Source organism: Astatotilapia calliptera, chromosome 23 (genome assembly GCF_964374335.1).
Source record: "Astatotilapia calliptera chromosome 23, fAstCal68.1, whole genome shotgun sequence".
NCBI classification, from domain to species: Eukaryota; Metazoa; Chordata; class Actinopteri; order Cichliformes; family Cichlidae; genus Astatotilapia; species Astatotilapia calliptera.
This window is the reverse complement of record NC_137443.1, coordinates 46,263,778-46,523,438: the sequence shown is the minus strand read 5'-3', so window position 1 is coordinate 46,523,438 and position 259,661 is coordinate 46,263,778. Positions and strand designations below refer to the sequence as shown.

General features: G+C 41.8%; 7 protein-coding genes and 5 long non-coding RNA genes across 26 annotated transcripts; 7 read left to right on the top strand and 5 right to left on the bottom strand.

The window, feature by feature from the left end:
* The first annotated feature begins 2,069 nt into the window (after window positions 1-2,069).
* On the top strand, window positions 2,070-11,642 carry LOC145424048 (uncharacterized). 9 transcript variants are annotated; one of them, XR_013905001.1, is made up of 12 exons: window positions 2,070-3,948; window positions 4,212-4,329; window positions 4,607-4,640; window positions 6,117-7,849; window positions 7,936-8,216; window positions 8,325-8,448; window positions 8,603-8,657; window positions 8,793-9,998; window positions 10,210-10,530; window positions 10,840-10,984; window positions 11,085-11,142; window positions 11,223-11,642. XR_013905001.1 is itself a non-coding variant. In XM_080296836.1 (12 exons), exons 8-12 carry the CDS (start codon window positions 9,938-9,940, stop codon window positions 11,325-11,327), a joined length of 612 nt encoding a protein of 203 aa, XP_080152962.1. In that variant the 5' UTR covers window positions 2,521-3,948; window positions 4,212-4,329; window positions 4,607-4,640; window positions 6,117-7,849; window positions 7,936-8,244; window positions 8,325-8,448; window positions 8,603-8,657; window positions 8,793-9,937; the 3' UTR covers window positions 11,328-11,642. The 9 variants fall into 9 exon arrangements, 8 of the variants coding, with proteins under 8 accessions (XP_080152962.1, XP_080152961.1, XP_080152960.1 ...); XM_080296836.1 differs by having other exon boundaries at window positions 2,521-3,948; window positions 7,936-8,244; window positions 10,915-10,984; window positions 11,088-11,142; XM_080296835.1 differs by having other exon boundaries at window positions 2,541-3,948; window positions 7,936-8,244; window positions 11,088-11,142.
* Window positions 11,643-16,840: 5,198 nt separating this feature from the next.
* Window positions 16,841-18,686, top strand: LOC145424047 (uncharacterized). 2 transcript variants are annotated; one of them, XM_080296828.1, is made up of 5 exons: window positions 16,841-16,960; window positions 17,166-17,486; window positions 17,871-17,940; window positions 18,239-18,287; window positions 18,372-18,686. In XM_080296828.1, the coding sequence occupies exons 1-5, from the start codon at window positions 16,900-16,902 to the stop codon at window positions 18,435-18,437; spliced, it is 567 nt and encodes a 188-aa protein (XP_080152954.1). In that variant the 5' UTR covers window positions 16,841-16,899; the 3' UTR covers window positions 18,438-18,686. The 2 variants fall into 2 exon arrangements, with proteins under 2 accessions (XP_080152954.1, XP_080152953.1); XM_080296827.1 differs by having other exon boundaries at window positions 17,796-17,940.
* A 6,974-nt stretch (window positions 18,687-25,660) lies between these two features.
* Window positions 25,661-28,641, top strand: LOC145424046 (uncharacterized). Of its 2 annotated transcripts, none has more exons than XM_080296826.1 (5): window positions 25,661-25,860; window positions 26,025-26,345; window positions 26,660-26,798; window positions 27,123-27,189; window positions 27,274-28,641. In XM_080296826.1, the coding sequence occupies exons 1-5, from the start codon at window positions 25,797-25,799 to the stop codon at window positions 27,364-27,366; spliced, it is 684 nt and encodes a 227-aa protein (XP_080152952.1). In that variant the 5' UTR covers window positions 25,661-25,796; the 3' UTR covers window positions 27,367-28,641. The 2 variants fall into 2 exon arrangements, with proteins under 2 accessions (XP_080152952.1, XP_080152951.1); XM_080296825.1 differs by having other exon boundaries at window positions 25,662-25,860; window positions 27,120-27,189.
* A 3,320-nt stretch (window positions 28,642-31,961) lies between these two features.
* On the top strand, window positions 31,962-34,938 carry LOC145424372 (uncharacterized). Its single transcript, XR_013905427.1, has 5 exons — window positions 31,962-32,097; window positions 32,233-32,592; window positions 32,867-32,993; window positions 33,174-33,219; window positions 34,617-34,938. It is a non-coding gene; the product is annotated as an uncharacterized LOC145424372 (long non-coding RNA).
* A 6,679-nt stretch (window positions 34,939-41,617) lies between these two features.
* Window positions 41,618-44,592, top strand: LOC145424558 (uncharacterized). Its single transcript, XR_013905633.1, has 4 exons — window positions 41,618-41,923; window positions 42,135-42,264; window positions 42,439-42,493; window positions 43,613-44,592. It is a non-coding gene; the product is annotated as an uncharacterized LOC145424558 (long non-coding RNA).
* Window positions 44,593-50,603: 6,011 nt separating this feature from the next.
* On the top strand, window positions 50,604-54,465 carry LOC145424044 (uncharacterized). Its single transcript, XM_080296824.1, has 5 exons — window positions 50,604-50,982; window positions 51,355-51,675; window positions 51,959-52,091; window positions 52,305-52,362; window positions 52,940-54,465. Exons 1-5 carry the CDS (start codon window positions 50,919-50,921, stop codon window positions 53,120-53,122), a joined length of 759 nt encoding a protein of 252 aa, XP_080152950.1. The 5' UTR covers window positions 50,604-50,918; the 3' UTR covers window positions 53,123-54,465.
* Window positions 54,466-72,466: 18,001 nt separating this feature from the next.
* On the bottom strand, window positions 72,467-215,859 carry LOC113018375 (protein NLRC3-like). Of its 5 annotated transcripts, none has more exons than XM_080296796.1 (4): window positions 214,564-215,859; window positions 212,671-214,459; window positions 205,272-205,445; window positions 72,467-72,677 (listed from the first exon to the last, which is right to left on the bottom strand). In XM_080296796.1, the coding sequence occupies exons 1-4, from the start codon at window positions 214,835-214,837 to the stop codon at window positions 72,482-72,484; spliced, it is 2,433 nt and encodes an 810-aa protein (XP_080152922.1). In that variant the 5' UTR covers window positions 214,838-215,859; the 3' UTR covers window positions 72,467-72,481. The 5 variants fall into 5 exon arrangements, with proteins under 5 accessions (XP_080152922.1, XP_080152921.1, XP_080152923.1 ...); XM_080296795.1 differs by lacking the exon at window positions 72,467-72,677 and adding an exon at window positions 194,740-194,953; XM_080296797.1 differs by lacking the exon at window positions 72,467-72,677 and adding an exon at window positions 194,740-194,953 and having other exon boundaries at window positions 212,671-214,456.
* On the bottom strand, window positions 94,691-97,580 carry LOC145424032 (uncharacterized). Its single transcript, XR_013904986.1, has 3 exons — window positions 95,984-97,580; window positions 95,535-95,838; window positions 94,691-95,326 (listed from the first exon to the last, which is right to left on the bottom strand). It is a non-coding gene; the product is annotated as an uncharacterized LOC145424032 (long non-coding RNA).
* LOC145424149 (NLR family CARD domain-containing protein 3-like) lies at window positions 99,948-105,169 on the bottom strand. The gene is made up of 2 exons (XM_080297061.1): window positions 105,154-105,169; window positions 99,948-103,719 (listed from the first exon to the last, which is right to left on the bottom strand). The coding sequence occupies exons 1-2, from the start codon at window positions 105,167-105,169 to the stop codon at window positions 101,948-101,950; spliced, it is 1,788 nt and encodes a 595-aa protein (XP_080153187.1). The 3' UTR covers window positions 99,948-101,947.
* Window positions 113,617-136,110, bottom strand: LOC113017839 (uncharacterized). The gene is made up of 3 exons (XR_013904988.1): window positions 135,864-136,110; window positions 120,426-120,510; window positions 113,617-113,898 (listed from the first exon to the last, which is right to left on the bottom strand). It is a non-coding gene; the product is annotated as an uncharacterized LOC113017839 (long non-coding RNA).
* LOC145424411 (uncharacterized) lies at window positions 162,495-163,562 on the top strand. The gene is made up of 3 exons (XR_013905494.1): window positions 162,495-162,573; window positions 162,738-163,049; window positions 163,438-163,562. It is a non-coding gene; the product is annotated as an uncharacterized LOC145424411 (long non-coding RNA).
* Window positions 215,860-216,000: 141 nt separating the features above from the next.
* LOC145423977 (uncharacterized) lies at window positions 216,001-242,192 on the bottom strand. The gene is made up of 5 exons (XM_080296819.1): window positions 241,324-242,192; window positions 240,869-241,000; window positions 240,128-240,259; window positions 233,780-233,911; window positions 216,001-216,560 (listed from the first exon to the last, which is right to left on the bottom strand). Exons 1-5 carry the CDS (start codon window positions 241,422-241,424, stop codon window positions 216,425-216,427), a joined length of 633 nt encoding a protein of 210 aa, XP_080152945.1. The 5' UTR covers window positions 241,425-242,192; the 3' UTR covers window positions 216,001-216,424.
* Window positions 242,193-259,661: the final 17,469 nt, after the last annotated feature.

Here is a 259,661-nt window from a genome sequence, read left to right as displayed (position 1 = left end):
AGTGTTTGAGTGCTGCTGAGATGTCTGACTGTATAAGTGGGTCATGCATTGGCTTCAGGCTTCAAAGCTTTCAGAGGAAATGCAAAAAGACAGATGTGTCTTTTCAGTGTTGTTCACATGGATGTGTTAACAGCACAAGCAAAAAGAATAATAAGTACTTCATTTTCTATTTCGGTGGTTCTGGATATCATCAAATATGTTGTCAACGCTTCCTTAAATATCACCCCATGCTGCTGACTGAGTGATAATACCTCGTGAATCGCACAGAGGAGGATTAGTAGTTTGGATTATTGTTTTATCATTCAACAACTGGATTAATTTCATTGCCTCATCCCCAAAGTGTCAAAAGTCGACACAATTAATGAGAACTTAATTGTGTCCAGTGATGCATGATTTATGTTCCGATATCTGTAGTGTTTGTAATCATATCTGCGATTGCCTTTTCTTCTCCTTCTGCTGGCAGGTCTCAGAGATAATTGTTTATGTGTCACCCACAACAATGTATAGAACAAGGCTGAAGCTGGTCAGGCAGCATCTGTTATACTTGATTTTGAGCTTTGCTTTCCCCCTTTTTTCTTTTTTGGTTGCATTTCTCAGATGAAAAAGAAAAGCCATTATCAGACAGCGATCTAACCAGCATTACTAACAAACAAGAGCAAACGGCACAAAGAGGAGGCCACAAAAACCCACACCTGAAACTATGAGAGGCTCCTGAAGCTGCGGTTTTGTTCTTATTTTGCTTTCTTCCTATGAAGTTCTTGTAAGCTTCGTATGTTTTGGAGTATTACCGCCCCCTCCTTATGTGCACATAGCCTTGCCTTTGCTAAAGCATCTTGCATCTTGGAACAATGGACTATCATTGCCACTGTCTGTGTAGGAGGGGGGTCTCGCTCTGGGGTGCTATCTGTTGCATCCTGTTAAAAAGGCTCATGACTTGTTTGCTTTCAGCTGATGGTGCAGCTGTTATGATACAAACGCCTCCATCAAAACATCTGTTGTAACCTGACCATTATTCACTGCGAGCCTTATAGTCCATGCTGCTCTATTTTTATTAGGTACATGTTCAACTGCTCATTTATGCAAGTAGCTAATCAGCAAATAACATTTAGGCATGTAGACACGATCTAGATGACCTGCTGAAGTCCACACTGAGCATCAAAATGGTAAAGAAAGACGATCTAAGTGATTTTGAACTTGGCATGATTGTTGGTGTCAGATTGGTTGGTCTGAGTATTTTAAAAAACTGTTGATTTACTGAGATTTTCCCACACAGTGATCTCTACAGAGAATAGTGTGAGCGAGGAAATATCAGGTGAGTGGGAGTTCTCTGGGTGGAAAAAGGCCTTTCTGATACCACAGGTCAGGGGAGCATGACTGCTATAAGCTGAAGGCTGGAGTCACTCAAATAACCAGTCATTACAATCAAAGTAGGCAGAAGAGCATCTCTGAATGCACAGCACATTGGGCCACAGCAGCAGAAGAGCACACTGGGTAGCACTCCTGTTAGCTAAGCACAGAAAACTAAGGTTACAACACACCAAAGTCGGACAGTAGAAACCTTAAAATAAACAACATTCAAAGATTTATTACCTCCCATACTGTAAGAGCACTGGACAGTCACATGTGTCTGCATGATCATGGAGGGAGTTTTCTAATGTTTGACCCTAAACGCTGCTTCTGTCTCCGTCCTATTTGTGCTTTGCTCATCATCTAAAGCCTGCATGCTTCGCTCAGGAGCAACATCTGTCCCAGACAGCCACGTTGACTTTAACGTGCTTCTTTCTGTAATACATGTAGCGTTGCATTAACACAATCCTGTACATGATTCTGTTTATTAATAGTAGCTGAAAGCAGAAATGAAATAGCAGCTAGCATGCATTACTGTGATGTTTTGACCTAGTTTCATTTGTTCACTACTTGACCATATCATTCAACTATATCATCACATGCACATTTACCGCCGTGACAACCTTTCAGATCTATACTGAAGACAACAGCAACAGCCGCTCTGTGCCTTTGCTTGTTTGGTCTGGTGTCTAATTTTACATTTCTGTCTGTTTACCTGTCTCTGTCGCAGTTTCAGTTTTCAACTGTCTGCTTGTAGCTGAGGATGTTTTAATGCAGCTTTCATACAAGATCAGAGGTCTGGATTTGGACTGGGTCATTGCGACACCTCATTCTTTACTTTCCGTTGTAGATTTGCTGCTGAGTTGTGCTTGGGATCATTGTCCTGTTAGATGACTCAGGTTGAGCGAGGCTTTAGCTGTCAGACAGGTGGCCTCACATTCGACTCGAGTATACTTTGGTACACAGCAGAGTTCAAGGTCAACCCAAGGTAATGTACCCAAGGTAAGGTCGTGTGCCTGCAACAAGCCCAAGTCATCACCCCCCCGCCACCGTGCTGACAGTTGATATGAGGTGTTTGTGGTGATATGCTCGTTTAATTTTAGCCGAACGTGGTGCTGTGCATTATGACCAAACATCTCCACTTTGATCTTTGTTCCAGATGTCTTGTGGTTTGCTGAGATGCAAGTTTGCAAAGCTAACCCAAGCTGCTCTGCTCTTTGAAAAGAGGGGCTTGTTTTAAGGAAACACTTCCAATCAAGCCATACTCACTGTCTTTTCTTTCACGAACTTTAACGTTTAACATGATACTTGAGGCCTGTAGCGTCTGAGATGTAACACTTTTTGTCACAGACCTCATGAGAACATAATGTATTAAAACACACCTGAATGCTCCAGACCAGCAAAGCCCCCTTTTATAGAGGCCCTCACACGTGCTGATGATTAGTTGATGATTAGCAGCATCTCGCTGCTATCTTTGACAATCAGAAGCAGTAAGAGTGCGTTGAGTGTTTGTTAAAGAGATCATGACACGGTGTAATAGGTCACGTGTGGGTTACACATTTGGTTGACAAGCACCTCAGTTAAGTTCCAGGAGGAAGCACAGATCCCTTTGGGATTACATCAAGAATCCCATGTAAAAGGCTGGCAAAACAAACCAGCAGAGCTTTCTGCTGTGGCTAAAAGTGGCTGTTAGCGTTCATCTGAGACTTAAAAAATATTTTTTAAAGGTGTAAAGGGTTATTATGATACATTATTATATCCTTATATCTAAAACCTTTGATGTGAAAGCCTCTGAGGAGTATAAACACTGTGGCCAATGTGCTTTAGCACTAATGTTGTGATTAAAATGAAGACCCTCCAGTTTAGTCATTGGCTGAATGTTACTTGACAATTAGAAGCAGTTGCTTGTTGCGCTTCCCTGTCTTGGCACTTCTACCTTGACTCCACTTCTACTTGATACTTTTTCTCTTGTGGTTTGATGATTAGTGTGTCAAAGGATTGCATTCAGCAGGTTTCGTTTTCTTCTGGGTATAACGTCTTGATTTGTTTGGACATTGCTGCAGCTATGGACCAGAGGGCTTTGTGGTTTGCTCTGTTTCTGCCTCTGTCTTTGAGTTTTGACACTGAAGGTACTGTATGATTACACACATCCCATCAGTTTTAAAGTCTTGTAGAATAACAGCAGACTATAGCACTGACCTATTGTTCTTAAAGTAGCCTTTAACCCCTTTTTTGGAGACGGTTGGCGCAATTAGGCCAAACAGATCTTCATTACATCTTCTTTAATTGCAGAGACGATCATGAGAACCATTGGGGAACAAAAAGATGTCACTCCACTTTGCTCCAAGTCTAGAGTGGATTACATTTGGATAGTGTGCACGATAAAGACAAAAGGGAACAGGCCAAAAGGCTGTCGTCTGCAGTATCAACATGGACGGGGCTTTGAGAACGAGTGCGACTCCAGGTTCAGGCTGGTAAAAGAAAACCGAGTCGTGTTTCTCCAGATGATCAATTTAACAGCAGAGGATAGTGGGAAGTCCACCTGTGAGTGTTCCCGTAGCGATGGGACAGATATTATCCATCTCCTTATCTCGGCTGAAGGTGCGTGTTTGCTTTGTTCTTTCTCTCATACCTGTTTCTGTTTGCCTCCTGTGCTGCTGTTCGAGTTGTGCGCAGACTGCTGTTGAATAAATCGGACCTGCATCACAGACTCATTCTTTTGAATCATGACTAAAATGAAAACTAATTGAGGGACATTAGCTCTTGTACTGATCCTAACATTAAAACTGGAGGTAATGTCTAAAGTCTGGTTTTGCTCTGTTTTTCTACATTTTCTAACTTTTTCTTTTGTGATTTTTTTCTAGAAGCTCACACTTCTCCAGTGAGGCAGCTGATGTCTATCACTGTGATTTGTATATGTACTGGAATTGTCATTGTAGTCGGAGTTGTCCTCGGATTTATCCTGAGACAAAATCGCTGCAGGTGAAAATTTGTTTCTTGTACTTTAAATTTAAGCAGTTTGTGTTTACAACACGCAGAGAAAAGAACTGTAACTTAAACAACTGGACAATCAGTAATCAAACAATTTTAGTTTGTAAAGATGATTTAATTGTGCATGTCAACATTTAGAGATTAGAGATTAGAGAGAACATTAGACACTAATTTCAATCAAACTGTATGTAACTGAACCTGTAATAGATTTAGGATTACCTCATCTGTTTCACTGAAGCATGGCTCTAACTGTCACTTTTGTTCACAGATACCCTACAAGGAAAGAGCCACCTGTATCAATAGTAAGTGAATCCTCTTGTTCTTTATTCTGTTGTTCTGCGTTCTTATAACACAGTAAAAGAATCAAATTTATTGTGTGCATTCCTACAAACTATACATTTAGAAATCTAGCTGGCCCTCTTATCCAATGCAACATAAAACACTTGGAGAGATGCATAAATTCTGTATAAGTCAGAAAATATAAGTTGAGAAATGAAACCACTTGAAAATCCTCTCAGTTAGTTGGCAGCTGGCACTTCACCATGTGCACATGTCACTGCAGCAGTGCACTTGTAATTCAGAGAGATGGTGTAAAAAAAAAGTTACACTTGGCACTAAGCGATAAAACCTCATGAATGTTCGACACTCTCAAAAACATTGCCTGACAGTTATGCTGCCAGTGTTTAGAACACAATGCTTTGGAGGAGCCCACTTAAGACAAACAAGGATGTCTCTTAAAGGATGCACATCTTAGAGACAGAGAACTGAGAGTCAAAGGGATTTTTCTTTCCGTTCAGGGTCAGTAGTGAGAGAGAAAGACCAGGGGGACTTTGGTAAAGCGAACAGCTCAGACTTTCAGTATGATTCAGGTTTCGCAACAACACTTGTAGCAGGACATGAAACATTTTTTCCAGCTTAATTATGTGGAAACCTTTATTTACCTTTAAAATGCTCGAAATGTCACGATTTGGCTTAAAGTCAGACACAAACGCGAGTACGGAGCAGAACAAAAGCCAAGCTTCACTGTGAGGCGGATGGTAATGTCAGCTAACAGGGCATGAAGAGGCCGAGGAAAACTCATAAGAGACGCAGCGAGGAAATCAATGGACAGTCAAGTGCAAAATGAACAGAGACCGAGCACTCGGTAATTACAATAGAACAACAACTGTCCAAAAGTTTAAGCACCAAAATATAAAGAAACCTCAGTTTTCCATTCAAGTCACTGACCCTAAACACTCGTTTTAATCTAAATCAAGCTTAACTTTTAGACCAAAATGATGTGGAGACGTTAAATCTGATAGTCACCTTAATATATTACAAATATAAAGCAAGCTCTTGTTGGTTGAGCTGCAGTCTGTGTTCCCTGCGGCTCAGGCCACCGAGATCCTCGCTCAGCAAACACAGATGGGGTCACGCCTGCATGCAGGTCAAAGGTGACAGTCTTCAATTTGAATTTAAGCTGATGATACTCTTTGCAATCACTTCCCAAATCCCACCTTTATGCTAGCTTTAATCTGGCAGAAGCAGAAGGAAGTTGGGAAGCAGCCATTATTGCTCATGTAACATCTGCTTGCAATGAAGCTGGCCAAAGCCCACAGAGAGAGGGCGAACCTCAGCAGCAGCAGCACAGGTCTCCTGATCACAGCCCGAGTGCATAAGCTCATAGTGTGAACTATTATGTGACCTCGTGTTTTTTAAAGTGAGTCACTGGCTGCCAAATATATATGGAAAGTTTGTTTATGAGCACACAAACCTTACACATTTGGATGTTTTTACAGGGTAAAATCGATTATGATGCTACATACACAAGCCTTTACCGGGAGTCAGATGAGTTCTACCAGACTGTGCGACATCAGGCTTACAACAGCGAGGAGGCGACAGATAGAGATGCAGCCATCACTACGGTGACCGCCCAGCTGAAACAGGAAATAGAGAAAAGAAAGAGACATCAAAGTTTTGACATATATCAGAATATAACTTTTTAAGAAACAACGATTTCTTTTCTGTTTTTTTCTTTTTGTTACTGATGTGTTCATATCTTCAGCTAGTTTTTCGTTAAACTAGACAATGGAAGAAAACCACAGAGCAAGCTTTATATCATTAAATCATTATTTCTTTTGCTATGTGCCTCTAGGCCCTCAATTTCAATGCAATAAGATATGGGATCTGCTTTTAGGGTTTTATATTCATTCAATTAAAAGCAGCTGTTTTTAACTGTTTGCACTGCTGCGTGTGAGTTGTGTTGTTGTGGCCAGTGTCAGATGTTACTCCCACACATATGCACGTGTTTACAAAAAAACAAAATCACCAAACGTCGACCACAAACTAAATTGACCACAGACGTCTTATATGAAACTTAAATAAGAGCCGACATGAAACATTTTTGCATTCATGCACCTGAAAGTGAGAACTGAGAAGTTGAAGTTTACCCATCAGCCTTTGTGAAAAAGAGAGTTTCTCAGGACTCCTCTGCACTCCTACGCGCCCCCATCAAATAGTTTGTAGAAACACTTCTAGCTGAAATAACTAAGTAACCGTTTTCTGTATCGGTCGTTTAAATCATTTTTATATTTTTACAGTGTTGCTTAGGTTCATTGATGTTTGGGGACTTTCTTTTAGGCCTTAAGGTCCTACCGCTGCATTTAAGTTGAGCTTAGGTCTCGATTTGTGGTGTGCTTGGGATTATTTTCCTGTTGCATGACCCAGTTAGGGCCAAGCTTTAACTGTTGTACAGACAGCCTCACATTTGACTGTAGAATACTTTGCTACAGAAGGGTTCATGGTCGATTCAGAGTGCCACGGTCCTGTGGCTGCAAAACAAGTGCAAAACATCTCCTCCCACACCGTGCTTGACAGTTGGTGTGAGGTGTTTGTGCTGGTTAGCTTTGCAACGTTGCTACCAAAGTTGCGGGTGCACTGCCATCTTCTTTTCTCCTGGCAAGCTTTCCAAACAAGCCATCCTTGTTCAGTCTTTTTCTAACTGTGCTGTCATGAACTTTAATATTTAACATGCTAACCGGTTTTTTACATTTTTCGCACGATCTGAACTTGAGGTGAATTTCTTGAGAGGATTGTGGCAGAGTATCAGCACAAACCTGAGTGATCCCGACCTGAAAAGTGTCAAAGCATCTGTTTTTATATAAGTGCTCACACTTTATTTGTTAGAGTGCATTTGATCAGCAGTACGTGACTGCTAACCTGTCCCACGGAGAAAGCAAGAGTGTGTTCATTTTTTCACAGGTCTGTGTAGAGTGCTGTGAAAGCCTTTTAACTCACATCACTGTATATGAGACTTATAGGAACTGATGTATTTTAACAGGAAAGTAGAAGCAGTCAGGTTCACTTCTGTTTCAATCCACGTCACATCAGGTCACGTACAGGTTACTGTGCCTTAACACAGAGTATTAAAAGAACAGCAGGTAGACTTGAGTTTAATCTCTTGGCTCTATGGACGGATGGAGACGTGGATGGCTCGTTCTTCTGCCGCTGTGTGTGTGCGCTGACAGCAGAGGTACGGCACTAAACCTAGTTTACGATAGAAAGCTCTACTTTTTGTACTGATGTTGGTAAAATGTTAATTTTGTCCTTTTCACTCAGTGACTCTTGTGAAAACCACTGGAAAAGGGCCAGACATCACTCCAGTGTGCACCAGTCAGAACCTGACTTTGGTTTTAGTGAAATGTTGGATCAGCACAGAGAGACACACAGGGGAAACCTGCTGCCAGCTATACAGACTACAGCAGCCACTAAAGTGCGGCTGTGACTCCAGGTTCACGCTGATAGACGTGAATCACACTGTGTTTCTCCACCTGACCAGTTTAACAGCAGCAGACAGTGGCAACTACACCTGCGACTGCTCATATGAAAGAGAAACTCAGGTTTTAAGTCTTAATATCACAGTGGAATGTAAGCTTGTTTGGTCTTTTTTATACTTTTCAAGATAATGTTGATCGTCTCTGATTTATTTATTTTGCATCAATGTTCAGTAGAGGACGACACGTTTTCTGGCATGAAGTTCATGGCAACAGTCATCATCATCTCTGCTGTTGCTACGCTCATCATTGTGGTTGGGATAACGTGCTGTGTCACCCTGAGGAGAAATCCTCCCAGGTGAAAACTTTTTAACTTGTAAAATAACACTTCATGATTTAAAAATGTCAGATTTTTTTAGCTTCTTTGAAAGCAGCACGAAGAGATGCCCACATCAGCAGGTTGGAGGTATTTAATGTTCACCCTGTAAACTCTGATGTTTTTATTCTAACAGAGAAAACCAACCAGGACCATCTAACTTAACCAGATCTGAAACTCTGCAGACTTTGGTGAGTTTGACGTAGTTCTGTTTCACACTTCTCAAAATGTTTAGGGTCATGTGACAGCGTGTCTATTTTCAAACAGCACTGTAATTAAATATTATAATAAATATTAAATATGTTTAAATCCGAAATGTTGTTTAGGATGAAGTGGACCCCTACATGAGCCTTCAACACCCGACCACTGATGTCTACCAAACTATCTCGTCAGGTCGCCCCCAGCATGATGCTAACTCCAGTCCGGCTACCTGTGATGTCACAGTGATGTACATTAATACTCAGGGAATAGAAGGAAAAGAGTTACATGTTGATTATGCAATCTATGAAACTATCAAGTACTAAGTTGGAAATATTCAATATCTACTTAGTATACAAGGTGCAGATAATATCTGTTTATAATATCTGTAAAGTAAAGAGAGATATTTTGTTGTACAGAAAATGGGTCCTATAGACTAACATGTCAATCAGAGGGTAGAAAATGTGCTTAGAGGCCTTTTTTGTTCTGTTGTTTTGTTTTTGCATTTTATGTAATTCTGTGTGAAACCATCAACTCCACAACTGTGAATCTCAGACAAATCTATATTATTATATTGCTTCATGTCTGTTTGTTTGATTAAAATCACATTTAATAAATACAGAATTTCTAATAAAGTATTTTTAATCCCAAATCAATCACCTCATCCACACAGCTGCATCTCAAAGACCAGAGGATTGTACAGCACCACAAACTACCAGAGGGTGTACATGTGTCGGGTTTGACATGTGTGCATTAATCCTCTGTTGTTGCTTTGAAATGTTTTACAAAGATCAAGATGTGCCCCGCTGGGGTGGGTTTTAAAGTGACCTGAAAGACACTTGAAAATAGGTAGATCTTCAAATTGAATTTAAAAAAAGGAAAACTTTATAAAAGAGGGAAGACTGTTCCAGAGATGGAGAAAGGTGTGTCACTTTTAGATGTTAAGTGGGAGTGTGGAACCACTAGAGGACTGCAGGTTTGAGTGGATTTGGCTGACAGATGTAATGTGAGTGTTATTTGGTAACACATCAGTCGCATGTAATATTTACATTCCTTCAATGTTTTGCTTCATGAATTATAATTTTAACCTAACAATAATGGGTGAGGCTACATTTGAATCCATAAAAGTACTTCCTGCTTTAACAGCAGCTCAGTCCTCTGAACTTGGGTAGCTGCAGAAACATGCAAAGGGGTGTATCCACCCTGCAGTACAGTAGAGTACAGTGTACACAACCAGCAGCAGTTAAAGAGTTGTTTAGATGTATTGACCAGTATGGGTAGATGGAAACTGTGGTTTGCTCTGCTTCTGCTGCCGTTCTGTACAGGCAGAAAAGGTATCGTGCACGAGTTACTTTTATTTCTAAAGGATCGCTTATGTAGAGCGTTTTTGATGTTGAATGGTTAATATATTTTGTTTTTAGAGGGAGAATATTTCCTTTACCAATAAATGTTTTATTTATTATTTATTATTTATTTTAATACAGGAAGTGCTAACATAGCAGCTGTAATTCATACTGAACTGACTTTTATTTTTTTGTACTGCAGCTGTGCAGGAGCACCGTGTGAAAACCATTAGTAAAGAAGCAGATGTCACTCCACTGTGCACCAATGAAACAACACAAGTTATCCTGCTGATAGTGTGTAAGATTCAAACAGAGAGGAGCAGAGGAGAAAACTGTAGTCTGATGTATCGACATGGACACGACTTTGAGCATGAATGTGACTCCAGGTTCACACTGATGACAGAAAATCAGACTGTGTTTCTCCACCTGACACATTTAACAGCAGAGGACGGCGGGAACTACACCTGTGAGTGTGTACACACTGGAGGATCAAAAAAGCTTCATCTCAGTGTAACTGTGGAAGGTAAAGTGTGGATTTATTTAATAACTTTTATGATTTACACTTTATGTATTTCTCTGTTAATTTTCTGCAGTGGTAACATTGTGATAATAATCATCACTGACACGTCTGCTGTAATTGTCAAAGAAATCAAACCGCTTTATTTAACGAAAAATGTGAAGCAGTTAATCTGACCAAACCAATTATAAAACAATGTTCAGAATTTAAATATATGACAACACACTTAATACAAGTTAATATTACATGACAGGCAAGAATGCGTAGCATCCTAATGTTCCCTTATAATTGATTAGAACCTTTTTTACTTTTCAGAGTTTTTAAATAATGTAGACGGAGTCAATGCCACCACAAACAGTTCTGCAGAAGTAACTTTCTTCTATGCTGCAGCTGGATCAGCTGTGTTCATCATCACATCTGGAGTTATTCTTGGACTGGTCTACAGCGAGAAATACAACAAGTAAGAGCTTTTTATAGCTCAAATAGTTAACGGCTGTATAAATAGTATGAAATAGCAAATTTATAACCACCTTTTCTTTTTTAATTGTGTTGTTTGACAGCAGAAAACATCATGCACTAATAATCAGTCGTGGAAACAACACATGGAAACTGTACACGGTAAAATGTTGCACTTGCCGAACTTTTCTCTGCTGTTCGTTTTACTTCAAAAATGTATTTTTTCATCTTTTCTTTTGCAGGAAGCAGAATACCGAGCCGCACAGTGTCTTCATGCAAACGAAGAATGGGCTTTAATTACAACGACTTCTAAAATCAACACGCTTACTATTTATGTAAATGTTTGAAGAGACATGATTAGGGAACGTTATTATTGTTGTTATCGTTTTATTATTATTATGTTGTTATGTTGTTGTTGTTGTTAAGGTATTGCATTTAAAGAGATTTATTTTTAGTATAACATGATGAATGGTTTTCTGGTGGATAAAAACAGAGGCAGGCTTACTGCCGTTGTTCCTTTGCTACCTGTTTCACTCACCTGTAGATGTTTGAGTAAATTTTGTTTTAATGTTTTACATGATCATGTTGAATATTTCAAACATTCAAAGTTTTACAAAGAAAGTTTTGTCTATAGCAAAAATAAATTGTTGATCTTTTTCATACCACAAAGTTTGTCTATTACCTGCAAAGCATTAGTGACCTTCTGTTACTAATCTGCATATTTTAAAGGTTTTATTAAAAAGAGGCTCACCCAGACATCATCTGGGGGAACACTGATGTTTCACTCTTAAACAAATATTCATGTTTTGTTTAAGAGTGATGTTTATGATTGATTCAAGCTGAGTGTTTCCCCAGTAATTAATGAGTCGTCACCTTGACCATCTTCAGTCTTCCTGTGTCAAGCTCCTGTCCTTAAAGCACACATGACTCTTTTTCACTGTTCAGCACTGATTAAGCTTTAAACATGCCATCAACTTACAGACACCTGAGCACAAACGCTTGATGGGCCCAAACCACCTGAAGTTTAATGTGCAGACATTTTGTCCCGTCTTCAACAATTGGCTATAACATTACGGTCATGCAGTGTTAAATCATTATGAATGGCACTTTACATTTAGGCATCTAGCGAGTGCGCTTATCCAGTTTTACTGTATATGCTAAAAAGTCTCCAATTCATTAGTAAGCAGACTGCTCATACTCTTCTTGTCTACAGCCTCTGTGTTGGTCTTCCAGTTCAGCCTGCTGTCAGTGGTGCTTGCACTCCACCACCAAATCAACATCCTGTCCTATTATAGATGCCAGCCATGTAATCATCGTCTTCTTTCTGAAGTCGATCACCAACTAATGGGTCTTTTTCACATTCAGGCCAGATGATTCCTCTGAGACCACACCGCAAAATCATACACTAGTGCTTTGTACTCCTCCACCTGCCCACCAGTAATACATCTAAAATGTGAGGTGCACACGCTGAGCAGGAGTGGAGACAGCACAGCCCCTGTGGAGCCTGAATGCTGCCTAGTCTTATAGGCTGTGGCCTTTCTGTCAGGTAATCAGTAACCTGTGAGATAACAGACTAGTTCCCTGACATTTTCTGTAGTTTCTGTCTCAGAAACAGTGACTGGATTGTGTTAAATGAACTCGAGAAATCAAATATGATGCTCACTGTGTCAATTTACTCAATAACTCAAAAAATGTTTCATATTTTAGAGTCTTTAAAATAGCCACTCTTTGCTTTGACTACTGCTCTGCACACTCTTGGAATTCTCTCGATGAGCTTCGTGAGGTCGTCACCGGAAATGGTTTTCCAGCAGTATTGAAGGAGTTCCCAGAGATGCTGAGCACTTGTTGGTCATTTTGCCTTCACTCTGTGGTCCATCTCACCCCAAACCATGTGTACTGGGTTTAGGTCAAGCGACTCTGCAGGTGGGGGAGAGACATAGGAGAGGTGGAGAGTAAACTTAACCTGGGTGTCTATTGTCTTGTGTAGTCTGGGAGATGATTGAATGTTAGGGTGGGTACAGTTTCCTCTGCGGTGGGGTCGGGTGGGCTGCTCCGGGTCCTGTGGGGCTGGGCGGTCCTGCTGCCGTTGGCCCCGGTCTGGATGGGCCTGGGCTCCCTTGCCTTGGTGGGTGCCGAAGGACGGGGGTGCCTCTGTAAGTGCGCCCCAGGGTGGCTGTGGCTTGCTATCACCAGTGTGTGAATGTGTGTGTGGATGGGTGGATGACTGGGTGTGTAAAGACTATTAAAGCGCCATACAAATACAAGCCACTTACCATTTATTGGGGTCAGCGGGGAGCTGACCCCAGCAAGGGGCATCTAGCCCCTCCCTTCTTTTCCTCCCCATCCCCGGCTGCCTCCCTCTTCCCGCTCCAACACACCCACACAATTAGGTGCGGGTGTGTCACCAGGGTGCAGGGGAGGCACTCCCCCCCCGTCCCCGTCCCCGTCTGGCCACCGGTGCCTCAATTTTATTCCACAACTTAGACATCCACATTACTCACACTCTCATAACACATACATATAGGGCCTTGAGGGTGGGCACGTTAACGGTCTGTGTATTCAACCCCACCTCTGGCGCCCCACCTCTCAATTTTAAATCCATGTAGACATTGAGGGTTCTCGGGAGGGGCTGTGCTAACACCTGCTGCTCTCTGGCAGCAGCACCATGCTCTCCCGTGTTTTAAATGCACCTTAGAACAACACGCAGCAACACTACACATGAGCGGGAGGAGGGAGGTTTGGGGTCTTCACACACCTCTGTTCTCTGCTGGCCATCGGGGCGGGGGGGCTGGGAGAAGGTGTTGGCCGGCCAATTGGGATCTGGGATGCGGGGCCTCCCTGCTGCTGCAGAGCCTGGGACGGTCTGCTTGCCTCCACCCCGGGGGAAGGGTAACATCTCCTGGGTCTGGGTGCCGTTTCCCCCTCTCGGGGCGAGGGTACCTGGACCCGGGGTATAGAGTATGTTTGGGGAGTGTGATTGTGTGTACATGTCCATGTATGCCTATCCCTACGTTGGGTGAGTGTTAAGTATTTGTATATGTGTGCATGAGGGTGGGAATGCATGTTTGTGTCTGTGTGTGCCTGTTTGTCTGTGTCTATATGTCAGGTCGGGTCTTAGACTTCACCTCTCTGGGAACTCCCAGGCCCTCCAAGGCCTATCTCCCCTCACCACACTCCCTGCCGGTAACTGATGCCCTCAGGGGTCGGTGCATTGGTGGTTCTTGGTGTCTGGGGCTGGGCGCTCAGGTATGTACCAGCTCACACCCGGTGGCTACCTGGCGGGGCCTGGCGCCTGTTGCTCGGTCAGGCCTCCTCTGGGGTGCGGGGGGCCCTCGGGCCTCCGGCCTCTGAGCACTGCGGCTCGGTTCACTCTGGCACAGCTGGCTGCCGGCAGAGCCGGAGGGCACGCCTGTCCAGCCCCCTCTGGCTTCTGCTCCGTGGCTACTGGGTGACCCCTCATCTGGGGCTCTCCTCAGCTCTTCCCAGGAGGGTGGCACGGATGCCCCTCTGGTGGTCCTCCTTGGGCTCTCGCACTCTGGGGCCTCTGGATGTCTGGAGCCTGGATCTCCTGCATGCCTGCTTCATGCCCTGGGGGACGGGGCTATAGCTCGCTACATCCTCTTGCAGACCATTACATGGGGAACAGAACAGAAGATCTCAAATTTGGACTCATCAGACCAAAGCACAGATGTCTACCAGTAATATCTGGTCCTTGTGTTTCCTGGCCCAAACAAATCTCTTCTGCTTGTTGCTTTTCCTTAGCAGTAGTTTATCAGCAGCTATTTGATCATAAAGGCCTGATTCACACAGTGTCCTGTTGATATAGAGATGTGTCTGCTACTGACTCTCTGTGCTGCATTTATCTGAGCTCTAATCTGAGGTTCTGATAACTTGCGATTTCTGAGGCTCGTGACTCAGATGAATTTATCCTCAGCAGCAGAGGGGACTCTTGGTCTTCCTTCCCTGGGCCGGTCCTCATGTGAACCAGTTTCATCGTAGTGCTTGAAGGTTTTTGCTACTGCACTTGGAGACACTGTGATGGACCGAGCAGTAAAGGAAAGTCTGGCACAGGTTAAAGTCCAGTTTATTTATTAATTAATTAATTAATTTTTAATTTAACTCAAAAAACTAACCTGGTTAAATTATACAAATAATAAATACATTTGGGGCCCACAAAAGAGGTCGAAGTAACAGAACTCTTCTCAAAAGCTGGCAACAACCAATACTACAGACTCAAACAAACTGACCTATCTAAATGAGACAAAAGTGAAATTTAAATAGTGGCTGATCAGCCCAGACAGACACAAAAAGGGGTACAACACACAAAAACCTAGGTGAAACCACCATGACACGTCCCACCCCCCATGATCCAGAGTTGTGATATGATTTGCAGGTCTCCATATACTGTACGCCCCTTTTACTGGGAGCAGCTGCTACTGAGGTCACTCAGTCAAAAAAAGACTAAATCATACACATAACAGTGTAAACTAAAATGTGCACACTTATTTTAGAATACAGTATCATGTCATTGTACAAGTAAAATAATTGTAAACCAAAACCAGTTTTATTACCCTGTAAATTAATTGCTATTTTTAAAGAAAGAAAAATATAAATGTAGCGTTATGTATAAGTCTGTTGTAGCACTGTGATGTTTGGTAGATATTACCACTATCTGTGGCTTTAACTGCAACCATCACAGACACATTCAAAGCAACTCTCCAGACTGCCTGACCTTCAGTTCTTAAAGTAATGATGGACTGTCACTTCTCTTTACTTAGCTGATGATTTTTGCCATATTATGAATTCTTACAGTTGTCAAATAGGACTGTGAGCTGTGTACCAACCTGACTTCTGCACAACACAACTGATGGTCCCAACTCCATTAAGAAGGCAATAAATTCCACAAATGAGCCCTGACAGGCACGCCTGTGAAGTGAAATCCATATCAGGTGACTACATCATGAAGCTTATTGAAAGAAGGACAAGGGTTTGCAGCGCTGTCAACAAAGCAAAGGGCGGCCACTTTGACGAATCTAAAATATCAGACATATTTAGAGTTATTTATCATTTTTTTCTTTGCTACATAATTCCATGTATCTCGCTCCATATATTTGATGTCTTCACTATGAATCTACAGTGTAGACAGTCGTATAATTCAATCAATAAATCAATAAATGAGAAGGTGTGTTCAAACTGTTGACTGGTAGTGTATATAAATTAATATCTCTGTCAACTCCATCAAAAACAACTTTTTGCATTTTACGTCATGCTGTATTTTGGTAAAATTGAAAACTGAAGATGTGTTAAATTATATCAAATTTAATCGACAAGTTTCTATTGCAATTTTTAACCCCGACTCAACCAATTTATACACTGACATGAGGTCTGAGTGGGAATCTTTCATATGCATTTCAGGGCCTGGAAGATTTTATTTTTCAAAAACGCTGTTTTCTTTATTCTTGGCAGAGTGACATTTTGTTATTGCTGCTTTGAAATGTTTGGTAAACATCAAGTTATGCCTGTTTTGCACTAATGTCTTCATACATATTTGTTCTGTTTGCTATAAAGTCATTGCGTAGCTTCTAAGCTGCTATTTTAAGACAGACGTCTTCCTTCGTGTAAGAGATGTGATGTGAGTGCTATTTGTTAACGCATCAATCACATATAATAGTTTCATTTATCAGTGTTTGATCTTCATTCAACATTTTTACTTCTTGAATTTCTTCAAACAAGATAGTTAAAGTTATTTTAATTTGACACAAATGGGTGAGGCTACATTTGAATCCATAAAAGCACTTCCTTCTTTGACTGCTGCAGAAACATGCAAAGGGGTGTATCTGACTTCCACCCTGCAGTACAGTAGAGTACAGTGTACACAACCAGCAGCAGTTAAAGAGTTGTTTAGATGTATTGACCAGTATGGGTAGATGGAAACTGTGGTTTGCTCTGCTTCTGCTGCCGTTCTGTACAGGCACAAAAGGTATCGTGCACGAGTTACTTTTATTTCTAAAGGATCGCTTATGTAGAGCGTTTTGATGTTGAATGGTTAATATATGTTGTTTTTAGAGGGAGAATATTTCCTTTACCAATAAATGTTTTATTTATTTATTTACTTTAATACAGGAAGTGCTAACTTAGCAGCTGTAATTCATACTGAACTGTACTTTTATTTTTTTGTACTGCAGCTGTGCAGGAGCACCGTGTGAAAACCATTAGTAAAGAAGCAGATGTCACTCCACTGTGCACCAATGAAACAACACAAGTTATCCTGCTGATAGTGTGTAAGATTCAAACAGAGAGGAGCAGAGGAGAAAACTGTAGTCTGATGTATCGACATGGACACGACTTTGAGCATGAATGTGACTCCAGGTTCACACTGATGACAGAAAATCAGACTGTGTTTCTCCACCTGACACATTTAACAGCAGAGGACGGCGGGAGCTACACCTGTGAGTGTGTACAGACTGGAGGATCAATAAAGCTTCATCTCAGTGTAACTGTGGAAGGTAAACTGTGGATTTATTTAATAACTTTTATGATTTACACTTTATGTATTTCTCTGTTAATTTTCTGCAGTGGTAACATTGTGATAATAATTATCACTGACACGTCTGCTGTAATTGTCAAAGAAATCAAAAAGCTTTATTTAACGAAAAATGTGAAGCAGTTAATCTGACCAAACCAATTATAAAACAATGTTCAGAATTTAAATATATGACAACACACTTAATACAAATGAATATTACATGACAGGCAAGAATGCGTAGCATCCTAATGTTCCCTTATAATTGATTAGAACCTTTTTTACTTTTCAGAGTTTTTAAATAATGTAGACGGAGTCAATGCCACCACAAACAGTTCTGCAGAAGTAACTTTCTTCTATGCTGCAGCTGGATCAGCTGTGTTCATCATCACATCTGGAGTTATTCTTGGACTGGTCTACAGCAAGAAATACAACAAGTAAGAGATTTTTGTTACCCAGGCAGGGGGAAGGACTCATTAGTAAAGCATAACAGCCATTTAAATATCATCTAATAAAAATTCTTTCACATAATATCTAATGAAATTTTCTTTTTAAAAATCTTTAATAAATGTAGTTTTTAGGAGACGTGAGCTTTTATCATGCAAAGGCTCTTTTAAAAAAATCCATGCATGTCTGACATAAGTAAATATAACATAATGTATAAAACATTTGTTTTATCTGAGTGCCAAATACAGAAGTTTCAATCACCATGTTTTCATGTTATTTGTCCAACAGAAGGCGACATGTCCCTATAACCATCTTTGAAAACACAGAACTGTACACGGTAAAATGTTGCACGTTGAACTTTTTCATAATGTGCATTTTACTTTACTTTGGCTTCACTTTGACTTCGTGTTTTCTTTTGCAGCAAGCAGAACAGATTGAGCCATACGAAGTCTTCATGCAAAGAGAGAATTTAATTTATGATCTCTAACATGTTAAAATTTAACATGCATACTATTTATTTAAATGTCTGAAGAGGGGTGATACACATTAAGGAGTAATGTATTGTTATTAATGTTATTATTATTATTTCCCAATACAAATTAAAGCAGAAGCTTCTGTATACAAATCAATGTTGCTTTGCTATCTGTTTTGTATGAGTACATGTTATTTTAATGTTTTAAAGTTCATGTTTTATGTTTCAAACTTTGAAATTAAAGCTGAAGTGTTTTAAAGTGTACTGTGTTGTATAACAGAATTAAACAATTGGTCTTTTGGACTTTTTAACAATCACATATTCAGTTTGTCAAATACCTTCAATGCTGTGGTAGCAGTACAGTAATAATCAAAAGTTTCTTAAAGTTTAATGTAAACTTTAAGAAACCGGATGTCATCTTGACGCACTTTGAGATTTCACTGTAAACCACTGTGTGAAACAATAATCACCAGTGACACATGTAGAGGTTGGGTTTTTTTTGCAGGTGTAAATGAGTTGTCGCTTTGACTGATCACCATCATCATGCTTCCTGTATCAAGTTCCTGTCCTTACGCACTCATTTGCACTTCAGTTACCTTCATCATGCAGATCATCACCTACAGACCCCCTGAGCACAAATGTTTGACGGCCCCCTGGATTTTTTTCCCCTCTTCAACAATTAGCAATAGCATACATGCCATTACATAAATAAATACAGAAAAGCTTATAATGATAATAATTCAGGGTTGCAGGATGGTGAGTGGTCAGTCTGTCACAGGGTAAACACTGCATTAACCTGCTCATTCGTTATTCTTGTTTAAACTCTTAAAACTCAATATGAATACATTCATATTTTGGCATCTTGCAAGTGCTCTTATCCAAATTAACATGGCAAACTGAGCCACATTAGAACTTACATGACTTACAAGTGATTCAGTTTGTCAGAGGATGGTGTGGCAATAATTTTTACATAGCATAAAATATTACAATTGCTTTAATATACTGAAGATGCTAAAAAGCCCAAATGTCTCAACACCATCAAACAAACAGGTTTTTAATACATTTATATATTTATGATTTATTGATTTTAAGATTAAGGCAACTTGTGGGGATTGCAGAATACAATACAATGCTTTGAAGCCACATGATGGCCATATTGTTTTGTGGAGGAGATTACTAAAGACAAGCAAATATGGCTTTTGAAGTAGCGCCTGTATGCATGCGTTAAAGACACAGAGGTTTTTGTGGGTCAGGAGTGAGAGAGGCCGAGGGAGCTGTGGTGAAGCGATAAGCTCAGAGTTTCAGTATGACTCAGGTTTCCTGACAATACTTGGACCGGCCTGTGTGAACCAGTTTTGCAGTCTATACGTTAAGGCTTCAGAAACCACTATCATACACACTGCTAAAAAGAAGTTATTGCTCAGGGTTTTTTTTAATAGCAGTTGAAATAATAGTAATAATATGCAACACACATGACAAGACCTCCACCTCCAATGTACAGGAAGTAAACTGGGAGGATACAAGTATACCAACTTCTGTTGGTAGCACCAGAGAGGCAACTTTCCATCTCCCAAAGGTTAGTCTCCATTGCAGATAATGAAACACCTAGGAGCCCTCCCTTGACCACTGCCACTTCCTTCTAAAATCAATCAACAACTACTGAGTCTTATGACCTAGATTTGTACTTAAAGTGGGAGGTTCACATGGTAAACAATGTCACAGGGAGTCCTGTGATCTCTAAGCGTACTGCAGTGTTGTAAATCTAATTGTTGTTATATTGATGCCACATTAATTTTAACATCATGAAGAGAATTGGTTAAGATTGTAAGATTCCTGTCTAATCTGTTTCTCACCTCTCCTCCATCTGGCAAAAACCCAGTAACTGTTTTTTTGGTCTCCTTCTATGGTTAAGTTCATGGGAGGGAATGTGCCAAGTGTAGTACAGGGGGGTGGGCTCCAGTTTACGGAACTGGAGCCCTTTCTAAATATACTGGTGCTAATGTTCCCAGTGTTAATTTATTATCATTATATTTGAACGACAGCTTAAGCATTGCTATTAACTTATGTAATCCTTAATTGATATTTAATTGTTATTTCAAGGAGTGGGAGGAGCCACTGGCTATACAATACAATACAATACAATTCAACTTTATTGTCATTGCACATGTCATAAGTACAAGGCAACGAAATGCAGTTTGCATCCATCCAGAAGTGCTTTAGCCATGATTTAGATATATTACAAAATACATATTAGCAATAATATGTATATAGATATATTACAGAAATAGGTCTGTTATAGGTCTGAGGGTACAAAAATGGGTCTATTATGGGTATGTTACAATGTACACGGCATGAAGGTATGTTATGAATATGCAATAACTATAAGTATGTACAGGCCGTAGTGGGTGTACAAGCTATGTACAGGCTATGAACAGGATATAAATATGAAACTATACAGAAACATGCAAGTTATGAACAGTTGTAAACAGCTGTAGAATTATAATTATCATATTGTTCAGAATGATTGTTCATACAGAATAATACAGTAGTGCAGTTAAGATCAGTGAAATATGTGGCTACTTTCTACAGAGGCTGTATAAAGTGTTAGTAGTTGTGGGTGTGTGTATGTTCAGTCCATGTGTTTAACGTGGGTCAGATGTCAGGAGGCAGAGTTCAGGCGTCTGACAGCTGTGGGGAAGAAGCTGTTCTGGTACCTGGTGGTCTTAGTCCGGAGGCTCCTGTAGCGCCTCCCAGAGGGCAGGAGGGTGAAGAGTCCATGTGCTGGGTGACTGGGGTCTTTGATGATTTTCCCAGCCCTTTTCAGACACTGCTTCCTGTAGATGTCATTGAAGAAACTTCTAAAAATGCCTCCTACGAATCTACAGATGCGACAGGAGAAGCAGCAACAGTATAACAAGCCACCATAACAGAGCAAGAAGGGGCTGTACGGCGAGCCACTGAGGATGACTGCCATTTTACAGTGAACCCTGATAAAACATCAGAAGCAAGACCCTCCAGTTCGGCCCAGATATTTGAGACCTTCATGCAGTTTCACATTGGGAAGGATAAAAGAGAAAGAAACAGAAAAACAAGAACAGGAGCTCAGGGTCTTCAGCCTCCAGGTTACTCAGCTCTAAACGGATTCAGAGGTAAGCAGGGTAGGCTGGTCCACAGCATGAACCACGAGATTGCCACCTGGGGAGCCTAAACTGGTGAGATTGGAGGAAGATGATGATGTTGAACAATTTTTGACAACTTTTGAAAGGCTGGAAACTGTTTATAAATCACCAAAGCATGAGTGGGCAATTCGTCTCATTCAATTGTTAACATGCAAAGCTAGGAGTGCCTTTGTGGCCATGGATCCAGCTCATTCTACAACTATGACAGACGGAAAGAAGCAGTGTTGAATAAATATGAACTCTGTAGAGATATTTGTTGATGACGATAATCCAGGTCCCTTGACACCCCAGCGAAAAAATCTCCCAAAAGATATACACCCATCTGAGGGACTTGTTCTGCAAATGTGTTGGTTACTATTCATCCGCAAAAGAGGAAATTATGGTAGCTGTTGTGCTGGAGCGCTTTATCTAGAAGTGAAGATGTGGGTCAAGGAGCATGACCCTGACACAGCAACAAAGGCAGGAAAACTAGTGGATACCTACGTCTTGGCACAGAAAGGCCCAGGAACATGCTGAACTGCTGTGCCAGGTGAAGGGTAAGCCAGGGAGTATGGGAAAAGGGGACGTCATTTTGCGGAAATGTAGTTTTTTTTTTTTATCATCGGTGCCTTATGAGCCTATACTTGTGTTTTTAAAAGTTATGTTTGACTTTAGGACTTTCTGTGTCGTTTCTGGGACGCTTAGGACTCATATTGCACTGCTGGAAATAGTTTATTTTGATGCATATGCTGGTATTTTGCAAATTTCCAGTATAATATTTATTTTTGTTTTTCCTGCAGTATATAAAAATTGGTGTATTTCAAAAATAAAACTATGAAGACACTCAAAATAAATTTCCTGTGGTGGGAAACTTGTTTGTGCAACTTTTTTGTATTTACAGTTTTGAGGGATAAGCCTCTTAAATTTCTCTAACTAGAAATATATGTTACAAAAACAAAAACGATTTTCAATTTTTTTGTAGTTTATTGCAGTTTTTTGCAATTTATGTAATTACTATGGACTTAATGCAGACATATTATTAGAATTTGGGCTATAATGGTTGTATTGATGTATATCAACTTGAAATGCTCCCAAAAATGGCTCCACAGCATGTAAAAATATAATATGAGCTCTGGCAGACTTGGTTCTATGGTAGGTCTTAAAGGGTTAATAAAAACATCAGTGTGGCTGCTTTACCAGGTCTAACAAGTAAGTTTAACATCCAGGCATCCATGGATTCTGCAGCTATGGGGCATATATGGTATCACTCTTGGCTGGAAGCTTAAACAATGGAAAAAACACAAACTTTATCCAAAAACCTCTCATGTTTAGCTGTTTTCCACTTTTTCTTTGGTCATTTTAGCCTTTTTGGCCAGGGTGAAGGGAGCATCTGCCATCAAACAAGAAGACAGCCGCATGTAGCTATGATGATGTTTGCTAGTTCACCTTACATGCATTAATGTAATAACGTGGTTAGCCTACTCAAAGTAAATCACACATGAACAACATTAAGCTACTCACGCAGAGAAGAACGGCTGCTGCTGCATCATCATCCTCATCATTTCTGCTACACTGGCAGGGCTAGGGGCCAGGACTCTCCTCTTCGGGTTTTTGGGGATGTTGCTAACTCCAGATCCAATAACAGGCACCAAACCCGCAGTAGATGTGCTCGGTGTGAGGTCTCGCAGCAAGCTGTCAAATACGGCGCATTTCTCGGCTTTTAAAAAAACCGCTATGCGTCGCCAGGTGTTTCATCGGATTCGAGGTGTTACCTCCTTTGACAGTATCACAGTATCAGCTTAAAGCACTTGTTGCTGCTGAGTTTGCATCTTTTGCTGTGAAGTACAGCCAGACTTTGACAGCTTCGCTTTAATCTGTAGCTCTGCTCTAAAAGAACGTACGTACCTGGACCTGCCTACTATGCTCGCAAAGGTAAAATGATTGGCTAGAATCTAAAGTGTGTGACATCTCAGGGAAAAAAAAAGCACCAAAATGTGCGCTGCTTTTCAGTCTGGTTACTATCGTTTATGTCAGAACCGGTGCCATAATGGTACCGGATACCGGTACCCATCCCTATTAAACGGTGTGCAGCAGTTTCTCTCAGCAGTAGCATTTTGATGTGATAAGTATGGTGTGGAAGTCTTATGCTTCATGACATTATTTGCCTGGTTATCCTTTACCATAAACTCAGATACATTTAATCTGCCCATACAGGGTATCAGACAGAAACTTCTCTGTAGCTTGCACTTGGTCGTTCTTATTTTTTGCACTGGAATAATCATGAGTGAATGATAATGCAAACCCATCTCTGGTCCTGCTGGTCCTGCTAGGTCTGTGTGTGGCCCTGTGTGCACACCTCACATTGTAGGGCAGGTTTGTTTGTTACCTTTGATTGTCATATCATCAACAACATTTTCCTATTTTTGAATGTCATCATAATTATAGTGCCCTAGTATTACACGCTGTGTCTGCTTAACATATCAACCCTTACACTGGTCACTCGCTGTATGCAGGTAGTGCTGTCTGTTGTATTCATAGATGTGGAACTTTGTGCTGTCTCTGTGCTGCATGGCATCTTTCTCTTTGTTGAAAGTCACATCACCCAACTGGGAAGCAGCTGCTTTCACAGAAAAGATGTCCTGTAACTATAAGGGGATGTACAGTGCCCGTTCACTGCACTCTAAGACTAAACTGCATTTTGTACAATGAGCCAACTTCACGCAGTGTGTCCTCAGCCCAGTATCACGACAAAACGTGTAATAGACACGCCAGCCCGCTGTGTCGTATCACACTTTGGAGAGGCAGAAGTTGGCTGATACTGTATTTGAAGCCAACATTAAAACAATCATAGGAAAGTGTTTGAGGCATTATCACACATTTACATGTAAACACATATTTGCTGCGTACCATCATTGCTTCTGCAATGTGCTTAATCATACCTACGTTGCTCCCTACCGACTTCTTGGCTTTGAATATACTGTCTCCCTCTGCTGGTAATGCCACCTCTGCAGCATGTATGCCCATTTCAGGTTTTGAAGAGTCAAAGCGTGGAATAAACACCGATACCATATTATTCAACATGCTATCGGTTTGGTGTCTCAGTCTGGAAACTTAATTTTTTGGAGCTTGGCATAATGATATGTAAACTTGCCCCCGTGTCTGTGATCAGACTCTTTTTCTGAGTGGAGCTTTGTATCCTTGTCACTTATCTGGACCTGGAAGCCACAAGTGACATTGAGACTGAGGAGGTCAGGGACCGCTCTGGCTTGGAGCCTCTGGTATGAGGACCGTGAGATGTACAAATGATAAAGTATTTAATAAGTGATTAAGAGACATTGTTTTAACATCTATTTGTAATTTTTAAAAGGATAAAGTCAATCAAGAGGATGCATACAAAATCCTTCATCAACCGTTCGTCTGTCTTTAGTGTGTTTTTGCAGAGTTGATTTGAATCTCTATACTGGTCCTTAACATATTTCAAAGTTCATACATGTAGATTTACAACAAGCCATGTGTCAGATAAGGATGTTTAATCATTTATGTTATAATGAATACAATGCTCACTTAGTATACAAGGTGTAGCTACAGAGGAATCTGTAAATAAATGAAAAAAGGGAATTTGCCTTCCGGCTGAAGCAAACGTGCTTCCATCTTATCTCTCGGTGGATTTTGGAATTGCGCAACACTGCAACCTTCTAGATACTGAAACTCCAGCTAGTAAATCACACATCAGTCAACAGTCAAGATAACATGATTAGGAAACTCAGATACTTCTAGGTAATGGGACAGTGATGTCTATTTGTTCAAACATGAGATTCTTTCATCTGTCTTTCATGCATCTTCAAGTAGATTACTGACGCAGTATGACTTTGAAAGGCACATGCTCGCAGATGCAAAATCTCAAAAGCTTTTGCGTTCATTTCTATCAGACATCACTATCAGAGTGATCATAAAGTCCTTTAAATTAACATGTATACGAGTGTTGCTATTTGTTTTCCTCAGCCAGAATATATTTTCTGTGTTTATGCGCCGGCTCTCTCTTCCAGCGCTCACATGAAAACAGAAGCGTCGTCAGCACTTCCTTCCTCCACACCAACACAGACCTCAGTGAAGGCTGAGAATCTGAGGCTTGGGTGCATAAACCCTTCGCCCTACAGTGATCTACAGTGTCAACTGTCAGCAGCAGTGGCACTGTTATTTAGATGTTTTGACCAGTATGGATAAATGGAGACTCGGGTTTGCTCTGCTTCTGCTCCTCACTTCCTGTATGGACAACAAAGGTTTGCAAAACAGTTATTTATGTAGGATCGCTTATGCAGCGCATTGTTGTTGTTGTTTTACAGTTAATCTATGTTAGGTTTTATTACCTGTATTTACCAATAAATGTTGGTAACTTAGCAACTGTATATCACACAGAACTGACTTCCAGTTTTACATATTACAGCTGGTACGGAGATTCTTATGAAAATCATTGACAAACAACCAGATGTCACTCGAATATGCAGCAACGAAACGCTGAACGTGATCATGCTGATAGTGTGTAAGATCAGCACACAGAGGAGCAGAGGAGAAGAGTGCAGGCTGCTGTATCGACATGGACACAACTTTGAGCATGGATGTGACTCCAGGTTCACACTGATGAAAGAAAATCAGACTGTGTTTCTCCACCTGACACATTTAACAGCAGAGGACGGCGGGAACTACACCTGTGAGTGTGTACAGACCGGAGGAACATATAAGCTCCAGCTCAATGTCACTGTGGAAGGTAAAGTGTGGATTTAATACCTTTTATAACCGAGCCTCACTGTATTACTGTGGTTATTGATAACTGGTATCATATCAATCAACAAAGGTTTGTAAGAAGCTGGGGTCACCTCACGACTGCCCACATATCTTTAAAAAAAAGCAATTAAATCAACAAAATCTGCTGTTAAACAGTATAAACAATAAAATCAAAAATCACTTAATTTCAAGAACATATTATATGACACTATAGCAACAGAGGTTAATATCATGATGCTGCTTTATAATTAACTCATTAACTCGCTGGTGATTTTCTCATTTCTTTTTCTTTTCTAGGCACTGAAAGCCATGAAGTCACCACCAGTCCTACAGAAATACATTTTAAATGGTCTTTCTATGTTTTAATTGGAGTGCTTGTAGTCTTAATCATATCTGGAGTCATCCTTGGATTTATATACGTAACAAAATGCAGCAGGTAAGAGATTATTATATTATAATGTCTGTGAAGGTTCTCAGTCAGTTCTCAGTATTATAATACGGTTAGGGAGTATAACCATAGTATAATCATATTTACTGAGGCATTCACAACATCTCATGCAAACTCTGTCACATATTATTTAATGTAACATTTATGTTACGCTGACGCTCATCTTATGGTCGATGTGGCTTTATTTTTTTAATTCTCCTGCACAAGCTCTTTATTTAAAATCCACATATATAAAATAAATATTTTTATCTCGGTTCTAAGAAAATGCAGAATTTTTGAAAAAATTTTTTTGGTGAATTGTTTTCCCAGCAGAAGACGACAGCTGCCAATAACCAGTCCTGAAATAATAACTGATCCTGGAAACACAGAAGCGTACATGGTAAAATGTTGCACTTACTGCATTTTGTACCTGCTTTTCATTGACTTAGAACTTTTTACTAACTGAGTGTGTTTCACTTTACAGGCAGCGGGAGAAATTGAGCCATACAGTATCTTCATCCAAACAGAAAATGGGCTTTATTCAACTTCTAAAATAAACTTAAATCATATTACTTGAAATACATTTGATGTAAATTGAGGTATGAATTTGCAGCACTTTTATAATAAGTATCTATTTCCTAGTGAATAAACAGTGAAGCTGGACTTGCAATCTCCAAAGCAATGATGCTTTACTATTAGTTTCACTTATTGTTGCATTAGTAGAAGTACAGTTTATTTTAATCTTTTAAGAGTAACGTTTTATATCTGAAACTTAAATATCAAGTCACACTGTCTAGAGTGACAAAACAGACTTTTATACATATTCAGTTTGTTGATTTCAGAGCTGTAATAGCTTTATAGCAATAATTAGATCTTGACTGATGCTGGAGGTTTAAGACTGATACTGATACCAATATGTAGTAATTTCAAACTCAGATATTTATTCTGGTGTTGTTGTCTTTGAGACACACAAAGACAAACAAATTTCCCAAACATTTTTTAAGGGTGATCTATATGTGAGTCCTCACTAAGATAATATCATAATACAGTCTAAAACAAAATCCTGTTTTTTTATATTAACAGGTCATGGATTATCCGTTTGTTCTCTGCACTTTGTAGCCAACAGGGGATCTTCAGAGTGCAGAGTTATGGACAAACTATGTAACAGTCATGGTTGAATGTTGAATGAATCTCCCGTCTCTACTTTTCAATTTTTTTATTTATTAGTTAATATAAATACAATATATTGACTGATAGATAAGCTCAGCTGACATATCAGTTAATAAAAATAATGATAATCCAAAACCAAGTTATTATGTCAAACAGCGTCATGCAAAAATCTTTTTTGAGCCATGGTGCGAGTTCACTACGCTGAGATTTGTAACCCACTTTAAACCGCTATGTGAAACAATAATTAGCATTTCCGCTTATCGTTATCTAAGTATGGGTCGTTGAGTGTTTCAGGGCTTTTTCAGTTAATGAGCCATAACCCTGACCTCACACCATCGTCGAGCTTCCTGTATCAACTTCCTCTTCTCACAGACAGATTTTGCTCTTTTGCACTTTACCAATGTTCCCCACGCAGTTGGTTTTAAACAGGGACTCCCCAGCAACAACCACCAAACCTCTGTACACAAGTGCATTTTCCAGGCTCTCTTCCTGGAATTTAATATATATGAAACTACTGAAAAGGCCAACAGGAAAATATTGTGTCTGAAAGAAAAGGCCTTTATTGTTTCGTGAATTGTGCACGCATCTGTACATAACAGGTTTTTTGTTGTTTTTTTGTCCTGTAATTTAAAGCAATTCAGCTGAAAAAGACCCTAATAAAATACCTCATGTTAGACGCAAAGTTATTCCTTTACTTTTTTCTTTCTTTTTCTTTTGCCTGTCAACTGCAAACAATTTTAAAACAATCATATTCATTTTATTTCTCAGATTTGCACGTGGTGACCAAAGCTGCACATAGACTAAGCCTACATAAAAACTTTTTATATTTATCCTTTAAGTCTGTTGAATGCCACCAGGGCTACAGGTGAAGGAAATGAAACTAATCACATCTAATTATTAATTTAATTATAACCTATCAGATTCTCCTGTGTCTTGATGACAAAGCATAGATACTTACATAATGTTACTTTACACATTTGGCATTTTTGAATGGTTTTCGTGTTGCCTCAACTTTTTGCATATCATGGTGTTTTTCTGGTCTTGCTGACTGAAGCGCTTACAGACCACACACTGGGCTTTTTTATGGGCATTTTGTAGCATTTTTAAGAAAGTCAAGAGAGAGAGAAAGAGAGAGAGGGGAAATGGCACACAGGAAATTGCCTGGGGCATAGTCAAACCCAGGTAACTGCTTGTCTCTGAGCATGTGGGTCACTGGTTCAACCCAATGAGCCACAGGGGCACTTGTGCAGCACTTTGTACTTCTGCACAGCACAATCATACTGCTGATTTCAGAAACTGTGTTAGTTTCACTCTGCATTATGCATAATTTTTCTAACATTGTAGCTTGCTCCCTTTGTAAAATTAGCCACTTCGCTACCTTTTCCATGTGGACATGGTAGCACCTAGATTAACAAACCCTGGATTCATTTATGGCGTTTACAACCACCTTTAAGTGACCGCTTAGCCTGATTGTTGAAGTTAGAGAGTGAAGCCCCATAACAGAAAGACGTCCTGGGTATGTTGAACTTGTTTCATGGTGCAATGTCTTACCGTCACGGTCCTGGCATAACTTACTGTATCAGTAATCTGAACACCATACCCAGTGTTGGTCAAGTTACTTGAAAAAAGTAATCAGTAACTAATTACTGATTGCTTCCTCAAAAAAGTAATCCCGTTACTTTACTGATTACTTATTTTCAAAAGTAATTAATTACTTAGTTGCCTAGTTACTTTTTAAAAACACGATTTACAACCTGAAGAGGTGATAAAGTGATAGATCTTTCAGCCCAATTCTACTTTTTCTACATAATCCATCATACAAAATGTAATCAAATGGAAAAGTCTTTTTTTTTAAACTTGTTTTATCAGTTTTAATCTTTTAACTTTATGCATCAAGCAAAAATGTAATTATATGCAACATTCACTGACTTGAATAAATTAGTTTAACATTTAAACCTATTTTCTGCACATTCCAGCTCATAAAATAAAATATTTTTTGTGTTTACACTCACTCTTTCAAATAGATGCAAGTAAAACACAGCAGAAAATAAATAAAGTCAAAGACTAGCGGTCCTGTTGCTCTATTTTCACCTGTAAAGCAGGACTGTGGTAGGCGGAGGTTTACCCTGGTGCAGGTGTGCAGCGGTCAGTGGAAGAATCTGCGGGTTTCTCTGTGAATTTCCCATTACGTCATAGCGCACTCGGTGCTTGCTTGGAAGTTTAGGGGGTTTTTTCGCTGTAAAAAGAAGTTTTCTTCCCACTCACGATGGACACTAATGTTTTTGTTACTTTTTATGGAATCAAACTCAAAGTAAGGTCAGTACTTCCACGCTGCACGCTCATACTCTCTCCCACAATCGATATGTGATACATTGTTGATCTGCACACAGCTGTTGTCACTAACGGCGCACTCGCTTACGTCACTGTCGTGAGACATTCTCGCAAAAAGTCACGGTTTTAGTAACGTAGTAACGCAGCGTTCCTACGGGAAAGTAACGGTAATCTAATTACCGTTTTTGCAATAGTAATCCCTTACTTTACTCGTTACTTGAAAAAAGTAATCAGATTACAGTAACGCGTTACAAGTTACGCGTTACAAGTAACGCGTTACTGCCCATCTCTGACCATACGTAACTTTAACAACTTACCACAACATGTGCTTTACAATTTATAGATCAAAGTGTATCCACAAATGCACAGGACATCCATTAGTCTAGTGTTTTGACTAAACTAAAACTGAAGTATTTCACATTTTTATGATTCAGAATTTAACATGTTCATGGATTTGCACTCCTATATAGTGATGCTGTTATCCCCACAATAGCAATGAGAGTGCATTTTATTGAAAAGTTGAAATAAATATTTCTTTTCTGGAATTTTCATGCTCTGCAGAATCATTTAGTGGGCCACACTGGATGGGTCATCCACCACGGGTCAGAGATGGAAAATCAAGAAACTCAATCTTAAAATAAGGTTTGGCTTTTTTTCCAAATGAGTAAAAAAAGATACAAAAATACACTCAAAATAAGTCAAAATCACACAGGAAACAAAGCCGTGAACTTGGAAACATATGTGAAGAGCACAGGAGGAAAAGTGAGTGAACTGAAAACAGGAAAGAGGAGAAGGCAGAGTGAGGATACACAGCAGAGAGAAGCAAACACAGGTGAAACCAATGAAAATCCCAAAAGAAGAAAAAGAACAACAAGAGGAAGTGAAACACAAAACAAGACATGAGAAAAACATCCTGAAACAGCAAGTAAAGCATATTTTTCATTTATTCCATGAAGTCGTGGTGATACTATACAACACATTATTACACAATACATTATACATTATTAGGCCTGACAGGTAATGATGTATATAAAATGTCATTTTAGTTGTATTTAGTTTGTGTCATGCTGAAGATGTTTACATTCTGAATGAAATTGTCATGAGATTTGCTTTTAGACCAAACATCAAAGTGCTGTTCTGCTTTTGAAGAAAGACCATGAATGACTTTGTGATGTGAATTGTGAACCTTTATTAATGGAAAGTTTAACTTACATTTAAGTCTTACACTTTCTGAGAAGATGCAGCGTCACAGACATATTAAGGTGTTAGTTTGAGGTTTAGGCAGTAAAATCTGTGGTTGTACTTCCGCTTGTCAGTTACATAAAGTATAATGTGTACAAATCCAGATGATGTGCATGCTCATTGAACTTCTTTGTTATAATATGGAGCAAATGAAGCTGAAGCTATTTACCCCTCTGTCTACAGAGGCTATTTATTGCATGCTATTTTTCACACATCTAGCTTGTAAAACTTAGTTTTATATATATCTATATATAAAAGCTACGTCTACGCAGGTCATTTTAGTGCAGTCTAAATGGGGTTATTTTTGTATTCACGTGCTTGCTATTTACTTTTTCAGTGTCCTACTATAGCACGCCTGCACAGGAACTTCCTTTTTTGAAGTGCCAATACTTTGATGTTCAGATAGTCAGAGAAGTATTAAAGTGGGCATCACTGTCCTCCAGTTTTCAGTATATGAGGTGGCATATGTGCGCTGCATTAGTGTTTATTTCTTTTATTGATATGGATCAATGGAGGCTGTGCTTTATCCTGCTCCTGCCGCTTTCTGGGTGTTTTGAAAGTGAAGGTAATGTTTTCTGTTTACAAATTTGCAGCCCATCTTTCATTCACATCGAGCACAATTATCTGCAATTTTCACTATTGGGTTTGTTAACCCAGACTATATTGCACAATACATAAACTCTTAATTGATTGTTTGCAGTGACTATTATGAAGACTATTGGGAGAGAAGACCAAACTCCAGCATGCACCAGTGCAACACTGAATATTAAACTGATTGCATGTACGATCAGCACAGAAAGGAGCAGAGGAGAAGAGTGTCTCCTGAAGTATGAGACCAGAGAGGACTTTTTTCATGGCTGTGACTCCAGGTTCACGCTGATAAAAAGAAATCAGACTGTGTTTCTCCACCTGAACAATTTAACATCAGAGGACAGCGGGAACTACACCTGTGAGTGTAGAACTGCTGATGAAGCATTTGTTCTGCATCTCATTGTTACCGTGAAAGGTCTTGATGCATTCTCAAGGAAGGTGAACGTGGAAGGTGAACACAAGCACAAAGGTAACACTGTGCAAACTTATTCCTTACTTTTCATGTGAGTTAAGGTGGTTACTTTCCACTGCTTTAACAGTGTTTATCAAGTGTTTCAGTGATGTGATATCCACGCTTTCATAAGAAGGTAGTACTACATGGTTTTTTAAAGGTTTTGTTAGCAGTTAAAATTCATGAGGTTTTGCTTTTTATGTTCATTGCTGTGTTTGTAGCATAGTTTCTGCAGACAGAAACATCAGCTGTAATAAACTAGCTGAGATAATGTTAAGGTTTTTCTTTGCAGACGACGTCCAGAATGGTGGCGGCAGCCTAAAGAGAATTGTAATTTTACTCTCCTCAGTTGGTGCAGCTACAGTCTTCGTTGTAACTCCATTTTTTTTGGGAGTTATCTACTGTTTTAAACGTCACAGGTAAAAGACTTAAAAAATATTCACAGTGCAGATCTACCAGATAAAAGGACAGGACGATTTACTTATTTTATTTAAGAATGTAGAGTAAATCAAAATTTTATTACAAGTTTTAGCTCTATTTTTGTGAATACGTGTTTCACTAATGATGTCGTTCTTTCTCTTCCAAAATGGCAATGCAAGGTCAGAGACACCGGGATTATATATACATGAAACGCCGCACATTTTGGTGAGTAGTACACCATCTGGCCAAAAGAAATAAAACAGTAAAACATTCTAATATTTGCTTGTCTGGCTTTAGCTTTAGTTACCTACCTTTAGCCACGTTTGGCAACATTTCAGTAATCTTCACAATATGTCACAGGATTTACTCACGTCCTCTCCTGCCTTTGTAAACATGTGAATTTGACCTTCCCCAGTATGCTATCAGTGATATCCCAATTCCCTTCAAAGAGAGCAAAATGCACCACAGAGAAACCCAGAAACAAAACACTCAAGCAATAATAAGCAATAACAATGACAGGCAGTGTGGTCTTTTATTTTGTGAGGACACCCACACCCCCAGCAGAGATGGCTCTGCTGGGGGTGATGGCTCATGTGGTTCTCATCACACAGGGTGGGTGATGAGAACCACATGAGCACAGAAACCCCAAATGTCCAAACCGAGAGAAGACCAAAGTGTTGTGGAGACCAGCATCCTGAGCAAGAAACATGCAGGAAGGTCTCCACTGATCCCCAGGGCACCCCGCTGAGAGCCAACAGAGGCCAGACAGCAGAAGCCAGTCCCAACCAGGCAGCATGGATGCCAAGGAATAGGAGCACACATGAGGAGCCGAGGGACAGCAAACAGTCCCAAAGCCCAGGAAGCTCATCAACTGGCACAAACAGGATACTACAGGGTGGGCCAGTTATATGGATAACATGGGAATGGTTGGTGATATTAAATCCTGTTTGTGGCACATTAGTATATGTGAGGGGGCAAACTCCTCAAGATGGGTGGTGACCATGGTGGCCATTTAGAAGTCGGCCATCTTGGATACAACTTTTGTTTTTTCAATAGGAAGAGGGTCATGTGACACATCAAACTTATTGGTAATGTCACAAGAAAAACAATGGTGTGCTTGGTTTCAATGTAACTGTGTGCCAACCTGGGAATAAAAAAAATCCAAGATGGAGAAATCTGGTCACTCAGTCAGTTGATTTTTTTTTTTTTTGATGCATGGCATTGCTGAAGCTAGAAGTCCGAGATGATGGGTGAATAATCCACCTCGTCTTGCCCTGATGTGCCGGTGAATATTGATCTTTATTTATTGAACCAGAGCCCAATGACTATGCTTCCTAGTATAACCGAAGAAATTATTTCTGGTTAGCTTATAGCATAAACATAACTGTGAGTTCTACTGATTTCTTTTACATTCCCTTTCTATTTAAGACTTTATTTTAAAGGCCCAATAATCAATGGAACGTATGAAGAGGGTTTTAAGGATCAGTAAGTGTGTGCGGTTTAGATTCAGCAGAGATTGGCCCCTGACCCAGCAGTGACTCTCTCATTGGTTATTATTATAACTAACATCAAGAATTCATTTTTTTTAATCTATTGATTGCATCCATGTTATTGTCTTATAGGATGATGTTGATCTCGAATATTCCTACAAAAACCTTCATCTGCCAGGACATGATGATATCGATCAAACTGTCGTCTCGTGAGAACCACAGAAACGGTTGACTTGGATGATCAGGAAACTGATCTGAATCATGAACACTATGAAAACATGTAAACCAAAAGTGAGTCCAATATCAAATATCAACAAATACAGTGGCCTTGAGTCTGTTCCTTTATTTACCCTTTTCAGTCAAAGTTTTGGTATTAAATGAAATGTGTTAATCATCCACTGTGTTACTATTGAGAAAGAAAATAAATGACTGCATCGATTTGAATACATAGAAAGTATTGTTGTCTCCTATTTTTAGAACTGAGAGTAATGTTTGTTAAACATCAATGTGTAACTGGCCTATATTTTACTCATGGAAGTTTCACTTGAGCAAAGTTAAGTAACATTACACAAAGAGTTTTTGTTTCCTACTAAGTTATAACGCTGTGATGCAAAAATTGCACACTGCTTTTTATTATGTGCAATGCAGTGAGCTGCACAGCAGATGCTGTTCTCTATTTAGAGATCAAATTCAGGCCTCCAAATATGAGAGAACCACAAACGCAAATGGATCAGCTTCAGCACTTTACTTCATCTCAGTAACTTGATAATCACACATGTTGTGTCATTACACTGCTTGGCGAAACTTTGCACCTTTTATTCATGCCTCATTACAAAGTGATGCAAAGTATCGCTGCATTTATCTGCAGAATGGTGATGCAACACATTACTGTTCCGTGTACTGTAAGTTTGTTACCATGCCTTTTCTTGCACATTTGAGCAACAATCATTTGATCTCAGTTCATGGACACAAAAACAGATCATCCTAAAACTTATAAGGCATGCAGATACAAAGCACACCTGTTCACCTGCACGTAAATGTAAATAAATAATCAGCCAATCATATGGGAGACACTCGATGAGTTTAGGCTTGGAGACATGACTATGGTATCCTACTGAATTTAGACTGAGTTTAAGGATGTGAAAGTGTTGACAGAGGATGGCCTGAAAAAGAGAAAATATCCCCCTCTTGGTGAAAACGCCTTGCTGATATCAGTGGTCAGAGGTCAGAAGAGAATGGCTTAACATCTTCGAGCTGAGAGAAAGTCAGCAATACAGAAGGGCATTTCTGAACACACATTAAACCTTCAAGCAGTTTACCTACAGCAGCTGAAGACCACACTGAGTGCCACTCCTGTAATTCAGAGCTGCCCGAGTTCATGACATAGAGTGATGAGGTGATGGAAACTTTCCTCAGAGGTTTTAGTCTATAGTGACATGATGGGATCACACAGCTGCTGCAGATTTGTCAGTTGCACATCCAAGATGTGAATATCCACATAAACATGTACACTGGACAGAGCATCTTCATCCAATGCAAAGGTACAATTTGTCCATTCGTGTCACCAACTCTAACCAGAGATGCTATCAGATGATGTTCATAAAATGGTGATTAACAATCTCTAAATCACACAATAAAATGACAGTAAAATGCAACACTATTACAAATAAGAGAATAGGACAGAGTTATTCCTTGTGATGAGAGAGACAGTGAGGCTGGTGGATTCCCTTCAGATTCAGGTCGGATGATGAGTTAGGAGATCAGGGGGCAGTTAAGGGGCAAACATGAGATGTTTGTCCAAGTAACAGTGTGCGTATGTGGGTGATGATGGTGTTTACAGATTTTTGTGTCTGGAGCACAAAGAGTGAGATGAAGGGAGATGAAAGGTAGTGTGATGAAATGCTTTTCCAAACATTAGAAACACCAGAAATGTGACATCCACGTCAGTTTCACATCCACCAGCAACTTCTTCCTGAAAGAATCATTTTCAGTGTCAGACACACAAACAGGCACAGGCTCACTAACCCATGCTTGTGCACACACAGATATTTTATAAATGCTTGTATGAAAATGAGTTTGTAAAAATAAAAGTAAACATTTTGAATCAGATGCTTGAGTATGTATAGAACTGGTGCACCTGTGTAGCACATTGTTGCCTTGAAGCAGCAAACGAAGGAACCCCCAAGTTCACAAAATGTAAAGTTAACCTTCTTTGCCATATCTGTCCAGCATTATCCTGGAATTGACCTACAGAAATTAAATGGTATTGTTATAGCACAGATGGGAATAGACTGATCAGTAGTAAAGCTTTACATCTACAGTATAGAAATTGCATCTAATGTGAATTCTGTTGCATAAGATTTGATGTAATCATGTTTATCTTACCTTGATTAAAGAGAACATGATTACATGTTAATTATTTGTAAAACAGCGCCACCCAGATATCATCTTGAAGCACAGTGAGATTTCACTGTAAACAAGCATTCTTCTTTCAGCTGCTCTCTTTAGGGGTCAACACAGCAGCTCATCTGTATCTCTAGCTCCCTCTTCTGTCACACCAAACCTCTGCATGGCCTCCTTCATTACATTCATGAACCTCCTCCGAGACTCATCTTTTTTCTTCTTCCTGTTAGCTCCATATTCGGCATCCTTTCTCCAGAATATCCTGTATCCCTCCTCTGCACATGTCCAAACCATCTCAGCTTTTCTCTGACTTTGTCTCCAAAATGCTCAATCTCTCTACTGCTCTACTGACTTTCATTGTTCTTCTACTACACCTCTCCAGGCCCTCTTCCACCCGCTCCCTATTCTCACTACAGATCACAATTTTTGAGAATCGGGACAATTGTAATGACATTGTCAAACCTTATAATTCACATAGATTCCCACCTAACGTCGGACTTCCTGCCTATCAGTGTTCACAAACACCTTGCAACTCCTTGACTCATATCTCTCCATTTCACTGTAAAATACTGTGAAACAATACTGACTATCTCTTCATCAGTGACATAAGAGGGGGTTGTGGGATTTCCGGCCTCTCTCTAAAACAATAGCAGCAGCGGTTGATGGGTTGTCACCTTGACCTTACACCATCATGATGCTTCCTGCATCAGCTTCCTGTCCTGATACATGCATTCAGCTCCTTCGCATGCAAAAGGTTTTAAAGAGAGACTCCCCAGCAAAAGCTACTTAACTTCCATGAATAAATATTTTTATTTCCATACTCTATACTGTGCATTTTTAATGTACACGTACATAATGTGCAGAGTTGGTCAGGAGGATGCTGACAGAACTGGCACAAAAGGAGCCTTTATCAGTTTGTGAACCTGTGCATGGATCTGAGAATTCTGCATGTTTTTCAGAACTAATGCTACTTACAGATACACACAATGAAACATTTTGAAAAGCTGTGAACATTAAAACAAACACAAAACCCTGCAAATAAGGCGTTATGTCTACCACTAAGGGTTTAAAGGAAGTCCCCTCGGCTCCTCAAACCACAGTGTAATGAGAAGTTTTCAGTTAAAGGTGTTGCTTTCAATACACAAGGCCAAAAAAAGGAAACAAAATCAGCGATATTTCAATGAAATATACTTAATTCTTCAGTGGTAAAACCAAACCAAAGACACTGAAACTAAGCCCCTAAATAAGCAGAAACAACAGAAATCTGTGCAAAAAAAACGGTGAGTAACACTGTGCAGGTATGTACAACATGCAGTATAAGCAGCATGCATTTGGTTCAGCAGCAGGTACTGTGACTGTTTAGTGCAGACACTATGTGAGCGATTTAAGTGCTCATAAAAGGGAACGCCTGTGGAAAGAAACTTGCTTTTTAGCGCCTCCCAGAGGTGGAAGAGTTGGAACAAGTTGTGTACAGGGTGAGATGGATCTGGAGTGATAATGTCTGCTTATTTGATGAGTAGACAATATCTGTTCATCAAATGAGTCAGGACTTGAGTCAGGACACGACAATATCAAGCCCTGACTGTTCTTTTTAGTCTGTTCTTTCCCCATTTTGTGGCTGGTACGCACCACACAGTGATGGATGTGCAGAGAACAGACTGGATTATTGCAGATTGGAATTCAGAGGCAAGCTGGACTTTCTCAGCTGGGACAGTGCACCACAGGGGTTGTTCAACATTACATCTGTTTGCAAACTCATGGCCTTCCTTGATGAGTCCAATGACCATCATTTGCAGATATCACAGTTTCACCAGATGGGTCTTGTGAGGTTTAGTTATTTTTGTACAGGGAGAAGAACAAAGGGGAGAGGGCGCATCTTTGCTGATTCTACAGGTTCTGGATGTGATTCTCTCCAGCTTTTGGATCTGTCAGAAAGTTTGTAGTTCACAGACAATTTGGAGTGCAGGACTATTGCTACTAATGAACACCGAGCTGAAGTCCACAAACAGGACGCTAACATATGTCCCTGGGCAGTTGGGATGTTGGTGGATGTAAGCCAGTCCTATTTTTAAAGCATCATCCACTGACCTAGGTTTAGATTATATGCAAATTTGGTCACCAAGAGCAAATTTGGTCTCTGTTTAAGACCATATATTACTCACTATAGTTGTAGTTATGGTTTAATGTGGTGAAAATGTCAGATTCACTGAATAAAGTCTAAGAATCTACAGGGTGGGCCATTTATATGGATACACCGTAATAACATGGGAATGGTTGGTGATATTAAAGTCCTGTTTGTGGCACATTAGTATATGTGAGGGGGCAAACTCCTCAAGATGGGTGGTGACCATGGTGGCCATTTAGAAGTCGGCCATCTTGGATACAACTTTTGTTTTTGCAATAGGAAGAGGGCCATGTGACACATCAAACTTATTGGTAATGTCACAAGAAAAACAATGGTGTGCTTGGTTTCAATGTAACTTTATTCTTTCATGAGTTATTTACAAGTTTCTGACCACTTATAAAATGTGTTCAATGTGCTGCCCATTGTGTTGGATTGTCAGTGCAACCTTCTTCTCCCACTCTTCACACACTGATAGCAACACCGCAGGAGAAATGCCAGCACAGGCATCCAGTATCCGTAGTTTCAGGTGCTGCACATCTCGTATCTTCACACCATAGGCAATTGCCTTCAGATGACCCCAAAGATAAAAGTCTAAGGTGGTCAGATCGGGAGACCTTGGGGGCCATTCAACTGGCCCACGACGACCAATCTACTTTCCAGGAAACTGTTCATCTAGGAATGCTCGGCCCTGCACCCATAATGTGGTGGTGCACCATCTTGCAGGAAACACTCAGGGAACGTGCCAGCTTCAGTGCATAAAGAGGGAAACACATCATCATGTAGCCATTTCAAATATCCAGAGGCCTTGAGGTTTCCATTGATGAAGAATGGACCCACTATCGTTGTGCCCCATATACCACACCAAACCATCACTTTTGTTGTTCCAACAGTCTTGGAGGGATCCATCCACTGTGGGTTAGTGTCAGACCAATAGCGGTGGTTTTGTTTGTTAACACCATTCACATCCAATTTTTGTTTTGCCCATCCTGCAAATTCTGTGCGCCGATCTGGGTCATCCTCGTTGAGATGCTGCAGCAGCTGGAGTTTGTAAGGGTGACATTTGTGAGTAGCTAATATCCGCCAAAGGGATGTTGGACTAATGCCACTCTCCAGTGACATGCGGCGAGTGCTACGCTGTGGGCTCTTGCTGAATGAAGCTAGGACAGCCACTGATGTTTCTTCATTAGTGACAGTTTTCTTGCGTCCACATTTTGGCAAATCCAACACTGAACCAGTTTCACGAAACTTAGCAAGCAGTTTGCTGACTGTAGCATGGGAGATGGGTGGTCTCGTAGGGTGTCTTGCATTGAAATCTGCTGCAATGATGCGTTAACCTCTTCGACATGTCAATGGCTGTGAACAAAGAGAAACTTGTAAATAACACATGAAAGAATAAAGTTACGTTGAAACCAAGCACACCATTGTGTTTCTTGTGACATTACCAATAAGTTTGATGTGTCACATGGCCCTCTTCCTATTGCAAAAACAAAAGTTGTATCCAAGATGGCCGACTTCTAAATGGCCACCATGGTCACCACCCACCTTGAGGAGTTTGCCCCCTCACATATACTAATGTGCCACAAACAGGACTTTAATATCACCAACCATTCCTGTGTTATTACGGTGTATCCATATAAATGGCCCACTCTATACTGATGCTGAACTGGTAAGGTCAAAGACTTTAGATGCTCTCAGAGGAAACTTTAGACCAAGCTACTTGTGTGTCACTGTCTCTCAAATTGAAAAAGAGTCACATTCTTTGGAAAGAAGGTTTGAAATTAGCTTTTAGAATATCAGAGTGTTTTCCTCCTTTTAAAAAAACCTCTCCCAAAATTTATCATGATGTGAATCAAGGGCAGAACCCCACTTCTTCAGAAAAGTAGAAAGACGCAGGCGTCGGCTAGTTTTAAATGTTTAATATAGAAAAATTTGAAGAACCTTGCCATCAGTTCAGTCAGATCGCCGTGAAAGTTGAATCTGTTGTGTCTTGTACTTTCTGTGAAGCTGTATCATTGACCTACAGAAAAAGGTGCTAGTTTGAGGTTTTGGCAGCAAAACCTTTGTTTGTACTTTCCGTTGTCTCTTAAGTAGAGCGCAGTGCACACAGTCTTAGATGGTTAATGCCCACTCAACCTTTTTGTCATATTTTTGTCCGAAGACATACAGTAATTCTGCTTTTGCCTCTGTGTGCCTCTGACTTTTAGTGAATTGTTTTCACATGCTTGCTTGCAGTTGTCTTAATATGGCACAAGTAAGCAGTCCTGTCAAAGCACTTCCTTTTTAGAGATGCAACTAATTTCAGGTCCCTAGAGAACAGCACAGATGGGCGTTACTGTCCTCCTCTATATGTCCTCTCCTCTCTCACTATAAGACGTAGTACGCTAAAACCTGCTGTACTAGTTAATTCTAAACCAATATGGGTGTATGGATACGGCACTTTCTCCTACTTCTGCCAGTATTGGTTTATTTTAGCAGTGAAGGTAATGAGGTTTTTCCTCTATTTTCATCTCTTTTATTCAGATGACATCATTTTCTGTCATTTCAGCAGCAGCAGTTGCTAACCCACGCTGTAGTTCATGCTTATTGTAATGTTTTGCAGAGACTATTGTGAAGACTATTGAGAGAGAACCAGATGTTACTCAAATTTGCTCCGGGGAAACGCCGAACAATATCACGCAGACAGTGTGTAAGATCGGCACTGAGCGGAGCAGGACAGGAGAGTGTCGTCTTCTGTATCCAGATGGACCAGAGGTGTTAAACAAATGTGACTCCAGGTTCAAACTTATGAAAGAAAATCAGACTGTGTTCCTCCATCTGACGAATTTAACAGGAGATGACAGTGGAAGCTACACCTGTGAGTGTGTACACAACAGAGGAACATATGCGCTCCAACTCAATGTAACCGTGGAAGGTAAAGTGTGGATTTATTAAATGCCTTTTAATCCAGACTTAATGTATTCCTGTGGGTACTGGTACTACATGTGTGGGTGTACAAAACATAGAGGGCTCTCATGGAAGGTGAACACAGGTTAACATTATGCTTAATGTGTTGCACCTCTTTTTCATTATTAATCTTTTGATTTGAGCTGTTCTCTCACACATGGTTTGATGTTTTTTTTCAGGCGAGGAAGAGTCGACCGGTTCAACAAAAATATTAACTTTAATCTCGTCTGGACTCCTTGGTGCAGTAGGGGCCATCATTATAACCGGATTAATTCTGGCATTTACCTGCTGGAAGAAAACTCAACACAGGTAACAGACTTCAAATTTATTTATGTGTTACTGCAATAGCTTAATTTGAATATTAACCTTTTTGTTTTTAATTTTAAAATTTTCTGGAGCAAGTTACTCTTCTAAACCTTGATTTTCATGCATGTGCATGTTTCACGTTTCACGTTTAACACTATCCTCTGTTATTATCTAAAGCTACTCAGTACCAGTAACACCTGGACTATCTGTGCATGAAAGTCCCGGCTCTTTGGTGAGTAATGTATTTAAAGTCTAGTTTGGGTTAAGGAAGACAATAAAGTTTTAGATTTTGACTTCAGCTGATGCTTCTTTGAGTGGCACAATGAGCATTAGAAAATGATCAAGTTATAATTAACCGATTAACACACCGTGAGTGAAAAGTAGAAAGAAGCCTGTGTGTGAGCGTACTCTGACACAAAAGCAGTCGTGCCATGTACTATATACATTTTCTGTCCATTTAAAGTTTGTTTTCCTATAACCAGGGAATATATGCAACACATAAGGGACAACTATGCAGACTGCAATAACTTTTTCTCAACATAATTAAGATTAGTTAATTATTTACATTAAGTAATGTGTGCAAAGTGGCATTTTGTTTTTAAAATGCAATTATTATAATTGTGTTTTGGGTGGAAAAGCGACTTCCAGATTCTCCCCACACTGCTCCATTATTATTTCTATTTTTTAATTTTATTTGTTTTTTCTCTTTTTCAGTGTATTTGTTTTTATTCTTCTTTGAAAACAATAAAAAATTAAACATACTTCAGTACAACGAAGTACGTTGGGATACCTCCAATTATGGTAGCTCCTAGTCCCAGTGACTGATATATAAAGAGGCCCCCAGGGTATGGGGGGTGTTTTTGGTGGTGCTCATCCTTTGAGCTGGCTGACTGCTGTCCAAAAAATAGTGATGGTGTCAATTTTTGGAAATCTCTAACTGTTTTAGTTACACTTCATTCTCCTCTTGGCCCGTGCCACCGAAAGCTGCTCTTTTGTGTGTTATGAGCTGCTCCTTTCTTCTTCTTCTCAGATACTCCCAACAAATCCCTTCCTCTGTTGTTTACTAATATTGACATTTAATTTATTTGTTTTCCTTATTACTTATATATTTGTATAAATGTTCATGTATGTGTGCACATATGTACAGGTATATATTTACATGTTATATATGTATATATGTGGATAAACTTCGATGTCAGGTTAATGATTGTTATCACCGTGGATATTCCTTCTTTCTTATGTCATTTGATTTCATTTACATCTCTCCCCCCTTTCCTTATTCTATGTCCTTGTCTTGTTTTTGGTTTATTAAAAATAAGATTCAAAAGAATTTAAAAAAATCTTCTTACAGGATGAACATGACACAGAGAACCCCTACGCAAGCCTTCAGCAGCCGACAAATGACCTCTACCAAACTATCAGCCCGGTTCATCATCAACACAATTTCGGGAAAAACTTAACAAGAACCACAGAAAATTTCTGCTGTGATGATCAGGACAATGATCCAGACTACAGTGTCTATGAAAACATTCAAAGTTAAAGTCAATATAGTATCCAACACGGCCCCTCATAAACATCTGAGCATTTTCTATCACCACTATTCTCACCATTCACAAATATGTATATGTATGACGAGTGACCGGTAAGTTCAACACAATATTCTAGAGCAGCGGTCCCCAATCTTTTTTGCGCCACGGACAATATTTTCACGGACCGGCCTTTAAGGTGTCACGGATAAATACAACAAATCAAAACTAGTACCGGTACTGAAAAAAAGAAGATTTATTCATAACACACGTGAAAAGACCCAGGAAAACCGAGTTAACAATAAAAACGATAACAAAATAACGCTGAAAACCGATAAAAACCCTGAAAACCATACATTTCACACCTGAGCCTCAACTCTCGCGGCCCGGTACCAAACGACTCACGGACCGGTACCGGTCCGAGGCCCGGGGGTTGGGGACCCCTGCCTTAGAACAGCCGGTCCGTGAAAATATTGTCGGGCATAAACCGGTCCGTGGCGCAACAAAGGTTGGGGACCCCTGTTCTAGTGGAAAACGTCTTTAAACTGTGATCACATATTCTCTTTCTTACAATACAAAGACAACAAACTGAAATATAACTCGCTCCAGAAGCTGTTTCATGCCTTCAGTTCTGTATAATCATCTTCAGATCTGCCTCCCACAGACTCGTCACTGCCAGACTCCATGAATATAACAGAGAGTTAAGTCTGAGCATTCTGATCATGATTGTGCTGTGTTGGCTATAAATGACTGATATGTAATCACTATTGTAGAAGAAAATAAACCAAACGATTTTAATGTTTAAGTTTTGAAGGCATGCAAAATAATTTTAATCATGAAATCTTAATTTGATAAACGTTAAGTCATTGCATTGCACAGAGTGCATTTTTATCATGCACTTGTGTTTTAAGGGTGCTATATGAAAGTGACTTTGCAAAGAGCTGCATAGAGGATGCAGACTTCTATTTACAGATCAAATTTAGGCCTCTAGCTGAAAACCACCAGAGCAAACATGTCAGTTTTAGCACTTTACTTGACGCAGCAACATCTCACTTATTTTCTCATCAGATATGGTAAGACCCCTGGTCATTAAAAAGTTACTTTTTAATTTTTTTAGTTGCTCATAGTGAATTTGATGTTAGCAAATTAAAAAATGCACCACAAAGCATCACTCAACTGTTTTTCTGCAACACTGCATCAGATTTAAGGGAGTGAGGAGACCAGTCTCAATAGTTTTCGTTAGGTTTATCTAAGCACAAACCTTTGCTGGAACAAACGAGACAACCTACTGCAGCAGCTAAACAAGACACATGACCAAGCTCTTTGTGTAATCTCACGCATGAGCGAGGCTGACTGAGGTCAAGCGCTGTTCCTCCCACTTGAACCCCGTCAAACTCTCTGCTGGCTTCACCGTAGCGCTGCTTTTATTGTGGTTACATGAATATGTGACATCTTACACAGGCATGTGTGTGAGCAGAGTATACCTGTCTGTGTGTAAGTGTGGGTGTGTGTGTGGGTCACAATATGACCCTGTGAATGACTCCCCAGATAGCTGGCACCAGGAGTCTCCTGGGAGTCCTCCTTGCAGCAGTCCACCTAAACAAAGGACTCTTGTAACTGAACAGATACAGAGTATGTATTCCACCACACCATATGTCACAAGACAGGATGCGACCTTCCCATGGACTTAAGATGTATATGAGGTATGCCAGAACACCACAGGGAGTGAACGTCCTCCCATCTCATGGTGCACACAGAATCTTAGCAGACCTACTAAGGATGAGACATTCTATCAACATACAAACGATTATATATCTCTAAGCATAAATGATTATATGTTTTTAAGTACAAATGACAACCCTACATTATTACTGTCACAGTTTTAAACCTGAAATGTTTGCTCTTATTGTTTGAAAAAAAAAAAAAGGAGCAAAATTGTGTTAAATGTCAGAAAACTAGAATCCTGGCACTTTTAAAATTATTGGGAAAAACCCGACAATGCCACCCTGGGACATTCACTTGGAGAATATCTTGTTTGAAACTATGCTAATGACCAAGAATTCACTCAGGTCTGTTAAACCTCAGACAGAGACGCGGTTCAAGGTGTAAGAACAACAATTTATTGACAGCAATTTAAAATATGTCAAATTAAAAGAGCCGGTCACTGAATTGCATATGTGCTATAAATTCAGAGATGAGACTTAAGGGCGAATCGGATGCCCAGAAAATCACCAACTCACACCTGCAGCTCAAACCACGAGTGCATGAACAATTATGGCACACAAAACTCTGACCTTAAACTGTGAATGTTGCTACTGTCTACTTTTGGTGTCCAGTTTTGGTGAGGCTGCACAAACGGTAGCTTTAGTTTCCTATTCTGAGCTCATAGGAGTGGTACCCAGTGTGGGTTTCTGCTGTCGTGGCACATCTGCTACAAGGAGTTCAGAGAACTCTTCTGCATAGCTTGGTTGTATCAAGTGTTGCCTTCATCTCAGCCCCACACAATGTGGCCATTCTCCTCTCACCTCTGGCCTTTCTCCTTCAGACCATTTGTCTGTGAACCCCAGAGATGGTTTGTGTGAAAATCCCAGTAGATCAGCAGTTTGTGATGTACAAAGACCTCCAGCAACCATGCCATGTTCAAAATGCTTTTCTTCCTGATTCTGATGCTTGGTTTAAACTTCAGCAGGTTTCCTGTTCTTTGCATGCAACAGTTTTATCTTGCATTTAGGGATTCAGTGATAACTGTGTTCACTCTTCCTGAGGCTTGGAGTGGTACCTATTATACTGTACTTATAATAACTAACGGCCCTGATGTTATTTTGTTTTTTTCAATAGTCAATCAATGACCTCGTGAGCTGGCAGATATTTCATCTCCTGAGTTTTTAACACTATTAAAGTTTCCCACGTGTTTCTGAATGCGCTGAAATTTATTAAGTTTATGTTTTACTAAAACAGAAAACAATAACTACAAATAACTTTATAGTGATTTGCAAAATGCTGCATTCTGCTTCTATTTACATTTTACACAGCATCCCAACTTTCTTAGCAATAGGTTTATACTTTCTGTACCTTTTTCCAGTAAATGAGGTTTATCTTGTTAAAACGACAGTGAAAGTGAAAGGGATTACTTTCTGACAGTAGTGGGAACATATGACTGTGGACCTGGTGTTTAGTGATGTCACTTTTTGGCATCACTGCGCCAATCTGCTGTTTTGCTTTCTTTTTCAGTCTACAATTACTGCAGATGCTCTTCCTTTGTAAGAAAAGTCTCACCTAGATGTACGTCTGTGAGAAGTGGTCGTTTCAGGTTCACCAGTGTCGTGCTCTTTAATCCTCTGCACTGTTGGCACGTGTTACACTGTAGCGTAAAGACGTCTTGATGAGTGTGGTCAAAAGGTGAAAATGTAAATATTTTGTGGTGGGATTAAAATCATCGCAATAACTTCTGACACAGATTCATTTCACTGTTTGTATTTCATTGTCACTGATTGCAGAGAGTCTTGTGAAAAGATCGAGAGGAGAGCCGGTTATGACTCCATATGAAACTCAGAATGTTATTACGCTGATTGTCTGTAAAATCATGGGCAGGACTTTGTTAATGAATGTGACTCCAGGTTCACGGTGATGATGGGAAATGAGACTGTACTTCTCCACCTGACTGGTTTAACAGCAGAGGACAGTGGGAGATACACCTGCGAGTGCATAAAACCTGATGGAACATTTAATCTTCATCTTAATGTCCCCGTAAAAGGTAAAGCACTTTGTTCTTTGTTTAAATCGACCACACTGTGACTAAATTTATATTTGTTTAAATGAATGAATCTTTGTTTTAAATATGTCTGATATGATAACGCAGTGCATGATGTGTGTTTGATTTACAGATGATGTCAGTCAGAAAAGATTAAATCAGAAAGAATGACTAATCCCATTTATTTGATTGGTGTGGTGTTGTCGTCATCATAATAAGTGGAGTTATTCTGGGATTCATCTACCAAGTGAAAAGCCTATGGTGAGATAATCTTTGACTGTAATGGTATTAAAGCTCATTACACCATTTTGATTGACGTCTTCTCTTAAGGCGCTGTTTTATTGCGTTAACACACTACGGTTACATGGTTACGTGTATATTTATAAAGTATATATAATTATTTGTTGAATCGACTATTGCAGTTTCCCCACGCTTACCTCAGCCTATGACTTTTTAGCTTGGTTACTTGCACAAATAGGAAGTGGCTGTGAGTTGATTATGTATGTGTGACAACAAGCATTATATGCTATTTTTCAAGAACATGAACATGACCCAGATGACCCCTACACAAGCTTTCATCAGCCAGCAAATGATCTCCACCAAACACTCTCCTCTGACCAGCATCACACCCAGACACACTCAGCACAGAAACTGTCCCAAACCAAAAGCTCGGTTACTACGGACTGTTGTTTGCCACATCGTTAAAATATACTTTGGCAATGTCACAAATGCCATGGTACTGGGTCTATGACCCAGTGTTTTGTGTGTTTCAGTTCTATTCTTTGATTATGGTTATTTTCTCTGTTTCATGGTTTATTTTGAAGGGTCTAGTGTGTTTTTGTCATTGTGTTTAGGTTCACTCCCCCTGTGGCATCATTATGTTTATTCCAGTCAGCTGTTTCCCCATGTGTTCCCCCTGATCACCTCCTGTGTGTATTTAAATCTGTCTTCCTTTGTTCATTATTCAAAAACACCAGTTTGACAACAAATTTATTTCCATCTGCAGTATTGATTATGGGGAATGTCTCATGCTCCTGAAACACTGATCATTTAGCTGACCTCATTTCTTTAGGCATAGAATTTTGTAAAATGTTGTTAACCTAGACCCGATCGACTGAAATAATCCCAGCCCAAAACATTTCACCACACACTTATATGAACCAATATTCATAACACTGGGTGAAACTCGTAATGCAATCTAAATACAACAAAATGTTTGGAATATGACTCCTTTTTTTTCATGATCATCAATTGTGCACAGTTACTCACAGATCTCTCTGATTCTGTGTCTCTGTAAATGCTAGTTGGAAAAAATATTGAAGAATCAAGAAGTTTATTGTCATATACACCGGGGGAGGTCCTTGATGATGTTGTGTTCCCTTTTTATAAACAGGGTATTATAAGTGACCTGCAGTGATCAGAACCTCTTTTCTGACGCTTGCATTCGTGATCCTGTTCTTTCTGTAACTACCTAGTAGCTCGTGACCATATGTGAGGGCAGGGATGTAGATCAACCTCTACACCAAGAGCCTCACCTTTATACTCAGCACTCTCTTTACTACACAGACTGGTGCTTTGTCTGCATCACTCTAAAAGTGGACAGCAATTCAGACCTGGTGATGATTTTCATTCTCAGAGCTTCACACAGGATTGTGAATGTTGAATGTGAATTGTTGGCAATGTGGACCAAGTTCCTGCAATGGTTGTACTGAAATGAGCCAGACACCCCATCTCAAGGCAAACTTCATCCTCCCCAGATGCTCAGCTACTGCCTCAGTGACCTTACCCCCAGTGATGGGTGTGTCAGTTTTCCTTCCACTGCCTGACTACATCCTCTGTTCAAGTCAGCAACACCCCACCCCAAAGGTGCAGAACTTGGTCCAGTGTCCCCAGCCCCGGCCCATCCTCTGAAAGTTGTTGAAGTTCTGCTGGAGGTGGGAGTTAAAGGTCTCAGAGACCAGGGCCTCTGCCAGTGTGAGAGAGTGCACAAGGTCTGTCCAGCATGCTCTCCCGCCAGCTGACTCACTACCACGTGATCAGTTCAGTCCACCTGAATCTCTATGATGTAAAATGGGGTGAGCTGGTCTTGTATCTTCCTTGGGTTGATAATCATCTCCTTAGTCTTCTCAGCCTTTAAGGAGAGATAATTTTATTTGCACCAGGACACCAGCTGTGCCACCTCTACCCTGTAAGCTGTCAATAATAAGCCAGATGACGGTTGTGTAGTCAATTAACTTGATGGAGGTGTTTCTTTGGGCGAGGAGGTTGTATACGTACAGGAGTGGACTGAACACACAGCCTTGTGGATCCTTTGGATCCTTGTTCTCGGTGTCTTTGTGCCTGATGTCCTGGTACCAGCTATGGCTGCATAAAGTCTATCTATAAGGAAGTTCAGGAACTAGCAGCAGACGGATGGTGGTAGTCCAAGGCTAAAGAGCTTAATTTCCCAAGAGAAATTATGTGGAACAAAAACTCTCTGAATCCACATGATTGAGGGACCGATAATAAAACAGATGAAAGAACAAGTAAGAAAAAAAATAAGTAAGAAAAAAAGCTAAACTAGTAAAAGCAGCAGCGTGCTGGTTGGCACATGCACAAAGGTGGTGAATCGAAGTGAGCATGACAGGGCCATAGTCATTCAAACAGGTTATGCTGTTTTTTTCCAGAGAGAGGCACTGTGGTGGTGGGGTTCAAGCATGCAGGCACAAAATGACTGAGAAACCTATTACAGACATTGCCAGGGTAGCTGCTTTTGGGGGTGAATTCTCCTCATACCCTTGGATGCCTCAGTCAAAGTCAGTGTGTGAAGAGCTCCATGCTGCCTCGGCTAGTAGAATGTCTCTACGTTGGTTGGTGTTTAGGCAAGCAAGCGAAGCATTCAGCTCATCAAGTAGAGCATTGCGGTTGGCTGTGCCCCATCTGTTCCACTGCTGGAAATCAGTAACGTGTTGCACACTGAGAATCAGAGATGCTGCATTATCCTGTATTGTGCCTTACCTCTGGCCTTCCCTGATATATAGGTCTACATAGGTCATATTTGGCCTGTGGAGTGCAGTGGAGTGTGCATGCAGCGCAAAGGGAAAAGCATTATGTTTTGAAAGTAGGCCATGCTGCTGCTCAAAAAATCACACAAATACGAAGTCGCACAAAGTGGGGCCTAATTTTCCAGTCACTTTTGAAGTCAGTGTGTGAACAAAGTCACTTCCGTCAAGTGTGTGTTTTGATGTCATGACACAGTTTTAATTTCTAAGTGCGTTTCCTTTTTAAACAGGCTTTGAGGTTCAGTTAGCCACAGAAAAGAAATTACTGAGGGGCAAGTCTCCTCCTTTCAATATAATCTACCGTACACTGACACCAGCTACAGTCACTTCCTGACCAATATGACTCTACGGAAACTTTGCTTTGTCCTGCTTCTGCCTATACTTGTGTGTTACAGTGATGAAGGTAAATATTTTTTTATTAATCATGTCTTCAGTTATTTTCTATCTTTCTTTGCAGTTACATAAAAAAGAGATGTGCTTTCACAAAAACATAATCACATGTTATCAATTATAGCAGTGATGAACTCAGACTTGGTTGTATATTTACTGTAAATGAATGATTGCAGAGATGCTCGTGAAGAAGACTGGAAAGAAACCAGATGTCACTCGAATATGCAGCAACATTACTTTTATTTATGTAGGATTGTTTTGTTGTTGTTGTTGTTTTTTTACAGTTAAGCTGTGTTAGGTTTTATTACCTGTATTTACCAATAAATGTTGGTAACTTAGCAACTGTATATCACACAGAACTGACTTCCAGTTTTACATATTTCAGCTGGTGCGGAGATTCTTATGAAAATCATTGACAAACAACCAGATGTTACTCGAATATGCAGCAATGAAACGCTGAACGTGATCATGCTGATAGTGTGTAAGATCAGCACACAGAGGAGCAGAGGAGAAGAGTGCAGGCTGCTGTATCGACATGGACACAACTTTGAGCATGGATGTGACTCCAGGTTCACACTGATGAAAGAAAACGGGACTGTGTTTCTCCACCTGACAAATGTAACAGCAGAGGACAGCGGGAACTACACCTGTGAGTGTGTACAGACCGGAGGAACATATATGCTCCAGCTCAGTGTCACTGTGGAAGGTAGGAATGTTTTATGTGATTTCCTGCTGCGCTAATGTTGTATTTAATCAGTTTTCTTTTTAGATATATTTTCTTTCATACTTCGTTTAATTGCATGAGGATTATTAAGAATTTTCATTCACAGCTAGTCAAACATAAGAAAGTGGACCCAAGTACAGTATTTGATTTGTGTAGCTTGTTTACGTCTGTGTGTGGATCGTTTTTATATTCATTGCTGTGATTACAGATGTCCTGATGATGCCAGCACAATATCATTGTTATGCTTCTTTATATTTAATCTCAGTGCCAATCTCAGAGGAGGAAGAGAACATCAATTCAACAGACACGTCTATTTCTCTTTATTTGATCACTGCAGCAGGAGTCGTCATTGTAACTGGAGTTAACCTGGCATTTTTCTACTGGTTGAGAAGTCGTGGGTGAGAAACTTTCATTCTTGTAATAGTTTGAAGAATTACTTTATTGTGTTCATCACAAATTGTTGGCAGATGAAGTGAAAAATAGATGAAATTAATAAAAATTTGTGCCAGATATATTCACTCTGTAAATCTCTCAGATGGTTTTCTACCATTTCTCTCTGCACATATGTGACTGCATGTTTCATTAACACTGACATCCTTTCTTATCCAAAGTTGCCGTTCACGCTCAGAAACAACTGAAATATCTGTACGTAAAACTTCATCTTCTGTGGTGAGTAATCGATTCTTAAGCTTTACCTGTACAGTCAAAGTAGTGAGACGTTTAATGTTTGTCATTTTAGTTACAAAGATGTACAACTGAAGTATCTACAGTATATCTACAGTGCACTCTGTGCACACAGTTGGAACGCTGAGGTTTCAAAAGCACTTTTACCCACCAGTTTTTATTTAATTCAGAGGTCTCAGGAACATGGTTTCTAACCAGATACTTACCCCGGACAGCAGTACTTTGGCCTCCAGAGTCACTGAGATGAATATTGGACCAGGAGATGTCCTTTAATGTGCAGCAGAGTGTTTCTTCTTCACTAAACTCTTTTCACTCTGTGTTTTTATACGACTGAATTTAACGATTAGTAATAATTAAACTCTCCCATATTTTGCCTTTTGTCCTTTCTCTCTGTCACCATGTGCTTGCTTATAGGACGTCGTCTGGTTTTGCTTTTAATATTGCAGGGCCTTAGAGTGTTTTACAATATAAACACATTGAGACAACTGTTGTGAACTGATGCTCAATAAATAAATTGAACTGCATTGTGATGCAGTATAATTTTTTATATATTTTCTTATAGTATGACAATGACCTGGGGGACCAGTGCAGAAGCCTTCGGCAGGCAGGAAATGATCTCTATCAAAATATCGCCTCAGTCCGCTATCAGCGTAACATCAGGACACATGCAGCAAGATGTGCTGAAAATGTCTGCAAGGATAATCTTGAAATGGATCAGGTGTCTAATGACTATGAAAACATTTGAACTAGAACTCAAGTTAACTTCTAGTTTGTTTCAGTCATCCAGTTGAAGTTCACAGGGGTGCTCGAGCCTGTCCCAGCTGTGCAAAGCCAAAAGCCAAGGTACATCTTGGATACACTGTCACAGCGCGAGCAGACAATAGACAAATCTTCATGCTCACAATAAGTGGCCAATTTAGAAGTGCACTTAACCTAAACCAGGCATGTCTTTGGCCCGTGGGACAAAACTGGAGTAGCTGTCAACAATCAACAGAGGCATTGACTCAATACTAACAAGTTTGTGTCCAGCTTGGGAGGTATGTGTCAAAGAGTCAACAGAGAAGTGTTTTCAGTGAATGCAGATGTTCTCCTGTGCAGTTTTCCAAAATACCAACTGCACAGTGCATGATGTGGATGAAGCAAAACGGGTGAAAAAAACATCACAGATCAAAAAAGATGCATGAGAGTCACAGACCAGAGCTGCAGCGGACATTTGTCAGTGTTTTTACCTCAGTTTCACTTCAGTGCTTTGTATGTTATAACTTCACTCTCCTCCATGGCTGGCTGATGGACCAACAACAGCAGCCCACAGACCGTTTGTGCCGTATATTTGTAACACTGCCCCCATCTGAGAACAGACGCTCTCTGCAGGTAGACGGGTGGTTTGAAGCTGACCACAGACTGCACGGAGACTGCCACTGCACTACCACCATTACGATATTAAGTTACAACAACACTGTGTGACAGTTAGTTCTCTTATTAAGAGACATTAATACCAATAAGCTGCTAACATGATGTTGTATTTTATTTACATGTCTGTTTTAGCACTTTAACATTTGCATCTGTCTAACTGGCTAACCATGCAAGACTATTGTAAGCATTGCTCTGTAATAGTGCGACATTTTGGACCCCAGGAGGTCCTTCTGTATCTGCACGATGTTTGACCTGCAGTCTTTATAGCCGCCTATGTATATTCTTTTAAACCTTTTTATTGTTTTTAAATGATAGTTACGGACCAAATGTTAAACTATATAGTTGAATATATAGTTAAAGTGTTTCTCTAGATACAGAGAAAGGTTTTACATCAAAAGGTCATCTGTCTGCATATAAAACAGAAGCTTTCATGCAGATGCACTTCCTGTTTAGAGACTTTGAGGTTTAGGTAGTGACGGGGGTGATTTACTGAGCGTGTAAGTTTTCCTCCTGTCAACACACTCTACAATGCCGCCCACATGCCACTCCTGTCCAGTCTTGAAAGCAAAACATGTATGTATAGTATAAAATGGTGAAATGCTGATTTCCATGTTTCAATTGAATCACTTGATTGTAATCAATTGATTGCAGAGACTTTTGTCAACACCCTATAGAATCAGAAGTCCCGTGAACATGCACTAATAAAAGCTGCAGTTGTAATAGGGGATAAAGTAGTGTGCACAATGTGTGTTTGCATAAGATGTCAGTAATGCATTCACATTAAAATCACAGGGTTTCTTTCTTTTTCTTATTTTTCTTACATATCATGTAAAAAAAACACTCCTGCAGCATTTTTTCTCTGCCACAGATTTAGGAGAGGAAGAGTCCAGCATTTCAACACTTATGCAAATGTTAGTTTATTTGATAGGTGCATCAGTAGTAATTATTTAAATTAGAGTTTTCAGCAGTGTTGTTGTATTTACAGCAAAGTGCCTGCAAAGTGTAAAAACTAATTAACTGATGATACTAGACCCTTAAAAGAGATAAACACCACTAGTCAAGTCATAATGGCTACTTACAAATACATAAGCACTCAACACAACCCACACAGTGATCTAATGCACAAAAACAAAGGAGACTTAAACTGGCTGAATCAATTACTGTAAAGAAAACATGGAGGAAGGCTTCCTGTGGTGTCTGGCTGCAGTATAGGTCATAAACCTGCCTCCTGCATTACAGCAGACAGGTCAGGGGTCAAATGAAAAGCAAAATGTTTACCTCAGATTAAATATTTCCCACAGTAAATTGGACAGAACTGGCCAGCTAAACACACGAGGGGATACAAATAGAAAAAATTATCTAAAAACAAAGAATGAAAACCAACTGTTAATTTAATACTTACTTCAAATTAAAAGTAATCAAACACAAAACTGACCAAATATCAAACTCAGAAATAAAAAAACAAAAACAAACCCCAAATAATATATTTAAGATGAATGGTTTAGATTCCCCCCCCCCCCCCCCCACCCAATGAGAAATGACGTAAACAAAACTTCCTGTAGCAGTGATAGCTGTGCTGCATTGAAAACAACACATCATTTTCTCTCCAGTTACCCTCAGCAGTCCAACAGACCTCCAGCACCAGTAAAACATTAACCAGAAATTGTTTATGGGACATGTGTCGTTATTTATGTTTGTGGAAATCCATCCATCCATTCGCTTCCGCTTATCCTTTTCAGGGTCGCGGGGGGCGCTGGAGCCTATCCCAGCTGTCATAGGGCGAGAGGAGGGGTACAACCTGGACAGGTCGCCAGTCTGTCGCAGGGCCAACACACAGGGACAAACAACCATTTGCACTCACATTCATTCACACATTCACACCTAGTGACAATTTGGATTATCCAATTAACCTATCCCCACAAGTTGCATGTCTTTGGACGGTGGGAGGAAGCCGGAGTGGCACGGTGGTTAGCACTGTTGTCGCACAGCAAGAAGGTCCTGAGTTCAATTCCAACATCAGGCCGGGGTCTTTCTGTGTAGAGTTTGTTTGTGGAAATGTGCATTAAAATAAAGATGCTGGTGTCTGACGTTACTGACTTCCCAATTGTGTGGCTTCTGGGGTGGCCTTCACAATTCAATTCAATTTTATTTGCACAGCGACAAATCACAACAATATAAAGTCGCCTCACGGCGCTTTATATTATAAGGCAGACCCTACAATAATACATACAGAGAAAAAGCCCAACAATCATATGACTCCCTATCAGTGAGCAGTCTGGAGACAGTGGGAAGGAAAATCCCCCTTTTAACAGGAAGAAACCTCCAGCAGAACCAGGCTCAGGGAGGGGCGGGGCCATCTGCTGCGACTGGTTGGGATGAGAGAAGGAAGACAGGATAAAGACACGCTGTGGAAGAGAGACAGAGGTTAATAACAGGTATGATTCAATGCAGAGAGCTGCATTAACACACAGTGAGCGAGAAAGGTGACTGAAGGAGAAATACGCATTGCATCATGGGAATCCCTCAGCCACATACACCTGTTGCACTACACAACAAATGCAAGCATGTCAGTTTTATTCATTTTATGCTCATCTTCGTACAAATTTTAAAGGTAATGCAGTCAAAACTTTGTAAGTATCTGAGTGATTGGATGAAGCGGTTTGATGACGTAACACGCTATTTTAGTTTAAAATGCTTATAATGTTATGATAAATGGTAGTTTTGTTGTTACTTTTACAATATTATCCATCCTTCAGTTTCAGCGAACATGACAGTTAGCAGTGTAATAATTCCTCTGTGATAAAGAAAAACTAGCTTGTTTTCTTTTTGTGTGGGAGCTCGCACAGTGTTTCAACTTTACAGCCTTTTAATATGAAAGTCCTGTCAGTACACTTCCTTTTTACATCATTTCACACTTGCCCCGTGAAGGGCAACAGTCTGACGTCTGCTTAGCCAGGAAAGCTTCAGCTTGTTTCTTTCCGCACATCTTCCTCTTCACTGTCGGTGGCTCATAGACATGTTAACAAGCATGGACGTATCAAAACTTTGCTTGATTTTGCTGTTACCACTAGCTGTGTCCCATGATGCTGAAGGTAATACAAGGAAACTATTTTCATTATGCATTATTAATATTTTTAAATTTATAACCTCCTTGCTTTTAGTTTAAACTAAACACATTATTATGGGATTAAAAAGATGGTTTAACATTCACAAAATATAGAAACTAAAGTCCTCTCTGACACAGGCTGAATCTTGTATTTACCGTATTTTGCTGCCCCTGTTTACAGAGACTGTTGTGAAGACAGTCAGGAGAGAACACGATGTCACTCGGATTTGCAACAAGGAAAGTCAGACTACTATTGTTTTGATTATCTGTAAGATCAAAAGACAGAGGGACACAGGAGGAGAGTGTCATCTGCTGTATCGACACGGAGAGAACGTTACTCATGAATGTGACCCCAGGTTCTCAATAACAAAAGAAAATCAGACTGCCTTTCTGGAGCTGACCAGTTTAACACCAGCTGATAGTGGGAACTTCACCTGTGAGTGTACAAACACTGGAGGGACATATATTGTCCATATCAGTGTCACTGTGGAAGGTAAATGCATTTTGGTTTCTTTATCTGACACAGTTATTCAGCACTGTGTTAGCATTGTATTGACCTGCTTATGTGTTTTTTATTCTTGTAATTTGTTCATTTATTTTCTTCTTATTTTCACTTACAGCAGTTTAAATACTCTCACTGACTCATTTATCAGGTACATCTTTGAACCGAGTTGGACCACCTTCAGCCATCAAACATGTCTTCATTTTTTGTGGCACAACAAGGCGCTAAAAACATTCCTCAAAGATTCTCAAGACATATTGAAATTACATCATCACACAGTTGCTGCAGATTCGTCAGCTGCTCTTACTTGAAGCAAACTTTCCGTTCCACCACATCCCAAAGGTGCTCTGCTGGATTGAGATCTGGTGACTGCGCAGGCCGTACATGATTTGAGCGCCGTGACATGGTGTGGTATCCTGCTGGAAGCAGCCATCAGACGATGGGTATTTTTTGGGCATAAAGACATGAATGTGGTCAGCAACAACCTTCAGGCAGGCTGTGGTGTTTAAATGATGCTCAGTGGTTACTACAGGGTCCAAAGTTTGCAAAGAAAATCCTTCACAGAGCATTACACCACCAGCAGTCTGAACTGTTAGAAATCAACTCATCGGGCAAGGCATCGTTTTTTTAGTCTTCTGTTGTCCAGACTTGCAAACTGTAGCCTCAGCTTGCTGTTGTTAGAGGACAGCAGTGATATCCAGTGTGGTCCGCTCTGCCTCAAGGTTTGATGTGTAAACAGCATTTTTACCCAGAGAATCACAGCTCACTGGATATTTTCTATTTTTCAGACCATTGTCTGTGAACAGAGATGATTGTGTGGGAAAATCCCAGCAGATCAGCAGTTTGTGAAGCACTGGGACCAGTAACATGTGCCATGTTGCTCTGTTTGAGCATTGATTTGCTGACATTTTATTATTTTATTAACCTTTATTTAACCAGGAAGATGAAGCTGACATGTGATTGACAAATGAAATGAACACTGAAATATTTGTGTTACACCCTGAACAAGTATACCTCATAAAGTGGCCAGTGAATGTATATAAGCAGTTGGACCAATTTCAGTTCATAGTAATATTCAGAAAAGATGCAAAAGAAGAAGAAGAAGACAAAAGAAAAGAGCACAGTGACAATATTTAAAGCTCTGTGGTTATAAAACTGGGGTTTCATTACTTCACTCAGAGTTTCAGTAGACGTAAACTGTGTTTGATTTGTGTTTTGATTTCCAGGAAATGAAAGTAAATGATTTTACTGACAAATGCATCTTTTCAATGATTTAGACACAAACGAGGCCCACACTTCAGCAGACAAATCTTTTTCCGTTTATCTGCCCGGTGTTGTGATCATCTTTATAACTGGAGTTATCGTGGGATTTATCTACTGGAGGAAAAGTAATGGGTGAGACTATTTTTGCTGTAGTAATTCAAAGATGATATAGATGTAGAGAAAGTAAAAGGAAACATCGCATTTCAATAAATGAGAATTCGGTGTATGTTAAACATCATGTCTAGAATGAACACTTTTTATCCTTCCAAAAATAATTATCATTATTAAGAGAGAAGATAATATAAATGTAGATGTTCTTACTTGATTTTTCTCTGTTTGAATGTGAATAGTGTTACACTAATGCTGACATCCTTTCTTATCAACGTGGCTGCTTAAGGTCAGGAACATCTGGAGTGTCTGTACCTGAAAATCCCAACGGTTTGGTGAGCAATTTATTGCTACGATCTACAGCAGCTAGTTAAAAGTTTGCCAGTAAACATAAAACATGTACATTTATGTTTTAGGATGTTACTTATATAGATAATTACAGATTAGTGTTATAATACTATTAGTGCCAACTTCAGTGTCCTTTATTTTGTGAAGAAGCTCTTACAGAAATGAGCAGAAACATTAAATAATCCAGGCAACAGATGGAGAGATTTAAAGATCAATAGAGTGTGTGGGTAGACCGGGTTGAACTTGATTAATACCTAAAATATTTCACTTTTCTAAAGGATGACGATGAGCCAGATCAGCCCTATACAAACCTTCAGCAGCCATCGAGTGATTCCTACCAGACTATCATCTCAGTGAACCATCAACACGACAACAAGACACGCTCAGCAAGAAGCACAGGAACTGTGGGAGTGGATAATAAAGCTCTATGAAACATTTTAAAGTATATAAAACTTTAGGTGACATACTAATATAATAATATTCATATATTATAATAAACGTCCATCTTTTCACACTGGATATTTGTTTCCCAGTAATGGAGACCATTCAGTCATAATACTCCAACTCAGGCTCTCAGATTTAATACAATACAAACACAATAAACTGTGGCAAACATGACTCTTTGTATCAGACTAGTTTTGTTTTTTAACAAACATCTCATCATAATTTGAACACAATGTCCATCCAGATAAACAGAGAGATCAGTCTGGCTTAAACAATGTTGGTGGTTTACCTTCTACTGTCCTTCCACTTTTATGCACTTCTATTTTAGACATAGTAAAAGTTTCAGTGTAGACACAAGAGGTGAAATAAGGAAGGTGCAAGTCTTCCTGCTTTCACTATAGTCTACCTCACACTGTCAGCCACAGTTACTTCCTCACCAGCATGACTGCACGGAAACTCTGCTTTCTCCTGCTTCTGCCTGTGGTTTTTAGCAGTGAAGGTAAATATATATAATTAAAAAAAAAAAGCTGTAAAGCCAGGTGTTTAAGAAGAAAGCTTTAGTTAGGTTAGTGAAATAATATATGTGATTGATTTTCCCACAACAACAAATATATAGAAACTATAATCCCGATTTTGTTTCATTTTAACTGGAACAATTTATAGAGACTCTTGTGAAGACAATTGGAAAGAAACCCGATTCCACTCAAATATGCAGCAAAACAACTCTGAATATTACTGTGATGATACTGTGTGAGATCAGCACAGAGAGGAGCCGAGGAGAACAGCGTCGTCTGCTCTATCGTTACGACCGAGGCTTTATTCATGGCTGTGACTCCAGGTTCACACTGATCAAAGAAAATGAGACTGTGTTTCTCCACCTGCTCAACTTAACATCTGAAGACAGTGGGAACTACACCTGTGAGTGTGGATTTCGTGGTGGATTGTATGTTCTCCATCTCAGTGTGACTGTGAGAGGTAAAAACATTTTCTATTTATACCCACACCGCAGATTCAAGGTGGATGTTTGGAACTGCGTTAACACTTTCTTTTCTGTCATACATGGTTTGAGGTCGTCATTCCCGCCTGCAGCGGATTAATGAAAGGTTTCAGTCAGGAGATGAACATCTGGAATGTTTTTAAGCTCTTCTTCTGGCTAATTTGTTTAAAATTTCATTATAAAACTGCTCCAATCACAACTTTGGTGTTATTTCATCAGTGAAATGTTTGAATGATGCAATTGAAACTCTAATGTAATGAAAAGATAAACATGTTTTCCACTTTAATATAACAGGTTAATGCAAATGTCGTGACTTTTCATGTTTTCAAAATGAAGTTTTTTTGTGTGTGTGGCAACATTCAACAGACGATGGAGATTCTTCTGGCATGAAGTTCATGGCTACAGTTACCATCATTTCTGCTGCTGCTTCACTCATCAGTGTGGCTGTGATAACCTGTGGTTACAGCCTGAGGAGAAATCCTCGCAGGTGAAAACTTTTACTGACGCACTTAAACTCATGAAATGACCCTTTGAAATCACTTGAGCACATTACTGCATACAGCAGCCACTGTGGTGTTCAAAGTATCTCATAGGTTCTTTTCAAACACCACACATTAGTTGTAGACATAGCGAGTCTTGTTTTTGAGGTATTTTTCACCCCATGACCTCTGATGTTTTTATCCTAACAGAGAAAACAGATCAGGTCTAACTAACTTAACAGGATCTGAAACTCGCCAGATGTTTGTGAGTTTTCCATAGTTCTGTTTTACACTTAATTGTGCCGAGGCTGCAGTGCATTATGTCTGTGTTTTAAGCTGCACTTTAATTAAATGTAAATGACAGTGTAAATTGTTGTTTAGGACAAAGAGGACCGCTACATGAGCCTTCATCGGCAAAACATCGATGTCTACCAAACTATCTCCTCCGGTCGCCTTCATCATGATGCTGAGGCCGCTGCATGTCACAGTCATGTACAATAATAATCAGAGATGGAGTTTTTACCCTGACTACGTGATCTATAAAACTATGATGCTAGACATGCTATCTATAAAAGACACTGACATTTTAACTTGCCAGCATCATGTGTACTGTTAGTTTGTTTTGCACTGAAAAAAGAGAAAAATATTAACGTCCAGTAAAACTTGTAATGATGTTGTGAATGAATTGCCTGAATTCATGGCTTTTAACACCATTTAATTTCTGTTTTTTATCTGGTTTGAACGTTGAAAATCCTGCCACTTGGCTCTGTGGCCTCTGCCACCATTATGGTTTTTGCTATACTGGTCCACTTGATAGTCATATTTGATGATGATTTTACTTTATTTTGAGTCATTAGAATCAGAACGGGGGTCAGGAAAGAAGAAAAAAGATAAGCTGGGGAGAAAGTTAACAGAAGAAGAGGGAAAAATAGAGAAGAAGAGAAATAGATGGAGAGGAAGAGAGAAAAAATACTGAAAATCTATTTCATCATCTGCTGAAAAACACAAGGAAAAACCAACACAGTGGGGAACCCACAGCAACAACCAATAATATGCAGTAAGTAGGCTAGTAAGTAGTAGTAAATAATAGATATTAAATGTTACTGAGCAGTAAATGGGCCCAGAGGGCCGAGACCTGAGGGCACCCCACCCGCAGCACAGGCCCAACAGAGCCAGGGGGCCGGGCCCCACCGAGCAGCCGCCCAGAGTGAGCCACTAAACACAGAGAACCACTAATGCACTGTGGGTGGGGGCACCAGCTACTGGCAGGAAGTGTGGTGGGGGGAAATAATACGTGACTATTTTTATGTGGAGTGGAATTAAACTGCCATAGAATATGCTTGTGGTGGATTTGACTCAACACAAGCGTATTGTCAAAGTGTTCTTTGGCATGCATCGAGGCAGTTTCTCAGATACTGAAGTGACTTGAGCAGAGCCAGTTAAAGCCTACTGTGCTTGAGTGGGCAGCTCAAGTTTCCACGTGGAAGGTTTAGTGAGACAAAGACAGGAAGTTAAAGCTGCTGACTAATAATCTGCAGGTTCCTGATTTGAGTCTCTGTTAAGAGGATGGTGTCTCTGAGATAATTGCTTTTGTGCATCGATAAATAAACAGGGAAATAAATGAATAGAAAAAAGCATCCGAGCGGATGTGCACCGATGGTGTGCCCACTGGTCTTAAAGTGCCTTTGCGCCCCTTACCATTTATGGAGGTCCCATTTGGGCACATTGGCATGGACCTATAGTGTACATGGATATTGCTTTGTATTAGTTCTGGTATATTATACAACACAATAACATGATGCAGTGCTGCTGTGCACCATTTCTGCAAAGAGTGTGGTGCAAGCAAGGAAGATAAGATAACTCTTGCACAGTCATACCTAGTGCAATAATACAACAAAATTGGAAACTGTCCCACCATAACACAATCATTTAGATACAATATTGGACTTTGTTTACATGTAACTGCACAAATAGAATTTAGAAATGTAATTATTGACAAGAGTGAACAACCACTTATAATGTAATCTACAGCTGTGACCAAACAGCTAGATAGAGAATCAGAAGTGTTGTGTTTTCTACAAAGTTTGCTGTTTCAGTGAGAGTCATATGTCATATCATTTCAAACAGTGGCGATCCAGAAATGTTGTACAAACGAGTAAGACTAACTATAGACTTTAGCCAAAGTTGTTAAGTTAGCTAAAGAGTTGGGATTGTGTGTAAGGTATAAATAAACCTAAAATGCAATGTTTTGGACGTTCTTTGGCACATTTCCCTACTGTAGGGGTCTCTGCAAGCATACGGGGCTCTGAGAGGGAACAAGATGACAACGAGGAATTCTACTGGAAACAGTCGATCATGTCTGTCAAAGCTGAATTCAGGGCAAACTAGGCTAAATTAGTGTTTTTAGCTAACAGCTACAGTAAGCATAAAAGTGACTGTTGGGCTATTATTTGTTAACAGGGGCGATTTTAGCCCATTTTTGGGGTGCTTTGGTTCATTTTTGGGGTGCTTTGGTTCATTTTTGGGGGTGCTTTGGTTCATTTTTGGGGTGCTTTGGTTCATTTTTGGGGGTGCTTCAGCACTTACTTACTTTTTTTTGACAATATTTCCTGTTTGTGTGACACACTACTAAAAATATAAAAGGCAGAACTTGGTTGAGAGGTAACATTTTAACAACAAAAGTATCCATAATATTTTTTAATATTTTGTAATAATTTATTTGTAATAATTTATTCTGTTTCAGGAGTGTTTTTATGTATCTGTATTATATTATACAAACTCATTAAAAGTGAATCTCTGTCCAAAATATGCACTCAGTTTACTTCTTACTCACTGTGAGCATCATTCATTATTCTCCTCCAGTAATTAAGGTTAGGATATGTATTTTTTTTATTCCAATCCATTCTTCTTTGGCAGCATTTAAATAACCTTGATCAGAATTGATGGTTTTGTTACAGACTTTTCAAAAAAGTGTTTTGCTTTTCTTTCACAAATGTGGGATTAAATTGTTAAAAAGTACAAAACAGTGATGTCATGTTTTGTGACGAGGACCCAGGCACAGAGAGACTTGATGGATTTAAGAATCTTTTGATTTAATAAAGAAATTTGCAGACTTGCACAGAGATGGTAAAATTATGATGACTGATAAAGGAGGCGAAGACAACAGACGATGAGGACAGGGAGGATGCAGGGACAGAGACGGGGAAGAAGTCTCATTGTGACGAGTAAAGTGTATCTTGGCTGGCTGGGCAGCTCTCTGGGTGCTCAGCCCCCCGAAGCTCTGATCCTAGAATCCTCCCTGAATTGTGTTAATACAGTATGTCAAAATGAAAGCATAACTGTACAGGGTGGGCCAGTTATATGGATACACCGTAATAACATAGGAATGGTTGGTGATGTTAAAGTCCTGTTTGTGGCACATTAGTATATGTGAGGGGGCAAACTCCTCAAGTTCGGTGGTGACCATGGTGGCCATTTAGAAGTCGGCCATCTGATACCAAATGATACCAAAGAAGGTAAAGTAAATAATTTTTAAAGGTAAATGTAGAGGAAACATCAAAAGTTGTCACGGCTGGGGCAGCAGTCGTGTGGTGGAGTGAATGAGGACCAAGATGCAGACGGCGGTGGAGATGCGAGTGGAGATTTATTTACAGTGAAAATAACAAAGGTGAGGGAAGAAGCGAACATCAACCTAAACTGGGAAGAACTAACAGACAAAGCAGAAAACATGAGGGCAGCAGGGAAACACAGAGATGACACGAAGAAGGCAGAGAGACGTGGAGACACACCGATGGACACGGAGACTTTTCACCTGTTCCTTTTGTTTGAAGTGGCCGAACTTGGCCACAGTAGGACGTGGTCTCCCGGTCGCAGCCCGCATGGGGCCGATGCGATGCACTCTATCAAAGGCGATGTTCTTCACCGTGTCCTCCGGCAGCTTCAGGTGGGTTTTGATGAAGGTTTTGCACTCTGAGCCTTCTTCATCACAAGATCCTGGAAGCACTGATCAATGTAATCTTGGAGAGCCTCTAAACTCTCCCCGTTGTTCTCCAGGGTGTTGGAGATGATTTAGACAAATATTGTTAGTTAGAAGACTATTGATAAGTGTATTTGGTAATACTGAAGCTTAAAGGAATTTGTTCAATTCTAAACTACCATTCGCTTTAATTTTCCGCCAAAATCTCCGGCGTCTGACGTCAGTTACAACATGAGTCGCTTACCTCTGTCACTCTGAAGTCACATTGAGTTTTCCTCACTGACTGTTTCAGACAGGATTGTGGGAGCAACACAAAAAGCAGCTTCAGCTGGAAACACACAGTTTAGTGTCTTTGCTGCTCGCTTTAAGTCACAATAAACAGAAAACTCATTGTGTCTCATGTCAGAATCACTCATATACAGGACAGGAAGAGGCGGAGCTTATTTCCTGCAGGGAGAGGTTAGCAGTCTGTGTCTTTCTCATTTCTGACTCCTAAAGAGCTGAAAAACACAGGCTGTTATTGGCTGGCTGACACTGGGATTAATGTCCTTGAAGCCAGCAGTCTTTAATGTCCAGGTTCAGAACGGGCAGGTGAAAAACAGTCCTTTATGTCCTCTGATGTTCAATAAACTGTCCTGATTACTGAGGGAGCAGAGAAAGTGTCTCCATCACTCACCACAGCTGGATGCTCTGAAATCCTGGAATCCAGCTGTGGAGAGGAGCGCCGGCGGCGTGGACGCAGTTTAGTAATCAGGGAACGGGAGACAGGAGGGAAACACAGCTGGGACCAATTACACACACGAGACAGGAAACAGTAACACAGGACTGTCAAAGTAAAACAGGAAATATAACACAGAGTCCAAAGTAAGGAGACGTGGGACACAGTGAAGACACAGAAACAGAAACCAGAACTATAATCACAAAACAAACTCAGAAACATAAAGAGTGAATCAGCTGATTCAGTGTTTGTGACAAAAACATGGATCCTGGTTAATAACTTTTATTTGTTTGTTTCTGTATTATTTTGTGTATCGTTCTTATGAGCTGTTGTTTTGTCAGTGAAATATTATTTCATTGTTTTAAGCTTTTTGTTGACTTTGAAGTGCTTAAGTTGATATTTTTGAACATTTAATTTGTTCGATTATTGTCGAGTCGATAAAACTGTCAAACGCACAGCTGCTTCCAGCACGGCCGGAGGAGAGGTGGCCGAGCAGACGCACAACACACACAGCTCACAGGTTTGCATTTCTATATATTGCAGATGTTGCAGAAATTGAGAGTAAAGAACTCAGAGATCCAGCGCTGTCTCCTGCCCCTTATTTATACACCACAACACAACGACAGGCGTAACTCACACAAACGGGTAACATGAGGCTCAGATGCTTTGGACGTGTTCACATATACTGGACACAGAATGATGAAGATGGAGCTGCAGGAAGGAGGAAAAGAGGAAAAACACAGAAAAGATTCACAGATGTGGTGAAAAAGGACACGACAGCTTCTGTTTGTTCGTTTGGTTTTTCTTTATTTGGTAAAGATTCAGAAATAAAGAGAAGATCACATGTTTGAATATCATATTAACGTTCTGTAATTACAACAAGTTGTAAAATCTTTCCAGAGTGAGACAGAGACTGTGCAGAGACTGTAGAAGGACAGAGCAGCAGCAGAGCAGTCCAGATACACTGATGATCCTCTGTCAGATCCAGAGGGACACGCAGGGCTGATGCTGGACTCTACATTGTGTCTGACAGTGGAGCTGTTCTCAGAGCAGTTCACTCTGCAGCACTGACAGTCATCTGCACTTCATTCCTCTGTCAGTCACTGCTGGATGAAGCTCTCCTCTCCACCTCCCAGTAACATGGCCCAGTCAGAGCGTCTCTACACACAAGCTGCTGCTGCTTCAACCTCTCTGGATCATCAGGACACAGCTGCTCCTCTCTCAGCACACACACCGTCCTGTTTACCATCATCGCCACCACCTGCAGAGAGAAGGAGGAAGAGCAGAGGAGATAAACGAGTGTTTCCAGAGACTCTTCATCAGCTGTCAGTCAGTGATGCAGCACATCCAGTATAAAGAGCAGCAGGGACGTCAGTGCTGGGACTGTACTAGGACTCATTGTTGCTTCACTTTTTCTAATCTTTGGATTTTTATTGAAGTTGCTGAAAATGTTTTTCCCTCCTAGTTTGAGTTTGGACTTTCATTCATTAGAAGAACCTTGGTGTGTCCACTCTGAGCTCTGTAGGAACCCCAACAACAAGCCCAACAATCCAGATGGACGGTTCCAGCTGTTAACTGGAGGAATTCCATCCAAACATCTGCTCTCACTAAATTCTTCCTCACCTACAGACTGTGTTCTTCACTGCTTTAAACTTGGAAATCAATGCAGTCATTGGTCTGCGTGCTGCTTTGTTCAGAGAGCTGATTGGCTGTTGACAGTGTTTGATCAGAGCGTGTCAGCCGTTACTATGGTGACCATAAAGGTGAGAAACAGGAAGTGTTTGTGTCCAATCCTGAAGCCTGTCACCGTTCTCCTCTCACAGCTTCACTGAGAAGCTGCAGCTTTACAGGAAACACTGGATCTTTGTTTCATACTGACTGTGTTTAGTACAATACTGCTGACAGCACCACCCACTCACTCCATCACTCTACTGACCTCAGAGTCTCCAGTCTGTAGTCTGGACTCTGCTGAAGATCAGACAGCTGCTTCACATCTGGATCCTTCAGGTTGTTGTATCTCAGGTCCAGCTCTCTCAGATGGGAGGGGTTGGACTTCAGTGCTGCTGCCAGATAATCACAGCTGATCTCTGACAAACCACAGTAACTCAATCTGTATAAAGAATGAAAGATGTAAGTTTATTAGACAAAGTGCTTGAAATCATTCAGTGTTTCATCATCTGTTCAGAGCTGAAGAAGGTTCAGAATGTAGAAGTTTAGAAAATGGAAACTCCAAACAGCTGAAGCCAACAGGAAGCAGCTTCAAACAGGAAACTGTGCAGAGTTTCAGACTATATGTCCTGATGCAGCCAGTTGGATTTTGGAGATTTGAATCTCTGTTCTGTGACTAAGTCCTTGAATCATTTCTTCCAGTTGGTCCAACAAGACAGACTAAGTATTGGACATGTGTTGTGGCTCCATCAGGGGAGCTTCTAAATGTGATGTGATGGCCCCTCTGGGTCTGTCAGGTCACAGCACTGAAGAGAGCTCAAACTGGGCACACAGCTGTTCCAGTCTGGACCAAAGACTCTATACTGGGACTGAGGGACTGCTTTGACTGCACCCACTGGGACTTTTGAAAGGCTCATGTTCTCACTTAGATCATCGATTTCTACTGACATTTCTTTCTGGGAAAAATGGGGATTACTTTGGAAACAGGAAGTATTTTCCCCAATAAGCAGCCCTGGATTAGTAAATCACTCCAACATGTTCTCAGGCAGAAGAAGCTGTCTTGTTATGAGGGAGAGAAGAAAAAGATTGAGGCACAGAAACCTGTTGAAAGAGAGATAAAGCAGCTAAAATCATGTGTAAAAGTAAAGCAGAGGATGAGCTGAATAAAGGACACTCAAGGCTGGCTTGGAAAGGAATGAAGTCCATGGTGGGGATGCAGAACAAGGAGCAAAGATGAATGTGATGCTGAATCAGCAGAAGACTTGGACTCATTTGATTCCAGCTTTGATATCATTGATTTCAATGAAGAGCTTTGTGATTGTAGCAAAGGGCTGGTAGCTCTGAGAGTCCCACTGATGAGGTGTTTGTGTGGAAATCTCTTAGTGGGACCAAAGAGAGAAAAAGCCCTGGTCCTGATGCTGTGGGAGGGAAATGATTGAAGTGTGCTGTGAGGAACTGACTGGGAGATTTTCACACATTTTCCAGTCCTCCTTGGAACAACAGGAAGTTCCCAGCATATGGAAACAAAGGTTAAGTGTCCTATGGCACTCAGTGATGATGGTGCTGTGGCCCCACCACCTCCACCTCTTTGTAAAGGAACTAACTGTAATCTGAAGCTTCAAATGGAACTAAGACTTCCTCCACTAGGTGGCAGTGTCTGATGAGAAAGTGTTAGTGGAGCTGGCCTGGAGTCAGAAACAGGAAGATGCAGGATTTGGGCTGAAATGGGCAAAAGTGGTTAGCACTAGTGCCTTAGAGCAAGAAGGTTGTAGGTTGAAGCTTGTTGGTCAGCTGGGCCTTTCTGTGGAGGTTGGATGTTCTCCCACAGTCCAATGAAATGCTGCTTAGGTTCATTGGTGCTTCTACATTGGCTGTAGGTGTGGATGTGAGGGAGTGCTTCTCTGTCGCTCTCTGTTGGCCCTGTGATGGACTGCTCACCTGTGCAGGTGGACCACGCCTCTTGCCCTATGACAGCTAGGGCACAGGCTGCAGCCCTGTGAGCCTAAGCTGAATAAACAGTTAGCAAAAATGATCCATAGATGGCCTGAAATCCCCCAGTTAGCAGTTTGGTAGATAGCTATGACATGCTAATCCCATCCAGCAGCTGTATTCTACCTGTAAGCTGATCCCTGCTGAGCCAAAGCACTTTTTCATATACAAATTACAACCTTTAATAGAAACCTATTGGTCAGCATCTTATTAGCCTGCTGTTAGCTTCATTCCACAGAAAACTGAGAGAAACTAACAGAGTTGATAAAGAATAAAGAGAAATGTGCTGATTTAAAGCCTTTGAAGTGCTTCAGATGATCTCTGTCCACTTCTGTCCACTCATTCATTCATGTAAGCTTTCTAATGCAGCTTTGATCTTCACAGTCTGCTTGATGAAACTCATTCTAACCCTGAATGTCAGAGTGTTCCTCCTTCTCTTTCCCATCATTCATGCTGGCAGTGGAGGAGATTTGGATGTTGGACTGTGTTTTGGATGATGTGTGTATGTTTGTGTTGGACTGCTGTCTGTAAAGCAAACGCACATTTTGCTTTGGATTTCAGTGTCAGACAGACTTTAAGGTGCAATGAAGAGTTTGAGAGTTTCACAGTGAATTTTCCAGTGGAGGATTTTTCTTCTTCTTTGAAGGTTTGAAATGTGAACATTGTTCTGCTGCAGTCAATGGACTAAACCAGAGAAGAAGAAAACAGACTTTACCATGAAGATCCTCAGTGTGGATCAGTATAATATCAGCCTGATGTCTGCAGTTTAGTGTCAGCACAACTTTCTCATCATATTCATCTCAGCACAACTAAAACATGCTGACTGACCTCAGAGTTTCAAGTTTACATCCTGGACTCTCCAGGAAACCACACAGATGCTTCACTCCTGGATCCTGCAGCTTGTTGTTGGAGCTCAGGTCCAGCTGTCTCAGATGGGAGGGGTTGGACTTCAGTGCTGCTGCCAGATAATCACAGCTGATCTCTGACAAACCACAGCCCCTCAATCTGTATAAAGAATGAAAGATGTAAGTTTATTAGACAAAGTGCTTGAAATCATTCAGTGTTTCATCATCTGTTCAGAGCTGAAGAAGGTTCAGAATGTAGAAGTTTAGAAAATGGAAACTCCAAACAGCTGAAGCCAACAGGAAGCAGCTTCAAACAAACACAACAAGAGAAAAAACTCTGAATGTTTCACATTAAAGTCGTACATTTCTCATAAAAACAGGACAAAGACTTGAAAAAGTCGTGTTTTTCCTTCCAGGAACCACATGGCTTCACTTTTAAAGGTGAAGTGTGACAGAAATGGACATATTTGAAGTCCAACACCTTTTTCCAGTCACATTATTAAAGCAGACAAACTACAAGCTCATTTTCATTCCAACAAGTCATCTTCTGACCTGGACTAACAACACTGGTCTCTATGTGCAGCTGGCTGTGAGACCAGTGCTCAGGGAGCGTCTACAAAGTGCAACACTGAAAGAACATCACACACTCATTTGCTTCCAGCACTTTCACACAAACATCTACTGTCATTATTGTCACCAAACTCTGTGGATCCTTTATTGCAAATTCAAATGGGATCAAATGGTCAGACAAAAGAGGGTTATGAGGAAATATGATGAAATGTTGTGTATTAGCAGCAAGTTATTGAATCATTTTCCTCAGAAACCAAACAAAATGATTGACAAACATGTTTTTACAAACTCAGTGTTGGACTTGGATCAGCAGGATAAGCTGATGTTTAAAGGCATTTGAGTCTCGCTGTATGAGAGTCCAGTTCTTACTCAATATTTATGGATGATGTTCTTTCAGTGTTGCACTTTGTAGACGCTCCCTGAGCCTCACAGCCAGCTGCACATGGACCAGCTGACATTACCCAGCATTAGAGGCGGCTGTAAAAAATTCATGTTCCCATTTAAATGGTTTTAATTTGAATAAAACGATGTTGATTCATTCAATCCTGAATCGATGTTTAATATAAATGTATTTTGCCAGAATCTCAGGTTAAAGCTCACAAACTATTTCAACAAGCAGCAAACAGCTAAAACAGTAAATGAGAGCAGCTAAACACACAAAGATGGAAACACAGAGCGTGGATCGTTCACTCGACGGCACGTACACGGACACGCCGTCGGGGCTGAAAGTGGACAGCTCACAGATCCTGAAGCTGCAGGTTTCATCTGTCTCCAACCAAAACTGAGTGAAGCAGCAGCAAAAGAAGATCCAAACTCTGCTTCACGTTTGATCAATATGCTCATGAATTCTCTCTGACTTTGGCTGTTCCTGCCTGCACAGTTCTCTCTCTCTCATTGTACTCCAAGAACAGCTTCAAACATCTGTTTCTGCATCATTCACTGTTTATTAGCCACCAGTCTGCTGTTGTGTTCAGTGCTGTCGGCCTCTGACAGTAAAGCCTCATTTCTGCTGTTCCATGGAAACTTTTTAAAATGATGACAGATTACAAACTCTCAGCTGTGTCTGTAATCAAACCTCTGTAACTTTGCTTCACTTCAGCAGCATCAGCTCATGTTCACATGTTGCTTCATGGTTTGCTTCAGTTTTTGATCGACTGCAGAATATTTTGAAGGTTATCTGCTATAAAAAGCCAGAAGAGGAAAATCTGCTTCATGTGTTTCTGTTTGATCCTCAGTGACTTTGACACAAAGGCCTCTGCTGTGATGATCACACCTCTGATCAAGTCTCACAGTGTCACAACTGATAAATGATCAGAGTTAGAATATTTCTGACTGTCTGCTGTGTGCCATGACCTTTGACCTGCTAAAGACAGTCAGCTGTGGATTATTCATTGTTGTGTCTGATACTTAGAACTGTGAGGAAGAAGCTACACAGTTAATCAGGGTCCCCTCTCTCTGAATCAGGAAAGGTGGGCAGGCCGCGTGTGGGCCGCGGGCCATACGTTGAGTATCACTGTTTGAAATGTGAACATTGTTCTGCTGCAGTCAATGGACTAAACCAGAGAAGAAGAAAACAGACTTTACCATGAAGATCCTCAGTGTGGATCAGTATAATATCAGCCTGATGTCTGCAGTTTAGTGTCAGCACAACTTTCACATCATATTCATCTCAGCACAACTAAAACATGCTGACTGACCTCAGAGTTTCAAATCGACATCGTGGACTCTCCAGGAAACCACACAGATGCTTCACTCCTGGATCCTGCAGGTTGCTGTTGAAGCTCAGGTCCAGCTGTCTCAGATGGGAGGGGTTGGACTTCAGTGCTGCTGCCAGATAATCACAGCTGATCTCTGACAAACCACAGAAACTCAATCTGTATAAAGAATGAAAGATGTAAGTTTATTAGACAAAGTGCTTGAAATCATTCAGTGTTTCATCATCTGTTCAGAGCTGAAGAAGGTTCAGAATGTAGAAGTTTAGAAAATGGAAACTCCAAACAGCTGAAGCCAACAGGAAGCAGCTTCAAACAAACACAACAAGAGAAAAAACTCTGAATGTTTCACATTAAAGTCGTACATTTCTCATAAAAACAGGACAAAGACTTGAAAAAGTCGTGTTTTTCCTTCCAGGAACCACATGGCTTCACTTTTAAAGGTGAAGTGTGACAGAAATGGACATATTTGAAGTCCAACACCTTTTTCCAGTCACATTATTAAAGCAGACAAACTACAAGCTCATTTTCATTCCAACAAGTCATCTTCTGACCTGGACTAACAACACTGGTCTCTATGTGCAGCTGGCTGTGAGACCAGTGCTCAGGGAGCGTCTACAAAGTGCAACACTGAAAGAACATCACACACTCATTTGCTTCCAGCACTTTCACACAAACATCTACTGTCATTATTGTCACCAAACTCTGTGGATCCTTTATTGCAAATTCAAATGGGATCAAATGGTCAGACAAAAGAGGGTTATGAGGAAATATGATGAAATGTTGTGTATTAGCAGCAAGTTATTGAATCATTTTCCTCAGAAACCAAACAAAATGATTGACAAACATGTTTTTACAAACTCAGTGTTGGACTTGGATCAGCAGGATAAGCTGATGTTTAAAGGCATTTGAGTCTCGCTGTATGAGAGTCCAGTTCTTACTCAATATTAATCAAAGCTCTGTAACTTTGCTTCACTTCAGCAGCATCAGCTCATGTTCACATGTTGATTCATGGTTTTCATGGTTGATTCACCTCATTTTTAAAAAAATGACCTCTGACAGGAAAGTCTCATTTCTGCTGTTCAACACTGAAGAAATGTAAACTTTCAAAACGATGACAAATTGGAAAACACAGAGCTGTGTCTCTTTTTTTGTGTGTCCCATTTGGATCTTTAGCCATCAGAATTGTTGTCTTAACGCCAAGAAAGATGCCAAGCGGATTTATTTTACCAAGTGGATCATCATGGCCTTTCCATATTGGTCCATTTGATTGACCTTTATTATAATTATGAATTTATTTTATTTTCTGTTGCTACAAACGGGACAGACATGACTGGGGGACAGGACAGGGAGAAAGAATGAAAGAAAGAGAGGGAGAGAAAGAAAACCAAAGGGGAGAAGAGACGGTGAGAAGGGGGGGAAGAAAAAAAGAAAAACAAACAAAACACCTGGATCACCTGTATGGAGAAAAAAAAACAGAAGAGAAAGCAAACAACATAATAAAAACAGCACCATCACAATAAACTAGCTAGTAGTAGATAACAGTAGATACTAAATAATAAACGATATTGTGCAGCACGCAAGATAGACAGCGCACAATGTGCTTAGAGGCAGCAGCCATAAAGGTGTAGTCCACGTCTGTGAACACCCGTGTGTACACCTGTGTGCACACCTGTGTGGATCAGCATGCTTGTATTCCAAAGGTTTCTCCATGTAACGATCTGCTATGGAGTGTGGGGAGCCATAGCCCCGTCCACCAGGGTATGAAGCAGGTATGGAGGAGATCCAGGCCCCAGATATCCAGAGGCCCCAGAGTACAAGGACCCGAGGAGGACCACCAAAAGGGGGGGAATCGCCAATCGGCCACCAGGAGTGAGCCGGTACATACATGAGCGCCCAGCCCCAGACGACAAGGACCACCAACACACCAACGTCTGAGGGCATCAGCCACCGGCAGGGAGTGTGGTGAGGGGAGATAGGCCTCCGTACTTTGGAGGGCCTGAGATGTACCCAGAGAGGTTGAGTCTAAGACCCAACCTGACACATAGACAGGCGCACGCGGACACCAACGTGCATTCCCACCCCATATGCACAACCAAATACTCGGCACTCACCCAACGTGTAGACAGACACAAATAGAAACTGCACAGACCGTCGCACTCTCCAAACATACTCTATATCCCAAGTCCAGGTACCCCCGCCCTCAGAGGGGCAAGCCGCACCTAAACCCAGGAGATGTAACCCTTCTCTCTGGGGCGGAGGCAAGCGGACCACCTCTTTGATTAGAGCTGTGTCTCTAGTCAAAGCAGAGATGGAACGATGCCACTTTTTATGTCCGATATCGATATGAATCCAATATAGTCGATTTTATAATCAAACTTTTTTTAATATCTTGCTGCATTTTGTATAAGTTCATACTCAAGTTTAAAAAATCTAAACACTAAAGCTGTTCAGTTATACCTGTCTGCAAAAACACACTGCAGCCAAAACATTAGACAATACTGATCTTTGTATTTTGATGCGGACGTCAAAAACTCTTTGGTTGTGAATAAAAGAAGTGCAACATCAGCAGAAAATAATGTTTCTATTGAGCAACTAACACAAACAGGTTGTAGAATGGAGCCTTTTATACTCACAGCTGAACAGAAACAACATCCAGAGTGGAAAACAGTGCAAACAACTGCAAACAGGCTTCATGACACTCATGTTTGATCAGGATGGATGTCAGTGTGAGCTGTTTCTATCACATTTAACCTCACAATCAATTTGGTCTCATTTCTATACAAAACTTAACACAAGTATGAAAAAAGTGTTTTTGATTGTTTTGTTTTTTGAACCATGAAACTGTTTAACAACACAGTTTGTTTCAAAGTCAAACTTGAGTCTGTCCATCGTTCGGTCAGACTGAGCAATGACAGCACACAGACGTAGACAACAGCTCTCTCAAACACCAAACTCAGGTCCTGTTGATGCTGATATACAGTGACACAGTTACATGGGTGATTCATCCTTTTAACTTTATCTTTAAACAGCTGCAGCTGTCACTGACAGCGCATGTGGTACTTTAACCTTTGGACTGTTTTCATCAGTTAATTATGGAGTTACTACAAAGAGTGAAACTATAGGATGATCTGTCTGCTGTCACTGGGTGGTGCTGAGGTCTGAATCTGAGGACGGCTCCTGTAGTCACAACAAGAACACAATCATCACAAACTGAAATATAAATATGATGGAGTAGAGCTTGAATTAGCTCCAGAATTTAAATATCTTGGGGTCATTCTAGACCCAACATTATCCTTCAAGAGTCACATAAATAAAGTGTCCCAGGTACTTAAATTTAATAATCGAAATTTTAATCATATACGTAATAATTTAAATATGAATGTTGCAAAAACGTATTTTTACTCAATGATCATCTCTCATATGGACTATTGTTTGACGTCCTGGTCACTTGCTTGTCCAACAACACTTAAAACTATTGAAAACATTTATAAAAGAAGTTTAAAACTACTTGACAAAAAACCGACTTCCCACCACCACTGTCATGTGTTAAAAAACATAAATTACTGAACTTCAATAACTAGGTGAAACTTAAAAGAGTGAGTTTAATATATAAAGTCTTACACTCCCTTGCTCCACCACCATTAAAGCAGTTCATTAGGCATAAAGAAAGCTCAGACAGGACCACTCGAGCTACAATCCGAGGAGACTTGTTTATACCCCACAGACGGACAGCATTTGGGCAGAACGTCCTCTCTGTCCAGGGAGGCCATCTGTGGAACAGTCTTCCTCAACCCATTAGAGAATGCTCTACACTCAGTTTGTTTAAGGCAAAGGTGAAAAACTGGTTATGGACAAATCAAGTGTGTGATCATGTATGAATTGTATAGTTTTAATGTTTTATTTGGGAACAGAATGGTGTGTATGTGTAAGTTTGGTGACGGAGTTTTTATTATGAATGAATGATGAATTTTTATGAATTATTATGTCTATTTTTTATGCTTAAGGACAACAGATGGAAATTAGTCCTTGGCTATAATCTGGTATGTTTACATTCATGTAATTTTTTTTTTTTACATTTATGTTCATTAACATGCACTGTCCTAAATAAATTAATAAATAAATAAATAAATAAATAAAGTTTATCTCTCAAATCTGAAACAAAGCTGATCCTTCTGTCCTCCCACACTCGGGAGTGTTCTTCTCTTCTCTTACATTTTTTCAGTCCTACAGTTCTGCTGACAGCTGACATATGAGCTGTTTATTTAAAAAAAGCCTTATATACGAACAGATGTTCCTATATCATGTTCACCTTTGAGTTGTTGGAGCTTTATAAATGGACATCTGCAAAGATGTGATGATGGAGCAGGTTTCAGTGCTGCTGCATCCTGGTCACAACATATGGAGGTGGTATCAGCACTGGTATCAGCACTGGTATCAGCACTGGTATCAGCACTGGTATTGAAGAAGAAATATTAATGCTTCAAACTATTTGTCTTAAAGGATGGAAGCTGTACAGAGTTCTGCACATGTGTCTTTGTGAACATACCTCATTAACAATATTTCAGACAGTTTTTAACCTGAATATTTGCAACAAACTCAGTATAAAAAATACAGTCAGTGCTAAAAAATTAATCAGTCGAAAAATTAAAATTTTAACTTAAGCTGCCAAGAGGAAGTCGTTGGTTTCAGTAAATATCGGGCTTTGCTATTTGATCAGTTTTTACAGATTAATGAGGAGTTACTGAAGTGCCAGGTTTTTAAAGTAGGTGTTACTGTCTCTACACATGTGGAGACTGAAAACATGGTGCTGTTTAATAAGATATTTAATATTCAGCTCTGCACAGGAGCTGCAGCAGGGTGCAGCCTGTTGCCTTTACAGTATAATACTTGTAATAAAAGTACAGTAACGGTAATTAGTGACTGAGCAGCCCGGGGCGTTTCTCTTGATTTCTTTAGTCAGGGTAAATTCATTCACCTGCACGGGTTAGCTAAACAAACCCTGACGGCCGAGTGCTCATCTTAGCTAGCTAGGTCTCAGGACCGAGCAAAGGACGGTAGTTACGGAGTAGCTTACAAACACGTTTAACTTACCGAAAAAGTGCAGCGGGGCCTCGGGTCCTTCTGTCGGGTAGTCCAGTTTACTGAAGAACACCTCAGGCTGTCAGGTTAAAACACTCGGCCGTGTCTTCGTAGCGTAAACGCTGGCCGTCCTCTCAGAGCCTACCTCTATCTGCTATTCCCGAACAGAGATACGCAAGTTTCTCCGTGACTGCAGCTGCCAGTCAATTCAATTCAATTCAATTCAATTTTATTTATATAGCGCCAAATCACAACAAAAGTCGTCTCAAGGCGCTTCATAGATACAGAGAAAAACCCAACAATCATATGACCCCCCCTATGAGCAAGCACTTTGGCGACAGTGGGAAGGAAAAACTCCCTTTTAACAGGATGAAACCTCCGGCAGAACCAGGCTCAGGGAGGGGCGGCCATCTGCTGGTTGGGGTGAGAGAACGAAGACAGGATAAAAGACATGCTGTGGAAGAGAGACAGAGGTTAATAACAGATATGATTCAATGCAGAGAGGTCTGTTAACACATAGTGAGTGAGAAAGGTGACTGGAAAGGAAAAACTCAATGCATCATGGGAATCCCCCGGCAGCCTACATCTATTGCAGCATAACTAAGGGAGTATTCAGGGTCACCTGGTCCAGCCCTAACTATATGCTTTAGCAAAAAGGAAAGTTTGAAGCCTAATCTTGAAAGTAGAGATAGTGTCTGTCTCCCGAATCCAAACTGGAAGCTGGTTCCACAGAAGAGGGGCCTGAAAACTGAAGGCTCTCCCTCCCATTCTACTTTTAAATACTCTAGGAACAACAAGTAGGCTTGCAGAGCGAGAGCGAAGTGCTCTAATAGGGTGATATGGCACTACAAGGTCATTAAGATAAGATGTGGCCTGATTATTTAAGACCTTGTATGTGAGGAGCAGGATTTTGAATTCAATTCTGGATTTAACAGGAAGCCAATGAAGGGAAGCCAAAACAGGAGAAATCTGCTCTCTCTTTCTAGTCCCTGTCAGGACTCTTGCTGCAGCATTTTGGATTAGCTGAAGGCTTTTCAGCGAGTTTTTTGGACATCCTGATAATAATGAATTACAGTCGTCCAGCCTGGACGTAATAAATGCATGAACTAGTTTTTCAGCATCACTCTGAGTCAAAGCTGCTATGATGACGTTACACCCCATTTTAACATCACCGCTGTCGGAATAAGAATCAAACTTGGACATAAATCAGCGTGATGAGAACTATACCTCCAAAGGTCGGGTAGGCCAGAAGTAAACGGCTATGAAATGGGACGGTCTAGCCTTCAGATTAGCATCACCGCTGTCTCGATGGAGTTTAATAAACTCGGCTGTCTGCTCCTTGCTATCTAAAATATAACAGGACACTGGAGTAAACTCTCGACCATCTCACACTTCTGCTTAATCAGTTTTCTGTTTGACGTTTATTCAGCTGTGTGAAAACCACCCGGGGGATTAATAAAGTGGCTTGCAAAAGTATTCGGTCCCCTTGAACTTTTCCACATTTTGTCACATTACAGCCACAAACACGAATCATTTTTTATTGGAATTCCAGGTGAAAGACCAACACAAAGTGGTGCACACGTGAGAAGTGGAACGAAAATCATACATGATTCCAAACATTTTGTACAAATAAATAACTGCAAAGTGGGGTGTGTGTAATTATTCAGCCCCCTGAGTCAATACTTTGTAGAACCACCTTTTGCTGCAATTACAGCTGCCAGTCTTTTAGGGTCTGTCTCTACCAGCTTTGCACATCTACAGACTGAAATCTTTGCCCATTCTTCTTTGCAAAACAGCTCCAGCTCAGTCAGATTAGATGGACAGCGTTTGTGAACAGCAGTTTTCAGATCTTGCCACAGACTCCTGATTGGATTTAGATCTGGACTTTGACTGGGCCGTTCTAACACATGGATATGTTTTGTTTTAAACCACTCCATTGTTGCCCTGGCTTTATGTTTAGGGTCGTTGTCCTGCTGGAAGGTGAAGCTCCGCCCCAGTCTCAAGTCTTTTGCAGACTCCAAGAGGGTTTCTTCCAAGATTGCCCTGTATTTGGCTCCATCCATCTTCCCATCAACTCTGACCAGTTTCCCTGTCCCTGCTGAAGAGAAGCACCCCCAGAGCATGATGCTGCCACCACCATATTTGACAGTGGGGATGGTGTGTTCAGAGTGATGTGCAGTGTTAGTTTTCCACACAGAGCATTTTGAACAAAAAGTTCCATTTTGGTCTCATCTGACCAGAGCAGCTTCTTCCACATGTTTGCTGTGTCCCCCACATGGCTTGTGGCAAACTGCAAACGGCACTTCTTATGGTTTTCTGTTAACAATGGCTTTCTTCTTGCCACTCTTCCATAAAGGCCAACTTTGTGCAGTGCACGACTAATAGTTGTCCTATGGACAGATTCCCCCACCTGAGCTGTAGATCTCTGCAGCTCGTCCAGAGTCACCATGGGCCTCTTGGCTGCATTTCTGATCAGCGCTCTCCTTGTTCGGCCTGTGAGTTTAGGTGGACAGCCTTGTCTTGGTAGGTTTACAGTTGTTCCATACTTCTTCCATTTCTGAATGATGGCTTGAACAGTAGTGATGTGACGTTCTGTATCGAGGCTTCGAAGCGTGTGTCAAGTAATGGAGGGGGCGTTTCCGCGAAGCGCGTATCGAGGCTTGCTTCATTTATGGGAGGAGCTGAAAATGACGTCCGAAGCCTCGCTGTCCGGCTGTACCACGTGACTGGTTCAGGAAGCGGTTCAAACTTTGCCGCGAGCTATGACAGCGATATAAACCCCTCAGACCCCATTCAAAATGTGGGCGTTTGATGGAGAGTTGCGGTTAGTGAGAGTTAGAGACAGTTTGGAAAAAAAAGAAATCGCCTACGACCTGCCACAGTGGAGAAACTGTTGTTTTTAAATAAAAACCAATGATGTGTCCCCTAAACACTAATCACTAGGGGTGCAACGATATTCGTATCGATATTGAACCGTTCGATACAGTGCTTTCGGTTCGGTACGCATATGTATCGAACAATACAAAATTTGTAATTTATTTTATCAACTTTCTTTCTGACGATGCTGTCTGTGTTGAGCGCTCAGTGAATCTGCGTTCGACTACTCCGCCTAGGCTGTACTGTCCAGCGCAGATCCACTGAGCGCTCAACACAGACAGCATCATCAGAAGGAAGAGCGCAGGGCAAGCTAGCGAGACAGAAGTTAAGCACTCCTTGCAACTTGGACCTCGCCCACCCTCATTCAGATCTGGCATTTGGAATTATTTTGGTTTTCATGTGACGTATGACCCTGAAGGTAAGCGAGTCATGGACTAAAGTAAAACAGTATGTTGGATGTGCCACGCAATGCTCAATTACATGGGTGGGAGCTAGTGTGTTAGCGCAGTTAGCTCGTTAACGTGTTGGCCGTCTAGCCCCATGCACGGGGCGATCGGCGGTAGCTCGTTAACGGAGATTTGCCGTGTTGTGGCGTTAAGGTCATTTCAACAAGATTAACCTGAAAGCACTAGTGGGAACACAACGAATATGACTGCACATTTACACCGACATTATCCTAGTGCAAAGACAAAGATGAGTGATTCCTCAATCAGATACAGGGCTCGCAATATCGCTAGCCCGACGTCCCGGGGCTAGCGATTTTTTCAGTCGGGGTACCAAAATCTATCTCTGCCCTGCCCGTCGGGCTATTGTAGGAAGGAAAAATATATGTCAATGCTTTTGCATTCTTTCAGAAATGTAGCTGGGTAATTATGTCATTGGCATCGGTGAGCCACTGTCAATATGTGACATATTGAAGTCGCGTTTGAATTTGCGCTTGTTTTTTTGCTTTCACTTTGCAATCGTGCGAACTGTGTATAGAGAGCGACAGCACTGATCTGTGAGTGATGATAATTTGTGCACCAATTCCTCTGACATTGTCTTATTAATCGTTAGCTTACTATGCAAACATGACAAATGAAATCTCCCGCAGCTTAAACATGTGAGAAGTTGATCGCGCAGAGAATCGCTGAGCTTATGTGAGTGCGTGTGTAAAAGCAGCAGAATATATATTTTAGTTCTGCTGAGCCAAATAAGACAGGTCAGGGTGAAGAAGTGACAGCCAAAGAAAAGCTTACCACAAAACGGAAAAGTTATGACAAATCAGACTATAAGGTAAAAAGAAAGTGCAGCTTTATGGTTTCATGGACAAAAGAATTTCTGTGGCTGCAATATGACGAGCTAAATAACCAGGGGTGCACATAAGTGGTTCGCATTCTCTGTCAAAATAAAAAACACGCACAAGGGTTAGGGTTAAATTTAAAAACTGTACTTTTGAGTTAAAATATATATTTATAATTTTAATAAATGACAAATTAAAAAGGCATGAACATTTTTTTTGTATCGAAAAAATGTCGAACCGTGACACCAAAGTATCGAACCGAACCGAATCGTGAATTTTGTGTATCGTTGCACCCCTACTAATCACTGTCCTTGCCTCAATGTTACAAAAGCACAACCACTGTCCACACCTCACCTCACAGTATATGATCATTTCCATTTTAGGCATTTCCAAATAATCATTTTCCATACTGCCAGCATAAATATACACAGTATACTGCCATCACTACAATATAGATGTTTTACACACTCCTTTTGTTGTTGACATTCACAGGCTGTGTGCAAAATGCCACACTCTTCAAATTCATGCCAACTAATATTTTTACGTCCAGTAGGTGTCCTGCTAGAGCAAATGAAGCTTCAAGAAGCTTCGCGTTGGGGTGAACCAATTGGATGAAAAGCTTCAGTGCTTCATGAGGCTTCATCTGCCCATCACTATTGAACAGTGCTCCGTGGGATGTTCAAGGCTTGGGAAATCTTTTTGTAGCCTAAGCCTGCTTTAAATTTCTCAATAACTTTATCCCTGACCTGTCTGCTGTGTTCTTTGGACTTCATGGTGTTGTTGCTCTCAATATTCTCTTAGACAACCTCTGAGGCCGTCGCAGAGCAGCTGTATTTGTACTGACATTAGATTACACACAGGTGCACTCTATTTAGTCATTAGCACTCATCAGGCAACGTCTATGGGCAACTGACTGCACTCAGACCAAAGGGGGCTGAATAATTACACACACCCCACTTTGCAGTTATTTATTTGTAAAAAATGTTTGGAGTCATGTATGATTTTCATTCCACTTCTCATGTGTACACCAGTTTGTGTTGGTCTTTCACGTGGAATTCCAATAAAATTGATTCATGTTTGTGGCTGTAACGTGACAAAATGTGGGAAAGTTCAAGGGGACCGAATACTTTTGCCACTGTAAAGGTTTATTTTGTCTAATCTAATCTAATAACTTTAATCTCAGCCAAACTGATTTACTCAGGAACAAATAAAACACTGAAAAAAGTCAAACAATAACATTTTTAGGTTGTCTAAGTCACTTATATATTACGTTTAACCTGAGTAGCAAAAGACCACGGTGATCTGAACATGATGTGCCGGGAGTTTGCTGTTCTCGGCGGCTCTACTGACCCTCGAGCTCTCGGCTAGCTATCGAGCTGGTGGGTAACAGACGTCTCAGAAACGTCGGAGCACTTTTGCAAATATGCGATATCTTGATAAACTGAGCAGATATTTAAAGTTTACACAGCTACATTCTCACCTGAAAATATGTTAAAAGTTTATTTTGTGACCCAGAAAGAGTAATAAGAGTAATATTGAAAACTTAGTAGCGACCGCCATTGCCGGAAAGTGGAATTGGATGGGCCACGCTATGAATTCTGGGATATGGTGGGCCACGAAGGACACACCCGACCCATCCTTTAATTTTGGGGAAAAAGAGGACGCATTGGTCGGCTGCATTCAGAGGAGTCTATGAATTTGGACAGCCTTCATCGTGTCGCTGTGACGTAATCGGTCTACAAATGCGTCCTCAGGAGGATGCAGCCCATGAATTTGGACACCCCCTATGTTTACTACTGCATAGACACATTGATTTTCCAACACAAGGAAACGACTTTTTGGATAATGTTTTCACCACCAAGAGAGGAGATTACAAAGCCCCCCACCCACTTTGGTGCCTCTGACCACATCACTGTTATGCTAATGCCAGCATACAGGCCCCTGGTCAAAGTCACTAAACCAGTTCGTAAGCAGGTACGTGTGTGGCCAGAAGGACCTGCAATACTGCTTTTCCACCACAGACTGGGAGATCCTTAAACAGGCCGCCACACATGACAACACCACAGACCTGCAGGAATATACAGAAACTGTCATTGGCTACATCTCAAAAGGCATCGATGAGGTCATAGAGACCACTGTCCAGGCCAATCAGAAACCATGGCTCACAGGTGAGGTCTACAGGCTCCTGAGGGTGAGAAATGCAGCCTTGTAAGCTGGGGATGAGGTGAGCCTAACAACAGCAAGGGCAAACCTGTCACATGCATCAGAGAGGTGGAAATGCAGTGCTCCAGGAGGATTTTGCAAAGCTTCAGTGACAGCAGAGATACTCAGAGGCTGTGGCAAGGGATACAGACCATCACAGACTACAAGCCCACTCCTCAGACCGCTGTCGGGTCCACCACATTACCGTAAGAGCTAAGTGAAATTTTCTCTCACTTTGAGACACAGAACGACACCCCAGCACAGAAGACTCCACCCCCCAACGATCGGGTGGTGACACTATCAACATGCTTGTCAGGACCTGCTGCCATCAGGGAGGAGACTGAAGAGCCTCCGGGCCAGAACCAGGAGACTGAGAGACAGCTTCATCCAGGTTGTCAGGATGCTGAATTCACTCCCTGCTCTCACACACCAACTCCAGACCTGCATTCATCTTTTCCCTCTGAACCCCCCAAACATACAAACCCTGAGCCACCACCATTGCCCTTTCACTGACTGCCCTACTCCACCATTTGACCCTCTCATAAGAGGTGAAACATCTTCAAGGAAACTTAAAGAAGACGCTTTTCTTTCCAAGCTCCTTAGACTACGGTGACCTGGATGTCTGAGAACCTCCACAGACTGATTTTACAAGAACAACTTGTGTCAAAAAATCCCTAGCAGTGCCTCTCTGTCACATATACAAATTTAATAACTTAAAAAAACCTCAGAAAAACAGAACTGAGCAAAACAAACAAACAAACAAACAAACAAACAAACCAGAGACCTGGGGCCCGTTCTTCGTACGTCGCTTACTACATCCAAGATCAAATGACACATCCAAGATCAAATCATCGCGCTAACGGTGAGCTCGCTAATCCGGTTCTCCGAACACACCTGCTGTTGACGATTAGTACAGCTGGATGAAGTAATGTGAGATCACTGGGTGTCGTAAAAGGGGCTACACATCGATAGCAGAAACATTGATCGGCAACCCTCTGATTGGTCGGCGGAAATGTCGAAGGAGCGCGCTCGGTATTTTTCGGCAGCAGAGCAAGAACTCTTGAGTGAGGGATTTCAGGAGTTTCAGAGTTTAATCAGTTGTAGCCACAGCTGCCCTGGGGCAGACTGACAGAAGCCAGGCTGCCATATCGCGCCATCGGCCCCTCTGGCCAACACCAGTAGGCGGTAGGGTAGATTTATTATATTACACTATATTATCCAATATTATATTACATTATATTATATTATATTACATTATATCCCCTTTCACATTAGAGCCACAACAGGACCCACTAGAACATGGTGTCGAGAAAGGAAATTATTTTACTGCTATAGTTAAATAATTGTCATCATTACCATTGCATTAATAATAAAATCTGGAGGTTCTTGATTCAGGGGTAGAACAGTGTGTGTCTTTCAGAAAGGCTAAAAGTCACAGGCTGACAGGAAACAGGCTTGCAGAGAGTTTGCACAAGCAGGAAGTTACTTTAAGCAACAGTATGATCATTGCTTTAACAATGTAACAGATAGCTTTAAGAAGGCTTTAAGATGCTTATGCACACAGTTATTATGTTTAGTAGAGGTTCTTGATTAAAACATTTATTTAGTAGAAGACATACACATAGTCTCAGTGAGCTTCTGGTCTGGTAAAAGGTCAGAAGTGCAACAGGTGAATTGAGAAAGAGCATGTGAGGTCGTGACACACACACACTCAGTTAGAGAATCATTTATAGGTGAAAGTTTAATCATGTTTTGCTGATGTTGCAACAAGAGTTTGTCGCAGAACTGCTGCGAGCATCCGGCAGTGACAGGAAGCACCTGTTGTGAAGATAGGAGACAATTGTTCTTTTAAACTGTGTCGAAAGTCGTTGTGGTTTTGATTTGATCTATGTATAAAATGTGTCTGTGACGTATGAAGGGGCGTCAGTAAACAAACCCTGATGCTATAAAATATCTGTTCATGCTTTGATTAAGTCGAGGACTACTGGCTGTCTGCGTACAGAGTGTCCTCCCACGCGTGTATTCATTAAAATCATCGTTTGACTTCACCCGGCCGGATCGGTGTGGTTATTCTTCGATCACCTCTTGTACCCTTCCTCAATATTGAATCTTAACATTTGGGGGCTTCGTCCGGTTATTGAGGAGGGAGAGTTGGAGGTTTGGACGGAGAAATCCGGGGTCTTAGGTGGTCTGACGGGCAGACATGAATTCCAGTGGTCTAAGTGAGTGGACATAAGCCGGCTTATCCAAAAGGTAAGGCACTACCTGTTGAATTATTTCCAAAGTGTGCCAAATTGGATATGATAAAATTTAAGTCTACTCACTGAAGTTACTGGTGGATGTCTGTTTTGATTTTGATGAAAATTTCATGAGTTGAAGCAGTTAGAGTTCTGCTAAGAAGAATGAAGAAATGAAAGCAGTAAAGTCTGCTAAAGCAGTAAAGTCTGCTAAAGCAGTTAGAGTCTGCCAGGAAAAGTTTAAATACTGGGTTGAAGTCCCAAAGAAATTGAGTTAGAGTCTCAAGTAGTTTGGTAGGGAATTGGTTATTGTGTTGGTTAGAGTCCAAATTTGGTCATAAGAGTGGACCTGAGTGGTCATTTTGTGAGTTGGAGTCTCCATTGACCACTAGGTTGCACCTGCCTCAGTTATACACTTGTTTCGGGTGTTGATTGTTGTTTCAAAATATTATAAATTATTCTAGAACGGCAGTTCGAGTCTGCTAGGAAGCGCAGAGCCCGGAGGTTACGCTCCCTCCTTGTCGTGGACGCGCGACATTGACCTCTCGGCGAAGAGGGTTAGTTCAGTGTGGTTTAGCTGTGGGGTACAGGGCATCCCGGAATTAAGCTAGGAGTTAGAGTCTCCTTACCGTTTGCAACGGTATCTGCGCTTTTTTGGACAGGAGAAGTTGGTCTTCGGGCGTGTAACTTTAACTTAACACTTCGAGGTAAGCCTTGGCTGTGAAATGCCAAAAATAGAGCTTCAGGCAAAGTTTGGGTTGGTTGACGCTTTTAAATTGAGTTAGGGATTTTAGAAATGAGGCCAGAAACAGTTAAAGTCTTGATACTGGTTAATTGGTGGGCGGTTATTTTAAATTTGTCGAAATTGGTTAGGCGCTAAAGCTGACAGATCTGACAGTAGTTGTAAATATAAGACGTCTTTGTAATAAGAGATCTCTGTGTGAAAGGAGTCTGAGGCAATGCTGCTGCTATTTTTAGACGGTGTGTGTGAGTGAAAATGCAAATGAGTAAGCAGTGAACTGTTTAAGCCACAGTTGGTTTTACAAATACTGCTGCAAACATTGTAGAGTGTGTTTAAAATGCCATTTATGTTTAGTAAAGGACTATAAATAAAGTTTTGAGTTGCCGTAGTGGATGCATAGTAACTGACTGAGTTTGGATGTAGATATATAAATATATTGAGTGCACTGTATATACTTAAGACTAACACATCACTTTCAGTAGTAACTGTTCTCCAGCATTAGTTGCTGGTGGGTTTTATTTTTTCAATTTCTTGTGTGTGCGGTGAGAATTAATGGAGGTTTCAATTTTTTGTTTGTTTGTTTTTTACTTGCTCTTTTTGATTATGACAAGCATGTCTAAAATACTCTTAGGAAAGTGTGTTGAGTTATATTCCTTAACTCTAGTCACAGTTTAAGTGTGAATGCGGTGACTAGAAGCTTTGACATGATGAATAAAGGTGTGAGAGGTATTTCTTGGGTGATGTAAAGTAGGACGTTTTAAACTTTGAAAGTGTTTTTAATTTGAGAGAGGCATGAGTGATGTTATAAGAGTTTAGTTTATTTAAAAGGTGTGTGTGAGAGGATTATGAAATCATTGTGTGAATGATGCTACATTTTAGGTCAAAAGTTAGTAGAATTACAGAGGGTTTGTAGATTGTAAATACAAAATAAGTTTGATTAGCCTGGAGAAACAGCAAAGCAGCTTGAGCTGCTCTGAGCAGCTGCGTGCGGTGTGTGTGTAACAGGAAATGGTGTGGGTGACAGGAAGTTTGCATGCCCATATAAGGTGATGTGTGAACAGAGGAAGTCTGAGAGAGAAGTGTGTGCGTAGGCAAAATGCAGAGTGTGTGCGTGAAATAAGGGAGTATTGTTTTTTACATCAAGGTTTAATAGAACTAAAGTAGAACGTGACAAACAAACAAAAGAAGGTAAAATGAAGAGAGAAAATAATGTGGTTCCCTGACCGGGAGAGAAAATAACTGACAATTACATTAATGAATAGAAAACACACATACACAAAGTGCCATATGTGAAATTATTCTAGGAAGGAGTCAGAAGTAAGATAGTTTAATATAAGATGCAATGAAGGAAGCAGCTTACATTCCTTTAATTCCCAGAGCCAGTGTGTTCCCTCCCCTGCCCACTTGGGCCCCGTATCAGGCGAGTATGGAAGGCTGGATAGCCCATGACGGGTAAGATCCCACCTCGAAACCCTGGGACAACCTAAGGCAGGCACAGTCACGATTATTCGCCTCACTCAGTCCCGGTGAGCTCCGACTCACTGGTGAGATGAAGTGAAGAGGATGGGACCTCAAGGGGTAAAGCCGCTGGGCTAGGGTGGAGGTGGAAAGTGGCAAGTGGAGCCCTACCTTCTGGCTGAGGACAAGGAATGCTGCTATTTAAGGTAGGAAATCAGAATTTGGGTTAGTAAATTTGGGGAGGAGAAAATTGACTGTTTAAAGGCAAAATTATGAAGGAGTCTGACACACTGTAAAAGCACCATATGCAAATTCACACACACAAACAGGAAATGCATTAAACTTATAAAGACAAGACAAGCTCATGGAGTTTAATGCATAGACATTGATTACACCTAGCTAAGAACACAAACATAGGCAATGAAGAACAGCTTGCTATTTTGTATGAATGATACAATGGTGTGAATGTTTAATAAAATACATTTGAGTTTGTAATTGAGGAATAGAATAAGCCATATGACAAAGGGAGTTATGAAAACAAAAAAGGGATTAAAGTAGTTTTAAAAAAGAGTGACTTAGGAGTGCTCTCGTACTGAGTGATCAACACTAGTGATCACTGTTGGAAGAAATAAAATGATTTAATGAGTTGGGAATGTTTAAACATATGTTTCTGTTGTTACAGCTTCTTGAGAGATGACTCAGTATGCAAATTAGCTGGAGTGTGTGTGTGACTGTGACTTTCAGGAAGAGGAAGCATGGCAGACAAGAGAAGTGCAGATTTGGGTAGGAAATTTATAGTTTAGTGATATGTTGTTGTAAGGGTGTTATGTTTTATGCTGAATTGAAGTATGTTACAGAGCATAAGGGGGTGATGTGTGATGTGTGATGTGTGATGTGTGCAAATTGTGTGGTTTTAATGAGACTTTTGGTGTATTGAGGAGGTGAAATTATGTGGTGGCAAGACTTGTGTGTTTAAGGTTGTTGTGGTGATGGGTTGATTCTGTCAGTTAGGTTGTTGTTGTTATTTTTGTTTTTAATAGAGGGAGTTTTAGGAAACATGGACATGTCTAAAATTGGGCCCATTATTTTGTAACAGTGCACTTAAAGAAAACCGGTCAGGTGACTTTGTTTTGTTTTTATGAGCTAAAAATCAGCTCTATTTTTCATTTCTGTTTTAAGCAGGCCTGCAACAGTGAATAACGGCGCTGAAAATTATCGGGAAGAGCAAATATAAGGTGGGCTTCCCAGATTACAATTGGCTGAGGAGAAAGCTACCTGTGGGGACTGATCAAGGTCGTAAGTCCCTGTAAAAAGGATTTTATGCGAGTCAATCCAGTCCAAAAGCATAAAGAAATATTTTCCTATGGAAAATAAAAAATGACGGAGCTCATTTTGCTGAGGGTGGAGTATCTGATCGTGCGGGAAGCTCCACTATCAGCAAATACATGGTGTGACTGGATGTGAGTGAATGTGTGACTGCATGTGAGTGAATGTGTGACTGAATGTGAGTGAGGATGAATTAATGTGGACAAACAATTTGTTTTTACCAGAGAAAATTTCTGTTTTGTTTTGTTGACTGGGGTTAGATTATGGGATTATAGTATATTGTTGGGAGAAGGCCAAATGCTAAAGGGGAAATATTTTTGATGTGACTCAGTCACCATTAATTGAAGAAACACATGACTGATAACTGTTCTGTTTTAAGTTTATTTTTATGACATAGATTGGATCATGAGTGGGGAAACTGAGCATTTTTAAGTTTTGTATAGTATCTTGACACATGAAATGTATCAAGATAAAGGGGGTTTAGGGTTTAATAATTTAATTGTTTAATAATTTAGGATCATTTTAGGACCTTTTGGGTTTTTGATCAGTTGGATATGGTAAAACTGAAACTGTTATTTTAAGTTAAGGTTAAAGGATTAAAAGTGAACTTGTCACGGTTTGCGAGGCAAGCCGTGTGGAGTTGTAGAAAAGGACCCAAAAGGCGGCAGCTCTGGTGCAGGTGAATATTTATTTACAACGGTGGGCATAAAACAGCACTGGTGGAAAAACAAGAAACCGGAAAACTGGGTAAGCTAATAACACAAACCAGAAACGAGGATGCAGGGAGGTTCGGGGAAATACACCCAGAGAACATAGGGAGATTACACACAGGTGGGAAACACAGGTGACACTGATAAACATAACGAGACAGGGCAGGAGTGAACACAACATTACGCATACTGACGAGAGACTGTCAAAGTAAAACAGGAAGTACACAGAGGTTCAGACAGGAGGAGAGAAAGCACGGGGAGAACACAGACATAACAGGCTGGGGGAAAACATGGAATAAACACAAAGAGAGACGAGAGCTCATAAATACACAGAGGGGCACAAGGGGGTAAGAGTCACAAAGGAAAAATACTTAGGGAACACCACAACAGGACACCTCAGAAAACCTGGCCTAAATAAGGAGCGAAAATACAAGGAACCAAGAATACTGGGCCAACATGGCCCAGGACCATGACAGAACTGAATCCTGTTTAGAAGATACAATGCCGGTTTTTCAAAGCTGTGAATAAATCTTAGAGGGAAAATTAGTGAGGGTTGAAGGAGTAGAACAGCTTTGATTTCTTTTTGATTTTTAGAAGAAGTGGTTATAATGTAGGCTTACACATACAGATATTACATAGGTTTATCTTTAGGATAAAGGGGGAGCTTCTATGTAGAAATGATTTTTATACATATTGCATTTTGTGCTTTTAAAGGAGTTGTGGCTCAAATTTGTCTCTGGAGGGTCACGAGCCTTTGGCTAGCGCTATGATTAGCCAATCTACTGTGAGGATAATATGAGTTCATGAAGGATTGCACACGCTTACAGACACAGAGTTAAGAAACACACATGACAGTATTGATTCCAGGCAAAAGGCCTTAAATTCATTTAGCTTTTAACTGAACTTAAAAAAGGACCAAAGAGGAAGGAAAGCATATATTTTGGTTAAGTCTGATAAATTAGAATTAGAAGATTAGAAGGTATGGTTACATTAAAGGAGCAAAATGAAATAAAAAGGCTATACCAAAATGGGTTATAACATAGGAAATGTGAGGTTAAAATGAAGTTAACACATAGGAGTTGTTTCAAGGCAGCATTTACCTATGATAAAATGTATACAGGAGTAATTGCTTATATGCTTAAACTTAATTGATTAAAGTGGTTGTTTTCTTTTAGAGTAGAGGAACTTGCAGCAGCGACAATTTGTGCACAGGATGTTGATGATCAGATAAGGGAAAATAGAGCGAGCAACCGGACGTGAAAGCAGGGTTTAAAGAGTTTTAAAGTGATGAGGAACGTTGAAGAATGTACATAAATATAAGCCAATAAGTTAAGAAGATAATTAGGATTAGGCTTTTGATTAAAGAGTCTCAGATAGGATAAGTTAGGGAGATGCAAGAAAAGGTGTTTTGTTTCCTTTGCAGAAGATCTCGGCGACCACAGGAGGGGCGAGGATCCTGGAGATCTCGAGGTTCGAGACCACCAGAGAAGGGTCTGCGTGAGGACACAATGTATTGTGACCTCTGGTGTTCCAGAGGTCATGAGTGGGAGTGTCGAGAAAGGAAATTATTTTACTGCTATAGTTAAATAATTGTCATCATTACCATTGCATTAATAATAAAATCTGGAGGTTCTTGATTCAGGGGTAGAACAGTGTGTGTCTTTCAGAAAGGCTAAAAGTCACAGGCTGACAGGAAACAGGCTTGCAGAGAGTTTGCACAAGCAGGAAGTTACTTTAAGCAACAGTATGATCATTGCTTTAACAATGTAACAGATAGCTTTAAGAAGGCTTTAAGATGCTTATGCACACAGTTATTATGTTTAGTAGAGGTTCTTGATTAAAACATTTATTTAGTAGAAGACATACACATAGTCTCAGTGAGCTTCTGGTCTGGTAAAAGGTCAGAAGTGCAACAGGTGAATTGAGAAAGAGCATGTGAGGTCGTGACACACACACACTCAGTTAGAGAATCATTTATAGGTGAAAGTTTAATCATGTTTTGCTGATGTTGCAACAAGAGTTTGTCGCAGAACTGCTGCGAGCATCCGGCAGTGACAGGAAGCACCTGTTGTGAAGATAGGAGACAATTGTTCTTTTAAACTGTGTCGAAAGTCGTTGTGGTTTTGATTTGATCTATGTATAAAATGTGTCTGTGACGTATGAAGGGGCGTCAGTAAACAAACCCTGATGCTATAAAATATCTGTTCATGCTTTGATTAAGTCGAGGACTACTGGCTGTCTGCGTACAGAGTGTCCTCCCACGCGTGTATTCATTAAAATCATCGTTTGACTTCACCCGGCCGGATCGGTGTGGTTATTCTTCGATCACCTCTTGTACCCTTCCTCAATATTGAATCTTAACAATGGGAACAAGTAAAAGTGAAATATAAGAATATTCTACAGAATGGTAATATTTATCACTTATATTGCTTTTCGTCTCTTGGAAAGAGACCCTGGAATAATCTGTTTGTTCATAACAGCAACGAAGAACAGGGCAGAGCAAAAAAGACAGGTGGTGGTCCTGCACCCCCTCGTCAACAAGTTGGTTAAGTGAATAATACCCTCACGGGAAAATCGATATCTCTCTATGAGCACACTGTCGCGCTGAGCTAAAGGATCCTGTCTGTCCCGCAATATACGCTGAATTCTGAGGACTCTCCTTATCAATCTTGCACCTTCCGCAATGGGTGGCTCGCGTATACGGACAGCACATGGCTGCGACAGACTTCCCAAATCCACCTTGGCTTTTATAGCCGTGGTCTCTCATCTTGATTACACAAAGTAATTTGCAATTACTACTCTGAAATATGAATTACATCTGTAATAATCACATACATGTAATAGAATGTTAATAGTACATTTCCCTTTTTTAGGAAATGACCTGTATGTATCTGTGTGAAATCAATAAACAAACAAAGGGTTGCCGATCAATGTTTCTACTATCGATGCGTAGCCCCTGTTAAGCCACCCAGTGATCTCACATTACTTCATCCAGCTATACTAATCGTCAACAACAGGTGTGTTCGGAGTACTGGAATAGCAAGCTCAAAGTTGGCGCGATGATTTGATCTTGGATGTAGTAAGCGAGGTACGAAGAACGGACCCCAGGTAAGAACATTGTTGAGGTTTAAATTTATAATCTTAAATACTTATATGCTGATTATATTGCTTTATAAGAAAGGCCCAAATCTGAGTACACTCTGTGCCGACAGGACTGACAGGAAATTACATGCTTTTGCAGGCGAAAAGTGAAACTAAGCAGAGTGTTTGGTCGAAACTTAAAGTGTGTGTGATGTCTATATAAATGACTAGGCTTGCTGTTTTGTGCTTCAGACCTGGGGTTGTGTGTTCAGGTCTCCATATCCGGATATGTAAAATAAAGATAATCTTTTAAAGTAAAAAGACCACTTTTGAGCCGTGTCTTTTTGGCCATAACGAATACCAAAAGAACCGGAATTTAATAACATTAAAACCAAACAATAAATGAGCAAAGTAGTGCATGATAAATATAGATGACAAATACAAAGTGCAATATAGAAACACTGGGTAAAAAGAAATGAACAATTAAAAAGGAGGATAAAAGATGTGAGCAGTAGTTAAACAGTAGAAATAAATATATAATAAACAAATAAAAATAGATAATAAATGAAAGCCAGGTCTGAAAGGTGAGTTTGGCTTTAAAAGCATGAAAACACACTGCTGTCTTCAGGAAGGCTGCTCCAGTAACTTTCTATGCTCGCTTTGAGGCTGCAGCTAAGGACTCCAACAATGCTAGTGCTAGCGGCGCTAACGGCTGCAGACAGGAAGATACTGCCAGCACCGGAAACGTGCTCGTCATCTCCGAGCATGAAGTAAGGAGAGCCTTCAAGAGAGTGAACACCAGGAAAGCAGCAGGACCAGACGGCATCCCAGGTCGTATCCTAAGAGACTGCGCATACCAGCTAGCTCCTGTGTTCACTGAGATATTCAACATCTCTTTATCTCAGTCGGTGATCCCCACATGCTTCAAAGAGTCCATCATTGTTCCTGTCCCGAAGAAACCCCACCCTGCTTCTCTCAATGACTATCGCCCTGTAGCCCTCACCTCAGTAGTGATGAAGTGTTTTCAGAGGTGGAAAGAGTACTCAAAATTTGTACTCAAGTACAAGTACTGTTACACTGGTTAAATTGTACTCAATTACAAGTAAAAGTACTGGTGTTAAAAAAATACTTGAGTAAAAGTACAAAGTACTGTTCTCAAAAACTACTCAGAGTATTAATTACTTTTTAACAGACTGATGTTTTATTCTGTTGTCAATAGCAGGCATTCAACTCGATTCACCAGTATAAATATTTATGTTCAAAGCACATTTTTCAGATGAACAAGGTATAGAAAGGTAACTTGTTTTGTAAATAAATGTAGATATAAAAGAAGGAATTTTGTTTGTTAAAACAATGACAAAAATGTTTCTGAACATGCGTAGAACCATTTAAACTTTTCCCCATACACTGAACAACAGGCAGGTAAGTGTCTTAAACTCTTAGCATTTCTTTCACACTTTACTTTCTGAACCTTTTGTTCAGTTTCAGCAAGAGCTGGTTTTCTAAATTAACAGAGGCAATCCGACTTCGTTTGGCAGTGAAGAGTAGACCAGCACAGCTAAAAAGTCGTTCACACGCAGCAGAAGCAGGCAGAGCTGTGTTCAGTTTAAGAGAGAGGTTTTTGATGGCTGAGAAGGAGTGCAGCAGCTCCATGGTGTCTGTGGCACAAGCAAGATAACCATCAAGCTCAACTGCACTTTGCAGCCTTCTGGAGATTGGTCTGGAGAAGAATTCATCTTCATCAGATGACTCTCTTTGCTGATCCTCACTCTCATGCTCTGTCGTTTCAAGATGTTGTTTGATGTATGTCAAGGCTGTAATTGCAAGTAGATAACACAATTTTGTTATTTAAATTTCAGTGATTATTCCTGAACAGAAATTTAAAATCGGCAAATTCTCAAAAAGGATTGTTTAGTATTCAGGACAGACCATCAATAACTTACAACGTATTAGGTGAAATACTCACTTAAGCATGTGTTCAAATGTAAAAATACACAAAAATGGGATCACATGAATCCTTACCAGCCTCTATTACATCTGCTCTGTCAGTCCAGGAAGTCTTGAACTTGGGTAAGAGGACTGCAGCTGCAGCCAACTCTGGATCCTCAATCATCGCTCCAAAATGCTTTTGAAGGCCATTTTGCAGGGCTCTGATGTCTTGCTTGATGTCTCCAGCCTGCTAAGTTTGGACAGTAGTTGTTGGATTACTGGCAGGAGCCATCCCATAAAGGAAGTGGACTCAGACTGAAGGATGTTTGAAGCTTTCACCAGTGGCTTCATGGTGGTACAGTACTCCCTTAGGAATGCAACTTCTGCAGGACTCAACCTGTAAGACACAACAACAAAACCCACCATGACTATAATAGGGATCTTCTGATTTAATATTAAGAGTCTGCTCACGTTTTTAACCATCCATTAAGGAAAATTCACAAAATTTGCAACCATATTGGTAGGTGTCCAATTTTACTCACATTTTCACCTTGAACTCCTCACAAATGCTCCTGGTGGCATCTTCCCCCTTCTCATCAATGGCAAGGTAGGTTGAATTCCATCGTGTTGCATTGGGACGAATGATCTGTAGCTCACACTTGTCCTCTACCACTTCATTAGCCAAATGAGATCAGCCAGTTTTGTTCCAAATGGCCTGGCATTTTGCAAAGGTTGCACGGGAGAGCCTCTTGTAGGTGTCATTCATGCTCTCTGCTAGGGCAGCATCAGATGTTGCCACAAGGTTTAGCAGGTGACATGCACATCGCTGATGAGGCGGAAGTTGATACTCCAAACCAGAGTCTTCATCAAGAATTGCACTTGCCTCATGGTAGTCAATATGGTCAGTCAGGTCAAGAGTTTCTGGGTCTGCTTCATCTTCAGCTTCATCTGCATCATTTTGTGCCCCAAACATGTGGAAGGCCTTGACAAAGTTGGATCCACTATCAGTTGTGGTTCTTACAACTTTGCCTCTAATCTTGTATTGGCAATGGATATCATCAAGCGCACCAGCAAGCATGTCAAATGTGTGAGACCCTCTCAATCTTTTGCATGCTAGTGCTGCAGATCTTCTTTCCAGGGACGCTTCCTCTATCCAATGGCATGTGACTCCAAGGTAACTTTTCTGATGAGCTGACCAACAATCAGTAGTGGTAGCAACAAATTTGACTTTATCCAATGCTGCAACCAAAGTCATCTTCATGTGATCAGCAGCTTCACAGATTCTGGCACGGACAGTGGGTCTGGAGATGACTTTGGCTTGAGGTTGTAATGTGGTAACCAATTCTTTGAAAGATGGCTGTTCTACCACTGCAAATGGCTGTAGACCCTCACATATGAAATTGATGACAAGCTTGTCAACAGTTGCTTGTGGAACATGTTTGTTTGCAGCTCTCAACATCAGGTCTGGTAACTTGGCTTGCGTATTTGCTGAGCACTTGTTTGGTGTGGCTGTGGTCTTTCGCTGTCGAGATGTTGATGCCACAGTGATATTGTACTGCTCAATCTTCGATGGATGTTTCCTCTGTAGAGATAAATATTATCATACGTCAGGTTCATACATTACTTCATAACATCACTGTGATTAACACTAAAGGAAAACACATTTTTAAAACATTATTCAACTAGACTTGAGCTAATCTTTGATTGTTGAGCATAGTATAAAAGAGTGGTGAATTGGTCAAATTTTGCAGATATATTGCTGTATTTATTTACAAGTGTAAACCAATTTTGAACGATCATTGCAAAAAACATGAATTTCTGTATACATTCTAAGTTCTGTAATATGTATACTATCTGTAAAAAGAGTATCGACCAATGTATCAGTATCTAAATTTTTAACTCCTTTTTATCAGTATCACCCTAAAGTTTTCAGTATTAGTCAGGTCCTAAAAATACTAAGAGAGCAAAATATGTGTATATAGCAAATCTAATTTAAGAAAAGGGATCACATACACAAAAATGCTGCCCATACAGCTAACAAATAAAACCAATCCACATTATGTTCTTTAAAAAAATATATCATATTGGGAAACATATAACCCTACTGATTAAGAGCCATGTCACTATGATAGACCTATATCAGGCCAATGATACTGATCAACTGATCCATCAATCGGGCTCTGGTACATGTCAGCTGAGAGCTGGAAGATTAATTTGAGATGCAGCTCAGCACTGTGTTCAAGTTTGTTTGTTTTTTTGTTTTTTTATATATATATAGGCCAGCTGATTGTAGGCCTGTGAGTTTTAAATGACTACAAGTTTAATTTATTGTAATGACGGTGGTTATCCAAATAATAAGCTAAAACATTCCTACGAATTGTAGCTCAATTATGCATGCACACACAAGCACATTAGCTAGCTCCGTCTTATTTTAATATCAGGCTAACCAATGGCGGTGACAATATCTTAGCCAAACTAGTAACCTTAAAACACATGAAAAATAAGAAAGCAATATCATACACGTATAGTTGTAAAACCTCTTACCTCAATGTGTTTTTTTAGATTAGATGCTGAAGTCTTGTAAGCTGAAATGACTGTAGAGGTCAAACAAAGTTTGCACTGCATCTGGACGCTGTCTCCTTTTCTCCCTCTGTACACGAAAAATTCCTCCAGGTATGGCCACGGGCACGCGTCCTCCGTCTTTTCTACGTCGTTTTCATGGTTGACAGTGTTATCCTCTGTCTCCATTTTGGCTTCTTTGTCTCCAAATCTTCCGTCTATAAAGTAGTTTATACTCCACCATTTAGCACCTCCAGACACCTGTGCCTGCTGCTGCAGCGGAGTTTATTCTTTGCTTACGTCTTAAATTGGCGCGGTCAATCGAGACCGCGCCAATTTAAGACGTAAGCAAAGACGTAAGCGTTATTGGCTGCAAAAATGCAGACGAAAGGTTTGAATATTAATTCAAATTGTGGGCGTACTCAGTAGTGACTTTTGATTTTATAAGTAGCGAAGTAGATTACATGGTGTAAGTTGTACTCAAGTATGAGTAAAATTACAAACTTGAAAAATTACTCGTAAAAGTACAAGTACCCAAAAAATGTACTTAATTACAGTAACGTGAGTATTTGTAATTCGTTACTTCCACCCCTGAGTGTTTTGAACGCCTGGTCAGAGACTTCATCATTTCTTCACCACCAGACACACTGGACCCACTACAGTTCGCTTACCGTCCAAATCGTTCCACAGACGATGCCATCTCTCATCTCCTCCACACATCACTCACTCACTTGGACACTAGAAGGGGGAATTATGTTAAAATGCTCTTCATAGGGGGCAGGGATAGCTCAGTAGGTAAAGTGGGCACCCCATGATCGGAAGGTCGGCGGTTCGAATCCACTTAACGGCTACCCTGAGGTACCCCTGAGCAAGGTACCGTCCCTACACACTGCTCCCCGGGCGCCTGCTTAGTGGGCTGCCCACTGCTTCACTGAGTGAATGGGTCAAATGCAGAGAAAAACAAGTAATTTCCCCATGGGGATCAATAAAGTATCCATTATTATTATTATTATTATAGACTACAGCTCTGCATTTAACACCATAATTCCCTCCACACTCACCACCAAGCTGGAGCATCTGGGACTCAGCTCATCTATGTGTCAGTGGATCTCCAACTTCCTAACTGGCAGACCACAGGCAGTAAGGATGGGCGGACATGTCTCAGCCTCCACCACTCTCAGCACTGGAGCCCCCCAGGGGTGTGTTCTGAGCCCCCTGCTGTACTCTCTGTACACATATGACTGTGTGGCCACTACCAGCTCCACCACCATCATCAAGTTTGCTGACGACACCGTCGTGGTGGGCCTGATCTCTGATAACAACGAGACGGCCTACCTGAAGGAGATTAGGAATCTGGAGAACTGGTGCCAGAGGAACAACCTCCTTCTAAACATCAGTAAGACAAAGGAGCTGATAGTGGACTTCAGCACTAAGCAGGAGAGGAACTACCAGACCCCCGTCATCAACAAGTGCCCAGTGGAGAGAGTGGACAACTTCAAATACCTCGGAGTTCACATCACGCAGGACCTGTCATGGTCCTGTCACATCAACACCATGGTGAAAAAGGCCCAACAGCGTCTCTACCACCTCAGACGCTCGAGAGACTTCCTTTTTTTTTTTTTTTGTCCCGTTTGGATCTTTAGCCATCAGAATTGTTGTCTTAAGGCCAAGAAAGATGCCAAGCAGATTTATTTTACCAAGTGGATCATCATGGCCTTGCCATATTGGTCCATTTGATTGACCTTTATTATAATTATGAATTTATTTTATTTTCAGTTGCTACAAACGGGACAGACATGACTGTGGGATAGGACAGGGGGAAAGACTGAAAGAAAGAGAGGGAGAGAAAAAAAGAAAACCAAAGGGGAGAAGAGACGGTGAGAAGGGGGGGAAGAGAGAAAAAAACAAACAAACAAAAAAAACAAAACTCCTGGGTCACCTGTATGGAGAAAAAAAAACAGAGGAGAAAGCAAACAACAAAGAGCAACATAATAAGAAAAAAAAAGCACCATCACAATAAACTAGCTAGCAGTAGATATCGATAGTTACTAAATAATAAACGATATTGTGCAGCACGCAAGATAGCCAGCGCACAGTGTGCTTTGAGGCAGCAGCCAAGAAAGCTGTAGTCCGCGTCTATGAATACCCATGTGTACACCTGTGTGCATACCTGTGTGGATCAGCATGCTTGCATTCCAAAGGTTTCTCCATGTAATGATCTGCTAGGGAGTGTGGGGAGCCACAGCCCTGTCCTCTATGGTATCAAGCAGGTATGGAGGAGATCAAAACTCCAGACATCCAGAGGCCCCCAGAACACAAGAGACCAAGGAAGACCCACAGAGGGGCAGCCGCGCCACTGTCCCAGTAAGAGCTAAGGAGAGTCCCAGATGAGGGCTCATTCAGCAGCCGCGGAGCAGAAGCCAGGGGGAGTTGCAGTGACGCGCCCGTGAGCTCCGCCGGCAGCCAGCTGTGCCTGAGTGACCGAGCCCCAGGCCGAGAGGCCGGGGGCACCCCACCTCCGAAGTGGCCCGAGCGAGCCGCCAAGGAGTGAGCCGGTGTGTACCCGGACGCCGCTTGAGAGACTTCCAACTGCCCTCCAAGGTGCTCAGGAACTTTTACTCGTGCACCATAGAGAGCATCCTGACGGGAAACATCTTAACCTGGTTCGGGAACAGCACCATGCAGGACAGACGAGCTCTACAGAGGGTTGTGCGGTCAGCTGAGCGCACCATCCGCTCCGAGCTCCCTGACCTGCACTCAATCTACAGCAGGCGGTGCTGGACCAAGGCCAGGAAGATCGTGAAGGACCTCAGCCATCCCAACAACAGACTGTTCTCTCTGTTGAGGTCAGGAAAGCGATTCCGCTCCCTGAAGACCAACACAGAGAGACTGAGGAGGAGCTTCTTCCCGCAGGCGATACGGTCTCTCAATCACACCACCACACAGTACTGACCCACACATACAGTTCTTACACACACACTGGACATTCTGGACATTGTTTTCACTTCATCACTTAAATCACTTTAAGCATATTTGCACTGCACAAGACATAATGTGGATTGCACAACACTGGACATTATATTCTTCATTTCAAGCTAATACTTGTACAGCTGCTGTTATTGTGTATATATTTATTTATATTTCTTCATACATTCTTATATAGTTCTATATTGTGTATTTTGTTGTACAGTTATTTTATTTTCAACTTTAATTTATGTATTTTATCTTATTCTTTCCCAGTTAAATTTACCCTTCATTCTAATTTGTGTTGTACAGTTATTTCATTTTTAACCTTAATTTATATTTTATTCCTTCCTAGTTAAATTTACCCTTTTTAATTTTTCATATTTATTTCCTATCTTATTCATAGCCTTTTCCTTTTTTGTTTTCTTTAGGTCACGAGCAGTTGTCCAAGCATTTCACTGCATATCGTACTGTGTATGACTGTGTACGTGACAAATAAAATTTGAATTTGAATTTGAATTTGAATTTGAAAGTCATCTACATGTGGGTTTAGTTCTGACTTTAGGGACAAGTAAAAAAATAAAATAAAATAAAAACATCTGTCCAGACAACCTGACAGTCAAAAATATAAACTCAGGAACTTAAAAGGAAAATTGTGCTGACTTTGAACGTCCGCATCAAGATAAACTTACAGATTTAAGAGTCAAAAAGTGTCAAAAAGTCTGTATCCTTACCCGAGAGTTTCAAGTTTACAGTCAGGACTCTTTAGTCCAACACACAGCAAATCCAATCCTGAATCCTGCAGTTTGTTCGAGCTCAGCTCCAGCTCTCTCAGATGATTGGATGGGGAGCTGAGAATTTCAGACAAAGCTTCAAAGCTTCTTTTTGAGAGTTTACAATCTCTCAGCCTGAGGAAGAATAACAATGGAGACATATTCTTTTATTCATCTAGCATTATTAAACATATTTGTTCATAGATTCACTTACAGCACTTTCTTGGATGCTTTGACCACTGGCAGCAGCTTCAAAAATGCCTTCTCTGAACGGGAGTATTTCTCCAGGTCGAACTCATCCAGATCTGATGACAGTAAGATGAAGACCAGAGCCGACCACTGAGCAGGAGACAGTTGATCTGTGGAGAGACGTCCTGATCTCAGGGACTGTTGGATCTCCTCCACTAGAGAACGATCATCCAGTTCATTCAGACAGTGGAACAGGTTGATGCTTTTCTCTGCAGACAGTTTCCCACTGAGCTTCTTCTTGATGTACTGGACTGTTTCCTGATTGGTCTGTGAGCTACTTCCTGTCTGTGTCAGCATGCATAGGAGATCCTGATTGGTCTGCAGTGAAAGACCCAGGAGGAAGCGGAGGAACAAGTCCAGGTGTCCATTTGGACTCTCTAAGGCTTTGTCCACAGCACTCTGGTAGAAGTCTTTTACAGTAAGTGTTTTCTGGAAGATTTTAAAGAGAGGAGATTGTTTCTTAAGCAGGTTGACTCCAGAGTTGATGAAGGTCAGATAGACATGAAGAGCAGCAAAGAACTCCTGAATGCTCAGATGGACGAAACAGTAAACAACGTTGTTGAACATGTGACACTCATCAGCTTTAAAGATCTGTGTGAACACTCCTGAGTACACTGAGGCTGCTCTGATATCGATGCCACACTCTGTCAGGTCTGATTCATAGAAGATCAGGTTTCCTTTCTGCAGCTGATCAAAGGCCAGTTTTCCCAGAGACTCAATGATCTTCCTGCATGACTCTGTCTCAGCTCCTCCATCATACTTGATGTCCTTCGTTTGTAGGTGAAATAGCACAAGGCGTAGGTAGAGCTCTGTGAGAGTCTTAGGCAGATCTTTGCTCTCTTTGTTCTTCATGACAAACTCCAGAACTGTAGCAGTGATCCAGCAGAAGACTGGGATGTAGCACATGATGTGGAGGCTTCGTGATGTCTTGATGTGGGAGATGATGCTGCTGGCCTGCTCCTCATCTCTGAATCTCTTCCTGAAGTACTCCTCCTTCTGTGGGTCAGTGAACCCTCTGACCTCTGTCACCACGCCAACACAGTCTGGGATCTGATTGGCTGCTGCAGGTCGTGTGGTTATCCAGAGGCGAGCAGAGGGAAGCAGTTTCCCCCTGATGAGGTTTATCAGCAGCACATCCACTGAGGTGGACTTTCTAGGGTCAGTCAGGATTGTAGTTTTGTGGAAGTCCAGAGGAGGTCGACACTCATCCAGACCATCAAAGATGAACACAACCTGGAAGTCTTCAAAGATGTAGATTCCTGCTTCTTTGGTTTCAGTGAAGAAGTAATGAACAAGTTCCACCAAGCTGAACTTTTCCTCTTTCAGCAGATTCAGCTCTCTGAAAGTGAATGGAAACATGAACTGGATGTCCTGGTTGGCTTTGCCTTCAGCCCAGTCCAGAGTGAACTTCTGTGTTAGGACTGTTTTCCCAATGCCAGCCACTCCCATTGTCAGCACTGTTCTGATTGGTTTATCTCTTCCAGGTGGGAGTTTAAAGATGTCTTCTTGTCTGATGGTTGTTTCTGGTCTGTCTGGTTTCCTGGATGCTGTTTCAATCTGTCTGACCTCATGTTCATCATTGACCTCTGCAGTCCCTCCCCCTGTGATATAGAGCTCTGTGTAGATCTGACTCAGGAGGGTCGGGTTTTCTGTTGTAGAAATCCCCTCGAGCACACACTGGAACTTCTGCTTCAGGTCTGACTTGAGTTTGAGCTGACACTCAGTGAGAATCTCTGCATGAATAAACAGCAAATGACACAAATGAGAAAACTGCATTCTGGTTACTGTGGTTATGTGTTCAGTTCACTGGACTCTTGGTGTCATGATCCGAGTGAGTCTGAGTAACTTTCCACAGCATCAGCTCTCCTCGCCTGGGTGGAGCCCTCCTCACTCCTCCCTGCTCCTCACCTGTTGCCAATTACTCCGGCAGTATCTATGAGCAGCACTCACAATGAACCTTCTCCAGATTGTCTGCTTACCACAGTCAGTTCTCTGCCTCACATTTTGTCTTGTGCTCCTCAGCTTGTTTCGCGTAACCCTCTTTTCCTGTTCCCTAGTCGGCACCTGGATACATCTTCCAACTCTCGCCATAAGTCACGCCTCAGGATTCTGGCCTGCCACTGCTGAGAAAACTCCCTCTTGCAAACTGCCATCCTCACCTGCCTGCCTCCCTGTGCACCCACATCTCACTCTGTACCCAGATTTAATTCATCTCCTCCTCCAGCTGATCTCCACCTGCAGCCACGTAACACCTCTTAGTTTTTAAATCTTGGACTCATTCACTACACTGTGGACCACTCTGATTATTATCTCCTTTGTTCCAGTGATCCTGGATAGTTTCTATTCGCCCGATTCTGCCCCTGTTGTTCCTTTGACCTGCCTCAGCTTATGTTCTGGCCTCAGCTCTGCACTTCTCATAATACCTCGCTTGCTGTTGAATTTAGCCGTGATTCAGCTTTCTCCGTCAAGAAATCTAGTAAAATACATTTCTGTTAAAAGTCACTCAGCCTCCGTTTTTTGGTTCTGTGCTTGACTCCATTCCTTTTCATGAGCCATTGAGCCCTGACACTTGGGTTATAACTGAGGGCAGGTTTTATAGAGACACATTTGATTTGATCTTTTAAAAAATAAAAGAAACAGTTATTGATCTACAAGCTCGTAGCATGCGTGATAATCTGGTATTTTCTGGTATTCCAGAAGCCGCTGGAGAGGACGCGGAGACCACGGTAAAAAGCTTCATCAAAACCCACCTGAAGCTGCCGGAGGACACTGTGAAGAACATCGTCTTTGATCGGGTACATCGCCTCGGCCCCATTCGGGCTACGGCCGGGAGACCACGTCCTATCGTGGCCAAATTCGGCCACTTCAAACAAAAGCAACATGTGAAAAGCCGCGGCAGGGAATTAAAAGGAACGGACTTCAGCGTGAACGACCAGTTCCCCAAAGAGATCTTGGAACGACGCAAGGTCCTCTTCCCAATCCAACGCGGCTTCATCCAGAAGGGCTCCCGCGCTGTCATCGCTGTGGACCGGCTGTACGTGGACGGACAGCTCCACCGCGACCCCAACATCACTCCGTGGCTGTATTAACCTCACACCAGATAAGAATCAGCTACACCCTTTCCCTATCCACTCACACTAACTTGCATTAACATGTGTTTAACTTACCGGTATCAAATCGCATCTTAAAGTGTGATTTCATAGCAGAATTAACACCGTCACTCTCCGTCAGTGATTTAATTGGAATGTTTACGTTTTGTTTTTGTTTTTTTTCTTCTCGGGTTTTTGTTTTTTTTGGTTTTTTTTCCCCCTCTCGGTTTTATGCTGCTCACCCCTGTCCTTGGTTTCTTTCTTTATTCCTTTCACTGCCTCGATCACCTGCTTCGACACTCATCCACAAACATCCTTTATTTCGACACATACGCACCATGCGCTCAACGGCAGCACATTTACTTCAGTCAGACAGCGCACACAGTCGTTTAGGATACACACACTTAAGCCAAGCCTACTCATATTAGTAACTATGCATACACATAGTCAGACTCAGGGAGCATCTCGCCACACATTTTTTCTCTCTCTCCTTCTCTTTATTTATGAACAAGTGACGTATTCTCTCCACCTGTCTAAGCGAGGCACACAGCATACATCCCTATACACAAACATCTATGGGTACACTGAGGTTCATTACATGGAATATAAATGGAGCTGGCTCCAGAGAAAAGAGGTTAAAAATATTTAACCAACTCAAAAAACTACAGGCAGATGTTGTCCTTTTACAAGAGACCCACAGACCTCTTAGAGGTTCGAATGAACTTAAAACACCTGAGTTTCCTAATGTGTTCTCAGCTTGTTATAATTCTAGACAAAGGGGAGTAGCAATTTTAATACATAAAAATATTAATTTCACAGTACTCGATACAGTTATAGATCCAGAGGGCAGATTCTTAATCATTAAACTATCTATACTTGATAAAAAGCTATGTATTGCAAGTGTATATGGTCCAAATGTTGATGATCCCTCATTCTTTCACGGTTTTTTCAGTGCACTCTCTGAACACTTAGATGGCACACTTGTTCTTGGAGGCGACCTCAACCTTGGACTAAATGAAGACATGGATAGGCTCAATACAGCGGGAACTCAGCGTAATTGGCAGTCCACAAATATAATCAAACAGTATATGAGCGACTTTGGTCTTTGCGATGCATGGCGCTCCCTTCACCCCACCAGTAAGGAATATACTTTTTTCTCACATGTCCATCACTCCTACTCTCGTCTGGATTATTTTTTGGTCAGCAGCTCACTGCTGAACGACATTTCAGACACTGAGATTCATCCTATAGCTGTCAGCGATCATGGTCCTGTATCTTTAACACTAATGCACAAGAATAATACTACGCCAAGAAAAAACTGGAGATTTAATATATCACTACTTAAAGATGAAGACTTTATTAAATATTTTAAAAAAGAGTGGACTTCATATTTGGACTATAATGACATTCCCGAAACATCAGCTTCTGTTCTATGGGAAGCAGGGAAAGCTGTGATGAGAGGTAAAATAATTTCTTTCTCATCACATAAAAAGAAAAAAGAAAACAAAAATATTCAGGAATTAGAAAAAAACATCAAATCACTAGAAGAAGCCTACGTGTCCCACCAAGATCAGGAAACATTGAACAAAATACGCAAAACAAAACTAGAATTAAATGAGATAATTGATAAAAAAACAAAATTCTTAGTACAAAGACTACGCTTACAAAATTATGAACATAGTAATAAATCCGGTCAATTTCTAGCAAACCAGCTAAAAATAAATAAAGAAAAAACAACTATATGTGCTGTTCAAGATTTATCTGGGAACACAATATATGAACCGATACAAATAAACAACATTTTCAGGGATTTCTATAAAACGTTGTATTCACCACAAATAAACCCATCTAAAAAAGAAATTGATCAGTTTTTGGACAACATAACTCTTCCAAAATTATTAGACACTCAAGCAATGGCACTGGATTCACCACTGACACCAAGTGAACTCCAGGAAGCCCTGATAAGTATGCCCAATAATAAGGCTCCAGGTCCAGATGGCTTTCCTGCAGAATTCTACAAAGAATTCTGGTCGATTCTAGCACCAGTTTTCTACAGAACGTTGTTGGAAATCAAAGAAAAGGGCAGACTTCCATCAAATATGAATTCTGCAAACATTAATCTCCTGCTAAAACCAGGCAAAGACCCTGTATATCCCTCAAGCTATCGTCCAATATCCCTTATAAATGTAGACCTTAAAATAATCTGCAAAGCTCTCTCAAAGAGACTGGAGAAAATAACCCCCCTCTTAATTCATCCTGACCAAACTGGTTTCATAAAAGGTAGGCACTCATCAACAAATACACGTAGATTACTTAATTTGATAGACTACTCATACAGTAAAAACCTAGAAACTACAATATTCTCTTTAGACGCAGAAAAAGCATTTGACAGAGTTAACTGGAAATTTCTATTTGCAACTTTACACAAATTTGGTTTTGGATCCTCTTTCATCAACTGGTTAAAAATATTATATAATTCCCCAACAGCTTGTGTCAGAACAAATGACCAGACATCCTCCAGCTTCTGTCTCTTGAGGGGCACCAGGCAGGGATGCCCACTCTCCCCTTCACTGTTTGCAATTTTTATTGAACCACTAGCAGCAGCAATTAGACAGAATTCAGTAATTAAGGGCATAAAATGCAAGAACGTGGAACATAAAATCAGCCTTTATGCGGATGATGTGTTACTCTTTCTCCAAAATTCACAAACCAATATCTCTGGGGTGATTGAATTGATAAACTCTTTTGCAAGAATATCAGATTACTCAATTAACTGGTCAAAATCTACAGTCCTACCGATTAATTGCTCCCTCCATAATTCCTCTTCTACACCACTGCAATCGGGAAATATAAAATATTTAGGTATTAATGTTTCTCCCAAGCTTGCAGATCTAACTAAATTAAACCATATCCCACTTTTAAAGAAGGTAGAAGATGATCTGGCTAGGTGGAAATGTCTACCCATATCACTCATGGGAAGGGTTGCCGCTATAAAAATGATGGTCTTACCAAAAATAAATTATTTATTCTCAATGATCCCAACTAAACCGCCACAAGATTGGTTCAGATCTCTAGATTCATGTATGTCGAAATTCCTTTGGAAAAATAAACCCCCACGTATAAGCTTAAAAACACTACAAAAGACCAAGGATAAAGGAGGACTAGAACTGCCTAACTTTCAGCACTACTTCTTAGCCAACAGGCTTCAGTTTATCTCAGGATGGCTAAAACACACCCTCTTAGATGAACCTTGGCTAGATGTAGAACAAGCACTTTGCAATAATCTAGAGATCTCAGACCTACCATTTATCAGCTCAAACATCCAACGACATGAATGCTTTAAAAGCATCAACATCAGCTCTTCTCTGACAGCATGGTGGGAGTTTCTAAAATTGACGGCGTCTTCATTAATCCCATGCAAACGTACACCTATCTGGAACAACCCTGACATATTACAAAACAATAATATGATAAACTTTTCAGATTGGAGTGGTAAAGGAATCAAATATTTAGAACATATACTAGAAGGAACAGAATTTATTTCATTTGACGGACTAGTTACACAATATGGGATCAACAAGAAAAGATTTTTAGAATATCAACAAATTAAATCCATAGTAAAAAAGAAATTTAAACCGGGTCAAGTTGAACTACAAACACCACCAAGTGTGGTTCAATTTCTTACTCTTAAAACCCCCCAAATTACTATCCAAAATATACAGAATGCTTTCTAAAACAGATGAATCAATATCACTTCCTATTGCAAAATGGGAAGCGGATTTATCAGTTAACTTAGACCTAAACTTCTGGTCTCAGATTTGCTTAAAAACCTTTCATCTAATTAGAAATCCCAGTCTTCAATTAATTCAATACAAAATATTACATAGAGTGCACTATACAGGTCATCGGATGTTCAAGATGGGCTTTACGTCTACCAACAACTGCTCACACTGCCAAACCAATTCACCGGACAATTATATCCACGCTCTTTGGTTCTGTCCACCAGTTCAGAAGTTTTGGCGCGAGATATGTGAAGACTTATCAAAGTGTCTGAAATGTAACATTCCAACTTCCCCCTTAGTGTGTTTGTTGGGCAGCTTAGATAATGTCACTTCAGAAAAGAATATAGCCCATATGGTTTTCACTGCCCTATGCATAGCCAAGAAAACAGTCCTCATGAACTGGAAAAATAAAAATAATCTTAATTCTAACCAATATAGAAATTATCTATTAGATTACATTAGTCTTTACACAGCCTCTGCCACCACATCAGATCAATTGCTCTGGGCTCCTTTGATCAGCTCCATCACCTAGTGGGGGTGGGGGGGGTCATAGTTTGGTCCCGCCTTCACTGTTGTGATTGGTGTGGGGGTAGGGACAGGCCTAGGGCGTCGGGGGGTTTCCCGGAGGCATCTTCCTTGGGGGGCTCAACCCGGGGTAGCGGTCATGTCCGGTTAGGGGCTCTGTTGGCTCTCAGGTGACTGTTTCCTCGTGGCTGCGTGCAGCGGGGCTAGGGGAGGGTCTGTGCTGACGGACGTGGGTTACTGACCTGGTAGCCTGGCTGCCCCTGGGTGGGTCCGGGATGGGCGTGAGGTTCTGGGGGCGCTCCGTCTCTGGGCTGGGGCCCTGGCCGGGCCTCGGGGGCTTGGGTCCTGGTTGGTGTGTTGCCGGGGTTGTGGGCGGGCGGGTGCATGGGGGCCCAGCCCTGGCGCGGGGTGCCGCCGGTGCATCGAGCCACCTGGGGGGCTCTTCAACTAGTGGGGGAGATTGTCACATCTTGCAGGAGCTTTCCTCTCTTCAGGAACTCTCTCTGCAGGAAGGGGAGATACAGGAGAGGTGGAGGAAGATCTCAGCCTGGGCGTCTATTGTCTTATGTAGTCTGGAAGATGAGTGGATGGTGGGGTGGGTGCAGTTTTCTCTGTGGTGGGGTTGGGTGGACTGTCCCAGGCTCTGTGGGGCCGGGAGGCGCTGCTGCACTGGTCCCCGGTCTGGATGGGCCTGGGCCCCCTTTCCCTGGCGGGTCGCGGAGGGTGGGAGTGCCTACTGGGGTCAGCGGGGGAGCTGGCCCCAGGGAGGGGTCACTTGCCCCTCCCTTCCTTCCCTCCCCATCTCCAGCTGCCTCCCTCTTCCCGCTCCACCACAACCACCCACACATGCAGGGCCTTGGAGTAGGGGTATGTCACCAGGGTGCAGAGGAGGCTACCCCCCCCCCCCCCCCCCCCTCTGTCTTCTTCTGGCTGCCTCTGCCTCAATTTTATCCCACAACTTAGACATTCACATTATTCACACTCTCATTACACATACATATAGGATCTTGGGGGTGGGCACGATACATGGAATCCAGGTTACCATCAGGGTGTACACCCCACCCCTGGCATCGTTGCCCACCTCTCAATTTTAAATACACTTAGACATTGAGGGCTAGCAGGAGGGACTATGCGCTTACCTGCTGCTCTCTGGCAGGTAGCTCCATGCCCTCCTGGGTTTTAAATGCACCTTAGAACACACATGCATCAACACTACAATGAGCGGGTGGAGGGAGGTTTGGAGTCTTCTCTCACCTCCGTTCTCTGCGACCTGCTGGAGCGGGGGGGCTAGGAGGAGGAGTTGGACGTCCGACTGCGGTCTGGAGTGTGGGGCCTCGCTGCTGCTGCGGAGTCGGGGCGGTCTGCCTCTCCCCACCGCAGGGAAAAGGGTAACACCACCTGGGTCTGGGTGCAGTTCCCCCCTCCAGGGGCAAGGGTACCTAGACCCGGTTCATAGAGTACGCTTGGGGAGTGTGATCGTGTGTACAGCGTCTCTTTATGTCTGTCTCCACGTTGGTTGAGTGTGGAGTAAGTGCATATGAGAGCATGAGGGTGGGAATGGATGTTTGTATTTGTGTGTGCCTGTATGTCTGTGTCTATATGTCAGGTTGGGTATCAGACGCCACCTCTCTGGGGACATCTCAGGCCCTCCAAGGTTTGGAGGCCTATCTCCCCCCACCACCACTTCCCCTGCCAGTGGCGGACTCCCTCAGACATCGGTGCGTTGGTGGTTCTTTGTGTCTGGGGATGGGCGTCCAGGTACACGCCGGCTCACTCCTTGGCGGCCGCTTATCGGGGCCTGGAGCCTGGGGCTCGCTCGGGCCACTTCGGAGGTGGGGTGCCCCCGACCTCTCGGCCTGGGGCTCGGTCACTCAGGCACAGCTGGCTGCCGGCGGAGCACACGGGCGCGTCACTGCAACTCCCCCTGGCTTCTGCTCCGCGGCTGCTGGGTGAACCCTCATCTGGGACTCTCCTCAGCTCTTTCTGGGACAGTGGTGCTGCTGCCCCTCTGTTAGTCTTCCTTGGTCTCTTGTGTTCTGGGGGCCTCTGGATGTCTGGAGTTTTGATCTCCTCCATACCTGCTTCATGCCCTGGAGGACGGGGCTGTGGCCCCCCCACACCCTCTAGCAGATCATTACATGAAGGAACCTTTTAAAAAAACAAGCGCGTCCATGCTCACAGGTGTACACACGGGTGATCACACTCACAAACTACACCCTTTTGGCTCCTACCTCAAAGCACACTGTGTTCTGTTGATCTTATGTGCTGCACAATAATGTTTAATATTTAGTATTTACTGTCATATTCCCATATATCATTGTGATGTTGTTTATTCTATTACTCTTGTTCGCTTCGGCTTGTTTTCTTTTTTCTTTCTCAACAGGTGATCCAGGTGATCGATATATGCATTTTTTCTTTTTTCCTGCCCATTCTGTTGGTTTTTGTTTTTTGCCCTTCTCCCCCGTCCCTCTTCTAAGCTGTTTCTCTTTCCCTCTTTCTTTCTCTCCTTCTTTCTCCAGTCAAGTCTGTCCCGTATACAGCAAGTGAAAATAAAATAAACAATAAAAGGTGAATCAAATGGACCATTATGGCAAGGCTGGAATGGTCAATTTGGTAAAGTAAATCCGTTGGGCATCTTTCTTTGCCTTTAGACAATAATTCTGATGAAAAAGAGCCAAACGGGACAGGCCAAAAAAAAAAAAAAAAGAATAAATGAAAGAATTTCAAGTATAAACGTTTTTTTTTAATTCCTCCAAATAACAACAACAGTCACCCCAATGTGCTTTATATTGTAAGGTAAAGAACCTACAATAATACAACAGAAAAAAACCCAACTATCTTTTTGGGTCCTGAAAACTGAAGGCTCTGCCTCCCATTCTACTTTTAAATACTCTGTGAACAACAAGTAGACCTGCAGAGCGAGAGCGAAGTGCTCTAATAGGGTGATATGGTACTACAAGGTCATTAAGATAAGATGGGGCCTGATTATTTAAGACCTTGTATGTGAGGAGCAGGATTTTGAATTCTGGATTTAACAGGAAGCCAATGAAGGGAAGCCGATACAGGAGAAATCTGCTCTCTCTTTCTAGTCCCTGTCAGGACTCTTGCTGCAGCATTTTGGATTAGCTGAAGGCTTTTCAGGGAATTTTTTGGACTTCCTGATAATAATGAATTGGAAGTAATAAATGCATGAACTAGTTTTTCAGAGTCTCTCTGAGACAGGATATTTCTAACTTTAGTTGCACAAATGGAAGAAAGCAGTCTTACATGTTTGTTTAATATGTGCGTTGAAGGACATGTCCTGGTCAAAAATGACTCCAAGGTTCCTCACAGCGTTACTGGAGGCCAAGGTAATGCCATCCAGAGTAAGAATCTGCTTAGATACCATATTTCTAAGATTTTCAGGGCCGAGTACAATAACCTCAGTTTGATCTGTATTAAGAAGCAGAAAGTTAGCGGCCATCCAGGTCTTTATGTCTTTAAGACGTTCCTGCAGTTTAATTGGTGTGTGTTATCTGACTTCATGGACAGATGGAGCTGGGTGTCATCAGCATAGCAGTGTAAATGTATGCTATGTCTTCTAATGATGCTGCCTAAGGGAAGCTTGGTAACTGGAGCGTTGCCAGCAGAAGGCTGAAGTGGAATCTCCAAGAAAGCTGCAGAAGAAAAAACATGAGCTGAAATGGTGGATTTTAGTCATATAAGGAGAACTGTGGCTTTCCTCCAACTTTTGACCAATCACCTTAGTGTCCTGTTTATAAACCATAATAAAAAGCATTTACTGTGTGGGCATTTTTTTGTTTGGGTCTCCAAACAGCAGAAAGAAATGGCAGCCATTTTTTTTAACTTTACCTTCAACTGGTAAATAGATTTAAGAAATAGCACTTTGATCATATTTGTGACGTGTCCCAAACTGTTGTTGTCGCCTCATTTATGTTGATAAAACAGCTCTAAAACCAATCTCACAATATAAATCTGTAAAATGGGCAGAAAACCTGCTGCTGGTCCCATTTTAATCAAACCAACCCAAAGAGCAGATATTCATGTGTACACAGGAGGTTATTTGTGCAGATGCATAAAACACAAACTGTTGGCTTTCTGCAGTCTCTCACTCCTGAAAGTGTTGGCAAGTGTTTTGGATTTATTATTTATATGGATTTTAATGGCACCTGTGTAATGTTAACTAATGTTTTTATTGTTTATGTGTTTTTTGTTTAGTCATTCCCTGACTTACCTGTGGGTTCTGGGATGGTTTTATTTAAATTCTCCAACAGATCATTCTTGTTTATCCTCCCCAAAAGATTTTTAGCAACTTGAAAAGTGTTGATAGAGTAGGTATCAAACATCAGATCCACTATGTCCGTCCTCTCTGCATTCTCCAGTTCACTCTCTGGGATTGCTGGTAAACCTTCTACAGACCCGTTCTTCAGATGCCACTTAAATTCTTCAAAGTCATCACGTCCCAAATCCTTCAAAGTCCCCAGAAGGATTTCTTTAGGTGTCGTCATCTTTTACCCTGTAAGGATCCGATAAACAAAGACTGTAACAACAGCTGGAGAGGTAATTGTCTGATTTATCATAATTTAACTTGATTCTAACAGCAGTTCATCACTACCACCAATAAATTTCTTAGGCTCAGAATGCAACAAAATTGCACATGAAGAAGCACATAGAGAAGTATCCAAGTAACACTTTGCTACAATATAAAACAAACTATTATAAATAAAGAAAATATATAAACTAAATATATACACTACCCGTCAAACGTTTTAGAACAGCCCAATTTTTCCAGTGTTTTCGTCACGGTTTGCGAGCCGTGTGTAAATTATCAAAGGACCCTTTATGCAGGCAGCTCAGATGCAAGTGAGTTTATTCATCACATGGTGATACAAACAGAAATGGCGAAGGTGAGCATGGAAACTAAGCAAAAACCTAAAAACTAATAGTACACGAAGGGAAGACGAAAACACAGAACACAAGGGGTGGGAGCAAAGCACCACAACACATCACTATATAGACAGTTACACAGAGGGAGACACAGAAGGCAACAACACAGGGCGGAACAAATGGACAGAGAAGACTAAACACAGAACAGAGTGCACAGAGAAACAAGGGGGACAGGGAATCAAAACCTAGGAAGCATAGAATAACTCACAAACTAAACTGACATAATACAAAAATCACAAAGAACTGAAACCACTAGATCAGGAGACCCAGGACCCTGACAGATACACAGACAAACCAGCAACTAACAGAGGCAAATACAAGGCTTAAATACACAGAGGGATAACGAGGGAATGAGACACAGAAGGAGGACACAGCTGGGAGTGATTGACAAGACGAGACAGAGGAAACGCAAACTAAACACACTGACATGAGACACGGACCTTCACAACAAAGCAGGAAATAGAAAGACTGAACTTAGAGGTACAGCAAAACACAGAACCAAAACGTAAGAATAAACAAAGATACATCATGAAATCAAAGATTAACAATACAAAACAGAAAACACTGAGTCACAGACCCAGGATCGTGACAGTTTTATTGAAAATATCCTTTTTATTTCTCATTGCACTCTGAAATGAAAGCATAGTACAAATAAGCAGTTGGAGTTAAAAATAAATCATGAAACACATTTATAGACCAAAGTTTATTCTAAACGTCTGACTGAACACACCCGTGGCTTCTGTCTACCATAGAAATCAAATATTCTCCCATATCTGTAGCAGATGTTCCCGTAAACGTGGACCTTGTAATAATAATAATAATAATAACTTTATTTATAAAGCGCTTTCAAACAAAGTGCTGTACAACTAAAGAGATAAATAAAATAAAAGCGATACATAGCAATACAGGTAAAAGACACAATACAAGTTAAAAACAATAAAAATGTAAAAACTAAAAGCCATAGAATTAAGACATGTAGGATCAGGTGAACAAATGTGTCTTCAACTTGGTTTTAAAAACCTCCACAGAGCAGCCTGCCGAATATCTTGTGGGAGGTTGTTCCACAGAAACGGGGCATGAAAAGAAAAAGCTCTCCAATTGTCTTTTTTCTGGCTCTAAGAACTTTTAGAAGACCAGAGTCCTGAGATCGGAGAGCACGAGATGGAACATAAAGGTGTAAAAGGTCGGAGAGGTATGAAGGTGCCAATCCGTTTAAAGCCTTGTAGGTGAGCAGCAGGACCTTAAAATCTGCTCAAACCTGACAAGGTAGCCAGTGAAGAGATCTCAGAACAGGGGTAATGTGCTCAAATTTCCCAGTTCTTGTTAAAATGCGAGCAGCTGCATTTTGCACCAACGCCAGAATCTCAGGTTAAACCTCACAAAACTTTAACAACCACCAAACAGCTGAAACAGTAAATGAGAGCAGGAACACGGATTCTGCACAAAGACGTAAACACAAAGCTCAGAGCCGCCGACGCATCAGAATCAGTGAGATGTCGCCTTTCTCACCCGATGGCACGGACACGGTCGGGGCTGAAAGCTGACAGCTCGCTGATTCTGATGTTTCGGCGGCTCCGAGCTTTGTGTTTACGTCCTTTTTACGCTGATTCTAAAGCTGTTAGTTTTATCTCTCTCCAAACAATATTGACTGAACCAGCAGCAAAAGAAGATCCAAACTACGCTTCACATAAACATCGTCATGAACTCACTCTGACTTTTGCTGTTTTGCTTCCACCAGGATAAAATCACACGTCATGCACAGCTCTCTCTCTCACACACAGTTTCCTGTCTAAAAATCTGTTTTCTGCATTATTCGCTTGCTTGTTACGCACAAGTCTACCGTTGTTTACAGCGCTGTCGGCCGCTGTTTTTTTCCTTTTACTTACTTCCGAAAAGAAAACCTAATTTCTGCCGTTCAACAGGCTTCTGAACAAATTTAAACTTTTTAAAATTATGCAAAATGCAAAACACTGTGTCTGTCATAAAACCGCTGTAACTTCAGAGGTAATGTTCATATGTCGATTAATGGTTTTCTTTCGTTTTTGATCTACTGTAGAATATTTTTATAAAACCACCTTCATGTTTTTCTGTTTTATCTTCAGCTACTTTGACACAAAGGCCTCTGCTGTGATGCCCACACCTTTGATAAAGTCTTGCGAGTGTCAGCTTCCTTTTTATAGATACAAAAATATGTAAATGTACTGATCTGAATTATAATATTTCTGACTGTCTGAGGCAAAATTTCCCAGATTCAAATCGAATTGAATCGAATCGTGGATCGAATTGATTCAGGACCTTGTGAATCGGAATCAAATTGATTCTAGAATTCAGTGACGATACCCTGCCCTATTTGCGACCATGTCAACATCCAGTCCAGGCTTTTTCAAGATTGGTACTACCACAGCTGATTTAAAACATTCAGGAGAGACTCAATGAAGTATTTAAAAGAAACAGAATGTAGGGTCCTAATGCTGACCACAGTTCCTTTATAGCCCAGGCTGGTAGAGGATCCAAAGAACAGGTTGTACATCGAGCTGCTTTTACAACCTTACTTAATCCAGAAAGGGAAATAGAGATGGACCAATGCGATATTACGTATCGGTCCATCTCTATTTCTATTAATTTACGTCAGTATCGATACTGATTTTGTATGTATTTTGAAGGATTTGAACCAAAGGCAAAAAATACCATGAGCAAAAAATGGCAGTCATGATTATAAAATAGGGAGGTTTCTTTTTTTTTTAACATAGATTAAACTCTTTAAATAAAACAACAAGTTTATGAGCTTTCTTGTTATTCACAAGTTTCAGCGATTTAGCCCAGAGTCTAAAGTCATTCAGCCTTCTGTTTATACATGGTTTAGCTTTAAAGTATCTGCATTTGTGAAGAAAAATTTTTCCCATTAACAAAATCGTCCTAATCAACAGGTCAAAATCTGCATTCTCAGCAAGTATTCCAAACTTTATTACTGTCACCGTCAAATGTGGTAACTGAATTCTCCTGGACTGTAGCCAGCTCCACATGTCAGTCCAGAAGGAGTGCACTGATTCACAGTAGAAAAACAAGTGATCCAGACTTTCAATATCATTTTCACAAAATGTGCAGGCGTTCACATCTAAGTTAAATTTCCATCTTAAGAATTCATTGGTTGGATAAACCTCATTAATGATTTTAAAGTGAACCTCTTTTACTTTAGGGGAAAGAGGAAGTGAAATATACTTTTTTCTTATCGCCTTAACCTCCATGGTCTCAAATTCTTTAAGGATATAATTTCTTTTAACCGGATTAGGGCAAATGTCGTTGATCAAAATATTCCTGATCACTTTGTTTGTAAACCTGCTGTCACCAAATTCAGCTCCAGCTATGCAGAGCTGCCTCAGTCCAGGAGAAATTTTAGAGTGCACAATATCTTCTTTTATCCTTAATCTCAAAGGGACTGGAATGGCTTTCACTAGGGATTTATATCTGTTAGCAGTACATCTTACATCAAATTTCTCACAAAACGTCTCATGTTTTAATAAGACCCCATTATCATCCGTAAAATGAGCTACAGCCCAAATCCCTTAAGATCTTCCAGTAGAGAAGGACCTGCTGATGGAAAGCTGAGAGTTTAACAGGTAACGAACTGCAATCAAAGTCACAACGTAACAAAAAGTCTATTCCACCCATTTTGCCAAAAATCACACTGGGAATAATGTTCCAAAAGGAATTTTTGTTCCTAATGAAAGATCTTAACCATTTCAGTTTTAGTACACCATTCATAACATCAAAGTCAATGGCATTAGCCCCACCCTCTTCATAATTCTTAATCATATCATTTTTCTTTATATAATGACATTTGTTCCTCCATATGAACCTAAAATTAAGATTATTTATAGATTTAATTAGTTTTGGAGATATGGGCAGAGAAAAGGCTGGATAGATTAGTCTGGACAGACTGTCCATTTTGGTTAGCAAGATTCTCCCAAACAGAGTTATGTCCCTTTGCAGCCACCTGTTTAAAATAGACTTACACTTTTCTATATTGGCACAGATATTCTTATTTTCAGTTGATGTCTTATCCTTGCAAATTACAATGCCCAGATACTTCACCTCTTTTTTTATCTGTATATTATCTATTGCTTGCAGGGGACACTCATGCAGAGCTAGAATTTCTTATTCATTAATATTCAGCTGTAGGCCAGAAGCTTTGGAGAAGTGGTTGATCGCCTGTAAGGCTAAAGGAATCTGGTCCTCATTTTTTAGAAACAGGGTGGTATCATCTGCGAGCTGACTGATTATTATCTGTTCACCCATCACAGTTAACCCCTCAATGTGACTGTTTTTAATCAAAATAGACAACAGCTCAGCAACCATGATGAACAGAAGTGGTGAGCTGCTACATCCCTGCCTTATCCCTCTATTAACCTCAAACCTTGAACATGTACCATGTTCTAGCAAAACAGAGCTGTTAATGTCATTATATAGCATCTCTATAACATTGATAAATTCCTGTCCAAAACCAAAAGACTGCAGAGTTTTTAATATGAACGTATGTTCAACTGAGTCAGATGCTTTGTAAAAATCTAAGAACAGGATGTATCCTCTCTCTTGTGTCACGATGAGTTGTGTGGCTGTCAGTGGCTGGACCCACGTGCAGGACTCAGAGACAAAACATTAACTTAAACGACAGCTTTATTTGCTGGTGAGTCACCCTTGGCGATACATAAACAACAACTTAAACTAACTAGACTGGAGATGCTGAAGGTAGACGACAACGAATACACACACAACAAACGTGGAGGACGCAACAACTGGCAGGGAAAAACACAGGGCTTAAATACATACTGAGGTGATTAGGGAATGTGAAACAGGAGGAGAACACAGCTGGGACTCATCAGACATGACAAGACAAGGGGCGGCAAAACTCAACACATTGACATAGTACACAGACTTTCAAAGTAAAACAGGAAACTGAACAGACGTGGACTAAACTAGGGGATACAGTGACAGAACAAGAGACACACTGACAGAGATGACTGTATACTAACAGAAGTAACACAGAACCACGACCTAAGAAGGAGAACACAAGAAATGCCAAGGACCTAGGGAGTTAGGAATACTAGCGACAAAAATCAAACCCAAGAGAATCAAAACACATCATGAAATCAAAGATAACTAATACAAACAGAAAAACACTGAGTCCACAGACTCAGGACCGTGACATCTTGGATTATTTCACTGTACTCAAGGAGGTCCAAAACCAGCCTAATATTGTTATGAATTAGTCTTCCTTTCAAAAAACCTGATTGTGTTTCACTGATAATGTTTGAGATGCCTTTCTTTAGCCTCTCAGCTACAGCTCCAGACAGGATCTTATAGTCAGTGTTTAGTAAGGTGATGGGTCTTAAATTGTCTAAAATTCTTTTATCCTTACCCGATTTAGGGATCAGGGTTATCAGCGCTTGTTTCATGCTCGGCATCAGTTCTTTTTTTCTCTATCGATTCCTTTAATGCATCAAACAATAAAGTTCTTAGGTCCTTCCAGAAGAATTGATAAAAATTAGTAGTGAGTCCATCTGTCCCTGGGGACTTGTTTAATGCCATTTTCATGACCACCAAATCCAGTTCCTCAATTTGGCGGCCGCTACTAAGTTTTAAAATTACTCATACTAATCTTTCTGGGTCACAAAATAAACTTTTAACATATTTTCAGGCGAGAAAGTAGCTGTGTAAACATCAAATATCTGCTCGGTTTATCAAGATACCGCATATTTGCAAAAGTGCTTCGACGTTTTCGGAGACGTCTGCTACCCACCAGCACTATAGCCAGCCGGGAGCTCGAGGGTCACTGAAGCCACCGAGAACGGCACAACTCCCGGCACATCATTTTCAGATCACCGCGGACTTTCGCTACTCAGGTTAAACATGATATATAAGTCCAGGGCCGTGCAGAGACGTTTAAAGGGGCGGGTGCTCAAAGTTAAAAAGGGGCACATTGAACCAGGCTGAATAACAACAACACACATTCATCAACAATCTAATATGGGATTGCATCATACTATATCACTGTTGTGAGGTGGCGACAAGGCAAAGCAAACGTAGTCGATGTTTTACCTGATGGGTACAATGTTGCTGTTGAGGTGTTTCTGCTGCTCCTGCTGCTGATAGTGCTGGAGGGCAGGGCTGTGTTGATCTGAGACTGTAGACATTAAAAAGTCCATAGGAGAGATGGTAGCTGATTAAACAAGTGTCATAAGATAATAACAAAATGCAAAGATTGGTGACAGCACTTGGAACCATAAGGCAACAAAAAACTGTGAGAAACAAATTAGGCTCTGCCTGTGAATCACTCTTTGCTTCTCTTCTTCCTTCCATCCCATCATTTCATATATCACTCTCCACTTGCTGTCTATCTGAGAACAAGGCACAACTTGCTATTGCAATAAACTATAATCTAATTATCCACACCTAACAACTCTTGCACTTAATCTATAATAAAATGATGACAGAAAAATGTTATAGCCCTGCCTTTAGTAGCCTCACACAGCTCCTACTGTTTCCTCCTCATGTCCTTACCAGCCATGTCTGGACAATGTTATATCATGAGTAATAATTTAAAAAAATCCATATACATAAAACACACACATGCACACACAGTGACATTTTAGACCTTCTTCAGAATACTGTATATACTATGGGCATAATGGTGCTGATCCAGAATCCTTACATTATTATTTATTACTAGAGCTACAATAATAAAGCAATGAGGAGGGGGAAGTAATAAATATGAAATAATGTATTTATGATGATTGCATTTGTTTCACTATCCACTCTGTGCAGGGCAAAGCTTATTACATTTTTAAACTGTAGAGATACAATCATTTTGCTGCTGTAAAATCCAACTTTTGTCTTATTTAAAATATAAATCTAATATAATCTGCTTCTTAAAGTATGTTCTTTAAAATACAGCGTGTGTTTTTTAAAATATTATAATAATGCATAATTATGTGGACATGTATATTAGATCGTTTTTAGTGAAATATAATCCCCCCAGAAAGGCAGGAAATGCTCTGTAACTTACTTTAAAACTAAATATGTTCACTAAAACGGTGACAGAGCTACAGACCCATGACAGCCTTACACAGGTAGCCAGCAGCTATGACCAGCACTACTTGTGCAGTTAATAAAAGGACAGGTAATGTTTGTCGCGCTGTTGCACACACAGCACGCTCGTTTGTTTCAGTTCGTCAAATTGCCACAAGACAACTTACCAACGTGTACGTAATAAGCCAATACTCCTGTGTGCTACACACTACAGTGTACGCTATACACCTACTTACTGGGTTTGTCGCATCAGTCTGTGTCTCTGAGTTAACTTGTGTTTCTCCTACAGCTCCGGACCGCTAAAAATGAGCGTGCTCTTTGTGAGCTCGTTCCCGGCTCGTAACCAGCGCGTTCTGCCATCAAGGGCGATCATTGGTTAAATGTGATCATGTGACTGATGCAAGCCAGATCCTTTTATTTAGCAAAACTGTGATTAATAGTTAAATATTATTGTTGAGGGGCACAGACAGGACTCCGCACGCACACACACATAAAAAAAATAAAATAAAAAAAAATGTTTTTTAAAAGTTGCCTCAACAAAAGGGCACTTTGGGCACCCATCAGGAAAGGGGCGGGTGCTCAAGCCCCTCCAGCCCCCCCCCCCCCCCCCTGCACGGGCCTGCATAACTTACTTAGACAACCTAAAAATGTTATTGTTTGGCTTTTTTCAGTGTTTTGTTTGTTCGTGAGTAAATCGGTTTGGCTGAGATTAAAGTTATTAGATTAGATTAGATAAAATAAAACTTTATTGATCCCCCGGGTGGGTTCCTCCTTGGTTTTTACACAGCTGAATAAACATCAAACAGAAAACTGATTAAACAGAAGTATGAGACGGTCGAGAATTTACTCCAGTGTCCTGTTATATTGCAGATAGCAAGGAACAGACAGCCGAGTTTATTAAACTCCACCGAGACAGCGGTGACGCTAATCAGAAGGCTAGACCGTCCAATTTCCCCAGCTGTTTACTTCCAGCATATCCAACCTTCTGAGGACCCAGCCCACGTACGCCGCGAAGGCCGGGTCCTCGGGAGGATGCAGCCGATGAATTTGGACACTGTCACTACCCGATCGGGGGTGTGCCAAATGGCGGAGTGAGTAGACGCTCTCTACCGAGTTCTGCACAGAAAGTTCGTGAACAACGGTAAAACCTCAACTTTATGCTGCTAACACTAACAATTCACTAAATAAGAGAAGATGCAGCAATCATAGGGCAAGAAGCAGCAGAATGCCGAATCAGAAAGGAGCGAAAAGGGGACTGGAAAGTTCCAAGTCTAAGATAGCGCCTGAGAATGCTAACGAGGAGAGTGCTACGCCCAGCAACGTGCTAATGGGTAGCTTCCATAACTACGCAGCTACTACGGTGGCACTCACGTTAGCCGAAGAAGAAGTGGATGAGTTCCCACCTCTCCCTGTTACACCTCTCAAATCGCCAGCTCCGAAGAAGGTGATGTACGAACGCAGCAACTCTGACCCAGTTGATGTAAATGAGATAATTTCTCGTCTGTCGGCACTAATAAACACCAGGTCTGATAACATTGAGAGCATGGTGAGAGAGAACTCGAACATGGTGAAAGAGAATATGCTCCAGATTGAGGGTCTCAAAAAGACGATTGATTTTGTGTGCGCGGAAATGAAAGATATGAAGGGGAAAGTTTGCGACTTGGAAAAAAAAGTAACTAAAGAGGAAGGTCGAGTGGACAACTGCCAACAGAGAATCTCTGAGTTGGAAAGATATTCCAGGAGGTGGAATCTCAGACTACATGGAGTCAGGGAGGCTGAGAAAGAAGACGCAAGGGGAAAGGTGACTGTGATATGCCAGTCTGTTCTGCCAGAACAAAATCATAGGCTGCCTGACGTCATCGACACCGTACACCGACTCGGAGCCAAGCGACAAGGTAGCACCAGACCTAGAGGCATCATCGTGCAGTTCACCTCCCGAATCTACAGAGATGCTGTATGGAAAGCAGCCAAAACATCCTCCTACCTGCAGGACAATCATTTGAGGTTCGCTGAAGATCTGTCCAGGGAGGACAGAGAACGTCGTGACAAACTGTGGCCGATGATAGACAAAGTCCGTAAGGAGGGTAAGCCGGCTTATTTCGTGGGAGGCCGAGGATTCATCAGTGGATCAGAAGTTTTCCCTCCTTCATAGAGACGCTTATTCAGTCTCCGAAATGACATTTCTGTAAGCTTGTTTACATGGTGAACTTGATATTTTCACCCTCAGGTTAAAGTTTTATTTTGTGTTGAAGAGTGTGTTTATCTATAAAAAGCTATATTTAAACCATAGCAGATAGTTAAATACTGTATTTTTATAAGCTTAGTCACTCAGGGTTTTTACTGTTCTACTACCTAAATTGTGCAGCACCCGGTCCCCTTATCCTATAGATCTATTCTTAGTTGTAGAAGTTTAGAACTTACTTTTTCTCTTTCTTTTTTCTAATAACTTTGTCTTTTTCATTTGTTTCTCTTAATACCAGGGGTTTAAGACAAACATGTAAACGCAAAGCTTTGTTTTTATTTGCCAAACAATTTAAAACAGATTTTTGCTTTTTCCAAGAGAGTCATTCCACACCTGCTGATACAAATTTTTGGAAATCACAATGGGGTAATGAAGTCTGGTTGTCCCATGGCTCTGAGCGTTCTGCTGGAGTTGGCACGCTTAAAAATTCTTTTTCTGTAGATGTGTTACACTCTGACTGTGACACCTTAGGACACTACCTCTGCTCACTAATCAGACACAATAACAGTACTTTCATTGCAGTAAATATATATGGTTACAATAATAAAACTGAAAATGATAAATTACTTGACTCCTTAGAAGAAAGAATTAATTTCTGGCTCTCCAAATACCCAAATTCAGTCCTCTTAATTGGTGGAGACTTTAACATTGCTTTAGACAATACGGTTGATAGGTGGCCTCCAGGGCAGCAGTCTTCATACAGTGCAAACTTAAAAAATTTCATGGGAAAATTTAATCTTGTGGATATTTGGAGAGAAAAATTTCCAGATGATAGACTCTTTACTTGGAGCAATAAGACAGGATCCAGGCAATCACGTATTGACTTTTGGCTTGTTTCTGACTGTATTGATAAAGATAATATTACCATTAATATACTTGCCACTCCCCTCACTGATCATAGAGCAATTTACATTAACGTCCGAATGTTTACACTGGATAATATACCTCATAAATTCTCTTATTGGAAGTTAAATAATTCTTTACTAAAAGATAAAATGGTTAACATGCAGATTAATAAATTAATTGTTTATTATTGGAACAAAGCTAACAGAGAGAAGTCCTTTTGTACCAATTGGGAACTTTTTAAATTTGAAGCATGCAAATTGAGAAGATATGGGAGTCAAATTGCTAAATTAAGGAAAGCTGAAGAACAAGAAGTAATAAGCAGAATTGCCTCTTATTACCAGAAGTCTCCAGAAGAAATCTCAGAGGAAGATAAATTAAGTTTACTAGAACTTCAAAATAAATTGGACGGTTTATAACGACTCAAGGCTGAGGGTGCTTTCATAAGATCCAGGAAGAGGTGGCTGGAGGAGGGTGAACAAAATTCTGCTTACTTTTTCAGACTTGAAAAATACAGATCAAAAACAAACTCTATTCATCAACTAAATATTAATGGCATTGTCTCTGACAATCCTGGAGAAATTTCACATTTCTGTGCCGAATTCTATACTAAACTATACAACTCAAAATATAATGAGGCTGTCTCAACAGGATTTTTCAATAATATTAAAAACCTAAAATCTATTGTTGTGGAAGATAGAAGTTATTGTGACAGCCCTCTGACTGTGGAGGAAGTTTGTAATTCCATTTCTGCACTTAAGGCCAATAAATCTCCCGGCACAGATGGTTTGACTGCAGAGTTTTATAAATCATTTTCTAATCTCCTGGCTCCATTTTTACTGCAGGTTTTTACAGAAAGTATAGAGAATAACATCCTCCCTCCTTCTCTAACTCAAGGTCTCATAACACTTATTCCAAAACCAAACAAAGACTTACTCTTTATTGATAATTGGAGACCCATCTCCCTGCTCAATAATGACTATAAGGTTATGGCTTTAATACTTGCTAACAGAATTAAAGAGGTCTTGGAAACAATTATTGATGAGACACAATCGGGCTTTATGAGAAACAGACACATTTCTAATAACATTAGACTGGTTTTGGATTTACTTGATTACTCTGATTTGGTATCTGACAATAGCTTCATTCTCTTCCTGGATTTTTATAAGGCTTTTGATACAATTGAACATCAATTTATTTTCCACTCTTTGGAAAAATTTGGCTTTGGCAAGTTTTTCTGTAAAGCTGTCAAAACCTTATACACAAATGGCAATAGTTCTATTAAAATGATTAACGGCTCCACCCCGAGATTTGACCTGAAACGTGGTATTCGCCAAGGATGTCCTATTTCACCATATTTATTTTTACTTTGTACACAAATTCTTGCAACTAATATTTCAAACAGTGTTGTACAAGGAATCACCATAGCTGATAAGGAGCTCGTCATCAGCCAGTTAGCCGATGACACCACACTCTTCTTGAAGAATGCAAACCAAATCCCTCCAGCTCTTACTGTGATTAGTGATTTCTCTGAGGCCTCTGGTTTATGCCTAAATCTAAAAAAGTGTGAGTTACTAGCAATTAAAGACTGCCCTGCAAATACTATCTGTAATATCTCTGTTAAACAAGAAGTCACATACTTGGGACTGTTAATATCCAAAGACCAAAAATCAAGATTCTCTTCAAACTTCACTCCAATTATACAGAAAACCCTAAAAAAGTTCAACCAGTGGCTGCAAAGGGACTTGTCTTTGAAAGGTACAGTGTTAATTACTAAAGCAGAAGGGATATCCCGATTAACATATGCTGCTGTCTCCTTACATCTGGATAAGAAAATTAGTAAAGATGTTGACTGTATGCTCTTTAATTTTATATGGAAAAACCGTACGCATTATATTAGAAAAACTGTTGTGATGAATAAGTACGAATCAGGTGGGCTTAACGTTTTAGACTTTTCTACTTTAAATAACACTTTCAAAATTAATTGGGCCAAACATTTTCTTAAAAACCCTACCTCTATCTGGAACTTTATACCACATTATATTTTCTCTCGTTTTGGTGGCTTTAATTTTGTTTTAAATTGCAATTACAATGTTGAGAAACTCCCTGTAAAGCTTTCATCCTTCCATAAGCAGGTCCTCTTAGCGTGGACCCTCATTTATAAACACAACTTCTCACCTCACAAATACCTCATCTGGAACAACAGAGATATTTTATATAAAAATAAATCACTTTTCCTGGAAACTTGGGTCCAAAATGGGATCCTATTGGTGGCTCAGCTGGTTAATAAAGAGGGACAACTACTTACTTACAACGACTTTATTGCACTATATAATTTTCCAATCAGTGTTCAGGAATTCTCAGTGGTGCTTGGTGCCATACCCTCAGGGACTTTAATATTATATAAAAGCACTGACAGCTCAATATCTACCTCAGTCACTCTCCCTCAGGGGTGTCAAACTCAAATACACAGTGGGCCAAAATTCAAAACTGGAACAAGGTCGCGGGCTAACATTAATATTTACTGAAAAAAAAATCTTCCTCCAGATTTAAGAATGAATCTCTTCTTATGGACTCAAACAAGTTTTTCTGAAAAACTGAATATGGAACAAGCAAAGCTTAATGCTAAACAATATATATATTAGCTGTATAATACCAGTAGGCCAGCTCTAATAATAATTTGGTATGGCTTCGCGGGCCAAATGTAATTAGGCTGCGGGCCAAATTTGGCCCGCGGGCCAGAGTTTGACACCTATGCTCTCCCTGATCCAGCTGAGTCACCAATAGGAAAAATCTGCTTTTCACAGGAACTTGGTAACAGCAATAAGAGAATACGTAGTTTATTCCAAGAAGATATCGTCTCTCTCCCATATGTAATATCTTATTGGAACCGATATGTTCCAGATATCAAGTGGAAGACAGTCTGGATGGTCCCCCATAAATATTTGATTGTAAATAAGGTGAAAGAAGTCTCATTTAAAATTCTACATAAATGTTATCCAGCCAGTCACTACATGGTAAAATTTAAAAGGGACATTAATACTAATTGTACTTTCTGTGGGGATCATCCAGAAACTGTGACACATCTTTTTTGGTACTGTTCTTTTACACAGAGATTCTGGAAGGAATTTAGCAGGTTTGTTATTGTCCATATTTTAAGGGAGTTTTCTTTACGATGGGAAAATGTTTTATTCTGTTTCTTTAAGTTCCCCAAGAAGTATGATAAATGTTTTTTTATGATAAATTTGTTAATACTTTTAGCTAATTTTTTTATCCATAAATGTAAGTTTACTAACAAAACACCATATTTCTGTCATTATTTTAAGGATGTGGAAATGTACATACAATCAATATCAGACTCCACCAACAAAAAGGCTCCCAAAACAATATATGTATGTGAATTTTTGCGTGTATTCTTATAATTGTTACCTTTTTCTTTTACCCTTGGCTTTTTGTGTTAATGTTCTGTTGTTTTGTATACTTCATCTGTTCGTTTGTTGTATACTCATTGTTTGTTAAATAAAGTTAAAAAAAAAAAAAAAGACACGACCAGAGTTTCTGTCGCCATCATCCGTGGTGGCGCAAGATGGCGTGTTGAGCAGTCGTACGAATTAGGAGCTCGTTGAACTTGTCCCAGAATTTACTTTGTGTTCGTTATTGTTTCCACTCAAAAGTAGTAAAATGACTGCCCCAAGTATAGTTAAACCTGCTAAATTCAAACTCGACCTCAAAAAACAAGAAACAACATCGCCATGTGATGGAAGGGAAGACAGCAGAGAAGGAACGGATCATGACTACGTAGCAATGGACGTAGCAGTGATGAGCAAAAGGGAACGGGGCAATGATTCGGTTCCATCTACACCTTGTAAGAAGCCTGCAGAAAAGAAAGCTAAGTCAGCAGAGATAAGTGAAAGTGACGAAGTCTCCAATGCTACTATATTGAAAGCGATTCTAAACCTTGAAAAAAGAGTGGACGAGCAGCTAGCTGACCTGAGTGTGCAATGCAAGCAAGCTAGTACGATGCTAGCCAGCCTAGCCAAAGCGGTTCAGTTCAACTCGGAGGAGGTGAAAGAATGTAAACAAAAGGTTAAAGAGTTGGAGAGACGAAACGAGCAGTTGACCAAAGATAACTACGATCTCAAGGAGAGAGTGAGAGAGCAAGAAAGGTACAAAATGAGGTGGTGCCTCCGGATTAAAGGATTAGAAGAAAAAAGAGATGAAGATGTCAGATCGCTGGTTATTGGAATTCTTGGCAAGATCGCACCTGATATGATATCAAAGCTTGAAGAATCTGTGGATGTGGTGCATAGAGTTGGGAAGAAGATTGAGAACAAGGTCTGACATATCATCATTCTGTTTGCTCTGAGACACGTGAAAGAGGAGATTTGGCGTCGCACCAAAGATTCGGCTGTCTGTAAGAACAGGGGTTTCCACTTCGCTGAGGTACTGCCGCGGAAGGACTGGGAAGTAGGGCTGGGTATCGTCACTGATTTCTAGAATCGATTCAATTCCGATTCACAAGGTCCTGAATCGATTCGATCCACGATTTGATTTAAATCTGGGAAATTTTGACAGACAGACAGTCAGAAATATAATTCAGATCAGTACATTTACATATTTTTGTATCAATAAAAAGGAAGCTGACACACGCAAGACTTTATCACAGGTGTGAGCGTCACAGCAGATGCCTTTGTGTCAAAGTAGCTGAGGATAAAACACAGAAAAACATGAAGGTGATTTTCCTGGCCTGGGATTTTATAAAAATATTCTGCAGTACATCAAAAACGAAAGAAAACCATTAATTAATGAACATTACCTCTGACGTTACAGCGGTTTTATTAGAGACACGGCTAAGCATTTTGCATTTTGAATAATTTTAAAAAGTTTACATTTGTTCAGTATTGAACAGCAGAAATGAGGTTTTCTTTTCGGAAGAATGTAAAAGGAAAAAAAACAGCGGCTGACAGCGCTGTAAGCAACAGTAGACTTGTGCGTAACAAGCAAGCGAATAATGAAGAAAGGGAAACTGTTCTTGAAGTACAGAGAGAGGGAGAGAGAGGGAGAGAGAGAGAGAGAGAGAGAGAGAGCTGCGCATAGCGATGGAAGCAAAACAGTAAAAGTCAGAGTGAATTCATGACGATGTTTATGTGAAGCGTTTGGATCTTCTTTTGCTGCTGGTTCGGTCAATATTGTTTGGAGAGAGATCAAACTAACAGCTTTACAATCAGCGCATAAAGGGCGTGAACACAAAGCGCGGACCCGCCGACAGATCAGAATCAGCGAGCTGTCGGCTTTCAGCCCCGACTGTGAGAAAGGCGACATCTAACTGATTCTGATCCGCGGGTCGCGCTTAAGTCTATGTGCAGAATCCCTGTACCTGCTCTCATTTACTGTCTTAACTGTTTGGTGGTTCTTGAAATTTTGTGAGATGTCACCAGAGATTCTGGCATTTCGGGCAAAATAAATTTATATTAAAAAATCGATTCAGGATTTTAATGAATCGATTTTACGTTATCCAAGCCAGAATCGATTTTAATCGATGAATCGGTTATAAAAACCCACCCCTACTGGGAAGAGAGGAGGCGGCTGTGGCCGCAAATTGAACAAGCCAGATGGGCTGGGAAACGGGCCTTTTTCCGGGGTCCTCATGGATACATCGAAGGACGGAGGATCGTTGACGTTGAATGAAAGACTTGATGTAAGACTGTATACAGTGGAATATTATTAATGGGACAAAAGAGTTCTACTTAAAGTTAAAGATTATTAGTCACTGAGTTGGTGACAAGTGTTACAATTTAAACTCATATTTATATATTTTTCTTTTCTTTTTTAAAAAAAGTTATTTTCTTAGCATATTCTTATTATGGTTCACTCAAAAATTTCTTTTGGTTCATTAAACGTTCGGGGTTTGAAGGAAATTGTTAAGAGAAAGGCACTTTTTTTATTTTGCAAGGGGCAAAAATGTCATTGTCTGTTTTTACAACAAACTCACTCTGTGGATGCCGATGCTACCTTTTGGGCTAATCAGTGGGGAGACAAGATTCTTTTCAGCCATGGATCTAACAGATCTGGAAGTGTGGCGATTTGTTTTAATAAGTTCCCAGGGGAGATTATAACATATAAAGCTGATAGTGAGGGTCATTGGTTAACTGCAGTCTTGAAGAGCGAAGGTATATTTCTAATTGTTACAAATCTTTATGGACATAATAATGAGGGTCAAAATAAAAGTCTATTGGAAAATCTAACAAATGTTATTTCAGAGTTTAAAGTTATGTACCCCACAGATTACATCCTAGTAGGAGGAGACTGGAACATGACACCAGATGAATGGATGGACAGATGGCCTCCTCGCTTAGGAAGGAGGCAACAGAATAACATTATTGAGAACTTTTCTAGTGATAATAATTTTACAGACATTTGGAGAAGTTTGAATCCTGGAGTTAAGAATTATTCTTGGTTTAAACCGAATGGAGAAAGCAGGTCAAGACTTGATTATTGGTTAGTGAGCGATGACATTTTGAGGTGTACTTCACAATCTAAAATCTCCAAAGCACCCCTTTCTGATCACTGTTTCATTGATCTTGTCTTAGAACCAACAAGGATGAGACGTAGTAGCAGAGGATATTGGAAATTTAATGCCAGCCTTTTAAATAAGGACAAGTATTGTGATAAAATTAGACATATAATTACAGATATAAAAAAATGATGACTCAGTAGTGGGTAATATACAGAAATGGGAATTTGTTAAATTCAAAATCAGAGAATTCACTATAAAATTCTGCAAAGAACTGAACAGGGAAAAACGGGAATATGAAAGTAATTTACTTCGTGAAATAACTCAGTGCTGTAGTAAAGAAAAACTAAACGTGCAAGAGAAGAATAAATTGATGGAGTTACAAACTAAATTGGACGATCTTTACCTAGAGAAAGCCCACGGTGCCTTTATAAGATCGAGAGCCAAGTGGATTGAGGCAGGTGAAAAGAACTCATCATATTTTAGTAAGCTGGAAAAGTGTAGACAGCAGAGAAATCTAATCTCAAGCTTGTTGATAAATGGGACTGAATGTAAAGATTTCAGAAAGATTGAAAAGGAAGTCTTCACTTTTTATTCCAAATTGTACTCCTCAGAATATTCAGCAGCTGATTCTGATAGTTTCTTTGATAAGATTCATAATCTTATCCCATGTATTGACAAGCCTTTCAAAGATCTGTGTGATTCAGAGTTTAAAATTGAGGAACTGGATTTGGTGGTCATGAAAATGGCATTAAACAAGTCCCCAGGGACAGATGGACTTACTACTAATTTTTATCAATTCTTCTGGAAGGACCTAAGAACTTTATTGTTTGATGCATTAAAGGAATCGATAGAGAAAAAAGAACTGATGCCGAGCATGAAACAAGGGTTGATAACCCTGATTCCTAAATCGGGTAAGGATAAAAGAATTTTAGACAATTTAAGACCCATCACCTTACTAAAGATCCTGTCTGGAGCTGTAGCTGAGAGGCTAAAGAAAGGCATCTCAAACATTATCAGCGAAACACAATCAGGTTTTTTGAAAGGAAGACTAATTCATAACAATATTAGGCTGGTTTTGGGGATGTAGCAGCTCACCACTTCTGTTCATCATGGTTGCTGAGCTGTTGTCTATTTTGATTAAAAACAGTCACATTGAGGGGTTAACTGTGATGGGTGAACAGATAATAATCAGTCAGCTCGCAGATGATACCACCCTGTTTCTAAAAAATGAGGACCAGATTCCTTTAGCCTTACAGGTGATCAACCACTTCTCCAAAGCTTCTGGCCTACAGCTGAATATTAATAAATGCGAAATTCTAGCTCTGCATGAGTGTACCCTGCAAGCAATAGATAATATACAGATCAAAAAAGAGGTGAAGTATCTGGGCATTGTAATTTGCAAGGATAAGACATCAACTGAAAATAAGAATATCTGTGCCAATATAGAAAAGTGTAAGTCTATTTTAAACAGGTGGCTGCAAAGGGACATAACTCTGTTTGGGAGAATCTTGCTAACCAAAATGGACAGTCTGTCCAGACTAATCTATCCAGCCTTTTCTCTGCCCATATCTCCAAAACTAATTAAATCTATAAATAATCTTAATTTTAGGTTCATATGGAGGAACAAATGTCATTATATAAAGAAAAATGATATGATTAAGAATTATGAAGAGGGTGGGGCTAATGCCATTGACTTTGATGTTATGAATGGTGTACTAAAACTGAAATGGTTAAGATCTTTCATTAGGAACAAAAATTCCTTTTGGAACATTATTCCCAATGTGATTTTTGGCAAAATGGGTGGAATAGACTTTTTGTTACGTTGTGACTTTGATTGCAGTTCGTTACCTGTTAAACTCTCAGCTTTCCATCAGCAGGTCCTTCTCTACTGGAAATTAGATTCACAGTAGAAAAACAAGTGATCCAGACTTTCAATATCATTTTCACAAAATGTGCAGGCGTTCACATCTAAGTTAAATTTCCGTCTTAAGAATTCATTGGTTGGATAAACCTCATTAATGATTTTAAAGTGAACCTCTTTTACTTTAGGGGAAAGAGGAAGTGAAATACAGTGGGGCAAAAAAGTATTTAGTCAGCCACCGATTGTGCAAGTTCCCCCACCTAAAATGATGACAGAGGTCAGTAATTTGCACCAGAGGTACACGTCAACTGTGAGAGACAGAATGTGAAAAAAAAATCCATGAATTCACATGGTAGGATTTATAAAGAATTTATTCGTAAATCAGGGTGGCAAATAAGTATTTGGTCAATAACAAAAATGCAACTCAATACTTTGTAACATAACCTTTGTTGGCAATAACAGAGGTCAAACGTTTACTATAGGTCTTTACCAGGTTTGCACACACAGTAGCTGGTATTTTGGCCCATTCCTCCATGCAGATCTTCTCGAGAGCAGTGATGTTTTGGGGCTGTCGCCGAGCAACACGGACTTTCAACTCCCGCCACAGATTTTCTATGGGGTTGAGGTCTGGAGACTGGCTAGGCCACTCCAGGACTTTCAAATGCTTCTTACGGAGCCACTCCTTTGTTGCCCGGGCGGTGTGTTTTGGATCATTGTCATGTTGGAAGACCCAGCCGCGTTTCATCTTCAAAGTTCTCACTGATGGAAGGAGGTTTTGGCTCAAAATCTCACGATACATGGCCCCATTCATTCTGTCCTTAACACGGATCAGTCGTCCTGTCCCCTTGGCAGAAAAACAGCCCCATAGCATGATGTTTCCACCCCCATGCTTCACAGTAGGTATGGTGTTCTTGGGATGAGACTCAGTATTCTTCTTCCTCCAAACACGACGAGTTGAGTTTATACCAAAAAGTTCTACTTTGGTTTCATCTGACCACATGACATTCTCCCAATCCTCTGCTGTATCATCCATGTGCTCTCTGGCAAACTTCAGACGGGCCTGGACATGCACTGGCTTCAGCAGCGGAACACGTCTGGCACTGCGGGATTTGATTCCCTGCCGTTGTAGTGTGTTACTGATGGTGACCTTTGTTACTTTGGTCCCAGCTCTCTGCAGGTCATTCACCAGGTTGCCCCGTGTGGTTCTGGGATCTTTGCTCACCGTTCTCATGATCATTTTGACCCCACGGGATGAGATCTTGCGTGGAGCCCCAGATCGTGGGAGATTATCGGTGGTCTTGTATGTCTTCCATTTTCTGATGATTGCTCCCACAGTTGATTTTTTCACACCAAGCTGCTTGCCTATTGTAGATTCACTCTTCCCAGTCTGGTGCAGGTCTACAATACTTTTCCTGGTGTCCTTCGAGAGCTCTTTGGTCTTGGCCATGGCGGAGTTTGGAGTCTGACTGTTTGAGGCTGTGGACAGGTGTCTTTTATACAGATGATGAGTTCAAACAGGTGCCATTCATACAGGTAACGAGTGGGGGACAGAAAAGCGTCTTACAGAAGAGGTTACAGGTCTGTGAGAGCCAGAGATTTTCCATGTTTGAGGTGACCAAATACTTATTTGCCACCCTGATTTACGGATAAATTCTTTACAAATCCTTCCATGTGAATTCATGGATTTTTTTTTCACATTCTGTCTCTCACAGTTGACGTGTACCTCTGGTGCAAATTACTGACCTCTGTCATCATTTTAAGTTGGGGAACTTGCACAATCGGTGTCTGACTAAATACTTTTTTGCCCCACTGTATTTCACTTCCTCTTTCCCCTAAAGTAAAAGAGGTTCACTTTAAAATCATTAATGAGGTTTATCCAACCAATGAATTCTTAAGACGGAAAGTTAACTTAGATGTGAACGCCTGCACATTTTGTGAAAATGATATTGAAAGTCTGGATCACTTGTTTTTCTACTGTGAATCAGTGCACTCCTTCTGGACTGACATGTGGAGCTGGCTACAGTCCAGGAGAATTCAGTTACCACATTTGACAGTGACAGTAATAAAATTTGGAATACTTGCTGAGAATGCAGATTTTGACCTGTTGATTAGGACGATTTTGTTAATGGGAAAATTTTTTATTCACAAATTCAGATACTTTAAACCATGTATAAACAGATGGCTGAATGACTTTAGACTCTGGGCTAAATCGCTGAAACTTGTGAATAACAAGAAAGCTCATAAACTTGTTGTTTTATTTAAAGAGTTTAATCTATGTTAAAAAAAAAAACTCCCTATTTTATAATCACGACTGCCCTTTTTTTGCACGTTATTTTTTGCCTTAGGTTCAAATCCTTCAATGACTGTTCTTTCTTTTTGTGCTAACTCTTTTAGCTTTGTGCTTATTGTTGTTGTTGTTGTTTTTTTTTGTTCGTTTTGTTTGTTTGTTTGTTTGTTTGTTTTGTTATAATGCTCAACCAAGGATGTAACATAATCGGATTAATGATGGTGCCTTGAATGTTATACTGTTGTTTGTAAATAAAGTTTAATTTACAAAAAAAAAAAAAAGTTTCTGTCGCCATTTTAGTTTTTAAAAATGTCGTGATAAGGGCGGGTCTTACTGTGAACCTGTGCGCTCATTGGCTAATAACTTGAGATTGACAAGTCGTTATCCAATCAGCGCGCGGCTTCTCCCAACATAAAGTAGTTTCCTTTGAAAAACCAAAGTCTGATTATTTTTGCCTCCACTGACGGAGCCTGTTGTTCCCGCCACAGAGACACAGTAATGTCAGAGCGGTGTTAACACTCACCTGCCTCAGCACAGCTCTCACTCTCCTCCTGCTCTCTCAGCTGAACTCACTTCCTCTCTACTTACAGGAAACCAGCGCTCAGAGGAGCCGACCGGCCTCACGTTTCACCCACAGACACGAACAGTGTGGAATTATTTTATGTCATAAGAAGAAACATATTCATGTTAACACTCACCTGCCTCAGCTCCACCTTCCTCCTCCTGCTGCTCTGAACCAGTGATGGGTCGTTCGCGAACGAAATGGCTCTTAGAGCCGGATCTTAGACGTGAACGACGCAGCCGCCTCCTTATCACGAGCCGTCACATTTTTTTTTCTTTCTCTCACCCTCTCTCTCTCTCTCTCTCTCTCTTTTGCACTTTTTTCCTGCTTCACTCTGCACACGAGCCTTGTGCTTTACGCTGGGCAGAGGGGGGAGGGGCGGTAGTTACGCTCAGTAGCACAGGAACAGAGGCAGAGAGAGAGAAAGAGCCAGGGCCAACAACGTCACATTAGAAAGGTATAGTAATCATCCACAACTATTTTCAGTTTGAGATGATAAAGGATTCAGAAAGTTTATTCATGCAGGTCCATATGACAGAGAATATGCATGTTCTTTTTGTTTTCATATTTTAATTTATATTTAATTGTGTTGTGGTTTGCAGTGTTTTGTGTTGTTTCACTTTAAATTTGTAAAAGGAAAAAGCTGAAAATTTAAACAGTTAAAAGTTGAAATGTGAATAGTTGATTTTTGTATTATATGATTTATTTATTACATTTTATGTGGAGTGAATAAATAAAAGTATATTTACGGTGGCCCCTAGAGACAAAACACATACAAACTTCAAATCACGTACAAACTCTGAAGCACATAAAAACTCAAAACACGTACAAAAGACAACAGAAGTGCTCCAGGATGCTGGGCGCAGTGTTGAGCTTTTGTTACCTCATGGCTACACAAGCCAGCAAGTACCAACGACCGGATTTGGTGTGTGGTAGTAACAGGTAAATGAAAATTTTTTTAAATTATTTGAATATATATGAGTGCCTATGTATAAATACACAAACAATTTCAATTGTGTAATTTAAGTGATCTAGTAGCTCTGCTTTGGAAGTTCAGTTAGAAATGTGTTTTGGAGTTTGTACGTGTTTTGTCTCAAGGGGCCACCGCATATATCTACCATAACCACTTTTTTTTACGTCAGTAATTCCTTTTGTGCATAATTTTATATTATTGTTAATAATAAATTAATTAAAGCAACAAAACAATCTGAAGAGCCGGTTTGGAGCCGAAAGAGCCGGTTCTCTAAAAAGAGCCGGAAATCCCATCACTACTCTGAACGGAGGATCAACACTTTCACTTTCACTGCTCCTCCCTAAACACAGATGTCACGGCTCGGCATGGCAAACCGTGGGAGGTGTGGGGAAGCAGGACCCAGGCGCGGTGCTCTATGTACAAACAGTGCGTTTATTTACAGTGTATGGTACAAACAACAATAAATCCCCGTGCTTTCCCTGACTCCCGTGTCTCAGTGCTCTCCGCTCCCGTGTCTCAGCACCCCTCGTGCTGGCTGCCGTCTGGCGCTCCACACTTCTCCTGGGGACACAATAGACGCAGCCGTCAGGACACATATAACCGCGGGCATACACACACTAACTCAGTTCAACAGGATGACTAACATGGAGTCTCACGGAATGATCCCGCGTCGGTGGGAGCTCCAAGACTCTCCTAAGTAGCTCCCCCGACGTGGCCTGATCAGCAGCAGGTCTGTGGCTTCGGGTGTGGCCAGACCGTCAGCAGGGCCACACCCACCAGGCCTGAAGGCGCCCGCCGAAACACATATACACACACGCAAACAGGGAGAAAGACAGCAACACCAAATATACATACAATAATAATAATATAATTCATAACTGCTCAGGGATCCTGGGTCGCTCAGACCCAGGATCCCTGACAACAGAGGATGCTGGGACACATGGGACACAGGATGCTTGTGTGATATTTATGGCTGTGACACTAAATCACAGCATGTAAACTTCCTGCAAATATGTCACAGGCGATAAAAGTTTCACATTAAAGGTGAAGTTATTTTTCTGTCTCATGTTCAATAAACAGTGAGCTGGGAAAACTGAAGAACAGACTTCAGACGTTCCCTGCAGAGTTTCTGCTGCTCGGTCGTCTGCATGTTGCTGAGACTGAGCTGATGATGAAGCTGTGACGGGTTTATGGCACGTTTGGTTCTGGAGAAGAGTTTTACTGTCGGTGCAGGTGAAATGATCAGAGGTTACAGCCTCTGGTTAAAGTGGAGGCAGCGATCAGGACGGCTGAGCAGCAGAGGTCTCGAGGGTCCTAAAGTGTAAAAGCATCAGTGTTAGTAACACAAAGATCACAGAATGGGATCATCCACACAACACTAACATCTAAATCCACGGCAGGAACTCTTCCAGTGTCCTGAAAAATCTGTGTGCACGATGCTGAGATTAAAATCTGTCTGCTCATCTTAATGCAATATTTACTAAAGTCTGGTAGAAGTTTTACTGATTTCCAGTCTTAGCAGACGTGTGGATAGGTGGTGGGTTGTAGAGCAGACTGAAAGCTTTAAGTTCATCCTCTGATTAAAAACTCAGACCCACAGATACAGGAAGTATAACGCTGGTGTAAGACAGGAAACAGCAACACGGCAGCCATCTTTTTCCTCCCATGATGACCAGTGTCCCAGCAGAAGCTGGGGTTTGTTAGATCCTGTTCGATCCAGAGGAAACAGGCTAAAAGAGTCGATCAGGGGGGATCATGGTTTTATTATGTGCTCGTTATGATTGAAGCTCTGGTTGTGTGTTAGAGACAGAACCTGCAGATTCCTCCACTCTGCCTCCTCCTCTGCAGGAATCAGCCTCTTGGCTGGTTTTATTCACCAACGTGAATAAAATCATCAAACTAATCCAAGTTCATTGTGAAATGCCTGAAAATGGAGGAATAAATCTGTCAGTTACCGTATAAAGTTTGAGTTTGTCAGTGTTTTACACGGAGACGGTCGTCAGATGTTGAATGTTTAGCATGAAAGTTCCACATCTGGAGAAACCTTCAAGATTAAAGCCAGTGAAAAGTGAAGAGTTTCTGCAGCAGCCGCACTTCCTGCAAATCTGTTCTTTCAAAATAAAGTGAAGAGTCTAAAATTATATTCACGACAGGTTTAAAGGTGAAGGTGGTCACATGGTTTTAGTGGAATGCCTACGTGGGCGCGTCTGAGTGATTTTGATTCAGATTCGTGCAGCGTGGAGCAGTAAACACTTGTTTTTGTTCATCTGGACTCATGAATGATTCCAGTTAGCACATTTCCAGCCAATGAAACGTAACTACAGATGAAGACAAACACATTTAAGCTGCCTGACTCTCGAGTGTGGGTGCGTGTTCCCATTTTCAGTCTGTTTTAGTTTTCAGTTTAGAGGAACGCTGCAAACTCACAAAAACTTCTTTCTTGTGAGGTTTTGTTGTCAGACTGATAAAAGCAGCAGCAGCTGGTGTTTGATGAGCAGACGTGTGTTTCCTGTTCTGTAATAATCAGCTTGTTACCATCACATAATGAACTCAGCCGTGACCAATGAGGCCGTCCTTGTGCGGTTCTCTGGCGCTGATTCTGACTGTGACCTTCACCTCTGCAGGGTCGCCTCTGCTCGTGGCTGAGCTCGTGTTTGTCAGGCTGACAAAATAAAAGCTTCTTCATTTCTGTGGCTGAAGAGGAGTCTGCTCTTCTTCACCAACAGGAAGTGAAACATTTCTCACTGATTCTGAAATCTTCACTTGTTTCACAAATTCACAGTAACACACACACACGGTTGTGTTTTCATATCCTTGTGGGGACATCTACAGTGGGGCAAAAAAGTATTTAGTCAGCCACCGATTGTGCAAGTTCCCCAACTTAAAATGATGACAGAGGTCAGTAATTTGCACCAGAGGTACACTTCAACTGTGAGAGACAGAATGTGAAAAAAAAATCCATGAATCCACATGGTAGGATTTGTAAAGAATTTATTCGTAAATCAGGGTGGCAAATAAGTATTTGGTCACCTCAAACATGGAAAATCTCTGGCTCTCACAGACCTGTAACGTCTTCTGTAAGACGCTTTTCTGTCCCCCACTCGTTACCTGTATGAATGGCACCTGTTTGAACTCATCATCTGTATAAAAGACACCTGTCCACAGCCTCAAACAGTCAGACTCCAAACTCCGCCATGGCCAAGACCAAAGAGCTCTCGAAGGACACCAGGAACAGGATTGTAGACCTGCACCAGACTGGGAAGAGTGAATCTACAATAGGCAAGCAGCTTGGTGTGGAAAAAATCAACTGTGGGAGCAATCATCAGAAAATGGAAGACATACAAGACCACCGATAATCTCCCACGATCTGGGGCTCCACGCAAGATCTCATCCCGTGGGGTCAAAATGATCATGAGAACGGTGAGCAAAGATCCCAGAACCACACGGTGGGACCTGGTGAATGACCTGCAGAGAGCTGGGACCAAAGTAACAAAGGTCACCATCAGTAACACACTACAACGGCAGGGAATCAAATCCCGCAGTGCCAGACGTGTTCCGCTGCTGAAGCCAGTGCATGTCCAGGCCCGTCTGAAGTTTGCCAGAGAGCACATGGATGATACAGCAGAGGATTGGGAGAATGTCATGTGGTCAGATGAAACCAAAGTAGAACTTTTTGGTATAAACTCAACTCGTCGTGTTTGGAGGAAGAAGAATACTGAGTTGCATCCCAAGAACACCATACCTACTGTGAAGCATGGGGGTGGAAACATCATGCTATGGGGCTGAGAGAGTGATATTATACCCCTTATGTCAAACTGAGTGATTTATGGTCCCCCAATAAAGTTTTATGACCCCCAGGAAGTAATAAAGTAATAAAGGAAGTAATAAGAATATGATATTCATAAAAATGTGATATTCATCAAAAAATATGCTAGTTCATAGCTCATTGCTTTTTTCCCCCCTAAAAACAACTAATTGATTATTTTCAAAGTTTCTTATATATCAAATAGCATTCTTTTATTTTTTTTTAAACCATTAAAAAGTTTTTACTTTTTATGCTCAAAAAACGCCATCTGGTGGTGGGTCAGTGTGTGTGCGCGTGCGCCCGAGGCTGTGTGTTTGGGCGTGTGCCCGTGTCTCCGGACCGTGCTCTCTCGGGCTCCGTGCTTATGTGTTTAAAAATCTGTTAAACCATATTAAAATTGTTTAGTTAAACTTGTGCTTTTGTAACGTTCAGTATGGCCGGAAATACAGGCTGCATGCCTTGGGGAAAAACTTTATTTCGATTTATAAGCATTTGTAGATTTAGAATAAAACTCATAGTCAGAAAAAAACTCTCGCCGATCCCCTAACCCTCCTTAGACACATAATCAGAATCAGAATCAGAATACTTTATTGATCCCTGGGGGAAATTATTTTTTGTTACAGTGCTCCATTTTAAACCAACATTAAGACAAGACAGACAATACGCTAACTAAGAATAGTACAATATATACATATATATACATACATACATACATAAGTCACTTATAAATAAATATTTGGAAAAGAAACATGTGTAGTTGTAGCAGCAAACAGTGTGTTAAGTGGATGCGTTGTACAGGGAGATGGCCACAGGCAGGAATGATTTCCTGTGTCGTTCAGTGGTGCTTTTCGGTAATCTCAGTCTCTCACTGAACGAGCTCCTGTGACTGACCAACATGTCATGGAGTGGGTGGGAGGTGTTATCCAACATTGTCTTTATCTTGGACAGCATCCGCCTCTCCGACACCACCTTGAGGGAGTCCAGCTCCATCCCCACAACATTGCTGGCCTTACGGATCAGTTTATTAAGTCTGTTGGCATCTGCGACCCTCAGCCTGCTCCCCCAGCATGCAACAGCATAGAGGATCGCACTGGCCACCACAGACTCATAGAAAATCCTCAGCATTTTCTGGCAGATGTTGAAGGACCTCAGTCGCCTCAAAAAATAGAGACGACTCTGGCCCTTCCTGTAAAGTGCTGTGGTGTTTTTAGCCCAGTCCAGTTTATTGTCAATGTGTACTCCAAGGTATTTATAGTCCTCCACAATGTCAACACTGTCCCCCTGGATTGAAACAGGGGTCAAGTGTTTCCTGGTCTTCCTGAAGTCCACGATCAGTTCCTTGGTCTTTGCCACGTTGAGCTGCAGATGATTCTGCTCACACCACGTGACAAAGGAGTCGACCACAGCCCGGTACTCTGTCTCATCATCCCTGCTGATGCATCCAACCACCGCAGAGTCACCACCGCAGGAAAACTCCTTAAAAACTCCTTAAAAAACCCTTCGCGTTTTCTCCAAAACCCTAGAATAACTTGTTAGGTACCCCCTCTATTCCCAAAACCTTATATTCGATAACAGGGCAAATCCTGAAAAAATCCTTAGTCTTTTTTCTCAAATTCAGCGTCCCGCGGCTCCCGCCCACCGAGCAAAAGGCAAAACTCCTTTAAAAAATCCTCCGCGTTTTCTCCAAAACCCTACAATAACTTGTTATGTACCCCTCTATTCCCAAAACCTTATATTCAAAAACAGGGGAAAAATCCTTAGTCTTTTTTCTTCAAAACCATCCCTCTTACTAGCTACCTCTAAAATTCTACGCAGAGTCTAAGTTCTACCTCGCTCTTAATCGCACCGACCCGCAACCGCTTCCAGAGCACAATTTGTCCTGCTTGTTCGCTCCCCGCTCAGCTCCCGAATGCTGCTTACCTCATTTGAAAATTTCCGCCGGAGACCAACTCCGCCTGACTTCGCCCCCCTGCCAATCACATAACAATGGCACGGCTCCCTTCGCACCCCGGTTAGCCAATCTGCTGCAGGTCCGATTTTTATGATCTCCCGCTGAGGTTAAGACTGCCGTCGAGCTCCCAGAAGACCTCTGCCTTCAGCCATATGTTTCACTCCATCTGACTGTGCAGGAGCTCAGTGTTGGGTATGGTAAATGGTCTGTTTCATATTCAGTGCTTTTAGACTCTTCCTGGTTGTTGATGAGACTTTGCAGAAAGCAGCTTCACCTCTGATCACACACACACACACACACACACACACACACACACACACACACACACACACACACACACTCAACTCCACTCACTCATCTGGAGGATCAACACTCAGGCTAATGACGCTGATGGGGTTATTGCTCTGGGGATCTAGCAGGTGAGCTAAATCATGTGTAACATGTGAATTTCCTGAGTGTGGCATTAATAAAGTCTGTGTCTATGCCAAACCTGAAGTTTAAACTCCTTTTTTAAATTTACCAACATTTCTGATTTGCAGCTAAGACTGTGACATGTTTTCACCATTTGCAAGCCAGAATAGTGATCACTCTTGAAGCCTGGTTGCTGCACAGTACTAGGACTACTAGCACTAGTTCTGGTACTACTGCTACTGCACAAAACATATTGTTCAGGAATTTCACAAATTTGTTTAATGTGTTGGCTTACAGGTAAACTTGTTTTCCGATCAGTAGGTTTGGAGTAAAAAAGAACTGGACATATATTTGTCTTTTTGGGGCTACTTTTATGTCAAGAAAGTTAACTTTTTTAGAACTGTGATCAAGGATAACACATAAACCCTTGAAAATGTGAATATCTGAACAGATAGCCATGAAGCAACCATATTTTTCTTAAGAATAATTCAACTTAATATTATTTGTATGGCCATATCACGACAACAGAATAGCCTTAAACCAATTTTGGAGTAAACAGAACTGGATATATAGTTGCTTTTTTGGGTTACTTTGATGTCAAGAAAGTTAACTTGTTTAGAACTGTGATCAAGGATAACACGTAAAACGTTGAAAGTGTCAATATAAAAACTGCACAAACTCCAGAAAAGTGGCAACTGAGGTGGCAAAAGTGCAGGCAATGTTTACTTAAGTAGAAGTACAGCTGCTAGTGTCAAAAACACTCGAGTAAAGGTTTGATAAAGTATTGGGTCAGGAATGCGCTCAAAGTGAGTAAGTCAAAGTAGTAACCTAACTGAACCTTATGCTATAAAAAATAAATAATATTACTAGATAGGACTACAAACTTAGTCTGGTGTTAAAGACACAGAGGCCTCAGGGGGACATTTGGCAGCCAGGGTTAGAGCTCAGACAGCTGGAGCCTGGGGGTTGGGGCTAACAACTCTGACTGGTAAAAGAATCTAACATACAAGTGTTACATGGTGTTGCAGGTGATATAAATCCATAAACCACTGTTTAGAGGTTGTTGTGGAAGTTTTCCATTTAATAAAGCCTGCAGACAAGTGATGAGCAGTAGCTAACATTCTTTAATCAAGACAACTTTCTTACCAGACCCCCACCATCTGTCTAACTGTTTGAATGGAGTATGAGGCAGACATGCTAAAACAGTGACCTAAAAGCATTACCAATAAACAAAGTGATCAATACATAAATGAAAGAAATTCCTCTACAAGGTGATTGCCAGTTTTGTTGGGATTTTTAGAGACACAGAGAGTAACAGAGAGCCTGTCCTGCATTACTTTAAAAAAAAAAAAGGGGGGTTTCAGAGCTGTTGATATACGCAGCAGTGTTCAAAGAAACATTAATCAACCCTGTTTTTGGCATTGAGTGTTACATTTGTGACAGTTTCAATGAAGCCTGCAAATTTGTGCATTTATACTGGAGAGCAAAGAAAAATTAAATTCTACTTGTACTATGGAAAATCAGTTTCATAAAAGCTACATAAACAGAGCTGAAGAAGACTGTGCTTGTAAAACTAGCGGTAACGTCTAAGAACTATAAGACAGACTGTTTCTGCTATCGAAACAATTTGTGTTGTTAATCCTGAATGATTCATGGTGACAACATCATAAGAAGAAGGTCATTTTACTCCACACACACAAACACACATTTGGAAAATCACATAGTTTGACCATAAAAATTCCCAGAATAATTAGTATTTGAGATTGCTGAAGCAACATCACTAAAGAAAAATATCCTTGCATGTCACTTTGCTTTCATTTGAAAATCTAAAGGGTTTTTTTTTTAATGTAAAACATAAAAACAACAAAAACTTTAGATGTTAGAGATGTCCTGATGAAATTTGTGAATATCTAAATCAATGGTGTTTCCCTGTGAGAGTCTATAGGGCATAGACTGAGGCTGGGTTTTAGAAATACATGATGGTAACATGAGACATGTTACCTTTGAGAACACTAACATCTAGATTAAGATGTGAGAAGTAAATGCATCACAGAAGCTGAAAAGGAGTTCCTTGTCTCTAGATTAGTTGAAATAAATTGAAAATAAACTGATTTGAACAGGTTTGATGCATTATACAAAAAAAAAGGTTCATGAAATAGTTCACGTGATCTAAGCAAGAGTCGCTCGGAATCTCAAATGTTAAAGTACACTTACTGATTGTACTTTTACTACATGAGCTAATGCAGATGCTCTAAAAGCACGCTGACTGAAAAAGAAGCACACACTTGGAGAAACTGTGCTGTAACTTCTCATACTGTGAAGTTTTCTGACAAAAGTGAATTGAAAACTTATGCTGTACAGCTTACTAAGGGGTCCTGTGATGGGCTATGTGCAATTACACAAAAGAACAAGTTAAATTTCACCATAACACTGACTGGAGAAAAGCCAGTTTGGTATTCTAATTGAGATTACAACTGTAATCTGTAAAATCAGTGCTGTGATAGTTAGTTTAAGATCACAACCTGATTTAAAACACAGTCTAACATCAACATTCTTGCCCCTGAAAATAGGTCAGGATGGCCGAAAAATGTACTTTAAAAATGAGATTTTCTTTTTGTTTCATTGGAACAGTAAAGTACCATAACAAAGAAATGAGTACACCTTTGTAGATATCACTGATATGGAGTTTTTCATGTTTTACATAAAGACTTAGAGCTGCTAGTTTCCTAGTGGCATTTTCTCATTTAAACCATGGTGACTTAAAAGTTTAGCAGCAAGACACTTGTTTCCTTTGTTCCATCAAACATTTCTTTCAGAGATCTGTGTTTATCAGAGCGATATGTGACTCATTTTTTATTGAATCACCAGGAAGTACACAAATACAAGATTAAATATTTTATTTATTTATCAAAGATACATAATTACACATTGATACAATGAACAAGGTGTTTATAAAAATTACACATGGTGTAAGAAAAACATTATAACATACAAATAAGTGTTTTATGATAACCTGACATACTTTAAAAGCATAAGAATAAAAGTTTAAAAAAAAATCATGTTCTTTGATGATCACATTACATGTATCATATTTTTAAAGCATAACATAGGGAGCAAAGTGCTCACAAAAACAGTTTTAGAGGACTTAAACACGATCATTTTTCCCACAGTGCTTGTATGCCTCTTGCAAAACTATGTACTTTTCACCATAAGACACAATAGCTCACGATTATCTAAGACCAGCCATGAACATGGACAGTTGCTTCATTACAATCATTTGTCCCCGCTGCTGCCCTCAGATCCAGATGCAGTCTTCTGTACTGGGGGGGTAAAATGGCTCTTTTGGTGGTTCATAAAAAATATCTCAAAAAGCGATGTTAGTGAGGGGACCAGAAACACTGGGTTGCAGAGCAGTTGGTAAGGACTTGTATATTTCTGGAGAGTCTGCAAAAAGCTGTCTTCCTCGTGCTCCTGATTGGATATGTGGAGCCCCGCTCTGATATCTCACTGGTGGCAGCTAAAGGTATGCATGCCTTGGAGGCGGAGTTGGTCTCGGGCGCAATCTTTCAAACGAGCCTCACGGCATTTCAGGCAAACTCAGGCCAGAAACAACATCCGGTCACTCGCGGTCAAAATCCACGCAGAGCTGATCTAGCGTAGAGAGCAGATGCTGTCTATCGCGTGTGGAGAGACGGATGTTCTTGCCTGTGGATCGCTCAAGCACTGGTGGAGAAGAATTCGGCGAACTCGAAAAAATAAAGGTGTCCAAGTCTGAGATATCTAGAAAGTTTGATAAAAATGAAAAAGAGCTTACAGTTTTTTCTGATTGCTTAAGCACATTGTTTGTAACTATTGGCTAATTTTGCAAAACTCTTCACACAAATAAGAAAACCTGTCACCCAATAATCAAAACATTGTAGTTCTCTTGCAAAAGCAAACACAGCTAGATTAACTCTTCACACCTTCGTAAAAATGGTGTTTCCGTATCAAACAGTACACACAAGCCATCATCTACTAAGCACACAATGCGCCAACTGCACACTGATGGTATGAATACAAAACACATCTGGCTTTTGCTTTCTCTGTGCACAAGGTAGGCTATGTCAGTTTGAGCTCATACTTCTGTCATAGATCCATAAGCATAGAGGGATCCAAACTTCAAGTACTGGTGTTTATTCAAACACATCAAAACAAACACAAGTGTTCATTTCCAAGTATAGGATTATTTGCAACCGCCATAATGACTATATGGGTTACTTGGTCTGCAGTGAACATGCTTCCTCTGCCCCCAGCATCTGGTCATCTAGCAATTCTGTAAAGTAACAATTTCAGTATTTTCACATCTATGGTATTGGTGTGTTTCTCATTGGCATACGGCAGTGCTACAAATCTTTGTGCAAAGTGACTGTACTCACCGATTCTTATTTCAAGATGTCCTTATGGTGCTTGCTACAGTGTAGCGGCTCGAGTTAGGCTGGACCCGTTGGCCAGCTACCCTCAGGGTCATTCCACGGTTGATTACATGGTCCACTATTGTAGCTCTGATGTCATCAGCAATTCTATTTCTTACTCTTCCTACCCTTCCTCTCCCCCCTCCTCATCTTCCTCACCCCCCCTCCTCGTCTTCCTCTTGCTCCTCCTTGTCCTTGTCGTCCTCTTCATCCTACTTCTTCACCTCCACGTCCTCTTCCTCGGCCTCCTCTACTTCTCACTCTTTCTGCTCCCTCCATTGTACTCCGCACACACAGCTTACCTGTATTATAGTGCTTAGGCTGATTGCAAAGTGAACTAATTATCTAAGAAAGTTTTCACATGTGAAAGTGTGCCAGACAGTTGGCAAATTAGTGTTAATGATAGCCATACATGTGTATACTTTTGCTAGGAGTGTGTTGGAAATTTGGTAATTGAGTGTTGGGCAGTGAATTGTACCTACAGTTTTGCAAAGTGTGTGTTACAAAATTGCAAACTGAGAGCAAAGCAGTTTTTGTGCTTTTAGTTTTGCAAACTCAGTGAGTGGTTTTGCTATAAGTCTGAATAGTTTTAGAGATTGTGCTACAGGAATCACAGTTAGGGTTTAAGCATTCAGAAAAAACTGTAAATGTTTTGTTTTTCTTGTACAATTAGCTGTTAAGAGGGAGAACAAGAATGAACCAAACCTACCAATTCGATCGAGAGAACCAAAAAGAGACGAGTTGAGCACGCTTATCTCAGAGTCTGAAAAGAAATAACAACGAGTATTTACAAACGGGAAAAACAGTAAAATATAAACATTATATGAACAAGAGTGAGAAAAATGAGGTACCTGATGAGGACATGATCACTGCTAAAGTTTAGCGTACAAACGCACTTTTTAGCTCTGAGTGTTAGAGGCCAGCTTATATATATTTTTAAAAAGTGTATTCCAAGTGTTACAGGGCCTATTTGCATGGCTTTTGAAGATGAAAAAGCTTTTTTGACAGAATGGTAAAAAGGAAAATGCGAAAATGTAGTTAGAGGGGGAAGATTAACACTTACCGAAATGATATGCGGATAAGGAAAGAGACGCGGAGCGGCGCCAGTTGTTGATATGGCTGAAGGCAGAGGTCTTCTGGGAGCTCGACGGCAGTCTTAACCTCAGCGGGAGATCATAAAAATCGGACCTGCAGCAGATTGGCTAACCGGGGTGCGAAGGGAGCCGTGCCATTGTTATGTGATTGGCAGGGGGGCGAAGTCAGGCGGAGTTGGTCTCCGGCAGAAATTTTCAAACGAGGTAAGCAGCATTCGGGAGCTGAGCGGGGAGCGAACAAGCAGGACAAATTGTGCTCTGGAAGCGGTTGCGGGTCGGTGCGATTAAGAGCGAGGTAGAACTTAGACTCTGCGTAGAATTTTAGAGGTAGCTAGTAAGAGGGATGGTTTTGAAGAAAAAAGACTAAGGATTTTTCCCCTGTTTTTGAATATAAGGTTTTGGGAATAGAGGGGTACATAACAAGTTATTGTAGGGTTTTGGAGAAAACGCGGAGGATTTTTTAAAGGAGTTTTGCCTTTTGCTCGGTGGGCGGGAGCCGCGGGACGCTGAATTTGAGAAAAAAGACTAAGGATTTTTTCAGGATTTGCCCTGTTATCGAATATAAGGTTTTGGGAATAGAGGGGGTACCTAACAAGTTATTCTAGGGTTTTGGAGAAAACGCGAAGGGTTTTTTAAGGAGTTTTCCCTGCTTATGTGTCTAAGGAGGGTTAGGGGATCGGCGAGAGTTTTTTTCTGACTATGAGTTTTATTCTAAATCTACAAATGCTTATAAATCGAAATAAAGTTTTTCCCCAAGGCATGCAGCCTGTATTTCCGGCCATACTGAACGTTACAAAAGCACAAGTTTAACTAAACAATTTTAATATGGTTTAACAGATTTTTAAACACATAAGCACGGAGCCCGAGAGAGCACGGTCCGGAGACACGGGCACACGCCCAAACACACAGCCTCGGGCGCACGCGCACACACACTGACCCACCACCAGATGGCGTTTTTTGAGCATAAAAAGTAAAAACTTTTTAATGGTTTAAAAAAAAAATAAAAGAATGCTATTTGATATATAAGAAACTTTAAAATAATCAATTAGTTGTTTTTAGGGGGGAAAAAGCAATGAGCTATGAACTAGCATATTTTTTGATGAATATCACATTTTTATGAATATCATATTCTTATTACTTCCTTTATTACTTTATTACTTCCTGGGGGTCATAAAACTTTATTGGGGGACCATAAATCACTCAAACTCGTCGTGTTTGGAGGACGAAGAATACTGAGTTGCATCCCAAGAACACCATACCTACTGTGAAGCATGGGGGTGGAAACATCATGCTATGGGGCTGTTTTTCTGCCAAGGGGACAGGACGACTGATCCGTGTTAAGGACAGAATGAATGGGGCCATGTATCGTGAGATTTTGAGCCAAAACCTCCTTCCATCAGTAAGAACTTTGAAGATGAAACGCGGCTGGGTCTTCCAACATGACAATGATCCAAAACACACCGCCCGGGCAACAAAGGAGTGGCTCCGTAAGAAGCATTTGAAAGTCCTGGAGTGGCCTAGCCAGTCTCCAGACCTCAACCCCATAGAAAATCTGTGGCGGGAGTTGAAAGTCCGTGTTGCTCGGCGACAACCCCAAAACATCACTGCTCTCGAGAAGATCTGCATGGAGGAATGGGCCAAAATACCAGCTGCTGTGTGTGCAAACCTGGTAAAGACCTATAGTAAACGTTTGACCTCTGTTATTGCCAACAAAGGTTATGTTACAAAGTATTGAGTTGCATTTTTGTTATTGACCAAATACTTATTTGCCACCCTGATTTACGAATAAATTCTTTACAAATCCTACCATGTGAATTCATGGATTTTTTTTTTCACATTCTGTCTCTCACAGTTGACGTGTACCTCTGGTGCAAATTACTGACCTCTGTCATCATTTTAGGTGGGGGAACTTGCACAATCGGTGGCACGTCCACGTCTCTCCTTGTTTCGTCTTTTATTATGAAAGGGTTGTGTTTCCATGTTCAGTGTGTTTCATTTTGCTTCCCCTGTGGTGTCAGGTTCATTTGTGTCAGCTGTGTTTCCACTTCCCTCCTTTCTCTTCTGTGTATTTAAGTCCGCTGTCTTCCTCTGGGCAGTGTTGGTGCGTTTTCCTCCGTTCACGTTATTCCGGGTTTCAGGTTATCTCCTGATTCTGTTTAGGTCCATGTTCATGTTCATGTTTTTTCATCAGAGTTTCTCGCATGCACCTCCTCGGATTCATGTTCATGTTTTTCTTGTCATAGTTGTCATAGTCATACCGAGTTATTCCCAGTATAGGTTTTAGTTTCCGCCCCTGTTTGCTGGGCCTTGTTTTGTGTTCGTGTTTTTCAACCTAATAAATGGTTTGTTTTTTTGTTAAGATTCAGTTCCATCTCTCCCTTGTCTGCTTCCGGGTTCATATTGCAATCACATCAGCCACAGTGACAATAAACTTATTTTGATTTTTAACTTTCTTTAGTTTTTCAACAATATTATGTATATATAAACATTTTGCATCTTACAATATAAAGCCTGGATCCTGCACATATTGCACTTTGAACTTGAACTGTGTTGTCTGTTTATTGGAGATTGTACTACTTGAATTCATTATCCTGGTGATATAACACATTAATTCTCCATTTGGAATCAATATAGTATATAATACAGTATCTGTCTATCCATCTATATAGCTATTGAATTGAACTGGAGTGAATGGAAGAGAATTAAATAATGGATTTCATGTTCATGTTTATCTATGTTGTAACAGTGACGACTTGAGACATCTGTTTGGCACTATATGAAGAGAATTAAATAAAATTTAAATGAAAATGATATTAACTGTATTTATACATTTTATATTTTTGTATGAGACACTGTCAGTGTGCTGTTATATAACTCAGGTATTTTTAAGGCCTGACTGGTGGCATTGGTGCCCATTGCTTTACTGTGCTGTTGGATGTGTATGTGGGCTATCCCTTGTACCTGACATTTGATTGGGCATCACTGTGTTGCTATGGTATGATCCTGGTAGTTGTTGTTAATAAAACAATAACAAATTCAAATTCAAACATTGCTGCATTCTTCTGTCACTGAGGATTCCAAACCTGCACTCAGTCTCCTCATTACTTTGGTATTGAACAGACAAACTTTGGAGCTCCTGCAAACTTTATGCACAAACTGCAAATATTTTACACAAATCTGCGACTGACAACAAGCACAGAGACTTCAAACAATCACTGAAGTAAGGACTGAAAGATTTACTTTAAAACAATAATGATTAAGACCTTTTTCGTAAGGTTGTTTTCCCTTGATTGCCAGCTGTTACTGTTTTTATCTTCATATCTTTCATATTTGTCCACCTAAACAATGCTTTAATGATACAGTTTGAGAAGTTTGATATGAATTTATCCAACTGACTTGAAACTGAAACTGACAACTGTCCTGTAATCTTACACAGAGAAACCAAATCCTGCGTCTTTGCCTTGACAGACGCCTAAAATGGCTCGAGCTGTGGTAAGTTACCCTTCACTGTGTCTGTTTCTAAACATTAAATCGTGTGAATTTTTAAAGAAAAATCCAACAACAACAATAATAATATGTAACAGAGCAAAACGTCAGATGACTTAAATGTTCCTCTGCAACACAAAGTCAAAGTCTGCCTCCTCCACAGGCAAAGGAGAAGCTCCCACGCTCATCCAGTGCAGACCGTTGTGCTCTGGACAATGAAGTTCCCGCTTTCATGTTCCGACCTATCAGCGCACCTGCATGTGAGCTCCTAAGTCCACCACCTGCTGATGCCAGCTTTCATGCAAAGGACACAGACAAGATCATTAATCCAGATTTGAAAAACGATCGTTCATCCCTGGATGATGACGTGACGTTTTTCATGTGTCCTACTGATGTTCCTCTGCCTCTGAGACCTCCACCCACTGCAGAGGTAGGTCTCTGCAGAAAGCGCAGATATTCTACTGCTTTTTCTGTGGAGGATGAAGAGGAACATTTGATGCCTAAACGCATGAGGCTGATGAGTTCTGATGTTCCAATTTCTTCAGTTCCTCCACCTGCTGATGCCAGCTTCCATGCAAAGGACACAGACAAGATCATTAATCCAGATTTGAAAAACGATCGTTCATCCCTGGATGATGAAGTGACGTTTTTCATGTGTCCTACTGATGTTCCTCTGCCTCCGAGACCTCCACCCACTGCAGAGGTAGGTCTCTGCAGAAAGCGCAGATATTCTACTGCTTTTTCTGTTAATGATGAAGAGGAACATTTGATGCCCAAACGCATGAGGCTGATGAGTTGGGATGTCTCTAAGTCTCCAGCTGCTGAGAAGGAGTATGTTTGCTTTACGTGTCCTGAAGACAAGAGGTCTGAGTTACCTCTCAGCTCCCTCCAAGGCCATCCACCATCACAGGTCAATAATAATGACACTGACCAGTGTACCATTCTGCTGCCTCCTGAAATCCCAGTACCTCCAAGTCCTGCCCCTGTTGGAGTTCTAGAAACTGTTGATTTTCCTTTTGTTGATAATTAAATACGTGTTTGTGGTAATAAATACATTTTTGAGCAAATACATGTTGAGATGATTTGGTTGATTATGATGGTTATAATTATCCAAACAGTATTATTCCTAATAAGATCTTTACTTTTTATACTTATTTTCTCCATGACCTATTTTGATGTCTATTTTGAAGATCCACTCATATCATGACAGTATGCTTATTCTCAGTAGAGTGTATAGCCACATCTGAAGAAAGAATCAATTAAAGTCACTCATTAACAACTTACCACATACGCCGGAGCTGAATTCAAGATGTAAGCAGACGTTTCACAGATATCTTGGTTGTCTTTCCATTTCCTACACTAACAGTATCCTGAGAATTGGCTTATAGAGCTGATATAAAGGTGAAATTTGATGACTTAATCGAAGCATCATCAGCTTAAATGCAAATGAATCCACTGTACTTGAGGTAACCTAACACTGACCATGAACGCCACAATCACTGTGCGCCAGTCCAACACAGTGCTTTACTGTGAACTCACCACAGTACTGCAAACTAAAGTGTTTATCTTCCAGTCCAATCCAATCCATCTTTATTGAGAAAGCACTTTAAAAAACCCAGGACAAAACCAAAGTGCTGTACAGTAAATGAGTTAAGAACAATAGAATAAAACATAACAGTAAAAAAATAAAACACATAATACATAAAAAATGTAAACAGCCCTATATTTCAAAACAAGATAAAACAGCAAAAATAAACTAAAAAACTCAAACTAAAAACCAACATCTTACAAGGTGTCAAAGGTCAGGGTGAAGAGATGAGTTTTCAGGAGTGATTTAAGAACAGGCAGAGAAGAAGCCTGTCTAATCTCTAAAGGCAGATCGTGTCACAGTTTCAGAGATGCTGCAGCAAAAGCACGATGTCCTCTAAGTTTACGCTCAGTCCTGGGAACATTCAGGAACAGCTGATCAGCTGACCTGAGACAGCGGGTGGGTTTATAAGACTGTGGCAGCTCAGAGAGTTAAGATGCAGCTAGGTCATGGAGAGCTTTAAGAGACATTAATACCAATAAGCTGCTAACATGATGTTGTATTTTATTTACATGTCTGTTTTAGCACTTTAACATTTGCATCTGTCTAACTGGCTAACCATGCAAGACTATTGTAAGCATTGCTCTGTAATAGTGCGACATTTTGGACCCCAGGAGGTCCTTCTGTATCTGCACGATGTTTGACCTGCAGTCTTTATAGCCGCCTATGTATATTCTTTTAAACCTTTTTATTGTTTTTAAATGATAGTTACGGACCAAATGTTAAACTATATAGTTGAATATATAGTTAAAGTGTTTCTCTAGATACAGAGAAAGGTTTTACATCAAAAGGTCATCTGCCTGCATATAAAACAGAAGCTTTCATGCAGATGCACTTCCTGTTTAGAGACTTTGAGGTTTAGGTAGTGACGGGGGTGATTTACTGAGCGTGTAAGTTTTCCTCCTGTCAACACACTCTACAATGCCGCCCACATGCCACTCCTGTCCAGTCTTGAAAGCAAAACATGTATGTATAGTATAAAATGGTGAAATGCTGATTTCCATGTTTCAATTGAATCACATGATTGTAATCAATTGATTGCAGAGACTTTTGTCAAGACCCTATAGAATCAGAAGTCCCGTGAACATGCACTAATAAAAGCTGCAGTTGTAATAGGGGATAAAGTGGTGTGCACAATGTGTGTTTGGATAAGATGTCAGTAATGCATTCACATTAAAATCACAGGGTTTCTTTCTTTTTCTTATTTTTCTTACATATCATGTAAAAAAAACACTCCTGCAGCATTTTTTCTCTGCCACAGATTTAGGAGAGGAAGAGTCCAGCATTTCAACACCTGTGCAAATGTTAGTTTATTTGATAGGTGCATCAGTAGTAATTATTTAAATTAGAGTTTTCAGCAGTGTTGTTGTATTTACAGCAAAGTGCCTGCAAAGTGTAAAAACTAATTAACTGATGATACTAGACCCTTAAAAGAGATAAACACTACTAGTCAAGTCATAATGGCTACTTACAAATACATAAGCACTCAACACAACCCACACAGTGATCTAATGCACAAAAACAAAGGAGACTTAAACTGGCTGAATCAATTACTGTAAAGAAAACATGGAGGAAGGCTTCCTGTGGTGTCTGGCTGCAGTATAGGTCATAAACCTGCCTCCTGCATTACAGCAGACAGGTCAGGGGTCAAATGAAAAGCAAAATGTTTACCTCAGATTAGGGATGCACCGATACCACTTTTTTGGAAACGAGTACGAGTACGAGTACTTGCATTTCAGTACTCACCGATACCGAGTACTTAATAAAAACATGATTTAAATTTACAGGTAACAGCTTTAGTCCTATAATTTAACAACAAACAAACAAGGGACTGGTTTGGAATTAAGAACATTTATTTAAAATGAAAAGCATGTTGTATGCAACATATTACAGAATAAATAATTATAAAAAAATTTAAACAGTGACAGTGCAACTCAAGTATTTTTCAGTTTATTTTAAACTCTGCCGCTTTGGACAACACAAGGGGCATTAATAAACATCTTTGCCATTTAGTGCACAATATGTGAATAAACTAACAACATCCACCGACATAGAACTGTGGCAGTCAGTGCAACTGAGGTAGGTATTAACATCAAGTCTAAGATGACTCACTAAATGGAGAGAAACAGTGAGTGGCAGGGTTTTTTAAGAAAAGTAGCTTTTCTGCATCATCAGCAGTCAGACTGTTTCTGTTTTCATCTATAATGTGTGACACTGAGCTAAAAAGCCTTTCACTGTCCACACTGCTACATGGGGCTGAGAGCTATTTACAGGCTATTTTAGCCAAAGTGGGGAACCTGATTTTGTTGACACCCCAGTACTTCAGAGGACTGTCTTCACGAGGGCTTGGGGCCTCTCCGAGGTACGTGTCGAGCTCAATGGCAGCACCTGCTGCCAGCGGCAGCCTGGGCCTTGAGGAACAGTTTAGTAGGAGGTTCTGCAGCTTCTGCCCGACTCCCCTCTGCCTCACCTCTAGAAGCTCCTGCTTCAGGTGCAGCTTGGCCTCTGGAGCAGTGTTGTTGGAGAAGAAGCGATCTTTATACCTGCACAAAATTCATAAATGTATTAATATGTGGAAAAATAGGACTGATGTCATGTAATACGTGCTGTTCCAGCGTGTCTGTACGTCCTGCTGCAGTCTCTTTATTGGCTGGTTGAGCTGTCCCTGAATGTCCTCGAGGCGGGAGTAGGCTAAGGCGGAATGTTTAAAATGCCCAACTATTTTCCGTCCCACTGCTTTAGCATCAGCTATGCTCCTCTGTGCTAATAAGCGTGGGTAAATAAGCGTGGGCAAACTCTTTGTACTCGTTGTCGTGTTGGGATTTTAGGTGCTTGATTAAATTACTTGTGTTAAATGCGCTACCTTTAGAGCCTCCTCTGGACAATTTCGATGAGCACAATTTGCAGTCCGCCTTTGTTTTCGTGTCTTCGTTCACTTTGAAATAGTTCCACACGGCTGACTTGTCTCGCCTCGCTTTCTCCCAGCTCTGAGATGCAGCCGGGGCCTGTGGGGCGGGCACTCGGCGCCTGTGATTAACCCCTTACATGCCGCTCAAACATAGACAGGTCTCAGACCGTGGTATCGGTCCTCGGTATCGGGGAACTTTTCACGAGTACTTTAGAAAATGTGGTATCGAGGCCGATACCAGATACCGGTATCGGTGCATCCCTACCTCAGATTAAATATTTCCCAAAGTAAATTGGACTGAACTGGCCAGTTAAATACACGAGGGGATAAGAATAGAAAATAAATATCTAAAAACAAAGAATGAAAACCAACTATTAATTTAATACTTAAGTCTGTGAAGGTTCTCAGTCATCCAGGTCATCGTAGTCTAAGGAGCTTGGAAAGAAAAGCGTCTGGACTTCTTGAGTTGCTTGAAGACGTTTCACCTCTCATCCGAGAAGCTTCTTCAGTTCTAAGGGTCAATGGTGGGGAGTCCCAGACTTAAAACCAGTGGGAGTTTCCCCCCAAAGAGGGACAAAGGACCCCTGATGATCCTCTAACTAATCACATGAGCCAAGGTGTGAAAGCGGATGTGGGTCCTAATCAGCCAGGGTTTCGGGTGAGCTCATTGTGAAACCTGGCCCCACCTTATCATGTGATTTCCTGAGGTCAGATGGCCCAGGATGTAAATGGTCTGAGATCCCTTCCCAGACGCCTTAACGTCCAGTGAAAACAACACATCATTTTCTCTCCAGTTACCCTCAGCAGTCCAACAGACCTCCAGCACCAGTAAAACTTTAACCAGAAATTGTTTATGGGACATGTGTCGTTATTTATGTTTGTGGAAATGTGCATTAAAATTAAAATAAAGATGCTGGTGTCTGACGTTACTGACTTCCCAATTGTGTAGCTTCTGGTGTGGCCTTCACAATTCAATTTTCAATTCAATTTTATTTTCTCAGCGACAAATCACAACAATATTATAAGGCAGACCCTACAATAATACATACAGAGAAAAAGCCCAACAATCATATGACTCCCTATGAGTGAGCAGTCTGGAGACAGTGGGAAGGGAAAACTCCCTTTTAACAGGAAGAAACCTCCAGCAGAACCAGGCTCAGGGAGGGGCGGGGCCATCTGCTGCGACTGGTTGGGATGAGAGAAGGAAGACAGGATAAAGACACGCTGTGGAAGAGAGACAGAGGTTAATAACAGGTATGATTCAATGCAGAGAGCTGCATTAACACACAGTGAGTAGGAAAGGTGACTGAAGAAGAAATACGCATTGCATCATGGGAATCCCTCAGCCACATACACCTGTTGCACTACACAACAAATGCAAGCATGTCAGTTTTATTCATTTTATGCTCATCTTCGTACAAATTTTAAAGGTAATGCAGTCAAAACTTTGTAAGTATCTGAGTGATTGGATGAAGCGGTTTGATGACGTAACACGTATTAGATTATAATATTATTTTATGCCATGTTAGACCCCTAATTAAAGATGGTGAATTATTATGTAGTTTTAGTTGGCATTATTCTCCTGAATTAGAAGAAGCTGATAACTATTGCATTAGTTAAACTGATTTGCATTACATTAAACTGCTGACTTGTTGTGAATGAATGATATTGTTTTATGATGCATTATACTGCTGAGTTATAAGAAATACTGTTCGCAGAAAGTAATTGTCTTATTTGTCTGATTAGAAGAGAACAGAATATACTGGAGTTTTCTGCCCCATCTCAGCAGGAGCAGATAGACGGGGAGCCAAGGTCGTAGCTTAGGCGCTGTGTGAGAGAAAGCATGTGAATGTTTAGGCTTTTTATGATAAGGTGGAGGCACCAGAGGCTATAAGAGTTTGAGCAATGCTCCACCATTTTGAGATCTGAGGCTGTCTGCATCAGTGCCCATCTCCCACGCGTGTGTTCATTAAAATCATCGTTTGACTCAACCCGACCGGACCAGTGTTGTTATTGTGGTTTTTCCTCTTGTCTCCATCCCCAATATTTTGAACCATAACACATGCTATTTTAGTTTAAAATGCTTATAATCTTATGATAAATGGTAGTTTTGTTGTTACTTTTACAATATTATCCATCCTTCAGTTTCAGCGAACATGACAGTTAGCAGTGTAATAATTCCTCTGTGATAAAGAAAAATTAGCTTGTTTTCTTTTTGTGTGGGAGCTCGCACAGTGTTTCAACTTTACAGCCTTTTAATATGAAAGTCCTGTCAGTACACTTCCTTTTTACATCATTTCACACTTGCCCCGTGAAGGGCAACAGTCTGACGTCTGCTTAGCCAGGAAAGCTTCAGCTTGTTTCTTTCCGCACATCTTCCTCTTCACTGTCGGTGGCTCATAGACATGTTAACAAGCATGGACGTATCAAAAGTTTGCTTGATTTTGCTGTTACCACTAGCTGTGTCCCATGATGCTGAAGGTAATACAAGGAAACTATTTTCATTATGCATTATTAATATTTTTAAATTTATAACCTCCTTGCTTTTAGTTTAAACTAAACACATTATTATGGGATTAAAAAGATGGTTTAACATTCACAAAATATAGAAACTAAAGTCCTCTCTGACACAGGCTGAATCTTGTATTTACCGTATTTTGCTGTCCCTGTTTACAGAGACTGTTGTGAAGACAGTCAGGAGAGAACACGATGTCACTCGGATTTGCAACAAGGAAAGTCAGACTACTATTGTTTTGATTATCTGTAAGATCAAAAGACAGAGGGACACAGGAGGAGAGTGTCATCTGCTGTATCGACACGGAGAGAACGTTACTCAGGAATGTGACCCCAGGTTCTCAATAACAAAAGAAAATCAGACTGCCTTTCTGGAGCTGACCAGTTTAACACCAGCTGATAGTGGGAACTTCACCTGTGAGTGTACAAACACTGAAGGGACATATATTGTCCATATCAGTGTCACTGTGGAAGGTAAATGCATTTTGGTTTCTTTATCTGACACAGTTATTCAGCACTGTGTTAGCATTGTATTGACCTGCTTATGTGTTTTTTATTCTTGTAATTTGTTCATTTCTTTTCTTCTTATTTTCACTGACAGCAGTTTAAATACTCTCACTGACTCATTTATCAGGTACATCTTTGAACCGAGTTGGACCACCTTCAGCCATCAAACATGTCTTCATTTTTTGTGGCACAACAAGGCGCTAAAAACATTCCTCAAAGATTCTCAAGACATATTGAAATTACATCATCACACAGTTGCTGCAGATTTGTCAGCTGCTCTTACTTGAAGCAAACTTTCCGTTCCACCACATCCCAAAGGTGCTCTGCTGGATTGAGATCTGGTGACTGCGCAGGCCGTACATGATTTGAGCGCCGTGACATGGTGTGGTATCCTGCTGGAAGCAGCCATCAGACGATGGGTATTTTTTGGGCATAAAGACATGAATGTGGTCAGCAACAACCTTCAGGCAGGCTGTGGTGTTTAAATGATGCTCAGTGGTTACTACAGGGTCCAAAGTTTGCAAAGAAAATCCCCCACAGAGCATTACACCACCAGCAGTCTGAACTGTTAGAAATCAACTCATCGGGCAAGGCATCGTTTTTTTAGTCTTCTGTTGTCCAGACTTGCAAACTGTAGCCTCAGCTTGCTGTTGTTAGAGGACAGCAGTGATATCCAGTGTGGTCCGCTCTGCCTCAAGGTTTGATGTGTAAACAGCATTTTTACCCAGAGAATCACAGCTCACTGGATATTTTCTATTTTTCAGACCATTGTCTGTGAACAGAGATGATTGTGTGGGAAAATCCCAGCAGATCAGCAGTTTGTGAAGCACTGGGACCAGTAACATGTGCCATGTTGCTCTGTTTGAGCATTGATTTGCTGACATTTTATTATTTTATTAACCTTTATTTAACCAGGAAGATGAAGCTGACATGTGATTGACAAATGAAATGAACACTGAAATATTTGTGTTACACCCTGAACAAGTATACCTCATAAAGTGGCCAGTGAATGTATATAAGCAGTTGGACCAATTTCAGTTCATAGTAATATTCAGAAAAGATGCAAAAGAAGAAGAAGAAGACAAAAGAAAAGAGCACAGTGACAATATTTAAAGCTCTGTGGTTATAAAACTGGGGTTTCATTACTTCACTCAGAGTTTCAGTAGACGTAAACTGTGTTTGATTTGTGTTTTGATTTCCAGGAAATGAAAGTAAATGATTTTACTGACAAATGCATCTTTTCAATGATTTAGACACAAACGAGGCCCACACTTCAGCAGACAAATCTTTTTCCGTTTATCTGCCCGGTGTTGTGATCATCTTTATAACTGGAGTTATCGTGGGATTTATCTACTGGAGGAAAAGTAATGGGTGAGACTATTTTTGCTGCAGTAATTCAAAGATGATATAGATGTAGAGAAAGTAAAAGGAAACATCACATTTCAATAAATGAGAATTCGGTGTATGTTAAACATCATGTCTAGAATGAACACTTTTTATCCTTCCAAAAATAATTATCATTATTAAGAGAGAAGATAATATAAATGTAGATGTTCTTACTTGATTTTTCTCTGTTTGAATGTGAATAGTGTTACACTAATGCTGACATCCTTTCTTATCAACGTGGCTGCTTAAGGTCAGGAACATCTGGAGTGTCTGTACCTGAAAATCCCAACGGTTTGGTGAGCAATTTATTGCTACGATCTACAGCAGCTAGTTAAAAGTTTGCAGAAATGTAGTTTTTTACCATCAGGGCCTTATGAGCCTATACTGGTGTTTTTAAAAGTTATGTTTGACTTTATGACTTTCTGTCTCATTTCTGGGATGCTTAGAACTCATATTGCACTGCTGGAAATAGTTTATTTTGATGATTAATTTTGCATTATAATATTTATTTTTGTTTTTCCTGCATTATATAAAAATTGGTGTATTTCAGAAATAAAACTATGAAGACACTCAAAATAAATTTCCTGTGGTGGGAAACTATTTTGTGCAACTATTTTGTATTTACAGTTTTGAGAGATAAGCCTCTTAAATTTCTCTAACTAGAAATATATGTTAAAAAACAAAAACGATTTTCAATTTTTTGGTAGTTTATTGCATTTTTTTTTGCAATTTATGTAATTACTGTGCACTTAATGCAGATATATTATTAGAATTTGGGCTATAATGGTTGTATTGATGTATATCAACTTGAAATGCTCCCAAAAATGGCACTACAGCATGTAAAAATATAATATGAGCTCTGGCAGACTTGGTAAAACATGTACATTTATGTTTTAGGATGTTACTTACATAGATAATTACAGATTATTGTTATAATACTATTAGTGCCAACTTCAGTGTCCTTTATTTTGTGAAGAAGCTCTTACAGAAATGAGCAGAAACATTAAATAATCCAGGCAACAGATGGAGAGATTTAAAGATCAATAGAGTGTGTGGGTAGACCGGGTTGAACTTGATTAATACCTAAAATATTTCACTTTTCTAAAGGATGACGATGAGCCAGATCAGCCCTATACAAACCTTCAGCAGCCATCGAGTGATTCCTACCAGACTATCATCTCAGTGAACCATCAACACGACAACAAGACACGCTCAGCAAGAAGCACAGGAACTGTGGGAGTGGATAATAAAGCTCTATGAAACATTTTAAAGTATATAAAACTTTAGGTGACATACTAATATAATAATATTCATATATTATAATAAACGTCCATCTTTTCACACTGGATAGTTGTTTCCCAGTAATGGAGACCATTCAGTCATAATACTCCAACTCAGGCTCTCAGATTTAATACAATACAAACACAATAAACTGTGGCAAACATGACTCTTTGTATCAGACTAGTTTTGTTTTTGAACAAACATCTCATCATAATTTGAACACAATGTCCATCCAGATAAACAGAGAGATCAGTCTGGCTTAAACAATGTTGGTGGTTTACCTTCTACTGTCCTTCCACTTTTATGCACTTCTATTTTAGACATAGTAAAAGTTTCAGTGTAGACACAAGAGGTGAAATAAGGAGGGTGCAAGTCTTCCTGCTTTCACTATAGTCTACCTCACACTGTCAGCCACAGTTACTTCCTCACCAGCATGACTGCACGGAAACTCTGCTTTCTCCTGCTTCTGCTTGTGGTTTTTAGCAGTGAAGGTAAATATATATAATTAAAAAAGAAAAGCTGTAAAGCCAGGTGTTTAAGAAGAAAGCTTTAGTTAGGTTAGTGAAATAATATATGTGATTGATTTTCCCACAACAACAAATATATAGAAACTATAATCCCGATTTTGTTTCATTTTAACTGGAACAATTTATAGAGACTCTTGTGAAGACAATTGGAAAGAAACCCGATTCCACTCAAATATGCAGCAAAACAACTCTGAATATTACTGTGATGATACTGTGTGAGATCAGCACAGAGAGGAGCCGAGGAGAACAGCGTCGTCTGCTCTATCGTTACGACCGAGGCTTTATTCATGGCTGTGACTCCAGGTTCACACTGATCAAAGAAAATGAGACTGTGTTTCTCCACCTGCTCAACTTAACATCTGAAGACAGTGGGAACTACACCTGTGAGTGTGGATTTCGTGGTGGATTGTATGTTCTCCATCTCAGTGTGACTGTGAGAGGTAAAAACATTTTCTATTTATACCCACACCGCAGATTCAAGGTGGATGTTTGGAACTGCGTTAACACTTTCTTTTCTGTCATACATGGTTTGAGGTCGTCATTCCCGCCTGCAGCGGATTAATGAAAGGTTTCAGTCAGGAGATGAACATCTGGAATGTTTTTAAGCTCTTCTTCTGGCTAATTTGTTTAAAATTTCATTATAAAACTGCTCCAATCACAACTTTGGTGTTATTTCATCAGTGAAGTGTTTGAATGATGCAATTGTAACTCTAATGTAATGAAAAGATAAACATGTTTTCCACCTTCATATAACAGGTTAATGCAAATTTCGTGACTTTTCATGTTTTCAAAATGAAGTTTTTTTGTGTGTGTGGCAACATTCAACAGACGATGGAGATTCTTCTGGCATGAAGTTCATGGCTACAGTTCCCATCATTTCTGCTGCTGCTTCACTCATCAGTGTGGCTGTGATAACCTGTGGTTACAGCCTGAGGAGAAATCCTCGCAGGTGAAAACTTTTACTGACGCACTTAAACTCATGAAATGACCCTTTGAAATCACTTGAGCACATTACTGCATACAGCAGCCACTGTGGTGTTCAAAGTATCTCATAGGTTCTTTTAAAACACCACACATTAGTTGTAGACATAGCTAGTCTTGTTTTTGAGGTATTTTTCACCCCATGACCTCTGATGTTTTTATCCTAACAGAGAAAACAGATCAGGTCTAACTAACTTAACAGGATCTGAAACTCGCCAGATGTTTGTGAGTTTTCCATAGTTCTGTTTTACACTTAATTGTGCCGAGGCTGCAGTGCATTATGTCTGTGTTTTAAGCTGCACTTTAATTAAATGTAAATGACAGTGTAAATTGTTGTTTAGGACAAAGAGGACCGCTACATGAGCCTTCATCGGCAAAACATCGATGTCTACCAAACTATCTCCTCCGGTCGCCTTCATCATGATGCTGAGGCCACTGCATGTCACAGTCATGTACAATAATAATCAGAGATGGAGTTTTTACCCTGACTACGTGATCTATAAAACTATGATGCTAGACATGCTATCTATAAAAGACACTGACATTTTCACTTGCCAGCATCATGTGTACTGTTAGTTTGTTTTGCACTGAAAAAAGAGAAAAATATTAACGTCCAGTAAAACTTGTAATTATGTTGTGAATGAATTGCCTTAATTCATGGCTTTTAACACCATTTACTTTCTGTTTTTTATCTGGTTTGAACGTTGAAAATCCTGCCACTTGGCTCTGTGGCCTCTGCCACCATTATGGTTTTTGCTATACTGGTCCACTTGATAGTCATATTTGATTCTGATTTTACTTTATTTTGAGTCATTAGAATCAGAACGGGGGTCAGGAAAGAAGAAAAAAGATAAGCTGGGGAGAAAGTTAACAGAAGAAGAGGGAAAAATAGAGAAGAAGAGAAATAGATGGAGAGGAAGAGAGAAAAAATACTGAAAATCTATTTCATCATCTGCTGAAAAACACAAGGAAAAACCAACACAGTGGGGAACCCACAGCAACAACCAATAATATGCAGTAAGTAGGCTAGTAAGTAGTAGTAAATAATAGATATTAAATGTTACTGAGCAGTAAATGGGCCCAGAGGGCCGAGACCTGAGGGCACCCCACCCGCAGCACAGGCCCAACAGAGCCAGGGGGCCGGGCCCCACCGAGCAGCCGCCCAGAGTGAGCCACTAAACACAGAGAACCACTAATGCACTGTGGGTGGGGGCACCAGCTACTGGCAGGAAGTGTGGTGGGGGGAAATAATACGTGACTATTTTTATGTGGAGTGGAATTAAACTGCCATAGAATATGCTTGTGGTGGATTTGACTCAACACAAGCGTATTGTCAAAGTGTTCTTTGGCATGCATCGAGACAGTTTCTCAGATACTGAAGTGACTTGAGCAGAGCCAGTTAAAGCCTACTGTGCTTGAGTGGGCAGCTCAAGTTTCCACGTGGAAGGTTTAGTGAGACAAAGACAGGAAGTTAAAGCTGCTGACTAATAATCTGCAGGTTCCTGATTTGAGTCTCTGTTAAGAGGATGGTGTCTCTGAGATAATTGCTTTTGTGCATCGATAAATAAACAGGGAAATAAATGAATAGAAAAAAGCATCCGAGCGGATGTGCACCGACGGTGTGCCCACTGGTCTTAAAGTGCCTTTGCGCCCCTTACCATTTATGGAGGTCCCATTTGGGCACATTGGCATGGACCTATAGTGTACATGGATATTGCTTTGTATTAGTTCTGGTATATTATACAACACAATAACATGATGCAGTGCTGCTGTGCACCATTTCTGCAAAGAGTGTGGTGCAAGCAAGGAAGATAAGATAACTCTTGCACAGTCATACCTAGTGCAATAATACAACAAAACTGGAAACTGTCCCACCATAACACAATCATTTAGATACAATATTGGACTTTGTCTACATGTAACTGCACAAATAGAATTTAGAAATGTAATTATTGACAAGAGTGAACAACCACTTATAATGTAATCTACAGCTGTGACCAAACAGCTAGATAATCAGAAGTGTTGTGTTTTCTACAAAGTTTGCTGTTTCAGTGAGAGTCATATGTCATATCATTTCAAACAGTGGCGATCCAGAAATGTTGTACAAACGAGTAAGACTAACTATAGACTTTAGCCAAAGTTGTTAAGTTAGCTAAAGAGTTGGGATTGTGTGTAAGGCATAAATAAACCTAAAATGCAATGTTTTGGACGTTCTTTGGCACATTTCCCTACTGTAGGGGTCTCTGCAAGCATACGGGGCTCTGAGAGGGAACAAGATGACAACGAGGAATTCTAATAATAATAATAATGGATTGGATTTATATAGCGCTTTTCAAGGCACCCAAAGCGCTTTACAATGCCACTATTCATTCACTCTCACATTCATACACTGGTGGAGGCAAGCTACAGTTGTAGCCACAGCTGCCCTGGGGCAGACTGACAGAAGCGAGGCTGCCATATCGCGCCATCGGCCCCTCTGGCCAAGACCAGTAGACAAGTAGGGTAAAGTGTCTTACCCAGGGACACAACGACCAGGACAGAGAGCCCTGGGATCGAACCGGCGACCTTCCGGTTACAGATGCGATTCCCAAACCCCTGAGCCACGGTCGCCCACAATTCTACTGGAAACAGTCGATCATGTCTGTCAAAGCTGAATTCAGGGCAAACTAGGCTAAATTAGTGTTTTTAGCTAACAGCTACAGTAAGCATAAAAGTGACTGTTGGGCTATTATTTGTTAACAGGGGCGATTTTAGCCCATTTTTGGGGTGCTTTGGTTCATTTTTGGGGTGCTTCAGCACTTACTTACTTTTTTTTTGACAATATTTCCTGTTTGTGTGACACACTACTAAAAATATAAAAGGCAGAACTTGGTTGAGAGGTAACTTTTTAACAACAAAAGTATCCATAATATTTTTTAATATTTTGTAATAATTTATTTGTAATAATTTATTCTGTTTCAGGAGTGTTTTTATGCATCTGTATTATATTATACAAACACATTAAAAGTGAATCTCTGTCCAAAATATGCACTCAGTTTACTTCTTACTCACTATGAGCATCATTCATTATTCTCCTCCAGTAATTAAGGTTAGGATATGTATTTTTTTTATTCCAATCCATTCTTCTTTGGCAGCATTCAAATAACCTTGATCAGAATTGATGGTTTTGTTACAGACTTTTCAAAAAAGTGTTTTGCTTTTCTTTCACAAATGTGGGATTAAATTGTTAAAAAGTACAAAACAGTGATGTCATGTTTTGTGATGAGGACCCAGACACAGAGAGACTTGATGGATTTAAGAATCTTTTGATTTAATAAAGAAATTTGCAGACTTGCACAGAGATGGTAAAATTATGATGACTGATAAAGGAGGCGAAGACAACATGAGGACAGGGAGGATGCAGGGACCGACAGAGACGGGGAAGAAGTCTCATTGTGACGAGTAAAGTGTATCTTGGCTGGCTGGGCAGCTCTCTGGGTGCTCAGCCCCCCGAAGCTCTGATCCTAGAATCGCTCCTGAATTGTGTTAATACAGTATGTCACAATGAAAACATAACTGTACAGGGTGGGCCAGTTATATGGATACACCGTAATAACATGGGAATGGTTGGTGATATTAGAGTCCTGTTTGTGGCACATTAGTATATGTGAGGGGGCAAACTCCTCAAGTTGGGTGGTGACCATGGTGGCCATTTAGAAGTCGGCCATCTGATACCAAATGATACCAAAGAAGGTAAAGTAAATAATTTTTAAAGGTAAATGTAGAGGAAACATCAAAAGTTGTCACGGCTGGGGCAGCAGTCGTGTGGTGGAGTGAATGAGGACCAAGATGCAGACGGCGGTGGAGATGCGAGTGGAGATTTATTTACAGTGAAAATAACAAAGGTGAGGGAAGAAGTGAACATCAACCTAAACTGGGAAGAACTAACAGACAAAGCAGAAAACATGAGGGCAGCAGGGAAACACAGAGATGACACGAAGAAGGCAGAGAGACGTGGAGAAACACCGATGGACACGGAGACTTTTCACCTGTTCCTTTTGTTTGAAGTGGCCGAACTTGGCCACAGTAGGACGTGGTCTCCCGGTCGCAGCCCGCATGGGGCCGATGCGATGCACTCTATCAAAGGCCATGTTCTTCACCGTGTCCTCCGGCAGCTTCAGGTGGGTTTTGATGAAGTTTTTGCACTCTGAGCCTTCTTCATCACAAGATCCTGGAAGCACTGATCAATGTAATCTTGGAGAGCCTCTAAACTCTCCCCGTTGTTCTCCAGGGTGTTGGAGATGATTTAGACAAATATTGTTAGTTAGAAGACAATTGATAAGTGTATTTGGTAATACTGAAGCTTAAAGGAATTTGTTCAATTCTAAACTACCATTCGCTTTAATTTTCCGCCAAAATCTCCGGCGTCTGACGTCAGTTACAACATGAGTCGCTTACCTCTGTCACTCTGAAGTCACATTGAGTTTTCCTCACTGACTGTTTTAGACAGGATTGTGGGAGCAACACAAAAAGCAGCTTCAGCTGGAAACACACAGTTTAGTGTCTTTGCTGCTCGCTTTAAGTCACAATAAACAGAAAACTCATTGTGTCTCATGTCAGAATCAAATCCCTCATATACAGGAAAGGAAGAGGAGGAGCTTATTTCCTGCAGGGAGAGGTTAGCAGTCTGTGTCTTTCTCATTTCTGACTCCTAAAGAGCTGAAAAACACAGGCTGTTATTGGCTGGCTGACACTGGGATTAATGTCCTTGAAGCCAGCAGTCTTTAATGTCCAGGTTCAGAACGGGCAGGTGAAAAACAGTCCTTTATGTCCTCTGATGTTCAATAAACTGTCCTGATTACTGAGGGAGCAGAGAAAGTGTCTCCATCACTCACCACAGCTGGATGCTCTGAAATCCTGGAATCCAGCTGTGGAGAGGAGCGCCGGCGGCGTGGACGCAGTTTAGTAATCAGGGAACGGGAGGCAGGAGGGAAACACAGCTGGGACCAATTACACACACGAGACAGGAAACAGTAACACAGGACTGTCAAAGTAAAACAGGAAATATAACACAGAGTCCAAAGTAAGGAGACGTGGGACACAGTGAAGACACAGAAACAGAAACCAGAACTATAATCACAAAACAAACTCAGAAACATAAAGAGTGAATCAGCTGATTCAGTGTTTGTGACAAAAACATGGATCCTGGTTAATAACTTTTATTTGTTTGTTTCTGTATTATTTTGTGTATCGTTCTTATGAGCTGTTGTTTTGTCAGTGAAATATTATTTCATTGTTTTAAGCTTTTTGTTGACTTTGAAGTGCTTAAGTTGATATTTTTGAACATTTAATTTGTTCGATTATTGTCGAGTCGATAAAACTGTCAAACGCACAGCTGCTTCCAGCACGGCCGGAGGAGAGGTGGCCGAGCAGACGCACAACACACACAGCTCACAGGTTTGCATTTCTAGATATTGCAGATGTTGCAGAAATTGAGAGTAAAGAACTCAGAGATCCAGCGCTGTCTCCTGCCCCTTATTTATACACCACAACACAACGACAGGCGTAACTCACACAAACGGGTAACATGAGGCTCAGATGCTTTGGACGTGTTCACATATACTGGACACAGAATGATGAAGATGGAGCTGCAGGAAGGAGGAAAAGAGGAAAAACACAGAAAAGATTCACAGATGTGGTGAAAAAGGACACGACAGCTTCTGTTTGTTAGTTTGGTTTTTCTTTATTTGGTAAAGATTCAGAAATAAAGAGAAGATCACATGTTTGAATATTATATTAACGTTCTGTAATTACAACAAGTTGTAAAATCTTTCCAGAGTGAGACAGAGACTGTGCAGAGACTGTAGAAGGACAGAGCAGCAGCAGAGCAGTCCAGATACACTGATGATCCTCTGTCAGATCCAGAGGGACACACAGGGCTGATGCTGGACTCTACATTGTGTCTGACAGTGGAGCTGTTCTCAGAGCAGTTCACTCTGCAGCACTGACAGTCATCTGCACTTCATTCCTCTGTCAGTCACTGCTGGATGAAGCTCTCCTCTCCACCTCCCAGTAACATGGCCCAGTCAGAGCGTCTCTACACACAAGCTGCTGCTGCTTCAACCTCTCTGGATCATCAGGACACAGCTGCTCCTCTCTCAGCACACACACCGTCCTGTTTAATGCCACGACATCCACCTGCAGAGAGAAGGAGGAAGAGCAGAGGAGATAAACGAGTGTTTCCAGAGACTCTTCATCAGCTGTCAGTCAGTGATGCAGCACATCCAGTATAAAGAGCAGCAGGGACGTCAGTGCTGGGACTGTACTAGGACTCATTGTTGCTTCACTTTTTCTAATCTTTGGATTTTTATTGAAGTTGCTGAAAATGTTTTTCCCTCCTAGTTTGAGTTTGGACTTTCATTCATTAGAAGAACCTTGGTGTGTCCACTCTGAGCTCTGTAGGAACCCCAACAACAAGCCCAACAATCCAGATGGACGGTTCCAGCTGTTAACTGGAGGAATTCCATCCAAACATCTGCTCTCACTAAATTCTTCCTCACCTACAGACTGTGTTCTTCACTGCTTTAAACTTGGAAATCAATGCAGTCATTGGTCTGCGTGCTGCTTTGTTCAGAGAGCTGATTGGCTGTTGACAGTGTTTGATCAGAGCGTGTCAGCCGTTACTATGGTGACCATAAGGGTGAGAAACAGGAAGTGTTTGTGTCCAATCCTGAAGCCTGTCACCGTTCTCCTCTCACAGCTTCACTGAGAAGCTGCAGCTTTACAGGAAACACTGGATCTTTGTTTCATACTGACTGTGTTTAGTACAATACTGCTGACAGCACCACCCACTCACTCCATCACTCTACTGACCTCAGAGTCTCCAGTCTGTAGTCTGGACTCTGCTGAAGATCAGACAGCTGCTTCACATCTGGATCCTTCAGGTTGTTTCCAAACATGTAGTTGTATCTCAGCTCCAGCTGTCTCAGATGGGAGGGGTTGGACTTCAGTGCTGCTGCCAGATAATCACAGCTGATCTTTGACAAACCACAGCTCATCAATCTGTATAAAGAATGAAAGATGTAAGTTTATTAGACAAAGTGCTTGAAATCATTCAGTGTTTCATCATCTGTTCAGAGCTGAAGAAGGTTCAGAATGTAGAAGTTTAGAAAATGGAAACTCCAAACAGCTGAAGCCAACAGGAAGCAGCTTCAAACAGGAAACTGTGCAGAGTTTCAGACTATATGTCCTGATGCAGCCAGTTGGATTTTGGAGATTTGAATCTCTGTTCTGTGACTAAGTCCTTGAATCATTTCTTCCAGTTGGTCCAACACAAGGGCGCAGATTTGTTTTAGTTATTCGTTCACAGAGGCTGTTAAAATTATACGTCTAACATTAAAATGTTGGTGAGACAATAATTTCATCCTAATGGTGCTGACATATTCATAGGGTTAATTTTTGCGACAAAATGTCATGAGGTAGTCATTATTTTGCAAATATCCACCTTGTAGTGCAGTTTGCACAAATTGTTTTAAAAATGCACTCAGCCTACAAACATTACTGATCAGTCAAGATCTGCACAAATTGACAGAAACACTGAAGCAGCTGCACATTTTATTCTTATTGTCATGTTTGTCCTATTTGTCAGGTGACAGAAGAACCAACACAAAGCTCAGAGAGCAATGGTGACACAAGATCACAGGTGGAATTGGATGATGACTTGTTGGTTCATGACTGTATTTGAAGCACATGTGTGACTGCATGTATGTGGAATGTCTCACTGTTATTTATCAGGTGACAGAGGCAGCTCTGCCATGTTGTAGCTCAGAGGTGAAGAGGCGAGGTCACAGGTGACTGACTGATGATTTGGTGCTATAGATTAACTAGTATTTATTATCATGACAATTGTTAGGCTGCTGCTGTAAATTGATTCATTAGTGTATGTTTGACAAAGAATCTGAATTGACATGTCTCACTTTTTATATGGCACGAATCAATGTGTAATTTTATCAGGTGACAATATGTCCTAGTGCAGTCAGAGGGGAGGAGCCAGGGCCAAAGGTGAGGCACATCAAGCACAGAATAATAATTGTAATCTGAGGATAAAACGCAGGTACTGAGGCTGAAAGAAGCCTCAGTGCTCTCAGAAGACTAAAAACATGGGTAAGGTCAACAGTGACTCAAATGAGATTAAACAATGCTGCTGTATGTCCACCAGGAGAGACTGGACAGTCAGAGCGTTCTCACTCCCGAGGCGTAACATGTCGACGTTTTGTCACGTCCCGCGGCGTTCCTGAGGAACGCGAAAGGAGACCTTCGGCGTTCTTATGGTACGCGGCGGGTTATGGCTGGAATCCAGTGCAATGACGCTCCCGCGGTAGTAGACGTTCCAGCCCTGTATTCCAGCCCTAAACCTAACCTTATCCCTAGCCCTGACCATAACCTTATTCCTGACCTTAACCAGGACTTTAATGAAGTTAAATAGCGTGTTTCTAAGCGATTTGAATAAAAAGAGCGAACATGTGTAGGTTCAGTCCAGACGGTTCTCATATTTCCTCTTTTTTCCGAGGTCGTCATTTAGGAACGTGGTGGGTAGCCGAAAACGTAATATGGTGACGATTTGTCACCTAGCGTAAAATGTTACGCTTTGGGAGTGAGAACGGGTTGGGACAGTATAGATGCAAAACGAATAGTTATGTCTATAACTTCTGTTCCCTGAAGGAGAGGAACGAGGTACAACACATAAGTATGGGATATCACGCCCTCGCGTGTCCTGGCTGAAGAAACCTTTATTCACGCCTTTACGGCAGATGACGTGTGATGACACGCGCAAGGCCCCGCCCGCACATATAGCCGCTGCCATCACCGTCATCCCTCAGTTCGATAGCCGCTCTTCACCGAGCCAACTGCTCAGTGGGGCCACCCTGTGTTGTACCTCGTTCCTCTCCTTCAGGGAACAGAAGTTATAGACATAACTATTCGTTCCCTTTCAGTCGATTCACTCGGTACAACACATAAGTATGGGACCTATATACACGCCCCGCAGAGCAGCCACCGAACCGGAACGGGACCACCACATCCTCAGTGAGTGGTAGACCCAGCAGAAAGGACAGCATGAGCCACCGAAGGGGCTGTAATGTCCAACCGATAAAACCGCACAAAAGTGTGCGGTGACGCCCAATTAGCCGCTGCACAAATATCAGCCACAGGCACCCCTCTAAAAAGAGCCCATGAGGTCGCCATCCCCCTGGTGGAATGAGCTCCCACCCCGTGGGGCAACGCAAAACCTCCGGTGCTGTATGCCAGCGAGATAGCTTCTACAATCCAGTGGGACAGCCTCTGTCTGGACAGAGCTCTACCTCTATTCGGATTAGCGAAGCAGACAAACAACTGGTCACACAAACGCACATCCCGAGTGCGCTCAATGTAGGTGCGTAGCGCACGCACCGGACAAAGAGAATGCACCCTCCTCTGCTCCTCAGATTCAAAAGGAGGGGAGCAAAAGCTCAGCAACTCAAACTCCATTGAACTATAAGATGCAGGCATGACCTTGGGAAGATAGGCGGCATTCGGACGCAATACGACCTTGCGGCCATCAGGAGAAAACAGTGTGCAGGCAGGATGCACAGACAGCGCATGAAGGTCCCCCACTCGCTTCGCCGAGGCCAAAGCGAGAAGTAATGCGGTCTTATACGAAAGAAGTTTCATATCTACCGACTCAACGGGTTCAAACGGAGGGCCACAAAGGGCCTCCAGCACCAAAGACAAGTCCCAAGCAGGGACACTGGACTTAAGCACGGGCCTCAGCCGGCGAACCCCTTTCAGAAAACGCACGGCGAGGGGATGCGCACCTGGTGTCACCCCGTCAAAACCGATATGACAAGCCGATATAGCCGCTAAATAAACCTTGATCGTCGAAAACGAAAGGCCTTTATCCAACAGCTCCTGCAGGAATGTCAAAACATCCACAATAGAGCACTGAAATGGGAGAGTGTGGCGGTCCTGGCACCATCGCTCGAAGGCTCGCCATTTGTAAGCGTACAAGCCTCTAGTAGACGAGGCCCTGGCGCTCTGAATCGTCGCTACCACACTAGGTGGCAGACCCTTAGCAACCAAGTTTAACCTCTCAGCAGGTAAGCATGAAGGTGCCACAGATCCGGGCGCGGATGAAACACTTCCCCCCCCGCCTGAGAGAGGAGATCCCTGCGGAGAGGAAGCTGCCAAGGACTTGCTGCAAGCAGGCTGATTATTTCTGCATACCACGACTTCGCGGGCCACCAAGGGGCCACCAGGATCAGAGAGAGGGAATGCCGACGCACCCTCTCCAGAATTGGAGATATCATTTCCACTGGGGGAAATGCATACAGGAGCACGTCTGGCCATTGGTGCGCTAGCGCGTCCAAGCCCAAGGGTGCATCGTGGTCGATTATGGAGAAGTACAGGGGGCAGTGAGCATTCACCCTGGAAGCAAAAAGATCTATTTGCGCCTCGCCAAATAGATCCCAAATCTGAGCCACTATTGAAGGGTGTAACCTCCATTCTCTCACCAGAGGACCCCCCCTGGAGAGAAGGTCCGGCCCCAGGTTCAGGTGGCCCGGGACATGGGTGGCTCTTAGAGTCAGAAAATGAACACTGCACCATAACAGCAGAGAGCGAGACAGCTGCAACAGGGGAAGAGAGCGTGTTCCTCCCTGCCTGTTTATATAAGACACCACTGTTGAATTGTCCGTCCTGACTAAGACATGCTGGCCCTGCAGGACTGGACGGAAACGCTTTAGAGCTAAGAACACTGCTAACAGCTCTAAGTGGTTGATGTGCAGCTGGCGCTGAGCCGCGGACCAGATCCCTCTCACTGACGCACCCTCGCACAGCGCTCCCCACCCACTTAGGGAAGCATCTGTGGACACCACCTTGCGAAACAACACCCTCCCAATCCGAGAGCCCTGGTGCAGTAGCCCGGGCTCCCTCCAAGGACGGAGAGCTAGCATGCAAGACGCAGTTACCGGCAGCCTCCTCCGGAGGTGACGCGAAGCACACAAACGGTGAGAGAGAGTCCAGCGTTGAAACGCTCTCATTTTCAACAGCCCAAGCGGCACTACGGCGATCATAGATGCCATCATGCCCAACAAGCGCAATATCGTCTGGAAACGCAGTCTGCGTCCCAGCTGAAATTGAGCGAGGCAGCGATGAAACGCGGCCACTCTGTGCTCTGACAACCGTGCGCGGCTGGAAAGAGAGCATATTTCCAGACCGAGAAAAGCGATCTGTTGACCTGGGATTAGCGAGCTCTTCTGAAAGTTCACAGAGAACCCCAGTGTCTGAATGTGTTACAGAACCCGCGACAGCTGCGTCTCCGCCTGTTCTCTGGAGCAAGCCACGAGAGCCCAGTCGTCCAGGTAGGCCAAGATGCGGATGCCCCTCTTCCTGAGGGGCGCTAGCGCTGCCTCGGCACATTTCGTAAAGGTGCGGGGAGCGAGCGACAGCCCGAACGGCAGCACTAGGTATTCGTAGGCTACGCCCTCGAATGCAAACCTCAGAAACTGCCTGTGTTTCGGGTGTATAGCGACATGAAAATAAGCATCTGTTAGATCGATTGTCGCAAACCAATCTCCCGGGCCGACTGCACTCAGGAGCTGTCTGAGTGTTAGCATCTTGAACCTGTACGTTCGCAGGTACGTGTTCAAGACTCGCAGGTCGAGGATGGGACGAAGCCCTCCCCCTTTCTTCGGAATGACAAAATAACGGCTGTACCAACCTTTGTCCGTCTCCGAAGCGGGGACCACCCGTATTGCTCTCTTCTGTAATAGCGCCTGTATTTCCTCTCTGAGTACCAAGGCTGCCTCGGGGTTGACAATCGTGTTCACGACTCTTTGGAAACGAGGCGGCTTGACCCGGAACTGCAACCGGTAACCCATGGCAACGGTCTGCAGCACCCACGGAGAGGGGGCGCAAGCGCGCCACTGAGGGAAGTGAGCAGCCAGCCGGCTGGCCTGCAGCACTGACGGCGGGGCGCCGTCGCCCCCCAGTGTGTCTGCAGGGGACTGCATCCCCTGCCTGACCTGGCTCATTTCGCCTGCAGGTTGAGCATTTGAGATTGTTTGAGAGTAAACCACACTCTTTATTGATTGCAACATGGGAACATGTACATTTATACATTTTGTTGGGTGCACCTTTTCCGGGGCATAACAATGAAAAACAGCGGGAACACTCGATGTGGTCGCTTGAACATTCAACACATCTGAACCGTGTGCAGGGGTTATGTGCTTGGGAGACCGCGATAGGGAAGTGCAGCGCCTTCTGGGGCTGACAACCTGAACAGAACTTAAGCGGCACCTCTTGTGCGGCAACAGAGGGGTAAGAGCAGCGTCTCCCTGCTGCCGGATCCCTTCCCCACTCGCAATCACAGCTAGGAGGGCTGAGGCTTCTTCCTCCTGGGCGTCGGGTCCCGTCGGGGGCCCGGGGGAGGGCCTTTGCCCCAGGCCGACTGGCGTGGAGCTCGGGCCGGAGTACGTGCTCTCGCCGGCGGCCCTCCCACTCCAGCAGTGGGCGCCGGTCTCTTGCCAGCTGTCAGAGGAGCGGCGGGCCTGTGAGAGCTAGCAGTGGGCTTGGGCTGGGGCTGGCGTCTGGGGATGATGTCGCGCAGAGCTTCCGTCTGCTTCTTCCTCAGATCGAATCTAGCCTGAATGGCTTCAAGTGAATGTCCGAATAACCCAGCCGCAGACACTGGTGCGTCCAGATACACAGCTCTGTCTCTATCAGGGACGTCGGAGAGGGTCAGCCACAGGTGCCTCTGCGCCACCACTGTCGAAGCCATCCCTCTGCCCAGGGAGAGCGCTGCACAGCGAGACGCACGGAGGATGTAATCCGTGGTGACTCTAACCTCGTTAAGAAGAAGTAGGCACATTGCTTGGTACGTCTGGAGCATGGTGACGGAGCTCATGGCTCGAGCGGTGCCGGCCTGAGCCCGATAAATCTTCTCCAGCTGCGAGGCCGAGAATCTGCAGTGCTTGGACGGCAGAGTTGCGGGGCCACCGACACCATGGTTATGGGACGGGGCCAGATAAGCAGCCAGAGACGGCTCCATAGGGGGTGGGTTAGCTAAACCAGCTCCCTCGGCGCCGTCCAATTCCATGTACTGTCCATAGCCGGGCACAGTGACGCGGGTAGACAGAGGTTTGTCCCATGACGCTGTTAGCTCGCAGAGAAAGTCTGGGAACATGGGGAGGCAGTTTTTGGCCGTTGCGGGCTCCGGTGGAAGGAAAAAACCCGCAAACCGCGACGGCTTCCGAGCTGGTGGAGGAGAGGGCCAGTCCACCTGCAGCTTCTCAGCGGCACGGCGAAACAGGGAGAAAAGAGAGGTGTCATCGTGGCCGACCGGCGCAGCAGCGGCGGCATATTGGGTCGACAATGAGCTCTCCTGCTCATCCTCCGACAAACCATGGATGTCCAGGCCGATGTCCAGCACGTCATCGTCTTCCTGGGGAGCGCTGGCGGGCTTCAACCCAGGCTGAAGCCCGTCAGCGCTCCTGCATGGTTCCGGTCCGTCATCGGCTAACCCGTCAACGTATTCCATGTGGTCAGCCCAGCTAATCGCGGGGACATCGACCTGAAAATTTTCGTCTTCGGACTCGGACGAAGCCGGGGCTCCAGACTCGGAAAGAAGAGGGTCATGCCGTGCGACAGCCGAGCGTCCCAGCACTCTTTCCACAAACGTCACCCGTCTTTCCAGGGTCGAGCGTCGGAGCTGGCGACAAAACGCACAAGCTTCGGGCTCCGTCAACGCTCTCCTAGCGTGGACGATCCCCAGGCAGACAGGGCAGGCATCGTGCTGGTCGCTGTCGTGCAAAGAGAAACCACATCCCTGAGGACAGGGGCGAACAGAAGATTTCTGCTTTGCTCGCTTCGGTTTGGAGTCCATTCCCAAAACGCAAAGCGAAACGCTGCACAAGAAAAACTTGAAAATAGCGCTCCGCGGGCAGCCTACGCACCAGCTGGGCGGTGGAGGCTAACACCAACAGGGGCAGTTAAGCTAGGTTCAAGTTGGCAGACAACGGAGCTAACTAGCAGTAGCTAGCTAGCCCAACTCAGCAGAGGTGTTCTCAGCGAGGTGAAGAGCGTAAGAACTGAGGGATGACGGTGATGGCAGCGGCTATATGTGCGGGCGGGGCCTTGTGCGTGTCATCACACGTCATCTGCCGTAAAGGCGTGAATAAAGGTTTCTTCAGCCAGGACACGCGAGGGCGTGATATCCCATACTTATGTGTTGTACCGAGTGAATCGACTGAAAGGGAACCAATATGCCAGCAGTTTATCTCAGTTAATGAGAGGAGCAGGCATGTGTTTGGCTCCTTCACATAGTGGACATTGAGTTGTGTGGGACGCCAGTAGTCCATGTCTGTTGCTGTAACAGTAGTTCATGTTTAGAATAAAAAATCTCAGCTCACTGATTTGATCGGAGCAATAGTGCCTAAAATGTTGCATAATTTTGCTGAGAGATCTTTTACTCTGTGGTAATCTTAGACGAGTAGTTTTATGGACAAAACCCACCAGGTCATTCAGTGTTCCCTTAGTGCCAAAATATAACAGATGTTGGTGTACTATAACTGAAGTAATGTTGTTAAGTCCTTAAAGTCATATTCTTTTATTGTCATGACTCTATTTTTATTTTTGTATGATACCTGATTTATATGGATTATGGCTGAAGTAAACTAAAGCCTAAAATACTTTAGTCAGTCATTTGTTTAATAGTAATTTAACATTATATAATTCACATATAAAACTATGAATTGTGATTTTAAATGGTTTAAAAGCACGTAGAATAGCATATGTAGGCAAGTATATTTCTCCTCTTTTTATTAAGAAGCCAAAACAAAAAGGGAAAAAAAAAAAGAAACAGGGCAGAGTTCGGTGGTTGAATTATTCGTCCCCACCAATGGCAAAACCAAATCTACGCCCTTGGTCCAACAAGACAGACTAAGTATTGGACATGTGTTGTGGCTCCATCAGGGGAGCTTCTAAATGTGATGTGATGGCCCCTCTGGGTCTGTCAGGTCACAGCACTGAAGAGAGCTCAAACTGGGCACACAGTTGTTCCAGTCTGGACCAAAGACTCTATACTGGGACTGAGGGACTGCTTTGACTGCACCCACTGGGACTTTTTAAAGGCTCATGTTCTCACTTAGATCATCGATTTCTACTGACATTTCTTTCTGGGAAAAATGGGGATTACTTTGGAAACAGGAAGTATTTTCCCCAATAAGCAGCCCTGGATTAGTAAATCACTCCAACATGTTCTCAGGCAGAAGAAGCTGTCTTGTTATGAGGGAGAGAAGAAAAAGATTGAGGCACAGAAACCTGTTGAAAGAGAGATAAAGCAGCTAAAATCAGGTGTAAAAGTAAAGCAGAGGATGAGCTGAATAAAGGACACTCAAGGCATGAAGTCCATGGTGGGGATGCAGAACAAGGAGCAAAGATGAATGTGATGCTGAATCAGCAGAAGACTTGGACTCATTTGATTCCAGCTTTGATATCATTGATTTCAATGAAGAGCTTTGTGATTGTAGCAAAGGGCTGGTAGCTCTGAGAGTCCCACTGATGAGGTGTTTGTGTGGAAATCTCTTAGTGGGACCAAAGAGAGAAAAAGCCCTGGTCCTGATGCTGTGGGAGGGAAATGATTGAAGTGTGCTGTGAGGAACTGACTGGGAGATTTTCACACATTTTCCAGTCCTCCTTGGAACAACAGGAAGTTCCCAGCATATGGAAACAAAGGTTAAGTGTCCTATGGCACTCAGTGATGATGGTGCTGTGGCCCCACCACCTCCACCTCTTTGTAAAGGAACTAACTGTAATCTGAAGCTTCAAATGGAACTAAGACTTCCTCCACTAGGTGGCAGTGTCTGATGAGAAAGTGTTAGTGGAGCTGGCCTGGAGTCAGAAACAGGAAGATGCAGGATTTGGGCTGAAATGGGCAAAAGTGGTTAGCACTAGTGCCTTAGAGCAAGAAGGTTGTAGGTTGAAGCTTGTTGGTCAGCTGGGCTTTTCTGTGGAGGTTGGATGTTCTCCCACAGTCCAATGAAATGCTGCTTAGGTTCATTGGTGCTTCTACATTGGCTGTAGGTGTGGATGTGAGGGAGTGCTTCTCTGTCGCTCTCTGTTGGCCCTGTGATGGACTGCTCACCTGTGCAGGTGGACCACGCCTCTTGCCCTATGACAGCTAGGGCACAGGCTGCAGCCCTGTGAGCCTAAGCTGAATAAACAGTTAGCAAAAATGATCCATAGATGGCCTGAAATCCCCCAGTTAGCAGTTTGGTAGATAGCTATGACATGCTAATCCCATCCAGCAGCTGTATTCTACCTGTAAGCTGATCCCTGCTGAGCCAAAGCACTTTTTCATATACAAATTACAACCTTTAATAGAAACCTATTGGTCAGCATCTTATTAGCCTGCTGTTAGCTTCATTCCACAGAAAACTGAGAGAAACTAACAGAGTTGATAAAGAATAAAGAGAAATGTGCTGATTTAAAGCCTTTGAAGTGCTTCAGATGATCTCTGTCCACTTCTGTCCACTCATTCATTCATGTAAGCTTTCTAATGCAGCTTTGATCTTCACAGTCTGCTTGATGAAACTCATTCTAACCCTGAATGTCAGAGTGTTCCTCCTTCTCTTTCCCATCATTCATGCTGGCAGTGGAGGAGATTTGGATGTTGGACTGTGTTTTGGATGATGTGTGTATGTTTGTGTTGGACTGCTGTCTGTAAAGCAAACGCACATTTTGCTTTGATTTTCAGTGTCACACAGACTTTAAGGTGCAATGAAGAGTTTGAGAGTTTCACAGTGAATTTTCCAGTGGAGGATTTTTCTTCTTCTTTGAAGGTTTGAAATGTGAACATTGGTCTGCTGCAGTCAATGGACTAAACCAGAGAAGAAGAAAACAGACTTTACCATGAAGATCCTCAGTGTGGATCAGTATAATATCAGCCTGATGTCTGCAGTTTAGTGTCAGCACAACTTTCACATCATATTCATCTCAGCACAACTAAAACATGCTGACTGACCTCAGAGTTTCAAGTTTACATCCTGGACTCTCCAGGAAACCACACAGATGCTTCACTCCTGGATCCTGCAGGTTGTTGTTGTCGCTCAGGTCCAGCTCTCTCAGATGGGAGAGGTTGGACTTCAGTGCTGCTGCCAGATAACCACAGCTGATCTCTGACAAACCACAGCTCTTCAATCTGTATAAAGAATGAAAGATGTAAGTTTATTAGACAAAGTGCTTGAAATCATTCAGTGTTTCATCATCTGTTCAGAGCTGAAGAAGGTTCAGAATGTAGAAGTTTAGAAAATGGAAACTCCAAACAGCTGAAGCCAACAGGAAGCAGCTTCAAACAAACACAACAAGAGAAAAAACTCTGAATGTTTCACATTAAAGGCGTACATTTCTCATAAAAACAGGACAAAGACTTGAAAAAGTCGTGTTTTTCCTTCCAGGAACCACATGGCTTCACTTTTAAAGGTGAAGTGTGACAGAAATGGACATATTTGAAGTCCAACACCTTTTTCCAGTCACATTATTAAAGCAGACAAACTACAAGCTCATTTTCATTCCAACAAGTCATCTTCTGACCTGGACTAACAACACTGGTCTCTATGTGCAGCTGGCTGTGAGACCAGTGCTCAGGGAGCGTCTACAAAGTGCAACACTGAAAGAACATCACACACTCATTTGCTTCCAGCACTTTCACACAAACATCTACTGTCATTATTGTCACCAAACTCTGTGGATCCTTTATTGCAAATTCAAATGGGATCAAATGGTCAGACAAAAGAGGGTTATGAGGAAATATGATGAAATGTTGTGTATTAGCAGCAAGTTATTGAATCATTTTCCTCAGAAACCAAACAAAATGATTGACAAACATCTTTTTACAAACTCAGTGTTGGACTTGGATCAGCAGGATAAGCTGATGTTTAAAGGCATTTGAGTCTCGCTGTATGAGAGTCCAGTTATTACTCAATATTTATGGATGATGTTCTTTCAGTGTTGCACTTTGTTTGGCACAAAATGAAATTATTTGGCCTCTCAGATGCTTTTAGAGATTCCCAAATGACTGATGATGACATCTCTGGGGTCTGATTGATAGAAAAAAAATGTCTTTGAGACCTTTTGTAACTGACAAACTCTTCATCTGCTAACAACACTGAGTTGAATCTCCATGGCTGATAGTTGGAGCAGGCATCAGGAATACACATTGAAAAAACAAGAGGAGAAATCACCAGAGTCTTATAATCACATTCTGTAACTAAAGGGAGACGTTTTTCTATACAAATATATGTTTTATGGACATTAGAAAAAAAAGAGTATTGATGTGAAGCAGGATTATGAAATCTCCATACATCAGCCAGCCCATAATTATCAAGAAAGCTCTGAATGACGCATGCTGAGTTTGGACTAAGTGTACTTTTGTGTGAACTGTGGTCCATAGCAGATAATGAGCAGTTTAGGTCTCCCTCAAAGATGATATTGTGTGATGACATATTGGGGAGCCGCGCAAAGACATTAGTGAAAAAACTGTGATCGTCCCAATTAGAGGCGTAGATATTTGCTAAGATCAAAGGAAAACCATAAACTATATTTTCTGCACTTAAAATCCTGTAATTTTCTCATAAATCGACAGTGCGCCTTATGGATGAATTCTGGTTGTGCTTACTGACCTCGAACCGATTTTATGTGCTACACGGCGCTCAGAAACCTTTCAAAAGATGTTTTGGTACGACTTTGCTCAGCTACGAGGCCGCACCGCTTGATGGATTGTTGGAGCATTACAGCTACGAGGAGCCTCGCGGAGTGATACGTACTCTGCTTCAACGTAATATTACTGTATTGAGTGTGTATAAGGACCATAAATGGCACCTGTAAGAGACACGGTTACAAAGAGGGTTTCAAACTCCAGGCTGTCAGTCACGCAGTAGAACCTGGGAACAGAGCAGCTGCTTGTTATTATGCTCAGCGTCTGTTTACATTTTGACTGCACGATTGTGAGCTTTTTGTTATGCACAAAAACAACATTGTTTTCTTTTATTTATGGAGCATTATTATTTAATAAATGCTGATCATTTATTTCTGAGTAATTGTTTCATGTACATCTACGCTGTATGTTAATAAATGTGCCTGTGTGAGATTTGGGACACAGCTTTGACTAAGAACTCTCTTTTTGTTCGAACTTTCTGGCTTCAAAAATATCGAGATATATATCGTATATCGCCACCCAGCTAAAGAATATCGAGATATGAATTTAGGGTCATATCGCCCAGTCGTAATATTGCAATAGGTTGTCCGTTAAACTCAAGCGGGGCTTGGGCCCTGGCACGGCGTAGCCACACAATCCTGGTAGTAGTGACGCTCGGCTATGACGGCGTGCGGGTTACCAGCTGGCTTTCTCAGGATAGGGCTCCTGTGTGAGCGGTCGACAATAACGTCTTTATCCATACCCAGCACTTCACGTAGTAGCACGGATACGGCCGTGGAGGAGCTCGAGTCCAGGCCCTCTGGGATCCCTATGATGTGGATGTTAGCTCTCCGCTTCCTGCCTTCATCACATTTATCCTTCAGGTCAGACAGCTCCTCCTTCATACTCTCTACTGTAGACTGCAGGGTGGTCACCTCATCGCTCCACATTGACAGCCCATCCTCAGCTTCTTTCACTGTAACCTTTACTCCATCAACTTCGCCGCACGTCGCCGCCATGCTGTTAGTGATCTCATTTCTCAGTCCTTGCACGTAGGGCTGAACGATTATGGAAAATAATCTAATTGCGATTTTTTGCCCCAATATTGCGATTGCGATGCGATATGCGATTATTTTTTAAGGTCTTTGTCTTCTGTATTATTAAACAAAGACAAGCAATACATCATATAGTATGGCCAATACTATATTACATTAATTTTAAACTGTTCTTTCCTGGAAGACAGACCTCTGTTATGATGACATGAGGTGATGCATGAATTGATGACTGACATTTTTATTTAACTTCTTCAATCACAACAGTATATTTGAACATACACAATAGTTTATTTTTAGCTTACAAACATCTGAGCATAAAGTGCTGACAAGGAACCCTGGTGTAAACATTAAAATGAAAGTCAGTACAATGTGCAGATTGCAGAAATATACATAAACAAAATCAGTGGCTTTACCACACTCAGTTTTTCGACATCTGTGAACTACTAGACAGTCATTAAATTAAAAAATAATATTAAATAAATAAAACTAATAAATAAAAAATACACACATCTTACTGATCTCTGCAGTCAGTAACATTACACATAAAGTGCAAACATAATAGCAATTGTATAAACACACACACAAACACGCCTTTAAAATTTAAAGGCGTGAAATTGGACGGTCTAGTTCTGATTAGCGTCACCGCTGTCTCGGTGGAGTTTAATAAACTCGGCCGTCTGCTTCTTGCTATCTAAAATATAACAGGACACTGGTGTAAATTCTCGACCGTCTCATACTTCTGTTTAATCAGTTTTCTGTTTGACGTTTAGTCAGCTGTGTGAAAACCAAGGAGGAACCCACCTGGGGGATTAATAAAGTTTTATTTTATCTAATCTAATAACTTTAATCTCAGCCAAACCGATTTACTCACGAACAAACAAAACACTGAAAAAAGCCCAACAATAACATTTTTAGGTTGTCTAAGTGACTTATATATTACGTTTAACCCGAGCAGCGAAACTCCGCGGTGATCTGAAAATGATGTGCCGGGAGTTGTGCCGTTCTCGGCCGCATCAGTAACCCTCGAGCTCGCGGCTAGCTGTCGAGCTGGTGGGTAGCAGACGCCTCTGAAAACGTCGAAGCACTTTTGCAAATATGGGATATCTTGATAAACCGAGCAGATATTTGATGTTTACACAGCTACTTTCTCGCCTGAAAATATGTTAAAAGTTTATTTTGTGACCCAGAAAGATTAGTATGAGTAATTTTAAAACTTAGTAGCGGCCGCCATTGCTGGAAACTGGAGTTTGGCTGGGCCACGCTATGAATTCTGGGATATGGTAGTAATTTGGACAGCCTTCGGCGCGTCACTGTGACGTAATCGGTCTACAAATGCGGCCTCAGGAGGATGCAGCCCATGAATTTGGACATGTCCAGAGTATAATCGCAGCCTTTGCGGTTAGAAAATTGCACTTGATCATGTCGCGATATTATCGCAAATGCGATATATCGTTCAGCCCTACTTGCACGTCAGCCCTTATATTGTCAAAATCTTCTTTCAATGCATTTCTGACTTCTTCTTTTAACAGCGTACTAATGTCCTCTTTAATGGATTGAAGAAGCTCCAATTTTAGAGCAGTAGGATCCACATCACGCGCGTCTGTTGAGTCTGCTCTTCAGCGGCCGTAGAGCTGGACGCTGCCCTTTGGCCATCATCGATACTCTCGCCCGAGATCGCACCGGGGCTAAAATATTCACCTGCTCAGCTGTTTTTGATCAGTTTGAGCCTGTGTGGTTTGATCAGGTGGAGGAACGATGTGATGCTATAAAGACATCATCTTGTCCAAATGAAGTTGTTCCAACACGTGTTTAAAAAGATTTTAAAGGTTGTTGGTTCCGACATCTTAGCGATTTTTAACAGCAGTCTTAGTTCAGGTGTTGTACAGCCTGTTTGAAACATGCTGTTGTACAGCCTGTACTAAAAACCTGATCTGGATCCTCTGTCCGCTCAAACTTCAGGCCTATTTCAAAGCTTCCCTTCCTGTCGAAGATTTTGTAAAAGATTATATTTGTTCAGCTGCAATCTGTTGTAAAGGTTTCAGTCTAGTTTTAAAGCTCTTCACAGCACTGAAACTGCACTTTGGAAAGTTCTTAATGATCTTTTATCAGCCACTGATCAGGAGACTCCGCTGTGCTTTTGGATCTGACCGCTGCCTTGACCACAGCATCTTGACCTCACCATTGGAGCATGGCGGCATCAAGGGCGCTCTATTAGACTGGTTCAGCTCTTTTATTAAATCTCATTATTACATTTGGGGCTTATATTTGACGGCAATTTGAAAAACAGCTGAGCTCAGTTGTACAGCGGTCTTTCTTCAAACTGAGGCTTTTATCTAAGGTGAGATCATTTATATCTTTTAAAAACCTTGAACGGGCGATCCACGTTTTCATGACGTCCCAGCTGGATTATTGTAACTCCTTATATGTTGGAGTTAGTGGGACCTGCCTGGCAAGACTGCAGCTGGTCCAGAAAGCTGCAGCTCGTCTTCTGACACAAGCTCAAAGACATTTATCGTCCCAACAACCACATATACGCTGGTCCCTCGCTGTAACACAGTTCACCTTTGGCGGCCTCGCTGTTTCGCTGATCTTTTTTGTGCAATTTTGCATGTTTTTGTTTTTTACAGCGCATTGTGTTCTGCGTCCTGATTGGCTGTAGACCATTGTCAGCCAATCTCGTGCCGTGTCTCCTGTACAGTACAGAATGTGTTCAAATTTACAGCAGTGTGACTCTGCAGTGCTGCACTGTATGTTTGTACGTTTTGTCCCCAACAAACAACAATGATGACGAGACGTTTTGCACCTGTGGTAGCAGCCAAAGGCAGAGGAAGATGCTGACCATCATAGTTTCAACAAGGAGGCAAAAAGGTTGTAACTGTCCACAACAAGAACATCGTAAGGATGGAGTCAGCTTTGGCTTTGTGGCTCAGTGACTGCAGGAAAAAGAACATCGTGCTGGACACCAACATTATCTGCAGAAAAACTCAAAAGCTTTATGAAACTTTACCTGACAGCGAGGAGCCCAGGCCATGGACGAGTGCTCCTCACACAGAAGCTCATTTAATGCCAGCAAAGGCTGATTTGACACATTTCAGAAACACTTTGCTTTCATTCTTTAATAATGAACTTATTTTTCTATGAAGCTTTGAACTTTGTTTAAACAAGAGAGAAAAGTGTGAAAATGTTCATGCCTGTCTGAGAAAAGTGTAGAAAGTGTGCAGTGAGGGTTTAACTGCCTTAAAACTTCTATAATACTTGTAAAACATAAAGCTGCTACTTCATTCTGAGACTTATTTTTAGAACGTAACTCGATAAACGAGCGACCGCAGTACTGTATTGTGTTTATTTTGAAAACTCTCAACAGGATCTTCAGATTTATTTTGAAAGCTTTATCTGGAAAACACAAACACATAAGCAGGAAACAAAGAGCGTGATATGAAACGATAGACGTTTTCATATGGTCATCATATATACATCGTTCTATCGAACAGCCCCAGCTCCTGCTGTCAGTCTCTGTAAATCTGCTCTTAAAACACATTTGTATTCACTGGCTTTTAATACAGCATGAGAGTTATTTGATATTTGATGTGTGATATTAATATTAGGAGTTATTTTAATAGTTATCTTGGATTCTTGTACAGCACTGTGGTCAACGCTGCTGCTGTAATTAATGTGCTATAAACACATAAACAATCTGCAGTTAAACATCCAAAACTAAAGATGTGATCGCTGCCTTTAGAAAATGTGCTGATGCACAAGATATCAGCTCCATTAAGGTGGAATGTGGCCGTGTTAGAAACATGTTGGAAGAAGTTTGAAGCTGAAACTGTGAAGCTGAGAGTGAAAGAGCTCCAGCGTCTGTCACAGGAAACTTTCTTATTTCCACACTGATGAAAGCATCAAGCTTTGATTTCCTGCTGCTTTTATTGAGTCACACTGTGAAACCGAGCCACAGCTGAACCAGCATCCCTGCACAGCAGACACTTACAGCGCTTGGCTGCTTCCATTGGACCCTCTGCACAGAGCTTCAGTTTCCTCTTCTGGTCCCAAAGTGCAGAACAACAAGGTTTCAAACAGCTTCGTTCCAGCAGCATCAGCCACAGACATGCATAGAGAATCCTTTGGTTGTGTTGTGTGTTTGCATATCTGCTGTGTTGCTTTGTGAAGATGGATCATCTCCTGCAGCTCCAGATAAACAAGCTGGACCTGAACCTGGTAGCTTCACTTAGAAGACACTTGTGACGGGAACGTGTGAGAAGTTTTGTGCAGACAAGTTTGGATTTAGAGTGTGGGACGAGCTCTCCACAGTCTTTGTGGAGATCCACATTCTGCATACTGCCTGTGAGAAGCTGCAGACATTTGTCCTCCAAATCCACTGAGCAGCTGCTCGTGGTGGTATTAGCTTCATGTGTGCGTGTTAGCATGAAGCCTCGGTCACACTCTGCTGTGGACACGTCACGGACAGCTGGACGCCTGATGGACGAGTCGTCCTTCCTGTTAAACTTCTTTGAGCATGAGAATAGCATAAGAAGCTCAGTGGACACTGTTCAGTGTTTTAACTCTCGCTTTCACTTCAGCTTCACCAACAACAGCACAAGCAGAGCAGCCCACTGCCTGCATGGCTGGGACAGCGCCCCCTGGTGACTGTAAACCACTACAACATGTAGACGGCCGTCTGCAGGCTGGATGTAGCACCACCGCAGAGACGTGCTGCAGCTCTGTTTAGTTACCCAGCTGACAGCAGAGGCTGTAGTTTACTGTTACCAACATGGAAAACTGAAGCTTCACCAGCTGGAGCTACAGAGCTGGAGAACAAAGGAGACTGAGAGGCCAGAATGATGTGGGAGGAAACATCAAGAGCCTGTTTGAAAGGAGACACATGTGGATGCTGTGCCAGTCTGTGGTCTGTCAGAAGTCAGCTGAGTCACACTGCAAGAAGCTGCAGAATCTCAGAGGAGGAGATTTGGAAGTGTTTGTGGGACAAACTGGACTCAAAGAAAGAAGATGTTTGTGAAGTCTTTGGTGGAGGTGAGCAGTGTGAAGCAGAACACATGCAGATGAATCAGGAGGTCAGCATCAGTGTCTCCTTGTGGTGGACGGTAAAAGAATCAGAGCCAACGCTCCCGTCCACCCTCGGCATGAAGCAGTGCTGTTTCTGAAACAGGAGGACAAGTCCAGAGAAGACAGAGGAAGCAAAGATGAGGGTGGGACAGGACAGCAGGACTTCCTTCACACCTGCAGCTCCATCACACTGCTGTAGCTCCTCTTCATCACACATGTACCTGCAGCCTGTCTTCGAGTCCAGGAGTCACCTCCACACAGTGTAGAAGCCTCCTGTGCAGACCATGGAGTCCAGCCTCTGTCAGGGAAGTCGGCACTAAAGCCTGAAAGACTTCAATCTGTCTCTGCTCCACCCGAGAAAGACCAGCACCGTACTTGTTGTGCATTCAAGGAGGGAACATCAGCGCTGCATCGTGGGAACAACACCGCAGGAACAAAGACACAGCACGGCCGATGAAGGACGAGGACAAAGGAAAGGTGAGTGAGAAGACCCTGGTGGTGTGGACGGACCTGCAGGGGCTCCAAGACTGAGGAGCAGAGACGTCCATGTACCAGCTGAGGATGCTGCAGTGATCCAGGGAGCTCGGTCCAATCTGAGGCCGTGTGAACTACGTGGACCACAGTTTCTTCACAGACTTCAGCCACGTGAACATCTGGAGATCCAACAGTGTACGAGCTGTGAGCCATCAGCTGTTTCTCTCATCAGCTGCTGTAATGAGAGCTGCTGGAATCATCTCGAGCAGCAGGAAATCACTGATGTTGTTTCTAACCAAAGATATGGGACTGAGCTCCGCTGAGCTCCTTCTACTTTCATCCAGATAGAAACTGCTACAGTCTGCTGATTATTGCTTTGCCTCCATCACACGAGCTCTTTATCCTGTTCTTCACTCTCATTGGTTCTTTGTCTGCTTGTTTTTACAACAGTAGTCTTCTGATTGGTCAAAGGAGACAATCAGCTGTGACTAAATGTAGCTCCTACAGCAGTGATGGGAATAACTACTGAAGCTAATCCAGTATCAAAGCTCAGGAATCAGCAGCTCCCACCTCGTTTTCTTTCAACAACTATTTTTAGCTGCTGTGTTTTTGTGTTTCTGCAGACCTCAGACATCCTGCTGCTCTGGACAACTTTTTCATTCTTTTTATCATTATTTTGCTTTTCTTTTATTATTATGTTATATGTATTAATATGTGAAACACTTATTCTTTGTGTTTTTGCTTTGCTCCTGTCAAACTGCTTTAATAAAATCTGCTGCAGTCTAAACTGTGGACGTTCCCTTTTTAACCCTTTGTGAAACAATAAAGGTTTAAATCTGAGTATTCATCTATGTTAGTGTTTAATGGGTCTAATAGGTTGCTTTGGCCTTTCCCAGTAATATCTTCCCTTGCAGTCTGTGGTCCAGGCTTCTAAAACCATCCCAGGTTAACAAGAACTACAATCTAGAGGAGAGCTGCCATAACAGGTGTGACTGATGAGATCTGACCTGCAAGGTTACTCAGGTTTGTTTGTATCAGGACAAGCAGGGAAGCCGCCTGGACGTCAAAGTAGTTAGAGCTGGGCGAGTGTCCTCACCCACATCGGCTTCACAACTCTGCATCATCTACTGAGTAAGACTCAGAGCATCAGAGATTAGAAGGTCTACAAAGAGCTGAACCAGACTTCCTGTATAAAGGTTTTAGTTCCACAGATCGACAGTGTCAGCACAACTAAAACGTGGAGACTGACCTCAGAGTTTCAATTTGATGTTGTGGATTCTCCAGAAGAACACACAGCTGCTTCACTCCTGAATCCTGAAGCTTGTGGTAGCTCAGGTCCACCTCTCTGGGATACGAAGGGTTGAGCTTCAGCACTGCTTCCAGATAATCACAGCTGATCTCTGACAAATCACAGCTCTCCAATCTGTATAGAGAATGAAAGATGTAAGTTTATTAGACAAAGAGCTTGAAATCATTCAGTGTTTCATCATCTGTTCAGAGCTGAAGAAGGTTCAGAATGTAGAAGTTTAGAAAATGGAAACTCCAAACAGCTGAAGCCAACAGGAAGCAGCTTCAAACAAACACAACAAGAGAAAAAACTCTGAATGTTTCACATTAAAGTCGAACATTTCTAACAAGAGTGTTTTAAAGACAGCGTCACTGATGATCATCTTCTGCCCAGTAAAACTTTGGTTTTCCACATGTGAGTGTTAATGATGCACAAAGACTGTGAGTGCAAAGAGGGAGCGAGGAGGATGACAGAGAGATGGTACAGGAGCATCAAGAACCCGGCGAGGAAATGAGCAGGACGACTTTGGAGCCTGTTGGATTGAAGCTTTCACAGAGACGTGTTTGACTGGACACCACCAGGACAGACTTTTAATCCCAGGATTTGGATGAGCTTTCTGTCTTTATGTTCACAAATGATGCTGTAACTCTGTGACTGTCCTGGAACTGTCAGCAGTGTGGTTACGTCCTTTTGACCTGAGTTTCCACAGCTCTTATAACAGCAGTGTACATTCAGACTGAGACACGCTTCAGTCTGTATGGACCTGTTTCTGTAGCTGCCACCATCATACTACATGTTTGTACATCAGCTTATCAAATCCTGTCTGCTGTCTTCATTTATTACTCTTCACCTGCTTCAGTCTCACTGTGTGGGCGGAGCTGCCTGAGCCCCGCCCACACAGACACAGCTCCTCTCTGGAGCAAAACTTCTGCTTCATCTCCGCCTCTTTTCTTCATCCTCCACCTCTCTTTTCTCTTCTTCGGTGTTCTGCAGCCACGGAGGCTCACAGCCATTAGCACGCCCATAACTGAGCAGCTAGCATTACCCAGCATGCCGTGCAGCAGTGTCAGTTTGTAAATGTGCAAGAATTCCTGCTCCAAACTGTTTCACAGAGTGCTGTGTGCCGTGACCTTTGACCTGCTAAAGACAGTCAGCTGTGGATTATTCATTGTTGTGTCTGATACTTAGAACTGTGAGGAAGAAGCTACACAGTTAATCAGGGTCCCCTCTCTCTGAATCAGGAAAGGTGGGCAGGCCGCGTGTGGGCCGCGGGCCATACGTTGAGTATCACTGTTTGAAATGTGAACATTGTTCTGCTGCAGTCAATGGACTAAACCAGAGAAGAAGAAAACAGACTTTACCATGAAGATCCTCAGTGTGGATCAGTATAATATCAGCCTGATGTCTGCAGTTTAGTGTCAGCACAACTTTCACATCATATTCATCTCAGCACAACTAAAACATGCTGACTGACCTCAGAGTTTCAAATCGACATCGTGGATTCTCCCGAAAATCACACAGATGCTTCACTCCTGAACCCTTCAGGTTGCTGTAGGTTCCACTCAGGTCCACCTCTGTGGGATACGAGGGGTTGGACTTCAGTGCTGCTGCCAGATAATCAAGGCCAATATCTGACAAATCACAGCGCTCCAATCTGTATAGAGAATGAAAGATGTAAGTTTATTAGACAAAGTGCTTGAAATCATTCAGTGTTTCATCATCTGTTCAGAGCTGAAGAAGGTTCAGAATGTAGAAGTTTAGAAAATGGAAACTCCAAACAGCTGAAGCCAACAGGAAGCAGCTTCAAACAAACACAACAAGAGAAAAAACTCTGAATGTTTCACATTAAAGTCGTACATTTCTAACAAGAGTGTTTTAAAGACAGCGTCACTGATGATCATCTTCTGCCCAGTAAAACTTTGGTTTTCCACATGTGAGTGTTAATGATGCACAAAGACTGTGAGTGCAAAGAGGGAGCGAGGAGGATGACAGAGAGATGGTACAGGAGCATCAAGAACCCGGCGAGGAAATGAGCAGAAGGACTTTGGAGCCTGTTGGACTGAAGCTTTCACAGAGACGTGTTTGACTGGACACCACCAGGACAGACTTTTAATCCCAGGATTTGGATGAGCTTTCTGTCTTTATGGTCACAAATGATGCTGTAACTCTGTGACTGCCCTGGAACTGTCAGCAGTGTGGTTACGTCCTTTTGACCTGAGTTTCCACAGCTCTTACAGTGGGGCAAAAAAGTATTTAGTCAGCCACCGATTGTGCAAGTTCCCCCACCTAAAATGATGACAGAGGTCAGTAATTTGCACCAGAGGTACACTTCAACTGTGAGAGACAGAATGTGTAAAAAAAATCCATGAATCCACATGGTAGGATTTGTAAAGAATTTATTCGTAAATCAGGGTGGAAAATAAGTATTTGGTCAATAACAAAAATACAACTCAATACTTTGTAACATAACCTTTGTTGGCAATAACAGAGGTCAAACGTTTACTATAGGTCTTTACCAGGTTTGCACACACAGTAGCTGGTATTTTGGCCCATTCCTCCATGCAGATCTTCTCGAGAGCAGTGATGTTTTGGGGCTGTCGCCGAGCAACACGGACTTTCAACTCCCGCCACAGATTTTCTATGGGGTTGAGGTCTGGAGACTGGCTAGGCCACTCCAGGACTTTCAAATGCTTCTTACGGAGCCACTCCTTTGTTGCCCGGGCGGTGTGTTTTGGATCATTGTCATGTTGGAAGACCCAGCCGCGTTTCATCTTCAAAGTTCTCACTGATGGAAGGAGGTTTTGGCTCAAAATCTCACGATACATGGCCCCATTCATTCTGTCCTTAACACGGATCAGTCGTCCTGTCCCCTTGGCAGAAAAACAGCCCCATAGCATGATGTTTCCACCCCCATGCTTCACAGCAGGTATGGTGTTCTTGGGATGCAACTCAGTATTCTTCTTCCTCCAAACACGACGAGTTGAGTTTATACCAAAAAGTTCTACTTTGGTTTCATCTGACCACATGACATTCTCCCAATCCTCTGCTGTATCATCCATGTGCTCTCTGGCAAACTTCAGACGGGCCTGGACATGCACTGGCTTCAGCAGCGGAACACGTCTGGCACTGCGGGATTTGATTCCCTGCCGTTGTAGTGTGTTACTGATGGTGACCTTTGTTACTTTGGTCCCAGCTCTCTGCAGGTCATTCACCAGGTCCCCCCGTGTGGTTCTGGGATCTTTGCTCACCGTTCTCATGATCATTTTGACCCCACGGGATGAGATCTTGCGTGGAGCCCCAGATCGAGGGAGATTATCAGTGGTCTTGTATGTCTTCCATTTTCTGATGATTGCTCCCACAGTTGATTTTTTCACACCAAGCTGCTTGCCTATTGTAGATTCACTCTTCCCAGTCTGGTGCAGGTCTACAATACTTTTCCTGGTGTCCTTCGAAAGCTCTTTGGTCTTGGCCATGGCGGAGTTTGGAGTCTGACTGTTTGAGGCTGTGGACAGGTGTCTTTTATACAGATGATGAGTTCAAACGGGTGCCATTCATACAGGTAACGAGTGGGGGACAGAAAAGCTTCTTACAGAAGACGTTACAGGTCTGTGAGAGCCAGAGATTTTCCTTGTTTGAGGTGACCAAATACTTATTTTCCACCCTAATTTACGAATAAATTCTTTACAAATCCTACCATGTGAATTCATGGATTTTTTTTTCACATTCTGTCTCTTACAGTTGAAGTGTACCTCTGGTGCAAATTACTGACCTCTGTCATCATTTTAGGTGGGGGAACTTGCACAATCGGTGGCTGACTAAATACTTTTTTGCCCCACTGTATAACAGCAGTGTACATTCAGACTGAGACACGCTTCAGTCTGTATGGACCTGTTTCTGTAGCTGCCACCATCATACTACATGTTTGTACATCAGCTTATCAAATACTGTCTGCTGTCTTCATTTATTACTCTTCACCTGCTTCAGTCTCACTGTGTGGGCGGAGCTGCCTGAGCCCCGCCCACACAGACACAGCTCCTCTCTGGAGCTAAACGTCTGCTTCATCTCCGCCTCTTTTCTTCGTCCTCCACCTCTCTTTTCTCTTCTTCGGTGTTCTGCAGCCACGGAGGCTCACAGCCATTAGCACGCCCATAACTGAGCAGCTAGCATTACCCAGCATGCCGTGCAGCAGTGTCAGTTTGTAAATGTGAAAGAATTCCTGCTCCAAACTGTTTCACAGAGTGCTGTGTGCCGTGACCTTTGACCTGCTAAAGACAGTCAGCTGTGGATTATTCATTGTTGTGTCTGATACTTAGAACTGTGAGGAAGAAGCTACACAGTTAATCAGGGTCCCCTCTCTCTGAATCAGGAAAGGTGGGCAGGCCGCGTGTGGGCCGCGGGCCATACGTTGAGTATCACTGTTTGAAATGTGAACATTGTTCTGCTGCAGTCAATGGACTAAACCAGAGAAGAAGAAAACAGACTTTACCATGAAGATCCTCAGTGTGGATCAGTATAATATCAGCCTGATGTCTGCAGTTTAGTGTCAGCACAACTTTCACATCATATTCATCTCAGCACAACTAAAACATGCTGACTGACCTCAGAGTTTCAAATCGACATCGTGGATTCTCCAGGAAATCACACAGATGCTTCACTCCTGGATCCTTCAGGTTGCTGTAGGTTCCACTCAGGTCCACCTCTGTGGGATACGAGGGGTTGGACTTCAGTGCTGCTGCCAGATAATCAAGGCCAATATCTGACAAATCACAGTCCATCAATCTGTATAAAGAATGAAAGATGTAAGTTTATTAGACAAAGTGCTTGAAATCATTCAGTGTTTCATCATCTGTTCAGAGCTGAAGAAGGTTCAGAATGTAGAAGTTTAGAAAATGGAAACCCCAAACAGCTGAAGCCAACAGGAAGCAGCTTCAAACAAACACAACAAGAGAAAAAACTCTGAATGTTTCACATTAAAGTCGTACATTTCTAACAAGAGTATTTTAAAGACAGCGTCACTGATGATCATCTTCTGCCCAGTAAAACTTTGGTTTTCCTCATGTGAGTGTTAATGATGCACAAAGACTGTGAGTGCAAAGAGGGAGCGAGGAGGATGACAGAGAGATGGTACAGGAGCATCAAGAACATTAAAGTCTGGCGATTAAATGCCTCACTCCTACATGACAGCCAGTTTTGTGAGTTCATACATACTGAACTGAGCCTTTAACTCTCTGGGATTGCACCAAGGCATACATTAGAGGTCGCATAATATCATTTGCAAGTGCCAGGAAAAAAGAAAAGAGGCTAGGCGGTGTGAATTGGAGGCCAAAATAAAACACCTAGAGCAACAACACAAAAAAGCACAGACAGCCAATTTGCTTTCCGACCTTAAAATGTTACGTAGTGAGCGTAATAGTTTAATAAACGAGAAAATTGAGGGCAATTCATTAAACAAAAGTACTATGAACAGGGTAGTAGGGCTAGTAGATTGCAAGTTGCTTTGTCAATTTTTTCGAGTCATTATATAAAAATTCAGATACATGTAAAGATAACAATACACTATCTGATTTCTTAGAAAAGATCAATTTAAAAACACTGCCAGAGTCTGTAGCAAAGGAGTTAGATGAACCAATTTGAGAACAAGAAATTTTACAGGTGATTTCAAACCTTAAAACTAAAAACAGTCCTGGCCCTGATGGTTTTATTAACGAATTCTATAAAAAAACTTAAGGACAAAGTCGCACCCTTATCACTGAAAGCTTACCACTGCGCTCTGGAGACTGGGACTATGGCGCCGTCCTGGAACGATGCTACAATTGTCGTAATCCATAAAGAGGGCAAGGACCCCACAAACTGTCAATCATACAGGCCAATCTCATTACTTAATACTGATTCACGCATTCTCACCACAATTTTAGCCAAAAGAGTTAGTAAAATTATTACACAGGTTATAAATCCAGATCAAACGGGGTTCATTGCAGGAAGGCACTATGGGCACAATGTTCGTAGATTGTTGAACTTAATGTCCTTGTACAAGACCAAACAAGAAGAAACAATGATTCTGTCTCTTGATGCGCAAAAAGCATTCGACAGGGTTTCCTGGCAGTACTTGGCGATACGGGGCGATCGTGGCTCAAGAGTTGGGAGTTCGCCTTGTAATCGGAAGGTTGCCGGTTCGAGCCCCGGCTTGGACAGTCTCGGTCGTTGTGTCCTTGGGCAAGACACTTCACCCGTTGCCTACTGGTGGTGGTCAGAGGGCCCGGTGGCACCAGTGTCCGGCAGCCTCGCCTCTGTCAGTGCGCCCCAGGGTGGCTGTGGCTACATTGTAGCTTGCCATCACCTGTGTGTGAATGGGTGGATGACAGGTTGTGTAAAGCGCTTTGGGGTCCTTAGGGACTAGAAAAAAGCGCTATACAAATACAGGCCATTTACCATTTACCTGGGCCAAACACTTGAAAGATTCAAATTTGGGCCAAACTTAATTAAGAGGATACAGATTCTTTATTCCAACCCAATGGCGGCTGTACGGGTAAATGGAACAATATCAGCCAGATTTCCACTGGAACGTGGGCGTAGACAAGGATGCCCACTGTCGCCCCTGCTGTTCGATATAAGTATTGAGCCTCTGGCGCAGTTGATTAGAGAAGAACATGAAATTCAGGGCCTTTCAATTAATGGAGAACAGCATAAATTGTCCATCTACGCAGACGATGTACTTTTATACATTTCAAATCCTGCAGTCAGTTTACCTCATTTAAGAGAAATTATTAGTACACACGGTTCCCTCTCTGCTTACAAAGTTAATATTAACAAGACATTGGCAATGGATATAGGAGGAAACATTTCACAAACATTCAAGGAGCGATGTGGCTTTAAATGGCCAAACGAAGGTATCAAGTATTTAGGAATTCAAATTCCTCACTCATTATCAGACTTGTTTAAAATAAATTATGAAGTTATAGCTGCAAAAATAAAAAAAGACTTAGAGAGATGGACAGTCCTGCCTCTGTCTTTCTTGGGTCGGATCGAGAGTATACGTATGAATGTATTGCCAAGACTTCTAGACCTTTTTCAAATGCTGCCTATTAACATTCCCAACTCTACATTTGATAATTTAGATAAACTTTTTTCCTAATTTATATGGCAAGGCAAACGCCCAAGGATCAAGTTCCAAACATTAAAACTGTCAAACCTGCAGGGGGGATTGGCTGTTCCAAACCTGAAATATTATTTCTGGGCAGCTCATGAGACCCCTGACTGTATGGGTGCGGGATTTGTCTGAAACTCAGTGGCTAAACATTGAGAAGACAATGTGCGAAAGATCATTGGAATCCCTGCTTTGTTCTAACATTTCAATTAAAAATGTGCATATGGGGGAACGGACGAGGGTCACACTAAAGATTTGCCGTAGAATCAAACAATCATTTGGTCTTCCAAAAGAAATTTCATTGTTATCAAGCCTCTCCTCCCTGCAGGGTTTTTCTCCTATTGTGGAAGACTCTGGCTTCAGAGCATGGTCACATAGCAGGCTTCATAAACTTTGTCATGTTGTGAGGAATGGGCACCTGAGCTCATTTGAACAGTTGAGGTCAGTTTCGGCTTCCTTCTTCTGACTTTTTTAGATTTCTGCAGCTAAGAAGCTTTTTGACAAAACATAAAGAATGGAGGCAAGTTTTGGAGCCCTCACCCATTGAGGAAATATTTCTAAAAACATTTCAAAGTAATTCCTCCCCAAAACTAATCAGTCATTTTTATAACGCATTTATGAGTTTCAATACAAATGCAACTTTGGATATTAAGGCAAGGTGGGAAGCTGAGACTGGCACTCAAATCTCAGAGGACACCTGGGAAGAGGTGTTCGGTGAAGCCCATCTGGTGACTAATTCTGGGCTGTGGAGAGAATTTAAATGGAAGGTGGTCATGAGATATTTTAGAACCCCAGAGATAATGGCCAAAATGAAGCCTACAAATCCTGACACCTGCTGGCGAAATTGTGGTACTTCTTTAGGAACCCACTCACATATATTCTGGTCATGCCCAAAAATCTGCTCACTTTGGAATGACATATTTAAAGTTCTCAGTACAGTTTTCCAACAACCATTAACAAAAGACCAACAGTTAGTCATTTTAGGAGTCTTACCAAAGGGTTTTGTGGGAAACAATAAAAAGTATCTCTTAAGAATCTTACAGCAGCACTAAAGTGTATCACTATTAAATGGCTGAATCTTGACCCACCTTCATATAATATGTGGATTGATAAAGCAAGATAAATTTACCAGATGGAGGAAATAACATCTGCTCTGCGGATTCAGAGAGAATTGTTTACTGAGCGTTGGCGACCCATACATGCTTTACTGTTTCAATAATTTAGCATAGGTCTGTTTCGTTTTGTCCATTTACGGCTAAGTTTGTCACATGTTATTTAATATTACATAAAGTTTTTGTTTTGTTTTGTTGTTGTTGTTGTCTGTTTGTTTGTTTGTTTGCTTGGGTTTTGTTTTGTGCTTCCTAATTGCAGTTCTTATTTTAATCTACATTTCTGCATTGCAGTTCCTGTAACTGTCCTACTTGTGAACATTGACAAGTACAAGTTGCAATGGTGTAAATTATAATAAAAATTGAGTTAAAAAAAAAAAAAAGAACAGAACATTAAAGTCGTACATTTCTCATAAAAACAGGACAAAGACTTGAAAAAGTCGTGTTTTTCCTTCCAGGAACCACATGGCTTCACTTTTAAAGGTGAAGTGTGACAGAAATGGACATATTTGAAGTCCAACACCTTTTTCCAGTCACATTATTAAAGCAGACAAACTACAAGCTCATTTTCATTCCAACAAGTCATCTTCTGACCTGGACTAACAACACTGGTCTCTATGTGCAGCTGGCTGTGAGACCAGTGCTCAGGGAGCGTCTACAAAGTGCAACACTGAAAGAACATCACACACTCATTTGCTTCCAGCACTTTCACACAAACATCTACTGTCATTATTGTCACCAAACTCTGTGGATCCTTTATTGCAAATTCAAATGGGATCAAATGGTCAGACAAAAGAGGGTTATGAGGAAATATGATGAAATGTTGTGTATTAGCAGCAAGTTATTGAATCATTTTCCTCAGAAACCAAACAAAATGATTGACAAACATCTTTTTACAAACTCAGTGTTGGACTTGGATCAGCAGGATAAGCTGATGTTTAAAGGCATTTGAGTCTCGCTGTATGAGAGTCCAGTTCTTACTCAATATTTATGGATGATGTTCTTTCAGTGTTGCACTTTGTAGACGCTCCCTGAGCCTCACAGCCAGCTGCACATGGACCAGCTGACATTACCCAGCATTAGAGGCGGATGTAAAAAATTCATGTTCCCATTTAAATGGTTTTAATTTGAATAAAACGATGTTGAGTCATTCAATCCTGAATCGATGTTTAATATAAATGTATTTTGCCAGAATCTCAGGTTAAAGCTCACAAACTATTTCAACAAGCAGCAAACAGATAAAACAGTAAATGAGAGCAGCTAAACACACAAAGATGGAAACACAGAGCGTGGATCGTTCACTCGACGGCACGTACACGGACACGCCGTCGGGGCTGAAAGTGGACAGCTCACAGATCCTGAAGCTGCAGGTTTCATCTGTCTCCAACCAAAACTGAGTGAAGCAGCAGCAAAAGAAGATCCAAACTCTGCTTCACGTTTGATTAATATGCTCATGAATTCTCTCTGACTTTGGCTGTTCCTGCCTGCACAGCTCTCTCTCTCTCAGTGTACTCCAAGAACAGCTTCAAACATCTGTTTCTGCATCATTCACTGTTTATTAGCCACCAGTCTGCTGTTGTGTTCAGTGCTGTCGGCCTCTGACAGTAAAGCCTCATTTCTGCTGTTCCATGGAAACTTTTTAAAATGATGACAGATTACAAACTCTCAGCTGTGTCTGTAATCAAACCTCTGTAACTTTGCTTCACTTCAGCAGCATCAGCTCATGTTCACATGTTGCTTCATGGTTTGCTTCAGTTTTTGATCGACTGCAGAATATTTTGAAGGTTATCTGCTATAAAAAGCCAGAAGAGGAAAATCTGCTTCATGTGTTTCTGTTTGATCCTCAGTGACTTTGACACAAAGGCCTCTGCTGTGATGATCACACCTCTGATCAAGTCTCACAGTGTCACAACTGATAAATGATCAGAGTTAGAATATTTCTGACTGTCTGCTGTGTGCCGTGACCTTTGACCTGCTAAAGACAGTCAGCTGTGGATTATTCATTGTTGTGTCTGATACTTAGAACTGTGAGGAAGAAGCTACACAGTTAATCAGGGTCCCCTCTCTCTGAATCAGGAAAGGTGGGCAGGCCGCGTGTGGGCCGCGGGCCATACGTTGAGTATCACTGTTTGAAATGTGAACATTGTTCTGCTGCAGTCAATGGACTAAACCAGAGAAGAAGAAAACAGACTTTACCATGAAGATCCTCAGTGTGGATCAGTATAATATCAGCCTGATGTCTGCAGTTTAGTGTCAGCACAACTTTCACATCATATTCATCTCAGCACAACTAAAACATGCTGACTGACCTCAGAGTTTCAAGTTTACATCCTGGACTCTCCAGGAAACCACACAGATGCTTCACTCCTGGATCCTGCAGGTTGTAGTTCCTGCTCAGGTCCAGCTGTCTCAGATGGGAGGGGTTGGACTTCAGTGCTGCTGCCAGATAATCACAGCTGATCTCTGACAAACCACAGCTATCCAATCTGTATAAAGAATGAAAGATGTAAGTTTATTAGACAAAGTGCTTGAAATCATTCAGTGTTTCATCATCTGTTCAGAGCTGAAGAAGGTTCAGAATGTAGAAGTTTAGAAAATGGAAACTCCAAACAGCTGAAGCCAACAGGAAGCAGCTTCAAACAAACACAACAAGAGAAAAAACTCTGAATGTTTCACATTAAAGTCGTACATTTCTCATAAAAACAGGACAAAGACTTGAAAAAGTCGTGTTTTTTCTTCCAGGAACCACATGGCTTCACTTTTAAAGGTGAAGTGTGACAGAAATGGACATATTTGAAGTCCAACACCTTTTTCCAGTCACATTATTAAAGCAGACAAACTACAAGCTCATTTTCATTCCAACAAGTCATCTTCTGACCTGGACTAACAACACTGGTCTCTATGTGCAGCTGGCTGTGAGACCAGTGCTCAGGGAGCGTCTACAAAGTGCAACACTGAAAGAACATCACACACTCATTTGCTTCCAGCACTTTCACACAATCATCTACTGTCATCATTCATGTTTCTGCTCCTCTGGATTCACACGGAGCCTCTGCTCATGCCGTTGCCACGGTGAATCGTAGTATGTGGCTCCATAACTCAGACTGAGCATGCTCAGAGCTGATTGGCCTGACTCTGATCAGCTGATCTAGAAGAGGAAACTGCTATATGTACATTATTACATCTACACCTGAATCACAACACTCAGACAAATATATCAACTGTGCTTAATATTTTGGCACGTAGATCATTTATGTGTTTAAGCTCTTCTTACATTTTACCACCAACATGTTTCAAAAGGAGCAGCTTTTACTTTGAAGGCCAGCTGTCTCTGTTTCCTGTTTTCATTGTTGGATAATGATAATGATACAAACATTTTTTGCTCTGGTGATGATCTGCAGAATTTATTGGAGGATATGACTAATGAAATAAGTAAAGTGAAGTTCTGGCTTGATAAAAACAAATTATCATTAAATTTGAATAAATCTAAACTGATGTTATTTGGAAATAGTAGTTTAAATACAAATGCAAAGATTCAAATAAATGGTGTTGATATTGAAAGAGTCAGTGAAAATAAATTTCTGGGGGTAATAATAGATGAAAAACTTAACTGAGAGATCACGTAAGATATATTCATTCCAAAGTATCACGAAGCATTGCAGTACTAAACAAGGCAAAACAGGTATTCGACAGAACATCACTTCATATTCTCTACTGTTCACTGGTTTCACCATACTTAAGCTATTGTGCAGAGGTCTGGGGCAATAACTATAAAACCACATTACATTCACTTTTTACTCTTCAAAAGAAAGTAATTCGAATCATCCACAATGCAGGTTATAGGGAACATACAAACTCACTATTTTTGCAGTCTGAAATATTGAAAATTGACGATATAGTGAAATTCCAAACAGCACAAATTCTATTCAAAGCAAAAAATAAAGAACTGCCAGGTAATATTCAGAGTATGTTTTTTTTGAAAGAAGGAAGTTATAATTTAAGGGGTTTTTGTAACTTCAAAACAATGAAGGTACGTACTACAAGAAAAGGCTTTTGTGTTTCTGTTCAAGGAGTGAAACTATGGAACAAACTGAATATGGAATTAAAGCAATGTCCAAACATAAAACTGTTCAAAAAGAGTTATAAAAATATGATCTTCTCGATCTATAAAGAAAAGGAAAATATTTAAATTAAGTGAATGTCTCTATTTAAAAACAAACAAACAAAAAATTCATGATGTGATATTATAGTATATAGTATATCAGAAATCTGTTCACTATTTTTATTACAAATTATATCAGTAAGGAAGCTGACTAAATATTCACTGATAATTTATGGGACAGGGGTGGGATTAAATAAGTGTATACTTCTTCCCACTCCCTTTCAACATGTAAATTAATCAGAATGTTTTTTTGTATGTAATTTGTATAGTATTTTTTTTCTCTCTTATTTCTTTTCTAAATGTACTTGTATATTGTTCACATGTTGAAATAAATTACCAATCAATCAATCAATCAATCAATCAATCAAACAAGTCGATGCTTCAGTGCTTTGAATTAGGGGTGGGTTTTAATAATCGATTCATCGATTAAAATCGATTCTGGCTTGGATAACGTGATATTGATTCATTAAAATCCTGAATCAATTTTTTAATATTAATTTATTTTGCCCGAAATTCCAGAATCTCAGGTTAAACCTCACAAATTTTCAACAACCACCAAACAGCTGAAACAGTAAATGAGAGCAGGAACACGGATTCTGCACAGAGACATAAACACAAAGCTCGGACCCGCCGACGCATCAGAATCAGTGAGATGTCGCCTTTCTCACTGACGGCACAGACACGGTCGGGGCTGAAAGCCGACAGCTCGCTGATTCTGATGTTTCGGCGGGTCCACGCTTTGTGTTTACGTCCTTTTTGCGCTCGATTCTGAAGCTGTTAGTTTTATCTCTCTCCAAACAATATTGACTGAACCAGCAGCAAAAGAAGATCCAAACTATGCTTCACATAAACATCGTCATGAACTCACTCTGACTTTTGCTGTTTTGCTTCCACCAGGATAAAATCACACTTCATGCACAGCTCTCTCTCTCTCTCTCTGTACTTCAAGAACAGTTTCCCGTCTAAAAATCTGTTTTCTGCATTATTCGCTTGCTTGTTACGCACAAGTCTACCGTTGTTTACAGCGCTGTCGGCCGCTGTTTTTTTCCTTTTACTTACTTCCGAAAAGAAAACCTAATTTCTGCCGTTCAATACTGAACAAATTTAAACTTTTTAAAATTATGCAAAACGGCAAAACGCTGTGTCTCTAATAAAACCGCTGTAACTTTGCTCTGCTTCACTTCAGCAGCATCAGGTAATGTTTATGTGTTTTTGATCTACTGCAGAATATTTTTATAAAATCCCAGAACAGGAAAATCAGCTTCATGTTTTTCTGTGTTTTATCTTCAGCTACTTTGACACAAAGGCCTCTGCTGTGATGCTCACACCTTTGATAAAGTCTCGAAAGTGCCAGCTTCCCTTTTATAGATACAAAAATATGTAAATATACTGATCTGAATTATAATATTTCTGACTGTCTGAGGCAACATTTCCCAGATTCCAATCGAATTGAATCGAATCGATTCTAGAAATCAGTGACGATACCCAGCCCTACTTTGAATTGTGTTACACAAAAATAAGCAAAGTTTTCACGTTGTTCAGGCAGAATCGAGCGTTGAAGAATGAATTCACACGTCAATAAACATTTTCAAGCAGGACAATGAAAGCAGGAAATACCCCAAACTGCCATTTCTCATTCTACAACTTCAACAACTGCACATGAATTATACTTCATACACAGACCCACAGTCTCTGATTGCTCTGAAATCTCACTGACAGCCAATAGCAATAAAGAAAAGTCCAGACTGACAGTCTCTGTGGGGTTAGGCAGTGAACTGCTCACGCTGCGTTAAAGTGCATCACAAACTATTGGAATTGGATCCAACTTTGTGAAGAAGATTTCTTCTCAGCTGCTGTTTTGAACATTTCCTCATGAACTGTATTAAACTCTGTAAATGAACTGAGAACTATTTCTACATTTGAAACTATGGATTCATTTTCCCGTTCACTTCTGTACGTTAGTGTATAAATGAATGTTAGACTGGGCTCCATGGAAACACTTGGACTGGTCTCAGCTGCCTTCTTTCTGTAGTCCTTTCTCTTCTCCAGCTTCTGTTTGAAATCCTCTCACAGAGCCTGAAACCTGCTTTGCTGTCATGTGTGGGCCTGTGTTCCTCTGCTTTAACACAAACCTCACCACAGCAGCTGTGTGGGTCGTCTCTGTAGCAGCCAGATCAGCTTCTGATACATGAACATCATCACAGCTCCTAACTTCACCTTTATTAGCTTTGACATTCATGTCTTTCTTTTCTCTGTCTGTTTCCACACAAGCTCAAAGTCTCTGCAGCCTGTTTTTATCTGCTATCATCAGATCTCCAACAGCCTCATTCACATCCCTCACACACTCTACAGCCTCACCAGTACTGACTTCATCTTCACTGACTGATGGAGCACAACATGAACCTGTGGAGGCTGAAAAGCTGTCCTGTCAAACATCTCCCCGTCACCACTCCACTTCTGTCAGCCTTTAAATGAACGCTGCTCAAGTCTGTCACTTCTATTTGGAGCCAAGAGGAAAACTGTTGTTCAGTCGTTTGGAAAGACACAACATTTCTGAAAGCACTCAAACTTCTTCACATTTGTCTTCAGACACATCCTGAACATTTAGGAACTAAAGAAAGTTTCAAATATCAAAGATCAGAAATATAGAAAAACAACAACAGCTGCAGTCAGTGAACTCACCTCAGAGTCTCCAGTCGACAGTTTGGACTCTCCAGTCCAGCACACAGAAGCTTCACTGCTGAATCCAGCAGCTTGTTCTCACTCATGTCCAGTTCTGTCAGATGGGAGGGGATGGACTTCAGAGCCGAGGCCACAACTTCACAATGAGTCCCTGAGAGTCCACAGTCAGCCAGTCTGTGATCATAGAAAATACAAAATGTGTTATTATAAAAGCAGAAAGTCTGCATTATAAACACAGACTGAATGTATATGAAGACAAAACAGAGTGAGGTCATAATCTGATGAACATCTGCTCTTCACATCTGTGCTTCAGCTCCTCTTACTGTGTTTGACATGACACAACGATTGAGTCTCTCTCAGACCTGCAGACTTTTAATGAGAATCTTTGTTTGGCTTTAATCTGCAGATGAAGGAGGAAGATGGTGTCACATTTAGGCTTCCATAATGTCCACAGTCTGTCACTGAGATCTGATCCAGAGTCAGAGTGAAGACACACATGTGGACTGTTTCCTGTCTTGAATCTAGAACATTTTGAATGAGTTCAGCTCAGTGAAGAGTTCCAGCTGGAAAGACGATCTCTGTTTGCTACCTGCTGCTGTCAGGTACGACTGTTCACGTCCACACTCAGGAAAAATCTGCTGACTGTCACCAAACGGAGCAGAAATGTCATCACTGGACAATAATGATGAATGAACTCAGAGCTGCTGATATCACATCTGATTTCAGGGGAACTAAACTAAAAAGGAACAAATAGAAACAACCATCATGACTCTGTTTGACCTTCAGATCAGAAACTATGGTTCAGAACAGCAGCAGGATTTCAGGCACTGTCACATCCTCAACATCCATATTCCAAATGCTCTTCCTGACAGGACACTCTTTGTTCCCACTCAGGGAGTTTCCATGTGTAGAAATCATTTCTGAATCTCAGTAGACTGGGAGGTTTTTCCATCTCATGAATCTCTTTCCTAACATCAAACTAGATAAATCAAACAAAGGAACTGGAGTCTGTCTAATTTCTGACCCCAGTAAAGTTTGTACTGGGATACCCCGACATACTCTCTCTCCATCTGCTCCCACAGCCTCATATTCACAGCTGTCCCTTCTCTCAGCATCCACACTCAGGGTGGGGGCGGGGTCAACACCAGTCAAAACCATTGCTTTGGCCTTATGGCCATTTTATTAGTGTGCGTTTCTGAGTAACAAGCAGGACTACGCACAGGTGTTTGGACATGTGTGGACCCGACCTACACTTAAACTTCTTAAATCCTCTGTTTCTGTGTCACCAGCTACACTTTTAATATTAATGTATTCACTCCGACATTTTTGGGGAGCGGTCAGAGCTCGTACACTGCAGACAAACATGTCTCCCAGCACACAGCTGACTGTCAACTCTCTGAGATTGGATATGATTCATTTAGATTATATCTGTAAGGTGAAGTTTATCTCGGTGTTTATTTGTTCCTGAGGAAGTCAGCTCGGCTCAGATTAAACTTTAATAACTGAACAATTTCAATGAACCTTAACGCCTCCCTGGAGCATATATGGAACTGAATCAGTCACTTTTCTTTATTTCCTGATGTTCATATGTGACATACATGTTTTAACCATTAATCTGGAATTAAACTGACATTTAATATATTTTAAGGAGGAAAGAGAAATTTCACCAGAGGATGTTGATGCTGTTCATGGAGACTGAAGACAGAATGATTTATCTGTCTTAATATTTCTGCTGCTCTTTCCTCAGGTGTAAAAATATTTTAACTGTTGGTTTTAATTCAAAATCAATGGTCAAAATGTTAAAATACCAACAAACTTGTGGCGTTAGTGTTGATATTCTGTGAGTTACTTAAAGAGATCACACAGGTACAGGACATATTTTATGTTCAGGTTTATGCATGTTTGCGGTGAGATGTGCATGTAGTGGGCTGTTATGTTGCAAACTGTGTGGATGTGTTTGGGAACAGAAAGATTATTTTACTGCATAAAACGGCGCTGATCAGCTGTTTCTGCCGCTGATACACTCGGCCGGTGAACCACCTGACTCACACAGGCTCTCCTCCTCCACAGTCCTCGTTTATGAAGAGCTTTACAAACACAACATCACGGCTAACAGCTGGATTCTCCCGTTTCAGTGCCAAACAGCCACTTCCTGCTACAGACAGTAAAGTGGACAGTTCGGCGCTAAACATGTTTTTAAAACTTTAAGCTCTTATTTGTTAAAGCCAGCTTCACAGACAGATCTGTGTCAGTGTTTTAGAGCAGGGCTCAGTGGTGTAAACCAGCCTTTATATGTGTTTCATCTCCATTTTTACATTAAACTGAACCAAAACACTGAAACCTTCACCTGATGTGTCTGTGTAGGTTCTCATCATACAGTCATGGTAATCTAAGGAGCCTGGAAAGAAAAGTGACTTCTTTAAGTTTCTTGAAGACGTTTCATCTCTCGAAACCTCTGCTGATAATCACCCACACCCTTTTTCACAGCTTGGCTCATGTGATGAGCCACATGATCAATAGTTGGTCAGCGACCCTCTTAAGGGACACTCCCACTAGGATTAAAATCTGGGACTCTCCACTTTCTGGTTTTAGAAGTGAAGAAGCTGAATGTTCGGATTAAACATCTTCAAGAAACTTAAAGCAGTGCACTCGCTTTTCTTTCTAAGCGGCCTTTCTTAGATCACCTGATATAACCTGAGTAAATTATGTCGGGTTTGAAAACTCTGCAGCATGACCCGGGTGTTGCTGGTGGCATCATGAGCTTAGACCCCTCAGTCAGCTCGGTCTAAAGTCATCGTCAGCACTAACAGGCACAAATAGGCTCTAACGTGACAAACTGACCCGACATTTAAAGAGTGCCCACTACAGTCTCAGCTAAAACATATTAAAATGTGCAACGCCAAGGACTGTACACTGGACTCCATTTCAGTGCAAAATAATAAAACAAAGTAAATCCATCCAATCTCCTCTGCCTGTCCTTATCATCAATAAAAACAATTAATAAAACAGAAAATCATAGAAACAGTCATCTTTGTTATTGCATCATCACACATCAGTTCCCAGTAACTAGTCAGAATGAGACGTTGTTTTCATCTTTCTCACACTCATCTCACTCCCCGGTCACAACAGGTGGTGACTTTAACAGGTGTTACAACCTGGCTCAAAGCTGCAAAAGAGGGCGGAGACTGAAAACAGAGACTGGTTTCATTTTGAAGTTCTTAATAACCTCGGCTAAAGATGAAAACAGACAGCGTGACAGGGTCTGACAACGAGTGGTGGCGTCGTCCTAGCCGACCTCGGCAGTTATTCACACGCCATGACCAAAAACTCCTGCAGTGTGACAGCAGACAGAGGAGGAGTCACAGAGGAGCGTAACAGCTGTGACAGATGCAACAGGAGGACGAGCTCCAACAGTAAACACACTGTGAAGACAGGAAAGCAGTCACGAGTGATGTTGGTCCTGTTTTTATCTCCACTAAAACCTCTCTAACGTCACATGTAACAGAACACAGACACATCTGATTATCAGGGACCACGACCCACATCTTTGCCTCACTATGTTTATAAGAAGAGACTGAAAATAATGATTCTCCCAACACATCACCAACACTTTTATGGCAAACAGATAATAGTGAGTGAAAAGAGGTGAACTGTTTCATATGCAGTTATCAGGGTAAATACATTTAAACCAAAGACACTGGAAGACTAAATGAAAGGAACTGAAGGTGACAATTCAAGAAGCTCAACAGAAGTCAAATGTAACAGGATCAAGATTCCCTGTTAAAATATACTATGTTAATAATAGTGTATAGTACAATAGTATACTATACACTGTTATTAGTATAGTAGTATACTTGTCACACAGTGGAAATTTGTGTTTTTATGTTTTATCAATCTGTGTATTGGTACATAGTGTTGATTTTATTTGCATGATTTTATTGTGATATTTATATTGCATGGTTTTATCCTCATACTTATATTATGTGTGTTAATGTTGTTGTACCATATTCCTTTAATCCACTGAGGACTAAACAGATGGGGGCGTTCCCCAAGGTGGCCTATCAGCTGCCAGATTGACCTGTTAAAGGGGATGGTGAGCGCAGAGACAAGAGGAGCGACGCACGAAAGGTGAGCAGGAGAAAAAGGAACGCGTGTAAGCCCGCACGTGTGTTGAAGGAACTGCTGCCTGACTGTGGGGCGCCGCGAGTCGTTCGGCGATCCAGTCCCAACTGCAGGAACAGCAACAGTGGGTGGCGATGGCCCTCAATTCACAACAGGGCAGGGATGCCCCTCTGCCTGCATCTGACGGTGCTACGAGGGAGGCCGTGTGCAGGTGTGGAGTGGGGCGAGACTGTGCGGCGACGCGCTGTCAGGAGACAGGTCTGCGACAGGAGCCCCCTCCTTGTTCTTCTGGCCGGCGTGGTTTCCATCCCGGAAGAGAAATTCCTCTCCTGTTTCAGATAAGGCACATTCGCCCGCGTGTGGCTGTACTGTGGGATTATGGGACTGTGGGAGGGTAATTTTAGCATATGGAAAACATTTTTTTAGCTTTGTTTTAATAGTGTATAGTTATTTCTGCCGGCAGGGTTTTTAGCGCATTGAGAACACTCTTTTTATTGTATACGGGGGATTTTAACTTGTATTTGTGATTCTGGCTGTGTTTTTTATGGAAATAAATGGTGTGTGTTCAAAGCCAGCTTAGTTTCTGTGCCCTGAGCGCTGACCCGCTTGCTCCCCTTCCTCTTGTATGTGAACGGACTTGGAGGTGAAGATTTAGGTCCACCAGTCTTAGCAGCTACATAATTTTGGCGTTTGTCGAGAGGATACAAGTTTGGGAGCAGTGTTCAGTACCTGGGGTACAGATATAGATGATAGAATGCTAAGTGTTTAAATCAGCTACCCTTGTTGAGGGTTGTGAGCAAGGGGTGTACAGAAAAGACGTTTTATTGCCACGTGAGTATTCATGAGTAGTGTTCATCCACAAGGGATATCAGAGGAGCTGAGCTGAGAGGAGTCAGTGTTCTGATAATCCCATACATTAGCTATGCTATGTGGTCACGAAATGGAAGAACAGCAGGTTACCTGGATGTGGCAATTGGACTGTATAACTCACCTATGCTGTAACTTTTCTAGGATGCATTCAAAGGAACTCGTTGGTAGCAGATTATTGCTGATGTTTCATGTGTTATGTGTAAAGAAGGGACTACCAGAGACACAGTAGCCAGCAAGGCCAAGTGTTGTTCAGCCACCCTCCTGGACAGAACACCTGAATGTTGTGACAGGGACTGTCACAGTTAAAATATGGGGGGATGTCACACAGTGGAAATTTGTATTTATCTTGTATATTGTTTTTATTCAGATTTTTAGTGTTTATTTATGAGTGACGTTTTATTTGCATTGTTTTATTCTGTTTCTATTGCATGGGCTTTAGTGTTTTATGTGACATAGTTTTTAATCCACTGTGGACTGGCTACACATGGGACAAATTAGCTGATAGGGACCACCTGCTGAGGCATGGGTGTGTCAGCTGTGTAAAGACCTTTTAAAAGCAGGCTAGCTGAGCACTGAAGGAGAGAAGCCCAAGACTGGAAGGCTAATGCTAGATGGCCAGCGTGACACGGCGACCCAGTCCTGACCTCATGGAACGGCAACAGTAGGAGACAACGCGTGTGATTGGCAGCAGGTTTACTATCTGTTATTTTACAGGACACTGATGCAAGGGGAGCTGTGGCGGTGGTCGCATGATGGATTCGGGTGCAGAACGCAAGCTGGGCTGGGATATGATGGGCCAGTGGAAGGACAAGATGGGAGGCTCTTGCTTGTCTGCCGAAGACGGGGCTGGCGTGGACTCTGCTCTAAAGCCGGAATTCCTGGCCTGCTGATGGACCCATAATGAACATGTGGCATAATTATAGCAGGGGTTTGTTAGTGAATATAGAAAATGGTAGTTTTACGGGTTCTAGGATTGTTTTATTTAGTTTTACTAAATTGACAACCTTGTATCACGTACATTTTAAGGGTGTTTTTATTTGTGCTCCCTGGCCCAGTAATAAACTGTTCCTGATCAGACCTGCTTCATCTCTGTGCCCTCGGTGTCTGACTCGCTTGTATTTTAAAGAAGCTTTCTTTTTAGAGGACATTCTGGCGCGACTGCTTTAGTGTCCCCATGTGTTACATACTATGCTAATAATAGTGTACAGTATAATCCTAAATCTGCAAATGTTGAAAACTTCTATACAATCTCAATATTATGGAGGATCAGAAGAGTCAAAACACATCAAAATACATTTCATGCTTCATTAATAAATTGTGCAATAAAACATGAGTACATTTATTTCATTTTAAAAAACATTTTTGAATTCCAATTTTTAAAATGATTTTAAAATATTTTAAAAAATAAAATCAAAGATTTACTTTGTACATTTAAAATGGTGATTCCACTCCTCATTTGAAAATCCATTTCTTCACTGCATTTCCCTTTCCTGTTAGCTCAGGATTACCATATTAGGTATTAGCTGACCTCTGACCTTATATTCCACTTGTGTGGTGTCAGAGTCTCGTCTCTGTTTTTACAGAGGATGTGGTTCTGTTGGCTTCATCAGGTGATGGCCTCCAGCTCACAGTGGAGCTGTTCTCAGCAGAGTGTGAAGCCGTGTGAATGAGGATCAGCATCTGAGGCCATGGTCCTCAGCTGGGAAAGGGTGGAGTGCCCACTCTGGGTCAGAGACAAGTTCCTGCCCCAGGTGGAGGAGTCTGAGTATCTCAGGGTTGAGTAAAGAAGGGGGAGGGGAGCAGGAATCAACAGACAGACTGTTGCTGCGGTAACAGTGAGGTGGACGCTGTACCGGTCTGTCGTGGTGAAGAGAGAGAGAGCTGAGCGTGACAGCGAAGCTCTCAATTTACCGGTCGATCTACGTCCCTGCCCTCACCTATGGTCACGAGCTGTGGGCAGTGACTGGAAGAACCAGATCGTGGTTACCAGTGGGGCAAATACATTTTCTCTGAAGGGTAGCTGGTGTCTCCCTTGGAGACGGGGTGAGGAGAATCCCCTTCACAAAAACTAATCAAGTGAACAAGACTCTCCAGGAGGGAAACATTTAAATATCCAAGTCCACCATAAAGAGAAAACTGCATGAAGGGAAACACAGATGGTGCATTACAATTCATTGCATGTGTTTTACATGAAGAATGGAGGATATACCGTCCACTTTCACTCTGTCTTTAGCAGCAAGTGGCTCTTTGTTGTTTGGCTAGCTGCACTGAAACAGGAGAATCCAGCTGTTAGCCGTAATGTTGGTGTTTGTAAAGCACTTTATAACCAAGGACTGTGTTTTTAATTTAAAGATTAAACTATTAACCGACACTGATCAATGATGTTAGTGATCACATCTGGACTCACCGAGCCTTTCTGCAGTTCCTCACAGCTGGAATCAGTCTCAGTCGTCCCTCCTTTGATGCTTTGTACTTCTGCAGGTCAAACTCATCCAGAACCTCCTCTGACATCTGCAGCATGAAGGCCAGAGCTGAGCAGTGGATCATAGAGAGGTCCTTTGACCTTTTCTTTGACTTCAGGAACTCTTGGATCTCCTGATGTACTGAGAGGTCGTTCATCTCCATCAGACAGTGGAAGATGTTGATGCTTCTGTCAGGACAGGATTTAAGCTTCTTGTTATTCTTCAGGTTCTTGATGACTCTCTGGATGGTTTCTGGACTGTTCTCTGTCTGACCCAGCAGACCTCCTAAGAGTCTCTGGTTGGACTCCAGACAGAGGCCATGAAGGAAGCGGACAAACAGGTCCAGGTGGCCATTTTTACTCTGGAGGGATTTCTCCATGGCTCGTTTAAGGAAATCATCCAGAGAGGACTCTCTGTATTTTTTTCCCAGGAAGTCCTTCAGCACCTCTGACTTCCTGTTGGTGAAACAGTGGAACATGTAGACTGCAGCCAGAAACTCCTGGATGCTCAGATGAACAAAGCAGTAGACTGGTTTCTGGAAGATCACACACTCTCTTTTGAAGATCTCTGTACAAACTCCTGAGTACACCGAGGCCTCTGTCACATCCAGACCACACTGCTCCAGGTCTTCTTGGTAGAACATGATGTTTCCTTTCTCCAGATGTTCAAACGCCAGCCTCCCCAGCTTCAGAAGAACTTCCCTGTCAGCCTCCGTCAGCTCCTGTGGACTCGTCTCATGTCCCTCGTGGTACTTGTTCTTCTTCCTCTTTGTCTGAACCAGCAGGAAGTGTGAGTACATGTCAGTCAGGGTCTTGGGCAGCTCTCCTCTCTGCTCTGTAGTCAACATGTGCTCCAGAACTGTAGCAGTGATCCAGCAGAAGACTGGGATTCTACACATGATGTGGAGGCTCCTGGATGTCTTCATGTGGGAGATGATTCTGCTGGACAGCTCTTCATCACTGAATCTCCTCCTGAAGTACTCCTCCTTCTGGGCGTCAGTGAAGCCTCGTACTTCTGTTAGCCTGTCAACACATGTAGGAGGGATCTGATTGGCCGCTGCAGGTCGGGAAGTTATCCAGACGAGAGCCGAGGGAAGCAGATTCCCCTGGATGAGGTTTGTCAGCAGCTGGCTGACTGATGACTTCTGTGTGACATCAGACAGCAGCTTCCTGTTGGTGAAATCCAATGAAAGTCTGCTTTCATCCAGGCCGTCAAAGATGAACAAAAGCTGAGAGACAGCCAGCTTCTCTGCTGTGACCTTCTGTAGTGTTGGATGGAAAACATGGAGCAGCTCCAGAAGACTGTACTGCTCATCTCTGATCAGGTTCAGCTCCCTGAATGAAAGCAGAACCACCACACTGACATGTTGGTTCTCCAAGCCCTCTGCCCAGTCCAGAGTGAACTTCTGCACTGAGAAGGTTTTTCCAACACCAGCCACGCCGTTGGTCAGAACCACTCTGATGGGTCTCTGTTGGTCAGGTAAGGCTTTAAAGATGTCCTGGCACCTGATTGGAGTGTCATGGAGGGCGTCCATCTTGGAAGCTGTCTCCAGCTGCCTCACCTCATGTTGGCTATGAACCTCTTCACTCTGTCCCTCTGTGATGTAGAGCTCAGTGTAGATCCTGTTGAGGAGGGTTCTACTTCCTGTTTCATCACTTCCTTCAGTCACACGTTCACATCTCCTCCTCAGACTGATCTTATGTTCATCTAAAACCTCCTGCAGACCAACATCTGCTGAAAGAAAGAAAAACAGACAGAAAACTCTTCAATGTCTGAACAACAACAAGAAGTCCAGTTTTCAGAAATGAGTCCATCAGCAGACAGATGTTCAGTCTTACTTTGTACACAGCTGCTCTGACTGGCTGTCTGCAGTCCAGCTCTGCTTCTGGATCTTTCTCCACACTGGGGACAGGACCAGTCTCCTGATGAAGCAGACTGGTCCCAGTATGAGGAGATGCACTGTCTGCAGAACCAGTGTCCACAGCTGGTAGAGACTGGATCCTTCAGGACGTCCTGACACAAAGCACAGCAGGACAGCTGCTCCTCCTCACAGACACCACTCCTCTTCCTCTTCCTCCCTCTGTGAACACATTTCTTTATCACTAAAATCATTGACTGTCAGTGACAAACATCCAGATTTGATGACACTGTGCAGAAGCTCTGATGGTCACAGAGAAAAGTCAAAGTGGAGAAACTTGTGTTTGAGTTCAGAATCCAAGTTTCCTTTGCTGTTCCTGCCTGTCTTATTAAACACAGAGTGATCAGCCTACAAACTCCACAGTAAAAGCCTTCATCACAGAGCTGATTATGTCCTTCACTGGATGTACTGGAAGTTTGGGATCCATCACTCTGAACTGACCTTTGACCTCCTCTAAAAACTGTGGTGGAGCAGCGGTGTCACATTCAGAGCTTTCAGCTTTATTTTGAAAGAGTTCAGTCATCAGGAAGTGAACTTCTGGGTTCTGATTTCCTTTCTATTATTTTACAGAAGTGAAGAAGAAGAACTAAAAGCTTTGAAATGATCTGAGTGATATTTTTGAACATTGCCACCAAATTGAGTTCAGCCTCCAGCAGTAACTTTGTTTCATGATGCCTCCCTGATGATGTGATGTTTGATTACAAACCTGTTTATGTGTTAGACATTAATCACATGAACACAGGCAGAAAAAAGAAGCCAATGAAACAAATGACAGAAACGTGTTCATTCACTGCCATGATCCATATTTGATATGTACAGATGTTTGTAAAGAACACGTGTGCAGCGCTTTGTTCTGAGTATCTGCTGTCAGCACACAGTGCAGCAATAACTACAACCACACGTTTCTGTAGATCCTGAACATCAGCCTGGAGGAATCTGACCTCAGGTCTGCACACAGAGGAGCTTCACCTCTGGGATGATGCTGGCTTCAGCTCCTTCTACAATCAGGCAGAAGCTTCTGCACCATCAGGACACAAACAGAGAGGAGCTTCTATCCTCAGACCATCCAAGTCCTAAATCAGAACATGCTCCCCTCATAGCATCACCATCAGGGTTTAAACAGGACCTTACATCATGTTCTTGTCTCACTGTCATATTTCAGATCATACCTGATTCATTATGACGTCACACGCTGCTACACTGATCCTGCTGCTTCATTACTGCTGATATTACTCTGCTCACTCTGTTCAGTTACTCTGTTTACATCACTTTGCTCATTTGCTTTGTTCTGCTTGCACTGCTCTGTCAGTACATGCTGTGCTAATGTGGCACAAAGCACTTTAACATTACATCTGCACAATGTTTCATTATTTCATTTAATGATTGTTTCTAATGTTTTGTCCAGTCACAGGAGCAGCTCAGCACATTTCACTGTGTTGTACGTGTATGACGATGCCTGTGACAAATAAACAGCCTCGGACTCTTCAATCTTCTGCATTTCTTTGGAGATCAGCTCAGTGGCCTGTTGAGACCATCTTTCTATTTCTGATGACTCAGTTCAGATTATTATCCTGATACTTTCTTTTAAAATGTGATGAAATCATTTATCTGATGTTCTGACACAAATTCACCAAAACAATCCCAAACAGCACAAACCACCACGTTACACACAGTGTAATAAAAATACAGGCAACTACAAATAAAAACACTTTAAAAATATAAACTAAAATTACAAAGTGGTCACAGAATTTCAAACACCAGTAAATGAGTCAGCAGCTCTCTTACATGGTCAGCTGAGCTCCATGATTGAAGAACATTGTTGCTGCAGGTTCATCACTGAAGACTGGAGGATTGTCTTTGGACCAGTCACTCCTCACAGACACACAGCTGGATGCTGGAGACTGTGACCTCTGACCTCTGCAAACACACATATGTTGTATTCATAACACAATAGTCACATTATCACGTAAGCTATATAATCAGCTGATTAACCTTCACTCTCAAATGTTCTATTAGACTTTATTTATTTAGCAAAAAAAATTTCTGTTGGATAAACAATAAAAGCAGACATTATTTTATATATAATATTTCCCCTCTCGCCCCTGTGGGCGGTCTATCCTTCAAGCTCGGGTCCTCTACCAGAGGCCTGGGAGCTTGAGGGTCCTGCAGTATCTTAGCTCTTCCTAGGACTGCGCTCTTCTGGACAGAGATCTCCGATGTTGTTCCCGGGATCTGCGGGAGCCACTCGCCTAGTTTGGGAGTCTCTGCACTGGGACCACAGTTACCTTCACCCTCCACATCTTCTCTGAGCCCTTGGTATTTCTCTAGCTTCTCGTATTCCTTCTTCCTGATGTTGCTGTGCTACATCTATCACTACGGTCATCTTCCTCTGCTTGTCTACCACCACTATGTCTGGTTGGTTAGCCATCACCATTCTGTCCGTCTATATCTGGAAGTCCCACAGGATCTTAGCTCGGACATTCTCCACTTCAGGACCTCCAGGTCATACTCGGCACAGATGTTCCTGTACACTATGCCGGCCACTTGGTTATGGCATTCCATGTATGCGTTGCCTGCTAGCATCTTACACCCTGCTGTTCTTTACGCAGCCTGCACCTGGGGTCTTGCCGGGTGTGATAGACCCCAGCCTCTATGGGTCTTGTGCTCAGAGCTTGTTCCTGTGCTGCCATGATTAGTGCCTCTGTGCTGTCTTTCAGTCCAGCTTTGCTCAGCCACTGGTAGGATTTCTGGATGTCAGCCACTTCCTCTATTTCAGTGGTTCCCAACATGGGGGGCATTGCAGGAGGGGCAAGGTATGAATACAAACAGACAAACAAACAAACAAACACTTGGACTAGCATAATGGACAGGTTTTTGACAGGGCTGCCACACAAACTTCCCCTGCTTTTTTTTTTTTGTTTGTTTGCTCATGAGGAACAAACACGCGTATATATTGTTTATCATGACTCTGGTTTTACTGGCCTATCAACACAGTTTATAAACTGGTATATGTCACCTTGTTGCTTTGTCTGTAAGTGGTCATGTGATTGTCTTACCACGACTCCTTTATTCTTCCTCAGTCAAACAGCAGCACTCATGCGATTGTTTTGCCCCCTGAGCTCCAGCTGTTGTGCCAAAAAGCGATGGTCTGTCTGCGGGAGCGCACAGCTGCTTAAAGCTGCAGCGCCCAGATTACTTACAGCTACTTCCTGCAGCTGATATAAGCTGCTGTAAGCTGAACACAGCTTCAACCGTCTGTTTGTTGAAAAATAGTAACGGACCGCCCCACATTTTCTTGTTAGTAACTGTAACGGCGTCGTAACGATAGGAATAGTAATTAGATTACTCGTTACTGAAAAAAGCACCGCTGTTAGTAACGCCGTTACTTGTAACGCCGTTATTCCCATCACTGATCAGGAGCACATGCCGGGCTGTCCAAACCATGGACAAACAGTATCCCACAGTTCTTTAGGTTTTTCAACCCATTTTGCACAGAGAGACGTTTTTGAAAAATGTATTGAAAGCAGTAAAAAAAAAAAAAAAAAAAAAATTTTTTTACATTCAATAATTACACCATAAAGATTGTTTGTTTTTCTGTTATTTAAAAGAGGTAGTAGTTTATTTTATTACAACCCATAACTTATTGCAATTGTTTTTAGTTTAATTGTTTCCAAAAGGTTTGAGGTGGGGAATAAATTGGAGTTAGAAAACAAAGTATGGGTGTGTGTGATAAAAGTTATTTGTGAAGAAGTTCATGAAGTCATTACTAGTTAACGTTAAAGGGATGGTTGGCTCAACAGAGCTCTGACTGTTTGTCAGCCTGGCTACAGAGCTGAAGAGAAACCTGGGGTTGTTCTTATTTTCTTCAATCAGTGATGACTAGTAAGATGTTCTGGCTTTGCGGAGGGCTTTCTTATAAAGCAGCAAACTATTTCTCCAGGCTAAATGATGATCTCAGAGCTCTAAAGTGCGCATATGCGAAAAAAAAAAGGAAAAAAGAAAGTCTCTGCAACTCTGTGTGGTCGACAACAGACACACATTATGCCCACATCGTGGTCTAAACCAATCACAGATAGTCAGGGGTGGGACCTCTCTGATTGGCCGTGGTCCAGATGTTCCTTTTTTGCCAGAATCTCAGATTAAAGGTCACAAAAGTATTTCAACAACTACCAAACAGCTAAAACAGTAAATGAGAGCAGCTACACAGATTCCACACAAAGACGTAAACACAAAGCGACGCATCAGAATCAGCGAGATGTCGGCTTTCTCACCCGACGACATGTACGCCGACATGGACACGCTGTCGGGGCTGAACGCCGATATCTTGCTGATTCTGATGAGTCGGGTTCGCGCTTTGTGTTTTTTGCACTGATTCTGAGCTGCAGGTTTCATCTGTCTCCAACCAAAACTGACTGAACCAGCAGCAAAAGAAGATCCAAACTCTGCTTCATGTTTGATAAACATCATCATGAATTCCCTCTGACTTTTTTGCTTTTGCTTCTACCACGATAAAATAACGCTTGGCACTGGCGCCGCCACCACCAGTAGACAACGGGTGAAGTGTCTTGCCCAAGGACACAACGACCGAGACTGTCCAAGCCGGGGCTCGAACCGGCAACCTTCCGATTACAAGGCGAACTCCCAACTCTTGAGCCACAATACTAGAGCTGGGCGATAGAACGATAACGATATGTATCGCGATATAACTTTTTCTCGATAGAAAAATTAAACTATCGCGATAGACCTCGCCGCTCTTGTCCTCTTAAAAAAAAAAAAAAAAAAAAGAACAGCCAATCCAAATTAAGTAGCACAGAGCCGAACCAATCACAGCCGCAGCGTCACGTCACGTGACTTGTTACGTACAACACAAGTGCCAAGCCGCACATGTGTATTTGTTCGGGAAGCAGCCAGCCACCGTACCGCCCGGGTAATGGAGGAAATAAGTGTGCCGACTAGAAAAATCAACCGAGCGTGACCGAAGGTTACCGAAGAGAAAACAGATGATGGTTCCAATGCCGGAGAGATTGTCGAACGGAAGAGCCATAGAAGTTCCGTAGTGTGAAGGTATTTCGGCTATTTCAAGTCTGACAAAAAACAGAGTAGCGTTCACTGTAAATTGTGCCGAAAGCAAGTCTGGAAATACAATAAACTGGTGCATGCTCAGGCTACGTCCACACGTACCCGGGTATTTTTGAAAACGCAGATTTTTCTATGCGTTTGCACCTTTCGTCCACACGTAAACGGCGTTTTTGGTCACTGAAAACGAAGATTTTTAAAAACTCCGGCCAGGGTGGATATTTTTGAAAACTCAGTTTTTGCATTTACGTGTGGACTAGAAAAACGGAGAAAACGCAAAGGTGTGCACATTTTTTGACGTCACACTGTGCGCCACGTTATTATTTCGGTGAAATGAATTTCTACAATACTGTTACTGTTAATTCTACTCTCTGCAGTGTTTAAATGCTTACATATACACACAGTTACTGTCCCTCCACACATACGACTCGGTTCTGCTTCTATGCCCCAGCTTTGTTTACTTTTTCCCACCGAGACTTCTAGACTTCTGATTGGCCTACATTTCTGCACGGTTAGGAATCTAGCGCCACCTGCTGCTTTGGCATGTTCATAGCAGCGTTTTCCTTCATTTCTGCCTTTATGTGTGGACGGGATTATTTTTTTAAACGGAAACGGAAAATCTCAGTTTTCAAAAATACCCGTGTACGTGTGGACATAGCCTCAGTCTCTGACCGGAAGCGCTAATTCGTCATTCGGCTTTTGTCAGACTAAAGTAACTGTTAAAACTGTTTGAAAAGCTAAGCTATACAACAAGGAGAGATTGAGAATTTCCTTTTAGTTCTCAGTTTATTTGATATTGACAAAAGTTAGTCAATTTTGTCTGTTCTTCTGTAAAACAAACTAAGATTTATTTTTAGAATTAATATTTTGTTTTGAAGAAAATATAATCTGATCAAACATTATTCAGCTTTAAATATTGTTCAGCTTTAAAGTTACTGTGCAACTGTGTAATAAAAATGTGCTCACGACTTTGGCCTTGAGAGCGATAAGAAGCGATCGCCTCATCCTGCAGGTGCAAGATATCTGCAAGCGAAGAGACTAGAACACCCAAGGCCGATTTCCTTTTATGGAGTTGTTTTTCTGCTAATGCAGCACTTTCCTCACAACCCCCTCCTGTAAGTTTTAGAGAATATATACCCATCCTCACAGCAAATCTTCGGAATCTCCTGATGTGAGCTGTGTTGAGAGGTTGTCTCTGTCTCAATAAAAGTTCACTGATTCCCCATCTGCCGCAGGTGTCCGGTTGTCTTCATTCTCCGCCAGCCTGGTTAAGTCAATTCCTCCTTAACATCTAAAAGAACCTATTTAATGAAGGAAGACGGGTTCACTTTGTGTTTAATATTATTCTATTGCTGTTGTTGTTTTTTTTGTATCCTTCAATTGGCGTCACGAACAGGATCCGCTCCAGGTCAACTGGAACGGATGGGAGGACTTCGGCCGTGGTCTGAGTGAACGGAGTTTGGACAAAAGCTGTGTGCACACAAAAACAAGGTAAGCAGACCTTTTATTTCTGCTATATTGAACATTATAAAAATACTTAGTGTCCAAACTCCTAGTAATTCATAACCAAAATTGTCTGGCTTACTTAAGGCTTGTTGAGAATCAGACAAGTGAATAAGAAATAAGTGAATAAGAGATAAGTGAATAAGAAATAAGTGAATAAGTGAATAAAGATAAGAGTGAACTGAGGTCTGACCACGGTTGCAGCCGACGGGTTGCTCTCCGGTGTCGGATACATACCTCAGTGCAGGTCTGGGACCTTGAAAGGGTTTATTAGTAACGCCTTTCTAAACAAATTAAAAGGTTAAAGGCCTTGAGAATATTTTTTAGTAATATTCTCTAAACTACAGAAGGGTTAGGAAGGCCCAGAGGACTTTATTAGAAAAGATCCTCTAAAACTTAAAAAGGAGAAGTACTGGTTGGAGTCCAAAGGAGGGGTCCCTTTGATCAATAGGAGAAAACGGATCTCTTCTTAAAACCCCGATGATTTTAGTGTTTTAAATGTTTTGATGTTCTGTTTGATATTGGACACACATAAATACACGCTGAATGCTTGCTGTGGAACACTGGGCAGGACAGTTTGGTTCTCCGTTGTTCACAGATTACACAATTAAAGGAACTAGGTTCCTCTTTTGGTTAAAATAATACACCACACATAGAATTTTTTTTACACATTTATTACATACATAAGGAGGGTAATGAGTGACTGCAGGTAATGTATGAAGTGTGAATGAGACGTGTGAACAAGGTGACAACCAACTAGCACCCCTATCAGGAAGCTCTAGGCAAGGTTACCCGCCAGACTCCGGTTTGGTAGAAGCTTGGTAACACCTGAAGGGATATTTCAGTGCTGACTCACCTTTAAAGCAGCGCCCCAGCTGTTAGTGCCTAACAGAGGCAGAAACCCAGCTGGCCCAAATTCTCCTTTAAAATCAATAAAAGAACACTCCTCCATTGACAGTAAAATGGATGGAGAATTAGATCGAGAAACTAATGATGATGGTTGGGGTCCCGGTGTTATTCTTAGCACATTGGGAGAACAATTAACATGTGTTGAGACAGTCATCAACTCCACACACCAGCCTAAAGAAGCAAAAAAGCAGAAAGAGTCATTGAGGAAAACAGCTGAAAGGTTAATGAAAGAAAAGGGAAAGGACGAGGGGAGTAGTGGTAACTGGGGAATAATTTGGCAGAATAAGGCTATGCAGGCAAAAGAGAAAGAGGAAGAAGCCAACTCAGCAGCAGCAGGTGCAGGTGTGATGAGCGGGGTGAGACACAGAAAGGAAGCAGATAAGCACGCAGGCCGCAAAGCTAAATTTAATCACTGGGTGTGTTTATGGGAAACTGCAAAACCACACATGAAGAAAAATAGGTCTCAGCCACCTCCCTATTCTGCCTCAACTCCTCCCTCAGCAGGCATATATCCGGTACTTAATATCTCTGGTGGAATAATGACTATTGGAGAAGAACCGCCCGTAGCTCCAACTCCCATAGATACCAAGCATTTTTGCCCAGGAAGCTCCTCTCTGTCGGCGACATCCTCAGCTAGTAGTAGAGCCCCCTCTTCTATGTCCCATTGTTTTGGAACCGGATCTGAGGGCCTAACTGACCCCCCTGCGAGCGCACCATTTGCGGTTCGAATGAACAGACAGGAACCCACTGAACAACAATTAACTGATCAAGAAGCAGCATTACGCAGCTGCTTAAATGAACATAGGTCAGTGGTCCAGGTGAATAATCGTGTTGCGTCAGCCCCTCTTTCCCGGTCCAACCCCTTTGCCAGCACTCCTGTCGCTGTTAAAGGAGATCTGACCGCTACTGCAAAAACTGAGCCTGGCACTTCACCAAATGTCACAGTTACCATGTCTTTGGTGGGCCGTCAGGATCCGGAAACACAGATGAGTTTAGCCCACGTTTTTGCTGACACTGCTACCCCACCAGGCGGGGAAGAAACTGAGGATACTGATGATGAACTCAGTGACCTTAACAATACACCCCCCTCTACCCCTCCCAGTTTAGGATATCAGACTAGATCTAAGGGCCCTGTGCCTCAGCCTCCAGGCATGTTTCCCCTGGTCCAGACTAAAGCGCAACGTAGACCAGTGTATCAACCTTATTCATTCGGAGATGTCCAGGCCCTAGTGGACAAACTCCCTGACATAACGGAGGGAGGGAATGCCTGGTTGGCTGGTTTGGATAAATACACAGCTGGACAGGACCTCGCACTGGGAGATTTTAGAGCTATTATAACTAGGTGCACATCCCGATCTCAGGCAGCGGACCTGGAACAAAATGCGGGTACTACCATGCATGAGAACGAGGTGCCACTAATGCAGGCCTTGAGGTTTATTGGACCGGCCCTGCGCAAACAATTCCCACCCAAAAATCAAGGCACCTTACAGAAATTTAAATGGGAGGGAAAGCAAAATCCCACCCATTATCTAAATCAGGCTGTTGAAGACTGGGTGAACCATACAGGTCATCACCCCAGTAGGACTTGTTCACAGAGCATGTGGTTTAGAAGGGCGGTGCTGAGGGGCATTCCGGAGTCAGTAAGCCAGAAAATGGAGGATAATCCTGATTTGCAGGACTGTGACTTTGCAATCTGGAAGAAACATTTGATTTTTAATCTTAACAAAGTGCAGATTAAGTCTGATGATAAAGCGGAGAGCGTCGAAGATTTACAGTTGCAACTGTTGAAGGTTCAGCTGCAGAAAGCTAAAAACGACCTGGGTGGAAAAGGTGACAAGCCTAAAAAGCAGCTTGTGGCCGCTGCGGCTCCCCCTCCTGGTCCAGTTGCCCCTGATTTGTATCCGAACCCATGGCCAACTGATCCACAGCCCCCCCAGTATGGTGCTTATCACTCCCCGGCCCCTTATGGGCAGAGAGGTTCCCCATTTGGAGGAAACAGAGGTGGTTTCAGGGGAAGGGGTCAGATGGGAGGTGGTAGGGGAGGCCAGATGTATGTTTGTTTCCGGTGTGGACAACCTGGACACTGGGCTAAAGCGTGCCCTTTGAACCCGGCTGCTGGAAGAGGCAGGGGAGCCCGTGGTGGGCCCTATCAGCATCCTGGCCACAGAGGTGGACCTCGTGGTGCTGTAGTTGGAGTGCCCCCGGCCCCACAGATGCCTGTGATGGGGTGGGAGTACTACGAGGGTGGTCCCCAGCTATAGGACACCCCACAGACTGCCCAGGACGGTGAAGGGACAACGGCGGACCCTATGCTGTCCATAACTGTAGATAGAAGAAGAAGCAGCTTTTTAGTGGACACTGGAGCTACGTACTCCACCATTAAGGATGTTGCTCGTGAAAGACTTACTGACAGAGTGATTACAGTGGTGGGCATATCTGGGGAACCTAAAACTCTGCCTTACACCGTGCCCCTCCCCACAACGGTTGGAGATCAGACCTTGTTACACAGCTATGTTTGTTCAAAACAGGCGCCTGTGAATTTACTGGGAAGAGACTTGTTGATTAAATTAGGAGCCACAATACTCTGCTCTTCACAAGGCCTAACTGTGACTCTCCCTACTGGGGTTGTACTTCCCTGCTCTGATGGGCCAGAGGGAGGTGGTCAGTTTCTGCTGCAACCCTCCTCCTGTTTGGCGGACTCTGCTGACATCTACTGGGCATTATTGGAAGTTGAAACACCTGCTGAACCAGGAGTTTGGACTGCTTTTCAGCAATGGCGGCCGTGGCTCTCACTCCTACATCCTTATGTCCCTCCCCCTGACCCACCTCATGTTACACTGTTTTATGACAGGCATGACACCACCTGGTACCAGCACATGTTCCAAAAGCAGTGTGAGGGCCGGGCTTGGTCTCTGAACATGTCGTGCATTTTTGCGGCACCGGAGGGAGTGGCAGCAGCGGTTACTTTTACAACAGATCAATTACAGTGGTACATGATGTCTGATGAGGCAGCTCCCCATGTGTCACTGGCCTTACATCCTGGACACCAGGCTAAGGAGCTGGGTGGAATGGTTAAACGTTCCCTTGCGGCCACTGACTGGACACCTACAAAACTCCCACAGGTTTTGTTTTCTCCATCTACCAAGACATACCAAATTTTAAATGATTGCTTTAATTCCTCAACACTGCAACATGGAGTGGTCAGCGGGTCACATGGAAGAGAACACACAGACCACTGTGATGCTGCGCCTTTACTCGACTCTCTTCCAGATTGTTTGTGGTCCCTTGGACCCACAGATGTAGGTTTAGTTGATGTGGAGCCAGTCTCTTTTCAACTGTCATCTGCTACCCCTTTGTGGCAGCCTCAGTACCCACACAGACCGGAGGCTGAGGCTGGGATTGCAGAAACAATTTCTGGTTTGGTCACTGCCGGTGTCTTGGAGCCCTCCTGCTCTAAGTGGAACACGCCCATCCTACCCGTTGAGAAAAAAGGCACGGGGAAGTTCAGAATGGCACATGATTTGAGAAGGATTAATGCCTTACTTGGCACTCCTACTTTGCCTGTGCCTAATCCTTATGTTGCCTTGACCAACCTCCCACCATCTCATACCTGGTTCACCTGCATTGACTTGGCTAATGCCTTTTTCTGCCTCCCACTTCGTGAGTCACTGCGTGACATTTTCTCATTTACATTTAGAGGCCGACAATGGCGTTACACTCGCTTACCACAGGGATTTGCCCTCTCCCCAGGACTGTTTAATCGGTGTTTGAAAGAACTTTTACAAACCAGCCCACTACCATCTGACTGTATGTTAATACAATATGTGGATGACCTTTTGCTGTCTGCCCCCACGGCTGACATCTGTTTGGAGGCCACCAGAGTGGTACTTCACCACCTGGCCAACACAGGTTTTAAAGTGAGCAAAAACAAACTACAGATTGCAAGAAAACAGGTTTCTTTTCTAGGCCGCATGGTCTCACAGTCCGGTATTTCCTTGTCCCCAGAACACAGGAACTCCATTTTGCACCATCCAAAACCTCTAACTGTAAAAGACATGTTGTCATTTTTGGGCCTGACTGGTTACAGCAGGACCTATGTCCCAGACTATGTTGGCCTTACTTCCCCTTTGCGCGTTTTGGTAAATGAACAAGGCATGAGAAACCTCTCTGCTCCCCTCTCATGGACTACAGAAACAGAACAGGCGTTTATAAAGTTAAAACAACAGCTTTCTGTCGCCTCTGACCTTGCTGTGCCAGATTATGCTTTGCCTTTTCATCTTGATGTTTCTGGAACTGGAACCCATATCAATGGTATCCTGTTCCAGAAAAAAGGGGGAGAGAGAAAAGTGTTGACATATGTAAGCGTAATGCTTGACAACACTGAAAAACGCCACCCACCGTGCACACAACACGTTTCTGGACTTGCAAAAATCATTCAGAAAACAGCACACATAGTGATGAACCACCCACTAAAAATTTTGACATCACACAGTGTGGTGGCCTACGTCTCCTCACAGGCCTTCACACTCACTTCACTCAGGCAGAGACGCCTCAGTACCATTTTGGAAGCACCACACATCACCTACTCACATGAAGGCATAAACATGGCTGATCACATGGGATCAGGGGAACCACATATGTGTGAAGAGGTTGTGCAGGTACAGGAGAAAATCAGGCCAGATTTGCAGGCAGAACCTCTAATGGATGCAGAAAAAGATTGGTTCACAGATGGATGTTGTTTCAGAACTGAAAGTGGAATGTTGAAGGCTGCATGGGCAATAGTGGAACAGACAGACATGAGATGGAAAACAGTGAAAGCAGAGCAGTTGACAGGACAACAGTCTGCACAGAGAGCTGAACTGAGAGCGGTGATTGAAGCCTTAAGGATGGGAAAGGGACAGAAAGTGAATATATACAGTGATTCAGCTTATGCTGTGGGAGCAGTGCATGTGGAGCTCAAGCAGTGGCTAAGAGCTGGTTTTTTGACAGCCAGCGGAAAGCCTATTAAACATGAGATAGAAATGAGGGAATTAGCGGAAGCACTGTTGTTACCTGTTAAGGTGGCAGTGGTAAAATGCAAAGGACACAGTGCCGGATTGGACTTAGTGGCATTAGGTAACAAACAGGCCGACTTAGTAGCTAAGCAGACAGCTGGTTACTTACCCTCCCTGATTATGGTAATGGACCCAGAAGCCACACCCCCTCCAGAAAGACCACCCATACAACTAGGCCTAGCCACAATCAGAGAGTTACAGGACAAAGCCAGCCCCCAGGAAAAATCATTATGGGTAACAAGAGGGGCCACAAACACAGATGTTTGGCGTGGCCCAGATGGAAGGCCCATTCTACCGCCAGGGGTCAGACAGACAGCAATGGAAGAGGCACATGGAGTGGGGCATGTGGGACCTGCACAAATGATGAGGAACTTAGCCGCCTGGTGGCACCCTTATCTAAAAGACATGACAAAATACATGGTTAAAACCTGTAAGGAGTGCAACCAATTTGGAATCAAGCCCGCCTTCAAGCCAATAGCAGGGTACTTCCCCATCCCACTTTGCCCAGGGAAAGAAATAATCATTGATTACACAGACATGGTGGACAGAGTAGGTAGTTACAGGTACCTGCTGGTGGCTGTGGATGCATTTTCAGGTTGGCCAGAAGCCTGGCCGACAGCAAGTGAAAACAGTGGAACTGTGGTGAAGTGCCTGATTAATCATTATATACCACAGCATGGGTTTCCCGAGGTCATAAGGTCGGACAATGGTTCACATTTCAGGAACCACGATCTGCAGAGGGTTGAAGCCGCATTAGGTTTGAAACATAAGTTTGGCTCAGTTTACCACCCCCAATCCCAGGGGAAAGTGGAAAGGATGAATCAAACTCTAAAAACTAAATTGGCTAAAATCTGTGCACAGACCAAATTAGATTGGGTTAAGGCATTGCCTCTTGCATTAATGTCCATAAGATGCTCAGTAAATCAAACCTCTGGTTACACTCCATTTGAGTTGGAGCATGGCAGGCCTTTTCCTGGCCCCTCCTCTCGCCTGTTAATGTCGGATGAAGCTGATTCAGACCTCGATCCGAGGACATATTATAACATGCTCCGCAGTTTTGTTGCCCAGTATTCCTCACAGGTCGCTGAAAGAAACCAGCAAGAGCTGAAAGAGGCGGCTACACCTGGAATGGACTACGTCCTCCTGAAAGTCACAAAGAGAAAGTGGGCTGAGCCTCGCTGGACAGGCCCTTACCGCATAACAGAGCGGACCTCCCACGCTGTCAGGCTCGAAGGGAAAGGTGACACCTGGTTTCATTACACACAGTGCGCTGCTGCCACCGAACCAGGAAGAACCTTGAGAGAGGTGCAGAAGGACCTGTCAGAAGGAGCTGCAACAGCATCACCAACCACTTGAGGGAGCCAAAACTCAACCTACAAGCCGGCTGGTTACAAAAGGGGGTGTTCTTCATACTGAACTAAACATTTTTATTTTTCTATTTTTAACATCTTTTATGACTTTGCTTTTATATTGGCTTGAGTTTTTAAGATTTACATTTTACATTGCAATAGTTTTAACCGCTGAAAGCTCATTTAAAGTTGTGTCACTGATACTTTTTGTTGCTCTTTAACTCCTAGAACACGCCCTTGGCGAGGTGGGGGGAACTGGACCACCTTTCTGTGCCCCATCATCCTCTATTAGAAGACATCCAAGCTAAGTAAACATGTCTTGGCCCTTTCCCCCTGAAATGACAGGCAGGCAAAGATGTTGCGTCTTTGTTTGCTTCCTGGCCCTGGGTCTCATTCCCATTGGCATAATCCTGATCTGTGAAGGGCCCCCGAAACTTCTGACACCTTCAAGTTCAAAAGCTTCGCCCCCTTCTGACAGTCCCAATCTGACAAATGTAGCCCCTAGGGTCTTGCCCACCACTTCCTCTCCAGTTTTGCCCACGCCCGATCCATTTAGAAAGAAACGAGACACGGTTACCTCCTGTACCCCAAGTACGACTAGAATGATTACTCTCTGTGTCCCCAACAATAAAAGTTGGGTAGTCGAAATAGATTTCGCTAGCTTCCCAGTCACTCCCGTCACCAAAGACCAAGGGGGGGATCTTTTTAACCTTGCAGTACATCTCTCCTCCTCAGTGTGGTATATAACCCTGGGAGGTTGGCATCAGTGGAAGTGGTCCAGTTTAGTGTCAGAAACGGACCTCGATTGGTCCAAGCACTCTAGGGGTCAGGCTTTGCACTGGAGAAACCAAAATATGCTCAGAATAGCAAAAAAACCGGATCTTTCAGGCTTAATTTTTACCCTAAAGGATCTGGCCTTGACCTCCTGTCAACAATTTATACTTGCCCCTTGGACTGATCGCACCGCCCTGTATTGGCAAATGGAAATATGCCCTAGCGTTGGTGCAGCTCCAAGCTCTGTAGTTAAAGATGATAATCCCACCTTTAATGGCCCTCCGGTGACATATACAAACGGGGGGAGAAACGGCCGAATACGCATTATAGAGACAAATAAAATGTCTAAAGATGACCTCTTCCAAATTCTAACCGGTATTTCTGGAGCAACAAACAACTGGTTACTACTAGCTGAACAAGCTGCTGACAAGACGGCTTCCGACTGCATAGTGTGCATGGGAGCCCGCCCCACTTTAAGAGTGGTACCGGCGCCAGTCAATAGTGCATGCCTCCTGCATCTTATGAACAATACAAAACGAGGTCATTGCTCATATCTGGAAAACCACTTTCCTAAAACTCAACGCTCGGTCTCTAATAAACCACCTTTCTTTTCTTCAGATGTAGCTGTGAACAATTTCACTTGTATTAACCTGACTGGCAATGCAGTAAAACTAGGTAGCTTGAACTCTTCTTGGTGCACTGAGATGACGGTTATGAAACCAAACTTCCGACCTACGGCTAGGGCTGATTTGTGGTGGTGGTGTGGCAATAACAAGTTATATGATGGTTTCCCTCGGGATGCGTCAGGTCTTTGCGCTCTCATAACTCTTATTTTACCTGTTTTAGTCACTCCAGTAGATCTCTCTATAGAAGTACATGAAGTTGGCCTCCCATCCTCCTCTGAACGCCGCTCTAAACGTTCTCTAATCCCAGGTTCAGCTCATAATCCAACCTATATTGATGCTGTAGGTATACCCCGTGGGGTCCCCGATGAATATAAACTGCGAGACCAGGTTAAAGCAGGATGGGCCTCGATACTTTGGATGGTTGAAATAAATGCGAATGTAGACAGAATTAACTACATTCACTTTAATGTGCAACTGTTGGCTAATTACACTCGAGATGGTTTTGAAGCTGTGCATGCACAGTTATCTGCCACTTCCCTAATGGCTTTCCAAAACAGGGTCGCAACGGATTTTCTCCTCGCAGAAAGAGGCGGAGTCTGCAGCCTTTTTGGTCAGGAGTGCTGTACCTATATCCCCAATAACACAGCTCCTGATGGTTCCCTCACTAAAGCTATTACTGGTCTCACAGCTCTTACTGTTAAAATGAAGGAACACTCGGGCGTTGATACTGCCATGTGGGACTCTTGGCTTAACATGTTTGGCAAATATAAGGCCCTTGTAGCTTCCATCCTAGTTTCCATCTCAGTTTTTGTTGCTGTCCTAGTCACCTGCGGTTGCTGTTGTATTCCATGCATTCGATCCCTCTTCCAGAGACTGATTGTTACAGCTCTCACTCCTGAGGATAAGGATCTCGCCCGGCAGATGCCTTTATTGGCTAGTCAACTTCCCACCTCCTCGCCAACGGATGATGAAAACTCTGATCGTGAGGGTGACGAACATTATCGTCTTTCTCTTGTTTAAATGCTTCTAGAATGGTTGTTTCTCTGTGGTGTTTTGTATTAGGCTTGTTATTAATTGTTTCCCTCACCCACTTCCTCTTGAAGGATATATCTGGTTGAACTGTGTCTGGTCGGGTTGTGAGGGTTAAGCGATGTTCTCAGGGTCTCCGGACTTAAGCCTGAGCGAATGTGTACTCCCACCACTGGATATAAATTGTTTTTTTCCACACCCCTTCCTCACGTTTTACCATATTCACTTTTGAATGTCCTTAGCAGTTACCGTTCTGGGTTTATTTTACTGTTGATTTATTCTTTCACATTTTCACGTTTATATCTCTCATTATTATAGTATACTCTGTACTCTCCACATTTTTATCATTACTTATGCTTTTTGGTTGCTGGGTTACAGGAACTGTTAATTTTGTGTCACTACCCTGGTTGCACTGACTCGTTGTATCCTTGTGTGCAGGACAGCTGTTACTGCTTTCGTCTGGAACCGAGACTGCTTGCAGCCGACCCCTGGGCAGGGTGGTGCCTGGACTCTTTTCTCCTCATCTGCAATGACAGATAAAGACAAATGATAAGACCCGAGGAGTTTTTCGAGCCAGGCTTCGACACGTCTCTGTGTTCCTTTGAATGTTACTTATTTTTGTGTGTTGACCCATTTAAGATGGGTCAAAAGGGGGATTTGAAGAAAATATAATCTGATCAAACATTATTCAGCTTTAAATATTGTTCAGCTTTAAAGTTACTGTGCAACTGTGTAATAAAAATGTGCTCACGACTTTGGCCTTGAGAGCGATAAGAAGCGATCGCCTCATCCTGCAGGTGCAAGATATCTGCAAGCGAAGAGACTAGAACACCCAAGGCCGATTTCCTTTTATGGAGTTGTTTTTCTGCTAATGCAGCACTTTCCTCACAACCCCCTCCTGTAAGTTTTAGAGAATATATACCCATCCTCACAGCAAATCTTCGGAATCTCCTGATGTGAGCTGTGTTGAGAGGTTGTCTCTGTCTCAATAAAAGTTCACTGATTCCCCATCTGCCGCAGGTGTCCGGTTGTCTTCATTCTCCGCCAGCCTGGTTAAGTCAATTCCTCCTTAACATCTAAAAGAACCTATTTAATGAAGGAAGACGGGTTCACTTTGTGTTTAATATTATTCTATTGCTGTTGTTGTTTTTTTTGTATCCTTCAGTTTCTAAGTGGAATTGACAGTTTAGTCTGTTTCGTTTGTTCTATTTTGAAACTTAAACGCTTTAGCGGTTGCCTTTTGTGTAGTTTGCAATATTTGCCTTTATTTATCTGAAAAAGTCTCATGTTCCTTAAGTACATCTACCCTGTTGAACTTATTATGGGAAATAAATATTTAAATCAAAACAAGCTGCTAATTATTTCACATTTTACTTGTGAGCAACGGCACATTTAAATCTTACAAATATAGTTATTTGGCTTATATCGTGATAGATATCGTTATCGCCTGAAATGAAAAAAAAAAAACATATCGTGATATGAAAAAATCTTAGATCGGCCAGCTCTACTTCCTACACAGCTCTCTCTCTGTGTGCTTCAAGAACAGTTTTCTATCTCAAATATCTGTTTTCTCTTCTTTCGTTTATTACACAGAAGTCATGCACATTGCTGTCGGACGCTGTTGTGTTTTGTTTTGTTTTCTCCCGACAGTAAAGCCTCATTTCTGCTGTTTAATATCAACGAAATGTAAACTTTTTAAAATGATTACAGATTACAAACTCTCAGCTGTGTCTGTAATCAAACCTCTGTAACTTTGCTTCACTTCAGCAGCATCAGCTCATGTTCCCATGTTGATTCATGGTTTGCTTCGGTTTTTGATCGACTGCAGAATATTTTGAAGGTTATCTGCTATAAAAAGCCAGAAGAGGAAAATCTGCTTCATGTGTTTCTGTTTGATCCTCAGTGACTTTGACACAAAGGCCTCTGCTGTGATGATCACACCTCTGATCAAGTCTCACAGTATCAGCTTTGTTTTTATGGATATAAAAATATGGATAAGTGATCAGAATTATAATATTTCTGACTGTCTGGGGCCAAATTGAATCGAATTGAATGTATTCTAGGAATCAGTGATGATATCCAGCCCTAGGCCTAACAGAGTGGATGTAGCTGTGGATAATAAGAAAAGATTAAAAGAACTATTGATAACTTTTTTGTTAAGTTAAGGCCTGATCTGTCTGAAATTCATAGCCAGCTCTGACACAGAGCCATCATCCTCTGAATACTGAAAAAGCACAGTGTATCCAGAAAACTCTAAATATATGCTGCGATAAAAGCCCAAGTGTCCCCTCTCCCCGCTGCCTTTCAGCAGCAGCAAACAGGTCATCAGAGGAGCCGAAGTGATGATTACGTTTAACATTGTCTACAGTACTGCCAAAGAGTGCCAAAGCACTAAGAAAAAAGTTAGGTGCACCAGTGCAACCTTGGAAAAGGGTTAGTCTAGAGCCCTGGATCTTCTAAAGTTGTGACATGCCATTTCCTTTATCTGAGCTGAGCACTAAATCAGATAAAAAGTCAGATCAGACAGAAACTCTGTGTAAGGCCCAGGTGGACGATAGATGATAACAAGTAACACTGGTTTCTGAGTTTCACAGCTGGGGTGGACGAGGCGAAGCATCAGACTTTCAAATGAATTAAAAGTCTCTCTGGGTCTTTGGTTGATTAATAGGCTGGTGTGAAAAATTGCTGCCACACCGCCCCCTCGGCCTGTGCTTTGAGGTTTCTTGAAGGGGACCAGAGAAAGAGTCCAACAATGTCACACTAAATACAGACACTTTGGAAGAGCACAGTAAATGAGTCAGCAGCAGATCTCTTACATTATCAGCTGAGGTCCATGATGGAGATTTGATGTTGGTGCAGGTTCATCACTGAAATATGGAGGTAGCAATATTGACCCATCACTCCTCATAGACGCAGAGCTGGATACTGGAGACTGTGACCTCTGACCTCTGCAAACACATAAGGGTTTCTATTAGTGCTGTCAGCGTTAATCTCATTAAAATGACGCTAATACGTTAACGAGCTAAATGAGCTAACGCGTTGACGCCGTGCAGCCCCAAGCGTGGGGCGACCGCGCTAACTTGCAAACAGAGATTTGCCACGTTAATCCAGTTATGGCGTTAACGGCATTTTAATGAGATTAACGCTGACAGCACTAGTTTCTAGTCACAAACAATGATGCAATCATGAAAGAGTCATGAAAGCCATTAAAGGCCAGCATGGCGGTGCAGCATGGCAGCACTGTATGTACAAGGATGCCAGCTGCCGTTAAACCCTGAAGAAGAAGAAGCAGCAGTGTCCGGTATCGTAGCTGTGTCCAAATTTAGGGGCTGCATTCTTCGGAGGCCTCATTTGTAGGCGACGTTACGGCAACGCAACGAAGACAGCCCAAATTCGAAGACGCCTCCAAATGCGGCCGACGGAGGCCGCAGCAGAACTCCCCGCCCCTCCCTGAGCCTGGTTCTGCCGGAGGTTTCTTCCTGTTAAAAGGAGTTTTTCCTTCCCACTGTCGCCAAAGTGCTTGCTCATAGGGGGTCATATGACTGTTGGGTTTTTCCTCTGTATCTATTATTGTACGATCTACTGTACAATATAAAGCGCCTTGAGGCGACTTGTTGTGATTTGGTGCTTTATAAATAAAACTGAATTGAATTGACAAATGCATCCTCCTTTTCCCCAGATTTGAAAGATGTGTCGGGTGTGTCCTTCATGGCCCACCATATCCCAGAATTCATAGCGCGGCCCAGCCAATTCCAGTTTCCAACAATGGCAGCAGCTACTTAGTTTTAATATTACTCTTATTACTCTTTCTGGGTCGCAAAATAAACTTTTAAGCTATTTTCAGGCGAGTATGTAGCTGTGTAAACTTCAAATATCTGCTCGGTTTATCAAGACATCACATATTTGTAAAAGTGCTCCGACGTTTTCGGAGACGTCTGTTACCCACCAGCTCGATAGCTAGCTGGGAGCTTGAGGGTCACTACAGCCGACGAGAACAGCAAACTCTCGACACATCATTTTCAGATCACCGTGGTCTTTGGCTACTCAGGTTAAACATGATATATAAGTCACTTAGATAACTTAAAAATGTTCATGTTTGGCTTTTTTCTGTGTTTGATTTGTTCCTGAGTAAATCGGTTTGGCTGAGATTAAAGTTGTAGTTTTTACACAGCTGAATAAACGTCAAGCAGAAAACTGATTAATCAGAAGTGTGAGATGGTCGAGAGTTTACTCCAGTGTCCTGTTATATTTTAGATAGCAAGGAGCACACAGCTGAGTTTATTAAACTCCACTGAGACAATCTGCAAATTTCATTAAAAGTTTAATAAACTATCATCGTGTCTTTATTTTTAGTTAGCACATACCTTAACAACTTAAAGCTGTAAGCTAATGATAGTTATATAAAAGCAGATGCTGCTGGTGCAATAAGCTGTACGTTTTACGTCCAATGGATGCAAGATCTGATTAGTCAACTATCAAAATAATCATTTGTGGCAGCCCTAGCAAAGACACGCAGTCATATCAGTCACTGATGACACAGAGCACTGGTTAATCTCAGTGGGTGAGCAGGCGTGACGCGTGGCTAGAAATCAGTGACCTTGGTTTGAGTCCGAGTCACGGCCCTTTGTTGCATGTCCTTTCGATGTAGACGTTTAGATCAATACAGCAGCAGCACCAATCTGTCTGTTGACCTCCCACTCTCCTCCACTCATGAACATGACCCCTAGATACTACAAACTCCTTCACTTTGGGCAGTAGCTCATCCCTGACCCAGAATAAACGCTCCTCCCTTTTCCGGTTGAGGACCAAAGCCTCAGACTTCACACTGGAGGTCACCACCCGATGAAGCCAACAGAACCACGCTTTCTGTTAAAAGCAGAGACAAGATTCTGAGGCCACCCAAAATCACTCCTTCACCCAGGACCAGTCCGCCACGAGACCCTACCAGGGGGTAAAAAGCCCCCCGACAGCGTAGGCCCTGGATATTAAAAGAACTTTCTAAACATGCAAACTGCAGCTCCTGCAGTTCATCAGGTGACTCGATATATCTAATAGCCCTTGATCTCCTTTGTGACCTTCCAGGTTATGACACCTCACAGTAGTCTTGTGTTGGTGTCTGATTAGTGCTGCTAGAGCTGGGCGATAGAACGATAACGATATGTATCGCGATATAACTTTTTCTCGATAGAAAAATTAAACTATTGCGATAGACCTCGCCGCTCTTGTCCTCTTAAAAAAAAACCCAAAAAAAACCAAACAGCCAATCCAAATTAAGAAGCGCAGAGCCGAACCAATCACAGCCGCAGCGTCATGTCACGTGACTTGTTATGTACAGCACAAGCGTCAAGCCGCACATGCGTATTTGTTTGGGAAGCAGCCAGCCACCGTACCGCCAGGGTAATGGAGGAAATGAGTGTGCCGACTAGAAAAATCAACCGAGCGTGACCGAAGGTTACTGAAGAGAAAACAGATGATGGTTCCAATGCCGGAGAAATTGTCGAACGGAAGAGCCATAGAAGTTCCGTAGTGTGAAGGTATTTCGGCTATTTCAAGTCTGACAAAAAACAGAGTAGCGTGCACTGTAAATTGTGCCGAAAGCAAGTCTGGAAATACAATAAACTGGTGCATGCTCAGGCTACGTCCACACGTACCCGGGTATTTTTGAAAACGCAGATTTTTCTATGCGTTTGCACCTTTCGTCCACACGTAAACGGCGTTTTTGGTCACTGAAAACGAAGATTTTTAAAAACTCCGGCCAGGGTGGATATTTTTGAAAACTCAGTTTTTTTGCATTTACATGTGGACTAGAAAAACGGAGAAAACACAGCGGCATTTTTTGACGTCACACTGTGCGCCACGTTATTGTTTCGGTGAAATGAATTTCTACAATACTGTTACTGTTAATTCTACTCTCTGCAGTGTTTAAATGCTTACATATACACACAGTTACTGTCCCTCCACACATACAACTCGGTTCTGCTTCTATGCCCCAGCTTTGTTTACTTTTTCCCACTGAGGCTTCTAGACTTCTGATTGGCCTACATTTCTGCACGGTTAGGAATCTAGCACCACCTGCTGCTTTGGCATGTTCATAGCAGCGTTTTCCTTCATTTCTGCCTTTATGTGTGGACGGGATTATTTTGTAAAACGAAAACGGAAAATCTCCGTTTTCAAAAATACGTGTGTACGTGTGGACGTAGCCTCAGTCTCTGACTGGAAGCGCTAATTCGTCATTCGGCTTTTGTCAGACTAAAGTACAGTGGGGCAAAAAAGTATTTAGTCAGCCACAGATTTTCTATGGGGTTGAGGTCTGGAGACTGGCTAGGCCACTCCAGGACTTTCAAATGCTTCTTACGGAGCCACTCCTTTGTTGCCCGGGCGGTGTGTTTTGGATCATTGTCATGTTGGAAGACCCAGCCTCGTTTCATCTTCAAAGTTCTCACTGATGGAAGGAGGTTTTGGCTCAAAATCTGACGATACATGGCCCCATTCATTCTGTCCTTAACACGGATCAGTCGTCCTGTCCCCTTGGCAGAAAAACAGCCCCATAGCATGATGTTTCCACCCCCATGCTTCACAGTAGGTATGGTGTTCTTGGGATGCAACTCGGTATTCTTCGTCCTCCAAACACGACGAGTTGAGTTTATACCAAAAAGTTCTACTTTGGTTTCATCTGACCACATGACATTCTCCTAATCCTCTGCTGTATCATCCATGTGCTCTCTGGCAAACTTCAGACGGGCCTGGACATGCACTGGCTTCAGCAGCGGAACACGTCTGGCACTGCGGGATTTGATTCCCTGCCGTTGTAGTGTGTTACTGATGGTGACCTTTGTTACTTTGGTCCCAGCTCTCTGCAGGTCATTCACCAAGTCCCCCCGTGTGGTTCTGGGATCTTTGCTCACCGTTCTCATGATCATTTTGACCCCACGGGATGAGATCTTGCGTGGAGCCCCAGATCGTGGGAGATTATCAGTGGTCTTGTATGTCTTCCATTTTCTGATGATTGCTCCCACAGTTGATTTTTTCACACCAAGCTGCTTGCCTATTGTAGATTCACTCTTCCCAGTCTGGTGCAGGTCTACAATCCTGTTCCTGGTGTCCTTCGAGAGCTCTTTGGTCTTGGCCATGGCGGAGTTTGGAGTCTGACTGTTTGAGGCTGTGGACAGGTGTCTTTTATACAGATGATGAGTTCAAACAGGTGCCATTCATACAGGTAACGAGTGGGGGACAGAAAAGCTTCTTACAGGAGACGTTACAGGTCTGTGAGAGCCAGAGATTTTCCATGTTTGAGGTGACCAAATACTTATTTGCCACCCTGATTTACGGATAAATTCTTTACAAATCCTACCATGTGAATTCATGGATTTTTTCTTCACATTCTGTCTCTCACAGTTGAAGTGTACCTCTGGTGCAAATTACTGACCTCTGTCATCATTTTAAGTGGGGGAACTTGCACAATCGGTGGCTGACTAAATACTTTTTTGCCTCACTGTAACTGTTAAAACTGTTTGAAAAGCGAGAGATTGAGAATTTCCTTTTAGTTCTCAGTTTATTTGATATTGACAAAAGTTAGTCAATTTTGTCTGTTCTTCTGTAAAACAAACTAAGATTTATTTTTAGAATTAATATTTTGTTTCTAAGTGGAATTGACAATTTAGTAGTCTGTTTCGTTTGTTCTATTTTGAAACTTAAACGCTTTAGCGGCTGCCTTTTGTGTAGTTTGCAATATTTGCCTTTATTTATCTGAAAAAGTCTCATGTTCCTTAAGTACATCTACCATGTTGAACTTATTATGGGAAATAAATATTTAAATAAAAACAAGCTCCTGATTATTTCACATTTTACTTGTGAGCAACGGCACATTTAAATCTTACAAATATAGTTATTTGGCTTATATCGTGATATATATCGTTATCGCCTGAAATGAAAAAAACATATCGTGATATGAAAAAATCTTATATCGCCCAGCTCTAAGTGCTGCTCTAAGTTTTAGGCTGCCATCTGTATAAGTCCTGCTCTGACCGCTCTCACTCCCCGTACTCGTTCTGCTTTTAGGGAAAAACACAACAAAGTCACCTGGAGGCACATCTGGTGAGAAGTACACAGATTTGGCTCTTGTGGCCAAAAAGCTGTCACAATGTAATGTGTGTCACTGGATGACAGCATGATGGATCTGTAAGGTTCACATACATAGTTTGGATCAACACAGACATTTAATATTCAATAAATTCATTACCATATTTTTTGGACCATAAGGCGCGCTGTCGACAAACGGGTCTGTTTTCATACATAAGGTACGAAATTTTTTCCCGAAAACTCTCAGTCAGAACATGCTATATCATGTTTAGGTGGAACCTAGCAAGCTAACTTCCTGTTAACTTCTAACTCTGTTAAATGTAATAAATTCAATTTTCATGGATGTGTCTGTGAAGGTTCTCAGTCATCCAGGTCATCACAGTCTAAGGAGATTGTGACCCACACCCGTTTTCACAACTTGGCTCATATGATTAGGTAGAGGATCATCAGGGGGTCCTTTTGTCTCTCTTTGGGGGGACACTCCCACAGGGTTTAAATCTGGGACTCTCCACCATGTGACCTTAGAACTGAAGAAGCTTCTCTGATGAGAGGTGAAACACCTTCAAGCAACTTAAAGAAGTCCAGACGCTTTTCTTTCCAAGCTCCTTAGACTATTTTCAATAATTTAGACAGTTTGTAACTCTCAGTGATGCCACAGTGTTCGTTTGACTTTGGGACCTGAATGTGATGGAGTTTAGGACCCAGATTACTCTGCGAGGCTCCTGACTACGGCAGCCATAATGCTCCGACAATCCATCAGGCGGTGCGGCTTCATCGCTTACCAAAGTCATACTAAAACATTTTTGACAGATTTTTGAGCGCCGTGTTCCACATAAAATCGGTTCGAGGTCAGTAAGCACAAGCAGAATTCATACATAAGGAGCACTGTCGATTTTTGAGAAAATTAAAGGATTTTAAGTGCGCCTTATAGTGCGGAAAATACAGTATAAACAAATAACAGCAAAATTAGATTACTTATTTTCTTGTTCTGTCTACTTTTGGGATCTGTGTGAAAGTCTGATGACACTTTAGAAACTTGTAAAAAGATCATAAACTTCCAAAGAGCACAGCAGCAGATCTCTTACATTATCAGCTGAGGTCCATGATGGAGGTTTGGTGTTGGTGCAGGTTCATTACTGAAATATGGAGGTAGCAATATGGACCCATCACTCCTCATAGACGCACAGCTGGATACTGGAGACTGTGACCTCTGACCTCTGCAAACAGAGAAGGGTTTCTTGTCACAATCAATGATAAAATCTGTCATGTGAGAGTCTAATTTAGAGTCCAGATATGACCTCATCATGACAAACCAATATCCAAAGAAAAGCCCAGAGAAATATTGTCTAAACTGACAACAAAGCCTGGCTCATTGGGAGCAAAACACAAAGTATTACTCAAAACTCAGGAGTTCTGCACAGTGTGTTATTTTCTTGGTTTTGTAGGTTTGGAGTTAGAGTCAGCTGACATTGACGTTTCCCCATGTTTGCCAACTAGCTAGCTGGCTAATAAGTCGAGCAATGCAGCAGGGATTGTTGGTTAAGCCTAATAAATCTTTTAGGTCCCATTTATTCAGAAAAATCGAATTCTAAAGAAAATCCTCAAGTATTTTTATTTTAACCACGGCTATAAACTCACTGGTATCAGTTCTCTAACATTAAAACTCCAGGACAACAACTAAAGTTAGACGTCCAGGTCCTTCCTCATACAGGGACACAAGATAATCTGACGGTGCTTTAGGTTTGTTTATGCAGAAATATAAAAAAAGTCAAGTGTTCACAAAACTTCAAGAAAAACTAAACATGAGTCAGCAGCAGATCTCTTACATTATCAGGTGAGGTCCATGATGGAGGTTTGGTGTTGGTGCAGGTTCATCACTGAAATATGGAGGTAGCAATATGGACCCATTACTCCTCACAGACGCACAGCTGGATACTGGAGACTGTGACCTCTGATCTCTGCAAACACAAACATCAATAACTGATCAGTTCTCTCTGACAGCCATATGATCAGCTGATCCCTCTGTGATATTGTGTCTGCCTCATAACGCTGACAGGTCAGCCAATCATCAGCCAGTTTTTTCTGTCTCTGAATGAACTCAGTTTGTTCTCAGCTCTTCTCTGATTCTGCTGCACTGACTTCACTTAAACTTACAGAGTTCAGATCTTAGAAAACAAGTCAATAAAAAGCAAACTCAGATCAAACAGTTTGAACCAATCACAGATCAATGATTCTGTCATGGTTATGTTGAAATGACTAATAAAGTTAGTAGTGTTCTTACATTGTTACTGCAGGTCCATGACTGTAAGGTGGAGGTGTTTGTGTAACCCCGTCACTCCTCACAGACACACAGCTGGATGCTGCTCCGTCCTCTTCCTCCATCTTCTTGATGTCAGGGTGGAGTTAGTCTGAGAGGTAAACACACACACTCAGAGGTGCTGTTGTACTGGAAGCATCACACTGACGGCTTTCTAATGTTGGAGCTTTGGCCCTAAAGTCCAAACCAGTTATTTTAGAGGCTCAAAGTCTTTAAAAAACACCAAAACCATCACATTATTTAATAAGTACATGATCAGGTGGATGAAGGAACTCAGTGTGTTTGGGATCATCATCATGGTGAGGAGCCCACATGTTACGGCTCCTTTGGAGAGAAGCTGAGGATCACTGCAGGAAGTGAGCTCATGAAACCAAACTGCTGTTTGTGAGCAGGATGACTCTGTTATTGGACCTGCTCTGTGTTCTACATATGATCAATACTTCAAATATCTGTAAACATCTCATCTTATATTTGTTGCACTTGGTCACATCTGTCTTTAAAAATAGATTTTTAATGTCACTGAGAGTTCTTTTCTAACTTTATTGATTTATTTTGGAATAAATTAAATATAAAGGTGCCAAAAACTGCCTGCAGCTTCTGCTCTGTGACAGGAAACTACTGTCAGGCTCAAAATGACTTCAGATTATTCATCACAGAGTGTTTATAGATCACAGGACACGTTACAGTTTCACTGTCGATGTTTTAGTTTAAAAGAATGACGTGATAAGCTCTTACTGTGAATCTGCGCGCTCATTGGCTAATACCCTGAGACTGACAGGTGGTTATCCAATCAGCGTGCGGCCTCACACGGACATAAAACTCTTAAAGTTTGTTTCTGAAGGGATTTTCAGATCAGACCTGATGTTTCTGCCTACAGCCTGTTTACCGACATAATCAATATCAGACATCAGAGCAACAGAAACCTCGGTGATCAGGACGCCGGGACTGAGAACAGGAAGTGGCTCAAACGTCGCACTTTCATAAAGTGAACTCCACTCACCGACTTTCTGTCGCCATTTTAGTTTTAAAAGACGTCGTGATAAGGGCGGGTCTTACTGTGAACCGGCACGCTCATTGGCTAATAACTTGAGATTGACAAGTCGTTATCCAATGAGTGCGCGGCTTCTCCCAACATAAAGTAGTTTCCTTTGAAAAACCAAAGTCTGATTATTTTTGCCTCCACTGACGGAGCCTGTTGTTCCCGCCACAGAGACACAGTAATGTCAGAGCGGTGTTAACACTCACCTGCCTCAGCACAGCTCTCACTCTCCTCCTGCTCTCTCAGCTAAACTCACTTCCTCTCTACTTACAGGAAACCAGCGCTCAGAGGAGCCGACCGGCCTCACGTTTCACCCACAGACACGAACAGCGTGGAATTATTTTATGTCATAAGAAGAAACATATTCATGTTAACACTCGCCTGCCTCAGCTCCACCTTCCTCCTCCTGCTGCTCTGAACGGAGGATCAACACTTTCACTTTCACTGCTCCTCCCTAAACACAGAGGATGCTGGGACTTGTAGTTTTTACCTTGTGTGATATTTATGGCTGTGACACTAAATCACAGCATGTAAACTTCCTGCAAACATGTCACAGGCGATAAAAGTTTCACATTAAAGGTGAAGTTATTTTTCTGTCTCATGTTCAATAAACAGTGAGCTGGGAAAACTGAAGAACAGACTTCAGACGTTCCCTGCAGAGTTTCTGCTGCTCGGTCGTCTGCATGTTGCTGAGACTGAGCTGATGATGAAGCTGTGATGGGTTTATGGCACGTTTGGTTCTGGAGAAGAGTTTTACTGTCGGTGCAGGTGAAATGATCAGAGGTTACAGCCTCTGGTTAAAGTGGAGGCAGCGATCAGGACGGCTGAGCAGCAGAGGTCTCGAGGGTCCTAAAGTGTAAAAGCATCAGTGTTAGTAACACAAAGATCACAGAATGGGATCATCCACACAACACTAACATCTAAATCCACGGCAGGAACTCTTCCAGTGTCCTGAAAAATCTGTGTGCACGATGCTGAGATTAAAATCTGTCTGCTCATCTTAATGCAATATTTACTAAAGTCTGGTAGAAGTTTTACTGATTTCCAGTCTTAGCAGACGTGTGGATAGGTGGTGGGTTGTAGAGCAGACTGAAAGCTTTAAGTTCATCCTCTGATTAAAAACTCAGACCCACAGATACAGGAAGTATAACGCTGGTGTAAGACAGGAAACGGCAACACGGCAGCCATCTTTTTCCTCCCATGATGACCAGTGTCCCAGCAGAAGCTGGGGTTTGTTAGATCCTGTTCGATCCAGAGGAAACAGGCTAAAAGAGTCGATCAGGGGGATCATGGTTTTATTATGTGCTCGTTATGATTGAAGCTCTGGTTGTGTGTTAGAGACAGAACCTGCAGATTCCTCCACTCTGCCTCCTCTTCTGCAGGAATCAGCCTCTTGGCTGGTTTTATTCACCAACGTGAATAAAATCATCAAACTAATCCAAGTTCATTGTGAAATGCCTGAAAATGGAGGAATAAATCTGTCAGTTACCGTATAAAGTTTGAGTTTGTCAGTGTTTTACACGGAGACGGTCGTCAGATGTTGAATGTTTAGCATGAAAGTTCCACATCTGGAGAAACCTTCAAGATTAAAGCCAGTGAAAAGTGAAGAGTTTCTGCAGCAGCCGCACTTCCTGCAAATCTGTTCTTTCAAAATAAAGTGAAGAGTCTAAAATTATATTCACGACAGGTTTAAAGGTGAAGGTGGTCACATGGTTTTAGTGGAATGCCTACGTGGGCGCGTCTGAGTGATTTTGATTCAGATTCGTGCAGCGTGGAGCAGTAAACACTTGTTTTTGTTCATCTGGACTCATGAATGATTCCAGTTAGCACATTTCCAGCCAATGAAACGTAACTACAGATGAAGACAAACACATTTAAGCTGCCTGACTCTCGAGTGTGGGTGCATGTTCCCATTTTCAGTCTGTTTTAGTTTTCAGTTTAGAGGAACGCTGCAAACTCACAAAAACTTCTTTCTTGTGAGGTTTTGTTGTCAGACTGATAAAAGCAGCAGCAGCTGGTGTTTGATGAGCAGACGTGTGTTTCCTGTTCTGTAATAATCAGCTTGTTACCATCACATAATGAACTCAGCCGTGACCAATGAGGCCGTCCTTGTGCGGTTCTCTGGCGCTGATTCTGACTGTGACCTTCACCTCTGCAGGGTCGCCTCTGCTCGTGGCTCAGCTCGTGTTTGTCAGGCTGACAAAATAAAAGCTTCTTCATTTCTGTGGCTGAAGAGGAGTCTGCTCTTCTTCACCAACAGGAAGTGAAACATTTCTCACTGATTCTGAAATCTTCACTTGTCTCACAAATTCACAGTAACACACACACACGGTTGTGTTTTCATATCCTTGTGGGGACATCTATTTGACATCATGCTCTCCTCAGCCTTTTACTCTAACCATTAAGACTGAATGCCTAACCCTGACCTGACTGTCCCTGACACTAAAACCACATTCTGAGTCTCACAAATGTCTTCAAACTTGTGGGGACGGTCATTTTGGTCCCCACAAAGACATGTAAACATGCACACACACAGGTATTAATGACCTCACAGGTTCATGTTTGGGGCTTTTAGCATCTTTGTGTGTCGGTCAGATTTAATTCACTCTTGTTTTGAGGTTTTGTGCCTTTTTGTTTCATTCTTTGTGCGTTTATTTTCTCTTTAAGCCTTTCAGGACTCGTGCTGTTGGCTTTTTCCTGGTGTGTTATTTTTAATTTCTAAACTTATTCTAAAAGAAGGACCGATGGAACACTTAAGTGAAAATAAACATGATCATTTAATGTTTTTGTCAATCACAGTGTTGGGACTAACGCGTTATTAAGTAACGTGTTACAGTAACTACGTTATTATTGTGGTAACGAGCACGGTAACTAGTTATTATGCTAAAATCAGGAACGCGTTAGTCGTTACTGGGATTTAGATAGGCTCGTTACTCGTTACTTCGTGTGGTGGCTATCGCGGAGCTTCCACAGATTCAGTAACATTAGCAAGTGGTGGAGGCCAGCAGGTGGAGGAGGGAAAGGGGGACGCAGAAGGAAAAGAGACCCGAGGCAGCCGCCGGTCCAAGTGTGAACTGAACTTCAGGTAAGAAGTTATGACCTGCAGTCTCTCTGGGTCAGATATAAACCAAGTTTAGGTGGAGTTTATTTTTGTTATTCTGACTTTTTCCGTACTGCATACTAGCTAGCATGACAGAGTTTCTATACAGCTGGGTGGGTGCTATGAAGTTAATGATGTTGAACTTTATTTTGTTCATAAGTTATTAGAATTGCCAACCGTCTCATCTGGTATTCAGAGAAAATATTACGCATTTCTTATTGAGGTGAAAAGGAACAGTTAGTCCCGTAATTCAGCTACAATGAAAAAGGCACAAAGCTGGAGTTATTCTGTGTCTTTGCTGCACAGCTGCCTCTGATCATTGATCAGCTGATCAATGATCAGCTGATCGTCTCTCTTGTTTGTTTATCTCCCACTTTGCAACAGAAAGAGGAAACCAGCGGAGTTCACGTTAAACAACAGCAGCACGTTTAAGCTTGATCAGCTGTTGTTAGAATTTATTTCATATTAATTTCTAGTATCAGCTGATGTTTGCTGGAGCCACAGCTGTAAACCTGCTGGTCATGATGTCGGTTTGGTTATGTGGTGAGAGGGAAACATGAAGATGAAACCAGGAGATGTCCTTACTGAATCATCAGAGCTGTGATGGAGAAACAGGTTTACCTTTTAGGTGACATGATTGAGTTGAAGGGAAGTTATGAACTGTTTCTGAGAGACAAATAACACCAGGATCCTTTTTTAGGTAGCTGACAGCTGGTAACTGTGCAGGGGCAGCTCTAGCAAAGTTTTGCCAGGGGGGCATGTAGGGCATTAACAGGGAAAGGGGGGCACAAAGAAATACTTTTCTTTCTTATTCTCGTTTAAAATGTCTCGCTTTTAAAAAATAATTATCTGAATCTTACAACAAACGATTGATAGATTGATGCATATACACCATCAAGACAGTGAGCATCACTGTCACAACAGCGTTTGTTTTCATTCAAAGGCTTTAGGATTTTTGCTATAATGGTGGGCCGGTCTCTAGTCACAATGCCCAGGCTGATTTTTTTGTCCCAGTCCAGCCCTGTATGCAGCTCATCTGCAGTCTGGTGTTACCTACATCTTCCTATTCAGAAGGCAGAATTTCCGAGTTCTGAGTACAATCGACAGCACCACGACTGCAGTTCTTGTGTTGGATGTAAAAGGCGCACATGATGCTGTGACGTAGGCTAGAATCATGGTGGCGGTCAACGGCGGTCCAGGCGTGGGATTTCTCTCGTGGAAATATGCACATTATCTTTTCCTTTCTATTGGTAGGTGGCACAGTGCACTTGTGGCAGGTAAGCAAGCTAGAAGACTGGCAAAGTTATGGAAGAAACACATTAACAAGAGAATTCTGAGTAAAACCAAAGTTACTTTCCCTAGTAACTAGTTACTTTGAAAGTAACGAGTAACTTGAAGTAACTGAGTTACTTTTGATAGAAGTAACTAGTAATGTAACTAAGTTACTAATTTAAAGTAACTTACCCAACACTGGTCAATCATTAAAAATAAATCCTGGTCTTTCATTTTGCTGCTGCATTGTTCACAGAAACACATATTTTTCTGTTTCTTTCTGTTTGTGTGTTTCTGCTTTTGCCTGTTTAGCGCTGCTGAGCGGGAAAACCCAGACGAACAAAAACCTCTTTTAAGTAAATGTTTGAGTCACTTTGGGTCTGAAATGTAAAAATCTGCAGACTGAAACAGATTTGAAGGCATCACAGGAACAGCCTCACATTCAAAACATGAAAGAGAGGACTTTTATTTTGAAACACTCAGGAAATGACAGAGGGAAAGTTTTTTAATTAAAACAAATTATTAGTTTATGCATTCTAAGTTCATACAACCACCAAAACTGTGATGATCCTCCTTCTCCCTAAGATGGCAAACTGAAACACAAGTTTCCTTGTGGCTCAGGAAACTAACCACTCCAAGTTGGTGACTTTTGGAGATTTAATTTCCTGGATGATTGAGAATGCATCAAGACGAACACAAAAGGAAGTTCACCGCTTTTAGCAGCTCCCCCCCAGACAAACAAAGAGGCAGTTGGCAGTTAGAAATCAGCAATCATTCACACACCCCCACTCCCCTCCAGAATTCTCAGGTAACAACCTAATTTACATATGAATGACTAGCCAATTTAGCTTCCACTTGGCTGAAGCTAAAGCCTAGCTAAAAGCCTACCAGCCATTTGGCAACTCAGCCCATCACACGTCCACGTCTCTCCTTGTTTCGTCTTTTATTATGAAAGGGTTGTGTTTCCATGTTCAGTGTGTTTCATGTTGCTTCCCCTGTGGTGTCAGGTTCATTTGTGTCAGCTGTGTTTCCACTTCCCTCCTTTCTCTTCTGTGTATTTAAGTCCGCTGTCTTCCTCTGGGCAGTGTTGGTGCGTTTTCCTCCGTTCACGTTATTCCGGGTTTCAGGTTATCTCCTGATTCTGTTTAGGTCCATGTTCATGTTCATGTTTTTTCATCAGAGTTTCTCGCATGCACCTCCTCGGATTCATGTTCATGTTTTTCTTGTCATAGTTGTCATAGTCATACCGAGTTATTCCCAGGATAGGTTTTAGTTTTAGTTTCCGCCCCTGTTTGCTGGGCCTTGTTTTGTGTTCGTGTTTTTCAACCTAATAAATGGTTTGTTTTTTTGTTAAGATTCAGTTCCATCTCTCCCTTGTCTGCTTCCGGGTTCATATTGCAATCACATCAGCCACAGTGACAATAAACTTATTTTGATTTTTAACTTTCTTTATTTTTTCAACAATATTATGTATATATAAACATTTTGCATCTTACAATATAAAGCCTGGATCCTGCACATATTGCACTTTGAACTTGAACTGTGTTGTCTGTTTATTGGAGATTGTACTACTTGAATTCATTATCCTGGTGATATAACACATTAATTCTCCATTTGGAATCAATATAGTATATAATACAGTATCTGTCTATCCATCTATATAGCTATTGAATTGAACTGGAGTGAATGGAAGAGAATTAAATAATGGATTTCATGTTCATGTTTATCTATGTTGTAACAGTGACGGCTTGAGACATCTGTTTGGCACTATATGAAGAGAATTAAATAAAATTTAAATGAAAATGATATTAACTGTATTTATACATTTTATATTTTTGGATGAGACACTGTCAGTGTGCTGTTATATAACTCAGGTATTTTTAAGGCCTGACTGGTGGCATTGGTGCCCATTGCTTTACTGTGCTGTTGGATGTGTATGTGGGCTATCCCTTGTACCTGACATTTGATTGGGCATCACTGTGTTGCTATGGTATGATCCTGGTAGTTGTTGTTAATAAAACAATAACAAATTCAAATTCAAACATTGCTGCATTCTTCTGTCACTGAGGATTCCAAACCTGCACTCAGTCTCCTCATTACTTTGGTATTGAACAGACAAACTTTGGAGCTCCTGCAAACTTTATTCACAAACTGCAAATATTTTACACAAATCTGCGACTGACAACAAGCACAGAGACTTCAAACAATCACTGAAGTAAGCACTGAAAGATTTACTTTAAAACAATAATGATTAAGACCTTTTTCGTAAGGTTGTTTTCCCTTGATTGCCAGCTGTTACTGTTTTTATCTTCATATCTTTCATATTTGTCCACCTAAACAATGCTTTAATGATACAGTTTGAGAAGTTTGATATGAATTTATCCAACTGACTTGAAAATGAAACTGACAACTGTCCTGTAATCTTACACAGAGAAACCAAATCCTGAGTCTTTGCCTTGACAGACGCCTAAAATGGCTCGAGCTGTGGTAAGTTACCCTTCACTGTGTCTGTTTCTAAACATTAAATCGTGTGAATTTTTAAAGAAAAATCCAACAACAACAATAATAATATGTAACAGAGCAAAACGTCAGATGACTTAAATGTTCCTCTGCAACACAAAGTCAAAGTCTGCCTCCTCCACAGGCAAAGGAGAAGCTCCCACGCTCATCCAGTGCAGACCGTTGTGCTCTGGACAATGAAGTTCCCGCTTTCATGTTCCGACCTATCAGCGCACCTGCATGTGAGCTCCTAAGTCCACCACCTGCTGATGCCAGCTTTCAGTCGAAGGACACAGACAAGATCATGCATCCAGATTTGAAAAACGATCGTTCATCCCTGGATGATGACGTGACATTTTTCATGTGTCCTACTGATGTTCCTCTGCCTCCGAGACCTCCACCCACTGCAGAGTTAGGTCTCTGCAGAAAGCGCAGATATTCTACTGCTTTTTCTGTTAATGATGAAGAGGAACATTTGATGCCCAAACGCATGAGGCTGATGAGTTGGGATGTCTCTAAGTCTCCAGCTGCTGAGAAGGAGTATGTTTGATTTACGTGTCCTGAAGACAAGAGGTCTGAGTTACCTCTCAGCTCCCTCCAAGGCCATCCACCATCACAGGTCAATAATAATGATACTGACCAGTGTACCATTCTGCTGCCTCCTGAAATCCCAGTGCCTCCAAGTCCTGCCCCTGTTGGAGTTCTAGAAACTGTTGATTTTCCTTTTGTTGATAATTAAATACGTGTTTGTGGTAATAAATACATTTTTGAGCAAATACATGTTGAGATGATTTGGTTGATTATGATGGTTATAATTATCCAAACAGTATTATTCCTAATAAGATCTTTACTTTTTATACTTATTTTCTCCATGACCTATTTCGATGTCTATTTTGAAGATCCACTCATATCATGACAGTATGCTTATTCTCAGTAGAGTGTATAGCCACATGTGAACAAATAATAAATTAAAGTCACTCATTAACAACTTACCACATACGCCGGAGCTGAATTCAAGATGTAAGCAGACGTTTCACAGATATCTTGGTTGTCTTTCCATTTCCTACACTAACAGTATCCTGAGAATTGGCTTATAGAGCTGATATAAAGGTGAAATTTGATGACTTAATCGAAGCATCATCAGCTTAAATGCAAATGAATCCACTGTACTTGAGGTAACCTAACAGACCATGAACGCCACAATCACTGTGCGCCAGTCCAACACAGTGCTTTACTGTGAACTCACCACAGTACTGCAAACTAAAGTGTTGAGAAAGCACTTTAAAAAACCCAGGACAAAACCAAAGTGCTGTACAGTAAATGAGTTAAGAACAATAGAATAAAACATAACAGTAAAAAAATAAAACACATAATACATAAAAAATGTAAACAGCCCTATATTTCAAAACAAGATAAAACAGCAAAAATAAACTAAAAAACTCAAACTAAAAACCAACATCTTACAAGGTGTCAAAGGTCAGGGTGAAGAGATGAGTTTTCAGGAGTGATTTAAGAACAGGCAGAGAAGAAGCCTGTCTAATCTCTAAAGGCAGATCGTGTCACAGTTTCAGAGATGCTGCAGCAAAAGCACAATGTCCTCTAAGTTTACGCTCAGTCCTGGGAACATTCAGGAACAGCTGATCAGCTGACCTGAGACAGCGGGTGGGTTTATAAGACTGTGGCAGCTCAGAGAGTTAAGATGCAGCTAGGTCATGGAGAGCTTTAAGAGACATTAATACCAATAAGCTGCTAACATGATGTTGTATTTTATTTACATGTCTGTTTTAGCACTTTAACATTTGCATCTGTCTAACTGGCTAACCATGCAAGACTATTGTAAGCATTGCTCTGTAATAGTGCGACATTTTGGACCCCAGGAGGTCCTTCTGTATCTGCACGATGTTTGACCTGCAGTCTTTATAGCCGCCTATGTATATTCTTTTAAACCTTTTTATTGTTTTTAAATGATAGTTACGGACCAAATGTTAAACTATATAGTTGAATATATAGTTAAAGTGTTTCTCTAGATACAGAGAAAGGTTTTACATCAAAAGGTCATCTGTCTGCATATAAAACAGAAGCTTTCATGCAGATGCACTTCCTGTTTAGAGACTTTGAGGTTTAGGTAGTGACGGGGGTGATTTACTGAGCGTGTAAGTTTTCCTCCTGTCAACACACTCTACAATGCCGCCCACATGCCACTCCTGTCCAGTCTTGAAAGCAAAACATGTATGTATAGTATAAAATGGTGAAATGCTGATTTCCATGTTTCAATTGAATCACTTGATTGTAATCAATTGATTGCAGAGACTTTTGTCAAGACCCTATAGAATCAGAAGTCCCGTGAGCATGCACTAATAAAAGCTGCAGTTGTAATAGGGGATAAAGTAGTGTGCACAATGTGTGTTTGGATAAGATGTCAGTAATGCATTCACATTAAAATCACAGGGTTTCTTTCTTTTTCTTATTTTTCTTACATATCATGTAAAAAAAACACTCCTGCAACATTTTTTCTCTGCCACAGATTTAGGAGAGGAAGAGTCCAGCATTTCAACACCTGTGCAAATGTTAGTTTATTTGATAGGTGCATCAGTAGTAATTATTTAAATTAGAGTTTTCAGCAGTGTTGTTGTATTTACAGCAAAGTGCCTGCAAAGTGTAAAAACTAATTAACTGATGATACTAGACCCTTAAAAGAGATAAACACCACTAGTCAAGTCATAATGGCTACTTACAAATACATAACCACTCAACACAACCCACACAGTGATCTAATGCACAAAAACAAAGGAGACTTAAACTGGCTGAATCAATTACTGTAAAGAAAACATGGAGGAAGGCTTCCTGTGGTGTCTGGCTGCAGTATAGGTCATAAACCTGCCTCCTGCATTACAGCAGACAGGTCAGGGGTCAAATGAAAAGCAAAATGTTTACCTCAGATAAGGGATGCACCGATACCACTTTTTTGGAAACGAGTACGAGTACGAGTACTTGCATTTCAGTACTCGCCGATACCGAGTACTTAATAAAAACATGATTTAAATTTACAGGTAACAGCTTTAGTCCTATAATTTAACAACAAAAAAACAAGGGACTGGTTTGGAATTAAGAACATTTATTTAAAATGAAAAGCATGTTGTATGCAACATATTACAGAATAAATAATTATAAAAAAAATTTAAACAGTGACAGTGCAACTCAAGTATTTTTCAGTTTATTTTAAACTCTGCCGCTTTGGACAACACAAGGGGCATTAATAAACATCTTTGCCATTTAGTGCACAATATGTGAATAAACTAACAACATCCACTGACATAGAACTGTGGCAGTCAGTGCAACTGAGGTAGGTATTAACATCAAGTCTAAGATGACTCACTAAATGGAGAGAAACAGTGAGTGGCAGGGTTTTTTAAGAAAAGTAGCTTTTCTGCATCATCAGCAGTCAGACTGTTTCTGTTTTCATCTATAATGTGTGACACTGAGCTAAAAAGCCTTTCACTGTCCACACTGCTACATGGGGCTGAGAGCTATTTACAGGCTATTTTAGCCAAAGTGGGGAACCTGATTTTGTTGACACCCCAGTACTTCAGAGGACTGTCTTCACGAGGGCTTGGGGCCTCTCCGAGGTATGTGTCGAGCTCAATGGCAGCACCTGCTGCCAGCGGCAGCCTGGGCCTTGAGGAACAGTTTAGCAGGAGGTTCTGCAGCTTCTGCCCGACTCCCCTCTGCCTCACCTCTAGAAGCTCCTGCTTCAGGTGCAGCTTGGCCTCTGGAGCAGTGTTGGAGAAGAAGCGATCTTTATACCTGCACAAAATTCATAAATGTATTAATATGTGGAAAAATAGGACTGATGTCATGTAATATGTGCTGTTCCAGCGTGTCTGTACGTCCTGCTGCAGTCTCTTTATTGGCTGGTTGAGCTGTCCCTGAATGTCCTCGAGGCGGGAGTAGGCTAAGGCGTTTAAAATGTTTAAAATGCCCAACTATTTTCCGTCCCACTGCTGTAGCATCAGCTATGCTCCTCTGTGCTAATAAGCGTGGGTAAATAAGCGTGGGCAAACTCTTTGTACTCGTTGTCGTGTTGGGATTTTAGGTGCTTGATTAAATTACTTGTGTTAAATGCGCTACCTTTTGAGCCTCCTCTGGACAATTTCGATGAGCATAATTTGCAGTCCGCCTTTGTTTTCGTGTCTTCGTTCACTTTGAAATAGTTCCACACGGCTGACTTGTCTTGCCTCGCCTTCTCCCAGCTCTGAGATGCAGCCGGGGCCTGTGGGGCGGGCACTCGGCGCCTGTGATTAACCCCTTACATGCCGCTCAAACATAGACAGGTCTCAGACCGTGGTATCGGTCCTCGGTATCGGGGAACTTTTCACGAGTACTTTAGAAAATGTGGTATCGAGGCCGATACCAGATACCGGTATCGGTGCAACCCTACCTCAGATTAAATATTTCCCAAAGTAAATTGGACTGAACTGGCCAGTTAAATACACGAGGGGATACGAATAGAAAAAAAATATCTAAAAACAAAGAATGAAAACCAACTATTAATTTAATACTTAAGTCTGTGAAGGTTCTCAGTCATCCAGGTCATCGTAGTCTAAGGAGCTTGGAAGGAAAAGCGTCTGGACTTCTTGAGTTGCTTGAAGACGTTTCACCTCTCATCCGAGAAGCTTCTTCAGTTCTAAGGGTCAATGGTGGGGAGTCCCAGACTTAAAACCAGTGGGAGTTTCCCCCCAAAGAGGGACAAAGGACCCCTGATGATCCTCTACCTAATCACATGAGCCAAGGTGTGAAAGCGGATGTGGGTCCTAATCAGCCAGGGTTTCGGGTGAGCTCATTGTGAAACCTGGCCCCACCTTATCATGTGATTTCCTGAGGTCAGATGGCCCAGGATGTAAATGGTCTGAGATCCCTTCCCAGACGCCTTAACGCCCAATGAAAAAAACACATCATTTTCTCTCCAGTTACCCTCAGCAGTCCAACAGACCTCCAGCACCAGTAAAACTTTAACCAGAAATTGTTTATGGGACATGTGTCGTTATTTATGTTTGTGGAAATGTGCATTAAATTAAAATAAAGATGCTGGTGTCTGACGTTACTTCTGGTGTGGCCTTCACAATTCAATTTTCAATTCAATTTTATTTTCTCAGCGACAAATCACAACAATATAAAGTCGCCTCAAGGCACTTTATATTGTAAGGCAGACCCTACAATAATACATACAGAGAAAAAGCCCAACAATCATATGACTCCCTATGAGTGAGCAGTCTGGAGACAGTGGGAAGGAAAATCCCCCTTTTAACAGGAAGAAACCTCCAGCAGAACCAGACTCAGGGAGGGGCGGGGCCATCTGCTGCGACTGGTTGGGATGAGAGAAGGAAGACAGGATAAAGACACGCTGTGGAAGAGAGACAGAGGTTAATAACAGGTATGATTCAATGCAGAGAGCTGCATTAACACACAGTGAGTAGGAAAGGTGACTGAAGAAGAAATACGCATTGCATCATGGGAATCCCTCAGCCACATACACCTGTTGCACTACACAACAAATGCAAGCATGTCAGTTTTATTCATTTTATGCTCATCTTCGTACAAATTTTAAAGGTAATGCAGTCAAAACTTTGTAAGTATCTGAGTGATTGGATGAAGCGGTTTGATGACGTAACACGTATTAGATTATAATATTATTTTATGCCATGTTAGACCCCTAATTAAAGATGGTGAATTATTATTTAGTTTTAGTTGGCATTATTCTCCTGAATTAGAAGAAGCTGATAACTATTGCATTAGTTAAACTGATTTGCATTACATTAAACTGCTGACTTGTTGTGAATGAATGATATTGTTTTATGATGCATTATACTGCTGAGTTATAAGAAATACTGTTCGCAGAAAGTAATTGTCTTATTTGTCTGATTAGAAGAGAACAGAATATACTGGAGTTTTCTGCCCCATCTCAGCAGGAGCAGATAGACGGGGAGCCAAGGTCGTAGCTTAGGCGCTGTGTGAGAGAAAGCATGTGAATGTTTAGGCTTTTTATGATAAGGTGGAGGCACCAGAGGCTATAAGAGTTTGAGCAATGCTCCACCATTTTGAGATCTGAGGCTGTCTGCATCAGTGCCCATCTCCCACGCGTGTGTTCATTAAAATCATCGTTTGACTCAACCCGACCGGACCAGTGTTGTTATTGTGGTTTTTTCTCTTGTCTCCATCCCCAATATTTTGAACCATAACATTTTGGGGGCTCGTCCTGTGGTATTGGGGTGGAATTTAAAAGTTTGGACGGTCCGAGGTTGTCGAACGGACAGGCACGAGCCAGTGGTCTTATGTGAGTGGGCATAAGCCGGCTTATCTAAAGGTAAGGCACTACCTGTTGAATTATTTCCAAAGTGTGCCAAATTGGATATGACTAAATTAAAGTCTACTCACTGAAATTACTGGTAGAGGGTCTGTTTTGATTTTGATGAGGATCCGTGTGTGTTATGCAGTTAAAGTCGGCTAAGAGTCTTTAATGAAGTTGAAAAAGGAATTGAAAGAAATGCTGGGTTCGAGTCCCAAGGAATTGAGTTAGAGTCTCAAGTAGTTTGATAGGGAATTGGTCATTTTGTTGGTTAGAGTCCAAATTGGTTATAGAGTGGACCTGAGTGGTCAGTTTGTGGGTTCGAGTCCCCATTGACCTCTAGGTGGCACTTGCCTTAGTCATACTCTTGTTTTAGGGCGTTGACTGGTGTTTCAAATTGTTATAAATTATTATAGAACGGAGGTTAGAGTCCGCTAAGAAGCGCATAGCCCGGAGGTTACGCTCCCTCCTGGCCGTGGACGCGCGGTCTTGACCTGTCGGCGAACAGGGTTAGTTCAGTTTGGCTTATCTGTGGGGTACAGGGCATCCTGAAATAAGCTAGGAGTTAGAGTCTCCTCACCGTTTGGAACGGTGTGATGTGCTTTTTTGAATACTGTTAAATTGAGTTAGGGACCTTAGGGATTAGGCCAGATAAAGTTAGAGTCTGATACTGGTTAATTGATTACAAAAAAGTTGGACTTTCTTCGGTTGGACCCGTTATGGTTAAATTTGTCGAAATTGTGTAGGTGCTCTTTAGAAATTAGGTCAGAAACTGTTCCAGAAGTAACAGATACTGTTTGATTGATTACAAAAAAGTTGGACTTTCTTCGGTTTCTTCGGTTGGACCCGTTAACTTAAATTTGTCGAAATTGTTAGGCGCTGAATCTGTCAGGCCTGTCAGTGATTGTAAATATAAGACGTCTTTGTAATATAAAATAAAAGAGTTTTGTCTGAGCTTTGTGTGACCCTGTGTGTGACGACAGCGCACTGCAGCGCTGCGAGCTATTTTTAGACTGTGTGTGAACATGCAAATGAGCTGTGGAGCGCACAGAGGACTTTTGTTGCTGTTTAGCGTGTTTTTGAGTTTTATAATTATGATTTGCAAATAATGATACATGCCTGTAATTAAAACGCTGATTTTGCTGATTATAATACTACAGATTGTGACATGTTTTCTGCTAATTGATTAATACAAGTGATTACCAGATGAAAGAAAATTCCAATTTTTGTGCTTTTAAACATGATCTTAAGAATTTTAACATGTACCTGTGATGTCCTGTCAGCTTGGTGGGTCATGAGTGGATTATATGGTGAGAAAAAACAAAAAAAGGGGGAGAGAAGGCTGACACAGGGCCTGGTCCCGTTGTTTCTCCCCTCTCTGAATAACGCAGCCAAAATAACATCATTTTCCTGTTCATCTGTTTTTGTTTTGTTTTTGTTTTGTTTTTTCTCTTTATGTTTGATTACAGGCTGCTTTGTCGGCCCTGAAAGCCGAAGCTGACCCTGGACTCCTGCTCTCCCCCCTACCATCTTTGCTCTCTCCTCTACCATCTTTGATGTGACCCTGACCAAATGCTAAAGCAGCTGGACCCACAACAACAACTTGAAAATGTCAACAGTGCTGCAGGAAAACGATCTCATGCAGCGGAGACGGAGAGCGTTAAATCCAAGGCCCGTTTCACTACACGGGGAGATTTCCGTCAGCGTCTCTTCTTTCTGAGAAGACTGAGAAAGGCCCGGCTCCCACCACCGATTCTGACCACCTTCTATAGAGGAACTATCGAGAGCATCCTGAGCAGCTGTATCACTGTCTGGTTCGGGAACAGCACCATGCCGGACAGACAAGCTCTACAGAGGGTTGTGCAATCAGCTGAGCGCACCATCCGCTCTGAGCACCCTGACCTGCACTCAATCTACAGCAGGCGGTGCTGGACCAAGACCAGGAAGATCGTGAAGGACCTCAGCCATCCCAACAACAGACTGTTCTCTCTGTTGCTGTGTACGTGACAAATAAACATCTGGATTTGGAAAACGAGGCATTCGCAAAGCCAACAGCATTGTGCCTGATCGGACACACCCCTCTCACACACTCTTCACACTCTTGCCATATGGAAAAAGACAGCTTCAGCTGACAGAGCTGTGATGAGACGCCCATTAAGCCCAGATGAAAAGTGAGGCTGAGCAAAACAATGCTGACCTTAACCACTCTGCATTAAAACTGTGCAGGACAGTGACGGACCAACAATGATCGTCGGGCAGCAAAAAGGGCGTGCCAGAGACAGGAGGAGTAACTGAGGTCAGGAGGCACCTCAGAATGGACAAAACACCAGGAGAAAATAAGCTGAAGGCACAGGTGTCGGGGCTCGGCCAGGAGCTGACCTCTGAGAAGAGCCGAACAGCAGAGCCGCAAAAGGCCGTGGAGCAAAGCAAGGAAAACATCGATGGACTTCAATCTGAAGTGGACGGAAAAGATTCTGAGGTTTCTGCCCTCAGTAAGAGCTCAAGGCATCAGAGCAGAAACTGACCATGGCTCAGGAGGAGCTGGCTGATAATCGAACCCATCAGGCTTGGAGTCCCAGACACAGGACTTGGAATCAGGCCGGAGCTTGCTGGAGCAGTAGGTCGCCAAACCTGACGAAGAAGCTCCAACAGCAGGAGCAAGCCCTGAAGGAGCTACAGAAGAAAAAGGGTCAAGTTAAGGAGGAGTGGAACAGGGAGAAGTTGCAGGACACTGGAGAAAAGCACTGCCTCAATTGGGGCCAGAACCAGTATGGACAGAACTTTGAGCAGCAGCACCAACGGATGCAAACAGACTGAAAAGGAGGAGGGCAGGACCCCAGGGCACGCTTCAGGCCGTGGTTTACCCAGAACACCAGAACAGGAAAGTGATGAACACAAACACCCACACAAACACACACATCTACATGCACTGACTCAGAATGAAGAGAAACACACATATGAACATATGCACTCGTTGATTGAGTGAGAAATGACACACACACGTGCAAAAAAAAAAAAATCGAAATGCTGATTCAACTCACTGAGGAGTGATCCACACACACACATTTACAAGCTTGTGCAATAAAGAGTGATACACACACGCTGTTGCAATGAAGAATGCTTTACTAACAAATGCTGCACACAAACATCCAAATATGGAGTCGGTTACAACAACAAGAAGCCATTGATTGTTTATTGGTTAAATGCATTTCATGCCACACAGAGGGCATCTGTGTAGATTTAGGGGACAAGGTCTAAAGTAGTTTGGTTGTGAAAACAATGTCTGTGCGTGATGTCTGTTTATGGCTCAAGGCCTCCACTGAATTGTTTACTGTGCTTCACACAGCCTGATAAGGAGCAGTGGTACAGAGTGAAAATGATGAATTAACGGTGTGAGTTTTATTTCGGAGAGAATATGAAAACGTTGTGTTGATTTGACTCAGTTGTTTAAGTTTCTGCCAAAGCAAAACATTTGTGTGCAACCAGTGTCCACTATTGAATTAAGTCAATCCAACATGTATTTGTCAGTGCAAAAAGGAGTTACGGTACCTGTATGCCTACACAATATAGTGTGTGAAGTTTTGGTTGATTTTTGGGTTTTGTTTGACACTAGGTTGATTCTATCAGTGAGGTTTGGATTGTTCTCTTTCTCTAACATAGAGAAAGAGGGTTTGATCTTTGGACATGTTTGTAATGGGCCCCAGTATTTGTTATTATATGAGTGTTTTATTGGTTACGTTTGTTTTTGCTTTTGTTACAGTGCACTGAGATAAGAACATCAGAGAGGTGTGATCCACCGGTGGTGATATTTTGGTATCTTGTGAGTTCCTGATTTAACAAATCAGCTCTTTAATCCAGGCCTGAGAGATTGAACTTTAAAGCGCTATAAAATATTCTTACTGAAAACAGTCGCAAAGTATTTTTCTCCATGATTATAATGGGCTTGGGAGAAATTCACTTATATGGGACATTGATCACATGAGAAGTCCTGAGCCTAAAAGGATTGCAGCGAGTCGATCCAGTCCAAAAAAGAAAAAACAAACAAACAA

Coding starts and splice junctions, on each gene's coding strand:
- LOC145424046 (XM_080296825.1), top strand. CDS start 25,797: ATGGATAAATGGAGACTCGGGTTTGCTCTGCTTCTGCTCCTCACTTCC. Junction 26,799..27,119: donor TACGTAACAAAATGCAGCAG/GTAAGAGATTAT, acceptor TTGTTTTCCCAG/CAGAAGACGACAGCTGCCAA. Junction 27,190..27,273: donor GAAACACAGAAGCGTACATG/GTAAAATGTTGC, acceptor TTCACTTTACAG/GCAGCGGGAGAAATTGAGCC.
- LOC145423977 (XM_080296819.1), bottom strand. CDS start 241,424: ATGGAGGAAGAGGACGGAGCAGCATCCAGCTGTGTGTCTGTGAGGAGT. Junction 241,001..241,323: donor CATGGACCTGCAGTAACAAT/GTAAGAACACTA, acceptor TTGTGTTTGCAG/AGATCAGAGGTCACAGTCTC. Junction 240,260..240,868: donor CATGGACCTCACCTGATAAT/GTAAGAGATCTG, acceptor CTCTGTTTGCAG/AGGTCAGAGGTCACAGTCTC.
- LOC145424048 (XM_080296833.1), top strand. CDS start 7,786: ATGGACGGATGGAGACGTGGATGGCTCGTTCTTCTGCCGCTGTGTGTG. Junction 7,850..7,935: donor TGTGTGCGCTGACAGCAGAG/GTACGGCACTAA, acceptor CTTTTCACTCAG/TGACTCTTGTGAAAACCACT. Junction 8,449..8,602: donor CTGAGGAGAAATCCTCCCAG/GTGAAAACTTTT, acceptor TTATTCTAACAG/AGAAAACCAACCAGGACCAT.
- LOC145424047 (XM_080296827.1), top strand. CDS start 16,900: ATGGGTAGATGGAAACTGTGGTTTGCTCTGCTTCTGCTGCCGTTCTGT. Junction 17,487..17,795: donor TCTCAGTGTAACTGTGGAAG/GTAAACTGTGGA, acceptor TTTACTTTTCAG/AGTTTTTAAATAATGTAGAC. Junction 17,941..18,238: donor TACAGCAAGAAATACAACAA/GTAAGAGATTTT, acceptor TTTGTCCAACAG/AAGGCGACATGTCCCTATAA.
- LOC113018375 (XM_080296795.1), bottom strand. CDS start 214,837: ATGATTTTAGTGATAAAGAAATGTGTTCACAGAGGGAGGAAGAGGAAG. Junction 214,460..214,563: donor TCAGAGCAGCTGTGTACAAA/GTAAGACTGAAC, acceptor TCTTTCTTTCAG/CAGATGTTGGTCTGCAGGAG. Junction 194,954..205,271: donor TGTCGACTGGAGACTCTGAG/GTGAGTTCACTG, acceptor TTCTTTATACAG/ATTGATGGACTGTGATTTGT.
- LOC145424044 (XM_080296824.1), top strand. CDS start 50,919: ATGACTCTACGGAAACTTTGCTTTGTCCTGCTTCTGCCTATACTTGTG. Junction 50,983..51,354: donor TGTGTGTTACAGTGATGAAG/GTAAATATTTTT, acceptor TACATATTTCAG/CTGGTGCGGAGATTCTTATG. Junction 51,676..51,958: donor GCTCAGTGTCACTGTGGAAG/GTAGGAATGTTT, acceptor ATTTAATCTCAG/TGCCAATCTCAGAGGAGGAA.